Source organism: Microtus pennsylvanicus, chromosome 14 (genome assembly GCF_037038515.1).
Source record: "Microtus pennsylvanicus isolate mMicPen1 chromosome 14, mMicPen1.hap1, whole genome shotgun sequence".
In the NCBI taxonomy this organism is placed as follows: Eukaryota; Metazoa; Chordata; class Mammalia; order Rodentia; family Cricetidae; genus Microtus; species Microtus pennsylvanicus.
The window spans coordinates 7,175,036-7,462,271 of NC_134592.1; the positions used below are offsets into that span (position 1 = coordinate 7,175,036).

The 287,236-nt window shown below is 46.7% G+C and overlaps 3 protein-coding genes and 2 pseudogenes across 12 annotated transcripts; 3 read left to right on the top strand and 2 right to left on the bottom strand.

The window, feature by feature from the left end:
* Window positions 1-957: 957 nt before the first annotated feature.
* Cdc42bpb (CDC42 binding protein kinase beta) lies at window positions 958-97,088 on the top strand. Of its 2 annotated transcripts, XM_075948002.1 has the most exons (38): window positions 958-1,281; window positions 37,015-37,106; window positions 43,935-44,018; window positions 46,034-46,129; window positions 49,836-49,984; window positions 55,895-55,988; window positions 57,955-58,155; window positions 61,088-61,336; window positions 62,169-62,248; window positions 64,638-64,804; window positions 64,885-65,004; window positions 66,072-66,205; window positions 66,443-66,685; window positions 68,222-68,332; window positions 69,395-69,639; window positions 69,727-69,832; window positions 70,135-70,259; window positions 70,601-70,706; window positions 74,075-74,223; window positions 75,206-75,300; window positions 77,710-77,789; window positions 79,665-79,715; window positions 80,698-80,787; window positions 81,034-81,111; window positions 82,357-82,462; window positions 83,540-83,676; window positions 84,290-84,429; window positions 85,485-85,566; window positions 86,873-87,089; window positions 87,230-87,292; window positions 88,559-89,158; window positions 91,562-91,659; window positions 91,746-91,830; window positions 91,974-92,091; window positions 92,205-92,322; window positions 92,749-92,854; window positions 92,945-93,015; window positions 95,868-97,088. In XM_075948002.1, exons 1-38 carry the CDS (start codon window positions 1,107-1,109, stop codon window positions 95,997-95,999), a joined length of 5,193 nt encoding a protein of 1,730 aa, XP_075804117.1. In that variant the 5' UTR covers window positions 958-1,106; the 3' UTR covers window positions 96,000-97,088. The 2 variants fall into 2 exon arrangements, with proteins under 2 accessions (XP_075804117.1, XP_075804118.1); XM_075948003.1 differs by lacking the exon at window positions 79,665-79,715.
* Window positions 97,089-111,307: 14,219 nt separating this feature from the next.
* On the top strand, window positions 111,308-113,009 carry LOC142835058 (elongation factor 1-alpha 1 pseudogene; annotated as a pseudogene).
* An 11,918-nt stretch (window positions 113,010-124,927) lies between these two features.
* Window positions 124,928-131,086, bottom strand: Amn (amnion associated transmembrane protein). The gene is made up of 11 exons (XM_075947804.1): window positions 130,976-131,086; window positions 130,853-130,897; window positions 126,893-126,989; window positions 126,562-126,779; window positions 126,292-126,429; window positions 126,085-126,193; window positions 125,916-125,998; window positions 125,660-125,807; window positions 125,409-125,586; window positions 125,225-125,318; window positions 124,928-125,140 (listed from the first exon to the last, which is right to left on the bottom strand). The coding sequence occupies exons 2-11, from the start codon at window positions 130,895-130,897 to the stop codon at window positions 125,030-125,032; spliced, it is 1,221 nt and encodes a 406-aa protein (XP_075803919.1). The 5' UTR covers window positions 130,976-131,086; the 3' UTR covers window positions 124,928-125,029.
* Window positions 131,087-136,074: 4,988 nt separating this feature from the next.
* Traf3 (TNF receptor associated factor 3) lies at window positions 136,075-239,622 on the bottom strand. Of its 9 annotated transcripts, XM_075948384.1 has the most exons (16): window positions 239,411-239,622; window positions 199,111-199,252; window positions 181,618-181,726; window positions 170,323-170,452; window positions 169,432-169,642; window positions 168,751-168,850; window positions 166,490-166,748; window positions 165,245-165,296; window positions 161,647-161,751; window positions 160,231-160,398; window positions 155,883-155,963; window positions 153,440-153,514; window positions 151,925-152,017; window positions 147,939-148,079; window positions 142,581-142,755; window positions 136,075-141,842 (listed from the first exon to the last, which is right to left on the bottom strand). In XM_075948384.1, the coding sequence occupies exons 7-16, from the start codon at window positions 166,729-166,731 to the stop codon at window positions 141,271-141,273; spliced, it is 1,704 nt and encodes a 567-aa protein (XP_075804499.1). In that variant the 5' UTR covers window positions 166,732-166,748; window positions 168,751-168,850; window positions 169,432-169,642; window positions 170,323-170,452; window positions 181,618-181,726; window positions 199,111-199,252; window positions 239,411-239,622; the 3' UTR covers window positions 136,075-141,270. The 9 variants fall into 9 exon arrangements, with proteins under 9 accessions (XP_075804499.1, XP_075804494.1, XP_075804493.1 ...); XM_075948379.1 differs by lacking the exons at window positions 169,432-169,642; window positions 170,323-170,452 and adding an exon at window positions 238,899-239,007; XM_075948378.1 differs by lacking the exons at window positions 169,432-169,642; window positions 170,323-170,452.
* Window positions 201,956-202,555, top strand: LOC142834777 (small ribosomal subunit protein eS10 pseudogene; annotated as a pseudogene).
* Window positions 239,623-287,236: the final 47,614 nt, after the last annotated feature.

Here is a 287,236-nt window from a genome sequence, read left to right on the forward strand (position 1 = left end):
CACTCAGCTTCCGGCTTCGAAACCCCACCTGCCCCCGTTGAACCACAAGCCCTCACTCTGTTGAAGCAACCCTGGGGTCCACAAAGGGATCCTCTGCGGAGGCCCGGGGCTTGTCGTAAGGGATATCCGCAGATTCCACTTAAGGCGGCGTCTCGCCTGGAGACAAAATTCTCAGCGCACCAGGCCGACACCCTAATCAGTCAGGGGGTAGAATCTCAAGAGTCGAGGCAGGGCACTGCGCATCCCCAGGGGCGCGTGCCCGGGGGTCGAGGAGCGCGCGTCCAGCGGACCCCGGAGCCTTCCGGCAGGTGCCCCGCCCGCGTCTGGCGAGCGCACTCGGGCACAGGGTTCGGTCGGGCTACAGCTCGGACGAGCTCGGACGCGACAACCGAGACCTAGCAGAGCTGCTCCTGGGGTCGCGCCAGACAGATGCCCCGCTAGACAACGATGGTCGGTCCGGGAGTCCCGGGGACGGAGCCGAACTACGGGACCCCGGACACACAGCGCGCGGCTCGGCGCCCCGCCCGGGCTCCTCTGCGCGTGCGCCACCCGCAATCTCGGTTTTTCACTCGGCACCCCGCCCCACACCGTTCCTACGGCGAACCGCGAGGCCCAAAGAGCTGCGGGCTGAGGGCGGGGCGTCGCGCTGAGGTCAGCGCGGCGGCGGTCGGCCCCGCGGTGGTTGGTTGCGCGGCGCTGGCCGCGCCCTGGTTGGCTTGCAGGTCGCGGGCTGGGCGGCCGGCCGGGCTGAGGTCGGGGCTCGGGCGCCGGCCGGGTTTCTGCTGTGTTCGGCTCCGCCGCGGTCCAGGTCGGCGACGGCGCGCGCGAGGGCGCGGCCAGGCGACTGAGGGCGGGGACGGCGTGCGGGCGTGCGGGCGGCGCCTAGGGGAGGAGATCGGCCCATGGACCCGCGGGGCCCGGTGCCCCAGACTCGGTGCCGCCGGGACAGAGCCCAAGATGTCGGCCTAGGCCCGGCTGCGACGACAAGGACTTTGCGGCTACTGGACGCCGGGGCGCGCGGCCACTGGGCCGGGGAGTGCTGGCCCTGACGCCGGGGCGCACGGGCGGCGAGAGGCCGGCGCGTGGGGAGCGGGCCGCGCGGCACCATGTCGGCCAAGGTGCGGCTCAAGAAGCTGGAGCAGCTGCTCCTGGACGGGCCGTGGCGCAATGAGAGCGCCCTGAGCGTGGAGACGCTGCTGGACGTGCTGGTGTGCCTCTACACCGAGTGCAGCCACTCGGCGCTGCGCCGCGACAAGTATGTGGCGGAGTTCCTCGAGTGGGGTGAGTAAGGTGCCACTCGCCCCTCCGCGCCTCTCGCTCCTCGTACCCGCGCCGGGCCTCCCTAGTCCTGCGCTCCGGAGCCACATCCTCCGTTCGCACTCCCCCCACTCCCGGCCATCGCCCTGGCCGCTTCCTAGACCCACCCTCCGAGTCTGGATATCATTTCCTGCAGCGCTCCCTGGGACATCCGCCCTGCCTCCGCCCCGGACTAGCCTTCGGGGTCCATAGTCGGGCCTGGAGTTACCCCTCCAGCCCTTTGCTCTGCCGGGTGGGAGGGCAGCCCCTCTGCCTTTTGCATCTCCTCCACTCCCGCCCCCGCCCGGTGGGCCTTCCAAATGCTTCGCCCGGTAGCCCAGCTCCGAGGGCTCCACCCAGGTGACAGCCTGTCCACATCCCCTTGATGTCCAGGGCCTGGGCATCCCCCTTTCTTTAGCACCCCCAAGCGAATTTTAATGTTAAAAGCTTTATTTTAAATACACCATGCAAGAGCAAGTAGATATTCTCCCACTCCCGAATTATAATCGCGGCAGCCTCTTGTGATATTGGAGGGGGTGGGCAGCTGGAACTGTCACTTAACTTTTCTTCATCTGACCTTGGTATCCGGTGAATGCAGTAAACGTAGGTCCGATAACCTATTGTGCTTCATTGGGACAAATGCTTGTGCAAGTCATTTATGGAAGGGAATTTCCCAGACAGGTTAGAATGTAAGGTGAAACACTTGCTTCATACCTCCCTTACATTCATTTCCCCAGAGACCCCCAGTACCCTCACAAGGACTGACTGAGCAAGAGGAAATGAGGCGTAGGTTCAGGTCAAACTCTGCAAATTTTCCCCTCGGGTTGCTTTCGTCACTGGGCTAGGACTGTGCAGTTTGAACTAGTCATTTCTAATCTTTGGGACTGATAAAGCTGATATTTACACGAGGAAACGAATGCGTTCCACATGGAGGCCTCCTACTCTCACAGTGGTGACTGGATCTAGAGTTTAATTCAGAGCTGGAGTCACTGTAGTCTTTATTGGGACTTCTTTTCTGTCCGTCTGCCGTTCAGATGTTGCTGCATTGAGAGCAGCAGGAGGAGGGCCCCTGCCTCAGGACACTCTGGGGCTTTGTTGTGTGGGGCCTCTGCTCTTGGTTACATAGAGGGCTGAGCCCTTAGCTGGGAATACTGGCTTTCCGGGGACTTTTATCAGTGACATGATTTCCAGTTGGATAATGAACTGACTTGAGAGTTGCTCCGAAAGTGAGGTCTTTAGTACTTGCTGCAATCTGAGACTTCTCAACATTGGATTTGTCATTCTTTTCTGAGCACTGGGTCTTGAAATCCAGTCAAGTCTGCAGTCAGCTTCAGCTGGTGCATGGCCTGTGAGTGAGCAATGAGAGGAGACAGTGAAGGGAGGGCTCATTTCCCAGTGGGGTGTGGTCCAGGTGTCCTGTGGCCTGGGCCGTGCACGTGGTAGGGATGGGCCGGAAAGTGGGTGCTCACCACTCGGTACTCCAGACTTCCCGGGAGGAAGCTCTTCTCAGCATGTGAAGAGGGCAGATTTTGTAAGATCTGACCTTTCCAAATCTAAACAGAAGTTGTGTACTATAGTGTAAGCATAGTTTTGAAATTGTGTTTTGGCCCTTGGAAATTGTGATTACAAATAAATTATCCTCTTAGCTCAGTTCCTGCAGTGGTGTAAGCTTTTAATTAAGAGCAAACCGGGTGACACACCTGTAATCCCAGCATTTGGGAGGTAGAGACAGGAAGATGGGGACTTGAAGGTCAGCCTTAGCTACATTGTGAGTTTGAAGCCAATGTGGGCTATCTAAAAGAGACTGTCCCATAACAACAAACAAGTCATAGAACAGAATGGTTTGTTAGATACAAGGTAGAATTTTAGTGAAGTAGTAACACAGTTTAGAGTGCCTGTGCTCTTATGTATGCAGTTGTGTGCACTGTTGTAACGTTGAAGTGGTGTGTCACAGGAAAAACACCTGTGCAGGCATTGTCTAGGTAGGTGTGCTGGTGACAAAGCAAAGAATGGCCTTCCTAAAAAGACTGTTCTAGAATTCTGGTAGGTACCCTAATGTCACAGTGGAGGGGCTTCAGTTCAGGAAGCATCAAGCTTGTTGAGATTTAGGATTCTTCATTCTGCCCGTTTCAAAGTCTCTGACAGCATTGAAAAGGCAGAGAGCCAGTCTTTTCCCCACCACACCAGTCCTGCCGAGTACCCAGTGACGAGTAGATAGGATTCTTCAGATTGGGAAGGGAAATGGGTGACTCAGCCCTTAAGAAACTTAAGGGAAGCCTTTGAGGAAATTTGGGAAATAAAAGTAATAGAAAGTTTTTAAAATGTAAAGATTATTCCTGGCCGTCCGCCGCCACTGTGTTTGTATTGGGTGCGTAGCTGTAGCGTTCACTGTGGGAGTTCATCTTTACTTTCCCTCTGATTATGTCTATCGTTTGCTTGCCTTCCTCTATGAAATTCCAGACTGTAATTAAAAGTTGGAAATACTGTACTTCGCATGTGTGTTTCTTCAACATGTAAATAAGAAAGTGTTTGAAGCGCAGCCTATGAAACACTTTAAAGTCTCCACTGGTAAATAGTAATAAATACAAGCACCCAGTGTGCTGGCCAGCTCCCTCTGTGTTACATCAAAGGGTATTTTCCTGGGCTGAGTAGTTTTTCACAGTTCAGAGTGGAGTGTGAAAGAGCAGTTGTTTGGAATACCAGCGTGCCTCACTGCACAGGCCTCTGTGTGGCTTATAGACCAGGAGACAAGAGTTATGGCTCCCCAGTTCCCTGTCGGGCATCTTCTCTTGCTGTGTGCTACGACTTAATAAATAGAGCTAATCTTTTTATCCTTCTGGTTAGTTAGTCCCTTGTAGTTTTTTTTTTCTTCTTTTGGATTTTCAAGACAGGGTTTCTCTGCGTAGACCAGGCGAATTCAGAGATCCCCCTGCCTCTGCCTCTTGAGTGCTGGGTTAAAGGTGTTTGCCATCACACCCACTGAGTAGTTTTCTATGTCTTTAATTACCCACCCCCTTTGTTTTAATGTATGGGTGTTTGGCATGCATGAATGTATATGTGCTGTATGTATGCAGTGCCCTCAGAGGCCAGAAGAGGATGTCAGAACCCTGGGACTAGATTTACAGACAGTTGTGAGCTGTCTTGTGAGTACTGGGAGTTAAATCTTAATCCTCCAGAAGAGCAGCCAGTGCTCTTAACTTTTGAGTCATTTCTCAAGCCCCATTAAAATATTGTTTTTATCTTGTGTGCACACAGGGCTGTGTGCCATAGTGCATGTGTGGAGGTCAGAGGGCATCTGGCAGGCACACTCGCTCCACTGTGAGTCTGGGGGCGGAGCTCAGGTCGTCAAGCTTGATGACAGGCACTTTTGCATTAAGTCGCTTCACCCAACCCACTTAATGGTTTTCTCGTCAGCAGTGTGACCATATTTTCTCTTCTTCATTGAGCTGTGTGCCCAGCCCAGTATGACCAGGCAAGGGCCACCATGTTTAGTGAGTAAGACCTGATAGTGCTAAGCCTCAGGTATCTGATAACTTGCGATTTCTCTGAATAAGAAGTATGTGGGATATAGTGAGTCTCTGTCCTGTCAGCTCCCAAATGGCAGCTGGCTCTTATAACATGATTTAATCCATTGATACTAATTTACGTTTTGCCTCATGGCTTTTTACCTTTCATTCTGTATGTCCTACTCCTCCCTCCCTCTCTGCTCAGAAGTCCTGCCTAGATACTGCCACTCAGCTTGGTATAACAGCAGTCACAGTAAACACGTCCTCACACGGTGTACAAATACCCTACCACAGTGGAACAGGAATTGTTTTTCCTAAGACAGGGTGTTTCTGTGTAGTCCTGGTGGTCCTACTCCCTCTGTAGACCAGACTGGCCTCGAACTCAGAAATCCTCCTGCCCCTGTCTCAAGTGCTGGGATTAAAGGCTTATACCACCACTGCCTGGCTAAAATTGCAATGTTTCTGTCTTTTTTGTTTGTTTCTCCCAGCGAAAATACTTTTTAAAATAAGAGATTTCAGAAACATCTTTTAATAACTTCCAAATTGGAGGGAAATGTTGGAACTTCATGATAAAAAGATAGGCTCGCATAATTTCGATTTTTATAAATAGCTCTTTGAAGTGCATATCGACCCTGGGTTCAAGGCATGAGATGGGATAGTAGGAACACTTAAACATTAACAGGCCTGTCCTGCTTTGTCCCTCCTCACACCACGCCATGGGCAGTCAGACTGTAAAGTGAGCAGACGGCAGTGTCTCAGCCGGGATGCCATGGAACTGAGCCTGTAGGGCTGGCAGGCAGGTGCTCTCCTGGCTCCTGCTTCTTGTTGGGAAGTCAGGTGTCCAGGTTGTCTATCTGGGCATCAGAGATGTCTGATCAACTGACGAGTGGGCAAGAGCGGGCTAAGGAGATCTAGAGGCAGATGGCTCTCTGTGAGTTCAAGGCCAGCCTGGGCTACACAGAGAAATCCTGTCTTGAAAAAAGAGGAGAAAATATTTTTAAATTTAAAAAATTTTATCTATTTCGTGACTATGTATATATGCCACTAGGTGTGGAGGTCAGCGTGTTGACAGCCTGTGCGGGTGAGCTCTCCCCTTCCACTGCTGAGTTCTGGGCATCATCTTAGGTCGTCGGGGTTCCTAGGGAGAGCCCTACCTGCTGAGTCGTCTCACTGGCCCCACAAAGTTCTTTTTGAGACTGATAACTTTAATAGATTCTTGTTAGATGAGAGATGAGACCAAATAAATATAGGCTTTACCCCCTTTTTTTTAAGGGTTTAAAAACTGGAGAGGGATTTGGCTTAGTTGGTAGAGTGTTTGCCTAGCACGTGTGAAGCCCTGGCTTCAGTCTCTGTTCCTGTAAACTTGGCCTGGTGCTGGCTGCCTGTGAGCCTAGTGCTGAGGAGGTCAACCTTGACTGCGTAGCTCGGCTAGGAGACCCTGGGCCCTGAAACAGCATAGCCACATCGTCCTGTCTGAATCTGTGACGAGACACACCTGGGTCCTTTTCCACTTTGATGTTTTATTATTTATTTATTTTTAAAAATGTTACTTTGTGTGTGGATGGGTGTGTACATCTGTGCCACAGTGCATGTGTGGAAGTCAGAAAAAGGCCTGTGAGTCCTGTCTGAGCCCTGGGGATTAGATATAAGCTCAGGTTTGGTAGCAGAGTACCTTTACCTACCCTCTGAGCCATTTCACTGGCCCTTACTTATTTCTAACTTTTACTTATTTATTTTGAGATGGGGTGGTGGTGTGTAATTCAGCTGGCCTGGAGTTCTGTGTAGGCGAGGATGACCTTGGACTCTTAATCTCTTAATCTTGACCTTGCTGGGTCAAGGAGGGTCACAGACAAGGGTCACCATGCCCAGCTTTTACTGAGATTTTATTCTGGATTCCTGGGGTTCTGTAAGGACAAAATCTCAGGAGGTGTGCGTGAGATCTCATATGTGACCATGTTCCTCAGCAGAAAGTCCTAAGTGTTTTGACAGTGTATTGTATTTAGGACAGTTCTCTTTCCTTTCTGGGGGAGGGACTATAGCCCCTCACAGTAAATTTTTCACAATTTATTTAGTTTTAAAATCTACCAGAAAAAGCTGGGCAGTGGTGGCACACGCCTTTAATCCCAGCAGTCAGGAGGCGGAGGCGGGGGGGGGGGGGATCTTTGAGTTCAAGGCCAGCCTGTTCTACAAAGCTTAGATCCAGGACAGCCAACAAACTACCAGAAGAACCTCTTGTGTGCACAAACTGAATAGATACTACCTATGAGGTAGAGGTCGTTCCCTTGAGTTTGATTTTAAACAGTCTCTGTTGACAATTAGGTTTTGGTTTGTTTCATTGACTAGTGGGTAACTGACAATTGTTTTTAGACGAATGTTGTCCGAAAAAGATTATTGGGCACTTTGGATTGTTTTTTGTTGTTGGCTTTTTTGTTTGTTTGTTTGTTTTGCTGTTCTTAGGAATGTGTTAAAAATTCAAAAATTTTGAATTATTTCATTCAAATTCTGTCCTGCATTGGAGCCCTGTTGGAGAACTTGTGATACTTCTCCCTCTCTGATGATCCTAACTTCATTGAGTCCATGACTCCTGTGGTCTCCAGACGGGAATTTTGACACACTGGAACCTGTCCCGGTTCATGCTCCTCTCCCCTGAGTGAACAGGTTGTAAAAACATTCCCTCTAATTCTTTTCAGCCCTGCGTGACTCTCCCTCAGGACCACAGTTGTCCTTAGGCCTCCTGGTTTCTGGTTGCTGGTTAGTTTTTGGCTTTTTCTTTGGGTTCCCTTTAGCCCTGGCCCAGCTAAAGCTCTTGACCCTAGATGTAAGTGGGTGCTTTTCCAGTGTCAAGAGCCTCTGCAGGAGCTGGGCAGTGGTGGCGCACACCTTTAATACCAGCATTCGGGAGGCAGAGGAAGGCGGATCTCTGTGAGTTTGAGGCCAGCCTGGGCTACAGAGTGAGTACCAGGGCAGCCTGGGCCACACAGAGAAACCCTGTCTCTAAAAACCCCTGCTTTTCAGGTCGTTACTTTTCTCTAAAAACTCCCTGCAATGCTTCATGATGTTGCCTTGTTAAATTGTCTGAATCCCAGTGAGTTTAAAATGGACTTAAAGACCTGTGTAATCCTAGTTTTAAAAGTTAGGTTAACATTTCTGGTAAAACACACTGGAGTGATACTCTTTACATTTGAATTTACCTTCGTCAGTGTCCATTCATGTAAAGCCAAGTAGAGGTGTGGAATTGAAACATAAACCAGCAGTTCCTTTGCTGCCTCTGCCTCAGATTCCTTTTGTCTTCTGTTTCTGCTTATGAGATAGGATCACACTTGACTGCCAGCTGAGGAGATGAAAACTGAGAAACATGGAGCCAAGACTGCATTCACTGGCTTGTCAAACCGGGATGTCATGGTCCAGGACTAGTAGGACACCTTGTTCTTAGGAGTGACCAGGGCTGAAGAGGTCAATAAGATGGCTCAGTGGTTAAGAGCGCTGACTGCTTTCCCAGAGGACCTGGGTTCAGTTCCAGAGGATCTGATGTCCTCTTCTGGCCTCTGAGGGTTTCACCACGTGTGTGCAAATACACATGCCCACAAAACACCCATACACACTAAAAAGAAAAAAAGTGTCAGGATTTGGGCCTGTCAGGTGGTGGCCAGCCCTTCCAGATCTCAGGCAGTAGGGTGGGGGTTACTATGGAAAACCCTTGTGTGTCCATGGCTGTGTATTTAGCAGTCCCTGGCTCACTTCCTCCCACACAACATGCTTGTGAGGTGCTCCCAACCTCCCTTTGGGCATCGCTGCCTGCTCCAGTGTTTCATGACTCCTGCATCCCTCTCCTCCGCTGCCCTGGAGATAGGCTTTGCCTTCTGTCTCCCTTTCCAAACACTGCTGCATAACTTGGCTTACGTTGATGTTCTGTGTTGCTGTTCTTACCATAGGTGAGCACTGTCACAGCTAACCTATAGAGAGTAGGGTTAGTAGGGCACCTTTACTAAGACAGGCAAGATTTTTATGTGATTGGAGTGAATTATCTGCCCTTTTGCTTGAGTTTCAGTCAACAGACCTTAATTTCATACTAGGTTTTTATTTTATTTACTAGGTGTTCTTGTTCTTTTTAAACACCTTGTTTTTGCTTCATGAAGGTAATATCTTCTAAACATTTTTAAGTTTTTTGTTGACTTTGCACACATATTTGTTGCACATTTTCTTTTTTCATTCTTGTTTCTCTTTGTGTGATGTATGTGTGTGTGTGTGTGTTCTGTGTGTATGTGAGCATGTTCCTGTGTAGAGGCCACAGATCAACATTGGGTGTCTTTTTCTATTGTACTTTACTGTATTTTTTGAAACAGTCTGTAGTGCATTTTCTAGTTGGTCTTAATAATAAAAGCCCGGAGTTAGATATTAGTGGGCGAAAGCTGAAAGATCAGAGAAACAGAGCAGCCAGCCACTAGTTCTTACCTCTATGAAATCTTCAGACTGCAGTTAGCTCCTATCTCCTCCCAGTTTATATTCCTTTCTATGCAGCCATCTCCCTTCCTGTCTCCACCTCTCTAGTGCTGGGATTAAAGGTGTGTGACTCCCAAGTACTGGAATTAAAGGTGTGAGCCACCACTGCCAGGCTCTGTTTCTCTTTTAGACTGGATCAATTTCGCGTCTAGCCCAGGGTGGCCTTTAACTCACAGAGATCCCTCCACCTCTGCCTCCCAAATGCTGGGATTAAAGGCGTGCACCACCCCTGCCTGGCCTCTCTGGCTAACTAGTGGCTAGCTCTGCACTCTGATCTTCAGACAAGCTTTATTTGTTATAGCACAAACAAGATAATACCACAACAGTCTGTTTACTGAACCTGGAGCTCTCAAACTGCTTGACTAGTTGGCCAGTGAGCTCTAGGGATATACTGCCTCTGCTCCCCAGTGCTGGGGTTACAGTCTGTGTCATGCCAGTTTTTCCATGGGTGCTGGGATGTGAACACAGGTCCTCATGCTTGCTCAGCTGCACTTTACCCTCTGAGCCCTCTCCATCCCCATTCTTCCCTCCTCCCTCCCTCTCTCCCTTCCTAAGACAGGTCTCACAGTGTTGCCCAGACTGCCCATGAACTGGTTTCTTCCCCCACAGCTCTGAGGTCACATACTCTCTAGTTTCAGGAGTTGTCTCCAGGTTTCTGTTTTCCTGTCCTTGCTTTGGTCTTTGGAGAGGCGCTTTCCCCACATCTTCTGGTTTAGATGGTCTGTCTGTACTTAAATATGGTCTGATTAGAACTCCATATCACTGACAGACTTGAAGCCTTATGCCTCACCTTTCAGAGACAGGATGTGGAGGCTGGAGAGATGCTCAATGTAGAGAGCACATCCTATTCTAGAAGACTCCGGTTTGGTTCCCATCGTCTATGTAGGGTGACCCACAAGTGCCTGTAACTCCAGCTCCAAGGGATCTGACATTTTTTTTTTTTTTTTTTTTTGGTTTTTTGAGACAGGGTTTCTCTGTGGCTTTGGAGCCTGTCCTGGAACTAGCTCTGTAGACCAGGCTGGTCTCGAACTCACAGAGATCCGCCTGCCTCTGCCTCCCGAGTGCTGGGATTAAAGGCGTGCGCCACCATCGCCCGGCGGGATCTGACATTATTTTCTGTGTGAACATCAGTACACTTTGTGGCATATACTCATACAGACACATATAAGCACCCTCTCGAGAGGAGTTCCCATGTATAACAGTCTTGGCTGTCCTGGAACTCACTGTGCAGAACAGGCTGGCTTCAAACTCACAGAGATCTGCCTGCTTCTGCCTCCTGAGTACTGGGATTAAAGTCACGTGTCACCATACCCAGTCCAATAAAATCTAAACAAATAAATGAATAAAAAGGATGTGACCCTGTCAGTGTGATTGACAGTGCCAGAACTTGGTAATTTGCTAACATAAGTTTCTCTTTGTCTTGAAAGTTTGCTCAGAGAGAAGCTTCCATCTCTGTCTGGTAGCAAAGTGGGAAGTAGCTGTGGTAGCCTGGGAAGGTGAAATGGAGGAGGGTGGTGGGTAGGGCAGACTGAGGAACAGCTACTTCTACAGGCCGATGCCAGTCCTGCTTTCTGCCATTGCTGCTCAGCTCTGTGGTGGTACCTGGTGATCGCCCCACACTGCCTCTCAAGCAAGACACGGGTTTCAGGTTTGCAGCTCTTGTAGAGTCCACTTGTCAGTCAGCTTCCCCAGAGCTGCATGCGCACTGCCAGGGTGCTGTTACTTCTCATTTCTCATCCCATGGTTATTTTTTCAGGGTTGGGGCCTTATGCATATTAGACAGACACTGCACCAATGAACTATATCCCCATCTCCACAAAATATTATGAAGGACCCAGGATTGCCAGTACTACATTGGTGACAGAACAGAATTCCTGTTCTCCAGAGGCTCGGCTTGTCTCTGAGGCTCAGTCCCTATGAAACTTGCATATTCTGATGGGGTGGAGTCTTCTGACTTAGGTGAAGGGTGTACTGTGTGTACCCTGCACATGTATGTAGCTGTGGGTGGAGTCTTCTGACTGTAGGTGAAGGGTGTACTGTGTGTACCCTGCACATGTATGTAGCTGTGGGTGGAGTCTTCTGACTGTAGGTGAAGGGTGTACTGTGTGTACCCTGCACATGTATGTAGCTGTGGGTGGAGTCTTCTGACTGTAGGTGAAGGGTGTACTGTGTGTGGCCCTGCACACATGGCCTTGGAGTCTTGTGCTTACTCTGCCCTTTGATTTGGATACATTGCTGTTTCAGTTTTTATGGTAATTCATTTTCTTGAAAGGGACCCAGATTGAGTAAAAGGAGGAAATGGATGTAAGGAAGTCAGACTTGCACTGGAAGACTTGAGATTGAGGGGGGCAGCTAAGAGGGATGAAGGATGGAGGGACACCAGGCTGTGCTGAAAGTCTCAAAAGGGGGTCTGGCAGTTCCTGCTTCCTCTGGTGGTCAGGAAGACAAGGGGGCTCAAGGGTGCCCTTTCTCGCTCTCTTTTTTTACTTCTTTCCTTTCTTCCTTTCTCTCTTTTATTTTCTTTTCTTTGAAGCTAGATAGGGTGGTACACATCTCTACTATCAGAGCTGAGAGACAGAAATTGGAGGATTAGGAGGCTGGTGTTGGGGACACTTGATGGTTAGCAGAGGCAGGAGGATCTCTGTGAGTTTGGAGCCAGCCTGATCAACAGAGCTAGTTCCAGGACAGCCAGGGCTACACAAGAGAAACACTGTCTTGAAAAACCATAATAATGATAACAACAACAAATATATTTTTTAAAGTAATGGTAGCAGGGTGTGGCTGAGGCATGAATTGAGGCCACCTGGGCTACATGGGGAGCCTTCCCCTATAGACAGCAAAACAAAACTGAAGTAACTGTGAGTTAGGTGACCATGATCTGCAGTGGTGTTGCACAGAACAGCAATGGGTTCTCTCTGGCTGTTGGGTATTGTCCCTCTGTCTGTCTGTATCATATGACTGCCATTTACTCCTGATCTGGCTCTCCCAGTGAAGAGCGTAGTGAGTGTTAGTGGTGTGTCTGAATTCAGCCTGTTGTGTCAGGGTTGTTGTTGTTACTGTCTCTGAATTCAGCCTGTTGTGTCAGCAGGGTTGTTGTTGTTTCTTTCATTCCTCTTCAGGTCTTCCTCACTCTGCCCTAGCTTTAAAAGTTGGTAGAAGGTCCCCACCAGTGGTCCAGTTACCAGTTTGTGGTTTAGGACTGTGTCATCCCAAATATCAGTAGTATTGGAACGTAGGTTACAGAAGCTGCATTCGGCAACTACCCTTGTCAAAAGGGTTGTTTATTTATTTGTGTATTTATTTTTGTGGTGAGAAAGAGAATGTGGACTTGCTTTGTTGAAGACAGAAATGATCTTTCTGTCTCAGCCTTCCAAGACTGGGACTGTAGTTTCCTTTCGTTATGTCTACCTTTACTTACTTATTTTGCGTGTGTGTGGCTACTCACATGCATTGCTGTGCCTGTGAAGTCAGGACAGCTTGCCTGAGTTGGTTCTCCTTTCACCATACAGGTCGTGGGAACGCAGGTCTTCAAACTTAGTAACAGGCCCCTTTACCACTGAATCATCTCGCAGGCTCTGCTTTATTTCTTTTTTTTTTTTTTTTTTTTGGATTTTTCAAGACAGGGTTTCTCTGTAGCTTTTGGTTCCTGTCCTGGAACTAGCTCTTGTAGACCAAGCTGGCCTCGAACTCACAGAGATCCGCCTGCCTCTGCCTCCCGAGTGCTGGGATTAAAGGCGTGCGCCACCACCGCCCGGCTCTGCTTTATTTTTTAAATTATGAAAATACTGTGAACTCATGGCTACATAAGTTTAAATAGTACAAGATAATACCCCATAAAAAGTATGTTTTCCACTTGTACTACTGTAATGTTTTACCTTTTGGAATTTAAACATATTCTAGGTGGTTTCTCTTAGAGTTGAATATTATTTTGGAATGTTTTAAATATTAAAATATATTTATTGTTTTTTGAGTTGTGAGCCTAGTGTTTAGTGGCTGAGCCACCTCTCCAATCTGTTAAAATAGCTTTCTAGTCATAGTTAAGACTTTTATGGGAAGCTGGTGTTGGCATATGATGATTGCGTACATTTGGAGGATTTGGTTCTGCCTGTGACTTTTATTGTATGTCACCATGCACAGTGCTATCAACTTGTTCGTTCCCGGGGTCAAACACTAAGGTCCCATTTGATATTCTGATGATATAGTGAGCCTGTTATGTGTATGCTTTGTTTGAAGGGTAGGTGTTAAAATTTATTGTACTATTACTTAAAAACGTTTATTTTATTTTGTGTGTGAGTGTTTTGCCTGTATGTGCTTGGTACCTTCAGAAGCCAGAAAAGTGCATCAGATCCTCTAGAGCTGGTGTTACAAACAGTTGTGAACTCAAGGCCTCTGGAAGAACAAGTGCTCTTAATCACCAACCATCTCGGGCTGGAGAGATGGCTCAGAGGTTAAGAGCGTTGCCTGCTCTTCCAAAGGTCCTGAGTTCAATTCCTGCAACCACAAGGTGGCTCACAACCATCTGTAATGAGGTCTGGTGCCCTCTTCTGGCCTGCAGGCATACACACAGACAAAATATTGTATACATAATAAATAAATAAATAAATAAATATTTTTAGAAAAATCACCAACCATCTCTCCAGTCACTGTTTTATCTCGTGTGTGTGTGTGTGTTGCACACAAGCCGCAGTTCTTTCCTTCCTTCATGGTTCTGAGGGTCAAAGGACAAGTTTGTCTGGGGCGGAGCCATCTTTCCTGCCCTGATTTGTGTGTGTTGGGGGTTTTTCTCCTCTTCTTCTTCTCCTCCTTTTTTTTCTTCGTTTATCTGAGTCTGGATCTCACTATATAGTCCTGGCCATCCTAGAACTCGGTAGTAAACCAGACTTGTCTCTGCCTCTGGAACGGTGTCAAAAAGCTGATTTTGATTAATAATTTTCTCTTAGAAACATCATCTACTTTCTCAGTGACTTCAGGTTTATTAACATGAATTGTCTAAAAAATTATTAAATTTGATCTTTATACCTTTAAGTTTTTAGTTGAGTTAGAGGACTTACTCAGTTGATGACACTTATGTTGTATGACATCAGTGGTTCAGGGTGTTGGAGAAGTACTCTACAACAGACTGTATCCTTAGCTATGAAGTCTTTACGTTGGTTTAAAGAGTTGAAAACTGTTGGGTGTGGTGGCGCAGGCCTTTAATCCTAGCACTCAGGAGGCAGAGGCTGGTGGATCTCTGTGAGTTCAAGGCCAGCCTAGTCTATAAGGAGAGTTCCAGGACAGCTGGGGCTGTTGCTTTTGTGGCCGCTACAGTGACACAGTGTTAGTATACATTACAAAGCATGAGTCTGTGACTGTGTCCAGTGAAAGTGCAGGCAGGGGGCATCCGTGAGCAGGTGAGGGAGTTTGCTGTAGTTCAGATTTGATGTGGACAGCACCTCCCTCTGACTTTCTTCATGCGACTGTGCCCCGAAACTCAGCCACCGCTGCTCTCTTGTGCTCACTACTTTTTCTTGGATTCTGTTTTGATGTTTTTCTAGGGTCCTTATGGGTATGTGTGTCTATATACACGTTGTATGCATACATTGCACATATATGTGTACATATAACTAACACTTGGGTTTTTTCCCTTTGAGGATTGAGGATGTCTTCTGTCCTCAACTGACAGAGTGAACATGGAGGTAGGGTAGGGATGCGACAGAGGTCCTGCTTGGTGGTCATGTGGTTGCGGGGTGGGCGGTGGAATGCTGAGGACGCCTCTTCCTGATGATCAGAATTTCAGGTTTTTCTTCTAATGCTCAATTTCCTCTAGACATAGCTCTTTATTGACAGTGGAACTTGAAGGTTGATAGTCCTTGGCTGTCCATTTTGCTATAGATTATGTAGAAAACTTGTTTGTAGTATAGGTCGACAGTTGTCCCTCTTGGTGCTCTCCTTCAGTACTGTAACCACCCTTGGTTCATCTTTCTCCAGTAGCATTGTGATGGCAGTTAGTTGTAACAGAAGTTAGAGTACACATCGCTGTGAATTTCCACTCCTCTTCCCATTGTTTTTCTCTACTGTGGTTGTTCTTGTTGATGGCATGAAAATTTACTTCCAGTGTTGTGTTTGCAGTCTTAGAGAAGAATTCTCAATAAAGTACACACCAAATACTTTTTATAATAAAATTTGATGTGGAGAATTTAATGGTTGTTTCTCGTTTCCTGAAGTATTCTATAGCACTGTGTTTGAAAGGAAGTCTGCATGTTGAACAGTAGAACCTGCACAGACCTTGAAATCAAGTCCAGAGTGTGGCTGGGCTGGCATTGACCAAGTTTGGGAAGTACAGATAGTTTGTGCTGAACGCAGAAACCATCTATCATGTTAGCTCTGCAGGATTTGCACAGAAGTTTTACCAGCTCGTAAAACTTTTATGGTCCAGAAGGAACACCAGCAGTAAACAAAATGAATTCACAGCTCAGCTGGGCATGGGGCTGGTTGTCCTGACAGTGCTCCCATTGGAGATGCTATCCCATGTGCTACAGGGCTGGCAGTCATGGGGCTCTGTGTTCCTGCTTGGAGACTGTGTGTATGAGTGTTCATTCAACAGTTAATGCTGTATCCTCCAGGACCTGTTTTTGTCAGCTGCTGTCTTCCCTGTCTCCCTTTACACCCGGAGGTCTGATTTGACCTTCTCTGATACCTTGTCTGGTTTAGTTGGGGCCGTCCTTCCATGTGATGGGTAATTTGGGGTGAAAGAAAGCTGTCTAGGACGATGTGCTCCACCCTTCATCTAGCCTTCACCTCTCGTGCTGGCCAGATGTCTACCCAGGAGTATAGGGCAGCTTCCCTGGAACCTCCTGTCTCATGGGACCATATAGACAGAGGCTGGGAGGTGTGTGGATGCCTTGTTCCTGCCTGTCTCCAGCCAGAGCACTCTGGTTCCTCTTTCCACTGGGTAGGAGGCTGTAGACCAGTTGAGAGATTGTAGCTGCCTCTTAGGCAGGGGTGACTGCAGGACCTCAGACCTACAGAAATGTGTGGTATCCTCCTAGCACCCCTCTCTTCCAGCGTTAGAGGCCCCTTGCACAGTGTCAGTCTAACACATGGTCTCATGGCGTGCTGTGCACTACTGCTCAGGATTCACTGCTGCTGGAGAGCCTTCATTGCTGAAGGCAGTGAGAACCCTGTTTTGAAAAGGACCTCGTGCAGCCTAGGCTGGCATGGACTCCTCATCTTCCCACCTTGGCCACCATTGAGTAGGACTTGGCTTTTAAATGTGGTCCTGAGCTTTGTGGTTTAATTGAGTTTAGGAACCCAGGTTGGTTCTTGCCCATCTCTATGAGTCATGCTATGTCCAGCTACTTCAGGTATGTTTCTCTGTGTATGGCTCTTCCACTTGCTAGGTCCTCCAGATCTCAATGCAGATGAGTAGATGATAGGGCTGGGGTTTGAGCCTCTTCCCACCAAGAGCCAGGAGCAGTGTGTGCATGAAGGTGCAAGTACAGCACCCTGAGTTCCCGTGTGCTCCTTTTCATGGATGTGTTGACTACTTCTCTATTGCTTTGGAGAAGTTATAGTTTTGAACTGGGGTACAATATTTGTCTTCTAGTCAACTATGAAAGTCTTTTTCTATATTCTAGCTAGATACACATCATTTACCAGGTATAAGATTTGCAGATGTTTTTTTGACTGCGGTTGTCTTTTGCTTGCCCCGATCCCCACCCTTGATGCTGTCTTGGGTGTGTCTTGGGCTCACCAGAGCTCCTGCCTCAGCTTGGCAAGTGTCTGGCACTGCCAGTGCACCCCTGTGCCACGGCACTGCGCAAGAACTGCGCCACTCTTCCTCCTCCTGACTCTTCTTTCTCTTCCTCCTTTTGCTTTTTTGAGACAGAGTTCATGTAGCCCAGGGTGGCCTCAGCCTTTCAACATGCTGGTTTTGCAGACATGCGCCACTGTTTGCCTTAACAGTGCCTCCTGTTTTGGGGTCTGGAGTGGACATCAGTGGTAGAATGCTTTCCTAGTGTTCTGCGCTTGTTCTCCAGCACTAGAGAGGCCGGCTTGCTGTTCTAAACGTGTTTTTATGCTTATAGTTCAAACATGCAAGTGGTAGTTTTTTTGTTTGTTTGGGTTTTGTTTTTTGGCTTTTTGAGACAGGGTCTTACTAAGTAGTACTGGCCACTCTAGAACTTGATATGCAGACCAGGTTGGCCTTGAACTTACAGATCTGCCTGCTGTTCAGGGCATCTGCTACCATGCCTGACATGCTGTTTTGATGAAATCCAGTTTGTTTTTGCTTGTGTTTTGGTCTCATACCTAAAATTGTCATCTAACTCAAGATTGGGACCAGTGTTTGTTTTAACTCTTGGAGAGGGTTGCCCTCCCTTACTTGTTGAAGCTGCCATTCTTTGCTCTTGGACTCATGGTGGGGGGTGGTGTCTACTTTTGAACTTTACGTGGAGTCATGTGGTGGTTGTGAATGGTTTCATGGATGGATGATCGTGCATGGGCACTCCACTCTGTCTTTAGAGACGTGGACTGTTACTGGACCTGGTGTTCACTGACTGAGCCAGGTTGCCTGGCCACAAGTCTGAGGCATCCTCCTGTCTCCGTTTCCCCAGCTGTGGAGTTCCAGGTGTGTTGGTGTTGTTTGTGTTATCTTTAAACATGGGTTCTGGGGATCCAGACTTTGATGCTCTGGGTTGTGCAACAAGACTTTACTAGCTGGGCCATCCCCTGCTCTTGAGTGTGTGCTTTTTCTCTCACGTTACATTTATGGTTTATTTATGTGTATGTGTATGGGCGGGCACGTGGAGCTGGGCTGTCTACTATGTCAGTCTTCCAGCTCAGGCCTTCAGGGTTGGCGGCAAGTGCTTTACCCACTGGGCCATCTCACTAGTGAACATCCCCACCCCTCACTTTCTTTTATAGTTTTTTATTTTTGAGACAGGTTGTAGTCCAACCTGGCATTGAACCCATGATGAGTTTTGCCTCAGCCACTCCAACACTAGAAAATCCATGAACTACTGTGCCCAACTTTAGCTCCACACAGTGTCCCTGACATACTCAAGTCTGCCTAGCTCAGAGCAGATTGCCTTTTCACCTGCTAGGGAGCATTTGGGATTGCGAATAAGGTGCTGTGAGCATTGTTATGTGCCTTCTCTTGGAGTTACCTAGTCTAGAAGTCAGTTTAGAAGCTGCACCTGTGTTAGCCAAAGAGCTCTCTGCACAAGTTTGGGATGGTGGCAACCAGCTGTGCTCAGAGGAGAGTGAGATAATCTCCTGAAGTTAACCTTCCCCCTTAAACTAAGCATGGCCCCTCTGACGGATGGGGCTCAGCACAGGGCTCTTCATACCTGGGAAGCCACTGTCACTTATCTGTTCAGTAACACAGGATGTTTTGATAATGTGCCAGTTACTAAATGATTACACTAAAAAAAAAAAAATCAGGAGCTAATTTCCTCCCTGGCTTTTAAAATGGAAACTTATTAGTGTTGCAGGAAATGTAAGACATGGATGTGGGAGATAAATAAATGGTGACAGATATAAACACCAAGCGCTGCCATGCACTTGGACCTCACATTTCCTCAGTCTGCGTAGATAGTGTCCATCCTGCAGGTTTTCAGGACAGCAGTGTGATGTCCCTGACACTTAAATGTCCAGAGAACAACTGCTGGCAGCTGTGGGTGGATTTACTACTTAGCTAGTGATTGGGATTCAATGAACAGACAGTTTTTAGACTATTAGGTGTCTTTTAGATAGGAAGGGGTGTGAGTCTGAATGAGTCTTTGCAGGCTCATGGTTAGTGGAATCTGGAGAAGTGTTTATGTGTGTTTGGGGGATCTTGGTTGGATTAGCCCATTGGGCGCCAGAAGCTTGGCTACAAGAGGAGGGCCAGCAGACAGCCTTTTGGATGGACTTGCTGCCCCATGAGGAGGGCCAGCAGACAGCTTCTGGACGGCCTTGATGTCCCTTATTCTCAGAGTTTCCAGATTACTGAAGTTTAGCCGCCCATGTTTCACTTCTAATCTGTTGGTGCCTTGCAGACTCATCCCTCTGGTTGATCTCCTTATTTCCTTCCTGGTGCAGCTTCTGCTCCAGATGTCAGTTTAGCAAGTGCACTTGGTCCTAAACCTGCGACTGTGGTCCCTGGAAGCATGGTCATGTATCTTGTGCTCAAGGACTGGAGCTGGAAGACTTCAGTTGATTGTGTCAGAGATCCCTAGCAGCCAAAGTCGAATCTCCTTTTTGTCTTCCATTCAACAGAAAACTCCTGACCAGAGGCATTCTGGGAGGAAGAAGTGCAGACAGTTCCTGAGTGTCATGTTCTTCCTGTCGTAGCAGGACCCAGCCCATTCTCGTGTGGGGAATAAATATTCTCTGTGTATATTTAGAATAGCTCAACCCAGTGGTAGGAAGGAGGGAGGAATTCATTTTTGATTTCTCATCCTGCACCAGCACAGTAGTTGAGCTCAGTTCTCATGTTGCTGCCCTGGAGACAGGCGTCATCCTAGGTTCTGTCTGTGTGCTAGATTTGGGGAACCAATCTGTAATGATGCTTTCTGTCTCTAAAATAATTGCATAGAATTCAAGGGTAGGGGAATGGGTCAGTCCCCACAATTTCAGATGCTTAGTTTGCAAGTAAGATTGGATTAGAACACTGTCCGCAGTGCTCCTGCTCTTCTGCCTTGTTCAGCTATCAAGAGATTGCACCCCATGGTACAAGATACAAAGTAACTCCATGTAGCATTCTGTCCAATCTGCCCCTGCCAGATAATCCCAGCATCTGGCTTTAAAAAAAAAAAAAAAAGAAAACTGTGTGTGCTACACATCCCACCTCTGCACACCTGGGAGGGCGTTGTATACAAAGTCCCCAAAGGGCTTTCCTCAGTAAATGTGGGCAGAGTTAAATCTGAACTGGAAGCCTTCATTTCTCAGGTCAAATGTTAAGAGGGATGGTTAAATTGTCTTTGTGTCCTTATTAGAATACATTGTTTCAGTAAACGATGACTTGCCAGTTAGCCAGCACCTGCAGACGACAGCCCAGTAAGGGCTCTGGGTGGATGCCGCAGACTTCAGCTTCTCTCATCTTGTAGAGCTGGACCTTTTAATTTCACCCTCAGGGTGAATAATTCCAGATGTTGAGTGAAATTCTTTGGAATTGTTGCATTTGAAGAGTGGTAGAGGTGGAGAGAGGTGGGAGTCTAGAGTTTGGGGAAAGGCCTGGAAAATAAAGTAGTGGAGAGAGGACAGAAGCCACAGCTCCTTTGCTCTGGAGGGAGAGATGGTTTCGTGTCTGCCCTCCACCGTTAGCTCTTCATTCTCAGTACCCAAGTGAAATGCTGAATTCAAGACTCTCTTACTGAATTAAATTTTGGAATGAGGTTCCATCACAGGGTAACAGAAACAAGACTTCCCCCCTTATAGCTTGGCTGTTGAACCCCAAAGCAGGAAGGTTACTGTGGGGGAAATTCAGAGGCTAACTGGAAATGCCCTTGTGACAGGGATGTGACACCATCTAAGCCTTCATCTCTGCTTGTACTGTCCTAGCCTGTCCCCTGACACCAGCGCCCGGTGCCTGGAAAAAAGTGGCCCCCAGGGACGAACCTCTTGGCATGGGGTCAGGAAGCTCAGCTGTTTCCTGTCTGTGTGTTGTGGCCACAACCTTAGTTGCCTACCTGTCAGGTGGCTTGTTACCATACAGCCACACTGCCGCTGGTTGGGGCACTCTGATTTCACATCAAATGTTCAGATTGTGTGTCATTTTAATGGCAGGTTGCTTCACACGTGTGTGTTGCTGTTTCCTGTCCATGCTCAGTTTAAGTTTTGCCCCATGTCTGTCTTTGTAAAACAAGGTTAAACCAGTATTAAAGCTCTTACATTAAAGATTCTACTTGTGCTGGGTGTTGGTGTCACAACTTTAATCCCAGTACTTGGGAAGCAGAGGCAGGTGGAACTCTGTAAATTCGAGACCAGCCTGATCTACAGAGCAAGTTCCAGAATAGCCAAGGCTACACAGAGAAACTCTTGTCTCAAACAAACAAACAAACAAAAAAACCTATACTTGCTAAAGGAAAAAAATAATACTTATTTTTCGAAAGATTTTTGTTCTAGTTCCCCTCAAAGCAACAGGGCACTGGACCTTACTGTGTCCTCTGGTACCTCTCTCTTGTTGTTGGGGTTCTTGGGAGGGCTCCACTCCCCACCCAGTGAGTGTCCATCAGGGCCTCTTAAAACAAGATTGCAGGGCCGGGAGGATGGCTCTGTGCATAAAGCACTTTAAGTGCAGTGTGAGGACAGCGTGAGTGCCCGGCACCTGTGAAAAGAGGGGTACGGTGACACAGCACCCATAACTCCAGTGCTGTGAGACGCAGAGAGGTGCATCCCTGAGGTCCTCTGGCCGGCTAGTCTAGACAAGGTGCTGAGCTCCAGTCCAGTGAGATAGAGTGCAGTCAAAGATGGCATTTGATGTTGACTTTTGGCCTCCACTCATCTATCCACTAATGAGTGTGCGTACACGCGGTGCCACACACACACGTGTGTGTGCACAAATAGATTGAGGTACCTTAAACATTGTAAATCACAAGTTTGTGACTTCTGTCTTGCATTCCACTTCTGAAACCACGTGTTTTTGTTGTTGTTTAACATGTGTTTACTTATTTTGTGTGTCTGACTGGGGGCTGGTTGTGGTGCAGACCATGGGGTGAATATGGAGGTCAGAAGACAGAGTTGGTTCCAAGGACAAAACTCAGGTCATCAGCCAGCGTGGCAGCAAGCACTGTCACTCACCCAGCCAGCTTGGCAACACCAAAAAGCCATCAGTTGGTATTCAGGGCACCGTGCGCCTCTGGGTCCTTTTCAGATGACTTTGGTTAGCTGGCAGAACCCCCTGGGAAGAGAGCCTTCAGGGGAAAGCACCCTGACTTCTAAACTCAGGTGCTCCCAGTAGATAGTACATTACAAAATCTGTTTGCCTTCTCCCAGCAGATGCTGCTGGCCAGGTGAACTGGAGTCGTCTGGGAAGAAGGAACCTCAGTTTAGAACATGCCTCCATCAGATTGGCCTGTAGGCTAGGCCGTGAGGGCATTTTCTTGATTAATGGTTGATGTAGGAGGCCCACTGTAGACAGTGCCAGCTCTGAGCAGGTAGTCTTATGTTCTGTAAGAACGCAGGCTGAGTGAGCCACGGAGAGCAAGTCAGGAAACAGCATCCTCCACGGCCTCTGCTTCAGCTCCTGCCCTAAGTTCCTGCTCTCACTTCCCTGAGTGATGGCCTGTAAGCTGTAGATGAAACCCTTTCCTCCTCAGCTTTCTTCTGGTCATGATGTTTGCCACAGCCATAGAAATCTAACTGGGGGTGCCGAGGACCCCACTCTGACAACCTCTGTATTCAGAGAGCAGAAGTGTCCAGAGTGTTACTAATCCTGACTTGTTTCAGCCTTCTCTGAGGCCTTTTTTTTTAATCTTTTGATTAGAATTGAGGTTTGGTTTTTGTTTTGTTTCTTTTATTCTTGTGTGTCTGTGTCCATGTTTGACTGCATGCATGTCTATTCAAGAAGGGCATATGTGGAGGTTGGAGGACAGCTTGTGGGAGTTGTTTTTTCCTCCACTATGTGGTTTGCAGGAATTGAATTTAGGTCATCATGTTTGGACAAGTATCTTTACCTGCTTGCTTGCTTTTGGAGACAGGGTTCCGTTGTCTAGTGTGACCAGCTTGGAACTCACTGTGTAGCCCAGACTGACTTTGAACTTAAAGTCTCTTTCCTCAGCTCCTGGGTTTTGAGCACTTATTCTTTACTTCTGAATTTCCTTTCTTTTAAATTTGGGATGTACACAGACAGGATATTTCTAGGAGCTTGTAGAAGAAATGGCCTAGAAACTGGTTGTCTTGTGGATGCACCAGCAAGCAGAATGGGGACTTTGTCATGAAGCCCTTGCTGTGTTTCTATGACTTCAAATCACTCCATTTTACACTAGGTTATTTTTCATTTCAAGTCTTTTGGGGGGGAGAGGCAGTGCTGGGGGTGGAACCAGCTTTTTGCAGCTGGTCAAAGCTCTATACTGAGCTACATCCCAGCCCTAGAATTTTAAATTACATTTCTATTTAAGCAAGGGGAGCTGGCCTTACTGTAAAGTTGTTCATTCAGCAGAGGGTCTTGGCTCTGCTGAAGGACTCCTACAGGACAGTACTGCATGTGACTGGGATCACCGCCTCCTTCTTGGAGGGTTCAAGTGGGGCGCACTGTCCTTGAGCAGGAAGCCAAATCACCGTTGGGTGACGCGCAGCAGCGAGGTGATGGGACCTTGTTTCTGTAATGACAAAGCAACTTCAGCCAAGTGGATGTGAGTGGAGAAAAGGAACCTGACAGACACGGCGTGCAGGCTGGTGAGGGGCCTGAGTTGGTCTGGAAATCAGGTGTGAATGGCTTCATCAAGGGGGCATAGGCGGCTCCTCCCATGACTGTATCTTGCTGGAATGAAGGTTTCCCATCTGGTGTTGACTCAGCGCAGCCTCCCCACCCCAGTGGACTTTCACTGCCCAAGCCTGTAGCTGGCTTGGCTTCTGACTCACTGTTAAAACGCTTCCTCTTTACCCTTAAGTCTCATGTTGAATAGTTCATTAAGTTTGTTCGCTAAGAGTGTTGCAGATCTGCGGTCCATGTCAGCTTGGGCGGGAGGGTTCTCAGGTAGGGAACTAGAGTGGGGTACCACTGGGACTTCCTGAAAGAGTCAGTTGAGTTTTTTCCAGCTCATGGTTCATGGTGGAGGATTTGTAGTTGCCTGCCTGGGGTATAGGTTGCTGTCACTGTACAAATATCTAGTTATCTATATAAGTGAATGTGGTTTTTATAATTTAAGCACATTTTTAGAACTCTTATGGTGAGTATTAATCTTTTGTGCCCTCACTAGGAGCAGGTGCTTTCAGGGAGCTGGCCATGTGCCAGGTGGCCATCCTATGTCTCCTGAAGGGAGCTGTCTATGTGTTAGGTGGCCAGGTAGCCACACTATGTCTCCAGGAGGGCCCTTAGAAGGAGAGGCATTCTTAGAAGCTGAGAGCCTTCAGGTAGAGTTGACTTATATCTGTGTGTTCCACACACGTCAGCGGCCTTTAGGGGTCCCTATTTCCCTGTGATAACATGCTGTTTGTACTGGGTGATCATCAAGGGAGGTCAGTCACAAACATAATGATGCTGTCACAGCCACAGAGACAGAAGAGTGGAGAGACTAAGTCCAGGCATGTGGGTAGGTGGGGAAAGTGAAACTTAATGCCTGCCTTCTGTTGGCAGTTACTTTGACCACGGTTCCTTCCTCTGTCTCTTCCCTGCTAGACCCTCTGTTTAGTTGATCTAATCTTACGTCCTCTCTTGGTGAACAAGCCAAGGTAAGAGGCATCAGCTGCTCATTTCATAGTGATTTGCAGTCACATCCCCTTTGCCTCCCCTAGTTCCTCCTAGCAGAACTTCTTGTTTAAAGGAACACCGGGCTTCAATTTTTCTTGTAGTTTGGATCTCATATTTATCAGTAGCTTCTCTTTGTATTTGTATGTGGTGTATGACATGGTCTTGTGAGTGTGCCCATGTGTGAACTGCAAAGGCCGAAGGAGGATAGCAGGTGTTTTCCTCTATTGCTCTTTGCCTTTTGTCTCTTGTTGAACTGGAACTTTGCCTGTTTGGTTGTGTTGACTCTCTGACCATTAAGCTCCTGGGATCCACCTGTCCCTGACTTCTCTGCTTGGGCACACAGAACCATTCCTGCCCAGCAAGCAGTCTTACTGAGCCATCTTCTCTTTCATAGTAGTTATCTTGATGAATTCATTACCTTTTGGGCAACAAGATAAGTTCAGAGAGGCAATAGAGATCTACAGCTCACTGTAGAACACTTATAAGGGACTCTAGGTTTGACCTCTGGCTCTACAAAAAGAGGAAAAATTGATTGTGGTCTAGAGAAATAGGAAGTCTAGCTGTCCAAGTAGACATGGTGATGTAAGCCTTCCATATAGAGAAGGTAAATCTCTTTTTGATGGCTTGTCAGAGTGACCATCAGTCATCACAAGTTTGTGGCTGTACTGGAGAGAAAGCAGTGTTAACCCACGGGAGGTAGACCTAGGCTTCCAGTCCACTGTATGAGTGGGGGAACTCAGTGTATGGGAGTGTCTCAAGGCTCCCGGAGCCTAAGGCTGAGAGCACTGGTACTGGAGTGAGCCATCATGGGCTCTACTCTAGGTCCTATCCTGGTCCTTAAAGGTTCCCTGTGGGTATTTACTGACCATAGATAGGTATTGATAGATTATGCAAGAAAGTTCTGTTGTAGCTTGTTTTTGTCTCTCTTTGTGTAACTCATCCTTCTGCCTCCTGAGTCTTGAGATTACAGGTGTTGTTAGTTCCTGTGTCTGGCTACAATTCTTCCCTTCTTGAAACTTAGAATTGTTGCATGTGGTCTTCCTGCTCCATTTATAATATATGTCACTGTGAGAGTCAGTATCATTACCAGTTGTGGCTGACTGACCATAACGTTGCCTTTTTAAAGTGTGATGTGTGAGTGTTGTATGAGCCAGAAAGATGCTCTTCAGAGGAACAGGATTTCATTTCAGGTACCCACATGGCATCTCACAACACTCTGTAACTTCAGTTCTAAAGGATCTGACACTGTCTTCTGGACTCTTGGGGGACATATGTGCAACACAAACACATGCAAACAAAACATCCATATAAATAAATAGTTCTTTTGGGGACATAGTCTCTCTGTTTAGCTCTGGCTGTCCTGAAACTCACTCTGTAGACTAGGCTGGCCTTGAACTCACAGAGACTGGTAACTGGAGGTTTCTCTCCCACCTACACTTTGGCATATTAGCTCAGGCTTATTATTAACTAGCTCTTACAACTTAAATGAACCCATTTCTATTATTCTATATTTTACCACAAGGCTTGTGGCTTGTTACCTCACATCTTGCTTCCCCAGCCACTGCTGGGATCTCTCTGACTCCACCTTCTTTTCCCCCCTCTTCTCTACTTGGCTTTCTGGACTAGCTATATTCTGCCTGGCTACTGACCAAATCAGCTTCTTTATTAACCAATGATAATAAGACATTCATAGCATATAGAAGGACTTCCTCCACCATCTCTCCTTTTCTGTCTAATTAAAAAGGAAGGTTTTAACTTTAACGTAGTAAAATTACATATAACAAAACAGATAATCAAGTAAGAATTATAGTTACAATAGAGATCCTTCTGAATCTGCCTTCCAAGTACTAGAATTAAAGTTGTTTGCCATCATGCCAGAATTTGTTTTTGAGAGTGTTAATGTAAATACTATTTGAAATGAGTATTTCTAATTAGTAAAGTAATCTTTATCTTGTTTTATATTAATTAATTGATTGATTTGAGAAAGGTCTCGCTATGTATCCCAGGGTAAGGTCACACCTGGTCCAGATAGTTCTTTGACTGCTCTGGTTTTGTTTTACATAACATGTCTTAGGAGCGTGACAGTGACACCCCCCCCTCTTTCTTTCTCTCTCTCTCTCTCTTTTTCCCAGGACAGGGTTTCTCTGTGCAACAGCTCTGTTTGTCTTGGAACTAGCTCTGTAGACCAGGCTGTCTGTCCTTGGACTCATACAGATCTACCTGCTTCTGCCTGCAGGGATTAAAGGTGTGTGCCACCACCATCCAAGGAAAATATGTTTTAAGTAAGGATATGTTTATTTTATATGTATATGTGTGTATGTTTTGCCTGCCCTTAAGTATATGTACTGCTAGAATACCTGGTGCATACAGACTACAGAAGAGGGCATCGAACCCCCTGGAGTTGCTGATGGTTATGAGCTACCATGTAGGTCCTGGGAATTGAACTCAGGTCCTCTGCAAGAACAAGTGCTTTCAAATGCTGAGTCATCTTTCCAACCCCAATGTTGTATACAAGACAGCAGTATCTTAGTGGGGTTTCTATTGCTGTGAACAGACATCATGACCACAACAGCTTTTAAAAGGAAAACATTTAATTGGGGCTGACTTAGAGTTTCAGAGATTTAATGTCCACTATCATTACCACAAGAAACATGGCCGCATGCAGGCAGACATGGTGCTAGAGAAGGAGATGAAATTTCTACCTTGATCTGCAGGCACCAGAAGGAGATTGTATCACACGGGGCATAGTTTAAGCATATGAGACCTGAAAGTCCATCCCCACAGCAGCACACTCCCTCCAGCAAGGTCACACATTCAAACAAATGAGTCTGTGGGGCTATTCCCATTCAAACTTCCACAAATACCAAAAGAAAAAACAATCACTTTGACGTCTTTACACTTGAAAGTTCTGTAGCGTTAACTTTGGTTGTTTTATTTTGTGGTTCTGGGGCTCTGCCTCTCTCATCCCAGCCTGACATCACTGGACCAGCTTCAGTAAGTCATGCTCTCCTGCTCTTCCCGAGCAGGGTGCTCTGGTCCCTAACGTTGAGCCACATCCTGCTCCTCCGCTCCTCCAGGACTGGGATCCATCTAAGTTGTCCTGGTATTCTCTTGTAGCATTAGTGGCAATGGTCATCTGGCGAGTGTGGCTGTCCCTATTTTCTAGACTTATCTTCTTAGCAGCAAATGAGTATTGGAAAAAGTGTTTTTAAAAAAAGTGTGTCAAGTGTCTCTAAAACGGTGTCAAACCTAGAGGGTAAGTTCTCACATGATATTCCCTGACTCTTGAGTAGCGTGCATTTGATGTGTCACTGGCTGCTCATCTTCTGATGCAGGTGACGTCTCGGGTATCCCATTTTTCCCAGCTGAAGAACTTATTAGTGTCAGAACCAAGTCGCGGGTTTGCTTTGTGTGTTGCTGGGTTTGTGACCATTGTGGTCTGTGCGAGGAGACCTGGCTCCTCTGGTGGAGGATAGTGAGAAACTGAAACCTGGTATCAGGGGCTCGTTTTGATTGAACTTTCTGTTTCTGTGCCCCTCAGGAGATAGAACTTGATCTTCTGTCTCCGTGTACACCCACTTATATCTGTGTATAGTGGTATGTTACTGTGTTTTAATAAGTAAAGCTTGCCTGAAGGTCAGTCAGTGCAAAGCAGCCAGACTATAGCCAAACAGGCCAGGCAGTGGTTGTACACGCCTTTAATCCCAACATTAGAGAGGCGTATAAGATGGGAGGAGATAAGTCTCACACTCAGTCTCACTCTGAGGACTATTTTGGTTTGAGGTAAAGGTAAGAGCCAGTGGCTTGCTGCTTTGCTTTTCTGATCTTTAGGTTGAACCCTAATATCTGTCTCTAGGTTTTTATTATTTGTGCTACATTTGGCACCCAATGTTTGGGGTATGAACTCACAAAAGAGCCACCCGCACAGGCCGGAGCTACATGTGCGGCCCCAATCTCCTCTGGCTAGGCTTTCTTTTTTCCCCAAGCCTCTGAGCGAGTTTGGGATTTTCCTGTTGTAGTCTCTCTGAAACAGTCTGCAGCTGCCACCTAAACTCCAGAAGCACCTAGGTTCCCAATGCCACAGGACTCACCAGCTCCAGGCTGGTTCTGCCTCCAGGCGCCTCCTGCCACACATGCTTTTTCTGAACGGTCTCCTGAGCATTTTCAGACAGCCGTCTCTGTCTCTCTCTTCCCCCACTGTGCGATGTGGGCTCTCCCTGAACCCCCTTCTTGGGCTGCTGCCAAACTAGGTAGCTGTCTTGAAATCCAGTCAGGCTTTCTATGCAGCAGCAATCAGTCTCACATCTTCATCAACATCATTGGCAGATTTGGTAAGAAAATTGGAAATTCTTAAAGGAAGAAATTAGTTAAAAGAGAGAGTTTTTCCCCCCACATTAAAAAAAATGGGAAAAATCGTTACAATTGAGGGATTTGGGTCTCTGTAAGATAATATGCTAGACAGTCTGAAAATGGAATGATTAAATGAGAGATATCTAATTTAGATGAGATTTATATAATGTCAATTGTAAATATTCTCAGCATTATGATTTTTGTCTCATCACTAAAAATGTTGGTTAACCTGAGTGCTAAGATACGGGCCTTAGAAAAACCTAATAAAAAAGATCACAGAGATATTCAAGTCCAGACAGAGGAATTTAATGGAGAGCCAATTCCAGCATTGCATTATAAGAATAGAGAGGAACAGCCTAAGGTTTTCATAAACCAACCTTAATATACCCAGGAACCTTACAGGAGTTGCCAAATAGCAGAGGCTTTGTTACAGATAACTGGATTCCTGTGTCAATGTTAGATTTAAGGAGATTCTAGGAAGCAATGGTCTCATAAGGTATGCATTTACCTTTTGTGAAGCAAATGTTAAACTGGTGGTCAGTTTGTAATAGGATTATCCATAAAGACTGGATAGAGTTGGTTAAAGATGTTTTAGAGACTGGTCCACATTACCATGGAGTGTGTGGTTCAGAGAAGAGGCTGATGTTATTGAACAATGGAGTAAAGCTAGAGGCAGGGAAATCTTCCAAGATCAAATTCTTGGAGAAGGAGATTATGCTACTATAAAAAAGACAAGCTGTGTGTGTTGACCACACCCTAGATTTATGCAGCACAGCAGCTTTGAATGCTTGGGACAGAGTTGGAGAATCAGGAAAGAAAATCGAGTCATTTACTAAAATTATACAGGATGCAAAAGAAGCCTTTATGGATTTCTTACAAAGATTGACTTGAGCAATAAATAGAATGATACCAAATTCAGAAGCTAGACACATAATAGAATCTCTGGCTTTTGAAAATGCCAATTCTCTACGCAAAAGGATAATTGGGCTGTTAAAGGCAAGGTCAGCACCTTGGAGGAATGGATTCAAGACACAATTAGTATTGAATCTCATGACCATGATGGTGAATGGATAGGAGAGGTGATTTCCAGAGGTTTAAGGAAAAATCAAAATGTCAAATATTATAATTATCGCAAACAAGGTCAGCTTAAAAGGGACTGTAGACAGGGTGCTCCTAGAAACAATGGTTTTTTTCTAAGAATAACCCATTCAGAACACCCCTCTGCTGGATTATGAGGAAGGTGTGGCAAAGGCAGGCATTGGACTAATGAGTGTGGATCAATGAGGAGTATTCAAGATAATCTTTGCTATTGGAAAACTCCATGAGGGGCTTCTTACAGGCCTTTATGCCAAATCCGGTTCAGTCCTTTCCTGTTATTACAGAGGCAACTCCTTCCCAGACAATTAACCTAAAGCCTAATATAAGAAACCATACTGCTCTGGATAATAGAACAGCTATAGAAGAGAAAACAAAAAATTCAGGAGAAACTATAAAGTGAGTATTTTGGCAAATTTCTATAAATGAGCAAAAACCAAAATTAAAAATATGAATAAATGACATCATTGAAGGTCTGGTAAACACAGGTGTGGATGTAATAATAATTTCATCAGAATCTTGGCATCCAAATTGGCTTTTTCAGGATATAAATGTTTAGTTTTTAGGAATTGTAACTTTATCTCAGGTAAAACAGAGTGTGAGATGGGTCAAATGTATAGGGCTAGAAGTCCAGAGAGGAAGATTAAAACCATATGTGGCTAAAATAGCAATGAAATTGTAGGGACATTTTTTGTTACAGCAATGGAATACTCAGATTAACATTCCCCCAATCTTAGAAACAAAGTATAAATTAATGTATGTTTCTGGAAAATATTAGAAGGTTTTTTTTTAATTAATTAATTAATTTATTTATTTATTATGTATACAACATTCCTTCCATGGAACCATATGGTTGCTGGGAATTGAACTCAGGACCTTTGGAAGAGCAGTCAGTGCTCTTAACCTCTGAGCCATCTCTCCAGCCCCCTATTAGAAGGTTTTATAAAGAACAGTTAACAGTTGTCTTGCACGACCAACCATTCAGGTTGTACAAGAAAGGGCCGAGTATCTGCTGCTATTTCAAAGGCACCATCAGCCCTCCCTTTAAAATGGTTGACAGACAAACCTTTATGGGATAAGCAATGGGCTTTAGCAATAGAGAAACTACAGGTTTTAGAACAGTTGGCACAGGAGCAACTAGATGCTCAGCATATTGAAGAATCAACCAGTCCTTCCTTGGAATTCTCTTACATTTGTTGTTAAAAAGAAATCTAGAAAATGGAGAATCTAAGAGCTGTCAATAAGGTGATTCAGCCAAGGGGCTCTCTGCAGTCTGGCATTCCTCTGCCTTCTCGATTGCTAAAGGATGGCCTCTTATAGTTATTGCTTTAAGAAAAGATTGTTTCTTCACTAAACCTTTACAAGAAAAAGATAAAGAAAAATTTGCCTTCACAGTGCCTACTTATAATTCTCTCCTGCTAAAAGATACCAATTGGAAGGTTCTCTCACAGGGTATGTTAAATAGTTCTACCCTGTGCCAATATTTTGTAAGTCAGTCATTGGAAATGATACATAAACAATTTCCTGAATCTATAGTTTACCATTACAAGGACGGCATGTTGGTATCTGATTCAAATGTAGATACTTTAGAAAGAATGTTTGAAGAAGTAAAGAAAATTTTTCCTTGTTGGGGATTACAAATTGCTCCTGGAAAAATACAATGAGGAGATTCTATTAATTATTTAGGTTATAAAATAGGTTTACAAAATATTAGACTACAAAAGGTAAAAATTAGGAGAGATCGAGTGTATATTCTCAGTGACTTACAAAGAGTTGTTTTGCATATTGAAACAGTTGAATTTATACCAGATGATACAGAATTGACCTTATTATTTATTCAGGTACAAGATATAATTAGGAATAGCCATCATCCCATATACATAACCCACATCCTGTCCCATGTGGGTCTGCCAGATCCTTTAGCACATGCAGAAATCAATCAATTCTTCATTGGAAATGTGCTAAAGACCTCAGAATTTCATTAAAAAAATATGTCAATAGCATTTAGAAAATTCAGTTAATAAAGCATTATGCAATCTATTTCTGAGGCTATTTATTATCCCTTTCTGTTTATTTAACATATCCTTTAGAGTTCATTTTGATCTTTCTGTAACTGCCTGCCCTGTAGGATTGTGTGGTATCCCTGTAATATACTTCATATTATAATAAGCAAAAAACTTTCATTTTCTTAGAGACATATGCTGGAACATTGTCTGTCTTTATTTGTACAGGTATACCCATGATTGCCATAACTTCTAGCAAACATGTAATTACATAATCAGTCTTTTCCAAACTCAAAGCAGTTTTCCATTGAAAACTTGAATTATAGGTATCAATGATGTGGTGTACGTATTTTAGTTTTCCAAACTCTGCAAAATGGAACACATCCATTCCATCTGCCAGATTTTGTTTCTTTGAGGACTCTTTGGGTTACTTCCTGCAGGTAGTAGTGTTTGGCTGAATAAAGAACAAGCAGGACATTTTCCTATAACTTACTTGGCTTGTTGCCATGTGATGGAAAAGTCTTTTTTTTTAAAACCTGTGAGGAGAAACAGGGGACCTGACTTAATGCTGTCCAGGTAGCTAGCTGTTTCTGTCATTTCTCACAATTTTTGAAAGTCGCTTGCTCACACTTCCTGCTTACTCAGTTAATATTATTTCTTTCTTGGGTCTCTGAGGGAGTTGAAGACTAGATAGTTATAGATTTCCTTGTTTACCAGATGTGGAAAGCAAGTTATTATAGGAAACAAGTTAGCGCAAGCCTTTGGGCTCACCAAGACAGGATAGATAATGGAGTATTTTCTCTGAATTTGTCAGATGCAAATGGACTAAACATTGTTAATGTATTTATTGCCTGTATATATTGTATATAGTATTATACTTATTGTATATAGTTTTCTTATATTAGCTATAGCCTTCCTTTTTTATTTTAGACAAAAAAGGGAAATATAGTGGTATATTATTTGTGTTTTAATAAATAAAACTTGCCTGAAGATCAGTGCAAAGCAGCTACACTAGTCAACCATACAGGCCAGGCAGTGTTTACACACACCTTTAATCCCAGCGATTATAATAGTTAGCTAAATAGGCTAGGCAGTGGTGGTACACGCCTTTACTCCCAGCACTAGAGAGGAATATAAATCCAGGGGTGGGGGTAGATGGGTCTTATGCTCAGTCTCATCCTCAGTCTCATCCTGAGGATTCATGGAGGCAGGATTGCCATTTTGGTCTGAAGTTAGAGGTAAGAGCCAGTGGCTGACTGCTTTGCTTTCCTGATCTTCAGGTTGAACCCCAATATTTTATCATTTGTGCCAAATATATGCTCATTTCTATATGTCTGGGGAGTTTATACTGACCCTGTTGGATTCCCCAATATACTCCTGCTTCCTTTCCGTCCTTCCATCAGCTTTGTCTAGGACTGTGTCCTTCCTTACATGGTCACTGCTACGTCTGTGCCAGGTCACCCTCCACCCTCAGCCTGTTCCTAAACACAGAAGTCTTTCTTGCTCTATCGGCCACAGAATGTGAGCTCTGACTCCTTTATTCTTTGACCTAAAGAAAGTTCTAGATAAACCCTCAAGGATTTTTTTTTCATGCTTCCATTTTGTGTCTCACTTCATTTAGATTGATTTCCTTTACCTTGCCAAATTCTCCCTTAGGTTTGTTTCTATACTTGTCATTTATCAGACTGACCTGATAACTCCACTTCAGCCTTCTGAGGGACACCTGGACACGACTGTTCAAATGCACAAGCAACAAAAAACGTCAGCGAGCAGAAGGAAAGCTTGACAGAGATGATGAAGTAACCTTAGGGCAGCTGATGCAGGAGAACCTACAAAGAGGGACATGGAGGTGATAGCCTGTAGCACAAACTCTAATTGTTCTTAGTAAAAACCTGGAGTCAGATATTAGGGGGAGTAAGCCAAGAGATCAGAGAAGCAGAACAGCCTGGGCGTGGGCTCCAGTGGATATAACAGCTAAGTCCTGGAAAGAAGAAATTTATTCCCAGAGTGGCTAGTGAATTCTAAGATGATGCCCATGTTGGGTCGTCACTGCATGTCCTTATGACCCGCGTCTTTGGGGAAGGCTGGAGGTTTTCTCTGGGACCCCACAGTGGAGGTGTTTTCTTCTTGCCTGATAAGGAGAATTGAGCAGAAATAGGCAAATCATTTTCAGAATACTTAAAACACATGTGGATGGTTAAAACAAGCATTAAAATTTGCATTTCACACCGGCTAAGACATGAACATTAGGTGGCATAAAGGATTAAATGTTTTTGAAAAAAGCCATTTAACAGAAAATAGGATTAAATATGGTCTTCAAAGGGTTAATTGATTTTTCTAAACCTTAATAAAATGATAGAAGAAAAAGAACCAATTAAAATTTATTAAGATAGCTTTCTACCCTGTCTCAAAACCAAAAAAATAAATATAAAAGATAATTTTCCTTAAACTAATTTCTGTAAACTAAAAAATAGTATAATTCATAAAAAAAAAGGCCACAACGTAGAAGAATTTTATTTGTAGCTATAATGCCTCAGTAGAACAAGAGTAAAACAGTTTCTCCAGCAGGAAGAGCAGTGTGTGGTGTGCATGGAGCACAAGTGACCCAGAACACAGCTCCTAAGAGGCTGCAGCTCTCCAGGCGGCATCTGAGCGCTGTGGTGTTGAGAGTGTGGTCTGGGTTAGACTTGCTTGGGAAGGCATCATAGGAGCTGTAAAACATTTCTCTGTTCCTTGGGGAGTCCAGGAATTTCATCCTCAAAATTAATTGGAATAATAAAAAGTATTGTGCAAATCATCACTGTAAATTTATTCACTCTATGAAAATAATATTTATTAAAATTAGCATATCAGACTCAATTCATAAATCCATTAAAGTGATTGTTGACTGATATAAACATGAAAGTCACGAGTAAAATAAAACTGGAACAGAAGCTTGTAAGCAGTTGACTATGTCCAGGAACAAGAACTGAAATGGCAATGTGGGCAAGTTCAGTGCGCACGTGACACTTTGGTAGGTGGACTTTTCTTTACTTTTCAAGTGCTTCTGTGTGCTTGCACTGTTTGAGTGAAGGCGCTCAAGCTTGTGCACCTGCTTCTGTGGCTCCAGAAAGCCCCGCTGCTGTGTGCATTTGTGCTCTCGGAAGCCACGCTTCCCTTCTGGCTTATCCAGAAGTCAGGGCCCCTGTTTCTCCTCACAGGAGGTTCCCCTAAAAGATTCTGAGAGGTGGTGTCCAGTAGCTGTCTAAAAGACTTGTTTCCTTCGGGGGTTTTAAGAATGGCTATTTTGGTGATATTTGAAGGAAACAAGCATGGACTGTAGATGACCCTTAGGTTCTCACTTGAGGGTTTTCCTATTAGGCTTGTGCGCTGTTTTCTGAGCTCTGCACGGCTGGCATTTGTGGTGAAGGGCCAGAGTCCTCTGCCCAGCTCTGAAGAGAGCCAAGAGTCTTGTATGGCTTCCAGTATTACTGGGAACAACAAACAATAGTGTCCGAACCTTAATAGTACTGAGCAACAGTGTAAGGAGAAGTATAGAGAAGTAGGGTTAACAGTATGGATTCAATGTAAAGTCTTTAAAATATCACATCGTACATTTTGGCAGAGCTCGTTTTAGATATTAATGTAAATGCAGTGGTAAGAAGTAATACATTTGCTCAGTTTTCCAACTACGTAACATTCTAGAAACCTTAGAGTAGCCAGGCGGTGATGGCAAACACCTTTAATCCCAGCCTTTTGCAGGCAGAGGCAGGTTTGAGCTCTATGAGTTTGAGGACAGCCTGGTCTACAAATCGAGTTCTAAGACAGAGCTACACAGAGAAACCCTATCTCAAACAAACAAAGAAGAAGAAAGAAAATCTCTGGTAGTTAGGACAAATAGAAATGTGGGAAGCAGGCAGTATATTATAGCAGTCGGTGTCTTTGGCAGGTAGGCCAGGCTGTGGGCAGGAGGGAGAGGGGTCAAGGGCAGCCTTATTCCTGGCACTTGCTCTCTCCTGGGGGAAAATGAGTACACTCTGTGTGAATTTCTTGGATACATTGTCACACTGGTGGAGATGGGGGGCGGTGCTGAAAGTGTTAGAGCTTTGCTTGTCATAGTTGTAAAGGCTAAAAAGGCCAAAGTCAAGGTATGGTCTGTACGGCTCCTAGAGACTACCAGCGTTCCATGATATTAACTCGTTTGGGGCTGTCCCCCTCCATCCTCTCTGTATTTTCTTGTGGCTTTTTCTCCATCTTCCTCTGTCCAAATTTTCTTCCTATAAGAACACCAATCTTGTTGGCTTTAGGGCCCACCCTGTTACAGTTGTGACCTCGGGTTAACTTGTTTATGAAGACTCAGTTTCCAAATAAAGTCATACTTTGGGGAACACTTCATCACAGTACCACACCTTCCAAAAACCCAGCTATTTACTCGTCTACAAAACATAGCAGTAATAGAGTTACTCTCAAAGAGTTGGAGTGAAGAATAGTAACATGAAATGTCTGACTGTCAGATGTTACCAGAGAGCTGGGCTTACCAAGGACCTGATGCAGCTCCCTGAGATTGTTCAAGGCACCTTTGAGTCTTCTGTTCCCCTAACTGTCCCATAGTTCCTGCATCACAGGTGGGGACACAGAAGCGTCCCACCCAGCTGTCCCTTATAATGATTGTGGACATGCCAGTTCCTCTCTCAGCGGGCTGACCTTGGATCTGACCAGGAAATTTACTTTGTTTTGTTTTGACCAGGGAATTTTCACAGCCATAATATTTGCTATAGTAGAAACTAAATCGTACCTGTTGACAAGCATCTACATTGAGAGAAACCTATAATACGGCATGGTACCTCTATCATTTAGGTTGATAGAGTGTTAGTGTGCTGGACTAAATTGCTATTTTTCTTTCTGCCTTTAGCTAAACCATTCACACAGCTTGTGAAGGACATGCAGCTTCATCGGGAAGATTTTGAGATCATCAAAGTGATCGGAAGAGGGGCTTTTGGTGAGGTAAGAGACTCTCTTACCCTCTGCATGGCCCAGGCTCTGCTGGCTCCATACTTCTTGGGCACCTGTCTGCCGGCATCATCTGCAGAGCTTTGGGTGGTAAACTCTGATAAACAGAAGAAAACAAAATTTATTATTAGTGAATTACCCTCCATATTTTGGGGCTTCAAAAACTAGCTTCTTGGAGATACTATAAATAAATTTTCAATTTGTTGATTGAATTTTTGCGGGGGGGAGTTCTTCCTCTCTCCTTTTTTGTTTCCTTGCTTTTTGTGTGTGGTTGGGGAATGGGGGTATCAAGATCTCATATAGCCCAGACTGGCCTTGAACTCACTATGTAACTGAACTTTTGATCCTTCTGTTTTTGCCTCCCAATTGCTGGGATTCCTGGCTCTTGACATTTTTCAAAAACTGCAAGAGGAATTAAGTGAGGTTTACTCTGTGGCATCAGCACCAGTGCTGTCCTGCCCTGTCTGTCCAGGACAACTTTCTCTGCTCCTCCAGGCCATGCAGTCCACGCACTGTAGTGAGGTTTTGCTCTGGAAGTACGTTAATCACTGAGGAAGAGTCAAACAATAGAAAGGCTGCGCATCCCACCGTGTGGCTTTGTGCTCTGCCTGACAAAAGAACCCACGGGCATTACCCACTGGGTACTAGTGTAAAGTACTGCCAAGAAAGTCATGTAGTACAAGGGGTGCATTTTCTCCTTAAAAAAAGCCAAACCAAACAATGAAAGAAAGTAATTTAGAGAGTAGCTGCTTCTCTCTGGGGTCCCATCTGACTACAGAGTCTAAACCAGCTCGGGGTTTGGGGTATATCTCTTCTGCAGAAGTCACTTGTGACACCCCCACTTTATTGCAGGACTGTGATGGACTCTGTGAATATTGTTCTTGCACCCTATTCTCCTCCCTCTGCGTTCCCATATCTCCTTTCCAGGCCCATTTCTCTTGGCCCTTTCCCCATTGGGGAGAGAACCATCCAGTCCCCAGTGACTTTTCAACAACTCCAGGTAGATCTTAGTCCTGCCCTGGATTATTTCATACAAACCACACGGATCTAAGAACACGATTGTGTCTGACAGAAACAGAGGCCTGTTGCTCTGGAGCCAGCACCCAGTCGACAGAGTATCTCCATCCTGAAAGTCCCCTCCTGTCTCTAACAGTACCTCACCCACACCCAGACAGTGATTCTTCCATTTTCACAAGGAGGGAACTTTTTATTTGAAGGAGCCACAGGTAAAACCTGAGTTCCACATGAAGTCAGTAGCTTACCTGATGGTGTGAGTGTGGGTTTGTTGTAGAGTGAGAAGCAGAGAAAGTCTGGCAGAGTCAGCCAGTTTCCACCCAGCTCACTGTTTGCCTGTAGTGGTGAGGAACACATCAGGGCCAGCCACAGTGCAGCCATGGCATCCCTGCCCATGGGAGGAAACATCAGGTGGGAACAGGACTAATAGGTGAAATGAAAGAAGGAAAATTCCTTTGCCAAAATGGTTATAATGTGTGCCCTTGGAGGTGGGGGCGTGTTGGGAACTTTGTTGCAAAACTCAGGGTTTTAATGAGTTTCAGAGTTGGAACTTACCAGCACAGGCTCCTCCAGGTTAAGAGAACCAAGTCTCCTTCCAGGCTGTTCCCTGCCCTCCTGTGTCTTCTTCCCTTTCTCTCTTTCTCTTTATGATACTGGGCTCAACCCAGGGCCTCTTGAAGGCCTTGCACCTTTTTCTTCTTTTTTTATTTTTGGTGTTTGGGGCAGGGTGTCACTATGAAGCCCTTGCTGTCTTGGAACTCTATGTAGACCAGCCTGGCCTTGAACTCACATAGATCCACCTGCCTCTGTCTGCATGCTAGTGTTTGACATATACCACTATGACTGACTATCTTTTTTTGTTTCAAAATTTTATTACTTTGGTTTTGTGTGTATGAGTAAGGCTATACAAATTTATGTCCCCCTCCATCCTCTCTGTATTGACCCATGGGGCCAAAGAGTGTCAGATCTCCTCAAACTGGAGTTAGAATTTGGGCTACCTGGTATGGGTGCTGGGAACTGAACCTGGATCCTCTGCAAGAGCAGTTCTTAACTGCTAAGCCCTCTTTTCAGCCCCTTGGCCTTTCAGCTTTTACCACCCCCACTCCTCATAAGGTGTAGTAGCTCATGCCTATAGTGCAGCAGTTGGAAGACTAAGACAGGAGGATTCCCATGAGTTTGAGTCCAACCTATCTCAAAAAACAATAAATACAATTTTAAATCAAAAACACAAAAAACAAACAAAAAAAATCTTCTTTGTGTGCTCTTGGTTGTCCTTTGGTGGCCATGACTGTCCTCCCAGGTCCCTGTGGCCTGGACTTGGCACCCAGCTCTCCTTGCTTTGTAACTCAGTCAATCTGCTCATTTGCCTGTGGTCATATACACTCTTAGGTTTCCCCTGCCATAAACTAAACCTTTGGCCTCTGGCTGAGGTTCCTGCAGCCAGAAGTGTGCCAGTCTTTGTACCTGTCTCTGAAAGCACTGAGCAAGTCACAGAAGGTGTGGACAGTGGCCAGCCACTGTTGGGAGAAATGTTCCTCCCATCTGATCGGTTTGAGCTGTGTGTTTATGAACATGTAATGTGTGTCTTCAGTGGCACAGGGGGGGTGTCCTTACTGAGTCTTCGGTGTGTTCTCGTCAACTTGGAGTTCTTGGCCTGTCCCTGTCGCTTGTGATCACAGCCCTCGCCTCCTCTCTTCAGCTCCTCATAAAGTACATTCTGACTGAGGCTTTCCCCTGCCACCAGTCTGCTCTGCAGCACTGCCCGAGACCCTGTCCTCAGGCGAGATCAGGCACCCAGTGTCCTAGTCAGGGTCACTGTTGCTGTGATGAAACACTATGAGCAAAGCAAACTGGGGAGGAAAAGTTTGTTTGTCTTACACTTCTGCATCATAGTCCATCATTGACTGGTCCGGACAGGAACTCAAACAGGGCAGGAACCTGGAAACAGGAGCTGATGCAGAGACCGTGGAGGGATGATGCTTACTGGCTTGCTCCACTTGACTTGCTCAACTTGCCCTTACAGAACCCAGGACCACCACAATAGGCTGAGCCTTCCCATATCAATCACTAATTAAGAAACTGCCCCACAGGTTTGTCTACAGCCAGAGCATATGGAGGCATTTTTTTTTGTTTTTTTCTATTTTAAAGCAGTCTTTACTCATTTTCCATACCGATCCAAGTTCCTCCTCCTGTTCCCCCATCTTCCCCTCACTCCATCCCCCACCCACTCCTCAGAGAGGATAAGGCTTCCTTCCCTTGGGGAACCAACAAAGTCTGACACATCAGATGGCTTGTGTCAAGCTGATGTAAAACTGTCCAGTACATTGGACGATACTGGTGTTTGGGGTGCAGGTGGCTCTATGGGTAACTACGATAGTGGGGTCAGGGCATGCTTCCCTGCTGGCCCATTCGTCTCAGGAGCAGCCTTGAATAGGGGACCCCTGACAGGAACACAAGCCCCTACTCAGAAGCAGGCTTGGGAGGTGTGTCTGAGGGACTATGGAGCCAACGGCTGACTTGGCCCTGGGCAGCCCTTGGATCTCATAGAACCCTCCCACTGGTGTGGCGCCTGTTGTCCGGGAAAGATGAGAGTTGAAGTTCTGAGCTGGAGCTGAGGTGGGGCTTGACGTGACTCTCGAGTCCAGCCACTCTACCTTGCTGTTGTCACGTTAAAAATCAGATGAGCCTGAGGGGCATTGGTGGTGCATGCCTTTAATCCCAGCACTCGGGAGGCAGAGGCAGGCGGATCTCTGTGAGTTTGAGGCCAGCCTGGTCTACAAGAGCTAGTTCCAGGAGAGGCTCCAAAGCTACAGAGAAGTTCTGTCTCAACTCCACCCCCAATAAATAAATAAAATAAAAAATAAATCAGATGAAAGAAACTTTAGTAACCATTTCATCCTAACTAGACTGCAAGCGCAGCCCTGGGTGGGGGTCCTTTTGTTAAAGGTCACTTTGTGCGCGCTTCTGCTGCCCCATCCAGGTGTGTGTGTGTGAGTGTGAGTGTGTGTGTGGTGCTAAAGAGAGAATTCAGAGCCTCGAAGTATGAGTCGAGTGCCTAGGCCCAGTGACTGTTTTCTCAAAGGGATTGTGTTTTGCACTCACATACAGACAGTACATACAGTTAATTTAAAATGGGTTCCGCTTTGTTTTGTTGTCTCCTTTTTTCTTCTAGCATAGGACCAGCATGAAATATTAACTTTATTCTCGTGTTCCAAGGTCAATTTTTAATATTTCATGAAATTCCTTTGTCTAATTTCAGATATTGTTTTAGAATGATAACTGTATTTCTATGTGTGTGGGGGTGGTAGTCATTATACCAACTGGGAGTCCTGGTGTAGGCCAAAGGTTGACATCGCTTATCTTTGTGCCTTGTTTTGTCGGGAGTGCTGGGGTCACAGGTGTGCAGCGTAGTGTGGCACTGGGCTTTGCACTGGGCCCTGAGGATCGAGCCAGATCCTTAGCCCCAGGAGGGTTGTTTTTATTTGTTTGCTTGGTTGGTGTTTTTATTTATTTATTTATTTTGTTTTGTTTTTTGGGGTTTTGGTTTTTTTTTTCTTTCCCTGAGACAGGGTTTCCCTGTGTAGACCCAGCCATCTTGGAATTCACTTTATAGACAGACTGGCCTTGAACTCATAGAGATCCACTTGCCTCTTCCTCCTGATTGCTTGGATTAAAGTGTGTGCCAGCACCATCTGGCATGGGGATTGTTTTTCTTTGAAACAGTTGGATTGAAGTTTGAGCTGGAAAATTTCTGGTAGGCCAAGTGAGAATTTTATACCTTGTTTACTTTGTAAGTTGTTTTGTAGTAAACCTTAGCTGGCAGTCAAGGATCTGTCTCAAATACCTTTTACCTGAACATTTTACTTCTACATATTCCTAATAGGGGTTTTTCTGTGACTAACATGCTCTCCTATACATCTTATTGACTATTTTGTGTGTTCCCCAGCAGTAGTTTGCGTGGGACTTGCATCTTGCGAGGATTGGGGTCCGGCAAGAGTTCCAGTGCTGGGGGTCTGTTCTCAGAGTCCCCATTTCTTGTGCGTCATCTGCAGAGTGTCAGCGCTTTTCTAAGCCAGCTCTGCCGCCCTCTGCAGCAGGACAGTTTCCATAGCGAAGCCAGGGGCACTTTAACTAACAGTGCCTTATAGCCAGCCCGTTCTGGCTCTCCAGAGGGAAGAGCCTCTCTGGTGCATCCTGTGCCTGTACACCTGGAGCTGCTGATCCCACGGAAACTCACTGCACGCACTGTTTTCTGTTTGCTCAGGTTGCAGCAAGCTGGGCTGTTGGTTTCTAAGCCATAGAGAAAGAGCAGGGGAAAGGCCGGCGTGGAGAACCAGCAGTGCTCTGACACTGTAGGGAACACTACAGTGTAGGCACACGTCCTCGACTCAGACGGCCTGTCTGGGCTGGGAAGAGCCATTGTCACCCAGTGAAGACGTTGAGTTGGCTGTCATAGTAATGTAGGCTTTAAAAGCTTGTGCCTGAGAGTGAGATTCCACCACTTCTTGGGCTGTCATTTAGACCCTTCTGTAGGTGGAGACTGCTTGTTTGTTTCTTGACTGCTCAGACCCCAAATAATCACACATTACAATACTCTTCAGCCAATGACTCAGGCATTTTTTTCTAGCTAGCTCTTACATCTTGAATTAACCCATTTCTATTAATCTGTGTATTGCCCTGAGGCTGTGGTTTACCAGTGCCACTTGTTACTCCTCTGGCACTTACGTGGCGTCTCCTTGACTCAGCCTATTCTCTCCCTCTGTCTCTGTTCAGATTTCCCTCCTGGCTTTGCTCTGCTAAGCCATTGGCCGAAACAGCTTTATTCATTAACAGTGGTAATAAAACATATTCGCAGCATACAGAAGGGAATCCTGTATCACCCTCCCACCCTCAAAGTCCACAGCTGTGAACAGTGCTCTCCAGCATCCTCACCATTGAGGATTGTGAGAGCTGAGCAAGGGTCCACACTGCTCAGCATTGACCCCAGCTCATGCACATGCTTGGGATAGGTTAACTCTCACGGTTAATCTCTCTTGGGGATCGGGAGGTATGCGCTGTTTAGGAAATTGGGAAAGTAGGTGGTGCCATCTCTAAGATCCATTGTTCCTTAACTGTTATGTTCAGAGATACTTGGCCTTCTTGCCATAGCTCACAGCGTCTTGAAGGAAATGTAGATCAGTGGACACGTGGTGCCTGCTGTAGAATGTGCAAAGCAGGGGCACATCTTGGTGCTGCTAGTCATGATGGAGTTCATTCAGGATGTGACAGAGACTGGAAAAGGTGGTCTTACAGGCAGGCCTGAAGGAGCTCTTAGACTCTTGTAGTTGTGGATTATGTGATCTTCCACACAGCCACTACCTCTGTGAAGCAAAGATTCGGATGAGTAACTGTGGATGCTGGCAGGGATGTGGGCCTGGGCAGGAGGGAAAGGGATACAAAGTGTATAGGTTGCCCCCAAGCAAGCAGGAAGAAAGCTTGAGCGCTATATGCCAGCTTCAAAAGGGCTCTACTTGTTTCTACTGAAAATCTTCAAACATTGCCTCAGTAGAAGACAGTGAATTCCTGTTCCCATTGCTTGGTACTGAAGTGGGTTTTTATTTTTTTTAGCTAATCCAGGTGGTCCCATCTAAGCTACAAGGTAAAGCCAAGTTTTGTTGTTTAAAGGGCAAGTCTTTCTTTATATAGAAGATTTGTCTTTTTTTGACATCTCGTTTCTCAGAGTTCCCAGGCAGTTAGGATTGCCATTTAAATGTGCAAGGCTTTTGAACCATTAACTGAATTTTTGTTAAATTCAAATTTGCATTCTAGGTTGCTGTTGTCAAAATGAAGAGCACTGAACGAATTTATGCGATGAAAATTCTCAACAAATGGGAGATGCTAAAGAGGGCAGAGGTATGTGTGCGGTGTATCATAAGTAAAAATGGTGCGTGTGAGAAGGGGCTGGTGGCATTGGCATTTGCAGCCTGAAATGCTTGAGGCATCTTCCACATGCAGATGAAACCCTTTGTTGGGAGCCATGTAGTGCAGATATTTTGTCTTCCGTGTCGAGGGCGGTAAAGGGGCAGGGGTGAAAGGAACTACTGGCAATCTTGACACACTTTCCCTTGTTTCCTGAATCCCCACACCCGGACTCTGGTCTCAGCTCCGCTTTCAGCCCTCTCAGCCTTGCCCTTCTATCCCTCCTAAGTGAGACGTTATCTTCCTCTTGGCCATACTCCATCCAGCATGCTCACTCCTCTTTCTTTCTTACTCTGCCAGACTCTCTGGGCTCCTACGTCTCATCAAGCCTTGTTCTCCTTTGGTGCCCATTTCCTCTTTCTGATGTAGCTCCACACATAAGACCATACCCTCTCTGTTGCTCAGGAAGTGCATGTGGGTTGACTGAGTTGTCACCATTTCTTTTTGTCACCTGGTCGCCCCATGACTGCCTTAGCCACCTGCGTCCCCAGCCTTGGAGTGGTACACAGTGACTTCCTTCCATTCTCTCAGTGTGTTTTCTGTCTTCACGTACTTGTGTCACAGTTGCCTTCTTTTGCTGTGATAAAACACTGACCAAATCAGCTTAGGGAGGGAAGGCTTTGTTTGGCTATCGTTTCCCTGTCCGTCATTGGAGGAAGTCAGGGCAGGAACTGAAGGGAGACCATGGAGGATGGCTGTTCACTCGCTTGCTCTCCATTGTTTGCTCAGCCTGTTTTCTTACACAACTCAGGACAACCTGCCCAACATTGGCACTGCCCATAGTGAGCTGGAACCTCTCGCATCAATCATTAATCAAGAAAATTCCCCACAGGTTTGTCTGTGTGTCAGGCCAGTCTGATAGAGTGGAGGGTCCTTCCCAGACTCCAGCCGCTGTCAAGTTGACAAGAACACAAACCAGCTCACTTTGACAAACAAGGGAATCACTGAAGCAGTTGAGGGGGAGAAGCAGCTGGTGCTCCATAAGTGTGGGGGGTGGAAGGTGTGTGGTCTGGGCCCAGTGCCGTAGTGAAAGAGCCGATTTAAGAGTTGCTATAGCTGATTAAGTTTGATTGATCACACAGCTTCAGTTTAACTAGCCACTCAGAAAAGACTGTGTGTGTCGTGTGTGAGCATATGCGTGGCTCTTTTTTAACCATTCAGGCCAAAAGCCTTTTTCCCTGTGTGTCCATGGCCACCAGGAGTGTCACCTGGTCGTGACTGTTAGTCCACCGATTGAATATACAGTATTTCAGATCAGGAACTGGGCTTGTCCCCATCTTGCCAGCCATGCGCTCAGAAGGTGTGCATTTGGGCACCCTGTGTATTGCATGTCTGTGGCATGTGAAGAGGCTGTTGGTAGAGGCTGTGAGGATGCGGGGGGGGGGGGGGGGGGGCGGGGTGTGCTGTTGAGAAGTACTACTGAATCCACGCATCACATCAGGGTGACCTTAAGGTGTGGACCACAGAGATAGTCACTGGGGAAGGGGAAGGCATTTGTGTTTTCCATGATCCCTGCCCTTGCCCAGGGCTCAGGTGAGGAAGAGTGCAGATACAGTCACTGGGAACAGTGGTGCCTTTGGTTCTGGGTGAGGTAAAGAGATCAGGCTCCAGGCAGTCAGGAGGAATGGGGCTACTGTCTGCAGATCATGGTCACAACCAAGTCTAGTATTTGGGAATATGTTCTATGAGATATTTTTCTAAATCAGTGGTACTCAACCTTTAGGTCATGATCCCTTTGGGAAGTTAAATGATTCTTTTATAGGAGTCTCTAAGACCATCAGAAAACACAGATGTTTACATTACAATTCATAACAGTAGGAAAATTACAGCTATGAAGTAGCAATGAAAATACTTTTATGGTTGGGGTTACCATAACATGAGGAACTGTATTTAAGGGTTACAGCAGCCTCCGGAAGAGCGCAGACTGACTGTCCTCTCTCCCCTCACAGACTGCGTGTTTCCGAGAAGAACGCGACGTGCTGGTGAACGGCGACTGCCAGTGGATCACTGCGCTGCACTATGCCTTTCAGGATGAGAACTACCTGGTAGGCCTGGGTGCTGGGGCACACACCTGCCAGGACTCTTCCCAACAGTTATGGCTCCTCCTTGCTGCCACTCAGAGGAAGACAGTGTAGCGTGGACCTCGTCGAGTACATGCTAGCCTGCATAAAACTGAGGGCTTTATTTCAGTGTCATAGCCCTAGGGTAGAATCTTTAAAAACCAGGTTTTTCAAAGTTTGTACATCATTTTTTCTCAAGCCACTAGTTTGCTGCATGGCTTGGTTCTTAAAACATTTTAAGCATATGAAACACTATTTTTGTTTCTTCTTTTCTGTTTTGCATCATGTATAACTATAAGAAACTCGGCTGCATGGTAACACACCTGGGTCCCAGTAATGTGAGGGCTGACAGGCAGTGGTCAGGAGTCTGAGGGAAGCAGCAGCACATGAGACCGTGAGCCCCAGCTCTGCACTGCACGGCTCCTTCCTCCTTTCTCGGGTGCGTCTCCAGGGACGTGAGTGGCTTGGTGGGTCTCCTCAGGGTGTCTCTGCTCTTGAGTCAGCTTTGTGGTCCACACATGTGGGTTTGAGTGTGGGCAGCTGTGAAACACTCCAGGCCTCAGGCTGCCTTGTGTAGGGTGACTTTCCAGATGCCCTAAGCCAGCAGACTTGAGACTGTTTCCAAGTGGTCTCTGGGGACTGCAGAGAAGCAGGGCCATGCTTACCTCCCTCTGCTCAGTGCTTTTGCCTCAACAATGACTGAACCAGGGTGTAATCACTGTTGTCTCCCAGCCTCCAAGTGGGGATCTGAGGCCTTCTATGTTTGCTCTGTGAAGCTCCTTGGTCAAGTGTCTGTTTGCCAAAAATTTTTGTTCATTTTAGAACAATCTCTTTCAGACAACAAAAATCTCTGAGGTTTGAACAACCAGGATGTGGTAAATGGTGTATAGTGTATCATTTATTTAGAGAGGTTTATTTTGTCCCAGCAGATGGCAGCTGGTATCTGATGAAAACCTCAAGATACATTAGGCCACGGTCAGCCTTCTCAGTGACTATGATATAAGCCTTTGTGAATACCATCTTTTTATAACTGGGTGTCTGGGGTACAGTGTGTGGCTGTGAGCTCACAGTCTTTATACAGATGACAGCAGCCATGTCAGGGTCCCTGCTCTGGTTTTCTGGGACAGGTGGTTACTGTTCCTCAGTGTCTGATGAGTTTCTGCCCAAGCATTCAGGTAGGCATCCTCCAGAGATCTTCTTACTCTTCTGATTTGACTTTCTGGGGACTCCTAGGCAGCATGGGTCTGTTCAGTAGACGACAGGTTTTTTGTTTTTTTGGGTTTTTTTTTTTTTTCGAGACAGGGTTTCTCTGTAGCTTTGGAGCCTGTCCTGGAACTCCCTTTGTAGACCAGGCTGGCCTCGAACTCACAGCCTCCGAGTGCTGGGATTAAAGGCGTGCGCCACCACTGCCCGGCCGTTTTTTTGTTATTTTAATCCCTCAAATGAGTAGTGTGATGGTGTGTGAAGTGTGAGACAGGCATTGCCAGGGGTGTTCTACTCTCACACATATCACTTAGGAATCTCCCGTGGAGATGCCAGTTCTTGGGTTACCATCTAGGATGAGCCAGAGCACAGAGGACTTGTTGGAATAGGGACTGTGTTGTCGTAAGGGAGAGGAGGGGGCAGATATGGGAGATGCTGCTGCATGCCTTTGCTGGCCGCGTTGAGATGTGCCACATCTGGGAGCACACTGATGGCTCAGCCTGTGCTCTCCTAAGGGATGCTGTTCCCGGTCCTCCAAGAATGTCCTTCAGCAGCTGCGGACTCCTTTCCTCAGGTTTCTAAATTGTCCAATCCCCACCATCCCTCCACACATAACACCTTGCCTGTCTGAATGGCCTCACAGTCCCAGTGGTCCCCACCATAGCTGCTGAGCTCTTGCTGCAAGCTCTGGCTTCCTCTCTCACTGCACCTAGGCTCAGGTCTTGCTGTCTCTGTCCTGCCATTGCTCCAACTGCCACATCCATCTCTTCCCCTCCTGGCCTCTTTACACATTCCCGGCTGTTAGGTGCCCCACAGCCTTGCTCAGTAGCTTCTGGTCATGTGGCTGTGCCGGACAGGCTTGTTTTCTGGCCTTCCATTGCTCTCTGTGCTTGCTGTGGTCTTCCTTTAGTAACATGAACCCTGCTGAGCAAGGACATTTTCCATTTTCTGCACTCCAAGCCCTGCCTCCCAAGGGTACTAACAGGCTGACTGTTCAGGCGGGGCAGAGGTACTACGTGATAAAATGGATAATTTAGTGCATGTCCACCAGAAGGCTGTGTGCAGCGGAGCTGAGCAGGGTGCAGGAGACAGGAGACCTGCTGGTGCAGAAGTAGTTGGGAAGCAGGCTGAGGTGGCATTCACAGTGGGGACACAGGAGGAAGGAAGGCTCTGTAGAGGAGCGGACACTTGAGGGGAATTTTGGGAGTGGGGTGAAGGCTGTTGGTTACACTCTGAGACAGGGTGCTCTCTCAGATGGTGGCATAGTGATCACCTCCTTCCATACAGCATGCTTCCTTTACTGTTAAGATTGTGGGCCTGAGGCAGATCTCTGTGAGTAGCCGGGCGATGTTGGCGCACGCCTTTAATCCCAGCACTTGGGAGGCAGAGGCAGGTGGATCTCTGTGAGTTCAAGACCAACCTGGTCTACAGAGCTAGTTCCAGGACAGGCTCCAAAGCCACAGAGAAACCCTGTCTCAAAAAAAAAAAAAGAAAAAGAAAAGAAAACCAGATCTCTGTGAGTTCGAGGCCAGCCTGGTCTACAAAAGCTAGCTAGTTTCAGGGTAGGCTCCAAAGTCTAGCTCAGGTAGCTGAAGGCACAGAGTGCAGTTGTCACACAGAGTAACACTGTTCCTGTATTATATCTCTATATTTGTTAAAAGATGATTTCCCTGGCTCAGTTAACCAGACCATGGTAATTCCTTACTATGGTGGTGACTTAAAAGTTATGTTGACAGGGAGATGAGACTGCCTGTTTTTCTGTGTGTCCCCGAGGCTGAATAGTCCCTAGTAGTGGAGCTGTGGGGTGGCCTGCAGTGATCCACCTATCCCAAACCTCTCTGCTGCAATGAGATGCTTCCATTAGGGCCTCTGCAGCTCTGGGGTTTCCTGGCATGAGCCTCTGAGTGTTGCATGGGAGAAGCTGTTACCAAGCAGCGTGTTTGTGCAGGCATACTGTGTACCCGGCACACTGGCCTCAGGCCTGCACAAGCGAAGAGAAGCACTCAGTTCGTTAACAGAAGACATTTTCCCCATACAGCAGTAGCTGTCTGGCCTGCCTTTGGCTGAAAGTACCTCCTTTCCTGCTCTCTGATGGCGTTATCTTTCTCAACAAGAGCTGCTGGTCTGTGATTTTAGATAGCCCACTTCCCTCTCTGATCAGCGTCCTCTTGTGACTCAAGGACCTGGAGGACTCACCCCCACAGAGCTGGATAGTCTGTTTATGGGCAGAGCTCCTGCTTCAGATCCCTGGCTCTTGATGGGCTTTCTCCGTGAGCGACGCCTTCGGCTCTTCTTTACCGATGGAGCTGTGTTGTTCAGTGAACTCTCCTCTCTGCCATGTGCATTTGGATTGCAGCAGAACCACAGACAACAGGGTGTTTTCTGAGAGAGAGGATCAGGGCATGTGCCTGTAATCCTAGCGCCCTAGAGCCTGGGGCAGGAGACTAGCCTGAGGTTAAGAACTGTATTCTCTCTTTTTAATTTGTAGTACTTGGTTATGGATTACTATGTGGGCGGTGATTTGTTAACCCTGCTGAGTAAATTTGAAGACAAGCTTCCAGAAGACATGGCAAGGTTCTACATTGGCGAAATGGTGTTGGCCATTGATTCGATCCATCAGCTTCACTACGTGCACAGGTAACCACCTTTTCATGACATTTATGAATACTACATTAAACATTAAAATTCTCATTTTCACTAGGATCCTGTTCCTGGTCTTGGGCTTCAGGTTCCAGGCCCCCTGAGGAATCCAGGCCCCCTGTGGACAAGCACTCACTGAGCGACTGAGTGTCAGCATAGGGTGGTTTGTCCCTGTCACCCTTAGCCTGCAGCATCCAGTCCAGTTGTGGTGGCCTGATTCCCAACAGCTGAGGCACCTGGGCTCTTAGGGGTCCATTTACAGAGCCCATCCCTACTTGCCTGTCCTCACTGGCACTCACGTAGTTCCATCCCACTCCACTCCATGCCCTCCTCTGTCCATACTGGCCCATGAAGCCCTCTCAGGGAAGGAGAGGACTAAAGCATAGGTGTTTCTGTCACAGCCGTGGGAAAGGCCAGAAGAACAGTGCTTCGGCTGCAGGTGCATTCCCGTAGGACCCCTGCCCCAGTTAGAAAATGACATCTGGGAGAATCTGTGAAATGTCTCTGACTATTACAGCTAAGCCTTGTGATGGATGAAAGAGGACATTTTTTAAAAAGCGGATTTGTGTTTGTGTGTGCGCCACTTTTGTGAGTGCTGAAAAATGCAGAAGGGGTGTCAGATTGCTAGAGTTTCGAGTAGTCACGAGCTGCCTACGGTGGGTGCTGGGAACCAAACTTCTGTCCTCTGGGGAACGCCAAGTGCTTAACCACTGAGCTGTCTCTTCAGCCTCTAAAATCCCTTTGTTTTTATTTTATTGATTTTTTTTCTTATGTCTGTTTGTGTGAGCATAAACACTTATACACACACCTCACTGCCTTGAGACAGGGTCTCTCACTACACTGGAGCTTGCTGTTTCATGTGCTGGGCAGCCACTCTCTGTCCCCAGTGTTGGGGTTACAGATACAGGTAGCTACACCCAGCTCTCTACATTGGTGCTGGGGATTTGAACTCATGCCCTGAAACTTATGGAGCAGGTACTCTTAATCACTGAGCCATCTCCCTAGCCCAAAGTGTATATATCTTAAAATTTTGTTTTATTGTTAGATTTATTTGTTTGTTTTAGGGAGAGTGTTTACCTAAGGCAGACTCAGTCATCTGTCCTGTTACAGAGGCACAGACTTTATTAAAATTAATAAAAAGGGAGGCATTGTGGAGACCCAGAAATATGAGCCTATTTCTACCTTGTCTGATGGTCAAGGTTGTCAAGTGACAAAGGTTGACAGTCCTGACTCCAGATGTGTTTACTTGGTTCTTTAGACATTAAGATGGCCCATAAAGTAGACCCGTTCCTTCCTGACAGGATGTACTTCTATTCTTCCTTTTGTAATATGGGAAATGGCTGCCTTCGGGATACTTGGTCAAGGGTGACTTCACTGCCTAAACAGCAGATTGCCAATGACTTGATGTCTCAAAGTGTTAAAGCGATCAACTGTTTGAGTTGTCCTTTGTGTCCCGTTAAAGAAGCCTTTTGCTGCCTTCTTCCCCCTTTTGTGTTGGGTATAAAAGTGTGTGGAAGATTAGACACAGGCGGTTTCAGTATTCACTAAAACGCCCTCCCGGTACTGTTCTGTGGTTTCTGCTGTATTATTTTTTATGTATCTTTGTGTTTGTTACTTATATTTCTAAGTCCCCACATCCCTGCCCTGGTAAGTGGTGTTTTTGGCAAGGCTGGTCCCTGACAGGAGAGGTACTGTGCTGTGGGAATCAGAAGACAACTGTCTAGCAATGTTTTCTCCTTCCCTGTCTAAGGATTGAACTCAGCTCATCAAACCTTGCAGCAAGCAACTTTACCCACTCAGCCATCTTGTTGGCTCCAAACTATAATTTTCTCTGGAATGAATGTTTTCCTCCATACTTCTCTGAGGCTCTTTCATGGGTCCCATAGACCATGCTGTGCTTAGCTCTGTACAGTAGGGAGGTGTGTCTCCTCTACTTCGCTCGGTCATCTACAGTCTTTTCTCCCCTGGGCTCATTCTTTCCTGTGGTGGTTCCTTGAGAAGGGACTTGAGGTGGTAACTTTCACCCAGGGAGCACGTCAGGCTGCATGTCACTTCCTGAGATTTTTGACATTGCAGCTTCTGTGTTTTCCTACTCCCCAAAACTCTGCGGAGATGTCTCAGTGGTGTGGATATGTTCTCTGCTCATTATGTGTTTCTGGGGATCCAGGGCCTTGTGTGAACTGGGCACACACTGGCGCTGCTCTCCACCCAGCTGCCTCAGGCCTCTGCGAGGAGGCTCCCTAAGGGAGCACAGCACCCACTGTGGAATGAAGGACTTTTCCATTTCACAGAGTGCAGCTTCATTACCAGGGAATGCAGCAGGGCCCAGCTAGGTGGCATTCACCCCCTGGGGACCACAGAGTATACAGTGCTCCCTGTAGCTCAGAGAGCGTTTGTCAGTGCCCCGTCCCCCATTCTCTTTATTGGGTATGCCTGCTTCTCTAGCTTGTTGCAGTTCTTAGATTACTGTTCATATTTCCCTACTGAGGATCAAACCTAGAACTTCACATTCTACCACTGAGTGACTCCACACACGGCCCTTTTTTCATGAGACAGTTTCCACCAGTTGCCCAGGCAGGGTCTTGTACTTGTTGTCTTCCTGAGTAGCTGGGATCATAGGTATGCATGCTACCAGGTCTGGCTATTGCAGTTCAGTTTTTCTTTTTAAAATACATACATACGTATATGTATATGTATCTGTATCTGTGTGTATGTATGTACGTGTGTGTGTATGTATGTATGTACGTGAGCACAACTGTATATATGGAAGCCTGCAGAGGCCAGGTGCTATGAGCTGCCCAGCTTGGACTGGAACCAAACTTGGGCCCTCTAGAAGAGCAACAAGTGTTCTTAATCACTGAACCAGCTCTCAAATGCTCTGTGTGTGTGGGGGGGGGGGGGACAAGTGGCCATGTGTGTTCGATACATGTATGGAGATTGGAGAATTAATTCTCCCCTTCTACTCTTAATATGGGTTCCAGGATAGAACTCAGATCACCAGGCTTCACCCCCAAGCCATCACACTAGCCCTGTTTTGGTTCATAACATTTAGATTTTGTCTCTGTGACAAAACTTTGCCAGCTTCATAATACAGACAGAAATATCTTTGTCACGGGCCTCTTAGGATATTAGGTTATATTTTATTTATTTATTTAATGCGCACTGGTGTTTTGCCTGCCTGCATGTCTGTGTGAGGGTGCCAGATCCCCTGGAACTGAGTTGCCATTTGGCAACTGGGAGTTGAACCCAGGTGCTCTGAAAAACCAGCCAGTGTTCTTTAACTGCTGACCCATCTCTCCAGCCCGAATTAGGTTCTATTTTAAATAGCTTATTTTTTTCCCTTTTTTCTCCTATTTAGAAAACTCCTTTCTTTTATTTTTTAAATTTTGTTTTTTTTATCAGTGTGTGTACATGTATTTTCCTGCTTGTCTGTATGTGTGACATGTGTGTGTGCTCATGGAGGTCAGAAGAAGGCATCAGATCCCCAGGTGCTGGAGTTACAGGTGACGGAGCTGCTTGATGTGAAAGCTAGGAACCACACCTGGACATCTCTCCAGCCCTTCCTCAGTCATTTGACTGAGTAAGACTTTATAATTCAAAAACGTTTATTCTTCTCAAACAGACTCAATTCAGATTGTATGTAGATGGCCCACCTAAAACATAGCACAGCAGGAGTCAATGCTGTCCAGCCTCAGGTAGGTGTGCTTGCTACATTGGGCTGTGTCAGAAGTGAGTCTCTGAGGTGCACAAATGGCATTGTGCTGTTGGTGAACTCAACAGCAGAGCTCAAGCATAGGCCACAATTGGGCTCCTTTCTTCTTTGCTATGGCTGGGGGTCAAATGACCTTTTCTCAGGGTCATTTAATTATGATTCTTAACAATAGAACAATTACAGTTTTGATGTAGCAATGGCATTCATGTCCGCAGGTTCTGTATCTAACTAGTGATACTTGGTCCTAGCCAAGACATCCCTTAAGCCATTGCCATAATTACTTGGTTACATTTGTGTGTGCTGGTATGAATGTAGGCACATGCATGTAAGGAGGGTAGAGGACAAACTGCAGGAGTCCCAGGTATCAAACTTAGGTTCTCGGCTTGATGGCCATTACATTTACTCACGGAGCATCTCTCTGGGTCCTGGGTTTTTAATTAGTTAATTTGAGTGGCCTTTTGTGGCAAGAGACTACAATATTAAAGGAGCCTTGGAAATGAAAATTAGCTTTGCCTGTTTTTAATTATATATACTGAACCATACCATATATAAAAATTGTTTGTTTTTGTTTTTGAGGTGATATCTTGCCAACAAGATAGCCTGGAACTTGATCCTTTTGCTACAGCCTCTCTAACCCTGAGCTTACAAGGATGTGGAATGTTTTTGGGTTCTATTTCAGATGGAAATCGTGTTTTATTATCTGGTTTCCTTATGTCTGTTGGGTTCCTTTGCGGGCTCCCATCTCAGTCAGTCTCCAGCTTCTTAGTCTGACTCTGGTGTGTTGTCTAGGTTCCTTCCCTCAGTGCTTCCATTAGGTTTGATTTAAACTCACTTTCCCTTAAGCATCTTGTAAATTAGTCTTCATTTGAGGTTACAGTTTATCTTTTTCTCCTGTTTCTTCCTTTAATTAAATCCTCTTCCTGGTTTTGTTTTTTCCTAGTGTTTTTCCATTCTGGCATTTTGGTTTCCCTGCTGTTCCTTTCTTTATGTCATATCTCCCCCACCTTTCCTTCTTTTTCTAGTCTCCCATTGCAGCCCAGGCTGACCTCTAGCTTTGCCTTTCTGAGTGTGCCACACCTGACCTTTCTTTTCCCTTTCACGTCTGTGTGAGGGTGTTTATTTCAGGTTCAAGTGCTGTGCTAGTTTTCTCCTGTTTCTGACTTGTGGTTCTGTGGCAGAATCCCTGTTGCCCTGCGCGCCCCCCCCCCAGCCGTGTGGCTGCATTGCAGCCTGCACACGCGCTCCTGCACACGCGCTCCTGCACACGCGCTCCTGCACACGCGCTCCTACACGCACGCTCTTGCAGTTGATGCTGGACATATTTTGTCTGTTGTGTGTGGTGCTGCTGCAAACAGACTTGAGCGTGACTTTGGTGGACGTGTTCTCTTGCTTTCAGGGTAGTCTGTAATGACTTTATTCTCAGGGCTGTGAATATGCTTCAGCCCAGCATTTGGGCATAGGCAGTTGACAGTGTGGGCTTTGAGTGTCTTCCTTGGCTGTGTGACTGTGCCATTTGCTACAGGCTACTCAGCTTCAGAGTGCAGAGCAGCTTGTTAGCCTGCAAACAGTTGTGCCCACCTCTTCCCTGACTCCATTACTTCTTCTGATACGGATCCCTCCTGGTAGCTACTGCTCATCTCCCTCCATGCTGCTTGTCCCTTGGTCTTCATTTCTATTTCTCCATAAGGCAGCATTACACAGTCGCTATTTGGATGCCTTTTTAAGATACAGGAGAGAGAGAGAGAGAGAGAGAGAGAGAGAGAGAGAGAGAGAGAGAGAGAGAGAGAGAAAGAGAGAGAGAGAGAGAGAGCGCACATGAGAGCACGCAGAGGCTAGAAGAGGGTATCAGATCCCTCAGAGCTGGTTTTACTTGGGGAACCCCTGGCTATTATGTGGTTGCTGGGATCCAAAGATTGTGTAGCAAGCCCCATTAACTACTGAACCATCTCCCTAACTCTTAGATGTTATTTTCTGGCCCTGTGCTGATGAGCCCCTTCAGGAAGGCAGTGGATACTCGGGAACCTTAGTAGGTGGCGGGTGACAGGAGTTGCAGTGCTGCGGGAGGGGTTGGCATCTGTGACAACTCTGCTGGTGCTGCTCCAGTTGCTCTGCTTGGTTATGGCTGCTCTTGGGCGACCACGGTTCCCTGTGAGCCCGCTGGGACAGTTAACTTACTCTGCTTATTTCACCAACAGAGACATTAAGCCTGACAATGTCCTTTTGGATGTGAATGGTCATATCCGGCTGGCTGACTTTGGATCGTGTTTGAAGATGAATGATGATGGAACTGTAGGTATTTTTGTTGAAGATTGCCATTTGCTTTTGAGTTTGACTTGTAGTTAAAAGGGGACTAAGTGTTCAGTTTGACATAAAATTAAGAAAATCCAATTTTTGAATGTAAATTAAGAAAATGAATCTGCTTAGAAGACAGTTGAAATTTTCTATTTGAGGAATTTTTAAAGTTTGAAAATCATATGTGTGTGTACATGCTGTGTGCAGATTTGTGTGCATGAGTGTACAGGTGTGCATGCGCATGTGTGCATCTGGAGGCCAGAGGCCAGCCTGGGGTAAATTCCTCAGGCAGAGTCCCTCACTGACCTGGAACTCACAGGCTCTGTTGATTGGCCAGTGGTCCTGGGGCCCGCCTGTCCTCCCTCCCCAGCACTGGGTTTATAATGGTGTGCCATCGTGCTACCCCACCCCCCACTGCCAGCTTCCTTTAACAGTGTGGGTTATGACGATAGAACACAAGATTCTCATCTTGTAAGGGATCTTGAAGAAGTCCAGTTTATTGACTAGACTCTTCCAGCCCTTCTTTTCTGTTTTTGCGATGACATATGGTGCCATTGGGGATTTGTCAGGCTCCTCAGAGCCCTGGGTGACTGTAAGCATGCTACACTGCAGCAAGTGAGACCAGCCCTTCCCTCCTTTGAAAAGCCCTATCCGTCTTGGAGGGCCAGCTCCAGGTAGCTTTCTGCAAGCTGAGCTTTCTCTTGTAGTTACCGCAGGCCTAAAAACCGGGTTCCTTAGTGCAGAGTGCTGTGAGCCCCAGATGTGGGGCAGGAGAGTGCCTGGCTCACCTGGTACCTCAGATCAAATCAACACTGCAGCCAGGTGGCCTGTGAGTAGTTGGTGTGTCTTACTTCGCTGGCCAGCTCCCCGCCCTCTTTGTCATCGCATTCTTTCCTATGACTGCAGCAGCCCTTGCAGTCCCATACAGGAGGTTCTGACCCTTTAAATCCTGCACTAAAAAGGAGTCCCAGACAGTTCCTGCCAGTATATTTTGGGACATCTATGTGCAGACACCAGCTGACCATGCTGCACAGACCATGGGGCTCCAGCTCACCGTGCTGCACAGGCGTGGAACTGTTTGTACTCTCCTCCACTGCCCTGTGCTGCTTTTTTTTTTTTTTTTTTTTTTGTAAATTTTAACCTCCATGTTAACTTGTTGGTAGGTTGGTGCTGTGGTCAAATCTATTCTGGTAATGAGAGCACAGTGTCCATGGGTGCATTTACATTGCCATCTACCACAGTGGACATTTACTCACCGCTGCCGCCCTTACTACTTACGGCCACTGCAGGCTACTGTGCTGAAAAGTGCCAGGCAGACCAGTCTGTCCACTGAGTAGCACCTCTTACACTGCTTACCCCCCAGACCCTCTTTCCAAAGGGGACCTTAGAGATTCTAGTCTCTTCTTAGATGGGCCTGTGACCACTGCCCCATTCCTGCCCTGCTTTTATCCCATCTGTGTATCTCATCCTCTTCTGCTTTTCTGTGGTGGTTGGCTCTCCCTGATACAGCACTGCTCGAGTGCCTCTGCTGCAGGCATGTGCGTGCTGATGTAGACTGTAGGGAACTGATCTCTTTGTGGGTATAGCTACCACCCTCTCAGGCCCCTGAGCAGAGACTCTCTTGGGAACACAGTTGGTGCTGGGCCAACTTGCCTGTTTTCTCTCTGGGTACTCAGGGTGGGCTGTGCTAGGAAGTCATAGCCCCTCGGGGCTTGTTAGAAACCAACGTATGCTTTTCCTTAGGCTTTGTGTTGGACAGAAAAGTCAAGGGCTGGCCTGGACACGGAGCCCTTAGATTACCCTGGGAGCATGGGCAGCAGGTGTAGGGTTGCTGCCTCTGGGGACTTTTATGTCACAGTTGCTCTGTTTTCTGCAGCTGCAGGGTTCTAAGGGAAGCAGATAGAGATGTGTAGTTGTTAGCGATGCTGTCGGGCTTCCCTTCATCACCCCTTCTTCTCCCAAGGTTCAGTCTTCAGTGGCTGTGGGTACACCTGACTACATCTCACCAGAGATCCTGCAGGCCATGGAGGATGGCATGGGCAAATATGGACCTGAGTGTGACTGGTGGTCGCTGGGCGTCTGCATGTATGAGATGCTGTATGGAGAAACGCCATTTTATGCAGAGTCACTGGTGGAGACCTATGGCAAGATCATGAACCATGAGGTGAGATGCTGTAGGCTGTTGTAATGCCCGCATGGGCTGGCGGGGTGGGCAGCAGTGGAGGAACCATGAGGCTGTTCTAGTGCCTGCACAGGCTGGTGGGGAGGTGGAGGCTAATGGTGTTCAGGCCAGATGGGGTGGCGGGACAGGAGAGGTGGGCAGAGGTTTGTGATGTCATCAACATGAGATGGTGACACTGCACACGTGGGACGGAAAGGAGGAGATACTGTGTACTTAATGGAGCCTGTGTTGACTGACCAGACTCCTTGGAGGAGAAGCAGGCTTGTGTAGAACAATCCATGTGTTCATTTAGAGCCTAGAGTGGTATTGGGAAGTCCTTGTAGACACTTCGGCTTTAGATGCCACCTGGGACACAGTCATGAGTGAGCTCATCTCCACGTAGGGCATCCTCGTTCCTTCCCCATCCCAGTATGTTCCTTTTTTCCCTTTTCAGGGTTTTTATTTTTCATTTTGATGTTGTGTCCTTGTTCTCTCTATCTCCAACTCAGCCCCACAGCACACACTTGACTGACCTACCACAGAACTGCACACCCAGCCCTGGAGATCCATGGGCAGGATTCCTTTTTCTGTCTGCTGTAACACAAACACGACCTGGCATGTATGTGTGTATATGCCTACACATCCCAGAACACTGAGTTGTATGTAGTTGACCTGTATTTCAACCAGTCTCCCATTAATTGCTCATGTTGGGTCAAGATTAACATAAAAATTGCTTTATATTTCACTGCAAATCAAAGTAAAAACTATACTTAGAATATTTTTCAGCATGGGGGCAACTCCATCAGTAAAGTGTTTGCTGTGTAGTGTGCACACCTGATTTGAAGCCCCAGAACCAAGTAAAAGGTGTGGTAGTGCACAGTTGTATTCCCATGGAGAGTCAGGTGTGGAGGTGCACAGCTGTATCCCCATGGAGAGTCAGGTGTGGAGGTGCACAGCTGTATCCCCTTGGAGAGTCAGGTGTGGATGTGCACAGCTGTATCCCCTTGGAGAGTCAGGTGTGGAGGTGCACAGCTGTATCCCCATGGAGAGTCAGGTGTGGAGGTGCACAGCTGTATCCCCATGGAGAGTCAGGTGTGGAGGTGCACAGCTGTATCCCCTTGGAGAGTCAGGTGTGGAGGTGCACAGCTGTATCCCCTTGGAGAGTTAGGTGTGGAGGTGCACAGCTGTATCCCTTGGAGAGTCAGGTGTGGAGGCGCACAGCTGTATCCCTTGGAGAGTCAGGTGTGGAGGTGCACAGCTGTATCCCCATGGAGAGTCAGGTGTGGAGGTACACAGCTGTATCCCCATGGAGAGTCAGGTGTGGAGGTGCACAGCTGTATGCCTTGGAGAGTCAGGTGTGGAGGTGCACAGCTGTATCCCTTGGAGAGTCAGGTGTGGAGGTGCACAGCTGTATCCCTTGGAGAGTCAGGTGTGGAGGTGCACAGCTGTATCCCTATGGAGAGTCAGGTGTGGAGGTGCACAGCTATATCCCCTTGGAGAGTCAGGTGTGGAGGTGCACAGCTGTATCCCTTGGAGAGTCAGGTGTGGAGGTGCACAGCTGTATCCCTTGGAGAGTCAGGTGTGGAGGTGCACAGCTGTATCCCTATGGAGAGTCAGGTGTGGAGGTGCACAGCTATATCCCCTTGGAGAGTCAGGTGTGGAGGTGCACAGCTGTATCCCTATGGAGAGTCAGGTGTGGGGGTGCACAGCTGTATCCCTTGGAGAGTCAGGTGTGGAGGTGCATAGCTGTATCCCCATGGAGAGTCAGGTGTGGAGGTACATAGCTGTATCCCCATGGAGAGTCAGGTGTGGAGGTGCACAGCTGTATCCCTATGGAGAGTCAGGTGTGGAGGTGCACAGCTGTATCCCTTGGAGAGTCAGGTGTGGAGGTACACAGCTGTATCCCCATGGAGAGTCAGGTGTGGAGGTGCACAGCTGTCGCCCCATGGAGGGACAGGCAGATTCTGGAGCCAGCTAGTCCAGACAAATCAGTGAGGTCTAAGTTTTATATGAGAGACTGTCTCAGAAACTAAGTAGATAAATAAAGGTGGAAGGTAATTGAGGAAGCACACAAAGTAGAGGCAGATTCTTAACTCATAAATAAGTGCTTCCTAGAAAGACTTCGCACAGTGCATACTCGCCTCCAGTAGCTGGCAGCTCAGCTCTCAGCCTGCGACTTGCGGTACGTTGTGTGACTGGGCTTCTGTTCATGTGTTTCAGTATTTATTTCTGTACCACACAGGTACATGGTTCTCATTGTTGGTGTCTATTCTGTTCTTTTTAAACAAACCCCTTCCATAGGAATTCAGCTGAACACTTGTTCTCTTGGTCAGGGTGCAAATGTGAGGTGTTAGGAGTTTTAATCTGTTCTTTGTCCCCGACAATTAAGGAGTGTGTGGTTTGTAGTTTTCCTGCAGTGTAATGTGTGGATTCTTGAGGCTGTTTTCTTTCAAGATGCAGTGTTGGCCCAGCACTGAGAGGCCTGTGCCGCATGTCTCCACAGCACATTTGTCTGCGTTCTCTGCTGTTTGGAGAGGAAGAAATATAATCTGTCATTGTCATTTGTGGGTAGGAGTTAACAAGCCAGCTATGATAAGTCAGTTTATCTTAATTAATTTTCTTCTCATGCGTGTGGGTACATGTGCCACAGTGCACATTGAAGCCAGGGGACAACTTTGTGGAGTTCTCTCCTCCGTTAACATGGGTTCTAGGGATCAAACTCCATTTGCCAGGCTGCAAGGCAAGTGAGTGCCTTTTACCCATTGAGCCACCTCACAGGCCCCAAGGGAATGATTTACTTGTTTGCCTTTGTGGAATTAAAATTACCTAGCTTTGGATTACATTTGATAAATTGTAAAGTAAGGATTATTTCCTGTACTGTCTGCACATCTGAGGTTTCCCTAACTATGTCCTCTGGCCATCCCTGCCTCCCCAGGAGCGATTTCAGTTCCCATCCCATGTCACTGATGTCTCTGAAGAAGCAAAGGATCTTATTCAGAGACTGATATGCAGCAGAGAACGCCGGCTTGGGCAGAATGGAATAGAGGACTTTAAAAAACATGCATTCTTCGAAGGCCTGAATTGGGAAAATATACGAAACCTAGAAGCTCCGTACATCCCTGATGTGAGCAGTCCTTCTGACACGTCCAACTTCGACGTGGATGATGACATGCTGAGAAACACTGTGAGTGTCCCGGCCTCTCCTCTCTGGGCTGCCTCCCAGGGGGTCTAAGTGTCAGGCTACCGTTTGCTTAACAAGTCAGTCAGTGGCAGAACTGTTCTAATCTTGGAAACTATTTGACAGCTGAGCTGGAGAGGTGGCTCAGCAGTCAAGATTACCTGGTGCTCTTCCAGAGGGACCCAGATTCTGTGCCCATTACCCATATTAGGCAACTCACAGCTGCCCCCCACTCTACCTCTAGAGGCTCCAATATCTTTCTTTGGTCTTTGCAGGCACTGTATACAAGAGGCATAAACACAGACACACACACAAAGTAAAAATTAAAGTAGCTGAAGCACACACCTTCAATCCCAGCAAGTCTACATAGTGAATTCCAGGCCTGCCAGATGTACACAGTAAGATCTGTCTAAAAACAAAAATGTTTTTTAATTTGGCAATTATTTTTAAGTCTTCAGCTTGGTCCTTAGTGTTGCTTTTAAAAGACGAGGGATTACTCTCTTGACAAAAATTCGCTCTTGTTATGGCACACAACTGAAATCTTTTGCTTTTGTTTTTTTCATATTTTGTACCTTTTTATTTAGTGTTGATTCGTTATTATGTGACGGCTTCATTGTTGCCATGACTACTTCATGTATATAAAAGCTTCAGAAGTACAGGAAGCCTGGCCTGTAGGCCTCTCCCTGTGAGCCATCTTACCAGCCCGCATTAATGCTGCTTTTCATAGCTGGTGCTCAGTAATGACCACAGTAGTAAGGTTTTTGCACTCTTTTTGGCGGCATGTGTTGCTTAGGTGAAGGGAGATTGTTTAATCTGTGTTATGTGTGTTCTGATGCAGGAAATATTACCTCCCGGCTCTCACACCGGCTTCTCTGGGTTGCATTTGCCATTCATCGGCTTCACATTCACAACAGAAAGGTAAGGCTGGGTCGAGCTCCCATCACTCTTCACAGCCTGAGAGTGGGCTCTCGAGCTTTTGCTCATGCCATAGGGCTGGGAGGATGGCGCTCACGAGAGATGCAGAGGGTCTTTTGTCCTCTGCTGATTACTGTAGGTATGCACCAGCACCGGCCGGCATTTCTGAAAAGGAAAATTAGCAAATATGCTCATGTGCCACATCAGTGTGTGGTCAACACCAGACCACATACAGAATAGTGGGCTGAGATAATCCCATTGCCTGACGATGCCAGTGTCTGCCATTTGTGGTGGTGCATTATCATTGTACATGCGTATGTTCAGTGGAAATGCTTGACACTAACATATGACTCCGCGGGCGGCTGCAGAACACGCTGTTGTGTTGTGTAGTTTATGTGTTCTGTGGATAGCATCCCACCATGCCAGCAACCACTTGGGTCCCATGTGTGCGCTGCAGTTCTGATTGCGTCTCAGTTGTGCACATGATTTGCTCTCAGGCTGGGGAAGTACATCTAAGTGTTGGCACAAGATCACCTCACAGCACTTGCCAGAATGGGTCCCTATCGTTAAGCTATAGACAACTGTAATACGCATCTTCTGTTTTCTGTCACACATTTTTTTCTTCTACAACCCTTAAATATTTAAAAACTGAGGCTGAAGAGATAGCTCGACAGTTAAAAGCTTGGCTGCTCCTCCAAACGACTAGGGTTCCATTCCCAACACCCACAGGATAACTCACAACCATCTCTAACTCCTGTCCTAGGGGTTTTGACAACCTCTTCTGGTGCCCTTGGGTACTGCATGGAGGTGGTGCACAGGCAAACATGCAGGCAAACCATTCATACACATATAATAAAACACATATATAATAAAATGAAAATAAATGGGAAGACTACTGGGAATATAGCTCAGTAGCAGCGCTTGACTAGCATGCGTGAGGTTCCAGGCTCCATCCTGTGTGGGGGCTGGGGAGAGAGGGTGGGAAGTGACATGTAGAAGGCATTCTTTTTTTTTTTTTAATTGAGAAAAGGAAAAAAAAAGTTTCCGCCTCCTCCCAGCCTCCCATTTCCCTCCCCCTCCTCCCACCCTTCTCCCCCTCCTGTAGAAGGCATTCTTAAAGGCTCACGGAAGGCACAGGCACAGAACTTGACCCACAGGTGATGGTTGACTCCTGTGTATAGGCTGTCAGCTGGTAGATTTATCCTGGTGAAAGCCAGTGGTGGTCACAGCTGTTTCTTCTCACACTCAGTCAAGAAGCCTTTAGAGCACACTGCTTGACTTTGTCAATACTGCAACCCCAGCTCCTAGTTCCCGTAGTGGAACTGGAACTCATTCCTCCTTTGATATGAATTTGATAGTTCACTAGATTGGTGTTTGTGCCTGTCGTTTCTGTCCCCAGTGAACCTGTCTGTTGGCCAAGTTGTGTAGTACAGGGCGTCCTTCCTCAGTTTTAGAAACCAAAGAGAGGGAGGTGAGAGGAGAGTGATACACACTCCTCCTCCTGAGCAGAGCTGCAGAACTGGATACCTTCTGGGCTCACACTCCTGCGGTAGTGTGGCTGTGCTGGAAAGACACCTCTGCTCAGGCTGGTAGGGAGTCTTGAGATGTGGCGTGTGCATCTCCTGTCTGATCCCACAGTGATTACTGGCACCTCATCACAAAAGAGTTCCAGGTGCATTCCAGCCCACAGGGTGCTCGTCACACTTGTGACTAGCCTGTCAAGACACGGTTTATACAGATGAACTTAGAACTCTCTGTTTGTGGTAGACTGTCTTCTTATAGTCTATAACAGAAGGGGATGTGCCCAGTGCCTACTATCGGGTTCATAATAGGAATGAGACAAGCTAAGCAGACCTGAGAACCTCATGTAGCAGTCCAAAGATTAGGCTGTTGATACCAGAACTGTCCTTGGCTTCCATCTGAGCAGAGCAAAGAGCCCGCATCCATGAGTATGGTCTTGAGTCAGCCGATTCTTCACAGCTAAGCCACTTGGCGAGAGCAAGGCAATGTGCTGTTGAGTCTGCGAGGCAAAACGATAATCCCTAAATTGTTAGCATGGCACAGCTTGTAAAAAGCAGAGCCAGTGAGCCTTTCGACCAGTGGGTTATGCCTCCCTGTAAACCTAGCTCACTAGGCAAAACACCATAGTTTTGCTTTTCCACTTGTTTGTGAGCAGTGAGTTCCAGGTGAGCATCCGCTCCCTGTGGTGTCCTGTCCAGGCTCCCACTCCTACCTAGTCGTCTGTGGCAAGGAGGCTCTTGTCTGACTTTGGTTCCATACACAATAAAATCTTTTCACAGGTATTTTGTTTGCCACTTGAAAAAGACTCTAAATGCTAATGAAATCATTGTCGGTTCTCAGTAGATTAGAAAGCCTGTTGCTCTGTTTGCAGCTGTTTTTCTGACCGAGGCTCTCTGAAGAGCATGATGCAGTCCAACACATTAACCAAAGATGAAGATGTGCAACGTGATCTGGAGAATAGCCTGCAGGTGGAGGCTTATGAGCGAAGGATACGAAGACTGGAACAAGAGAAACTAGAGCTGAGCCGGAAGCTGCAGGGTGAGTGTCTGGAGTGGCCTGATGTGGCTAGGGTCCTCCTTGCACACATAGCTGGCCACTCAGTGCGGTGTCGCCCTTAGAATCCACCCAGACTGTGCAGTCCCTTCACGGTTCCACGCGGGCCCTGGGCAACTCCAACCGGGACAAAGAAATCAAGAGGCTAAATGAAGAAATTGAGCGTTTGAAAAATAAAATGGCAGGTAAGGGCTCTAGCTGGTTGCTGCTTGATCCTTATTCTTGAGTATGAGTTTCCTGTTTCCGGAATCCATTTTCCTAAGGGGCAAAAAGTAGGGAAAAGCTCAGGTTGTGCAAGCTTATGCACAGTTGAAGCATGTTGTCTGTGTCTGAAATTGTTTTCCTACCTCGCTTGTCCTGATAACGTAGTATTCTCCATAAACTCGGGTTTTTCTCTTGTACTTAATTTGCCTGCTGGCTGTTGCCTCAGAAGTATAAGAGTTTAACCGCCCACCTCTACTTTCTTTCTTCCGGTTTTGTTTGTTTGTTGCCTGCATGTATGCATGTGTACTTTGTGCGTGCATGCCTGGTCCCTGTGGAGGCCAGAAGAGGGTGTCAGATTCCTTGGAATTGTAGTTGCAGGTAGTTGTGAACTGCCATGTGGTGCTGGTCCTCTGCAAGAAAAGCAACTGCTCTTAGCTTCCGAGTTGTCTGTCCAGCATCATCCACATTCTGTTTTAGTCTTGGTCATCAGATCACTTGTGAACCATATCCCTAAGCCACACTTGGGCAGGCTCTTGGTCAGCCCCCATCTCTAGTTACATCTGGAGTGTGTGCTTTCCATCTCTATCAGACCCCACCATCACTAAGTAATCTTATTACCTTACACCCTGAGAAAGGGCCAGCACTCTGGGATGACAGAGGGATTGAGGCACGTCTTTGAAGAGAGAGTCTCCAGCATAAAACATAAGCAGACTAGAAATGTTTAGACTAAACACCAGGAAGCCTACAGTGTATGCATAACTGACACCGTGTGGGGATATAGGGCTTCTGACTGAAGACATTGTGAGGCTGGCAGGATGGTGCAGTGGGTGCTTGTTAGTGTTCAGTCCCTGCTGGCTTCTGACCCCCACACCCTCACTGTGGCATGCACATGGGCACACACTACACAGACATACATATAAAACAAATAAATTGAAACCAGTGGGAAAAAAAGCTTTATTTGTGAATTACCAGATAATTTCAAGTCAGTTAGTGAGCTAACATAAAGTCACTGTCCACAAAGGAACAAATTCACTTCTCTTCTGCCCAGATTCAAACAGGCTTGAGCGACAGCTTGAGGACACAGTGGCGCTGCGTCAGGAGCACGAGGACTCCACACACCGGCTGAAAGGCCTGGAGAAGCAGTACCGCCTGGTGCGGCAGGAGAAGGAAGAATTGCACAAGGTAGCACAGACTGTCTGTGTGAGGAGGCCTGAAGGAAATACACTGGCTCAGGTGCTTGCTGCCCACAACAGTTAGGTCCCCACTTCGTGGGGGGCAGCCTGTTCCTGAGAGCTGGTTCCAAACCCCGGCTATAAACTGACTGGCCCTGAATCACTTTTCACTTTGCTACAACACGACTCTTGGGTTTCCAGGTCTTTGTTAAGTAGATGTAAAACTTACAGAATTCTTTTAATTCAGCAATTGGTTGAAGCTTCAGAGCGATTGAAATCCCAGACCAAAGAACTCAAAGATGCCCATCAGCAGCGAAAGCGGGCCCTGCAGGAGTTTTCAGAGCTCAATGAGCGCATGGCCGAGCTCAGGTCCCAGAAGCAGAAGGTGTCCCGCCAACTCCGTGACAAAGAGGAGGAGATGGAGGTGGCCATGCAGAAGATTGACTCCATGCGGCAGGATATCCGCAAATCTGAGAAGTTCAGGAAGGAGGTACCTTTCTCTTCACTTACTGTCCAGTGTGAGCGTGGATGTGCTTGTGCCTTCATGTGCAGGTGGAGGCCAGAGGACTGCTTGGAGGAGTCGGTTTCCTCCTTCCACTGTGTGGATGCCAGGGATTGAAGGACAGCTGCCTTCCGGTTTTTAAGAATTTGAGTAAAATACATAAAAATCCCTAATGCTAGGTACTTGAAAAAGTAAGAACTTTGGTCTTCTGATGGTGTCTCGGGACTTGGGTGTCCTCCTCGGTCCCTACGTGGCATGCTGCTGCCCTGGGTAGCTGGTGCCCCACTATTTACAGTGGCCGTACTCTAAGCGATGCTTGGTTTTAAGTTCTGTTAAATGGATTTGATGGATCGTGAGCATAGACTGCCTGGCCCTGCATGATCTAATTTCTTCACTTTCGGACTGGCAGTCCCAAATACTTATTTGATTTTTTAGTTTATTTTATAACCCAGACATAATTGCAGTGGTAGCCAATTATAGCTCAAGGTAGAGAAACTCATAAGGATTAAGGATGAAATGACTAGCTGCCTGGCTATTGTCAAACAACCTGAGTCTAGAGACATACAGGCAAAACAAGTTTGCTCCTTAGCTAATTGTACCCTGTCAAAGCTGGCTCATGGGCATGTGGGTTTTCGCTCCTCTTGAGGATATTTGAATTTTTTATTTAAAAACTGAATTATAAGTTTAATTTTTTTTTTTTAAGACAGAGAAGAACACTTTATTAGGTGGTGTTGAAAATGTTTGGTCAAGGTTTACTTTCTGATCAAATGAAACTCTACATTCAGAGCTGGAGAGATGGCTCAGCAATTAAGAGCACTGGCTGCTCTTCCAGAGGCCCTGGGTTCAGTTCCCAGAAACTACACAGTGACTCACAACTGTCTGAAAACCTCACACAGAGAATATACAGGCAAAACACTGTTGCACATTAAATAAATATCTTAAGAAAAATTGGGCTTGGTTGTGGTGGTGCACGCTTTTAATCCCAGCACTTGGGAGGCAGAAGCAGGCAGATCTCTGTGAGTTTGAAGCCAGCCTGGTCTACAGAGTGAATACCAGGACAGGTGCCAAAGTTATATAGAAAAACCCTGTCTTGAAAACCCCCCCAAAAAAATGGGAAAAAAAAAACCCAAAAAACCTCTACATTTTTTCCTTTTTCTTCTCTTTTTGTTTTTTTCTCTCATATGTTACATCCTGAACAGTTTCTCCTCCCTCCACTCCTCCCAGTTCCTCTCCCCCCAGATCCACTCCTCCGCCATTTCCACCTCCCATTATGCCTTCACATGTCAGGATTGTTTCCATAAATAAGGAGTTTCTCTTGAATGTAAACCTCAGATTAATCTATTTAACTAGAGTGCAGGCTTGTGTCATTACTAATGGTCATAGCTGGCCATTCCAATTAAAGTGTCCCTCAGGCTTTGACTCTTGTGAGTCTGATGAGCCCCTCGCTGCACCTGGTCCTCGGGGACTGCTCCTTGGGCAGGTTCTCAATGCGGTTCATAAAAAGCAGTTCTGCCTTTTCCTTAGCTGGAAGCTCAACTTGAGGATGCAACTGCCGAAGCCTCCAAAGAACGGAAGCTGCGTGAGCACAGCGAGAGCTTCTGCAAGCAGATGGAGAGCGAGCTGGAGGCCCTCAAGGTAGCTCTTCTCTCTGGTGGGCCGAGGGGCATGTTGACTGGGTCAGTGCCACTCAGGGCAGCTTCAGGGAATGAACAGGTATGGGAGGAAGTGGAGGATGTGGCCACGGCTTGTGATAACCTTCATTATAAAAGCCAAGTTCATTTCTTTATCACATGAAAGTTTTAGGTGTTTGTAGTCAGTATTGCAGAGTTAGCAGACACCACCTCCTTCCTATCCTGACACCCTGCACGTGGGCATGTTCAGTTCTGGAAAGCTGTCTAAACCCGTGTTCTGGTGTTGATGTGGCAGAGGCACGCTGCTCCTTATGTAGGCCCTGTGGATGGGGTCAGAGGGCAGAAAAAGGCTAAGAGAAGAGACAGTCATGAGTGAGGGCCACTGTCTGCTCCTCAGTGTAGTGTGATCTTGGATAAGTGACTTCCGTCTTTAGAGCCTGGGCCTCTGTACCCTTCTTGTGGTTGTGATGGTGCTGTCCTTCAAGCCCGTGTGCCCAAGGTACTTATTCCTCTCTTGTCTTTGCTACCACCCGACCCAACTCTCAGCAAACTATTTTCTAGACCGCTTATGTGTGACTAACTCTTTCTGCCTGCTCCTTACCTCTCTGGAGGTGTCCTACCTCTAAACCATTGAGTTTAACAGACCCGTCAGGGACTCCTCTAGACTTGGTCTTCAGCCTGAGTCAGAGCCCCTCTCCACTAGCCTTGTCCACCCCCAGCAGACCTATGCCATTATCTGGCCCTGTGCTTAAGACCGTCTCCTGCCAAGGTGGCACCATACCCATCCTATGTCTTGCCATTATTCTTCTTTACTTAATGGTTCACTGTCACCATGAGAGCAGGGACCTCAGTGTCATACCAGTCACCAGAAGACTTGTGACAATCAGTCAGCACTCAAAAGAGTACTGGTGGGCGAATGGGCAAACAGCACAGCACTGGGACAAAGCCAGGTGCTGCCCCCACTCTACCTCCAGGTCCCTGCTAGTGGTAAAGAGTGAAAAGACTTCACCATCCTTGAGGGAGGGAGGACATAGATTTGATAGTTTATGTCAACCTTTATCTGAAGGTGAAGCAAGGAGGCCGGGGGCCAGGTGCCACATTAGAACACCAGCAGGAAATCTCCAAAATCAAGTCAGAGCTTGAAAAGAAAGTCCTGTTCTATGAAGAGGAGTTGGTCCGCCGAGAGGCCTCCCATGTGCTGGAAGTAAAGAATGTGAAAAAGGAGGTGCATGATTCAGAAAGCCACCAGCTGGCCCTGCAGAAGGAAATCCTGATGCTGAAGGATAAACTAGAGAAGGCGAAGCGAGAACGGTGAGTTATGCTCTCAAGGCGAGAGACGGAAGCTTCCTGTGCGCTCTAGGCTTGTGTTGTGAGGCAGTCTCTCCTTCACCTCTGCAGGCATAATGAGATGGAGGAGGCAGTAGGCACAGTAAAAGATAAGTACGAACGCGAAAGAGCCATGCTGTTGGATGAAAACAAGAAGCTGACAGCTGAAAATGAGAAGGTGACTGGGTCCTCACCGTCTGTAGGGGAAGTTCATTTTTTTTTCTTGGGTCTCTTGGAAGCTTGGTGCCTGTCTTAAATTTTTTGATATTTAGATGAAATAATACATTTGGTCTTTAAATGGGATGTTTTCACTGTTGAGAAGCTGTTCATCCTTGGCTCTAACATGTTACTCTGAGACTTGGATCAGGTACAGTGAAAGCCCCACAGGGCCGATGAGCGGCAGAGCTTCTGATGTCACCGTGCTGTGTAGTGAAGAGGCGCCAGACAGACGTGTGATGTGGTGACATTGTTTAATTTCAGCTTTGTTCCTTTGTGGATAAACTCACAGCCCAAAATAGACAGCTGGAAGACGAGCTGCAGGATCTGGCATCTAAGAAGGAGTCCGTTGCGCATTGGGAAGCCCAGATCGCAGAGATCATTCAGTGGTATGTGCCCAGCAGCGTGTGAAAAGCGGCTCCTTGGCTGCACTGGAGCGCATCTCTGTGTTTTCCTGAATCCCTGCCTCTAGGACGCAGTGGTCTTCAGAGTGGACTAAGGGTGGAGGGACCCCTTAGGACTTGGGGTGAGCTGTTTATGCTCCTCATTGTGGGTGACACATGGGTGGAGAGCTTCCGGGGCCAATGTACACACAACCAGGGAGACCCTAAGATGGGGCAGAACCAGTCTCTACTCAATAGAGTCAACTGGTGCTCGGGCTACAGTGACATTGTCCTGAGGAGGGCAGCACTGCTCATCTTCATAAGACAAACACCTGTTCCCTGTGTAGGGTCAGCGATGAGAAAGATGCTAGGGGCTACCTCCAAGCCCTCGCTTCTAAGATGACCGAAGAGCTTGAGGCTTTGAGAAGCTCTAGTTTGGGATCAAGAACTCTGGTAAGGTGCTCTCTAAAACTTGATTTCTTCTCCTGAAGAGCTCCCTGGTGATTTATTATAATAAGTGCACGGCAGCTTAGGTGCCATCAGGTGATTCCAGGGAGGAGATCTGTGTGTCTTACAGGATACGTGGCAGCTATCAGTCCAGACTTCTCTTGAGTTCATTTCTTTCGTTGTTAACTTGACCAGGGCCCTACGGTATGACCTCAAAGCATCAGGACAGGGTGCTGCTCAGTTGCTTTATTGATTTCACCCTCCATCCACTCACTCGGGGATCTGTTTTGGACTGGAGGGTGTAGCGGGCTCTGGGCTCTCTGGGGACCCTCCCCTCTGTTGCTGCTCTTGGTGCTTTGAGCCGTGCAGCAGATGCCTCTCACCTTGGCACCGGGGCCAGTTGCCACCTTTTTTGTTTTGTTTTTTTGAGACCGGATTTCTCTGTGTAACAGTCCTGTCCTGGCTGCCCTGGAACTCACTCTGTAGACCAGGCTGGCCTCAAACTCAGATCTGACTGCCTCTGCTTCCTGAGTGCCGGGGCTAAAGGTGTGTGCCATCCCTGCCGGCTGAGAGCACTGAGGATTCTTGATTCCGCAGAAGGGCAGGAAGCAGCCTCATGTTTTGTTCTGGAGAACACTTTTGGTTTTAGATTCTAGATTAAGAAACACCAATTAGGGGGTTGGAAAGATGGCTCAGTGGTTAAGAGCACTGGCTGCTCTTCCATAGGATCTGGGTTCAATTCCCAGCAACCACATGGCAGTTCACACCCTTCTGTAACTCCAGTTCTAGTAGACCTGATACCCACACATAGACATACATGCAGGCCAAACACCAATGCACATAACAAAGAAAGAGAGAGACTAAATAGAATATTCAGTAAGATTGGGGTTAGGGCGGTGACTTAGTTGGTAAATTGCAAGTATGAGAACATCAGTCTGATCCCTGTCACTCAAGTGAAAGCTCAAGTGCAGTGGCAGTGGCTGGATCCTCACGGGACAGAGGGGGGACCTGGATTTGCTGGCCAACACAGCTCAGACTAGCCAGTGAGAGACTCCTGATGAGCAACACCTGGAGTTAACATCTGGCCTCTGAACTTGTGCCGCAAGCACACATGACAAAGAACAAATAACATAAAGAAGCGTCAATAAGCTTATTCCTCTTCTCATCTTCTGTTTTATTCTAGTTGTGCTGATGTGTGCATGTTTGTGGACAAGTTTATTTGTACAGGTGAAGAACAATAAGTAAATTTTTGTGCAAGCCTCATAAAAGATGGATGTGTGCTGTTGTAGGTCCTTTCAGCAAAGTAGTTGAGATTCTTATCCAGAAGCAGTCTTCCTGTTGAAGGGCCAGCCGAATGAGAATGTTTCCTTTTAGCTCTAAGAGAAGTGCTTTGTTTGCCCATCAGCTCTTTAGAAAATCCTCCCGTGTGTAATGGACTGAAGATGAGGGGTCCCAGGTTTTCTCACACAGTCCACCGTCATCGTTAGCATCTGCCTAGGGTACCGCCCCTCCCCACACACTGGTCCCTTTGACTGAATCTTGAAAAGCGTCTTCCTTGGGTCAGTTTTCTTCTCTTGACTGTTATGGGTGGAAAATGAAAGGCTCAACTGTGTTTTAAGTAAAAGTCCACCAACATGGTGTTTTGAGACTTTTTAAGAATGAAGTCATCAAGTCAGTTTGCTTCATTCTAGTAGGTTTTTCCTTCATTCCTTTATTATAATAATTTTAGCCTTTTACTGTAAATAGGAATGAGTAATGACAGTTCCCTAAGGTGAAGTAGGAAGATGTTTCAGGATATAGGAAAAAGCTAACAGTCTGCATGTGATTTAGAATGTCCAGTGGACCCACAAAGAAATTGTGCCACAAAAATTAGATTTTTTTCTTTGTTTAAAAATTACCCCAGCTGTGGCACATGATCCCAGCATCCAAGAGACATAGGTCTCTATGAGTTCAAGGCCACCCTGATATACGAAGACAGTTCTAGGCTAGCCAAGGTTGCATAGTGAGACCCTGTCTCAAAAATCAAACACCTTAATCCCAGCACTCGGTAGGCAGAGGCAGGTGGATCTCTGTGAGTTCGAGACCAGCCTTGTCTACAGAGCTAGTTCCAGGACAGGCTCCAAAGTCACAGAGAAACCCTGTCTCGAAAAACCAAAAAAAAAAAAATCAAACACCTAAGTGGAGGCACTGGGCAATGGCTTGTACCAGATGGCAGGTAAAGGCAGTGGTCGCTAAGCCTGACAGTCTGAGACCAGGCCCCAGAACCCACCACATGGAAAGAGAGTGCCTGCTGCTACAGTTGCCCTCTAACATCTGCATGCGTGCCATGGCGCGTACACACGCACAATCAGGAAAGCTGTAAGGTTATTTTAGGTGAATGTTTTGTCTTCATGTATGTATGTGTGCTACATGTGTGTTTGACGCTTGCAGAGGTCAGTTCCCCTGGAACTGGAGTTAGAGATGGTTAGTAGCCACCCGATAAGTACTGGATACTCAGGAGCTATGGAAGGGCAACAAACAAGTGTTCTTCACTGCTGAGCCATCCCTATAGCTCAGAACAAAAAAGAGAAGGAAAAACAACAAATCCAGGCGCATTGGTGCACATCTGTAATCCCCAAACTGGAGGCTGGCACAAGGGGGCTAGGACTCAAGGCCAATTACTATATAGTTGAGACTCTCTCAAAATAGTTTTTTTGTTGTTTGTTGTTTTGTTGATTTTTTTTTTGAGACAGAATCTCTCTATGTAACAGTGACTGACCTGAAACTCACTCTGTAGAGCAGATTGGCCTGGAACTCATAGAGATTCACCTGCCTCTGCCTCTGCCTCTGCCTCCCAAACTGGATTAAGGGTGTACACCACTCATACTCCTCCAAACTCCCACCCCCAGCTTGGGTTTGTTTTTAAAGGACTCTTAGGAAGGGCTGAAGAGATGGTAGTTAACAGGCACATGAATCTCCCATGGGACCTGCACTTGGTTCCCAGCACCCATGCCTGGAAGCTCACAGCCCCCTGTAGCTCCGGCTCTAGGGGTCTGACGCCTCTGATCTCCATGGGCACTCGACTCTCAATGTCACATGAGCAGACACACACACAGTGCACATGAGTGAAAATGATGTGAATAATGTTTTAAAAGAAGGAATAAAAAGTTACAAAATATTGGCCTGGAGATTTATCTCAGTTCTAGGGCACTTACCTAGCATGTCCTTGCTCAGGGTTTACTCCCCAGCACTCCAAAAAGAAAACAAAATACTGATGTTAAAGTTAAAAGCAGCAGGACTGAGGGAAGTAATTTGTGATATACTTAAGGTGAATTACTTATTTGTAATCATTTTATTAAGTAAATTTAAATGTATTTTATTTTAACCAATCAAAGGATCCACTCTGGAAAGTTCGCCGAAGTCAGAAGCTGGACATGTCTGCACGGCTGGAACTGCAGTCTGCTCTTGAGGCAGAGATCCGCGCCAAGCAGCTGGTTCAAGAGGAGCTGAGGAAGGTCAAAGACACAAGCCTCTCCTTTGAAAGGTTGGTTTGTCCTGGAGCCAGCCCCCCAGAGAAACTGGGCCTTCGTGACCTGAGGCTGCCCCTGAGATTGTCAGGACATTTGCTGCTCCCAAGGAACACATGGGGTCCTTAAGTCAGGGCGACTGTAGAGATGTCTGGAGGAATACAAGGTTCACAGCACATAGCTCAGTCTGTATATCCAGGTGGGTAGATTGTGCTTTTTCTGGAGAGGGCTCCTTAGTGTTCTCAAGAAGTAATAGGAGCCTGTGCACTGTAACCCTGGCCCTCCTGCTGAGACATCCTGAGGTCAAGGCCAGCCTGTGCTACACAGCCAGAGTCTTTCAAAAAAAGACAGGTTCACCATTCAATAGTAGAGAACTTGCCTAGCATTTGCAATAGCCTGAATCAAGTATCCTCATTCTACAGGTGATGAGACCAAGGTGCAGGTGTGTGGAGGTGAATGCCATCCTGCTGACTAGTGGTCATGCCTGTGCTAGGTTCTGCCATCATGGCCAGGTTTCACCTGCTAGCTCTGTCCTGGAGCAAGGCCTACAAAGAGCCAGGCTCTCAGGGCTTCCACCCTCAGTGTTAGTGCTGGTGTTGGTCCTGGGGAAGCCTTTTCCAGGACAACAGCCAAGGGATCTGGACTCTGCACTTATCGTCAGATGGCAGGCAAAAGCTCACCCAGTTTCATGAGCTACACTTTTCTTGACCACTACCTTACTTAGATACTTTGTTTTGTTGATTTAATGTAGCCCAGACTGGCCTTGACTCTTGATTCTGTTGTCTCAGCTTCCTGGTTGCTGGGACTGCACACTTGTTCTCCTGTAACCCCTTAGCCATCACTTAAAGCCTGTGTTTGAATTCACACTTCTGAACTTTCTGTAATATGCTGAGTGGAAAGGCCTACATGTCTGTAGCCGTGCTCAGGAGGCCAAGAAAGCACACCGTGAACCAGGACGCCTCTGCTCCATGCACTTACAGCTGTTTACTTTTATTTCAGTAAACTAAAGGAATCTGAAGCCAAAAACAGGGAGTTATTAGAAGAAATGCAGATTCTGAAGAAAAAGATGGAAGAAAAATTTAGAGCGGATACAGGTAAATTAAAACCAAAAGATTTTAATTACTAAATATCAGCCTTTTATTATAATGAGTGGTTTTCTTCTTAATAGTGTTTTTTGTATAAAAATATTTCCAGTTAGGTGGTGGTGGTGCACGCCTTTAATCCCAGCACTCGGGAGGCAGAGGCAGGCGGATCTCTGTGAGTTCAAGGCCAGCCTGGTATACAAGAGCTAGTTCCAGGACAGGAACCAAAAAGCTACAGAAAAACCCTGTCTCAAAAAAAAAAAAAAAACAACAACAACAAAATACCAAAGAGACAAACAAGCAAACAAAAAATACTGCCAAGCTTAAAATTTTGAAACAATATTTTTAAAAATACCTTCCTCCAAATTAGACATAAGAAAATCAAAGCAAACACACACACATCTGTAGTTCACAGTCACATCCCTTGTAACACAAAAGGCAAACACAATACACTCATCTGTAGTTACACAGTCACATCCCTTGTAACACAAAAGGCAAACACACACATCTGTAGTTACACAGTCACGTCCCCTGTAACACAAAAGGCAAACACACACATCTGTAGTTACACAGTCACGTCCCCTGTAACACAAACAGCAAACACACACACACACATCTGTAGTTACACAGTCACGTCCCCTGTAACACAAAAGGCAGCCCTTTTCTGACGAGGCCACTAGACCACAGCCCATGGGAACCATCTAGAGCCCTTTCACAGCCGCACTGAGCCTTCTGGGCTGGGCTGCTTCCTGCCCTTCGCTCAACAAGTGCCGAGGTGTGGTGTTGAACAGATGTAATCCCAATACCCAGGAGGCTGAAGCAGCAGGATTCTTTCTGAGTTTGCGGGCTGATGGGAGTCTATAGGGCTCTTCCCCACGTGCTTCAGTGAGCAGAAGGAGAGAGAGCACGAGCAAGGAGCTCAGGACCGCGAGGGGTGCACCCAGACACTGAGAACATGGGGATGTTCTATCGGGAACCCACCAAGGCCAGCTGGCCTGGGTCTGAAAAAGTCTGGGATAAAACCGGACTTGCTGAACATAGCGGACAATGAGGACTACTGAGAATCAATGGCAATGGGTTTTTGATCCTACTGCACGTACTGGCTTTGTGGGAGCCTAGGCAGTTTGGATGCTCACCTTACTAGACCTGGATGGAGGTGGATGGTCCTTGGACTTCCCACAGGGCAGGGAACCCTGATCGCTCTTTGGGCTCTTTGGGCTGACGAGGGAAGAGGAATTGATTGGGGGAGGGGAAGGAAAATGGGAAGCGATGGTGGGGAAGAGACAGAAATCTTTAATAAATAAATAAATTAAAAAAAATCAAACAGAAAAAAAAAAGGCAGAATGTCACATCCCTTAGTCTTAGACCAACTCAGAGTGAACTTCATACTTGGGAGTCTCCATCCAGATAGGTGGCGTCTCAGTCCAGGAATTTATAATCTTTTGTCTGTTTCTTAAATCTGGGTTGTCTTATATTTCAGAAGCTTTTTTGTATATTGAGGAGGAAATCTTTTTGTAATTTAAGTCTCCTATATTTTCTTCTACTCTGACTTTTGCTAAGAAAGAGCCTTTCTAGGGCAAGGTTGCAGCCTAATGTTAGATTTTGCCTGACCGCACAAACGCCACAGGAAGCAGGCATGGTGCAAACATACCTGTGAGCTCTGCACTCAGGAGGTAGAGAGGCCCAGTCCACAGTGATCCTGGTCTCCGTGAGACCCTGTCCCAAAAAAGAAAAAGCTTTCCCTGGTTTTGTCTCAAGTTTATTAATCTTGCCTTTCCTTGCAAAGGAACATGTTCCCAGCTATAGGCTGTTCAAGAAGTACATTTTCCTGACTGTTATTTTATGTGTATTGCTGTTTCTGCTGGTATGTATGTCTGTGCATTACTTAATATCTGGTGCCTTCAGAAGCCGGAAGCAAGTGTCAGATCCTCTGGAACTGGGATTCTGTTACAGACAGTTGTGAGCAGCTGGGAATCCAATCTGGACCCTCTGGAAATATAGCCAGTGCCTCCCTCTACCCCTCATTTTTTAAAACAAGACAAAATCTCACTGTGTTGATCAGACTGGCCTCAAACCAAGATCTTCCACTACGGCCATATAAGTGCTGAGGTCATTGCTGTGTGCCTGGCATGATTTGGAACCCACTCTGGCCTGTGGTTCAAGGTGTCTTCCCAGCTAAATGCTCATCTTAATGTCCTTTCTCTCCTGGTTTCATGTGGTCTCTGGAAACTGCTATTTCTGGGGTCTCTGCTCTGTGTGGTTGTTTGTCACCGCAGAGCTTCCATGACCCTGCAGTCATGTACTGTGACTCCCCCGCCCCTCACTCCTCCTCTAGACCCCCCTGAAGTCCCATCACGTCGACAGCGAGGACTGCTGTCTTTAGAGTTTTTGTCTTAATTTTCCTTTCTTTCTTTCTTGCAGGGCTCAAACTTCCAGATTTCCAGGACTCTATCTTTGAGTATTTCAACACTGCTCCTCTCGCACACGACCTCACGTTCAGAGTGAGTATTGCTTTTGCAAATGATGAGAATGTGTAAGTGAGGAGCAGTAGACCTTGACTTGACGAGGAAACAGCGGTCTGACGTTTATGTGAGAGTTGTGCCAGTGACATCACGGGCAGGGAAGTCACGTGTGTGAAGTCACGTGTGTGAAGTCACGTGTGTGAAGGTGGAGAACACTGTAGGTGTTGGAACTGTTCCCCGAGACTAAGGGAACTGAGACGATACTTAGCCTCGATGCAGAAATCTATACTGGCCTCTGGCGGTGTGGTGAGGATTTGGTGTAAAATTTAAAATATAAATAATAATAGTCATTTCTGGGACTTCTGTGTGAATATATAGCTTAGACTCAGTGATTAGTGAGAAAAGTGGTTTATAAGAGATTGAGTACCAAACAATTTACCAAGACCCTGCCTGGTCTTGCCCATCTCTGAGCCAGTAAACCTCCAGGTAACCAGCGTTTGATTGCAGGTCTGCTTAGAATCCCCCTGCAGAGGGGGATGAGCCCCCTCCTCCTTTCCCAGGCTGCAGGGGCCCCAGAGCACTCCAGGGCCGCTTCCCTCTTCTGAAGTGGAGAGGTGGGCTTGCTCCACTAGTTCCTTACAGCAGGCATGCATGTGGGAATGACAAGGCTGGGGAGCAGCTGTGGTGATGCACCCAGTGCGGGTTCTGAACTGTTGGCCTGCCCACAAGCAGACATGAGCACTCGGCACCCGCACCCTCACCTGGCCTGTGCTTCACGTGTGCACTCTCTCTGCCGGTCTCCCTCGCTCACTTACAAGTCTCTCTGGTTTGTAGACAGCAGTGGCCACAGGAAACCTGGCACAGTTGCCTCCTAGGGCTCTGTGCAGACTTACCTGTGGTCCTGGCTGTGTTTCCTCCCGGTTCAGGACCCGCCAGAGGTCAGACAGTGCCATCTCTTCTACTTAGGACCTGGAAGAGTGCCTGCGCGCTGGGATTATATCATGTTCCCTCTTGGTGCCCATGGGAGTGGGTTTGGCATAGATTCTGCACAGGAGATGGGTTTGTTTTTTTTTTTCTGTACAGAGGCCACTTTGCAGCTGTGTCACCAGGCTGGAGGTGGCATCTGCTGGGATCCCTCCCACAGGTCATAGTACAGACTCCCAGAGTGAGTCATCTGGGCCTCAGCTGTTTGCCTTCACTCATCGGAGTAGTTGTGGGTTTTCCAAAGGGCAAGTTGTCTTTTCCCTTGTTTTTTTTGTTTGTTGGGCTTATTTTTTTTGTTTTGTTTTGAGGGGTTTTTTGTTGTTGCTTTTTTTGGTTTTTTGAGGGGAGGAGCTCAAGATAGCATTTCTCTGTGTAGCCTTGCCTGTCCTAAAACTTGCTCTATAGACCAAGCTGGCCTCAAACTCATAGAGATCCACCTGCCCCTGCCTCCTGAGTGCTGCAATTTAAGGCGTGTGCCACCACCACCTGGGAAGTCCTCATAATATATTAAGCAAATGTATTACAGCAGAAATCGCTCACCTTGCACACTGGGTTGCACAGAGAGTGCAGTGGCTCGTGGCTTTCACAGTACTGTCCACCAGTGTGGAAATCCCAGCGTGGACTGAGTTTACCGTGGAGGTGGAACAGTTATCAGCACTCCTCATTCGCTGCCCAGCATCCTGCCTTTCGGTTCTAGACCCTCTTCAATGCTTTGCCATTTGAGTATGAAGCGTGCTTCCTTTCAAAGAAAACCCTAAGCTGGACCAGGGTCCATGTTAAAAGTTTCCAGAACTGAGGACCACTTGGGAGATCTTGTACTTTGCCAGGCTGAACATGTTGCAGCATGCTAGACATGGGTCTGCACAGTAGCCTCGCCAGGCTTTCCTGGGGAAAATGACCATTTGTGTTCCTCCTGTCTGTTATACCAAGGACTCGCTCTCCTCCTCGTCTGCATCTTCTCTACTAGCCTTGTGGGAGGACGTAAGTGACTGCAGACCCCCTTCCGTGGGTGCTCTGCTAAGTCTGCACCCTTCGATTAACAACTAAGGAACCTGGGGTCTTACACGGCTAACATTGATGCCCGGCTTGCCCTTCACTCACCAGGTGGAGCTAACATGCTGACTGGCCTTGTGGGTGACCTCACATTTACTAGCTGTGCTCGTGAGCTAATTGGTAGCCCTGGAGTGTGCAGTTACACCTGTGCTTGTGTCGCCCCCAGTCCTCCCTCCCCTTGGAACGTGGAGTCTACTCAGGGGCTGGTCAATTGCAGTTTTTGGAAAGTTCTACCTGTGTGCTGTGGGGGTCGGAAGTGGAAGACAGTTCAGCTGTGGACTTGGAGAGTCTTCTCTGCAGTCTCCCGTGCTAGGGCCTTTGCACGTTCCTGTGCCCATGTGCCCAGGGCTCCGTCTGCAGGAAGGCTCACCTCAGATGGCTGTTCTTGAAGAGTGCCTGTGAGGGCTGGCACTGTTAGAGGGAGACACTGCTTTCGGGGGCTGCAAACTCTAGTTGCCAGGGCTGTGTGTGAATTGCCTCTTGATCTCTGATAGGAGTTTGATATCTATGCTGTCTGAGGACTGCCTGAGGCTGTGATTCCCAGCTCCTTTTCTGAGATTAATTTTCCCAGTTCCTTTATTTAAAAAAAAAAAAAAAGAGGTTTTTACTAGCTGACCTAGAACTCACTACTTAGACTAGTTTGGCCCCAGACTCACAGGAATCTGCATGCAGAGTCCTGGGATGAACGGTGTGCACCGACATGCCCAGCCCTGTTCTGCTTTTAAACGGCTAAAGGCTCACTCACGGAATGAGGTGGCCATAATAGTGACTTGCCGTTCCCTGGGAAAGTCAGGATAGTTGTGAGTAAAGAGGTTCATGGTGAGACCTGGGAGTAGCTAGGATACAGGGTACCTAGACCTGACAGAATGCACTGTCCAGGAACAAACACCACCTGTTTTTCTTGTTGCAGACTAGCTCAGCCAGTGATCAGGAAGCACAGGCTTCGAAGCCAGACTTGTCCCCTTCAGTGTCTGTGGCCACAAGCACAGAGCAGCAGGAGGTAAGGTACTCTGTGGGCCCTGGTCTGCTGTGCAGCTTGTAGCTTCGCCTTTGCAGGCTCTCTTTCTACATCTCCTCTGCAGAACTCTGTCAGAACATCAGGTAAATGAGGGAAACCGTGACAGGTGCCTGAACAATGTAATAAATTAGAAATTCAGAATGTTAATAATTTATAAATTCTAGAGAGAAGCCCCAGACAGGACCTGGCAGCTAAGCTGCCGCTCACCTGTCCACACCTTTCTCCTAGGATATGCCTCGGCCCCAGCAGAGGCCGTCTGCTGTTCCACTGCCCAGCACACAGGCCCTTGCCATGGCTGGACCCAAGGTAGGCCCTCTTACATCGCTGGGTGTCTTCTTGGTTTTAGTGATAAATTTTGTGTAAAGTAGCCGTGCTGATTTTGAATATGCACGGTGGGGACAGGTCACAAACCCAGGTCCAGGATCTGCACTGTCGTCAGCATCCTCGATCACCCAGCGTGTTTTCAGGGGAAGCAGTTCCAGCCTCTCCCTCCTTCCCGTCACTCGTCTTGTGCTGGGCTCTCGCACGGCCAGGTGCTTCCCTCTATCATGTCTGTTGTTGGGAATCATACGGTGTGTAGGAGACTGTTCCCAACATAAGCAGCTATCCACAATGTGCAGTTTGTTCCCTGACTTCTGCATGAGCAGTGCAAGAGCCTGGCCCCTCAGTGTGTGTGTCTTCACCTTGTTTTCCTTAGTAACCTTGAAGCTCCACTCGGTCCTTTCTCTCTGGAGATCCTGAGTTTCCCAACTGTGTCAGGACCTGAGGTTCTAGTGTGGCTGCATTTAGCCAGTATGCCTGGCATGGACTTGTGTCCTGGTTTTTTTGTTGTTTTTGTTTTAAATACAGACCTGGTCTATTGCTATTTCACCCTGGAGACCTGAGAGTAATTCATGTTTTGGCTTTGGTGCTTGGGCTCTTGTAGAATCAAGGACCAAGGTGCGGGGCTGCTTGTTTAGTGACTTCTGCTGCCCAGGGAAGGCACTGTAAAGGTGGAGTGTATTCTGTGACCGAGCCCTTGCCTCCTCTCTGGCCACCTCCTGTAGCCACTCCTGGGGCTGTGCTAACCATCCTCCACTCCTCGAGAAACACATGGTCTTTCCTGAGCAGTGTGTCACCTTTGTCACTAGTGTGGGCTTTCAAGGCCAGCTGTCACGGCCTGTCCTCATCTTTCCGGCTAGTCTCACTCTTTCCCTGTTTGTTGGATTCTAATTTTTCTGTCCTCCTGGCAGGAGACGGTGGGTCTTTCCAAGATTTTGCTGTTAACATATCTTGTAAATTAAGAGTACTGTCTTGTTCACACACCCAAAAAGAGCCAAACATAGACAGGGTTCCAGGCCAAATCCCAGATCCAGTTGGTGCTGGTCCCTGGAAGTGTTCCTAATCCGATTTGAGTTCTGGCTTGGGACCTTGGGGTATAGGCGCCACTGATGAAGAACCCATAGCTGGAAGAGAAAAGGCACGAAGCAGGCAGGTTGTGTATAAGCCAGTCAAGAGCACTGACCCACTTCTCCTTGGTCACCTGGTTTGTTTTGCTTTTTTTCCCTGCAGCCCAAAGCACACCAGTTCAGCATCAAGTCCTTTCCCAGCCCCACCCAGTGCAGCCACTGCACATCCTTGATGGTTGGTCTGATCCGACAGGGCTATGCCTGTGAAGGTGAGTGTTGGCCTGAATGCCAGACGCACACTTGAGCTGGATACCCTGATGCTCTGGGTGGAGTTTTTACAGCAGCCAAGCTGGGGGGGAGGGGGAGTGCATGGTTAGCAGTGTGGGCCAGGCCTGTTCTTCATACAGTCAAGGCCTGAGGCAGTATTGACCAGCATGTAGATCCAGTAACCAGGTAATCACCTGAAAGTTACTATATAGAAAGCACAGCACCTCCCCCATGGCTCTGTGGAGCACAGCACTCAAAGCCATTCTGTCATGTCAGGGAGCAGAGAGGAAGGGCCAGAACTTTCCACTCTCATCTGGAGTTTTTTTTTGGGGGGGGGTATTTTTGCTTTTGTTTTTAACTTCTTAAATGTACTTACTTGTCTGTGATGTGAGTGTGTGGCCACATGTGCCCTGACACACGTTGGGGTCGGAAGACAGCTTGAGTAGTTGCTTCTCCTCTTTTCACCTTTGATGCCAGAGGTTGAACTCAGGCCGTCAGACTTGGTGGTCATTGCCTTTTTCCACTGACCCTTCCCACGGGCTCCAGATTGTCTAGCCCTCATATGATTATACTGTCTTTTTATGGTAATCATTATTTTTAAATTACAGCAGCCCTCTATACTCCACTCTGTGATGGGATTTGGCCGTGTGCTGTTGAGCCTGTGCCCTGAGACTGTTGCCACCTCACTTCATGGACGGCACAGTGATCCCTGCTCAGAGCCTCCCCTGTGCAGGCACACACGCTCTTCTTTTTCTGTTGCTAGTTTGTTAGTTGTCCTAAGCCTTCTGATTGGCTGTGTATCACTGTGACTGCCCTACAGTGGCACCCAGGTGACCTCAGTGGGCAGATCTGGAGCAGGCTCGTGAGGTAACTATGAGGCAGACTTCAGTGTGTGCTTGTTCAGGTGACCCCTCTTCATGTGTGGGCGCCATATTTGTTGAACTTTTATTCTGAAGCCTTTTGGGATTGTGTTCTTGGAGTCTGCCTTCCTGGGCAGTGTGTGCAGAGAGCCTGTGCTCAGCAGCTCCACTGCCCTGGTTGCGTGTTGTGAGGTGGGTGGAACTGTTCCTCTTTTCCAGTGTGTGCGTTTTCCTGCCATGTGTCCTGCAAAGACAGCGCTCCCCAGGTGTGCCCCATTCCTCCCGAGCAGTCCAAGAGGCCTCTGGGCGTGGATGTGCAGAGGGGCATAGGCACAGCCTACAAGGGTTATGTCAAGGTAGGAGGAGCCAGCTTCTGTCCCATAGCCCGGTGCGGCTCATTTCTCATTAGGTCAGCTCTTAAATTGTTTTGTGTGGTAACCAGTGACCATAGCTCATCTATTCTTGAAGCAGTCTGTTTGCTGTGCGGAGCAGCCCTGGTACCTTGAAGGTTTCAGACACAACTGCTGCTTTACATGGCCAGGAGCCTGAGTACCATTGGGTGCAGATTCCACCTTAGGTTCCTACAGTTACTCTCCTTGGGTGTCTTGTCACGAGCTTAAAGTCGAGGTTCCAAATCCAAGCGGTGCTTGCCAACCACGGGTACCTGGGCTATCTATCTCCGTGTCTTACCAGCTGCAACCTCCAGGATACAGTGTGGTCCTGGGTTGTCAGCATCCCTTGTCCCATTCACAAGCTTCTAGTCAGGCCCTGAGCTTGACTAGACACAGTCAAGTCTAAACACAGGCTTACCTACCAGTCTGGAAAAATGTTTGATGGGGGAGCAGTCCCTGGGGACCAGGACAGTCACCTAGTGGGTGGACCCAGACTGTGGGAAATGCTAAGGGTCTGGCAGTCTCTGTGCTGCCCCTCTCTGTGGCCCAGGGAAACGTAGTCACTATTGGTTTGTAGGTCCCAAAGCCCACAGGAGTGAAGAAGGGATGGCAGCGGGCATATGCAGTGGTTTGTGACTGCAAGCTCTTTCTGTACGACCTGCCAGAAGGAAAGTCCACCCAGCCTGGTGTCATCGCTAGCCAAGTCTTAGACCTCAGGTATGTTTATGCAGCAAAATGCTACCCTGGTATCCGGTGCTCACTGCCCAGGGTGGCAGGCTGTGCTGTCCCCCGCATTTCTCTCCGGGTCCATTGGAGAATGGAGCTATCATGAGAACTGACCGAGGGCGCACTCAGACAGAACAGGGCTGGCAGGCTGTGCTGTCCCCCGCATTTCTCTCCGGGTCCATTGGAGAATGGAGCGGTCATGAGGGCGCACTCAGACAGAGCAGGGCTGGCAGGCTGTGCTGCCCCCCGCATTTCTCTCCGGGTCCATTGGAGAGTGGAGCTGTCATGAGGGCGCACTCAGACAGAGCAGGGCTGGCAGGCGTCACTGCTGCCATCCGCATGTCAGTCAGAAACACCAGCAGTGGCAACGTCCCCATTGCATGGTACCTTAGGACTTCTTGTTTCATACAACTGTCTTGGTCACCATTCTGTTGCTGTGAAGAGACACCATCACCAGGGCACTCTTATGAAGAAAAACATTTAATTGGCTTGCTTACAGCTTCAGATGTTTAGTCCATTATCACGGCAGGGAACACTTTTGGTGCTGGAGCGGTAGGTAGCCGAGAGCTACATCCTGATACAGAAGCAGAAAGAGATCTGGGCTTGCCATGGGCTTTTAAAACTCAACACCCAACCCCCAGTGATACACTTCCTCCAACAAGGCCACACCTCCTAATCCTTTTAATCCTTCCAAGTGGTTCCACTCCTGGTGACTAAGCATTCAGAAATGTGAGTCTCTGGAGTCCATTCTCATTCAGACTACCACAGCTATAGCCTGGCCAGGACAACTCAAGCAGGCATTCCCATCTGAACTCAGCACCTTCTGCTTCTTGTTGGCCAGTAGTTAATGAGGCTTTACCCATTCGTACCAAGGACAAGCCAGAAATAAGATGTGGAACTTGGAACTGGGGGACATTGTAGCAGTGGGAGTCAGGCAGGGGCTCCGTTCTCAGTGTCCCCCCGTTCAGATGCTGGGACAGGTTGTGAAAATGTGGCAGCCGATCTGCAGAGCTTTCCCAGAACTGTGTGCGTTTCTTTTTTGCCAGAGATGACGAGTTTTCCGTGAGCTCAGTCCTGGCCTCAGATGTCATCCATGCAACACGCCGAGACATTCCATGTATATTCAGGGTATGAGTTTCTCTGACTTCACTTCTGTTTGTGAGACATCCTTTTTAAAATAAATCACACTGTTAAAAGATAGCAGTTCTTAAAAACAGCAACAGAAACCATGGGCATAGTTTCTGCCCTTTAATCCCAGCACTGGAGGGCCAGAGACAACGTATCTCTGTGAGTTCCTGGATAATCAGAGCTACATGGTGAGGCCCTGCCTCCCTCTAAAAAGCACAAACAAAACAAAAAAGACATCAATTCTCAAGCATCTGGCTGTGCTGCAGCAAGCTCTAAGGAATATCTCTAGTGGCCCCTCCCCTGTTCCTCCTTTGCCATCTTCCTGTGCAGCTGACCCTCGCTGAGCACTGCGCCCCCCCCCCTGTCTTTCACGAGGAGCTTTCCATGGTGGTCCTTCTACCCTGTCCACAGTGGTTAGCACTGAAGGACTTCATGGATCTGTGAGAAGGTTCTCTTCCCCTCCCTGGCATACTGGCTCTCACTGAGTAAGACAGAAAACATTCTAGAATGACTACATCTGGTTTGTCTGTGTTTCTCTGACTAAGCTGAAGTCTGTGCTCCCAGCAAGTGCTGTATGCTAAAGCCCCAGGACACTCCTGGAAGAGTGTTGTTCAGAGAAATACGCACTCCGAGTAGGACTGTGTGTAGGTACATCTGGTTGACCACAGAGCTAGGTCTCAAGAGTTGTTTTTTTACTGAATCACACTTTTATTCAGAAACAACCTTTTCCATACGATGCAGAAAATCATCAGCCTTCTGTGCTCAGAGTGATAACCGTTCCGTAGCCGTGGAGCCTGCCAGTTCCTGGTGGTGCTCAGTGAGCCCTTGCTGGAGACCTTTCTTCCCTGACACGCCATCATGATAAAGTTATTCAGGGAAGCTTTTCTCTGTGAGACAAGGTCTCTATTTAGTCCTGGAACTGACTGTGTACTCCATGTGGATGTGGCCAGTGTATGGCAGACTGGCCTTGAATTCACAGAGATCCCCCTGCCTCTGCCACTCTCCCGAGTGCTGCAAGAGAGCACTTTGAGAATGTGTGTTTATGTGATGGTGTTGACAAGAGCGGAGAGAACTGAATCTGCCCAGGAAGGACTTGTGTGTCTGCAGCACTGCTGCTTTGTCAGCTGCCCTGCCGGTGCCCAGCTGGCAGCTGGGGAGATTGGTGGTCTGTGAGGCAAAGCAGGGACATGGACTTGAGCCTGTTAGCATCCCATTTGTGACCTTGTGGCTGGGTGGTTCCAGCACAGTCCCTGCTCTGATCTGGCTGGCAGCTCATGGCTTTGTCTGTTTTGTTTCTCTCATGAAGGTGACGGCCTCTCTCTTAGGTTCACCTTCTAAGGCCAGCTCACTGCTCATCCTGACGGAAAACGAGAATGAGAAGAGGAAGTGGGTTGGGATCCTTGAAGGACTGCAGGCCATCCTCCATAAGAACCGGCTGAGGAGCCAGGTGGTGCACGTCGCTCAGGAGGCCTATGACAGCAGTCTGCCGCTCATCAAGGCTGTTCTCGCTGCCGCTATCGTAGGTATGTCTGTAGCGCTCCTCTCGGGTCTGGGAACTCAGGTTCCAAGCATGGCTGTGTGGTCCCATCCATCTGAATGTGGACGGTTGTCCCGTGTGAACAAGGAGGTTTGGCCTCACAGGACCTTTGTGGTGTTTCCCCAGATGGAGACAGGATTGCAGTCGGCCTGGAAGAGGGGCTCTACGTCATTGAGCTCACCCGAGATGGTGAGTAGAAGGGCACCTGGAGTCCGCTTGACTGCTGCAGCCTTCAGCAGGGCTCAGGGTTTGCTCAGACTGTGTGGCCCAGTGCGAGAGTGTGAGGCTCTCGGGTCCCACTCCAGCGCTGTAAAACAAAAAAGACCTCCTGATATGTACGTCGAGTGGCAGTGTCAGAGGACTTAGCAGGACGTGTAAAGAAAGGATTTCCAGTTGGTACAGCAGGCGTTCCATGCATACAGGTGCCTGGAACGTATTTGCTGAGTCGCTTTATGTGTCTGTTTTTAAGACAGGGTTTCTCTGTGTAGCCCTGGCTGTCCTGGAACTCACTCTGTAGACCAGGCTGGCCTTGAACTCAGAGATCACCTGTCTCTGCCTTCCAAGTGCTGTAATTAAAGGTGTTCACCACCATCGCCTGGCCAGCTAATTTTTGATTGATTGGTTTCTGTGTGTGTGCACATACACAAGGACGGGTGAGGAGACAACCGGAGGCAGCTGGCTCTCCTGTCACCATGTGTGTCCCGTTACTCAGACTCGGGTTTTCAAGCTTGGCAGCAAGCACCCGCACCCACAGAGCCACCTTGCTGGCCCTCTATTGAATTATTTTTTGTTTGTTTGTTCGCTTATTTGTTTTTGAGACAGACATACCTCACCATCCTGGGATTCACTATGTAGGACAGGCTGACCTGGAAACTCACAGAGATCCACCTTCCTCTGCTTCCTGTGCTGGGGCTGAGGGTGTGCACCACCACATCCAGCCTCTGTTAAGTTCTTTAAAGGGAATGGGATAGGTGGTAGGTCACAGAGCCCCTCGGGAGAGCCAGTGATGCTGGGTCACTGAAACTTCCTAGAGTTCCTGGTCCCTCCTGCCAGCCAGGGAAGGTGGCTTTTCCTGCCTTTCCCCACTCCATAGTCACTTCCTGTTGAGAGAAGGAGCCAGAGCCTACAGTAGCCAGAGCAGGCGGGCAGCTGTGTCCTTCAGGCTCCAGACCAGGGAAAGTGGCTGAGGTCCTAAGCCAGCTAGTGTCCTAGCTTGAGTGGGCATGAGCTTGGGAATTCCAGATCCAGTCCACAGGAGCTTACTGTTTTGTATCAACTAGAACCGGCCACACTGAGTACAGGACAGGGTTGTCAGGAAGCTGAGACAAGCTATGTCTCTGTTAGGGGCATTTGCAACACTGGCTCTGGGGCTGGCTGTGGTGGGAGGATTGCTAGGGAACCCAAGGGCAGCTCTTGTGTTAGCCAGAGCAAGTCACCTGCACCCTCTGCCTGTAGTGATTGTCCGCGCTGCTGACTGCAAGAAAGTGTACCAGATCGAACTGGCGCCCAAGGAGAAGATCATCATCCTCCTCTGTGGCCGAAACCACCACGTGCACCTCTACCCCTGGTCCTCCTTTGATGGAGCAGAAGCAAGCAACTTTGATATCAAGCTTCCCGAAACGAAAGGCTGCCAACTCATAGCAACAGGGACACTGAGGAAGAGTTCGTCCACCTGCCTGTTTGTGGCCGTGAAGCGACTGATCCTTTGCTATGAGATTCAGAGAACTAAACCTTTCCACAGGAAGTTCAATGAGCTGGTGGCACCAGGACACGTGCAGTGGATGGCCGTGTTCAAGGACAGGCTCTGTGTTGGCTACCCTTCTGGATTCTCTCTGTTGAGCATCCAGGGGGACGGGCAGCCTCTAGACCTGGTAAATCCCACTGATCCCTCGCTTGCGTTCCTCTCACAGCAGTCTTTCGATGCCCTTTGTGCTGTGGAGCTCAAAAGTGAGGAATACCTGCTTTGCTTCAGCCACATGGGACTGTACGTGGACCCTCAAGGCCGGAGGTCACGCATGCAGGAGCTCATGTGGCCTGCGGCTCCTGTCGCCTGTAGTATGTATATGTTTTTCTGTTGCCATATCACTGTTGCTGCTTCTCATATGGGCAGTCGGCATGCATTCTGTTTGCTTTGGTTTGTCTCCCAGTCCCCCAGCTGAGAATAAGGAGCGGAGTGACGAGGCTGGTCCACAGGCAGGCAGTGTGCAGTCAGGGCTGGGCCTGTGCTGTTGGCCAGCAGACTTCCTCCAGGGTGTGACAGCAAGAGGCCTCCTGGGCAGAAAGGCACCGTGAATAGGAAATGAACCTGGAATCTTCTTTTAAAAGGCATTTCCCATAGTAGATGAATTCACAGGACCATATAAAGCTACAGGGGTTTCGGTCACCAGGAGACTTAACTCCGTGTCAGGTCATTTGCAGTAAGAAGTCCGTGTGTGTGCGGTGCTGTGCAGAGGCTGGGACACCGTGATTTGTTTGAGAAGTTGTAAGGCTGGGAGAGCTGAGCACTTTGTTGCTTTAAGGCTGCCCAACCATCATAGAATTGGAGTCAGCAGCAAGCAGTGAAGAATTTGCGACCAGCAAGGCACAGACTTGGTTTTGGCATGAAGCCTCTGAGGTTGCTGGGATAGGAGGGAATGGCATGTTTCCTTGATGGTGAGCAGCTAAAAAGTCAAGGCTGACTTCTCGCTGGTGTGGCCAAGCTAGACACCAGGGCTGTCATGGCGGATAACCAATCTGTGCACTGCAACACTGAGAACCCTTCTCACCCAGGAAGCTGGAGTGGGGTGGCAGGCCAGCCTTGTGATCCCTGTCCTGGTCTCTGCAGCAGCCAGTGCAGCCCTCTGTACCATACACTCCTTACTTCTAGAATTTCATTTCTCTTCCCAGTAACTCAGGTCCCCGAGTGCAGTGTCCCTGTGATCCTGGACATGAATGACTAGCATGAGTCCTCCTCCTCAGCCCCATGTGTAGCAGAGTCCGGGTCAACTTTAGAGCTGGAAGAAGTTAAGGAACTAGGGTGGAGAAGTACTTGTTGAGAGCCTGTCTACAGCAGTGCCCGTGGTGCCTCCTCGTCCTGTCTCAGAGACAGGTGCAAAGCTCTCAGCCTGCAAGTCTGTCCAGCTCAAAAGCACACGTCCTCCACTGAGTTCTCTTTAGTGTGTGTTTTCTTTAAACTTTTCAGTTTGAACATCATCCTTTGTTGACAGATCAGAAGTGAAGTCCCATATATTCAACAAGTAAGAGCACTTGCCCCACCATTCCCATGTGGGGCATTGTCATCTTAGAGGTGATTGAGGGCTAGCCTCTGCGCATGGTATCAAAACCAGCGTGTGGGGGGGTGTGTGTAAGAGAGAGAGAGAGAGAGAGAGAGAGAGAGAGAGAGAGAGAGAGAGAGCGAGCTGTGCACAGGTTTGGTGGCCGGCTCCAGGCTTCAGTACCTTGGCTTGCCTAGGCTGACTGCACCTGGCTGGAATGGGCAGAGCCTTAGCTGCATAGCTCCTAGAGCGTATTCCAGTGAGTGCTTAGGGTAGAGGCCTCCAGCAGTCAGCCTGGGATCTACGGCCCTCCTGCTCCACACTGAAGGTTTCTAGCGGTGGGTGGCCAGCAGCAGCAGCATAGCTCAGTAGTAGACATCCATTCCTGGTGTCTGGCAGGCCATTCAGGTGGGCTTTGCTGTGTCTCCCTCAGCTTCACAGCTCAGGGGCCATGGACATGTATCTACAGTGTAGTGTGCCAGTTGTTGTCATAACCCAGCAGACAGCTGGGAAAGGAGGGGGCATCGTCCCGTACCCATGCTGCTTTGAGTGTGTTCCGAGAGGGTCACTCGGGTCCTCCTCACTGCAGGGTCCCTCCTGTGAAGTGTGCACAGCCCAGTCATGGCCAGAGCAGAGCAGTCGGTCTAGGTCTCCAGAATACTCACCCAGAAACCTGCCTTCTTTCCATCATTTTAGAAGGCTTGGGTGGCTCAGTGGTTAAGAGCACTGACTGCTCTCCGAGGAACTGGGGTTCAGTTCCCAGCACCCACAAAGCAGCTCCCACCCATCTGTAAGTACAGTTTCGGTGATCTGGCACCCTCTTACAGTCTTTTCAGGCACTGCATGCACACGGAACATAAATACACATGCAAGTAAATGATTCATATGTGTACAAGAGGAAAAAAATGAAGCTTTTGCCTGGCCATGTGGGACCCGCGGTCCCTGCCTGAACTTAACAGGTGTTGAGCCTCCCCGAGCTCGTTTCTTGAGAGCCGAGTTGAGGAGGCGACTTTGTAAATCAACTTCAACATCTTGCTGAGGTGTGGAAGCAGTGGGACAGGTGACTTTGAAGTGAAGGTGGCTGGTGTAAGCCCACCACAGGCAGCACCGTGCGCCTGCACCTTGCTTGCCAGTGCCACTGTGGTCTGAGAGGCCAGGTGAGGGTGGAACTCGACGCTTACTTGTTCTGCTTCATCTGCACCAGGTTGCAGCCCCTCCCATGTCACGGTATACAGCGAGTACGGGGTAGACGTCTTTGACGTGCGCACCATGGAGTGGGTGCAGACCATCGGCCTGCGGAGGGTAAGAGAGCGTGATGGTCTCATCAAGGGCGGCTGTCTGCTCTGATTCCTGGTAACACACATGATGGGTCTCCTCCACTCTTACAGATACGACCTTTGAACTCTGATGGCACCCTCAACCTGCTGGGCTGTGAGCCCCCACGCCTCATCTACTTCAAGAACAAGTTCTCAGGTGAGCTTCCCCACAGGTGGGAAGTGGCCCTCAAACAGAGCACAGGCCTCATCTATCCCACTGCTCTGGTCAGTCTGAAGTGACCATTACCACATGTATGGCTGCCCCTCCATGCAGCAGCCTAGTGACCTGCTCCCCTACAGGAGCTGTCCTCAATGTGCCCGATACCTCGGACAACAGCAAGAAGCAGATGCTGCGGACTCGGAGCAAACGGCGTTTTGTCTTCAAAGTTCCGGAAGAAGAGCGGCTGCAGCAGCGGCGGTGAGGCGGGGCCCTCTTTCAGGTCCCTGGTCCCCATGAGTGTGCAGTAAAGGGCTGGCCAGAGCCAGAGGATGCTTCCAGATTCCTGATTCTCAAATGTTTCCTTTTCGCAGAGAGATGCTCAGAGACCCAGAATTGAGATCCAAAATGATATCCAACCCGACCAACTTCAACCACGTGGCTCATATGGGCCCCGGGGATGGGATGCAGGTGCTCATGGACCTGCCTCTGGTGCGTGCTCAGCCAGCTGTGGGCATGGGCTCCATCCCCTGCTGTGCAGATAGTGCCTGTCCTGCCTCTGTTCTGTGCTGACCTGTGAAACCCTTCCCAGTGATGGGTGTCGGTATGGGGGACCTCCCTGTGTGTACTTGTGTCCCTTAGGGAACTGCTGTCTAACTCCTTTGTGTGAGACAATAGCAACTTTTGTGTCCTCATTTTATACAGTGTTTTCTGTAGGCTTTTCTACAATTGCCTTTGCTGGTTCTTGGCTCAGACGCATTGATGGTACAGTAGTGAACATAGCTGCCTTCCACTCTTAGCTCTAACTGGTCAGAAGCCACATCCAGGGCCTGTTCATTACCATCCCGTTGTGGCAACCCCACCGTGGTCCCTGTCTGTGTTCATGTACCACTCTTCTGTGTTCCTCTCTTCCCCCAGAGTGCCGCACCCCCTGCCCAGGAGGAGAAGCAGGGCCCTGCCCCTCCGGGTCCCCCTCGGCAGCCCCCGTCCAGGAGCAAACCCTACATCTCATGGCCCTCATCAGGTATCACAGGGGGTAGGTGCTGGGGTAGGAACTCCATTCTCTGTCTTCCTCTTGACCTCTCCCTGAGGTCAAAGGTGTCGCTGTCCACAGGTGGGTCTGAGCCTGGAGTGAGCGTGCCTCTGAGGAGCATGTCCGATCCCGACCAGGACTTTGACAGAGAGGTACGTGTTATCCCAGCACAGACCGCCGTGGACCCCCAGGGCCCGCTGGTTGAGAACTGGGTCTAGGAGAACACCGTACAGCAGGGAGTGCAGTCTTGAGCCCCCCTGGAGTCCTGCACTCGGGATACAGTGGCCTGAGCACAGAGACCCTCACTAGCATTGGGCAGCCCAGGACGGGCAGCTGTCTGACTTGAGTCGCAGGTCCACGTGCAGCAGTGTGGCCAAGGTTGTGGGGTCACCAGGCACACACCCCACCTAGGGGTGAGGTTCTGCCAGAGACGCCCCTCTTTTGAACCTCTCTGCCCTCTGAGATGGACTGGCCTCAAGTTTACTACTGTGTAGTTGAGGACAGCCTTGACTTGTGCTTCTCCAGGAGTGAGCCCTGCTCTCAGTGGTCGGGGGTTCCACGCCCTGCTGCCTAGGTGGTCACACTTAACAGACTGTCCCGAGCAGGGTCTCCCGAGCTCTGGAATTCCAGGCAGGCACCACCTCACTTACTTCTGGACTTGTAGTATGTTTTGTGAGGGTTTTGTTGCTTTTATACAGGGTCTCACTAGATAGCCCAGTCTGGCCTGGAACTCAGTGCTGACCTAGCCTTGAGTTCAGTGCTGAGATCTGCCAGCCCCTGCCCCTGGAGTGCTCAGTAAAGAAAGGGTGTGAGCGTCATGGGCCCTGCTTATCTCTGCTTTTCCTGACAGGATCTGTCTTTGCCCAGAAAAGCTCTGCTCTGCCAGTCTTCCTGTTCCCCAGTTCTGAGCATGTGCCTGGCCACACCTGGCCTTTCTGTCATGTTTTTCTGTGTGGATACGGCATAACCTGGCTCTCATCCTGGAGAGTCTCCTCTGGTCACCTCGCTTCCTCCCCTTCTAGAGCACTTGTGAGGGTGTGAGCAGCAGCATTCCATGCACTGGAAAGTGACAGTGGCCCCTGCTTCAGTTTTCCCTCCGTGGAATGGGGATGAGAAACAGATGAGCTAGGACTTTACCTAACATCTAGCACTGAGGTTTGAGGAACTACGTGTCCTATGTGACTGAGGTCTTTCTGGAAAGAGAGGAGCTGGCCTGTCACTCATAGCCACCCAACATGGAAGTGGCGATTGACATGGCCACTCTCCTGCTCCCTTTACAACCTGAGACTCACCGCGCTAGCCATCTTCTCCAGTGCACACTGGAAAAGGGACCCCTCCCTCCTTCCTCACCCGTCACGAGCATGCTGGGTGACGTGCTGGCTCTCCGTTGAAGCCAGTCTTGTTTTGTGGTTTGTGGTTTTGGTTTTTATTTATTTTGTGTGTGAGTGTTTTGCTTGTGTGTATGGTGCCCAATGAGGCCAGAAGAGGGTGCCAGATCTCCTAGAAGTGGAGTTACGGATCGTTGTGGGTCGCCGTGTTGGTGCTGGGCACCAAGCCTAGGCGCTTTGCAAGAGCAGCAGTGCTCTTACCACTCGGCCATCTCTCCAGCCGTGTTTCACATTCTTGGTGGTGTTTTTTGACATACAAAAACTACTGATTTGGGCAAAATTCAAATTTTTTTTAACTGTTACACCCACTTTTGATATTCTATCTAAGCTAATACTGGTTACATTGTTTCCGTCCAATGTTTACGTTCTTAGCAGAGTGTGTGTGTGTGTGTGTGTGTGTGTGTGTGTGTGTGTGTGTGTGTGTTTGTGTGTGGAGTGTAGCCCCTGCATGTAAATGTCCTGTGCCAGCTGTTGTAGGGTGCGTTCTTACCCGCTGGATGGCCTTGACAGCCTTGTTTAAGTCGTTAGCTGTGGCTGCGTGGAAGTCTGTGTGTTTGCTGATTTCAGCTGTGGCTGCGTGGACGTCTGTGTGTTTGCTGATTTCAGCTGTGGCTGCGTGGAAGTCTGTGTGTTTGCTGATTTCAGTGTCGCTCTGCTGCTTTGTCCTAGACTTTGGAACATGGGTCCCTTGACTTTATTTTTTTAAACTGGGAATTTTTCTGCTGAGCCTCAACTCCAGCCTGGATTTTGCTTATGACACAAAGTGTGAGGTCCCCATGCAGCTTTCCTTCTTTGCACAGATCTTGATCACAGCTGGAAGTAGAGACCAGAGTCACCAGACCCAGGCTTTGTTCTTTAGAGTAACTTCCCTTTCTGAAAAAGGCCATTGGAATTTCAGGAGCTCACGTTATATCTGTAGACCACTTTGAGAATTGATACCATCTTGATAATACTTCAGTCTGTGAATGTAGCGTCTTTCCATTTTTCTGAGTCTCCTTTATTGTTCTCTGTGGTGTGGTTGCTAGCACAGGCCAGATCCACCAGAGCCGGAGTTAGAGACAGTGTGAACTGCTCAGTGTGGGTGCTGGGAACCAGCCCTGGTTCCTCTGCAAGAGCAGTTTACACTCTGAGCTGTTTCTCCAGCCATATTAAGTAGTGGTTTATGATTGTACATATCGCCTGTTATCTTCAATGTTCTTGTGAATTGACTTGTCTGGTTTCCATGTGGTCTGTTGCTGTGTGTCAATACCGAGCCCTGAGCCTGCTGAATTTACTTGTAGCTCAGGTTTGTCTTGATGTATGCAGGATTGCGTCACTTGTAAATGGTGTTATATCCACTACCTGTGCAGTGAAGCAGGAGGTCGTTCTTGTCCCTAACCCCAGGGAAGCTGTTTCTCTCATACTGTGGTAGCTATAGGCTTTGATGACAGCCTTTGACCCCGATGACGTTCCCATCTATTTATCCCTAGAGTTTCTCCCTTGGCTTCAGCATACAGGGTCAGTGGATGTGCCTGCCTGTGAATTTAGGGGCCCTGCTGAGGCTGTAGACAGCCTGCGTACTCACTCCAGGGACCAGAGCGTACCTGCCTCTCACGTATCTCTCTTTGCATTGGCAGCCTGACTCCGATTCCACCAAACACTCAACTCCATCCAATAGCTCCAACCCCAGCGGCCCTCCAAGCCCCAACTCGCCCCATCGGAACCAGCTCCCTATGGAAGGCCTGGAACAGCCAGCCTGTGATGCCTGAGGCGGCCAACATAGCAGTGCAGGGCCTGGGAGCCCAGATGGCCCCAATGTCAGTGCCAAGACTGAGCTGGCCCTCCAGTGTTGTCCAAGGAGATGTAGAATCAGTTTGTAGATAGATAAAATAATCTTTATTATAATGAGCAGTTTTGTGCCACGTTGTTGGTGGCAATCGACCAGATGTGTTCGTCTGCACAGCCGTAAGGCAACACTGTTCCGTTTGCACATGAAGGACCACCCTGACCCATGGGCTTCCTCGGCAGATGCTGGGGGTGTGGCCTCAAGCCCTTCCCTTTCTCCTGAAACTGTCTCAAGGACCTTAGAAGACTCAAGTCGTGCGTGCGTCACCCCAGTGTCAAGGAGGCAGAGGCTAGTTTGTGGCACTTTTGTTCACTTAGCCCTACAGTTGCCGCTGTCCTGCTGACTGCCTGTGTCCCTGTTAGTCCATGCCGGGCCACAGCCACAAGATGCCCTGCTGCATCTGCAGTCTGCCGCAGGCTAGCACTGGGGCTGGCAAGCCCATGGCCTGCTGAGCTCAGAGGCAGCTGGAGCCTGGGAAGCCATACCCCAGGCCCTGGGACATCCCCTCCCTCTCCCCTCACCCTGCATGGAGCCTCTGTGCTTAATAGCCCAGTCAGTCACATAGAATCACCCGACACTCCTGCACATCGGCCCATACCGCAGGCCCGCGAGCGCCACCTGTATTTAACCTCATCCTCCCTGTGACCTGTGTTGAGTGGTCAGGTCTGCGGCCCAGCCCACGAAGGCTGTGTTGACTGTGGCAGCAGGCATGTCTTGTCCTCTTGTTGGACAGGCTTCCCTTGCCTGTTGGCATGCTTGGTGACACTATTCAGGATGTGCACTTGGCCGAGTCGGCACTGAGGGTTGTGGCACTGCTGGCCCTGCCTGCGTGTCACACCCAGCACCTGCCTGCCCCATCCACCCTCCCCGGCTTTACACTGGGGCACGCACCTGCTGGGAGCTCTGGTTTTTACTTTTTAATGTAAGTCTGAGTCTTTGTAATTATTGAATTGTGAGAACATTTTTGAACAACTTACCTGTCAATAAAGCAGAATACGGCAGTTTTACAGTTCTCAGTGGTTTGTCTGAATGCGATGTCGCCCACTGTGCCCCACAGGTAACTCTCTCCAGGGACATACACACGGCACCTCTATCCATAGCATGAGACAGCAAATCACCTTGCCATGGCAGGCAAGTCAGATGTGGGTAGGGAAGGGGCGATCCACCCGGGCGCTTTGCCAGGCTTGTGCATCCCCTAAGGGGCCTCTGCGGATAGAGTTGGGCTTTCAGCCTGAGCAACAGCAGAAGGCAAGGGGGACAAGGTACGAGAAGGACAATGTCGTGAGCCCCAGGAAAGGAAGCTTGCCACAGGGTCTGGCCAGCAGGACTTGCCCCCGTGAGTCAGCATTCCTGAGGGCAGAGAGACCTCCAGTAACTTGGTGGATGAGGACACTAAGAGCCAGTAACGTGCAGGGTTAGGGCTGAAGTGAGTGTCTCAGAGCTCAGCGAGCTCATTCCCCGGTACAGATGAAACAGCAAGAACAGATGACCCCATCAGTTCAGAACAGGAGGGGCCAGTCGTGGGTTCTGGTAGAAAACAGTGGCTGTGGTGCCACATGCCTTTAACCCAGCAATTGGGAGGCAGGAAGATCTGAGTTCAAGGCCAGCCTGGTCTACACGAGAGGGGGAGGGAGAACAAGCTCAAGAAGCCAGATGGAGCAAGATAGTAAGCAGCACCTCTCCATGGCCCCTGCATCAGCTGTCTCCAGGTTCCCGCCCTGCATTCATTCCTGTCCAGCTGGCTTCTCTCAGTGATATGGAAGCATACCCCACATAAACCCTTTCCTCTCCAAGTTGCTTGGCACCATCAACCCTGGGCCCCCTCACTAGGACAGACCCTAGAAGCTGGGAAATGTGCTAACTGGATTCTGGCCTGGGTGTTGTATAGGTCTCCTGAGTCTTCGTTCTCCTGCTGGTCCTTGTTTAGATCTTACCCAGTGCCCTGTTCTCACAGTGCCTTCCAGGAACAAGCTGTCCTCTTGGGGATTGCACCTCACCTTCATGTCCTTGTCCTTGTCATCTGCCTGTGTCCCCTCCAACTCTCAGCATCAACTGCTGTGTATGTTATGTGGGCGGAGGGGAGTAACGGCCACACCTAGCTGCTTCGTGCTGAGAAGGGGCGGAGTCTAGGAAGTATCAGTTCAAGAAAGAAGGAACTCTTTGAGGCGGCCCCCTGGGGTCACTTCAGCGTACTGTGGCCCCATATCCTGAGCTGCAGCTTGAGGTGACCCATCCAGTCATTCAGAGCTCAGGCTGACCCTTTCCACCGTGTCATCCCTCGGCATGTAAGATGGCCTAGGTGGGCCTTTTCTTCCATTAGGTCCTGGGCCAAGGCCAGGTCAGATAAAAGTGGGCTGTCTCTAAATCGTGGGAGGACAGTCTAAGTGACCAGTTAGATAGCCTCATTTAGACCCTGGGGGAAGGGAAAGTTTGGCCTCCAAGGCTGGTCTTGTGAATGACCCCAGGATCTGCTTTCAGGATCTTCCTTAACTAGTGGAGTGACTAAAATCGCAATGTGAGGTCCCTCCTTGAGGACTTCTAGAAAGAAAAAAATCTAACCATCATTTGATTCCCACTCCCCTTAGTTTTAAACAGTAGGCCTGTCTGGACTGCAGGTGGGCACTGTGGTGTTGAACCAAACCAAACTCATGAGGTCCCATATCTGGGTGGCTTTTTTCTCATCAAAAATATAATTAGTGAGAAATAGATGTCTCAGAAACGTCTGATATAGGCTGGGAGATGGTGGCGCACGCCTTTAATCCCAGAACTTGGGAAGCAGAGGCAGGCAGAGCTCTGTGAGTTCGAGGCCAATCTGGTCTACAGAGCAAGTTCCAGGACAGGCTCCAAAGCCACAGAGAAACTCTGTCTTGAAAAAAAAAGAAAAAAAAGTCTGGTACGAATTTAAGCCTAATGTCTCAGAATGTGGTCCCTACTAAGAAGTATGCTCCTTTGACTACTAAAGAAACAGAATCACATAATTCTGCACTCAGGAAGCAGAGGTACTGTGAGTTCGAGTCCAACCTGATCTACATAGCAAGTTCCAGAACCTCCATGTATGCAGTATGAATTCAGAGACATGTATGCAGTATGAATTCAACTTTGTAACCCCACCTTAACAAAACATACCTTTAATCCCAGTGCTCTGGAGGCAGAAACAAGCTGATCTCTGAGTTCAAGGCCAGCCTGGTCTACAGAGTGAGTTCCAGGACAGCCTGGGCTGTTACATAAAGAAACCCTGTCCCAAAAGCAAAACAAAACAAAGTTGAATTCATACTGCATACATGTACATCAAGCTGTTAAACCATGGGGCTTGGTAAATTCCCAGGCAAGCATTACGGAAAAGACAAAGGTGTCTCCTACAGCATAGAGCAATTGGCTGTAACCTTGCCTTTGGTATTGAGTGTGAGGAACAGGTACGACCATGGTGCTGCAGTTAATGTAATGATCTGTCTCTTTAAGAGAAGCCACGCCCACTCCCTTCCCCCTCTTCTGAGGCATGCAGGTCTTTCTTCCTGTTTGCAACCTGAGTCTCCTTTTCTGACTCCCTTTCTGAGAGGCAACTTCTGTCTCTCCCCTCTCTCGCGCTCTCTCTCTCTCTCTCTCTCTCTCTGCTCTTCTCCCCTTCTCTCTTCCCCCTCCATAACCCAGTAAATAAATATCCAACCTCACTCTGCATGGCGTGCCTATCCATGTCTCTGTCTCTCGCCCTCCACTTCTACGTGGCTCACCACCTGGGACCAGCTGCCTTCAGAGACCTGCGGCGTGGTCTCGAGACCTGCGGCGTGGTCTTGTGCACTATTTCTGCCTGGGACCCACTGCCTGCCGCCACTCAGATCTGCAGTGTTTCTGCCGCTGCAGCCACTTGGGGATCTGCAGAATTTTATTTTTACTATTACATTGGTGCCGTGAATGTTTTTCTTTCTTTTTTATTTTTCTTTTCTCCCCCCCCCCACTGTTAAAGGTCACTCTGAGAGACCTCTGGCCTCTCTGGCTTCCAAGTCACCCTGACTGAATCCAGTCAGGCTATAGCACCTCACCTGGGTGCAGAGGACACTCTCCCATGGGTCCTGTGGTGTTCGCACCAATTTACACCCTGCCTATAGAGGGAGACATCCTGTTATAGGACTTCTGATGTCGCTGTTTTTATGGATTTTCACGATTTCAGCTATGGGTAGCAAGCCATCCATGTCTGTCCCCCTTTTAGAGGCCCCCAAAACCCCAGGTCTTATTGCCTTACTTCTTCAGCTCATACTGTAGAACACTAAAATAACTCTAAAGCCGTTTCTGACAACTCTGAGGCAGTAATGCTCCCCTCCCCCGGGAACCAAGGACCTAACAGCTACTCATGCACATAATGAGATGTTGGGAACTTTCCATCTCCCTGAATAGGGACAAGATAACCCTTAAGTGTTAACTCTGTTACTGATGTTTTGACTCGGTCCCTGGGAAAGGGGCAAAGTGACCCTCAGATGTTTCCCCCCATACCTCATCTGATCTGATCAACCACTCTCCAGCCGATTATTGGTAACAGCCCTTTTGAATAAGCCAATCATAATAGTTAAAGAACAACCCCCAGACACCCCCCTTGCTTCTGTGGTTTTTTTCCCTTTAAAAATAGCCTGTACCAGACATTCAGGGTCTTTCTGGCCTCTTAAATGCTGAAAGACCCTGTCATGAGAGAATTAATAAAATCCTCGTGCTTTTTCATCAACTGTGGTGTGAGAGATGGTCTCTTGGGTGACTCCTCCTCAGTGATCTAGGGTCCAACAGTACCCTCACTCCGCCAGTGTCCCGCCAGCTCCGCTTTTATGGGAGCTTTCTACTGTCAGTGCACAGGCAAGTGGAAAAGTTTCCTCAAACTGTCTCTGCCACCGCTACTGCTGTCAATAAGATTGATCAGATCCACGAGGCGGCTGTTTTCAATTCCAGCTTTTTGCTCCCCACTGTGGCTTGTGGCATTGTGGATCAGCGACAGGGCAGATCACACCTCTAGGCCTCTCTTATTATTGAGCTTAAAACCCCTGCAGCTCAAAAATGGTGGCTTTTCCATACAGCATGTGACTTCTGTCATTTTGACTGAGGTCATGTGACTTCACCACGATCGTGGCTGAAATGACCATGTTCCGCCATCTTTTAGTGAGGTATTCCCTGCCTAGTTCCCCAGTGTCAACTCTATTACATGGGTGATCTTACTGCCATCTTAACTGAGTTCAGGTGACTTTACCACCATCTTAACTGAGAGCCAGGTCGAGTGATCAAGTCCAGCCATCTTTACTGAAGTATACCCTGCCTGGTTCCCTGATTTACTTACATTTTTTGTCTCTAAATTCCTCTTGCTGACTCTGTTGCATGTGTGTTTTTGCACAGTGGCATGCCTTTGGTAGGGCCACCAAGAGCATCCACTTTGCCCAGTTCCTCTCCACTCTGTGTGTGTGTGTGCGCACATGTAACTTAAATGCACCTATGTTTACTGTTAAATGTTTTAATTGTTCATTGCATCTCATTTCAGACTATAAAAACAATAAGTCTCATGTTTTAAACTGGTATTTATTTTTAAGTCTCTTACAAAAATACTTTATATTTAATCCAACCCTCATTTAAAATATATTAAGATATTCTTTACTATTGTCAGTTCTGCCATTAGCCTTCTATTGCAAGCAGTATTTTCTTCTTTCTGTCTTTTTACGAGTGTAAATCTTACCTGTACAGTCAAGTACAGTCAAGCTCAGACCCAGCTCTCTAGGCAGATTCTATACTGTATACCTGATAAACAGCCCTCGACTGCTCAGAGACCTGGGGAATATGGCATTTAAATATTTAATTATTAAAAGACTTTTCATAACAAAAAGAGACTGTTTGGCTCCTAGCAGCACTCTACTTCCTCCAAAGAAGACAAATGGGCACAGAGCAAGGTCCATCCTCAATTCACTTCAACTGCAAGCGCTGACCACTGGGCAACACGGCCTTTCATCTAAACCGAAGATCTCCAGATGTGGAGAGAATCACTGGAATCGACAGCCTAGCTGCTCAGGTCAAGGTAGGCCTGTCTTCCTACAGATTTCTTAGCCCACGGGATCTTCTGGAGTCTAGCAGGCCCTGCACTAAATAGCAAAAGGCAAATACTACCTTCAGCAACCATGGAGGACCCTGAGGAGTAGCTCTAGGTGCCAACCAAGTAAGTTCTCTGTCGTTTTTTAATCAATAACTCAAGTAATGTTTCATCCTTCTCAAAGATCTCTGATGCAGTTTGACAGCTGAGAGGTTTTGTCAGTTTAAAAGGACAACCGCACCAAACAAATTTTAGTAAAATACAAATACAAGACCTGCAAGTTACAAAGGTGTGAGGACAAATACAAGTTATCAAATCTCTCTCTCATGCTGCCTTCCATAGTCTTAAAGATACTTTTCATTGTGCAAAAAGTCTGTCATAGTCATTCTGACAGATATGCTACTGTTTATACAATGTATATGTCTAAAGGTTCTGTTTTCACAAGCCCAGAAAATTCTTGTTAGTTCCAGGGAGCCGAATTGAAGGATCCACCTTCAATACACCCTTCTCAATTCCCTGATCCTAATTTTTTTTTCCTTAACTTTGTTCTCTGTTCTGCCAATACCTTAAACAGGTGTAAGAAACACCAGACATTTCCATACCACAAATGCCAGACAGGAACAAACAGACCAGCTACATCAGGATTTGACCAGCACCCAGGTTTCTCAGGTTCCCTGCCAAAGATGATGCCCATAAATAAGCAGGAAGCAGTCTTGAGAATCCGCCTCCCCAGTTCCCTTAACTTGTGGTGCCTAGCCTCCTGAGCCTTTTTTTATTATAAAAAAGAAAAGGGAATGTAATGATCTGTACTGTCTCTTTAAGAAACAAGCCACGCCCACTCCTTCCCCCATCCCCCATCTGCTGAGGCAGGCAGATCTTTCTTCCTGTTTGCAGCCTGAGTCTCCTCCTTTTCCATCTCCCTCTCAGAGATGCAGCTTCCATCTCTCTCTCTCTCTCTCTCTCTCTCTCTCTCTCTCTCTGCTCTTCTCCCCGCCTCCCTTCCCCCTCCATAACCCACTAAATAAATATCCACCCTCTGCTGCCACATGGCTCGCAGCCTGGGACCAGCTGCCTTCAGAGACCTGCGGCATGGTCTCATGTACTGTGCCTGCCTGGGACCTGCAGCATTTCTGCCACTGCAGCCACTTGGGGATCCGCAGAATTTTATTTTTACCATTATAGTTACTGTTCTGAGTTTTTCCACTGACTGCTTTTCTTTATGAGTTTAAATAACAGCACAAGAGTGGTGGAGTTTCTGTGCTTGCCCATGGCTCAGTTCCTGCCATGCGTGGTTCCCTCTTGAGTCTTGGCCTGTATCACTCTCTTGTCCATGCCCATGGGGACTAGGGCTCAGGTCCTTACAGCTACCCAGACTTAGATGTCACCACTCCTCAAAACAATTAGCTTCCATTTAAGCCACGTGAGCTCAGAGAGACCAGAGCCCCATTCACCAAGTACCCTCAGCACATGCTCAGTGACAGGCCGCTCTGCTCCAGCTTCACATGATCCCAAAGCCCAAAAGTAGGGCATTTCTGGTGACCAGGAACTCACCTGAGTCCACTGAGCTGGAGCAGGGGCTGGATGCAGGCACAATGCTGATAACTTCAGCCCACCAGTGGGCTGCACAAACGGCCGAGGTGGGGGTGGGAGTCAGAGTCATCATTCCTGGATCCAGCCACCCAACAGTTAAGGAATGCTCAAGTGTCAGTCATCTGCAGAAGTAGCGTAGAACCAGGAGCACCAGCCCATTGTCAGCCACAGCTGCCAGGCAGGGTTGGCCCTCCTGACACCTCTCCCTCAAGTGCCCATCACCTTCCTGTCTGGAGGCCTTTTGGGGAAACAAATTCTGGCTGTGCAAACTTGACACCTGTGGCTTGGCCCCAAGTCTAGCATCACCCAGCAGAATCAGAGCAGCAGCGCTCACAGGTCCTTTAGACACATACAGGCCTACATTTGTTCCATTTCTAGTCTGCTAGTTTTTCACCAGGACCTGGCTATTCCTGTCCTTCCTACTACACCTCACTACCCAGCCGTGAGGCCATGGCTCCAGGCTGCAACCAGTAGCACCTGTAACACGGAGGAGTTCAAAAAGGCAACTCCTCAATGCCGTCCCTAGTGGAGCAGAGGGAGGGATCAATTTGAGATTTAAAAGGATCATCAGAATAGAAGGGTCCACAGTGCACTCGTGGGCATCTGCAGGGATGCTGCTGGACGTCCAGAAAGCAGTAGCCTCTTCAGTGACCCCTGGCCACAGTGACCTGGTCAGTCCAGGCACAGGCCAAAGGCATGGTGAGGTGGAGCAGCAGCATCAGAAGCAGAGAAACTCGATGCTACACACACGCTCAGCCAGACTGAAGGAGTCACCCCGGTGCTCAGAACGTGTCTGATTTCAGACCCCAGAACTCAACCCCTTCTTGTTGCAGCTTGCCACCCCTGTTGCTCTAGGGACTGTGCTAAAGCTCCTTCCTTGTTGACACTTGGCAGAAATTCTGAAGTACAGGAATGGCCAGCAGCTTCATCCAGCAAGAACCAGTTCATTGAGCGCTCGGCTCACACGGTTGGCTGTGGAGACTTACTACCCTGTTGATTTTTACGTTCTCTGTACTTCCCATTAGAAGCCACTTTATCCTCCAGTTTAGAGATGGAGTCCACGTGCAGAAAAAATGTCAATTGTTCCCTTCTTAAGACCATTGATCGGGGATCCCAATGGATAAAGGCACAGCCTAGGGGAGCCTTTGCTAAGGACCATGCATTTTTAGACAAAAGGTGTACTGGAACATCTAGATCTTTGTCTCCAACTCCAGTGTCTTTGGGAGTTCATGTTTTTTAAGATTTATTCTGTATACAGTGTTCTGCCTGCATGTACACCTGAACGCCAGAAGGGGGCGCCAGATCTCATTATCAATAGTTGTGAGCTACCATGTGGTTGCTGGAAATTGAACTCAGGGCCTCTGGAAAAGTAACCTAACCAGTGCTCTTAACTTCTGAGCCATCTCTCTAGCACCTTGTTTTGTTTTTTGAGACAGAGTTTCTCTGTGTAGCTCTGGCTCTCCTGGTTCTGAGTCTATAGAATATCCTCGAGCTCAAAGGTCCGCCTGCCCCTGTCTCTGGAGTGCTGGGATTAAAAGTGTATGCCACCACTGCTGGCTACATCTTCTGGACATTTTAACAACATGGGCTTAGGGACCTGTGTCCTCTTGTTCATTTTCTACCATGAAAGGAGGGGGCATGGTCCTTGTTTAGGCCATGTTGGCGAGACTTCATGGTTACAGCTTCTGACACTTCTGACTCCCACACTTTCAGATCCTAGAGTCTTCTTGGGGTTTTTTGTTTGTTTGTTTGTTTTGGTTCTTCAAGACAAGGTTTTTCTGTGTAGCCTTGGTGGCCTGTCCTGGAACTTGCTCTGTAGACCAGGCTGGCCTCAAACCCACAGAGATCCATCTGCTTGTCTCTGCCTCCCGAGTGCTAGGATTAAAGGCGTGCGCCACCACCGCCCAGTGTGATCCCAGAGTCTTGATTTATCAGTTGGGACTCGGCCTCATAACTCTGCATTTTGATTGATTGTGGATTTCTGTAATGGTCTCCACCAATAGATATTCAGATGGGGTGGGGGGTGTTGGGGAGCTCATGAGGCTCAGATGGGGTGGGGGGTGTTGGGGAGCTCATGAGGCTCAATGCTACACGAAGGACCACAAGCAACTAAGGAATGCTGAGTGTAAGACAGTCTTCCACTGGGAAACACACCACTTGATTGGCCGATACCAGATGTGCAGCCCTGAGAACATCCATGTAAGTAGCCTGATACAGACTGAATGGGCAGGGCTGGAGAGATGGCTCAGAGATTAAGAGCACTGGCTGCTCTTTCAGAGATCCTGAGTTCAATTTCCCGGCACTCAGATGCTGGCTCACAACCATCTGTAATGGGATCTGAAGCCCTCTTCTGGCCTGCAGGTATACATGCAGAGCGTGCACACACACAAAATATGAATAAATAAAATTTTAAAAAAGACTGACTAGGCTGTAATTGTCCATTACATTGTGTGTGTGTGTGTGTGTGCGTGTGTGTGTGCGTGTGTGCGTGCGTGCATGTGTGTGACAAAATTAAAAAGAGGCCATGAATTTGAGAAAGAGCAAAGGGTGGGGAGCACATGGCAGAAGACAGGAAAGGGGGAAATGATACAATTATCTCAAAAAATTAAATAATTTTTAAGAGAAAGAAATGAGGGGGAGTCTGTACTATCTGCCCTATATGACTCTTCAGTACCCTGTGACCTTAATGGATTGACGACCACCATTCACGAAACCTCTGAGGTAAGCATTCCCTTTGACGCCCTCCCCGGTTCAAATTTATGACCTGTAAGCTTGATAGCACTCAGTAAATAATTTAGCGCATGGGCTGTGATCTAGAGCTTTCCCTTAGCCTGTGCGCGTCACAGCTGCTAGACACAGACAGAAGTGGGGCAGGGCAGAACTCCCAGCAGGCAGCAAGCAGGGGAGAATGTTCCATCTCCTTAGACAAACAGGCATGGACATGGAGGGTGGCAGAGAGAGCTGGCGGGCAGCCCGGTTGCAGCTGGACCCTGGGCCCAAGCCTCCTTTGCTTCCAGGTTGTCTGGCAGCAGCTTGTCTAGAACCAGCCCTGGCTGTCAGTCACAGCCATCTTCCAGGCCATCTTAGCGCAGCTTGGCCAGGAAAGCTCTCAGTTCCCTTTGTCCCCTTTGGAGACAGTAGCCATGTTTTCTCTGTGGATTGGTTTGCGGTGCTGGGAATGGAACCTGAGCCTCCTGCATGCTGAGACATGCCTACCTCCCGCCGAGTCCACCTGCGATCCCACAGCCAGCACTCCTGCCATTCTCTTCCCCGGAGTCCAGTGTCCCCTGCAAAACCCACAGAGTGCTACACACACACACACACACACACAGTGTCCCCTGCAAGACCCACAGAGTGCTACACACACACACAGTGTCCCCTGCAAGACCCACAGAGCGCTACACACACACACACATACACACGTGTCCCCTGCAAGACCCACAGAGTGCTACACACACACACACAGTGTCCCCTGCAAGACCCACAGAGCGCTACACACACACACACATACACACGTGTCCCCTGCAAGACCCACAGAGTGCTACACACACACACACACACACACAGTGTCCCCTGCAAGACCCACAGAGCGCTACACACACACACACACACACACACACACACACACACACAGTGTCCCCTGCAAGACCCACAGAGTGCTACACACACACACAGTGTCCCCTGCAAGACCCACAGAGCGCTACACACACACACACACACACACACACACACACACACAGTGTCCCCTGCAAGACCCACAGAGTGCTACACACACACACACACACAGTGTCCCCTGCAAGACCCACAGAGCGCTACACACACACACACACACACACACACACACACAGTGTCCCCTGCAAGACCCACAGAGTGCTACACACACACACACACACACACAGTGTCCCCTGCAAGACCCACAGAGCGCTACACACACACACACACATTACACACACACACACACACAGTGTCCCCTGCAAGACCCACAGAGCGCTACACACACACACACACATTACACACACACACACACACACACACACGTGTCCCCTGCAAGACCCATGGAGCACTACACACACACACACACACAGTGTCCCCTGCAAGACCCACAGAGCGCTACACACACACACACACACACACACACACACACACACACAGTGTCCCCTGCAAGACCCACAGAGTGCTACACACACACACACACACAGTGTCCCCTGCAAGACCCACAGAGTGCTACACACACACACACACACACAGTGTCCCCTGCAAGACCCACAGAGCGCTACACACACACACACACATTACACACACACACACACACACAGTGTCCCCTGCAAGACCCACAGAGCGCTACACACACACACACACATTACACACACACACACACACACACACACACACACACGTGTCCCCTGCAAGACCCATGGAGCACTACACACACCACCACCACCACCATCACTCTACCTCCCCCCCTCACCGCCAGGAACACAAAGCCTGGGCTGGAGAAGGCTGAGCCTGAGGGGCATTTGCAAGGTCACAACCATCACTCCCCCAGTCTAGCCTTCCTGCCACCCCAGCCCCACCTAAGAGTTCACATCAAACATTCTTAGCTTAGATTGCTCCCCAAATCCAGTATAAGTGCCCTGAAAAATCTAACAGGGGCACATGAAGGTATCTCAGAACTCATTCCCTGGCTGGGACAAAATAAAAAAAAAATTAAAAAGAAAACAGTAGTCTCATATGGCATGCATTCTCCTTTTGTGAAGCAAATGTTAAACTCATGATCAGTTTGTAATAAAATTACCCCAACAACTGGAAAGATTTTGTTAATTGAGTTTTAGAGACTGGTCCACATTACAATGGCGTATGTGGTTCAGAGAAGAGGCTAAGGTTATTGAACAATGGAGTAAACCTAGAGGTAGGGAAATCTCCCAAGATCAAATTCCTAGAGGAGACTATGCAACTATAGAAAGACAGGATGACCACACCCTGGATTTATGATGCACAGCACTTTGAATGCTTGGGACAGAATTGGAGAATCAGGAAAGAAAATTGAGTCATTTACTAAAGGTATGCAGGGTCCAAAGGAAGCCTTTACAGATTTTTTTTTTACAAAGATTCACTTCAGGAATAAATAGAATGATACCAAATTCAGAAGCTAGACAAATTGTAATTGAATCTCTGGCTTTTGAGAATGCCAGTTCTCCATACAAAAGGATAATTAGGCTGTTAAATGCAAGGTCAGCACCTTTGGAGGAATGGATTCGAGATACAATTAATATAAAATCTCATGAATATGAAGACACATGGATAGAAGAGATGATTTCCAGAAGTTGGAGGAAAGTCAAAATGTCAAATATTATAATTGTGGCAAACAAGGTCACTTTAAAAGGGATTGTAGACAGGACATTCCTAGAAACAATGTTTTTTCTAAGAATACTCCTTTCAGAATGCCCCTCCCTCCTGGAGTATGAGGATGGCGTGGCAAAGGCAGGCAGTGGACTAATGAATGTAGGTCAATGAGGAATAGTCAAGGTAATCATTAGCCATCGGGGAAACTCCATGAGGGGCCTCTTGCATCATAGAGGAAACTCCTTCCCAGACAAAGAACCTTTTGTAAGAAACCATACTGCTTTGGATAACAGAACAGCTATAGAAGAGAGAACAAAAAATGCAGGAGAAACCATAAAGGGAGTATTTGGCAAACTTCTTTAAATAAAAAAGACCACATTAAAAATATGAATAAATGACATCATTGAAGGTCTGGTAGACTCAGGTGCGGCTGTAACAATAATTTCATCAGAATCTTGGCATCCAAATTGACATCTTTGGGATGTAAATGTTCAGATTTTAGGGGACTGGAACTTCATCCCAGGTAAAGCAGAGTGTGAAATGGGTCAAATGTAAATGACCAGAAGGATAGATAGAAATAGTAAAACTATACATTCACTGGCATAACTGGATATCAACCTGTAGAAGAATGAAAATAGACCCATATCTATCACCATGCACAAAAACCAAGTCCAAATGGATTGAAAACCTCAACATAAAGCTAGCTACACTAAGCCTTATAGAAGAGAAAGTGGGGAGTACCCTTGAATGCATTGGCACAGGGAACCACCTCCTAAATAGAACCCCAGCAGCACAGACACTAGATGCTCAGCATATTGAAGAATCAACCAGACCTGGGAATTCTCCTGTATTTGTCGTTAAAATGAAATCTGGAAAATGGAGAATGGTGAAAGATCTAAGAGCTGTCAATAAGGTGAATCAGCTAATGGACTCTCTACAGTCTGGCAGTCCTTTGCCTCTGTTGCCGAAAGGATGGCCTCTTATAGTAAATGACTTAAAAGATTGTTTCTTCACTATACATTTACAAGAAAAAAGGATAAATTTGCCTTCACAATGCCTACTTATAATAATTCTCAACCTGCTAAAAGATACCAATGGAAGGTTCTCCCACCCCACTCTGTGCCAATAATTTGTGAGTCAGTCATTGAAAATTATATGTAAGGAGTTTTCTGGATTTATAGTTTACTATTACATGGACAACATTTTGCTATCTGATTCAAATGTTGACACTTTAGAAAGAATGTTTGAAGAAATAAAGAAATTTTTCTTTTGGTTGAGTATTACAAATTGCTCCTGAAAAAAATACAAAGAGAAAATTCTATTTATTATTTAGGTTATAAAATAGGATTACAGTAAATTAGAGCCCAGAAGGTACAAATTAGGAGAGATCAATTGCAGACTCTTAGTGACTTCCAAAGATTGCTAGGAGATATTTCCCAACTGTGGTCCACATAAAAATCTGATGAACTAGTTAATTTAAACAAAACTTTAGGTGACAAAGACTTAAATAGTCCCAGGGAATTATTAGCTGAAACTGAGAGAGAATTGCTTTGAAGAGAAATTACAGAAGGCACATGTGGATTGTGTAAATCTGAATCTTAACTGCATTCTGGTCATATTACCCTCCAAATATTCCCCTACAGAAATTTTAATGCAGAAGGAAAATATTATCTTAGAATGGATCTTTTTACCATAAGAACTGGTAAAAAAAAAAAACTAAAAACTTATATGGGAAAAGTCTCTGAGTTGATTATGAAAGGAAAATTGAGACTTTGTAAATTAGCAGGAATAGATCCAGCAGAATTTATAGTACCTTTTACTAATGATGACATTAACAAATTATGGGAAGAAAGTGAATCCTGGCAAAGAGCTTGTAGTAATTTTTTGGGAGAGATTAGCAACAACTATCCCAAAAGTGAGAGAATTCGACTTATAAAGAGAGCTAATTGGATTCTTCTCCCACATTATACAGGACACACCAATAATAAATAACAAAGTCAATTTTGTATCATCTGGTATAAATTCAGTGATTTAATATGTGAAACAATTCTTTCTGCATATTGCAAATTAGAAACTATGTTGAGAGGTTCTTTAATCCCTTAGTACCATGAGAATAGCATATAATTCTGAATTTTGGACAGAATCATAAGGGCTTTGTTCCACTTTACTTAAATTTTTTTTATTTGTAACCTGTGTTTCCTGATTTATTTGCATCAATATACACTGTAGGGGCTCCAGTTATTGTTGTGAAAACCACCGCTAATTCAAAGCCAAAATGGGAAAGGAAAAGACTCACATCAACATTGGCATCATTGGACATGTCGATTCCGGCAAGTCCACTACAACCGGCCACCTGATCTACAAGTGTGGTGGAATCGACAAACGAACCATCGAGAAGTTTGAGAAGGAGGCTGCCAAGATGGGAAAAGGCTCCTTCAAGTATGCCTGGGTCTTGGACAAACTGAAAGCTGAGCGTGAGCGTGGTATCACTATTGACATCTCCCTGTGGAAGTTTGAGACCAGCAAGTACTATGTGACTATCATTGATGCCCCAGGACACAGAGACTTCATCAAAAACATGATTACAGGCACATCACAGGCTGACTGTGCTATCCTGATTGTTGCTGCTGGTGTTGGTGAATTCGAAGCTGGTATTTCCAAGAATGGGCAGACCCGTGGGCATGCACTTCTGGCTTACACCCTGGGTGTGAAACAGATAATTGTAGGTGTCAACAAAATGGATTCCACCGAGCCACCCTACAGCCAGAAGAGATAGGAGGAAATTGTTAAGGAAGTCAGCACCTACATTAAGAAAATTGGCTACAACCCTGACACAGTAGCATTTGTGCCAATTTCTGGTTGGAATGGTGACAACATGCTGGAGCCAAGTGTTAATATGCCTTGGTTCAAGGGATGGAAAGTCACTCGCCAAGATGGTAGTGCCAGTGGACCACCCTGTTGGAAGCTTTGGATTGTATCCTGCCACCAACTCATCCAACTGACAAGCCTCTGCGACTGCCCCTCCAGGATGTCTATAAAATTGGTGGCATTGGGACTGTCCCTGTGGGCCGAGTGGAGACCGGTGTTTTAAAACCTTTGCTCCAGTCAATGTGACAACAGAAGTAAAGTCTGTTGAAATGCACCGTGAAGCTCTGAGTGAAGCTCTTCCTGGGGACAACGTGGGCTTCAACGTGAAGAACGTGTCTGTCAAGGATGTTAGACGTGGTAACGTTGCTGGTGACAGCAAAAATGACCCACCAATGGAAGCTGCTGGCTTCACTGCTCAGGTGATTATCCTGAACCACCCAGGCCCCATTAGTGCTGGCTGTGCTCCTGTACTAGACTGTCACACAGCTCACATAGCATGCAAGTTTGCTGAGCTTAAAGAAAAGATTGATTGCAGTCGTTCTGGCAAGAAGCTGGAAGATGGCCCTAAATTCTTGAAATCTGGTGATGCAGCCATTCTTGATATGGTTCCTGGCAAGCCCATGTGTGTTGAGAGCTTCTCTGACTATCCTCCACTGGGTCGTTTTGCTGTTCGTGACATGAGGCAGACAGTTGCTGTGGGTGTCATCAAAGCTGTGGATAAGAAGGCTGCTGGAGCTGGCAAGGTCACCAAGTCTGCTCAGAAAGCTCAGAAGGCTAAATGAATATTATCCCTAACACCTGCCACCCCAGTCTTAATCAGTGCTGGAAGAACGGTCTCAGAACTGTTTGTCTCAATTGGCCATTTAAGTTTAATAGTAAAAGACTGTTTGATGATAACAATGCATCGTAAAACCTTCAGAAGGAAAGGAGAATGCTTTGTGGGCCATTTTTTTTTTGTGTGTGTGGCAGTTTTAAGTTATTAGTTTTCAAAATCAGTACTTTTTAATGGAAACAACTTGACCAAAAATCTGTCACAGAAATTTGAGACCCATTAAAACAAGTTTAATAAGGAGAAAAAAAAAAGACCGCTAGACAAATGAGACTTCTGAATAAAAGGAACAAATCATCCAAAAAATGTCTCAAGAAAAAGAGTAAATTGGCCTATTGGTAAATCACATTTCCATCAAGGTAAAATATCATAAATTTTCCCAAATGTTTGTTTCTGCTGTTCTCTACAGACATATGATGCTAATGATCTTTTTGTAGTCCCAGTTGAATTAAAGATTAAAGTTGGCTTTGGAGTTGGAGTGTGGCTCTCCTCCTCTAAACCCAAGCATGTTTATTAAGGTGAAATTAAAAATCTCTGTCTCATGTCAGAAAACCATGATATGGAATAGAAGAAAAACAAAAATTTAAGGACTATTTTATTTTGACTAATCTCATAATCTTTTGGTTTTATATTGACCATTTGACAGCTTAAGGTTAAGGATTTATAAGATAAATATATATAAATATATTAAACTTTTTGTCTTGATATTGATGGTCATATAGAGAACTAACTAATTCTAGAAAAAAAGATTTGATCTACCTTCCTGTACATGATTTCAGGTTTGAATCTCTATCAGTTTTCTGCAGTGAACCATGAGCACACCTAACAGCGACATTTGAAGTCTCCATAAGGAGGATAGGGCCCCACAAAGATTACTTCTCCAGGACTATAATGATACCACTAAACTGAAAAACACCACCTAAAGATCAGTTTTGGACTACCAACTTCTCAGAATAAATTCAAAGTGGCTAGCTGAGATGATCCAGCCTAATACACTAGCCAGGACTTGAGACAAGTCCACACTTTCCTATTACACAGAGGCTGGACAACAAATTATAAAGCTACCTCTCCCAGGACTTGACAATTAGCCCAATTTTTTTTCAGGATCTCCTAAAGATACAGTCACCCCTAGGCAGCACGATGTAAATTTAAGAATATGATGCCCACGTTTCCAAGAGGTGGGGTGGGTGGTTTTTTGTTGTTCATTGGAGAATGGATATTTATTATTGTTTAGGGGGTTAGTTACAAATTATTATTGGAAATGGTCAGGAAAAAAAGCTAAACAAAGGAAATTAGATTCAAGGTTGTTGTTTTGAAAAGAAAAATTGTAATGATCTGTTCTGTCCCTTTAAGAGATGAGCCCTGCTCACTCCTTCCCCTGTCTGCTGAGGCAGGAAGATCTTCCTTCCTGCTTGCAGCCTGATTCTCTTCCTTTTCCATCTCCCTCTCGAAAAGGCAGCTTCTGTATCTCCACAGTTCTCCCCTTCTTCCTTTCTGTTTCTCTCTCTCTCTTCTCTCTCTCTCTTTCTCTCTCCTTTTCTCCCCTTTCCCCCTTTTCCATCCATAACCCACTAAATAAATGTCCATCCTCACTCTGCATGGTGTGCCTATCTGTCCATCTCTTGCCCATTGCATGACTCCCTGCCCAGGAAACCTGTGGCATAGTCTCATGGTGCACCTATTTGTCTGTCTCTCCTCATGGGACCCTGCGTGGCTCACTACAGTCACTTGGGAACTACGCCATCTCTGCCTGGAACTGGCTGCTCTCAGGACCCGCTGCCCACTGCTGCCACTTGGGGACCTGCAGCATTTCTGCCGCTGAGCCCTTCGGGGATTTCTAGCATTTTTACTTAATCCATTACAAAAATATCAGGGGCCTTGAGTGCCAGCCTCAGTACCCCTTCAGGGTCTAGGTAAGATTTGTTATGGCATGGCAAGCTAAAACCTGAACAATTGGTTCTCAGAGCAAACAGAAAATAAATCAACTCATGTTCCTCATCTCTACATGTTCTTTATTTCTTGGAGCAAAGAAGAAACGAGAAGAAAAAAGGGGTGATCTCCATCAGGTTTTTAGTTTTTATAGGCATGGTTTGGAAATTCCATAGGCATGATAACATGCATATCAAAATCACAAAAAGGGCAGGTATAGCCTGACAAAGCAGCACTCTAGAACAGGTGACACCACCCAGGAAAGAGCCAGTATCTGAGGGGAAATACCTGACATTCCAAACCATTAGATAAGGTTACTAAATGTCAGAACCTGGACTTTACCCCCACCCAGACCCGTCTGTCTGGTAATGGTGGTGTCTTCCTATCCATTTGAAATTCCTACCTGTTCAATTAGCAGGTAATTCTGTGGGATAGTCCCTATGTAAATTTGACTGTTAGAACAAAGAGTGAATGTCATTTCTCTAAGACGTCATAGTGTGGGGGAATGGAAAGGTCATTTTGTTGCCCCAGCAGAAGTTACACTGCTGAGGTATTTTTGGGAATGAATTCCATTTTGAAGTGCGAATCATGGTTTTAACAGATTTAATAGTGACTTTTCCAGAAGACAAGTGTTCCCACAGCTCTGCTGAGACACATTCTCCGTGTGGATGTGTACATATATACTTCCCATATATACTTCTGATAGATCTGTCAGCTGTACATTTACTGTATAGTCTTATGGGTTCACCACAGGAAAAAAGAGATGATATAGATATAAGAAAAAAGGTAGATTATTCAATCTCCTTTTTATGTTTTGTTTTTTGAGACAGGGTTTCTCTGTGTAGGTAGCCCTAGCTGTCCTGAAACTAGCTCTGTAGACCAGACTGGCCTTGAACTCACAGAGATCTACCTGCCTCTGCCTCCCAAGTGCTGGAATTAAAGGCCTGCACCACTGCCAGACTATTGACTGTACTTTTTTTTTTCTTTTGGTTTTTCGAGACAGGGTTTCTCTGTGGCTTTGGAGCCTGTCCTGGAACTAGCTCTTGTAGACCAGGCTGGCCTCGAAGTCCCAGAGATCCGCCTGTCTCTGCCTCCCGAGTGCTGGGATTAAAGGCATGCGCCACCACCGCCCGGCCTTGACTGTACTTTTAAAAAACAACTACTAGTTTTAAATATTTTGCATTGGATTGGACTTTTGTATATTGTATACAGATTTTGTATATCGAGATTAATTTTGTTAAGCTATACTGTACATACATTTCTACTCTTGTGCCAAGTATTGTACCTCTATACCTTATTGAACAAGGTAATGAAAATTTGTAGTCCTTGAAAATTAGTATTACCAACTGTAGTAATAAGGGCGGCGGCAGGGCTGCGTCCCCAACACCCCAGCCGCCTGCTCGGCTAGCTTTTGCCCCGAAATAACAACACACAAACTGTATTCATTTAATCACTGCTTGGCCCATTTCTATCTAGGCTAATTCTCACATATTAATTTATTATGAAACATACTTCAGAATCCTCAATGAAGGCTTTGGAACATAATTCTGGACAGGAGATTCAGACATTGCAGAAGGCAATGGTGAATAGAATTGAAAAGATTGAGGAATTTCTAAATTCTGATGAAGAAGAGCAAAGGGTAGAAAGGCAAATTTTAACTACATCTGTGGGTAAATCTCTCCAGGACAATTTCCACAAAGCTCTACCTACAGCTCTACCTGCCTTTCCAGTAATAACAACAGAGAAGATGATTGGTTCCAGAAACCCTAGGGTCATCAAGGAGGATACATGGGAGCCTGTCCGTATGAATGACCTCAAGGAAATTAAACAGGCTGTCATGACTTTTGGGATGCAAGCCTCTTTTGTTAAAGAGATGCTAAGATCTTGGGCCACGACAAACAGAGCAACCCCCTCGGACTGGCTCCAGCTGAGCTCTGCAGTACTTGAGAGTGGACCGCAATTGAAATGGCAATGCTTATTCAGGCAAGAGGTCAGACTTGACAGCTCTCCTCTCGGGAGCAGACGCCTCAGAGAGAGACGCCATGCTCCCAGCTCCCAGGCAGACGCACGCTATGAAGCTCCGACCCAGGATGGACAGAGGCTGGAATCTTCCCGGTAAGCGCACCTAGGGGCGCTACACAGATGATTAGAAATGGGCTAAATTAATATGTGAGAATTAGCCTAGATAGAAATGGGCCAAGCAGTGATTAAATGAATACAGTTTGTGTGTTGTTATTTCGGGGCAAAAGCTAGCCAAGCAGGCGGCTGGGGTGTTGGGGACGCAGCCCCCGCCGCCGCTCTTATTACTACAAACAACTGTTATGGTTTATATAAAATGGCACAGACCCCTGAGGGGCAGCTGTGGCCACGAGGGGCAGCCAGATCCCACCCACCTGAGGCCTCTGTAGGTCCCAAGTGGGTGGGAGGTGTCAGGTCAGAGACATGGGCAGGTCATTGGCCAGGAGGAGCCATGAATGATGGGTGTGAGACAGGAATGGATGTGGAGAGAGGGTTTGGGTATAGTTTATACAGTGTGTTATGGGAGGAAAGGGAAGGGAGAGGGAGGGAGGGAGAGGAGGAAGGAGAGGAGAGGAGCCACCTCTTCCAAAGAGGGACAGGGCAGAAAGAGCACAGACTGGAAGCAGAAGGAAGATCTGCTTGTCTCAGAAAAAGGGGGGAGTGGGCAGGGTTTGTCTCTTAAAGGGACAGGACAGATCATTATACCAACCATTTAGGATAATAAGGAAATGTAGGCTAGTAGTTAATCACCTCGTATAATCAAACTTGTAGTCACATTAGGTATGTTTTCAAGGTCAAACAAAGATACATTTTAGATAGACAAACACTTCGAAGATCTACAGAATATGGCATTTAAGATGTTTTAATAACCTAGGTTCTTCTTTTTTATGATAATGAGACTTGTCTGCTCCTGGCAGCACCAATCTACTTCAGAGAAGATACTGGGCATCGAAGAAACTTCACATGGAGTTTACTTTCTTTGTGACAAAAGCCACTGGACAAGAAAATGCCCTTGTCTCAACTGCTGACAGTATGCTATCCTAATTGGACAAGCAGGACCCAAAAGAGAGTGACTGCCAAATATTGTCAAGACAAGGAAGGACAGCCCTTCAGAATATCCTGCTTCACAGAAAAGTCTGTTGGATATGCTAGGCCTGTAGGCTAAGAAGGAACCTTGGGTGACTGTCCAGGCAGCCAGCTGTTTCTGTCATTTCTCACATTTTTTGGAAGTTGCTTGCTTGCACTTCCTGCCTACTCAGTTAATATTATTTCTTTTTTGGGTCTCTGAGGGAGTTGAAGACTAGATTGTTAGAGTTTTCTTTGTTTACCAGACGCAGAAAGCAAGTTATGATAGGAAATAAATTGGTACAAGACTTTGGACTCATCAAGATAGGATAGATATGGAGTGTTTTCTCTGAATTTGTCAAATGCAAATGGATTAGACATTGTTGATATATTTATTGCCTGTGTATATTGTACATAGCAATTGGACTTATTGCATATTGTTTTTCTTATATTATTTATAGCCTTCTTTTTATTTTAGACAAAAAAGGAGAACTATAGTGGTATATTATTTGTATTTTATTAAATAAATCTTGCCTGAAGACCAGAGGCAAAGCTAAAGCCACTAAAGGTCAGTTGGTCAGGCACTGGTGACACACACCTTTAATCCCAGGAAACAGAGACAAACGGATCTCTGCGAGTTCAAGGCCACCCTGAACTATACAAGATCAATGCAGAATGCAGAAATAAATCCAGGTGGTGGTGGTGGCTCACACCTTAAATCCCAGCACTAGAGGGAATATAAAATGGGAGGAGAGAGAGGGTTAGTTGGCTTAGTTTATGATCGTCCAACCTTGGTAGAGGTAAGACTTCTCTACATGTATGCCTGCAGGCCAGAAGAGGGCACCAGACCTCATTACAGATGGTTGTGAGCCACCATGTGGTTGCTGGGAATTGAACTCAGGACCTGTGGAAGAGCAGGCAATGCTCTTAACCGCTGAGCCATCTCTCCAGCCCAAGGTAAGACTTCTCTAGTGGCGTGGCTGCCTTGCTTTTCTGGTTTTCGGGTTAAACCCTAGTTTATGTCTCTGGGCTTTTATTATTCATGTTACACCCAGGGGCCTTGGGCAGCAGTCAAGAAGCAATGTGGTTTTAACCATCAGCCCTCACAGTTTTACCCACGAGGGTTCACATGATTCCCTCAGCTACAACCTCCTGGGGAGCCCAGAGCAGTCCTCCAGCGTGCCTAGGGGGCTTAGGTAGTGGGATGCTTAAGACTCAGAGGGTCCTTCAGAGCTGGTGGCTGAAGGAGCAGAGCTCAGGAACACAGGGAACAGCTGTGCTGGGTGGGGTGAGCCAGTCCTGACATCTGTGTAAGGTAGACCTGAGGGATGAGAAAGGAATGACCATAAGCTGGGTTCTCTGGTCTGAAAAGCACTGTGGGAGCCGCTTTTCAAAACACTAGTGATCTTAGGAGGATAGTGAGAGCATTGGAAATGAGCCACAGCCACAAGCGTGCCAGTGTGACACAGGCATCTCACGTCCATGAAATCCACATAGCTAACCTAATCCCCGTGTGACCAGGCTGTGATGGGGATGGTGGCAGATCAGAAGCCTCTGACGCTGTGAGGAAAACGGTGGCTGACTGCCCAAGCTACACGTCCAGTCAGGAGTCCTGACATCTGTGCCCACACATGCTATGGCCTGCCCTGTACCTGCTCCAGCTCTGGCTCCCCAGTGTCTGGGCTTTATCTTTTTTTTCTTTTTTTAATATTTATTTGTTTATTTATTTATTTATTATGTATACAATATTCTGTCTGTGTGTATGCCTGCAGGCCAGAAGAGGGCACCAAACCCCATTACAGATGGTTGTGAGCCACCATGTGGGTACTGGGGATTGAACTCAGGTCCTCTGGAAGAGCAGTCAGTGCTCTTAACCGCTGAGCCATCTCTCCAGCCCATTCCTGCTGTCTTTATGTGTGACTGGCAGCTGCCTGGCCCTGGGCATGTCCCTTTTTCTCCTCCATTCTCCTCTCTCTCTCTCTCTCTCTCTCTCTCTCTCTCCCCCCCCCCACCTATCCTCTTTGCTGCCTAGCTATTGGCCATTGCACTCTTTATTAGACCAATCAGGCGCCTTAGGCAGGCAAGGTGAACAGATGCAACACATCTTTAGCTAAGTAAACAAACGCAGCATAAACAAATGTAACACACCTTTACACAGTTCAAGTAATATTCTGCAGCATAAACAGATGTAACATATCTTTGCCTAGTGAATGTACTATTCCCCAAGTGCCCACCTCAAAACTGCCCTTGGGGAAGGGTGGGGTTGGCCTTACAGCTCTAGCCATATGACAATTGTAAAAAGCAAGGTGGAGTCTTGCTTGGGAACAAAAACCACAATAAAAATCAGAATAAGAGTTACAAAGGGGTAGGCCCCATGTGTGTGCTGTGCACTGGCCAGGAACATCATGGAACCTCAGAACAGAGCCTCCACCACCCACATCTTCAAGGACATTTGTCCAGTGATGACTTCAGCTCCAGCCTGGCCCCACCCTTGGGAAGCCTTCCAGCTTCGTTTTTAAAACCTTCCCTTTGCTTAAAGCTTTGGAACAAGCCAGCCGACTCCTGGGCACTGCAGGGCCTGGCTCTATCAGGATACTCTATACGTCTAGTGTAGGCAGAGAGAGCTGGACTCAGGTCACTTTCAGAGGGACTCAGTAATTCTTTTAGACTCTGATTTTACATTTGGGGCCAGGAGACACCCCACCCTGATATGTCGCCCGCCTTCAGCAGCTGACTGAGTAGCTGGCTGTGGGTGTTGCTCACCCAGGAAATGCCATCCAAAGGCTCCTTAAGTCTCATAGCTGTTACTGATGGACACTGCCAAACTGTCCCCATGTGATGCCCCAGGCCCACTGATTAAAAATGTCATCAAGACCAATTCTCTTGGTCGAAATTCCAAATTTCTAACCATGCTTGTCCTAAGTAGCTTGTCACCCACAGTTCTGAAATGCTGGCTGTAGGGTTCTGGGACCTTCATAAATACTCTCAGAACAGAGTTCTAATAACTTTCAAGATGAATGAATAGGAGTTGAACCAATAGCTCAGGGTCAAGACTGCTTGCTGACCTTGCGGAGTCCAGATTTCAGTTCCCAGGACCCGTATCAGATGTACCCGCAACTCTAGTTCAGAAAATCAAACCCCCTCTTCCGGCACCCACAGACACCAAGCACACACATGCCGCACATATGCCCATGTGGGCATTCACACACATGAGAGACAGAGGCAGGATGAGCTCTGTGTGTTTGAGATTAGCCAGGCTTACATAGCAAGTTACAGGCCAGTCAGGACTAAATAGTGAGACTTTGCCTCAGGAAAACAACAAAATTCAGAACTCTGATAGGATTTGCCCCCGAAGCATGAGAGGACCTGAGGTGGCGAGCTGGTCCGACGGGCAGGAACACTTGCTCTTTCTTGCAAAGGACCAGTGTTTGGGTCCCAGTACCCACATGACAGATCACAGCTGCCTGTAACTCCAGTCCCAAGGAATGCAACATGTGTGTGCTCTGACTTCTGTGGTCACCCATACACATATTCTACACACGCACACATTCACACGCACACAAACGCAGACGTAATAAAAACAAAACCTCAGAAAATAAAGTCACAGATGTGGTAGTGTGTGCCTAGCAGCAGTAGGCAAAGCCGGGAAGGTCAATGGGGCTGGCTGCAAGCCAGTCTAGCCCAATTGGCGAGCTCTAGATTCAGTGAGCGACCCTGTCTTAAAACAACAACAACAACAAAACAACAGATAGTGATAGAGGAACCCAAGGTCCACCTCTGGCTTCTGCTGTGGGAGAATCCTCGTGTATTGTAAAGATTTGTCACTCGAATTGGCTTAATAAAATGCTGATTGGCCAGTAGCCAGGCAGGAAGTATATAGGTGGAGCGACCAGACTAAGGATGGTGGGAAGGAGATGGTGGAGTCAGGAGTCACCAGCCTGGTACAGAGGGAGCACATGAATGCGCCATGCCAATGAAGGTACTGCCATATGACAGACGTTAATAAGAATATGGGTTAACTAATATATAAAAGCTAGTTGGTAATAGGCCTGAACTATCAGCCAAACACTTATAAGTAATATTAAGCCTCCAAGTCAGTTATCTGGGAAGCTGCCTCTGGGTATCAGGAAAAGGTAGGTGGGAGAGAAATGTTTAACTCCAGGCTCCACATGTCTCATGCAATTCAGAGTTCAGAGCGGCTGGGTCCACGCAGCCAAGGAAGCGCAAACACTAACAGTGGTAACTGCATGAGTCCAGACAGAACATCAATGAAAACTTCGTTCTGTTTATATAAAACACTGTTGTTTTGTTGTTGCTAAGATTTATTTTTATCTATGTGCACCACGTGTGTGCCCTTGGAGACCAGAAGAGGGCATCCGATCCCTTGGAACTGGAGTTTGGGATGGTGAGCCACCATGTGCTGGGAACCCAACCCTGGTCCTCTGCAAAAGCAGTGATTATCTTAACCTCTGAACCTGCCTCTAGTCCTGTAACCTTTTAAAGACATGTTCCTATGTTTGCCTGTAATTGGTAATCCTCCTGCCTTAGCCATCTGTATTCTAGGATTACAGTTCTGTACCTCCATGCCAGGCTTGTTGTTTATGAATTTTTTCTTCTAAATTAAGTTTTAATTTTTTTTTTTTTTTAGTGTTGGGACACCGGGCTTCAGAAGGCATTCTGCTGCACTGTGTGCCAACACAGGAAGCCCTTAGGCTCCCAGCGCCTGGCAGTCGGAGAGGAGCAGCTGCCGTGGACAAGGGCAGAGGCCTTCGTTCTCAGTCTTCTAGTTTAAGTTCACTACAGGTAAGTCTCCCTTTTTATGAAAATATTGCTCAATTATTTATGAAAATAATTGAGCAGAAATCTGCTTTGTTTGTGACAGGACAGTACATTTGAAATCGATACATTAGGCCTGTTCTTGGAGTCCTTGCTTCAGTGGGTAGATAATTCCATGTTCCCTAAATCCTGAGTCCCGTGTCCCAAGAGCTGGGCAGATTTGCCTCCCCTCCATGTGGAACTTGAATGGTTTTTGTGGTTAATCATATGCTCTGTGTGTGTGTGTGTGTGTGTGTGTATGTGTCTCTGTGTGTGTTTGTGTCTGTGTGTGTTTGCTCCATTTACATAAACAAATCAAATTTGATGAAACTAAATTCTTTTTTGTTTTTTGGGACAAGGCCTCTCTATGTTAGCCCTGGCTGTCCTGGTACTCACTATATAGAACAAACTGGCCTCAAACTCACAGACATCCACCTGCCTCTACCTCCTGAGTGCTGGGATTAAAAAGGTGTCATAAAAGAAAGAGAAAACCAATGTGTTTCTTTTTTGTCTTGTTTTGTTTTTTGAGACAGAGTTTCTCTTGTATAGCTATGGAGCCTGTCCTGGAACTCCCTCTGTAGACCAGGCTGGGCTCAAACTCGCAAAGATTTGCCTGCCTCTGCCTCCTGAGTGCTGCTGGGATTAAAGGTGTGCGTCATCACCACCCAGCTGAAAAAAAAATGTGTTTCTGAAAACTTTATGGGGCTAGAGAGATGGCTCAGTGGTTAAGAGCACTGCCTGCTCTTCCAGAGATCCTGAGTTCAATTCCCAGCAACCACATGGTGGCTCACAACCATCTGTAATGAGATCTGGTGCCCTCTTCTGTCCTGCAGGCATAAACACAGACAGAATACTGAGAATACTGTATACATAAAAAATAAATAAATGTTTTTTTAAAAACTATAAAATACTTCATATCTATGAGGCTTTACTTCTGTTTTTTTAATAATTTATTTTATTTGTATTGGTGTTTTGCCTACATGTATGTCTGTGTGAGGGTGTCAGATCTTGGAGTTACAGGCAGCTGTGAGCTGTTATGTGGGTGCTGAGAATTGAACCCAGGTCCCCTAAAAGAGTACTCAGTGTGCTCTTAACTACTGGGCCATCCCTCCAGCCCCTGGTCTTTTTTTTAAAGACTGATTTTGTTGCTGCATGTACTTATGTGTGCCACTTGTGTGCTGTGCTCAAGGAAGCCACACCCCCTGCACCTGGAGTTACAGATGGTTGTGAGCTGCCATGTGGGTGCTGAACCAAACCAGAGCCTCTGAAAGAGCAGCCGGTGCTCTTCAACTCTGAGCATCTCTCCAGCTGCTTTTAAGGGATTTTTTTCTACTTCTAGACTGGAATCCATCCTAAGTTCCTGCATGTGTTACCAATATAATTTTCTTTCTTCCTTCTTGTGAGAGGAGTGTGCATATGTGCATTCATGTCTAGGTGTGCACAGGTGCGTGTGTGCGCATGCAGGCATCGAGGAAGAGACCCTCTGGGTGTCTTCCCTCTGGAGCTCACGACTAGACTGGCAGCCACCTCCCCAGCGCTGAGATTACAGACTTGCACCCCATGCCTGTGGAATCTGGAACTCAATCTCAGCTTCCCCGCTTGCAAGGCAAGTCTTTAACCCACTGAGCGGTTTCTCTGGTCCCTCCACCCCGCCTCTTGGCATAGTTTCTTTGTTTTTGCTTTTAGAGACAGAGGTTCGCAGTGCTGCCCAGGCTGTCTTCAAACTCTCTATCCTCCTGCCTCCACTGTTAGCACTGGGATTCTCGGCACGCACGCCACGCCTAGCACACATACAGTGTTTCTCCACAGAATTACTAAGAACTGAAACTGCTGTTTCCTATGTAAGCCAGAGCTGGCCAACCTGGATGAACTGAAGCTTCCTGTCCCGTGTGTCCACAAACAGCAAACCCCTGCTCCTCGCCTCCATAACCAGAGACGACAACACACAGACCAAAAAATAGGGGTGGGGGTAGTGAGAACGAACCAGGCAGTGATACGTTTAAAGGTCACCGCCTGCTTTCCTCTGGCATGAGACCGATTCTGAGCAGGCCAGCGACTGGGACAGCATCAGTGGCCACACCTAAAGCCTCAGCTAATCCTAGAGGCTAAGGCAGGAAGATACTTGAGCCCTGAAGTTTAATGCCTTCCTAGGATACAGGGTGAGGCTCCCACACAAAACAAAACACTATGAGTGGGTAAGAGCACCTGTGGATCAAGTCTGAGGACCTGAGTTCACATCCCCATAACTCAAGTAAACTGAAGTAGGAAATGTGACCAACTACCCATGCTAGCAGGTTAAAACAAAACAAAACAAAACAAAACCCCAAAACCCAAACAACCCTTTATTAGACAAGGTAGGCCTGTCTTCGTCTTGATAGAGAGAAGTCGTGTCTTGGAGGGGATGAAGAGTCCACAGGTTGGAGGCCTAGACTCTCTCAAGAGAAGGTCAGGCCTCTGCCTCTGCCTCCCCGGCAAAGAGTGGGTTAACGAAGTAGCTGAAGTTGGTGTCGATGTCCACCTTCTGGGCTGATCCGAGATGTTCCACTGAGGGCTGTGGCTGCGGGGTTACAGGGTCAGGGGGCTCAAGGTGCCCAGTACCAGCCCCTGGGAAGGCCCCCATAGTTTCTTGCCGCCATCTCACCTGCTGCTTGAAGACCATCACGTCGAAAAGCGGATTGCGGAAACCCAGCGGCAGCCCTGCCGATGCGGGCTCAGCCTGTTCATGCCTTGTCCACCTGCGGGATACAGGCGCAGGTGAACCCCTGGGGCAGCCCGCGCAGCCTCTGGGAACCCCGGGGACCCACCCTCGGGAGGAGCCAGGGTACCTGAGCCTCCCGCTGCGGTGCAGCAGCAGCCCTACTGTCCCCAGCAGTGCCAGCAGCACCACGGCCGCCAAGCCACTCGCCAGCCAGGCCCCGGACCGGTCCTGATCCAACGTGGAGCCTCCGGTCGCCGGCCTGCCCGATTGCCGCAGAGTCGCCGACAGGATGCCGAGCTCGCCGCCTGCAACGAGAGCAATTCAGCGGCGGCGCCGGGACAGCTGGGCCAGTAGAGGGGCGGAAGGGCATGAGGTTACCTTGTGCCACCGCGTCCTGTAGGAGCACGTGGCCCAGCCGCCCCGCTGCGCCTGTCTGGGGTTCCGTCTCCACCAGCACCACCTGGATCTCGGTGTGGGCCTCGCGCAGCACCTTGGACACAGCCACCTGCAGGCCCTGGTACTGGGGCTGGGAAGGAAGAGGGTTGATGAGGGGGTCTGCCTTGGACCCTGGGTGAGGGCAGTTGAGTCGGGGCGCAGCTGCCAGTAGCCGGGACCCTCCGTGTGGCCTCGTTACCTGCTTCAGGAAGAGGTCCAGCAGCCGCGTTCGGTACAGCTCCAGGTTAAATGTGGGGTCGTGGGTCAACGACACGATAGCTCCTGCAACGGGAGTACAGGTCAACGCCGCGGACCCCAGTAGAAGGGAGCCCGCTGGGAGCGCATTAGAGGGCAGGCGGGGCGCTCACCGCAGAGGTGGCAGCACTGTCCTTGGGGCAGTACCGGGTCGCGGCAGGTGGCCTGGGGGCAGCGGCCGCCCAGGGGCTGCAGCAGAGACGCGCAGATCCACGGCAGGGTCTGGGAGGGGGCATGGCAGTGAGTGCAGGAAAGCGAGGGACAGCTACGCGCCCCACGGCCGAGCGACCTCGCGCTGTCCCCCGCCAAGGCTCACTCACCTCGTCATTGCCGCAAACGCAGCCCGACTCGTCGGTGCAGGCCTGGGAGCCCACTCTCAGCATGCCCGGCCCGTGGAAGCGCAGGCGCCCCTCACGGGACGCCAGGAAAGCCGTCAGGTCCTCGTTGCGAGTGAACGTCTGTGGGTGGCGGCATCACGGGTGGCCAGGAAGGCGAGGAGGGAGTCTCAGTGCGCGGGGCCACGCGCGCAGCTGTAGGACTCCTTGGGTCTGCGCACAGGGGATGAAACCCGAGCCCTCCCGCCTGCTCACCTGACCCACGGCCGAGACGCTGCGGACGTGCACAGGGTTGGGGTCCGGGCCGAGCGCCACGCGGAAAGATCCGTCGCGCGGGAAGAGGACATCGTCGTAGCTGCAGGGCACGCGCTCGGCATCCACGGAGAAGTGGCCGCTCGCCTGGGTCGCAGAGCTCCACAGATGTGGGTCAAGCCAGGAGAAGCGGTCGGGATTTTGGAAGATCAACGGGGCGCCTGTGGGTGTAGGCAGCAACCAAGGTAGGTGCTGAGCCCGCGCCCCGCCCTCTACAAGGCACGCCCACTCTAGCCACTCCCCGAGGTCCGCTCCCGAGACACGCCCCCTTCACCTTTCTCTCCGGAGTTACAGGCCGGGTCCGAGCCGACTCCTGTAGCGCTGAATGCGGCCCCCGAGGCCAGGACGAACTCCCCGTCCAGTGGCAGGAGCTGCGGGAGGCGCGGACTGAGGTGGCACATGGCCCGAGTACGCACTGCGCCCAAATAACACCTCCCTGGCACCAGGAAAACCCAAGCTGAGATGTTGGCGGGGATCTCGGTGAAGGAGTCAGGGCCCGGGAACCTTAACCTGGCTAAGGCTAACAGGAAGAGCTGGGTCTCACCAGGGACAGAAAAGAGAAGGGTGTTGTACACCGCGCACAACATGTGCCAGGCCTAAAGGACCCCCAGCTCTGATCTGAGCCGAGGCTAGAGGGTCACATAGGCCAGGGGGCGGAGTCCGATGCTAAGGGGCAGGACACAACTGAGACTCTGGGAATCCATGGGAGAGGAGGTGGCACTTGCCAGCATCCAGCACCCTGGAGAAAGGATAAGACAAGGTCTCCCAGGTCCTAGAAGCCAAACTTTAAAATGCCCATAGCTACTGGGGACGGGTTTCAACTGAGGGGAGAGGGATGCCAGTGAAGGCAGGGGACTTAAGAGTGCCTAGACCTCGTGGCATGGTTCCTCCTCGCCACTCAAATTCGGGTCTATGCTAGAAATACGCTGTGCGGAAGGGAATATATCATTTCCAGGTCCCCCGAGTCTCAGGACCCTCATCCATCCCTCCATCCTCCCAGAGTTTGAGGGGATGGCGGCCCGTGGGAGCTGCTCCACGCAGGGCCATCAGGTTCTATTAGTCATCACCCACCACCCAGGCTCTTGTCCCCATGAGAGGACAGGACGGGGTCTCTGGTCTTCCCAGAGCTTCAGACCTGCCCAAAAGCTCGTACCAGAGAGGGGAGATGAGGTCACAGAGCAGCTACACCCACGCCAAGGGTAAAACACACTGAAAGCAAGGGGCTCCACCCACAGCTGGGGACAGACGGATAGGAGGCAACACATACACACACGAGAATGGATGCATTTTCATAAAGAGCAGGACACCACAGAAAATGAACAGAACTGAAGAGGGAAGTACGAAGAGAATGTGGAAAATCACCCCAGATAGAGGGCGAGCACTAGATGAAATACACATCAGGCCGGGCGGTGGGGGCGCACACCTGTAATCCCAGCACTCGGGAGGCAGAGGCAAGCGGACCTCAGTGAGTTCAAGGCCAGCCTGGTCTACAAAGGGAGTCTCAGGACAGTCAGGAATGTAGCACAGAGAAATCCTGTCTCGAAAACCAAAACCAAGCAAACAAAAAAACATCAGGACTGATCCAGCTGAGGATGTTCACTGACAGGTATCCAAGACTAGGCTCCACAGAAGCCAGGTGTCCAAGACTAGGCTCCACAGAAGCCAGCAAAGAAGTCCAGGAGAACGGTGGATGACTAAGTACCAAATTCATATACGAGGGCTGGGGAGACTGAGGCAGAAACATGAAATAATGGGGAGAGCTTCAAGACCTGATTTTGGAGCTGGGCAGTGGTGGCGCACGCCTTAAATCCCAGCACTCGGGAGGCAGAGGCAGGTGGACCTCTGTGAGTTCGAGGCCAGCATGGTCTATAAAGTGAGTTACAGAACAGTCAGAGCTGTAACACAGAGAATCCCTGTCTTGAAAAACAAAACAAACAAAAAAGACCCTGAAAGGTTCAACACCCTATTTAACTTTTTAAAAAGCTGTTAACTTTAGTAATAGAATTTCTTTTTTTCTTTATTATTTATTATGTATACAGTATTCTGCCTGCATGTACACCTGCGGGCCAGAAGAGCACACCAGATCTCATTACAGATGTTGGGAGCCACCATGTGGTCAGCAATAGAATTTCTATAATGTGCTGCCATCCAACTTGGTGCCAACATGACATCCAGTGGAGAAATATTACATGCTTTTCATTAACAAGACAACATGACAAGAGCTCCTAATTCCATAGGAGCAGTGAGCATGTCCAATAAGAAAAAAAAAAGAAAAAGAAGTAGGCCTGAAAACAGGAGGAATGACTGCCATTTTTCCTATGAGAAGAACCAAGGGAACTGTAGAATATAATATTTTTGTTTTTGTTTGTTTTGGTTTTTTGAGACAGGGTTTCTCTGTGTAGTTGTAGGTGTCCTGGAACTTGCTCTGTAGTCCAGGCTGAACTTGAACTCTAGATCTGCCCGCCTCTGCCTCCTGAGTGCTGGGATTACATGTGCCATCATCATGTCTTAAATTCATAGAAGGAAGAAGCTGGCGGAGATATTAAGAGACACAGCCCATGCTCTAGAATGGAGAACTCAGCATCCCAGATGCTAGTGTTCTGTTGAGTGTGCATACAGGTTCTCTGTGACCATCAGAACCATGAGGAAGCCCCCTGTGTTGAGTAGTAAAGGGGGAGGGCCAGGATATCACTGGGAGCTGGAGGGGACCCCCAAGAAATAGGGGTGACATTCTGCCTCTTCAAAGTGACCCATGTCCTTGTCCATTAGTAGACACCCCCAGGCAGGTCACACCCTGAGCCGGGGATGCTGAAGAGGAGAGAGAGGAGAGAAAGGAACAATGGCTGTGAAGTCCTTTCAGAAACAGAGAGTTTTAAAACTTTCGTGTGGTAATAGAGGCGCCCCTCAGCAGCTGCTGCCTGCAAAGCTCTCACTTCTACATACATCATGTCCCCTGGGCCAGAGAGGGGGTGTTTTAAACTGGTAGGGGCAACCTCGCTGTAGCCCCGACAGGGATTGTTCTCGAGGTCTGCCACACCTGTGAGCCCCAGCGTGCATTCAACGCAGGACTTGGGTACTGAGCCGTGGTTGGTGGCTCACACCTGTAATCCCAGCCTCTTGGAGGCATGATGGGAAGATCAGAAGTCCCAGGTCAGTCTCATCAACAGAGTGAATTCAAGGCCTGCTTGGGTTACTTGAGACCCTGACCTACAGAACATTATGTTTTTGTCAGCCAGCATCTGGGAGGCAGAAGCAGTCAGTTGCTGAGTCCAAGGCCAGCCTGGTCTACAAAATAAGTTTCAGGATAACCAGGGCTATATAGAGAAATCCTGTCACTAAAAAACAAAACCCAGAAAACCCAAACCAAATAAAACAAAAAACCAAAAGCAATACAAAACAAAAACAAACAAACAAACAACAACAAAAAAACCCTTGGGCATTGAAGTGGGTATTCAAGTATTTCATGAAATGTTTTTCTTTTAGTTCCATTTGATTTGGTGTTGTTGATGGCTTAGAGGCTAAGGCTGTATTTCCGGAGGACCCAAGTTTGAACCCCAGGAGAGCTGGACAGATGGCTCAGCAGATAAGAGCACTGCCTGCTCTTCCTCCCAGCAAGGAAGAGACCTGGTGAGTTGACCTCATCAACTTAGAACATGAAACCCAACTCATTGTTCAACAGAACAGAATCCAGATTCAACAGAACCCCCATATACGTGCTGCTCATGCATGCTTCAGCATTGCCAGGGCATAAATTTCAATTTCACCCACATGGTGGTTCACAAACATCTGTAACTCCCGCTCCAAGTTGACCTCGCCCTCTTCTGGCCTGTGTGCACACTGCACACACGCTGTGCCCAGACAAAACACCCATATACAAGAAAAACAAAACAAACAAACAAAAAAAACCTCCTGAAAAACAACAAAAACCAACAAAGAGAAACAAAACCAACCACAGAGACTGAGCACGGGTCGCCGAGGCCGTCAACCTTTGGTGCACTGAAGCCTTAGCACGCGCAGGCTGATTAGCATCTTGCTTCTAACCCTCCAGGCTATCTGGTTGCTAACGTGGCCTTCAGACAGGGATTAGGGGAGAGCTGGGCTGTGAGACACCGCGTGTTCTCTGATGCCCCCTCCCAGAGAATATCTCCACCCAGCGGCTCCATGGCGACAGAGTCCTGGGAATGGGCCTTCGGCGACCCTGTGACAGCCATGCCCCCGTGACCCGGAGCCTTACCATGTCAGAGATGGCATAATTGTCTCGCACCAGGACCGACACCATCTGCAGCAAGAGGCGGCGTCAGTTGCGTAGCTGGTAGACCTCCCCATCCCAGTGTCCCCCAAGCCCCCATCAAGGAACCTTGTCCGCCGAGAACTGGACTGCATCTCCGGCGCACGGGGTCCGGTTCTGGTTCCAGTTGGACGCAGTATCGAAGTTGGTGTTGGGGATCCAAAGTTTGTAGGCGGCCCGAGTCAGTGCTAAAGAAAGGAAGGCTGAGTGTCAGCCTCCCTCTAGGAAGGCGGCCCTCCAGAGAAGCAAGAGCGGCAGCGATGCCCACACCCCTGGTGCAGATCGGGTACCCGAGGTGACCCTGATCCGGGTACTAGTCTTTCAGCACAACGAGCACCCCATTGCGCGGCGTTCTCCGGTGCACTCCTAGCCTATCAGCAGAGCCCTCTCAAACGTGCCCTCCTACGGAACGTCGCCCGTGTCCACCCGTCGTTGACTTCTTGGGATGGGGTCCGCACTGGGCGCAAAGAGGCGTCCGGGAACCGGGACCGGCGGCCCTTTTCCTACTGAGCACAGAGGAGCCGCGAGTAGCTCGAGGTGCACAGGGCAAGACTGCGGTTTCTCCACCTCCTGGGCACCAGCCCACGCCGGAGGACGGGGAAATCGAGGCAGGCTGAGAACGCTGCCTCCTTTTCCCACCCTCTCCTGAGATCGCGACCCTTCGGGAGGACGGGGAAATCGAGGCAGGCTGAGAACGCCACCTCCTTCTCCCACCCTCTCCTGAGATCGCGACCCTTCGGGCCTAGAGAAACAGCCTCAGGGCGGAGACCCCGGCCTACCGCAGAACTGCAGCCACAGCAGGACTTGGCCCAGAGCGCCCATCTTGCTGCCGCCGAGGCTCTCACGTCGCAGGTGCGGACTTTGCTCCGAAGGCCCATGTGACAGGGCGGGGCTGAGGGGCAGGGGGCGCCCAGATGTTACACATTTACCTCCGACCCGCCCAGCTGTCTCCTGAGGCTCCTTGGAGGAATCTTCTCGGTGATCTCAGCATCCGCACTTTAGGACTCAGGGCCCGGAGTGCCCAGTAAGAGGGCGTTGGTCGGAATTTCCCTGTGACATGGCATGGAGGTGGCCAATAACCCTGGGGGCTCAGGCATCTTTGCCCGTCTTCTCCAGGCCTGAGTCCATGGTCTGCAGCAGTTGTGTGTGTGCTGGAGACGGGAAGATGTGTCGTGGTTCTGAAGGTGAACCGGCAGGTAGGGCAGAGTGTGATGTTCCTGGACAGATGGACGGTTGAGGTGAGTGGGTAGAAGATGGGCTGGGCGGACTGCGCAGGGTGGAAAATGGATGGAAAAGGATCAATGAAATAACAAAAGGACGGCCAGTCACGAAATGGTGGTGGAACATGAGGGGGCTTTGTCGTGCAGGCTACGCCAGGGCTTCCGTGGGTACCGGATGGATGGGGCTCCCGGTGCTCTGTATTATGCCTGTGAGCAATGGGAGGTGGCGGTGGCTGGAGAGAGACTGACTAGGTCAGTGGCAGAGGGTGGCTGACTGATGGGTGGGTGGGTAGGGGACAGTGGATGGTGGCAGTGTGCCTAGACGCAGGCAGACATGAATAGGTTGTGTGGGGACGGTGGGTAGAGGAGGGTGGGCTGTGAAGGAGGGGTGGGCCAAAGAGCTGTTGCCCTGGGTGAAGATGTTGCTAGGTACATTCGGATGGGATAGAGGTGGTTGAGGTAACCGGGAGGGGGAGGAGAGATGTGGAGTTTTAATTTAATAGGGAATGGGTGGAAATGGACAGAAGATGAGGCAGGTCCCGTGGGGGATGCTGAAAGGATGGAGGGTTGGCAAATGGGAACAGTGAGAGCTACTGGGAAGCGTCTCCCTGTCCAGAGGTACACATGTAACTTGGGAGTTGTCCCTTGTGATCCAGCCCTGCCCAGCTGCATGTCCATGCGGGGCAAAATGGCTAAGTGCAGAGAGCACCGGCAAAGGAGTGTGCGTGAACAGGGTGCGATGGTTAGACTTCACTGTCAGGCTAACCGGTCTCCATGGAAACGCCTCTGGGTGTATCCGTGAAGGTGTTTCCAGAGAAGAAGCAAGCAAGACCCGCGTCAAATATGGATAACACAATCCCATGGACTGAGGTTCCAGACTAAAAACAAAGGCAGAAGGAAGCAAGCTGAGCGGCAGCAATAATCTCTGCTTCCTGAGAAGCATACCAGAGTACGACCAGTATGACTGGCTGCCGCATTCCACCCACCATGCCTTACCAGCCCTGTGCTCTATGAGCCCAAATACATGCTCTTTGCTGAGGTTGCCTTTGTTGGGTGTTTTGCCACAGCAGGAGTGTTGGAGGGATCAGCTTGGGTTTGAGGTCCTGGTAACAGGTGGACGGATGCTGGGGCAATGGCGCACCAGTGAATGGTGGATATCCGGATGTGTGGGTGAGAGGAGGCAGAGCGGGGAAGGTGGTGGGCAGAGGGAGGGCTGCTGATGGACGAGCCACTCAGACTTTGGGACTTGCCTGAGTCCTCCTCCCTGGAGTTATCCCCTCATCTCCAAAGTTCGGTCCCTACCCTCCACTTTTCCTTCTCCCATGCAGAAGGCATTTCATCCACTAGGGGGCACTCATTTCCGCACCCAGGTCGGGCCCAAACTAGCCAGGGAACCCTTTACCCTGGTCCAGTTGCCTTCAAAGGGGGCATCAGCTCACTTGGCTCAGTAACTGTTGGGGGGGGCTTGCTCTTGGCCTCCAGCCAAAACCATCCACAAAGAAAACTCGGGGGTCACATTCTTGGTGCCTGTAGCTCTATTTCTCACTGGAGAGGAAGCAGTGGCACACTGGGCTCTGCCTCACTGCTGAGCCAGACTTACCCATGGGACACAAGCTCTAGTGGCTATGTGGGTGCTCAGAGCCGCATGGTGACCACATGGGAAGGGTAGTGAGAGCACCTGGGCAAAGGGGTTTCCTGTAAGGAGCAGCACTAAACGGTAGCAACAGGAAGGCTGGGTCAGGGAGGAATGGCTGGGACTAGCATGCAGTGTATCTACAGAAAGCCTTGATTGCAAACATGCCACTAGGCACTCAGGCACATGGAGACACACATTTGTGAACTGATCAGGACCTTCACAGGAAGTGTGAGAATGCAGAGCCCAAAAGTAGGAGTATCCACAGCAGGGCTATTGCAGGGAAAGAAGCCAGGGGCTTGGCAGTTGCTCTTTGGGCTTGACTCCACCCTGTGTCAGACTATATGTTCACAGTCAACCTTCACATGCCAGGGAAGCCATCTCCCTCACTAGGGACAGTCAGTACACTAGGGAGTACAGTCACCATGAGGCTTCCCGTTGGTTCATTCAAACTGCAATGAATGTTCTATCTAGCTGGTTTTGTGCTTGGCCATTGTAACTCATGGCCTACCCAGGGTTGCAGGACTCCTGAATGAAGGGAAGGGGTAAGTAAGGGACAGATGGACAAAGATGTCTGCAGAAATAAATAGCCTACTAAGGCACCGAGGCAAGGGCACGGGAGGCTAGAAGGTGGACAAGGAGCTAGAAGGGGCAGGCTCTTTGCTGCTGCGACTGGGCTAGATACAGCTTTGGGGGGCGTGGAGATTCAAATGCTGGGAGCAGCTGCCAACACTCTCAGCCTCTGTTCATTCTTCCATCTTAAAAGTCGGTCCCAGAGCCAGTTTCCCCTCCCTGCTGGGGTGTGGGCAGGCTTTCTGGAGGCAGGGCACAGCTCATACTCCTTTATCTGTGGGCAGTAGGAAAGGACAGTGGGGAGGCAGGGGGCTCCAAGGAGTATTGTTCTGAGACACTGGCCTGTTTGTTTCAGGATGAGGAGCCGGCAGCCTTTGTCCTCCCCGCTTCCCCACCTCACTTAGCCAGTTGTTGCCTCCTGTTCTTTTGTATTGAGTCTGAAGTCTCTGGGCCAGGGGAAGTCACAGCTGGAGGCCAGGCTTGCTGACTCCAGGCCTGAACACCCTTTGTCCCTCCTTGGGTGGGGTCCCTGCAGGGACAAAGGCTGCTTGGCTGGGAGTAGTTTGGTTGGTGGCATCTGAGTGAGGAGCAGCCCCAGAGCAGGTCCTGTGACCTGGTCACCCAGTGTGGTCACAGGGCTGTCTTCGGCACCCTAGAGAGGTGGGGGCAGAGCCCCAAGTTCCAGAGCTAGGAGCATACAGGGCAAGCCTTATGAGCTCAGTGCCATGACCCTGGCTGGTATGCTCCACCCCAGGGGGCTGCAGCACCAGGCAAAGGGTAGAGGTGCAGGGTCCAGCAGTCCACATCCAGCAGAGGACTCACTCCACATGGGACCTTAGGGACAAATGCCATTATGCTCCCTGGCAGAAACCTTCATAGGTGTAGGCGTGTCTGCATGACCGAAATAGCCCTATGCCAGGGGTTAGCCCGCTGTCATCCCTGTCCTCAGCCTGGGCCCACAAGCCCCGCCAGCTCCCAGGAGTCCCTTGGGTGCTCTTCTTCATCTGTGCTCAGGGTTCTGCTGCAGGTGGTCCAGAAGCGCTTATGGAGAACTCACCATGGCAGGGTTTGGACAGGACAGGGAAGGTAGCTTTGAATTCTCCAGGGGTTTTAAAAATTAGACGTGTCGATTATTGTCCTACTGTCTAGGACAGAGTGCACGCCCCCAGGCAGCTGGGGCCTGCTTCCCTCTGTAAGCCTCATGTTCTCCACTTAGGACAGACCTTTCAGAACATGGGCTCCTTTCAGGCTGGGCATATCTAGTCCTGGTACCTGTGGATCTGGTTCTCACTGGTGCTCTGTCCTCCACCCTGGACCAAGCCACAGTCTTGTGAGTTGCAGGCAAGACCTGGGATGACATGAGCAAGAAGGCCTTGCTTAGAACCTTCTGGTATCTCAGGATGGTAGCAGCTTGGAATGAAGGGTGGCCCCCTCTAAGCCACAGGGTGTCCCCAGGCAGCTGTCACAGCCACTTATGAGAACAGCTGGAGGAGACCCAACCCAAAGCCCAGCAGGACTTGCCCGGTGGCGGTGCACACCTTTAATCCCAGCACTTGGGAGGCAGAGGCAGGCAGATCTCTGTCAGTTCTAGACCAGCCTGATCTACATGGCTAGTTCCAGGACGGCCAGGGCTACACAGAAAAACCCTGTCTGGAGGAAAGAGAGAGAGAGAGAGAGAGAGACAGAGAGAGAGACAGAGAGAGAGACAGAGAGAGAGAGACAGAGAGAGAGAGAACGCATAGGACTCTTAAATCAGCTTTATTTTCCTCTAATAGACACTTTAGCATTGCAAAATTTTGCATTCTACAGTCTTACAAACTTTATTATTAGCAGCAGAACAGAAACATTGCAAGACCTCAAAACACAAATAAATACCAAATGAAACCACATTTAACATACAGTAAACAGAATCTGAAACATCATAATGCTATCAGGAAATGAGACATGTTGCTAACTCCTAGGGACAGGATTATTGCTGAGCAATAATGCACACTGTCTCGGTTTCTTAGAAGAGCGGAAGAACACGGGACTAATCACTGGTCACAATCACTTGGACTGTCAAGATGGGGCCTCACAGCCAGCGGTTACTACAGACGGCAAGTGTCAACAGTCAGATTAAAAAATACAGTCAAATGAGAGATTGACCTTCTTTGGTCTTTGTTTCTGGGTAAAAGAACTGAACACAAGAGGCGTGCCATCAGAGAAAAGAACGCAACTCCACAACAGTCTGCACTGACCCCCACTTCCTCAGTCAGTGCCTACGGATTCTTGGGAAAATCTTTGGAAGGAAGGCCAGCTTTTGTGTTTTCCAATTAGGTCATTGATTTGCCTTTGAAGGTTATCTTACCTGACTAAAGGTGTACGCTAGTCACCACTGACTATGGGGTGGCACAAGTAACCCTGGGCTTGTTACCTCCTTTCCATAGTGACCTCACAAGAAAGACTCCAGACATGGTGTGGCAAGGGAAATGAATCAGTCTGCTTGGTTGCTTGGGCCTGCTTAGCTGTATGGCTGCCTTGGTGTAGGTCATGCCCATCTGCCATGCAACGGTGCAGGGAACCCTCCAAGTGGACAACAGGCTGGGATATGTTCAGGCCTTTGGGACGGGCTGCTGGCCTGGCTCCCTGATGCCAGGGTGCCCATGGCAACCAGCACCAGCTGGAGTAGGACAGTTAATGATGGCTGGGTCACTTGCCAACTATCACCTCACCTGACCCAGGCCCTGTGGATACATTCTAGTTTGGAGAAAACAGGTACTATGTATTTGCAAGCGGAAGACAAAACCGTGATCTTAAACTGAGATTTGGGGGCACACTCTCATTTGTTACACACACTCAGAAACCATGGCATGCCTGGAACTCACACTTGCTCTCCTGCAGTCTAGTCAGGAAAAGGCTGGATTGAAAGTAAAAAAGAAAAAGTACCCTAAGCTCCACCAAGTCATTCTCCATCCACTGATGGTCCCAGGCAGAGGGATGTACAGAAGGGTAGGGACTGACCCACCCTGTCACCTGTCAGCTGGGAAATGTCTTGGCCAGGTACAAAGTGCAGTAGTCCCAGCAATGCTTGGCAGTATGCAGGGGGAAAGAAGAGACAAGGGCCATTCTATTGGTACTGGCACTGCCCCTGGTCTCCTCTTGGGCTGGCAGGAGTAGTCCACCCAGGAACCCTGCTGCGTGGCATGCCCAGACCACCTCTCTTTTGCTGGACGCAGTCCGCCGGTTGTCAGGCCTGCCATGGGCGGCTGCTACCATGTACTGCTCCGTTAGAACATTAATGTCAGGTCCCAACTCCAGGTGGGACTCTGGGGCACTAACGAGGTATGGGAAGGTGGCCAGCTACCCACAAGGGACTGTATCTGACCTCTAGGTCCTTATGAAGTGACCACAGATAGTCAGATTAAGCCAATTCAAAGGGGATCTGGTGCTGGTGGGTTTGAAGACCCTGCTGGAGGCTGCCCAGGAAGCAAAGCCACAGTGCTTCATGCCTGGCTCCCTGGAGTAGCAGTCCTTGGAGGAAATGGAGAAAGAAAGAGAAAGAAAGGAGGCAGGATGGCAGTCACCTCCCTCAGCTGACTGCTGTGCTGTCTTAGGGACACGGTGCATCTGTGCATGGGCTACTCCAAGAAGGGGAGATGGATGTGGACTGAGGTGCAGGCCCTCTCAACAGCCCTTCGCTTCTTCAAACGCTGAGCATGTGTTCTACAGAGACAGAGCTGGGTGGGCTGGGGTGCGGGGGCTGCTCTCCTCCATGAGCCCATCACTCTGCAGTCTCACCCACAGCCTGGTATGTTACATGGCCTTGGTTGGGTCTGTCTGTCCCCAAGAAGTAAGAGAGGCCCAACCAGGGCCCTTCGGGCTACCTTTCTTCCCCTGACCAAGGAAGGCAGTCCTGGTCTGCTCCTGGGCTGTTACTAACAGAGGCTTCCAGCTACCCCCAAAAGTCGTGGTTTAGGCTTCAGGACACACTGACACTAAGCGGCCTGCATCTTCCCAGGGGCAGTTTGGAGCAGGTACGGACACAGCCCCAGGCAAGCAGGAGTTATGGGAGTTATGTCCAATTTCCTCATGGAGGCCATGGAACAAATGTTCCTTTAAAGGACGAGCAATTGACACTTTTGCACAGCTAGGTACACGCACTGCATGACCACCCTGCGTTTCTCGTGGCCAGGACCCTGTGAAATGGTGAGGGCTGGCTGCCAGAACTGGCAACAGGGCCTCAGTTATGCTGAGCCCACAGCCCCAAACTGGCCCAGGTGGTGAGCACCAAAGGGGCACCAAGGAATGCTGAGACGGAGCAGAGCAAGGCACACCCAGGCAGGGTGTGACCTGTTCCACACCTCCCAGGAGACGTGTCTCAGCACGTCCTTCACACATTAAGAGACAGGGCACAAGGGTATGAGCTTGCCACTATTCTACTGTTACCAAGAAATGCAAGAGATACACTACAGGAAGCTGTGACATGCTGGACCCTCATCCCAGGGACAACAGTTACTTAGTTGGTTTACTCATATCCTGCAGGTACCTAGAAGAGGCCAGGAGGGCCCACATCACATAGGAAGAGTCTTGTAAGTCTCACTAACAGGGAGGGAATACTTGAGGATACCTCAAGGTCACCCTCATACCAGGGTCTAAACCTAAAGATGTGATCTAATTAGCCCCATGATGTTACTGGCATCTACCTATTGGCACTGCACTGACTTCTTCAAAGGGGGTGCTGCAGGGGTATCCCTGTTGCTGATACCTGGCCATGGAAAAGCTACCTGAGGCCAGCTAAGGACTTCCAGGTAGTCCTCTCAACTCCAGCCAGGTCTTTGGGAAAGAACCCTGGGGGACAGGCCTGGAGGAAAAAGACGGCACCTCTGAGAGGGCCTTGGCTCTGCAGTCTTTCCACTGACTTACCCCAAAGCGATCTCAAGAGAGTGGAGAAAGGAGCAGCAGGTGAAGAACCAATGTTTCAGCATGGAAGGGCAGGGCAAGTGCTGGAGACCAGGAGTCGCTCGAGGAAGCACGGGGACAGGTGTGCAGGAGGAGGGCACTTCCAGCAGGCACTGGGACAAAGGCACACCCAGGACAGATGGCAGCACCAGAGACAAGGTAGGCCATCGGGCACCAACCCAGCTGTCCCCGCGCGACCATGGGGAGAGCCCAGAGGCAGGCAGTCTGAAGCGCGGGCCCAGCTGGCCAATTGTGGGCGCGCCTTTTGGGCAAGTGGCACAGATGTGGTGGTTCGCACACATTGGTTTTGCCTAAGAAGCACCCGTCGCGTGTAGCACCCATCAGTGTGAGAGCACCATGAAGTGTGGTGCATAGCAAAAGGGGCACCGGGGCAGGGCTCCAGGCTTCTATCACAGTTGGACCATCGAGAGACGTAAACAGTGAGAGCTAGAGTGCCATCTGGGCAGGGCAGGCTGGGCATCAGCTGGCCAGCCTGCTAACAGGGAGGCCAGGGCCGCTGTTGGCCAGCCTGCGCAGGCCCCTAGACCAGTGGTCCGGTCTTGGGAATGCTTAGGGTAGGGTGGTTTCTCCTTCATGCTGTGGGGGTTTTCAGGGCCCTTGTGCAGACCTGGAAGGGTGTGGCACACCTCCTTCCCTTGGGGTGGGACTGAGCTGCTCTTGGGGACCTAGAACTGGAATCTGTGAGTATTTAGCAGCAGAGCCTCCAGAAGCTGCCAATGGAGGCCTGCCTTCCCCAGGCAGGTTTAGAGTTGTCTGAGGGCCCTGGGAGACAAAGGTCTGGTGGTGGAAAGAGAAAGATCTGGTTAAACTATTACCTTCTAGAATCATGGTGAGCGCAAACCCAGGGACAAGAAGCAGCATGTCACATCTAAGGCACATGTACCGTATGCCACCATCTCTGAGCACAGACGTTGCTTTCGGAGATCATTAGCTGAATGCAGCAGTATGACAGGATGAAAAACACTTGCTGGGGCCTCCTGCAGCCAGGTTGCCTGCCTATCCTTGTACACTGGACACTGGAGGCCAAGGCTGGCGCTGTCAGCAACAGAGAGCTTGTCTAAACATGGGGCAGAATTTTAAAAATCTACAGGATTTTGTTTAGAACTCCAAAGTTCAACTAATGCCCTATTTTAGGGTGAAAACAATTTAAAGTCTGAAATGATGCACAGCATCCATGAGCATTGTCCCTCTCATAGTCATTGTGAAGTAGTGTCACTAACTACGACAGATATTGAAGGGTTACATTTCTAACGAGAAATAACGACAGGTTGAATATTCTCTTTCCTATCACAAGTGATAACCAGTGTTTGATATTTTACATTTTCTTCCAAGAAATATCAGTCTATCAACGTTTTAAAACAAAATGTTGCAGTAACAATTACTTATAGAACTTTAAATTAAAAATGACTTCTGAATTTAGAGACTTTATGTCTACTCAGGGCCTTCTGACAAACAAATTATTAAAACAGAGACCAGATGAGGCCTTAAAAATAGACAGTATACTATATTTGAAACAAGATTGCACTCTTGAATTTTAGGATGAATATATCAGAATTGTATTATTATTTCATAAGTTCTCCTTTTAAATTAACATGCTGACACGTCCTGCTACCTCCATGTGTGTTTTCTTTTTTGGTGTTCAAGTTAAGGAAGAAAAATCATGTTTCTTTTTATCATATATGTTTCCACCTTAATTAACTAGATCTTTAAAAATGAAAATGAAAACCTTCTCTGACAGCAATATTTATCTTGTTGAAGGATAAATAATTCTTCAGAGTGAGTGTGGCTAGTCTATTAGAAATCCGTTGGGGTCTGTTTTCACGTGTGGCTCCTCCTGCCAGCCACGCATCCTCCTCCTCCTCCGGCTGCTTACCCTGTTCCACACGGTCCTTCCTGAGGCCGAGGACCTTCGTGAAGACAGACCGCTTCAACCCCCCAGAGGAGTTACCTTCTGCTGAATCCACCTCCCCAGTGACTTGTCAGGGGTCAGGCAGATCCGAAGTATCCACTATGACTTTAATAAAAATCGTATCATCTTTAATATACGTCCCATTCTCTAGAACAGTTTGGGCGACAAAGACTGGGCAGCCAGAGGCGATATTCATCTCTCCAGTGGGTTTCTTGAAGCTACTGCTGTTGGGATCAGGCTTGAATGCATCTCCCAGATGACGTCGAGAGGACCCCTGATCCATCAGCATGAGTGTCACTTTCTGCTTGAATGGCCATGGCAACAAAGCATCATATTCTCCACGCATAATGACAAAAAACAGCGACAAGTGTGTCCCTTTCCCCATTCCGTCCCCGTTCAGGTAGACCCTGGCACACATCTTATAGCCAAAATAGCCTGTGTAGAAAGGCTGGCTGTAGAGGGACAGGGTCTTCCCCATGACAGCCTCCTGCTTCCGGCGCTTGTAGTCACGGATCTTCCAGATCAGCACACCATTGTAGCTAGCGGTCTCGAGGACTTGGAACCGCAGGTCCATGTCGGCCAAGCGGATGTCATGAACACTCAGCATCTGGTCATGCCGGCTCAGCTGGGACTCCAGCAGGCCTGCCACATGCAAGAAAACATTTGGCAAAGGAGACATGCAAACATCAGAGAAGTGCATATGTACCAGTGTCTGGAACAGGAGCCCCAGATGCCACTGTGACTGCAGACAGCAGACACGTACAAAGTGTTATCTCTTCCTTCCCCTCCCCTCTGGTAGCCACAGTGTACCAACTGTCAGGCCACAGCTGTCAGAGCCTGGCTGCCTACTTGCCCACACTCCCCTGCCTTATGGCCCTGGCATCCACAGGGACACTAGGCTCTAGGTCTAAGCAGTCTCCTATTCTATTCTACCCACACGCCTTCCGTCTGCTTAATTAGCCCACGCAGCACAATAACCGACCCCTACTCCCTAATCCTTTCATGAAAGTCATCTCTGCACCCATCCAGACTCACAGCTCCGAGCACACACATGCTCACAGAGATACTTGGGCAATAGGCTGCCCACCTCCCCTGCCTGGTCTGCTCCTGTCTCTGGGCCCTCAGAGTGTGTCTGTGGTACCCTGACCCTACAGGACTTGGCATGCTGTGGTCCAGCCTCTCTAAGGGAGGGCAGTGCACCCTGCCATGCTGGGACTACTGTGGAAGGACAAATCTAAGTGAAAACCTGTCTCTGCTGGAGGACTCTCAGCACGCAACACCGGTGCCTCAAGGCTGCATGTGCTGCGCCTGATACACCACTTCCTGAGGCAGCAGTGCCATGGCAAGTGGGAACAGCTACCTCAGACCAAGTGACCTCACCTGTGTTGCGAGCCGCCTGCCCTGCACTCTTGTCCACGCTTTCCAGCTCAGTCACGCGGTTCTGAAGGGACTCCACACTGCTCTTCATGCTGTCTGCTTCCTCCCAGTTCTGCCGGAAGGGGCGGATCTCCTTGTCGAGTTCTTTCAGTTTCTCTGCTTGGCTGTCTATTACTCGCTTCCAGACCAAAGGGGTTAAAGGTAAAAACCAGTTAGAACTCTGGGCATGCTGTGCTGTCACCCCCAAATGCCAAGTGGAGCTGTCAATCACTGTGCACCCACTGGCTGAGACCACTAGTCTCCTAGGGATAAGCACGTGTGCAGAACACAGTGGAGCTGGAAGCAGTCAGATGATGATCTGTCTCATGCAAGACCTGGCTAACATGCCATCACATCCAGTCTGCAGTGTTTTTATAGTCACCACAAGGGCAGGGCTGATCAGACGAAAGGGAACAATATCCAATACCGTAAGTGTGCTTGCAGTGTTTCCTTTTCCTGCCCATAGCTCCTACACAGGCCTCCCCATCTCAGGCTATTTCTTCTGGGATGACCAAACTGCCTGTGTCACATACCTGTATCCAGGCATCGCGTGACTGCCACCGGCTTTCCTTTCAGAACTCTGGCAGTGACCTTGACCTCACACTAATAGTGTTCCCTACTGTTCACCAGACTGCCGGAAGCCTCACTTGTATCCACTTGTACCTCTAGCACCACAGGCTGCCACAGGTACAGAGAAGAAGAGACTGAGGTCAAAGCTTGTCTAAGTAGTAGAAGATTCTCAAGGCCCAAGACCCCTGGCTCCTACCAATCAAAGGGAATCAGGTTCAGGATGATGGAGTCACCTGGCACTGTCTGCCTACCCTGCTGCCTGGTTCAGAACAGACATGCTGCTTCTGTTCTATGATTACAGAGGGGGACCCTAGAAGTGCCAAGGCCCATGGAAAGAAAGAACTCCTTCTATCCTACCTCTACCAGAGGCCCCGAGTGCTGGAGAGAGAAGGCTTGCTACGTACAGGGCCTAGGCCTAGGAAGAGCTAAGTGGGCTGGCCCATGAGAGTAGATTCTGCACTCAGGGGCACCAGAACATATGCAAGTAGAGACACTGTCTTGACACAGGGCCTGCCAATTTTGCACTGTCTTAAGTAACTCAGCAAAGCTTTGTATAGAAACATACCATTCCACTTGTGAGGGTAACAGAGCCCTGTGCTCCAGCCTGTCTGTCTCCTGTGATGGAGCCTAGGATCATAAGAGTTTCCATTCATGCAAATAACCTCCAAAGGCTCTGAAGCCGCTGGTCACACAGGGTGCTCAGGGGACAGCCCCAGGGACAGCCTACCATCTTCACTTCTTCTTTTGGAAGTCTATATTTGAAATTCTGGTTGTCGGCACCTTTGTTGGCTGTCACCAACCAGGAAGGAACAAACAAGGCAGGTCTGGATTCTCTCACTAGAGTGAAAGGCTGATGCAAATCTCCCTGGCTCTCTCCAGGAAACCTGATGCTAACATTTAGGAAGGATAAGGTAAGAACACTTGGTGTGCAAGTAAGAGGGCATAAATTCAAATCTCTAACATCCATATAAAAAGCTGGAGATAGGGATACACATGTACACACATGTGCACATATACCACCCCCACATACAGCACAGATGTCTTTAATCTTCTAAAAAAAAACCTGCTATGTGAATGTCTCTTTATTTTTGGCTGTGAGCTAATCCATTATTCCAAACCTCTGTCTATGTTAAACAAGAATGTATAATCAGAGGATATTCGGCTCCATAAGAACTGTTTTCTGAGGGCTGGAGAGATGGCTCAGCGGTTAAGAGCATTCATTGCCCGCTCTACCAAAGGTCCTGACTTCAATTCCTGGCAACCACATGGTGGCTCACAACCATCTGTAATGAGGTCTGGTGCCCTCTTCTGGCCTGCAGGCATACACGCAGACAGAATATTGTATACATAATAAATAAATAAATTTTTTTTTTTAAAAGAAAACAAAACAAAACCTGTACTGGATGGTTCTGTGTAACAATTTGACACAAGCTTAAAAAAAAAACCCCTGTTTTCTGGGAGTCAATTGTATTGACTTTAACGAACACCCACAGTCTTGGTGTCCTTTGAATGAACTGCCCTCATAAAGTAAGCTACTATGGGTACTGGTAAAAAGAAAAAGCCTGACCAAGGTGGGAAAGACGATGTTTGGTTACTTAGAGGACCACGAGGGATTGCAGCATGGCCTAGCACAAGCCATTTAGTCACTTTAAGCTCTATGGCCCTGAGGTGTTCCTCCCCAATAACTAGTGACCTGCACAGGAAGGGACAAGACCACTGCACTGGCCATGGAGGTCTCCCTAATACAGGGCATTGGCTCGGCACCTGGTAAACCTTGCAGAGACAGAGGCACATATTCTGTATATAGGTACATGTTTTATACAAATGGGCTCACCTAAACAACTTAGGAGTTGCATCCCAGCAAGGGATGTGTTATTTTTCAGACAGGCCTTTCTCTTGCAAAACCAACACAGATTCAAAGCAGAATACAGGTCTGTGTCAGGCCTTCTCTGTGAGCATGTGAGCAACATGTGACTTAATTCCTGAGGGGCCTTGGTGAACACTCTGCCACTGCAATGTTTCTATAAATTCACATTCTAAGTGCAGGTTGCAGGTGTGGAGTTTAATTCACAAGTTCAGGAGCTGGGAAGCAGCAATCTGCACACAGAATAAACAACCCCAATTTAGGGCCTGTTTCTTAGAGACACAGATGACTAGCTGTATGAACTTCAGGGCTATAGCGAATGTCCTTTGCTATACCTTGTCACCTTCAGGTCACTAGGCCCTGGCCATACAACCCTGCTCAGTGAGAGTGTGGTGGTGTTCCATGTGGACTGCAGACGCTCACCTGAGCCCTACTGCAAGGACTCAGCAACTTGCAGCAGCACATGCAGTTCATCCAGTTTGTGACCAGCTGGCCTGTTTTCCTTTGAGTCATAGATCACATGATGCTACTGTTCAGACTCAAGAAAGTCCCACCTGAGCCTCCCAGGTACCTGGACTACACACGTGAACTCAAGTTGTCAGACTTGGTGACAAGCACCTTTATCCAGTGAACTGCTTTACCAGCTCCCTCCCTCCTTCCCTCCCTCCTTAGGCATGCTAGGCAAGCACACTTAGCTATGCACTCAGTCCTTTTTAGTTTCATTTGGGACAGGAGATCACTAAATTGCCCAGGTTACCCTTTGGCTCTCCATCCAGGATACCTTTTTGTTTGTTTGTTTGTTGAGACAGGGTTTCTCTGTGTAGCCTTGACTGTCCCGAAACTCGCTTTGTAGACCTAGCTAGCCTCAAATTCAGAGATTCACCTGTCTCTGCCTCTCAAGTATTGGGATTAAAGGTGTATGCCACCACGCCCGGCTACCATATAAAAAAATGATTTATTTTTATTTTATGTGCATTAGTGTTTTGCCTGCATGTATGTTTGTATGAGGGTGTTGGATTCCCTGGAACTGAAGTTACAGAGATTGTGAGTGGTCATGTGGAGGCTGGGAATTGAACCCAGGTCCTCTGGAAGAGCAAACTGTGCTGTCAACTACTGAGCTATCTCTCCAGCCCCCAGGCTACTGTTTTGATAAAGAAAAGTTGGTTTGCTAGTGTGGCAGAGCTCTGTAAACTCAGCTGCTGAAGAGGCTGAAAAAAGGGGGTGACAGAGCAAGGTCTACCCAGGCAGCCTGGTGAGACCCCGTCTCAAAACATAGAGATCCACCTGTCTCTGCCTCCCAAGTGCTGGGATTAAAGGCGTGAGCCACCACCGCCCGGCTTCAGAAAGTTCTTTCAACTTAACCCAGAGCGCACTGCTGTGACTAGTCTAGCTAGCCAGATCTGTCTGCAGGCCTTTATAGCCCTGGTCCACCAGGTAGGTTGCCAGGCCCACCTAGTGGTCACCAAGGCTCTAGGGTACTGGACTAATTTGTGTGACAAGCACTTTACTCAAGACACATCTCCTTAGCCCCAATTTTCTCTCTCTCTCTCTTTTTTTTTTTAAAGATTTATTTATTTGCCGGGCGGTGGTGGCGCATGCCTTTAATCCCAGCACTCGGGATGCAGAGGCAGGCGGATCTCTGTGAGTTCGAGACCAGCCTGGTCTACAGAGCTAGTTCCAGGACAGGCTCCAAAGCCACAGAGAAACCCTGTCTCGAAAAACCACAAAAAAAAAAAGATTTATTTATTTATTATATATACAACATTCTGCCTCGATGTATGCCCGCAAGCCAGAGGAGGGCGCCAGATCTCAGTACAGATGGTTGTGAGCCACCATGTGGTTGCTGGGAATTGAACTCAGGACCTCTGGAAGAGCAGCCAGTGCTCTTAACCTCTGAGCCATCTCTCCAGCCCCCCTTAGCCCCAATTTTCATTCACAGAGATCTTCCTGCCTTTGTCACCCAAGTGTTGGGATCAAAAGCATGTACCAACACACCCTGCTGTCCTTTAAAATTCTGTTAAGAAACACTTCAAGACAGTTGGTGCTTTTTATCCCAGCATTCAGGAGGCAGAGGCAGGTGGATCTCTGTGAGTTCAAGGCCGGCCTGGCCTACAGAGTAAGTTCCAGGACAGCCAGGACTACACAGAGAAGCCCTGTATCAAAAAGCAATAAAACAAACAAAAACAAAACCAGCAACAACAACAACAACAAAAAGCTCTAAAAAAAACAAAGAACAACAACCTTTCCTGGGCCAGCAAAATGGAAATACACACACTTCCTATTTCCTTTAACACCCATGGCATCACATGCATGCAATGCCCAAAAAGGCCAGAAGAGGGCACCAGAGTCCCAGGCAATGGACTTATGGGGCTGGGAATCAAACCCTAGTCCTCTGAGAGAGTAACTCTTAGCCACAGAAACCTCTCTCAAGCCCTGCAAATTTACATCTTTGTTGTTTTGGGGGTATCTTTGGATTATTATGGTGACCTAAAGTTAGATATGTGTATAAAACAAAGCAGTTTGGCTTGATTTCACTTTAGGAAGTGAAACTTGGCACACAAGTCCTAATGAACAATGTATCTTAAATAGGAATAAAATCAGATTTTACACAGACTCTCTCTTTTTGAAGGGGTGGAAAATGGAACCGGGGGCCTTGTGCATGCTAGGGAAATGCTTTACCACTGAGCTACACCCTATCCAGAAACAGCTAATTTTTAAGACAAGGGCTTTAAGTTTTACTTTCTCCAATGAGTTGAAGACACGAAAGAGGGGTTTTGGGTCAGCTTCCTAGGTAGGTTCATGCTGACCCAAGTTGCCCTTGAGTTTTCAGACAAGCCAGAGAAGCCACGGGTCTGTCATGCCTGCCTGCCACCAGGCAGGGTGCTCACCTGCAAATGAAGGATTTTGGATTCATTGTTTCGAAGCATCTCCTTTTGTCTCTCAATTTCAATTTCAAAGCTACATATCTGATTGTGCAAACTTTGTATGCTTTTGTTTTTTTCAACGCTTTCATTCTGCAGCAAGGAAACCTGAGAAAGAAATTCTTCAATTAGTTTAACAAAAAGTGGTTTGATATTAATTAACAATAATGATAGTAATTACACTTTCACAACATAAGCTTTCTACTGGCTCTTTAAAAGGAGCCCAGGAGAAAAATTCCTCCATACAAAAAGGTAGAAATCTGGAGAGCTAGCAGGGAACCCTGCAAGCTGTTTGTCTCTCCCTACAGCTAAGGAATGCCTGGGAGGGGGGTCAACTGAATTTCAGAACAAGGGGCTGGTTTTTAAAGTGCTCACTGAAAACAAATCTTTTACCAGTGCAGCTTCTGGATTGGCCAGGGCACATAATAAGAAACAATTTTATATTTTATCCAGCTTGCACAGCACTGAGTATATAACTGAAAAATAGACCTTACAAAGTCATACCTGCTCTAAAACCACAATGTACTTGATATTTTCTGTTATAGTCTTTCTATCTGAAATAATAATAATAATAATAAGCTAGTCCCTGGAGAGCCATCACTAGTTGAAACAGGCCAGGAACAGAAAGACATACTGCCTGTTTTCACAACTAGAACCAAAAAGCTGTAGCAAAAGCAAAGGGAAGGGGCCCTGGGCCTGAGGAGATGAGGGAGACACTGGTCAAAGGGACAAGATTTCCCCTTAAGAACTGTTTCTAAGATCTGCACAAGATGGTGATAGCTGCTACCAATGAAATGAGCACATCAAACTGCTGAGGACAGATCTGAAATGTTCACCCCATATAAAAAGGGTTATCAACTAGCTTGTTTTAACCATTTCCTAGTAGATGCACACTGGAACATCACACTGTGCATACAATCACTATCTGTCACAGCACTTCATCTCCCTTGGCCAGTCCATCAACTCCTAAGAAACAGGTGGAGCTCAGACCCAAAGAGACCCAGACACAAAAACTCATTAAAGTTAACCAGGTGTGCTACACACACTGGTGTGGGAGGTCCTTCTGTCTATGTGTTACTTTTATTGGTTAATGAATAAAGAAATTGCCTTGGCTTGTTGATAATAGGGCAGAACTTAGGTGTGTGTGGGGGGAATGGGGGACACGAAGGATGGGATGGACACGACATGGAGCTGCCGGAGTCAGACATGCTGAAACTTTGCTGGTAAGCCACTGCAACGTGGCAATACACAGATTAATGCAGATGGGTTAAATTAAATGTAAGAGCTAGCCAATAAGAAGCTAGAGTTAATGGGTCAAGCAGTGATTTCATTAATACAGTTCCTATGAGATTATTTCAGGTCTAAGCTAGCTGGGTGGCCAGGCCTCCCTACAACAACACACCTTCAATCCCAGCACTTGGGAGGCAGAGGCAGGTGGATCTCTGTGAGTTCAAAGCCAGCCTGGTATACAGAGTTCCAGAAAAGCCAAGGTTACACAGAGAAATCCTATCTCGAAAAACCAAGAAAACAAAACATAAAGGAAACAAATGGTGCATACCAAGACTGCATGTCTCATAAGCAAATGAAGCTGCCAATTTCCCAGCCTTCTCCCACCACATAAGGCCATAAGCTCCTGCAGTACCAACTTGTGCCAATGAAGAAGGGCAACAGCAGTTTTACAGAACTCTTCTGAAGTTACTGTTCCATCATTCCCATCCGGCAAAGCCAGATAAAATTTCCAGGTTTTTCTCATTCTCACCCTAAGTGGAAACACCATTTCTTAACAAGAATCTCATGGCTATTTCTAAAAAAAAAAAAAACACCAATTTTCCTGCAGCAATCAAGTATTGGTTGAGCAGAAGCAACTAACAGTAACATGTACACATCGTAGTAAGTAGTCTTACTTTCTTCCCTTTGGAGTTTCCCTTACTTGAACTGTGAATCCACACTTACATCAGAGAGCAAAGCCCTGGAGTACCTGCACATTGCTGCCTTCATGTACCCCTTAAATGGCCACTACTGAGGTTAGCGGTTAGCAGGCAGTCATGTTCCAGAAGCACAACATACCCACTCTCCTGTCAGTTAAAAAAAAGAGACCTCCGTATCTTTTTTTTTTTTTTTTTTTTTTTGAGACAGGGTTTCCCTGTAGCTTTGGAGCCTGTCCTGGAAGTAGCTCTTGTAGACCAGGCTGGCCTCGAACTCACAAAGATTTGCCTGCCTCTGCCTCCCGAGTGCTGGGATTAAAGGCATGAGCCACCACTGCCTGGCTTGAGACCTCCACATCTTGAAGACATCCTTGGCCCACATTTCCTGGGCTGGCGTCATGGAGAGCCACATTCCTCAGAGCCACCAAACGCCTACAGCACAATGAGTAAAACAAACCAAAAAACTAATTTTTTTTTCCTTTTGAGACAGGGTCTCAAGGAGCCTAGACTGGCCTTGAATTTTATAGCTAAAGATGACCTTCAACTTCTGACCTTCCCACCCTCCACCTCCCAAGGACTGGGATTAAAGGTTTGTGCCACAACACCTGGGTTATAACTAAGTCATTAAGTACAAGAAAGAGCCTTTTAAATGAACTTGTGAGAAGCAGGACATCCTGGGGTTATATAGTAATTAATAGCAGAAACGAACACTTTCTTCAAGAAGATGGAAAAAAGATTGCTAAGTAGCTATTAATGGGCTCAGAGCAAAGATTGTGTTTCCAGATGGCCACCGACTGGGCTACCAGAAACTTTCTATGCACTGGCACAGCTCCTGCTGCTGGTGGGCGTGGTTCTTTCTCGTCCTCACCTCTCCTTTCCAGTTTTACCAACACATGGCACATGCCAGCTCTCTCGAGAACCTCCTACTTTGTCACTTTAGACCAGCAGTTCTCAGTCTGTGCATTGTGATCCCTTTGACAAACCTCTATCTCCAAAAATACTTACATTACGATCATAACAGTAGCAAAATTAGTAATGAAGTGGCAAGAAATTTAATTTTATGGTTGGGGGTCACCACAACATGAGAACTGTATTAAAGGGTCACAGTATTGGGAAGGTTGAGAACCACTGTGTTAGACTCTGAAGTACATTTATTTGTATCAAACACTTAACACAAGATTTCCAGGTCTTCTTAAAACTCCAATGTCAGCTGCACCAACCATTTAAATCATCTCAATGACCTCTTGATACAAGTTCTAATCAGTGTATTGAATGTAAATGACCGTGATGAGTGTGAGCCCATGACCATTTCTCCTATCAGTCCTTGCAAACACGGGGAGAAGGCAACTTGTTTTCCTCCCTGGGTCTTACAAAAGACCCAGCTGAAGATCATCAACATGAGTAACCAGACACGTGGGTTTGGCAAACCTGCTCTGTAAGGAGCCAACCAGTATTTGGGGTTAAGCAGTCTAGACCAGCAATCTCCACGCTGATCAGTGCCAAAGCCGTCAGAAGCAATGCACCTGCACAGGGTGGCTACTTCTCAGAAGGCTTGGAGCCAAGGACCAGAGTATGGATGTTAGCATAATCTTTGTCCTAGATCAGTGCTAAGATGATCCACAAAGTGATTAAATAGAGAAGGAAGGAAAACAGGCACTGCACGTTGTTTGGCAGTTAAACAGGAGCAAACACCTACACAGAGAAGCTGAAGATTCCCTGGGCAGTGGTGCTGCACGCATTTAATCCCAGCACTCAGAGGCAGAGGCAGGCGGATCTCTGTGAGTTCGAGGCCAGCCAGGTCTACAAGAGCTAGTTCCAGGACAGGCTCCAAGGCTACAGAGAAACACTGTCTTGCAAAACAAAACAAAACAAAAAAACCCAAAAAACAAACAAACAAAGCAGCTCAAGATTCAAAACAGAACTGACTCTACTGACAATCACTGATAAAAATAATTAGAAAACAGATCTCCTGTTTAAATAGTCTGAAGAATTATAAAGCCTGACAAAAGCCAAAAGCTCCATGCCTACCTTCTTCTCCAGGGAGTTGCTCCACTCCTTCAGCAGATTCACATGCTGTACTGCGGAGCTGGCCTCATGGGCCTTGATCTGCTGGTTTGTACCCTGCAAGAGCAAACGTGGGTGACACTAAACCAATCACTCCACTTACAGTTAAGAAAACTTAACATACAAGTCTAGAAGCAGGACTACACATGAAGGGAAGGGGGCTCTCACTCGGGGCCTCCTAGGCTACCGTGCAGGGAGTACGCCAAGAGCCTGCGATGCTGCAGAGCCAACCTCAAGTTCATGCTCCTCCCTCAAGTTCTCCCTAGGGCTTCTCATCAATGTTGCATACTTGCAAAACCAAGGAATTAAATTTGAAATTCATCCTGTTTCTTTATAAGTCATTTTCATGAAGATATACAGAGAACGTTCTGGAATGTATAGCTGCTACAGCAGTCCAGTGAACTAGGGTACAGTATTGTGTTCAAAAAGGCACCGCCTCACCAGGCTGAGTGTGCTGAGATATTTACATACAAAACATAAACAATCTACAGAGTACATAAGATGCAGACCATTTAAGCCAAGAGCAAGCACTTTAAATAGTACTTTGCATATTCAAGGAAACAACCAATTTGAGACTATAATTTGTTTTGATACCAGAAAATTAAGAAATCAGAAAAAGCATTTTTATGATCTCCAAAACATATACTCTGTACATAGACTATCTCTCTATATATGCTGATCTGAGCCCAGCTCTGCATCAGCATACATACGCACACACACAGAGGATGGATGGCACTACGCACGACAGAACAGGGAGCTGCAGGCGCCTCCTAGACTACAGCAAGGGAGACTTCATTCTTATTCTCAGTTTTTCATCTTCGCAGAAAAAAGTCCTGCAATGCTGCTCACTGCCTCCGTACCAGCTCCATAACAATGCACTATTAATACATGTAGCTAAATTTAGACACTTTCTTTGTAACATATTTTGCCTTTTGGTAGATAAACTCAGGTATGTTTTTTAAAAAAAAACGAACAGAAAACCATATGCAGGTTTCTGACAAAAACCCTGTTTCCCAGGAAGTTGGTTTTTCGACAGGCTGGCAGGGGTAAGAGTAAGCACACACGGGAAAAAGCATTACAGACACCCATGTGTGATTCTTACAGCTAAGGGCTGACAAGCAATGTCAAAGCGACATCCAGTTTAACACTCACTTATACTCAGGTAACAAATAGTTACAATCGCCACAGAAACTCCACCAAATGTCACTGCTTTCTCACTACCGGGAGCTGTCTGGGAGGCAGCAGTTCTTTGGGCACACTGACTTCCCATGCTGCTCCATCTGAGTCTCAAAATCCCTGGCCTGGCAAGTGAGCACCCACCCCTGCTGCATGTATGGCTTGTTTCACCCATGCAGCAGGGTGATCTGGTGTCATGACAAAGACTAAAGAGTGAGAACTCAAATGTTAAAATATTATTATGAGAACTTTCTTCAATGGCAGAATGTCAGTAACTGGGAAGGACAAATGTTGGATACTGACCTGAAAAACGCAGCCATAGCGCTTAAAACTACAGGTGCTGGGGGCATTGACACACTCTGACAAGTGTGCACTCAACTGCAACGGGAAAGAGACGTGAGTTGTGACACAAACGTTTGCATGAAAATGTTCAAACATATCAGGGCACAGAGAGCATCCAGGCTGTACTGCTAAGAAGGTCTTTATCAGTGCAGGTATGTACGCATCATCTGCTTGCTGGACTTCAGGCAGTAAAATACAGTTTCATCACAAGTATACACGTATACACACCAATATACAGAAATACATTCACTGTAACAGTTCTTAAAATTCCAATTTCTTTAGAATGAATTGTTCAAACTGTGACATGCCGTCTGAAGTGCCAGAATTAAAAAAGAAAAAAAAAACTGAAATGCACATTTAAAGACTATTAACAAAAACTGTATGAAACACAAAAAGTCAGAAAGCATTTGGGATGCAACTGGGTCACACACCTACTATACAGTACACAAAAATAAACCCATTTTCAAAGCAAGCTCACACACTGAACCATTACTAGTAATACTTGAGATGGATGGAGGTGAGTTCACTCCTTCATCTGAAAAGCCTTTTTCCCCTGGCATGTTCAAAGGCTCATAAGCTTTTCAAGGATCCTTACAGCCATTCTAACAACAGGAATCTTATGCTGTCTCCTCTAACTGACAGATGGAAAATTAGGAGTGCCTGGAAAATCTATCCTGAGAGAAGATAGCCTCTACTTTAGCTCCAGGATGCCCCAAGCAAGAGACAAGGGAACTGAAAAGATGTATACTAAGAACAGATGTGTGTCGGCTGGAACACAGTTCCTGTATGCCTGCTGCCTTCTCATAGCTCTATTCTGTCTCGCCTGTGCAGACATGGTAGGTGCAGGTTTGTGTAGTTTTGGAATTTTCCTTGGTCTATAAGGACCAAGGTGATTATTTTCTATGTTCAGTATTTAGGAATGAAGGACGAACAAGGATCCGTTCTTCCTCTGTTCATCGACCCTTTCACAACTGCTCTGAAGAAAGGCAACCTGGGAAAGAGCCTTGAGGCCCCCACCACAACCAACCATACCGAAAAGGGCCCCTTAGTTAGGCTGTCATAAAGAGCAGCAGCCTAGCATGCTTGCAGTTTCCCTGAGCTCAGCCGGGACTGGACTCTGGGCTGGACTCGGAGGAAGTACACAGAAGGCCCCACAGGCAGGTCAACGTGGGCCAGTTTAAAACTTTAAGGTGTGACATTCTTTCAGGGCCACTGTTACAATTACAATCATGACCAGCTAACACTTCTAATGCTACAACCAGGGTACACTGTTCTGACAAGCTATTTCTACTATAAACTCACTGTCCTACCCTTTCCTAACCTGTTTTTATTATAAGTACACTTGGAGCCCTCAAGAATTTACAGGAGCTGTGGAACAGAAGCGAGACTAATGCACAGCCCACGGCTCCTTTCTCTTGGTTTCAGTGAGGCTATTTTTCATCTTAATTCAGAGTTCTGAGCAGACAGAATTGAATTGAGGCTTATAAATTCTGGGGATCATTTTAGCAGATAGACTCTCCAGATGTTAACAGAAGGATCTTCCAGTGGTCCAGCATGGAGAATTTACTTGTGCTTCCCCGAGGTCCTCCCAGAGGCCTGACACCAACCTTACCCATCATTGTCCTGGGAGGATATACCTAGGTGAGCATGGCTCTCAGGGTCTTCCGAGATCTCCTAGTGCCCCTAGCACTAGGCCCACATGAACTAGGGTTTCTAGGCTGCCTTCCTCCAATTGCCAGGCTGCTGGAGAAGCCTCAAGACGCTCCAAAGATCAGAGCCTCAGATACTAAGCAACCATGGGGCTCCAGGTCAGGTCATATGTAAAAGTGTTAGGATCCCTAGAATTTTCCACGTGGATCTATCCATAGGACAGATCAAATAAAATTAATGATAAAAATCTACCCATCTTACAGAAGTACCTGGGCAGAGTGCAATGTACAGTTGCTGGGATTCCTCACATGTGCCCTTAGGGATGGTCTCAAATGTGGATGCCCCTCCACTCAGTATCTACACCCCTCCAGCACTGCCCCTGCCCATGAGGTGGCCAAATGGTTTTAGAAGGTCTACATTCACTTTTTTGAGGCAATCTTACAAAAATTCAGTACAGATTTAAAAACAGTGCTTTAAAAAACTTGAAGAACCATCTTTACTTACATTTGTAGATTCTTCACTTTTTTTTCAATTCTTAGTCTTTTTAATCCTGAATTTACCTTTTTGTAGCTTTCTGTTGTTTGCTTCTGACTCCCAAAAACTTCCTGTTGGTTTTGTCTTTCTTGTTACACACATTACCACGGTCGACCATCAATGAGGACTATATAGATGCCCTTGACTCAGGAAGAGTGGGGCCTACAGTACATGGGACCCAATGTCACAGGGCTTTGCCTGAGCCCTGGCTGTGCCTTACCTCACTTCTCAGAAGAGTCTGGACGCTGCACTTATGAGGGCAAGACACCACCACACAGGGACAATCATTGTCTTCGTGTTTCTACAAAGGAAAAGGAAGTGCTTCAAGTGTGGGTCAGCAAAGCTCATCTATCTCAGTGTCCACAGCTCTCCAACGGAGACGCAAAGGAAATTATGCCCACCATTACCACGTCACACTCATCATAGCGTGAGTGTCTAGGACCTTGTGACAGCAGGTCAGATGTGACCCAGAGAGAAGTTGTGGAGTACAATGATGGTGACATCCTAATGCCAGCTCCCTCCCCAACAGATCTCAGGTGGAGGGTCCTATGGACAATGTGGGGCTGGTCAAATGCCCATGCTCAGATTTTCCTCTGGCCTTTCAGTCTGGAGTCTGGACAAGACATCTCTCTAATAGCCTCCAGGATGCTGTCCTGAAATTTTGTCTACATTATCTTTAGTGCACAAGTATGGATAAATTTTGGTCTAGGCCCTACTGAAATGGTATGATTAGAACTGTTAATCTCAACGCGAGGGGCGCCTGTACATAAAAATGCAAGAGCGTGTTGAGGTTATCAAACCCAAGGGCCCAAGAAAAGCAAAGGCAGAGACAGAAGTGCCAGTACAGCAACTACTGCTGAGTAAGGTTGCTCAGCAGTTCGTCCAGGGTCCTGGGACACTTCCAGGTCTCAGTAGGTTTTCTAGTTCCTTGCCCTTCAGTGACATTTGTCTTTAGGTAGATTAACGGACCATGGCTCTTGTTCCAGCACTTTTCAGTCTAGCTAGGCAGATACAGGGCCAAAACAGTACCCCATAGAAGGGAAGCACATGCCATTTATTTATTTATTGTTTTTGTTTGTTTTTTTGAGATAGGGTTTTTCTGTGTACCAGCCCTGGCTGTCCTGGAACTAGCTGTACACCAGTCTGACCCTGAACTCACAGAGTTCAGCCTGTCTCTGCCTCCCAAGTGCTGGGATTAAAGGTGTGTGCCACCACCAACCGGCTGGAAGTAATTGTTTAACAGAGGACACTGACCTGAGGAGGGCACCAGGCTCAATCTCGTGGGAATTTAAAAGTCTGGGCCTTCTAGGTGTGAACCCTACAAGTTTAAGCTGCTCTGCTCCTGAGCTGGATCTCAGAGCCCTTCTGGATAGGTATGTGGTAAGCAGGTCTACTGTCTCAGAGCCCCTCTGAATATGGTATATGGTAAGCAGGTCTACTGTCTCAGAGCCCCTCTGAATGTGGTATATGGTAAGCAGGTCTACTGTCTCAGAGCCCCTGTGGATAGGTATGTGGTAAGCAGGTCTACTGTCTCAGAGCCCCTCTGAATATGGTATATGGTAAGCAGGTCTACTGTCTCAGAGCCCCTCTGGATAGGTATGTGGTAAGCAGGTCTACTGTCTCAGAGCCCCTCTGGATAGGTATGTGGTAAGCAGGTCTATTATCGTTCCATACTGACTAGAAGACCTGGACAGGGAGAATTTGGTCATAGCTCTCCCTCAAGGAACAGCTTGCTCAAGGACCCTGCATGTGGGGTTTGCATGGATCTGGAGTTTTTAAGAATCACAAAGTCAAGGCATTCTGCACATTTCAGAGGAAACCCAGTAACTAGCCTTGTGAATCAAGTGGGGCCACAGTACTCTCCCAAGAGCCAAGGTCACGAGTCTACAGAGCAAGGCGGGGACTCTGAGACGTGGTAAAGGAACCATAGTCTCTATGCTCTCTGAACTCACACACTCCCATCTTCATTCTTTGGGCTGGACACCTGCCTGTGCCTCATCAAATAAGCATCATGGAGAGAAAAAAAACAAGATAGCACTGGAGAAGGTAAGGGAAAGTAGGGCTGAGAGGAGGGGAGGAGGAGCCGGCAGGATGACTGGGAGGTCAATGAGGCAGAACACCCAGTATCTTTGTGTGTACTTTTGCACACTCATGAAAGAGTATCAGGAAACAGGATTTCTATGTGTAGCCCTGGTCGTCCTAGAACTCGCTCTGTATAGACCAGGTTGGCCTCAAATTCACAAAGATGCACCTGCCTCTGCCTCCTGAGCGTTGGGATTAAAGGCGTGCACCACCGCTGCCTGGCAGGAAGGTTTTAAAAGCATCAAAGGATGCACATGTTTAAGTTAGATTTTGATGAACTGTTGTCAAACTGCTCTCCAATAACCTGACCCCAATCTGAAATGTCATTATCACAAGAAAGCATATTCCTGCACTTTACCAATTCTATCACGCTTTTTAATCTATGAGTCTAATGGAAGGGGTACAATGTGGGGAGTCCTGCAGCTCAGGCATTGTGAATTGGTGTGTTTCCTCTTATTAATCATGGATAGTTTTTTTTGTTGAATTGCCGGTTCAGGACTTCAACCCGTAATACTGACTGAACAGTGCCCTCCCACAATACTGCCCACGTTCATTCAGAAGCTCTAAATGGGACCTTATTGGATCTGCAGATGTCATTAATTAATAAGGACAAGCCCTCACTCTCATGACTGCATCCTTAGAGAGGCAAGGACTCGGGAACAGCCACCTCAACAGAGACAGAGCAGGAGTTCAAGGTGATCCTCAGGTAGCCAGTAAATTTAAGATCAGCCTGTGCTTTTATAAAAGAACCTATTTCAAAACAAAAATGAAAGTGAAAGGCCAATGGGGTGCCACATGCTGGTGATTACTGAGAAGGCCAAGGTGGGAGGATGCCAAATTTAAGGCCAGCCTAAATGAGTGGTACTTTCAGGGAATGCCAGACCGTGTCTTAAAAAAGATTAAAAAAAAAAAAAGTGGTCTCTGAGGCCCTGAATTTTATCCTGAGTAACACAAAACAAAATGAAAGCAACAGCAGAGCACACTAGTAACACTGTTAAAGGAGCCTGCAGCCAGTTTCCACCATGAAGGCCTCCAGAGATTTACAATGAACAGTCATTTCTTTGCGAAATTCAGATCTCAAACTGCCTTCCATCTGTGGCTGCAGATTAAAAATTCAAATGAAATAAGCGCTGCTTCTTCACTGGCCTTTCCTGGCCCTCCCTTATTGGTGTTTTGTATACATCATGGTCACAGTACTTTCCATACGACTGGAATTTAACTGTATATATACCTGTATATCTCCTTTCTCAGACTGCAGACTAAGGAGAGAAATTTCAAGTCAGCCCCTTTGCCATCAACACATGGTTAACCATGTGCTCTCCTGACTCTTACAGTCTCGCCTGCTGTTCAGAGGTGGCTGCTATGTGGTATCTAACCAGCATGTTTTCAGTTCCTTCTCAAAGGAAAACTACTTGGCTATACTCTCAAGTAACTGATCTCTGCAAGGAGCAAAGTGTAACTTTGACAGCAGTGTATTAACATGTGTACAGCCTGGACAGTGTCTCACTCATTGGAAGTTTGTTACTAGATGAACTGCTCAATGATGACACATTCTAATGCTATTTTCCAAAGGAGAAGATATAATCCTTGAAAGCTTTTAGTAACTGGAAATGTCTATGGCATTCTACAAGAAAAAGATGTTCAGATAAAATGAGGCCCAGACTCAGGCCTGACTAGTGATGGGAGCGAATACCGAGACAGCAGAGCAGAACACATCTCATGTCATAGGAGATTCTCCTAACATGGTGGCCATGACATGTTACATGACAGACACTAGAAACTCAGCAATGGCCCTTGTACCATGGCTGTACCCCAACAGTCCCCCTTCTGATGACCCTGGCATCACCACCAAGAGTAGTCCCTTCCTGTTGGCCTCTCAGCAATACCTGGCCAGGGTCCCCAGTTCTCCTGATCAACCTGCAAGCAGTCCATGTCCTGGAATGGCATGGTATACAGTAGGCATACAACCAAAGATTGCTTGATGAATGACCGATTTTCAAGTTGGTCCTCTACCCTCAATGTCTCATCTTTCACACAGAAATGATGATTCCATTGCATACACAGAACAGACCATGCCAAAACAAAAAGGCAGGAAAACATCTGAACCCTTGTCTCTCCAGAGACACAGCTGCCTGTGATACTGTAGGACAAATGAGCCTGTTGTAAGTGATGTTTGTGTCATACAGCTGTGAGAAGATAAGCACTCCATCAAAATTTGAGGCTATTCTTTGGGACAAGTTACAAATTCTACCTTTTCTGAATCATCGTTCTTCATTTTTTTGACATCTCAAGTGAGTCAATCAAGGCAACGGAAAGTGTTAATTATATAAATCAAAATAGGCAAAACAAATACAGCTTTACTCTGAAATAAAGTTAGATGAAAATTGCTATTTAATCCTTTTTTTTTATCCTTGTTAGAATCATCATCTCTGCAGAGGAAGTGCACCTGAGCTGAGCAGAAGGGACATGAACAGGCAACATCGCACCTGCAGTGTGATCATGGGAACTTGACTCTTGCAGTGATTGCATGTGGCCTCTCGGTATTTACAGGCCTTTTCCACATGATCCCGCAAGTCTTTCCTCAATACTTTTTCTTTGCAGTCGGCACGAAGACAGGGAAGCTCCTCAAACTGGCATTCATTTTTTAGGTGCACCTGTAGAACAAACCAAAGTTCTTAACTGGCAAAAACTAAGTGTGAAACAGCAGACTGTAACTGCCATATAGTGAGGTCTTGCAGATGCTATGACCCTGCAACAGGGACAGTTCTATGCAGCAGAACGGCAAGCACAAGAGACACAGGCTCACTGTGTGTACCTTATATTTCCTCAACACATATGTGAGTAAGGGACCATGCACTCGTTCTCTCTGTTACCAGAACTGGAGAGTGGGGGTGTCTCTGTTAAGAACTATTTTAGCCAGATGTGATGATGTAGACCTGAGCTGTCATACTAGCAGAACTGGCTGAGACAGGGGAACAGGAGGATCCTGAGTTCAAAGTTAGCCTGAACTGTGTGTGTGTAACTGATATATATATATATATATATAATATATATATATATCTGTGTGTGATTGATATATATATATGTGTGTTGTCTGTGTGTTTATATGTATATATGTATACATACATATAAATGTATATGTATATCAAAACTAGTGTCAAAAACTACACAAACACACACACCCTGGACTATAGAGTAAAACTTGTGTCAACCTCTCCTCCCATAAAACCACCACCACCACCACCACACACACATACACACACACACAGAGAACATACTAACCCTTTAAATCCTTTATTCTTATTCAATTATTCACTCTGAATAAAATACACAAATTAAAAAAAGCAACCTTAAGTTACATGAAATTTCATGGTAGAAGTAAAGTTATAAAGTGTCTTTAAAAATTAAAACCTGGGGGTTGGAGAGATGGCTCAGTGGTTAAGAGCACTGACTGCTCTTCCAGAGGACCTGGGTTCAATTCCCAGCACCCACATGGCAGCTCACAGCTGTCTGAAGATCCAGTTGCAGGGGATCTGACACCTTTACACCAATGCACATAAAATAAAGTTAAATAAACTATAAAAAATATTAAAAAAAAAAGAATTGACAAAGGTCCTGGGGTTGAATATGATCAAGACAACCTTGTATATGTGTATCAAACTATTAAATAACAATAAGCTTTAAAAAAATTAAAACCCAACTCCAATTTCTTTATTCTAAGTAGGGCAGAGGATGACAATTCGCTATGTCATGAGAAATGACACTTTATGTCCTAGGGACTGGACACTCTCTTACAAGGTTTCATTTGAAAATAATGCAGTAACTAGAGCACCACTGTGCACACCGTGTTCCGCCGCCGTGGTCAGGCATGCCTCTGGTTCTGGGGTCACTTGGGTACTCACCAGCAGATGCCCCAGAGTCAGCTGCTCTGCACAACCTCTGCCTTCATTCCGACAGTAGATCTGAAGGGCCAGGATCTCTCTCTTACAGCAATTATCTTTAAACACCTGAATTGAAAGGTAGTTAGAGGATTAATACTTCTTAATCGTCATATGTTGCCATTGGACAGGTAAAAACCACTCTAAAAATGCTAAGAGCAACTCTTAAGTGGGCCTAAGGAAGCATGAAGGACCGTCTTAATTTCTGTAAGTACAATGAAAGAGCCGGCCCCACTAAGAGACACCATTTAACTCCTATAACTTTAGCCACTACCTTTTATTAAGTAAATCAGAAGGCATGTTGGGTAAAGGCATTTTGGAGCATTATGGTCCTTGAGTACTGACACAGCCTGCCAAAGGATGTGGCGACAGGCTGGTAATTCAACATGGTATACAAAAAGCTTGTCAGAATCAGACCAACAGTTGTAGAGATAATGTTTTGAGACAACTTGTGAAATAATATTGGTTCCTTCTTAGTGTATGCTGCTTGTAACTCAGTTTTTTCCAAATCATGCTTTTTTTTTCTCCAGAGAGGAAGGACTCCCAGGCCCTTGTGCATGCTAAGGAAACACTCCACCACAGAGCCACATCTTAGCCCCAAATTAGCTTTAAATATGTGCCACAAGGATGAGCTAGTACTGAACTATTTTCCTGGAAATGAACCACCTGCTTGCTTTTAATTTTATTTGCCTGTAGAAAACAAGCAATCTGTCTCTAACAAGAGTCTTCAGCATCTTGGTCCTCAGGCATTTCTGAAACAACTCCCCACTGTCAATATCTGTGATAGGAAGACAGGACACTTAATATGCCCTCTCCAAACTTCCAGGCAGAGAGAGAATCAGTAGTAGCTGGTGAAGTTTAAAAATGAGGTGGCTCAGCCATCCCTGTGCTTTTGTACAAGCATGAGTTGGGATGCTGACACCTACAAGGATTCAAGCATGTTGGTGTGTACCTATAAACCCAGTGCTGGGGAGGCAGAGACAGGATTTGGAGCTTAAGGGCCAGCTATTCTACCCAATCAGAATGCTCCAGGGGTCAGTAACAGATCCTGTTTCAAAAACTAAGATGGAAGCTCTGAGTGGTAGTGCACCCCTCTAATCACAACGCTTGGGAGACAGAGGCAAGAGGTTTGCTTGAGGTCAGCCTGGTCCACACACTGAGCTCCAAAACTGCAGGGACTATGTAGAGAACCTGTTTCGGGAAAAAAAGAGAAGAGAAGGGGAGCGAAGGGGAGGAGAGAAAGAAGGATCATAACTGTAAATGAAACAGATACTAAAAACAGTCACCTTAACTTGTGGCTTTAACTTCTTTCTCTCAGTCACAATTGTCAATACATGTGAACAAGGTAGGCCCGCTGCCATGTTAGGAAAAGGAATGGGGTAAAAGCCAGGCTCGGTGGCGTCTGCCTTTAACCCCAGCACTTGGGAGGAAGAGGCAGGCGGATCTGAGTTCAAGGCCAGCCTGGTCTACAAAGTGAGTTCTTGGACAGACTGGGATACACAGAGAAACCTTGTCTCACAAAAGAAAAAAAGGGAGGGAGGGAGGGAGGGAGGGGAGGAGAGGAGAGGAGAGGAGAGAGAAGAGTTGGGTAAGTGACTGACAAGTGGCTAGAGTCTTCAGCAGCAGAGATATGCTAATGTGCTAAGAAAAGCAGGGAGGGTTGGCTAACTCCCTTTCTAACTATCCAGAACAAGTTTCATTAGAGACCCTTCTCCCTAGAGCTCAGGGGCCCTGTGGCCAGCTGCCTCAGCTGGGCTGCCCTGACCAACAAGTCTGGCACTTGCAAATGCTTTTGACAGGAAATCCCAGAGCAAGGCTCTTACTGTTGGATTTAATAGCCTACATTAAAAACTGTTAGGCTCATTAATCAGAATATTGGAATCATACACATTTTTATTGACACTTAAGTCCTTAAGGGTTAGTTGGTTCAAGCTACAAATGTGCTTGGAAAGGCTTAGTATTATGTGGGTGGCCATGTGCAAGAGAAAAGGAGAGGAACTGGGTTCAGGAAGAAGACAGGGGAGAGCCTCAGTGGTACCCACTCTCTAACTGTTAGTGATCTCATTCACTGTCTCAGCACTTCAAGACACTAGTGAAGGGGAGCGAGGACAAATTCAAAGCCCACACTCCCCTCTGGCATATTTGAAGGTAAGAGCTAGCGTCCAAGTTAAGTGTGAACTGCATGAGAAGAAAGTTACCAGGGCAGCAATGATCTGACCACAGCCAGCCGCCACCGTAACAGGCACCTCAGCACTCCTCACACTCCTTCCCATGGAGTACACAGGTGGGACTGGCTCAGGGGAGAGTGCCTTGCAGGAATTGTAACAGAAGATGGACACATGTGCCTGAATGATGCCCTATTCCTAGTCTGCCCAGGCACTCACATAACACACGTCAGGCCTTGGAGTCTGCTGCAATACTGTCAAAACTAAGTGTTGACTATTATGGAGTCTGAGGCAGGAGGACTGCCATGAGTTTCAGGCCAGGATGGGTTACACTGGATGGCTACCAGTCCCCAAAAACAAAACAGAAGAAAGAAAAGAAAGAAGGATGGATGGATGGAAGAAGAAAGGAAAGAAGGGAGTGAGGGAGGGGAAAAAAAACCCAAGGGACTTGCCACATGTAAGCAGAAGCGGGTAGATATAGATCTCTACGAGCTCAAAGCCAGCCAGGGCTGCATAGTACAACCCTGTCTCAAAAACAAAACAAAACAAAACAAAAAACCCCAAACACAAAACCCAAGGGACCAGAGATCTAACTCAGTTGGTGCTGTGCTTGCAAAGTATACTTGAAGCCCTGGGATGTACCTCAGTACTGCATAAACTAGGTGTGGGAGCACACATCTGTAATCTCAGAACTTGGGAGATGGAGACAGGACCTCAGATACTAAGTGAATTCAAGGCTAGCTTAAGCCAGACTCCCATCCTCACCTCCCCACAAAAATATTAACTTTTTTTTTTGAGACAGTCTCTTTATTGTGTAGTTCTTGCTGTCTTGGAGCTTGCTATGTAGAGGAGGCTGACCTTGAACTCGCAGAGACCCACCTGCCTCTTAAGTACTGTGATCAAAGGTGTGCACCACTTAAAAGGGAGAAATAGCTGAGAAGTGGCAGTGCACGCAGATCTCCGTGAGTTTGAGACCCAACCAAAGGAACAAAGAAAAACAGTGAAATAAAACTGAATTTCAATGCATTGTACAAAAACTATGTAAAAAGGTGTCTCATTTAAAAAGGTCAATTATTTTCTGTGCAAACTTGGCAACCTGAATTTGATCCCTAGGATCCAATTAAAGATAGAAGGAAAGAATCCCATAAAGTTGTTTTCTGACCTCTACACAAACATTATAGCATACACGCACCGCCCCTCAATAATAAATAAATAAATTTAAGCTAAATTCCAGAGCACTAAATGCAAGCTATGTGAAATGTATCAACCACCCAAGAAGCCTAGCATGGTTGCACACCCCTGCACTCAGAAGCTGGGGCAAGATCATTAGGTTTGGGGGCCCTGGACTACACAGTAAGCCTCTGTCTGAAGGAAGGAAATAAAATAGACATGAGTACCTTGTCTTTGATGATGCTTTCTTGGCACGCTGTACATTTTGGACTAGAGGAGCTGAAGGAAACAAAGCAAGCATGTTAGAGCAGCAGTCCCTCCTTCCTTCAGGCTCAGTGGGCACACAGAACGCCTTCCTTTGCAGTCATACCTGCTCTAGCTTGCGGCAATAGGCAGAGCTCCAGGACACTATGGAAAACCCAACTTAAATAGGAATCCACAGTAGAAAAAGAACCAAACTTTTAAAAAAATGGTAATTTTTCAAAAGGAAACTATTACATTCAATAGCTTAGTCCCACTGGAAAAACTTAAAGAACATGAAGTGACATGTCCTACTGGTGTCGTACTGAGTCTCAGAGAAGACCCTCTGGAAAGAGCACTCACAGGTACTCAAGGCCTTCTGATATTCTGGTCTTGGGCTACAGACAAGTTCACTGTGTATAAAAATGCCAGTGGCACCTGCACAGGGGAACTGCCTCTATCCCTTAGGACACCCCAAGTTCAACTACTATGATCCTTCCACTCTCAGCAGGCAAAGGGATGCGATGAGGGCAAGGGGCACACAGGAAACTGGCTACTGGGCTTGGTCTTGATTTCAGACACCCAGGGGGGAGTGGCCAGTTGGGAAGAGGGTGGGCCTTTAAAGCTAATGTGTCCTGAGAGTACTGATGGTGTAGTAGAATGTCCTGTAGGGACCCGAGGGCCAAGCACAATGCCTGGCAAATACACAATAGCTACAGGATGAAGTTCTTCCCTGGCCAATTCAAGTTCTGTCCTTTAACTCCAATCTGCCCTTGTGATTTTACCACAGCAACCCACAAAGCTCATGAGCTTCTAGGGTCTTGGTACAAGCTCTATGTGTACCTCTTAGGCAAACTTACACCTGTTTGTGCTCCATGTGATCCTACCTTCCTCTACCGTGGCTTCTATTTTAAGGACTTATGATCATTTGGCATCACCACCATAAGCATGAACTTCTTGAGCACAATACAGCAACACAGATGGGGGCTCAAGGCTTTGTGGACAGAGTGCTGACACCATGTAGGAGACTTCAGGAAAGAGGCCTGGGGGTGGGATGTGAGGCAGGTAGGGCAAGGTACAGAGGCTTCAGAAGACTCAGACATGAGATCTCCCTGTGTTTCCCTAAAGGCCTCTGAAGTTGTACTTAAAAGCATTCACGGTTTCGAGAGAAACAGGTGAAGATAGGTATAGCTGCCCTGGCCAGGCAGCCTGAAGACATATGTAGCACCCACCTGAGCAGGGCAGCCATGCAGCTCTCACAAAACCGGTGCCCACACTCAGTCTGCTTCGGGTTGCACAGCACCAGGCGGCACTTCTCACACTTATACTTGTCTTCCACTGCCTTCACAAACTTCTCCTTGTAGCCGCCTTGCTCTGGCACGAGCACTGGCCCTGCACTGCGATCAGGCTGCAGTTTGAGAGGTGGGTTGGGCTGCAGGGCTCCAGCAGCATCCAGCTTTTTGCTTGACTCCATCTTAGGAAAAAGAAATTCTGCCAGGAGAGAAGTAATGATAAGTGTCCATCATCCCCTTCATTATTTGAGAAGGCCTAACAAACATGACTGAGAAAAGCAAAAGTGCCCGAGGTCATACTTCCAGTATTTAAAGAATACAGCAGATTCCTTCCCAGCTTTAGTCTGCCACGGAGCAAGACAGACCACATGGCTTCCTTCTTTACATTATCCAGATAGCACTGTTAACACTGCTATTCAAATACTTGTTGAGAAAAAAACTTCGTAAACTGTATTTCCAAGATTTCTTAAAATACACAAAATATTTTTCTGTGCCAAAACTTCATTCCAATGATTTGCCCGAAGTAGCAGCCATTGTTACTGCTAAGATTTATTTTGTTTCTAATGGTGTGTGCATCATCTACACACGGAGACACACATGTCAGTGCAGGTGCCCTTGGAAGCAAAAGGCATCAGATCCCATGGAGCTGGAGTTAGAAATAGTTGTAATCAAACTTGGGTCCTCTGCAAGAGCAGTAGGCACTCTTAACCACTGAGCCACCCACCCCTCCAGTCTTAGCAACAGCCATTCTTGGCCAATTATATTTTCTAGTTAAGTCCCTGACCATAACTCCCACCAGACTGTGATAAAGCCAAAGTGGGCCAGTGGCTAGTCCACCACCTCGTGTTCCAGCAGTGGTATTTACTGTAAGCGAGGTGTTTCTAGCCCATACGAGCCACGTGTGAGTGTGCCTGCAGGATGTAGGGCCCTTGTTTCTGCCCTCTGCCCTCAGTTTACCTGAGTAAGCCCCCACACCACAGAGCCATGATACTGTCACATGGAGCCTATGAGGAGCAGAGTAGGGTCTCTTTGGGAGGCTGAGATTCAGGCAGGCATAGAGGTGCTCAGGTCAGGCCTGGCAGAGGGACATGGGATTGGATATGTCTCTCGGACCCTGCACAGGTTCACTTCCCACAGGTTACCAGTTTCTCTGCCTTCCACCTGCAAGTCCCATGATGGACAATGAGAGCACTCCCCAATTCAGCCACACAGATCTCAGGATAGGCAGCTCTGTCAGTTGAGCCTTGAAGTCAAGTAAGCAAAACTAATCAAGAACACAAAGCAGTTGACTAGATTCCTGAGGAAACACTGTCTTTAATGGAAATTATAGCCAGCATCAATATCACACACCAACAGTGACAACACCTCCGGTAGTCCAGCACAGATGGAATGGGTCCAGATGGTGGTAAAAAGGCTGGCTTCTCTTTCCTCTGTAGATACCCCACAATCAGTGTGAAGTTTTATAACAAGAAACTTTGAATGATGGACAATCATATCTATTAGTAACACTGTAAAGTTCCTCAGAGACATTTTTTAGGAGTTTGCCACACCCAACCTCTCTCAGACCTTTCTGGGTAGCTCTAGCACACAGGCACTCATACGCTTAGCTCAGCTTGCATAGCCCATGAGTCCTGTCCCCTGTGCACCATAGCAAAGAAGGTCAGAAAAGACCTGCAGAAAGAAGCCTGTGGTGGCCTCTGAAACACAAAATTTATTTTTCTGTCTCCCACTCCCAGTCCTTTCCCACATCATGCCATATATCTGCTAAGTAAACAGGTGCTTCCAGAAGTTACCAGCTCCCTTAAAAATGCATCCTATTCTTGCACAATTTATTTTTGCTATTTAAAAAAAGTGTGAGTTTGAATGGGCAAGCATATAATTCAGTTGGTAGAGAATTGGCCTGGATTGGATCCCTAGTATCAAATGTGTTTTGGTGGCATGCTAGCACCTGTAATCCTAGCACTCAGGAGGCAAAGGCTGGAGGATCAGTGGATTAAGGTTATCCTCTGCTCCACAGTGAGTATGAAGCCAGTTTGGGATCCATGAGAACCATTTCAAAAACAAAAACCATAAAAACAAAACCCTCTAAACTCAGATCCTGTCAACTTACAATATCTGGAGCATCTACTCCCAGGACTCCCCTTACTTCTCATGTCAGTGAGACTCAGAGTTATGAGCTAGGACCGGGAACCCCCACATACCAGAGGCACAGAGCAGATACAAGTGTTCAGAAGTCTGGAGCAGAGCCGAGTCTTCCTCTTCCCCTAAGTCCTGCTCATGTACTGTTTTCTGCTGTTCGTTCTGAGAAGAACAAATTTTTCATGACTAGAGATGTATAAAAATGGCTGTCAGCAGCAGAAAAATTAATGAACTGATTGATTAGCCACACCTGGGTAAGCTTTAATAAAAGAGAATGTTGCTGTGGCCTTGTATGAAACCACAAATGTGTACCAGTAAGTTTTCAAGATGACTTCAAGGGGTCAGTGACTCTGCTTGCAGTCTGCCATTGAGAAGCCTGTTCACAAGAATGACAGCTTACTTTTCTGAGCTATGTGTGAAAGTGGCCTGGACTGAATGAAGATCTGCAGGGAGCTCACTGGCTGCCCACCACCAACCATTCTGTGTCCCTGGAGTGCTCAGTATCCCTGCACAGTCCAATCTCACAGTGTACCTCCCCTTCTTCTAAAGGAGCTCCAAGCAACCCTACGTGCTTGTCCCATGGCACTTCAGACTGGGGAAGCAGACTTGGACAAGGACTGGGATTGGTTATCTTCAGCTGACTGACTGATAACCCCAGGTACTGAGAACAGTGCCTTGACAGGTAGTGAGTGCTCAGTATGTACCTGCTGCACTACCAGAAAGATGAAGTCTGAGACACTCACCTCAAACGACTTCTATGTCGAGCTGACTTCAGGAACAGAGAATTTTAATTCTGTGCAATGTAAAAACCAAATTTCAGTGTGGTGCTCTGCTCTACAGTGCTTGGGAAGCTGTGTTCAGTAGGGTCTCATGATGAGAAATGAGAGTAACTAAATTCCTATTTCTAAGTTGGGGTTTCTATTGCTGTGATGAGACACCATGACCACAGCAACTCTGTAAGAGAAAAACATTTAATTGGGGCTGGCTTATAGTTCAAAGGTTTAGTCCAATATCATCCTGGCAGTACACAGGCAGACATGGTGCAGGAGAAAGGTAGCTAGAGTTTTACATTTGGATCCAAAGGCAGCAGCAGGAAGAGAACCACTGTGTCTGGCTTGGCACTTGAAACCCCAAAGACCACCCCCAGTGACTTGCTTTGTCCAACAAGGCCACACCTACTCTAACAAGGCCACACCCCCTAATGCTACTCCCTAAGCATCCAAATATTTGTGTCTATGGGGCCGCCCTTATTTAAACCACACCAAGAGACCCAGCTAATGATGAGTAATCTTTCTTTTGCTACAGAATGTTATGCTCTATATAAATAAGAAAAGACTACAACTGCAGGTCTTTGTTTTTGTAGAATGCCAAAGAAAAGGAAACAAATTTTTTTTTTTTTTAAAAAAAATGCTATACCTAGTTCATCAACTAGAGCCTTGCAGCAGTCTGTTGCAAAAGGCACTGAATAGCTGGAGGCAGGTCTGTGGGGACTCACCCCCTCAACACCTCCAGGACCACAGTAGGCCACTGACAACTGATCCATATCCCTGACACAGTCATTCTAAGGCTCAGTGGGTGTGAAGGAAGCAGCTTCAGGAAAGAGAAACCACAGGATGGGCACAGCACATACTTACTAGCCATGAGAGCTTGAGAAAACCACCTGGGCTTGAGTGTCCAGGACAGAGCCCAGACAAGTGGGGACCAGTGCTGTAGGAGTGAGGGAAGAAGAATGTGGCAGAGGCACTGCTAGAAGAATGGGGCTTCCTGGTGGGAAGGTAAGAATATCCTGAAATTAGAGAGTGCTGCTAACTGTAGACTAAAGTTAGTCACCCTAACCGTTTGTTCACTCATGTTGCTATCTTCTGAATTTCACAACACAGCTTAACACAGCTTAACTTTACTTTTTTACTTGTAAATAGCATGAACAAGTTTCTCCACAGGGCACTGACAATACAAAGATGACATGCCACAGGAGTTTTCATTTTCTTTTCCTTCCTTCCTTTTTTTTTTTTGAGACAGGCTTCCTCTGTATAACAACCTTGGGTATCCTGGAACTCACTTTGTAGACAAGGCCAGCCTCGAACTTACAAAGCTTCACCTGCCTCTGCTTCCTGAGTGCTGGGATTAAAGGTGTGCGTGGCTATCACCTGGCACATAGTTTGTTAAATTACACTGGTTTATAAGGGGAGCTGAGGGGCAGTGAGTGTATGCTATGGCATATATATGCATGCACGTGAGACGATAATTTACAAGAGTCGGTTCTCTCCGTCCATTATGTAAGTCTCAGGAATCAAACTTCAGTCAGCAAGTCTGGCAGCAATAGCCCTTACCCACTCCACTGAGCCATCTCAATGGCTTCCATGTACCGCTGTGTGTGTGCAGCACTGGGATTAAAGGTATGTGTTATCTATCATGCATGGCACATGGTTTTTAATTGCAAAGCTAACAAAATGTCTAGCTGTATTCTTAAAATAAATACATAAAATGGGTATAGTAACTGTGCTTCTTTCTACAGGCAATAAACTTAAGCCAAAGACTTAAAAAGACTAGCTGGGCGGTGGTGGTGTGCAAGCCTTTAATCCTAGCAACAGAGGAACTCAGTCTGTGAGTTCGAGGCCAGCCTGGTCTGAGTGAGCTCCAGGACAGGTTCCAAAGCTACACAGAGAAACCCTGTCTCGGAAGGAAAAACGGAAGGAAGAAAGAGAAAGAAAGACAGATAGATTAATTTAAAAAGACCATGCTCTCTAGCCCAATTAGGGGAGTCTAGTTTCTCACAGAACACTCAGTATCAGCGACTCAATACACTCTCAGAGGCTGAATAACACCCTAATAATCCTGCTCAGAATATTTATTCCAGCACCTTTCCCAGTTTCCAATTCGTAATATTTTGTTGAGTCTGCTTCAGAGAGCTTCTTTCAAGATGTCCGTTCACAGTGGCAATGTTCAAACGTGCTCTAAAGTTAACTGAACCACAGACTAGAGGAGCTCCTTCATAAGAGGGAAGGAGCTTGGGCAAAGCCCTGACTCATCCTCTGTGCTTGTTAGCACATAAGTTAATAGGATAGTCTTAAAACCCATGTGGAAATGTAAGAGATCTAGAGCAGACAAATTCTAAGAAAGAATAAAGACTCAAATCAGCTCAGCAATGAGGACTCTGGTATTAGTCTAAGAAGAGCAGCAGGGCTGAGTTGGAGGTTAGCAGCTGATCTTCATTGTTCCTCCCTAGTGGTCAACCCTGTTGAAGACACTGCTTGGGAGGATAACTGTAGGTTCTAAAACCTCTCTAGGTAGGATCTTTTCTTTGTTTAGAATTAATGGACCATGTGATACCAGACACATATTGTGATCATGTGCAAAATACACAGAGCCATGAAGTGACGAATTCAGTTAGAGTTGGTGTACTGCTCTTTCCTCGTATCCTCCCACCTCTTTTTTTTTTTCCATGACAGGTTTTCTCTGTGTAGTCCTAGCTGTCCTGAAACTTGCTCTGTAGAACAGGCTGGCCTCGAACTCACAAAGATCCACCTGTCTCTGGCCACCACCGCCAGGATCCTCCCACCTCTCTTAAAATGCCGAGTATCACCTGAACTTTCTGTTCCTAAGTCTCTTACTAGCATTTATACTTTAAAATGTTTGTTTTATGTGTATGGATATTTTGCCTACATATATATATCTCTGTATGTCTGGTACCCAGAGGCAAAGTGTTGGATCCCTGAAACTACAATTCTAGATAGACACTTGTGAACTACCATATGGATGCTGGGAATCAAACCAGGGTCTCTGCAAGAGCAGCCAACTCTCCAGACCCCTTGCTTGTTTTATTCAGACACAGACTCATAGAGTTCAGGCTGGCCTCAAGCTTAATATGCAGCTGAGGATGACCTTGAGTCCTTAATATTCCTGCCTCTACTTCTGAAATGCTGGGGTTATAGGCGTGAGCTACCATATCTAGTTCACATTTCTCTTCTCATCAATACTCTATCACCAGAATTATAAAAATTTTCCATTTTTACTGTGGGATGGTTACTTATCAATGTGTTCCAGTTCCTACATTCTGCACAGTCAATTCCAAACATCCTGACTCATTTCTTTTGAGGCACTTGACAAATTCCTCTAGGGCACATACCCCAGACCAGGGTTCCAGGATTGGCAAATACAGTCTTCAGGTCAAATATAGACAGCAGCCTAGTTTTTTTAAGGCATTAAAGTGAGAATCATGGTCTATAAAGTGAGTTCCAGGACAGCCAGAGCTACCCAAAGAAACCCTGAGCTGGGCTTGGTGGCTTGTACCTTTAATCCCAGTATTGGGGGCAGAGGCTAGTGGATCTCTGTGAATTCAAGGCCAGCCTGGTCAAAGAGCTAGTTCCAGGACAGGTTGCAAAGCTACAGAGAAACCCTCTCAAACAAACAAACAAAACAAAGGCCATGTGATAAAAAGCACATGTGATCTCTAAAACCTGGTTTTGCTCTTATGGAAACTGTGATACTCTTAGCCCTGAACTGTTAGAAGTGAAGAGAAAGCTGGTGGGCAGGAAGCAGAAATGGTCAGCTTCATAATTCCAAAGAGTTCTCCTGGAAGATGTGCACACTCCCACAGGCAGCACGAGACTGTCCATCTGCAGCTTCATTAACACCTGGAGTTACAGATCTCTGCATTTCTGCCAGGCTACCTGTGGGTAGGAGAAACTGTTTCCTTTGCTCTTGACCACAACTAAAACAAAAGCCTTCTGTGACCTCAAAACAGGGAAGACAGTTAGTTAAAAATGGAGCTCAGTGGCTACCTAGCATGTCTGAGGCTAGCTGAAGTTATACAAGACTCTGTTTTCAAAACTATGGAGTAGGGATGCTCAGTGGATAAAGACATTTGCCAAAAAGAAAAAAGAAAATCTGACAACTAAGTCTGATCCCTGAGACCTAGATAGTAGGAGAACTGACTCCCTCTAGCTGTCCTCTGACCTTCACACATGTGCCATGGCAAGTACACCCTCAACATCATATTCCACATTGTGTGTGCATGAGTGTATGCATAGGGACAGGGCAACTAAACCTTCAATTACAATATCATTTATCCATATTTTTTGCTTTGGTCTTTGGTCATTTATAGAAATTTGGCAAAATACTTTATGGTCTGTCCTGAAAATCTTACCTACTGAGGCTGTTCTGTCATCCAGAGCAGTATGGATTTTAACAACAGGCATTAGGTCTATTATTTGGTCTGTGAAGGAGTTTCCCCCATGCTGACAGGGAATGATTGAACCAAATTTAACGTGGGGCCTACAAGAGCTACCCCCACAAGTAATTTACTAATGGCAAACGGTTTCCTTGCTTGTCCCTTGTTGAACTGCATTCATTTGTTCAGTGTCAGCCACACTTTCTGCATACTCTAGAAAGCTAAAGCCTTCTGTTTGGATTATCTCTTAAAACAAAACAAACAAACAAAAAGTTTCTAGAAACACCTTGCCTACAATCCCTTTTTAGATGACCTTGTTTATCACAATTAAAACATCTGACATTTTGATTTTTCTTAAATTTTGTACAAATCATTTCTCCTATCCAAGTATCATCATGAATATGAGATTCAATATCAACCATATTTTGTATCCATTCATCTATGGGTGCTGATTTCACTTTTACCCTTTTGCATTGTGAATTAGCCTTTTTCTATTTACAGATGAAGTCAATCTTTGTAAAAAAAATAATCAGCCAGGCAATGGTTGTATATAAAATACACACACACAAACACACACACACACGTGATCTTTAAACACTTCAAAGACATACTGAATATGACATTTAAAATGTTTTAATAACATAAGGCTTTTCTTGACAAGACAAATCTGCTCCTAGCAGCACCAATCCACATTAAAAAAAAAAAAAGGATGTTGGGCATTGAAGAACCTCTGTATGGAGTTTACTTTCTTTGTGGTAAAAGCTAGACATCTGGGCAAGAAACTGTCCTTTCCTTCACTGCTGACAGTATGCTATCCAAACAAAAAGTGACTGCTGAACTTTGCCAAGAAATGGTAGGATAGTCCTTAAAATTTCCTGCTTCTCAGAAAAGTATGCCAGATATTCTAGGCCTGTAATCCAAAGTTGGATGCCTCCACATTGCAGTAACTGCTTAGGCAGCCAGCTGTTTGTCATTTCTTACAATTTTGGAAGTTGCTTGTTCTGTACTTTCTGTTTACTCAGGTAATGGTATATCTTTCTCAGGTCTTTGGTGGGGTCGAGGACTAGATAGCTACAGGTACAGTTCTCCTTAATCATGGTAGAAAGCAAATTAGTTATGAAACATTGAACTCATGGGGAGAGGACAGTTAATGGAGTATTTTCTCAAAATTTGCCAAATACAATTGTGACTGTATCTCTTACTTGATATTGTTCTTGCTGGATATAGTTTCATTTTGTTAAGGTTAATACCTTTCCTTTCTATTTAGTATTTAGACAATACCTGATAATATGTTTTCTTTTTCTTTTTTTCGTATGTTTGTTTTGTTTTGTTTTGTTTTTTTGAGAAAGGGTTTCTCCTTAGCTTTAGAGCCTGTCCTAATCCTCACTCTGTAGACCAGGCGGGCCTCGAACTCACAGAAAACTGCCTGTCCCTGTCTCCAGAATGCTGGGATTAAAAGTGCACACCACCACAACCTGGCAATCATTCTTATTGTATATAATTTTACGTTGTTAGAATCAGAACCTTTCTTTTTTAATTAGACAAAAACAGGGAAATGTTATAGGAATTTGGTGTGTCTTATGGTCTGATGTTCAACAGAATTAGGCACTGGTTAGAGATGTGGAGTTCATATTCAGATGGCCCGAATGGAGTTCCCTGGTGGCCTTGGGAGAAGGGAAAGAGAGGCCTTTGGAGGAAGATGCGTGTAGGCAGACGCTGTTGTTCGTTCCCAGTTGCCCAGACCTGAAATAATCACATAGTAACTATATTATATGCAATACTGTTTGGCCAGTAGCTCATCACGCTTCTTATTGGCTAGCTCTTGTATCTTAAATTAACACATTTCTAGTAATCTGTGTACCTCCATGTGGTTGTGGTCTACTGGTAAGTTTCTGTCTGGTGCCATATGGCATCTCCCTGATTCCACATACTCTCTCCTCCTATATCTGCCTGGAATTCCCACCTTCCCCTATTCTGCGCTGCAATAGGCCCAAAGCAGATTCTTACCAACCAATGATATTCATAGCATACAGAGAGAAATCCCACATCAGAAGCGGGCAGGGCAGGAGGATGGGGTGTGCAGGCCTTCAAGCTGGGAAGTGGACAGTGGTGGTATGTTGTGGCTGCTTGCATTCTCTCAGATGTATATTTTTAATATTTACCTCTGAGTTTTATTTTTTAATAAATAATAAAAAATTGCAACAAAATTCTGTCTCAGGGGGAAAAGAGGGCAGGGGCTCCTAAGTTAAGACAGCTGCATCCATCCTGGTGGGTCAGAAATCCCCCATGTCCCACCTGTAAGTTATGCACTATCATGAGAAAAAATAGCAATATCAGTCTTTAAAACCTCTCCAAACAGAGGACTGTAAAAACCTGAATAGATGTCACGATTGGATAAAAATACTTTAATTTCACTTATTTTTGCACGGTTATAGACACAGTATACCTCTGTCCTAAAATTTAGATTTAGCAATCATAAGCTAATGAAATTCTATATTTATAATCCTACTGAAGAAAGCTTATGAAATATAGTAGTATGTTATTTGTGTTTTAATAAATAACGCTTACCTGAAGAGCAGAGGGCAAAGCAGCCACACTAGTCTACCATACAGACCAGGCAGCAATGACACACGCCTTTAATCCCAGCTCTAGAGAAGAATATAGAATGGAAGGAGACAGGTTTCAGGCTCAGGCTCAGGCTCAGGCTCAGGCTCAGTCTGAGGATTTGTGGAGACAGGATCACCTATTTTGGTCTGAGGTAGTGGCTAGCCACTTTGCTTTTCTGATCTTCATTTTGAACTCTGATATCTGTCTCTGGGTTTTTATTATTCATGTTATAATGCTGTTTCAGTCAAAGGCATTAAGAATGGTGTTTGAAGCAACTTTTAGGGTTCTGTCAACTAACATTTAACAGACTGAACTGGGAAAGCAACATGGAGTTTCCAATGCCCAGAAACTGAACATATACAAATCTACATAATATGTTTTTTGGGTTTTTTTTTTTTGGTTTTTCGAGACAGGGTTTCTCTTTGGTTTTGGTTCCTGTCCTGGAACTAGCTCTTGTAGACCAGGCTGGTCTCGAACTCACAGAGATCCACCTGCCTCTGCCTCCCGAGTGCTGGGATTAAAGGCGTGCGCCACCACCGCCCGGCCAAATCTGCATAATATGGTAGATCACCCACATGATGGAAACCCAGGCTACCACTAACACTTCAGCTTCCATCCTCCTGGAAATCAAGTGGGAAAAGAATGTTTTCTTCCAACATATGAAGAGTTAGCTTTAACTAAACAGAAGACGGCACCCCTAGACAAGGAATTACAGTGAAGGCAATTGCGTGTCTAGAATATGGACTTATCACTCATATACAACAGGACCCTGAAGAGGAACCAAGGCCAGTAGTGAGCATAAGCAGCAGCCCTGAAGTCCGCATCCTTGCACTGCTATACTGTAAGACTCTATGCTTCTATGCTGTTCTTCAAGCAGACTTAGTGCTTTATTCTTCACTATCTGCTATAATTTCAGGGGGAAATCTACTGTACCTGATGGCCTTATATTACCCACCATAGGATATCTATGTCCTCTGTATGAGGACATAGCTTTACAGATTCCAGCCAGCTGATGTGGATGCTTGGCTTTCATGTCTCATACAGCAGAATAGACAATGACTTCACACTTGTAACTTCAGCATAAGGTCTCTACTCCTGTGATTTCGCTTCATTTTAATTTTGAAGCTTAGAAACTAGAAACAAAAGTACATTTGCTGACAAAAGAGTGTTCCAAAGAACTGGAAAGTCCGGGGAAAACCAAAAAAAGGAAGCATCAGATAAACAAAGAAAATGGCCCCTACTGCAGAGCACAGGAGTGAAGATCATGTGAACATGCGAGCAGAGCATAAACACCCATGTTTCACTACCTGTGGCTGTTCTGTTACTGTTATGACCAAAGCAACTGAAGGAAGGAAGGGTTGATTTTAGCTCAAGTTTGAGCGTGCAGTTCAAAATGGTGGGGGAGGCATGGCAGCAGGAGCAGGTGGCGCTGGTCACATGGCATCTGGAGTCAGGTAGCAGAGAGACGAGTGCTGGGGCTCAGCTCACTTTCTCCTTTTCTATATATTCTACTACCTCAGCCCATGAAGTAATGCAGTCTATACACATGGTGGTCTTCTAGTAAGCCTTTCTGGAAACATGCTCATAAACACATCCTGAGGTCTGTTTCCACACCTCTAACTCAGTCAGCTTAACAACATTATTAAAAGTCCTGGTTCAAAGAGAGAATGAGAGACACAGACCAACCCACGCAAACTGACAGGAGCAAAAAACTAAATTACAGATAATAGCTTACAACTATAAGAAAATAGCAGTTACCTGTAGCTCTGCATTACGCCTTTGGTTCATATAAGTAAGACTATTTTAAGATTTATTTATTTTTTTATCTTTTATGTATGAGTGTTTTATCTCACCTATATGTGCTCCACATACATGGTGCTCAGGGAGGCAAGATGGCACTGGAGCTCCTGGAGCTAGAGTTACAGGTGATTGTTCACTGAATACTGTTAGTGCTGGGAACCAAAACCAGGTCTTCTCTAAGAGTGATCAGTATTCTTAGCTGTTAAACCATCTCTCCAGGCTACAACTTAGGAGTTCTAAAGCACCTCTTAGATGCAGACCTGTCGATGTGTTGCTTTTATTGGTTAATGAATAAAAAAACTTCCTTGGCCTGTGATAGGGCAGAATAGAGCTAGGTGAGGAAAATTAAACTGAATGCTGGGAGAAAGAAGGCAGAGTCAGGAGAAGCCATGGAGTCCAGCCAGAGACAGAGGCTGGATAGAATCTTGGGGATAAGCCACAGCCATGTGGTGATACACAAATTAGTAGAAATGGGTTAAATTAAAATGTAAGAGCTAGCCAATAAGAAGCTAGACCTAATAGGTCAAGCAGTGATTTAATTAATACAGTTTCTATGTGGTTATTTTTGGGCTGAGCAGCTGGGAACAAACAAGCAGCCTCCCCACAACAGCTCCCGTGGCCCATAGCTGGAGTCCTGACATCTAGACAGAAAGGTAGGAGCAGGACCCAAAGCTCAAGCCACTGTGTAGGTGTCAGGCAGCAGACAAGATCTTTTCAGGGGAGGTTCTGCCTGGCTACAAGAGTGAGGTGAGAGGAGGCGCGGGGGGGGGGGGGGGGGGGGGGCGTGATTCCCTTACCTAGAGCGTTACCTTCACAGAAAAATGGATTCAAAGAGCAAAAAACATTACGGCTACATTAAGTAGAGCTTAAAATGTTTAAAACTTTAGGATAAAATGTGGTATTGGAGTTGGCAACTTTCATCCCTCCTTCCATTCTCCCTTAGACTCTCCCTTTTCTGCTGGGTTTAAACTCTGCTCCAGTTCTAATTCAAATCTTCTGCCCCTCTCTTCACTGAACACTTGACACTGCCACACCTAGGGAGGGCATGGGGCTAAGAAAGAAAACAGCTCTTCCTCTCCAACTCTGGAAAACGATGAGAAACTGTAGTTATCTATCTTTTGGTCATTGTGAAGAATTAGGAATAGAAGCTCGGATTTTTGAAAAGTATTTAATTTAAGTATTTAATTTTGACTTGGAATCATGAAAAGGTTTTGTAAAATCACAATACAAATAAAATGAAAAAGACCCTCTTCCCTTAAAAAACAGTGAAACACGTGCATTAACTATGTAACCAGTTGATGATGTGGCAAGGGAATATAGCTCATCTTAGCTAGGTCTTTTGTTGCTGCTGGCATTGTTATTTAAAACAACCACACACTTGAACAGGTTAAAACAACTGAGTGAATATGCTAAGTCTTTTAGGAACCAAGATTTTCAGCATGAGAGGAAAAAAGACCAAGCTCCCACATCATGAGTGCCCATAGCCCCAAGATCCCACTTCCCACAAAGGAAACCAGAGCTTCTGAGAAAAAGCAGGCAGCTGCAGGTGGCAATAAAGAAGCTTCAAGATGAGTAGAGAACACCTAAAGAGACCAGAAAGTAAGGAGGGCAGCTTTTGTCATGGACCAAACACTGTGCCTAGCAATCAGGAAGCTCTGCTGACCAGAAATGGCATCTGACTATCTCTAAACAGACCTGAAAATACGATTCAATTCACAAGAAACAACTGGTTACATACAAGTGATAGTAGAACCATATGGCTGAGAACTTACAGAAATAAAGACTCAGGCATATATTTTCCTATTTACTATTTGAACTGTCTCTTAGGTAAGCAAATACTCAATGAGGGAACTACTGATACAACAATGCAGAAACATTTCAGTTATTCGAGGAAGAATACATGACAAAGTTAGAACAGAAGCATCTTGCAGACTCTAGTGACTGAACAGAGGTGCAGACATTGTGCCTCTGACAAGAACACACCAGCCTACAAGGAGGGCTGATGAAGCCAGGAACCAGCCTCTGCATATACTCATCTGTCACAAGTTCAGTGCCCATGGCCAAAGCCAGGCAGGGAAAGCTCTCATGACAGTACAACCAGCCTGAAATTCACAGCACAAAAACCCCAGGGAACCTGGGTGGAGAAGATTACAATGACTGAGGAGACTTACTGGCTACTATCCTACTTCACAGACAGAAAGAACTGTTAACTATGGGGTGGGGGTGGCACTGTGATGCTGCTGGGTTTAGAAAGGAAACTTAAGTGACAGTTTTCTGGCTACTTTTTAACTGATCAAAAGTAGCCATGTATTAACTTTCACTTTGCAAATACCAAATACTTCAAACCCTTTTTGTATTCATCTTAATGTTGTAACATATTATGGGTTCTTAATTCCAAGTATAAAATGTCACTCAATCATCACCATACTAGAAATAGTCATGTCCTTTCCTTTTTTATTTTTTCAATCACAAATTAGAGATTAGAACAGTATTTTTTCCCCTTTCAAGTCCCTATTGTAAGATGGTTAAGAAGGCAAAGGCACAGTCCCATGTGGAGCAGTGGCCAGCAGACCGTCAGAAGGCATGCTTCTGCGGTGAGATGCAGGGGAAAGAACTTTCAGAGTGGGCCTGGCAAGGCAGCAAGGCCGCTAATCTTGTTTGCTGAAGTTATTAAATCATTCTTTAGCCCCAGAGGTTTTGTCCATTGTGATCACAGTTTAATGCTGGCTTTAAAAAACTGAAAGAGGGCTGAAGAGATGGCACAGCGGTTAAGAGCTTTAAAAAGGGTCCTGAGTTTGGATCCCAGCACCCATTTCAGGCAACTCACAAGTGCCTGTACTTCCAAGCTCCAAGTTATCTTTATATACTCTTCTGGACTTCACAGACGTCCTGCATTCTGATGCACAAACCTCAACACACACACACACACACACACACACACACACACACGACTTCACATGTCCTGCATTCTGCGCACAAACCCCAACACACACACACACACACACACACACACACACACACACACACACGACTTCACAGACGTCCTGCATTCTGATGCACAAACCTCAACACACACACACACACGACTTCACAGATGTCCTGCATTCTGTGCACAAACCTCAACACACACACACAAATACTCACACACATACACAAGAGTTTTTTTTAAAAAGAGAGAAAATAAAGCTAGATGCAGTCAAAAACAAACCAAACCCAGGTCTAAAAAGGAAACGGCTATGGCTAAAAGCCAGCAAGTTCAGCATGTTTTGGAACTATCTTATTTTTATGCAAAGCAAAAAGGTAACAGTTTAAAAAAGAAGTCTGCCCATATTAAAAATTTCTAACAGCATACCTGTGTCATATGCTGTAAGGAGGTTCGGGGAGGTTAGGAGTGAGGGAGAAGCTTCCACAAGACGTCGAGCAGTGCCAACCTTACCCTTCAAGTAATGGGGATCTTGTACCTGAGAATCAAGAAGAAGGCCTGGTCAGCTTTAAAGCAGCTGGAAAATGTTAAAAGCTCTAAAATACAGAATTCCAGAGCACACATTTTTATAAAATGAAAGTTCATGATAAATATTTTTAATCATTCTATATGGACATGTACTATGATTTTTCTATACTTTAAAGATCACACCGTGCATTATAAAGTTTGATTCTTTTTTCCTTTGTCTCTTTTATGCTAAATTATTACATAAACACAGAAAAGTTGAGGTAACATTCACACAGTGTTACCATCGTTATTACACAGTGAGCCTAGTACCACCCTGGTCAGGTAATGGAGTGCTGCCAGAACTCCAGAAATATTAAATACTTTGCTCTTAATGCAATGATTCTGTAACCTCCAAGAAACCACTACCTTGGCCGGGTAGTGGTGGTGTACACATTAAATCCCAGCACTCAAGAAGGCAGATCTCAGGGAATTTAAGGCCATCCTGGTATACAGAGTAAATTCCTGGAAAGCATGGGCTAAATGAAGAAATGCGGTCTTGAAAACTAAAAAATAAAGAAAGGAAAAGAAAAAAAAAGAAACTATTACCTTAACTTTTATGGTTGTAGGTCTTTGCTTTTCTTACTACAGTTAAAATGCAGGTAAACAACCCTAGAACATGCTACGGTTTTCTTTTCTTTCTTATTTTTACTTGCTTCTGAATTTTATATAAATAGACTCATATTCCCTCTCTGTACATCAGGCTGGCTTCAATCTCAAAAAGATCTGCCTGCCTCTGCCTCCAAAGAACTGAGATTAAAGGTGTGCTCCACCATGACTGGCTTTGTTGTTTATATTCTCGTTTTTGCATTTTGTTGTTCTACACTGTTGTTGCTGCAGCTACGGCTTGTTTCCATTATCATGTAATATTGGAATAAAATACATAACTTGGCTATCCAATCCTTGGTCCAAAATGCCTGATTAAGAGCAAATATGAACCTCAGAAGACCTTTCTGCTAATCTACCTCACACACACAGGTACCTAGGTGTACATATACATCTAGAAGAGTGACTGCTTTATCAGGCAAGTATGAAATTCAATATCTTCTACAGAAAGCCCAGTATTTCTCACAGCAGCTATAATAATTTGCACTCCTAGAAGAGTTTGAGAGGACCTCTGTTGCTCACTTTTTGAATGGAACTCATTGGGTGTATTAATCCTGCTGACTAAGTAGCCACATACTTTTTTTTGGATATCCTTCCAAACTTTTGTTTGTTTTTTGTTTTTCGAGACAGGGTTTCCCTGTAGTTTTGGGCCTGTCCTGGAACAAGCTCTTGTAGACCATGCTGGCCTTGAACTCAGAGATCCACTACCTCCCGAGTGCGTGCACGACCACTGCCTCGCTAATATTCTTACAAACCCTTAATACAAACTTTAGGTTAACTTGAATAAATTTTATAAAAATTTATATCTAATGATTATTGGGGGCTGCAGACCCCTGGCCCCTTGACTTTCTTTGCCTGCCACAGACCCTTTGCCCGTTGGAGCGAACTGAGCAAAACAACTTGTTTACCTGTGCCTGCAGCTGCTCTGAGCAGGAGACACTGATAGCAGGGGAGTGGGTTCTGGTGAGGCTATCAGTTAAGGATCTCCATATAAGCTTCCCTGGAGCACAATAAACTCAGCATTCTTATATCACAGATGACCATTGTCCCCGAGTCTCTGTCTGTGCGTGTGTTTTTAAGTCTCCAGCTCAGTTCCCAGCTCGTATACCGTCCCATAGCGCAGGTGCTACAGATAATCACTACACAGAAATTTAATTCTGCAACTAAGCATCTGTTCAGGGTCTTGCACCTGAATTTCTCACCAAGTTTAACTTCCCATGCTGAGCCCACCAGCTTCTGAGTTCTGGGCCTAAAAAAGCACTGACTTGGGCCTGTCTTACCAGAGACGGTCTACTCTCTGAACATGGCCTAAGTCAAACTTTACAGTATTTTTACTTAGAGATTCTGTTTCCCACTGAACTTGAACATAAAGAAGCCTGCATTTGACAATATCATCAGTCGACTCTGAGTAAAGCTTTGACTTGAAAAGAGAACAAACCTGGAGGATCATGCAAGAAAGATCTTCACCCAGTTGGGTGCCTACAAGTGGCCTACCCCACTGCTGATACCCTTTTAATCATTCTACCTAAAATACTTTCTAGCTTCCACTGATGTTCTTTAATCATGAGTTATGTGAAAGAATTATTTGTTTTTGAAATGAGTCTTACTATGTAGCCCTGGTTTGCCTACAATTTACTATGCAGATCAGGCCGGCCTCTAACTTGGCCACAATCCTCGTCCCTCTGCTTTCTGCGTACTGGTATTAGGATTTTATAATTACCTTTCATTCCTGATTTAAAACTTAATTCCATAGAGGTCGTAGATTACAATCTGTATTACAACAGTGTTCTGAAATATACTGACACTGAATTGAACTACTATGCAAGACTGGCCAGTTTGTTTGTTTGTTTTCCAAGACAGGGCTTCTCTGTGTAGCCCTGAGTGTCCTGGAACTCCCTCTGTAGACCAAGCTGGCCTCGAACTCAGAGATCCACCTACTTCTGCCTCCTGAATGCTAGAATTAAAGGTGTGGGTCACCACCTCCAGGTCAGATTGGCCAGTTTTTATAAACATCTTTGTGTACTTGAAAGATAACTATCAGGTTAATTTTTAAATATATATAAAACATCAAACCAGAGAGTTAGATGCTAGTTATATTTACCTTTTGCTTATTTGTTCCATCAATTGCAGCTATGTTCAGAATCTTCATTGTGATTATGGGTTCACTTTTCTTAGAACTGCTGTCAATGTCTATTTGACCATTCTCAAGTTATGCTGTTAGGGTTATCTAAGTTATGCTGTTAGGGTTAGTTTTCCTCTGAATTGAAACCTTTATAACTACAAACTGTGGAAAGCTTAATATGTCCCCAAATAAATTCCTCAGCCTGATGGTCACACAGGTACATGCCACTGACTAACACACAGTCCTGTCTGTTGGTTTATGAGCCAAGTTCTTTGATTTATATCTTTCATGGAAGTTTGTCTTCATTATGTTTTGTCTGGTTTTGTAATTAGGATAGTGCCAGCTTTACAGAACTGATTAAAAAATATATTCTACTTCATTTTTTAAAAAAGCTTTTGTCCAATTAATATTTTCTCTTATTTTTAGATTTACTTTTGTTATGAATGTTCTGCCTGCATGGGTGTACAGGCACTTTGTACATGTCTGGTGCCAATAGAGGTCTGAAGAGGACATTGGCTCCCCTAAAATTAGTTATATATAGATGGTCATGAACCATCATGAGGGTGTTGGGAACTGAACCCAGGTCCTCTGCAAGAGCGACAACTGCTCTTAACCACTGAACTGTCTTCTCCAGCCCCAACATTCTTTCTCGTAAATATTTAGTGTAATTTGTCAGTAAAATAATGTATTGTCTTCTTTTAGGCATTTTAAATAAACTAAGTTCTTTTTCAACATTTTTTTCTTTTTCAAAAATTGTAAAGTTTCTTTTAAAATTTTATTTATTTATTTGCTGAATGTATATGGATGCATGTGTGAAGTCAGAGGACAGCTTGCAAAGTTGGCTGTCGACTTGATCACGTGAATCCCAGAGACTGCACTCCAGTCCTTAGGCTTGAGGTCCTTGGCCTTCTCCTGCTCTGGAATCTTACTAGCCTTAATATAAGCTCCTTAATAAACATACAGATTATATCTCTCCTTGAGTAAAACTTGACAATTGTTTTCATTTGTTAAAAGCGCTGGCATAAAGATATTTATATTGGGGCTGGAGAGATGGCTCAGAGGTTAAGAGCACTGACTGCTATTCCAGAGATCCTGAGTTCAATTCCCAGCAACCACATGGTGGCTCACAGCCATCTATAATGAGATCTGGTGTCCTCTTCTGGTGTGCAGGCATACATGGAAGGAATGTTGTACAAATAATAAATAAATAAATAACCTTAGAATAAAAAAAGATATTTATATTATCATGCTTTGGCCTGTGTTATGTGATGTTATCCCATTGTATATTTCTGATGCTGACAAAATTTTTCCCTGAAAGAATATTTCCCTGATATAACATACATCTTTGATTTCTCACAGTATAGAATCTTACATAGTTCTTACATAGCTATGCATATCTACATAGCTAGGCATAGTGTGGCACATGCCTTTAATCCCAGCATTCAGGAAGCTGAGACTGGAGGATCACAGACTTCATACCAGTCTAAGTTACATACAAACTATTGCACAAAAAACAAAAACAAAACAAATAAAACCTTATGAACTCCATACTTGCATTTTCTTCCTTCCATCTTTTTCTGTTATTATTTATTTTATCATACAAGTATTATAACTTCCAAAATACATTTTATTTTTCACCTTTAATAGTTAATTTTTCAAAAGTTACTTGAATAAAATGAGCCCATGATGGAGCATTTTGAGTTCCTATTATTCTTTTACAAAAGCTTCCACACTGTCCTCTTCTATCTGAACGTCCTTTGGTATTATTTTCTCAAGTGTAATTCTGCTGGCAATAAGTTCTGTTAGTTTTTCTTTTTAGTTATTGGGGTTTTCTTATTTTTCTTTTTAAGATAGTGTCTCACTATGTAAACCAGGTTGGCCTTCCACCTGCAATCTTCCTGCCTCAGTTTCTGCTGTGCTCAAGTTATAGGCACCATGCCAGACAGATATTTTTGTTTTCTTCTTGGGTTGAGACTGGGATTGGAACCTAGGCTGTATGTGCTATGGAGTCCTAGGTCCTTGGGTTAGCTTTTCTTGGCTGAAAATCTCTCTTCATTTTACAAACAGCTTTGTGCTGCGTAAAAAACTAACAGTTGCCAGGCGGTGGTGGCGCACACCTCTAATCTCAGAACTCGGGAGGCAGAGGCAGGCAGATCTCTGTGAGTTCGAGGCCAGCCTGGTCTACAAGAGCTAGTTCCAGGACAGGAACCAAAAGCTACGGAGAAACCCTGTCTCGAAAATCCAAAAAAAAAAAAAAAAAAAAAACCCAAAAAAACCCTAACAGTTAAGGTTTGGAATTAAGGTTTTTTTTCTTTCAATATTTAACTCATAAGCCAACTACTTAAGATCAGTCCCTTTTTTTTCTAAAAAAAAATTTTAGTATTCATTTATATTATGTGTGTACATGATTTGCCTTATGTATATGTGTACCATGTGCATACCTAGCACACAGAAAAGAATGTTGGATCCCCTGGAACTGGACATACAGGTACTTGTGAGTTGTGACACAGATGCTGGGGACTGACTCCTCTAAAGAAACAAGCACTAAGTCATCTCCAGATTACTTTTACACACTACTAAATACTGGATTTTACTGTCCTATCCTCTCCCTTGGAGTCCTGGTGACTGAACACCTCATGCACACTGGGTAAGCAATGTACCACTGAGCTATGCTCCTTGCCCCCAATACCATGAAAATTTGCCAATTTTCTCTATAATTCTCTCTCTTTTGTTCTTGTTGAGTTTTTCCATAGTGGCTGGAATCAAACTCAAAGTCCCATCTACACTAAGCACTCTCTCTTCCATTGTGCCCCAGCCCCAGCCCTTACCGTACCTTTTCAAGTTTCTGGGCTTTGTTCTTGGAATACAGATACATTACCTAGACTTGGCTAGAGAAAATCAGAAGCAACTTACTTTAGGGCTACAGCCTCCTACAGGTTATAGACTGCTGAGCTAGCTACACATCAACCTGGGTGAAAAGCTGCTCTGCATTCCACTAACAATGAAAGGCAATCCTAGAACATATTCCCAGACTTATGTGACAGTCTGCTCTTTCCGGCTTTGAGGTATGTCTGCTGTGTATATAATAACCCAGGCAAGACTTTGGGGTCATTGTGCAGATCCCTGCAGTTCTAAGCAGCTTCCCTTTCCCCAAATTTGCTCTGCTTTGTCACTCTAGTGAGGTTGCTGGACTCTGGCCTTTTCCCCCTTACCTGATATGTGGAGACTCTGCCTCTAAACCAGGTAAAAAGATACTCGAAGGCCAAATCCAACCTGCTGCTGCTTTTATAATAAAGTTTTGCTGGAACAAATCTATACTTGTTTGATTACATTCGTGCTTTTATAGAGGAAGCACAAGTGAGAGCAGAATGGTCATGACAGAAACCAAGAAGTTCCACAAGCCCAGCACGAGTGCTTGTTGCCCTTTATACAGGAAATCACGCAGTGCCTGCTCTAGTTAATGAGCTGGGTACTGTGTGCTTGTCCACCTGGTTCCCTGTTTCAGGGGACACAGTCCTAATTTACCCTGCACAAATGTCAGAAAATTCTTTTTACATATTCTGCATGGTTTCTAAGTTGTTTAAATGGTTTCTAAGTTGTTCTGGTTTTGGGTGAAATAGAAGACTTGCCTTAGGCACAAATTTTAAGAGAATGGGGAAAATGTACAATGATAGAGAACATCAAAATTAATGGGAGGACACTAGGGAACAACATATAAAATTTTAAATACAGCACCAGTCACTGTGCTGTATGAGGAAAAACAATCAATACCAATATTACATTTACCTAAAATTTATTTTTCACCACATATTTCAATCAATTTGATTTTAAAAAAGGATTTATTTATTATATAGTGTTCTGTTTGCATGTCTGCCTGCAGGCCAGAAGAGGGCACCAGATCTCATTATAGACGGTTGTGAGCCACCATGTGGGTGCTGAGAACTGAACTCAGGACCTGTGGAAGAACAGCCACTGCTGTTAACCTCTGACCCATATCTCCAGCCCTTAATTTGATTTTTAAAAGTATTACATTAAAATATCATTAATCTCAATTACCAATTATTTTGGTGCCCCCTTAAATTCTATACTATTTGCCTCCCCTGGATCTGGCAGAGACCTAGTCCCATTATTTCATCACAGTGCAAACGTAAGTCTCCAGAAATAAGTCTCCCATTAAGTAAAATTAAGACCAATGCTAACAAGAATTATCAATACTTTCTTCTCAGTGATGTCTGGGAAACAGAAAATGTCCCCATCAATTGCCATCAATAGTTGTAGTGATATTTCATTTGTATTTTAATAACTAAAGCTTGCCTGAAGATCAGAGAGTAAAACAGCCCCACTGGTCAGCCTTACAGACCAGGCAGTGGTGACACACACCTTTAATTCCAGTAGTCACACTAGTTTGCCATAGAGACCAGGTAGTGTGTGCCTTTAACCCAGTGGTGAATGCCTTTAATCCCAGCCCTGAGAGAAATATAAGATGGGAGGAGACAGCTCACAGACATAGTCTCATATTGAGATTCCTGGAGGCAAGATCACCATTTCAAACTGAGGTAGAGGTAAGAGCCAGTGGTTGGCTGTTTTGCTTTTATGACCTTCAGATGAATCCCAATTTCTGACTCTGAGTTTCTATTACGTGCTACAAATTGTCACGTGTATGTGCGTGTTCCTACTGTATCTATCAAAGGCAATCATCAAATGGATAAAAATTAGTTTTGTAAAAAAACACTTTGTAGACAAGACAGCACTAAGAGAATTTAAAGTTTCCTATAACCATGAAATAGATGCACAAAAAGCATGGGTGCAAAAAAAGCCAAAATGCAGTCAGGCTGAATTTAGGTAATGTTTTAGTTACTGTTCCATTGCCATGAAGAGACACCATGACCACGGAAATCTTAAAAGCATTTAATTGGGTGCTTGCTTACAGTTTCAGAGGCTTAGCCCATTATCATCATTGTGGGCAGCATGGGAGCAGGCATGGCACTGGAGAAGTAATGGAGAGCTACATCCTGATCCGCAGGCAGGAAGAGAGAGGAAGAGAGAGCAGATAGACAGACAGACACCAGGCCCAGTGTGGGCTTTTGAAACCTCAAAGCCCACCCCCCCCCAGCCTCCTAATCTTTATAATCCTTTCAAACAGTGTCACTTCCTGGTTTCTAAGCATCAAATATTATGAGCCTGTGAGGGTCATTCTTATTCAAATCATCACAGGTAATAATTTATAAGCCAATATGAGGAACACCAAACAGCCATCTGAAGCACTGACACCAAGTCAATTTACTGACTAGTGAAAGTTCTTAGTGCCCAGTCTCCAAGCATATCAATTCAATTTTAAACAAATAGACGGATAAACTTACTGTCTTGGTTTTATAGAATAACTACACATATGAAATCAGCCATCTCATTTTCCAATATTCTCAACTCCTAATTCCACTGAATAAACAAGAAAATTTCATCCAAATCCCACATATTTTCTATATAATTTATTTTTTGTAAGGCATAGTACAAAAGAAGTTTTCAAATATTCTGTCAATATTCCTTATACAAATAAAATAGCTACATTAATAAATCTTGCTGAAAAATAAGGGGGGAACTTTGAAGACAGGTTAGACAGTTACTAAGCAAGTCTAGGAAAGACCCAGTGTACAGGGCATACCTGGAAGACAGCCAGCACAAAAAGCACTGTGGTCACAGTCAATCCCAACTTTCACATGTAGGCTGGCAAGCAAGCCAAACACTAGCAGGGAACTTAGCATCCACTACTTTTGAATGCCAACACTCTTTCCCTGGTCTAGCACTTAGACGAAAACAAACTTAAAAGATTTGTCTATACATCAGAATCCCAAAAGCACTGGGGCAGGTTTTACTAGTTTTCAAAACAAAAAACAAAAAAACAAACCACTATTTCATTCTTTCCATCTTTATATTTAAATGCAAACACAAGGGAAGATTAACAAGAAAGGGCCCACTTGGAACATAAAAGGTCATTTATTCTAAAAAGGGGAAGAAAAATTGAAGATATCAATAGTTCAGAAAACTAGTAAAGTTGGTCATGGGATAAAGATTTCTTGGCTGAACCTAAAAACCTCTGAGAAAATCTTATTAAGGAAAGGATTAACATAGACTTCAAGACACCCTAACTTGTCTGATGTCCATGCTGGGCACTATGAATAAGAGAATAAGGACAGAGGCCCTGCATTCACCAACTATCAGGCTGAGAAGGAGGACAGTCCAGGCTCGAGGTGTAAGACATGAAAACTACCAAAGGGAGATGTGGTTTGAATTAGGTATGACCCTCATAGACTCATGTGTTTAAATGCTTGGCCCACAGGGAATGGCACTATTGGAGTAGGTGCGGTTATACTGAAGGAAGTGTGTCACGTCAGGGTGGGCTTTAAGATTTCCTTTGCTCTCTTCTGGCCTTCAGGCATACACGCAGACAGAATAATAAATAAATAAATATTAAAAAAAAATTAAAAGCCGGGCGGTGGTGGCGCACGCCTTTAATCCCAGCACTCGGGAGGCAGAGGCAGGCGGATCTCTGTGAGTTCGAGGCCAGCCTGGTCTACAAAGGGGAGTTCCAGGACAGGCTCCAAAGCTACAGAGAAACCCTGTCTGGGGGGGGGGGGGATTTCCTTTGCTCAAGCTTCGCTCAATGTAACGTTCAGACCACTTCCTGTTGCCTGAAGATCAAGATATAGATCTTTCAGCTCCTTCTTCAGCACCATGTCTGTCTGAAGGTCAGTCGTTGTACCCTGCCATGATGATAATGGACTAAATCTCTAAACTGTAAGCCACACTAATTAAATGTTTTCCTTTATAAGATTTGCGGTGGTCATGTGTCTCTTCTTGGCAATAGAAACCCTAAAACAGCCATGTAGTGGTGGCGCCCGCACTTTAATCCCAGTACTAGGGAGGCAGAGGCAAGCTGATCTCCATGAGTTCAAGGCCAACCTGGTTTACAAGAGCTAGTTCCAGGACAAATAGGGCTGTTAAACAGAGAAACTTTGCCTTGAAAAACCAAAACCAAAAAAAAAAACAAAAAGAAAACCCAAAAAACAAAAAACTAGAAAGAAACCCTAAGACAAGAGATATAAAATATATAGAGCAATGATTTCTATGCATAGGGCTATAGGGAAGATCTCCCCAAGAGGACATTAATGCCATAATCAAAAGGATAGACAAAAATTAATCATTTTCTCTACTCCTCAGATCTGAAAATAATAGACACAGGTAAATGGAGTAAGAAAAAGTAAATGTGGCTCAGTATTAAACATCTCATTTTATGAAGCATGTGTTTTATATCAGTGTGTGCGTGCATGTGTGTGTGTGTGTATGTAAGTGCAGGACATGCACACAGTGCTTCATAAGTGATTAGGCAAATTGGAAAGGTTGAGCTTTAAAAATGTTCTTGTTAAAAGGCTACTTCTCGGGGCTGGGGAGAGCTTAATGGATAAAAGTATTTGCTTTGGCAGCATGAGAATCTGAGTTTGAAGCCCCAGTAGCCACATAAAAAATTGGGTATGGTCACACATGCCTATAACCCACCCCTACCAATGGCAAATTCCAGAGTTTGCTGACCAACCAGCTTGGGCAAAATACAGAGTTTCAGGTTCAGTGAGAAACCCTGTTTCTGGAGAGCAAAGCAGAGGGTGATGGAGGAAGACACATGACATCCTCCTCTGGCCCCCACATGGACATACCTGTGCACATGCATCTGTATACACCTCCCCATTCCCCCACACCTCTCTCCATAGAAGGGGGGAAAAGGATATCTCACATCTTTCCCAAACACAAAATGAAATCTCTATGCTAAATGACTTTCAGATACTAAATGGCATTTTAAAATTATCTTTACTGATGGGCAGTGATACTGCATGCCTTTAACCCCAATAATCCTAGCACTTGAGAGGCAGAGGCAGGTGGATCTTTGTGAGTTTGAGGCCAGCCCCCACCCCGGGTCTACAGAGCAAGTTCCAGTACATCCAGGGCTATAAAAAGAAACCCTGTCTTGAAAAACCAAAACAAACAAAATCTTTATTAAAGGTGAAATATAGTTGGTTTTCTTGATTTTGTTTTGATTTTCTTTAACTTTTTGGTATGCTGTTTTATTGTATGCTGTAGCCAGTGTATATAAAATAGTTAAGCTGTGTAAAACAGAACTCCATGAAAATTCAGAGGGGTAATGTTAAAGATTGAGATTGTATGTTGTGGCATGTGTGTTATAGGAAGCTTTTTGTACAGACTTCAAATTTAGTTCTCTTCATAGTCACTGGGTCATGATAGTGCTTTGAGAAACCTCTGAAGAATGTGACTACAAAAAGGAGCAGACTTTCTGGGGGCTGAGGGGACTTGTAGAAGAAGACACTCCAGTTAATACCAGTTAACAAGGGGTCATTTTCTTTAAAAGACTGATTTATTTATTATGTATAGAACATTTTGCATCCATGTATGCATGCATGCCAGAATTGGGCACCAGATCTCATTGTAGATGATTTTGAGCCAACATATGGATGCTGGGAATTGAATTTAGGTCCTCTGGAAGAAAAAAAAAACAGTGCTCTTAACCACTGAGCCATCTCTCTAGCCCCCAGAGGGTCTTTTTGTTGTTGCTGTTGTTTTGTGTTATTGTTGTTTTTACAAAACAGGGTTTCTCGGCCGGGCGGTGGTGGCGCACGCCTTTAATCCCAGCACTCGGGAGGCAGAGGCAGGCGGATCTCTGTGAGTTCGAGACCAGCCTGGTCTACAGAGCTAGTTCCAGGACAGGCTCCAAAGCCACAGAGAAACCCTTTCTCGAAAAACCAAAAAAAAAACAAAAACAAACAAAAAAAAAACAGGGTTTCTCTGTGTAACAGTCCTAGCTGTCCTGGAACTAGCTCTTATAGAAATGCTGGCCTCAAACTCAGAGATCCGCCTGCCTCTGCCTCCAAAGTGCTGGGATTAAAAGCACATGCCACCACCGCCCGACAGAGGGTAATTTTTAACATTCTGCAAACAGAACTGTTTTGAGTCTGCAGCTGCCTAAGGAAAATTTCACATGGCTGAACCTGGCCTCCAGCCAAAGTTACTGAACCTTGTTCATGGTGGCGATGCTGGAGGAACCCAAAACAGTGCTCAGAATAATGTGCCAACTCATCCGTCCTAGTGAGGGGCAGGAGGTAGCAAGTGTCTGTTTTTTGAGACAAGGTCCCACGTGGCTGTCCTGGAACTCTATGTAGACCACGCTAGCCTCAAACGCACATAGATCCTCCTGCCCCCTGGGATTAAAGGCATTTTAAAACAAATCATATATTAAAAACCCATTCTAAGTTAATACTACCAATAGAATTTTAGATGAGCAAATTTGAAAGTAGGAAACAATTTGTTCAGAGACAGCAACTCTAGTGGTCACACTGAACATGATGACAACGGTAGCAGTACTTTCTTCAGAAAGAGGGAAGCACTGTTGAAGAACCACACGTTAAGGTCCTAAGTCAAGCATATCTCTGGTATTCTGGACAGCAGAACATATAACTAGGTCTGAGAGAAAGGGCATCCTCATATGGGCAGCACAAAGCCTAGGGCCAGACAGCCTGGGTAGGAGGTGTCCATCAAGACTATCACCTAGGCTTGAGTGTCTTCAACAGTTTGGCGTATCAGAGGTAACTTTTCATGGTGTGGCAAACAAGATCTCACGGGTTTTTTTGGTTTTTCGAGACAGGGTTTCTCTGTGTTGCTTTGGAGCCTGTCCTGGAACTAGCTCTTGTAGACCAGGCTGGTCTCAAACTCACAGAGATCCGCCTGCTGCTGCCTCCCGAGTGCTGGAATTAAAGGTGTTCGCCACCATCACCCAGCCCAATTATTTTTTTAATAATTTAAATCAGCCCGCTAAGTATAGGGACTTTTTTTGTTATTTGTTTGTTTGTTTTGTTTTAATTGGGGTGGCTCACTTACAGTTTCAGAGGTTCAGTCCATTATCATCAGGATAGGGAGCAAGATGGCCTGCAGGCAGATGTGGTGCTGGAACTGAGAATGCTACACTTTGCAGGCAACAGGAAGTCAACTGATTGTCATATTGAGCTACGCTTGAGCAAAAGAAACCTCAAAGCCCACCCCACATGACACACTTCCTCCAAAAAGGTCACACCTCCTAATATTACCACTCCCTCTGGGGGCCACTTTCCTTCAAACCATCACACAAACTAAAGAAGGGCAGTCCAAAGTCTGGTTCTCTAGGCTGCTGAGTCCTCTAAACTGAAAGGTACAGACAAGGGCTACAAAAAAATGCCTCAAAATCTTCTCTGACCTCTTGTCCTTTGCCTTTACGCCCCTACAGTGATTCACAGAAACCACAATTCCTCGCCCCCAAGGCAGGCCACGTAAACTGTAAACACTACTTTAAAGCCCCATTCCCACTCAAAATCTCAGGCCTACTTCAACTGATAGCAGGTCCTCCTAAGACAGTACAAAGCACCCTGTCGGGGCAGGAAGAGACAATGCTCCACACAGAGGCCAAGCAGGACTTGAATATACAAGTCTCCTTTGGTCTCATTCAGTTTATTCTACCAGATCATGATATCTGATCATTTCTACACAAATGTCCACTATTTGTTAAGTCTATACATTACAAACAAAAGAAAGTGTGACACGCAGGATTAGAGGCAAGAAAATCATAAATCTGAGGCAAATCTGGACTCCACAGCCCTAGGGCCCTAGAGTCTTCATTTTTTCCTTTGAGATGTGGTCTCACTCTGTAGCACAGGCCATCTTAAATCTTACTATGTAGTGCAGACTGGTCCTGAACTGTAATAATCCTGCTTTAACTTTCCAAATGTGGGGATTAGAAATGAGATTAACTTCAAAAATTTTCTTTGTTTTTGTTTACGGCAGGATCTCACTCTATAGCCAGACTAGCCTGGAATTTATTCTGTAATCTTACAGTCTAGGCTAACCTTGAACTCACAGATTCTCTTGCCTCAGTCTCCCCAGTGCTGGGATTACAGGAATAAGACAGCATGATCAGTTTGAGGCTTCATCTATGAAGCCCCCCCCCCAAATTGCATAAAACTGTAAAAAAAATTAAATTTTGACATTTCTTGTCGAAGCACTTAAGAAGTTTATGTTCATGTGTGCACACCATGTACCACTGTACATATATGTACATCAGAGGACAACCTATGGGGAGTCAAGTCTTTCTTTCTACCATGTGGTAGAAATCAAACTCAGGTTGTCAGGTTTAAAATAAAGTGCCTTTAACTGTTGAGCCATCTTGTTGGCCCTGAATCAACTTCCTCTGCTTTTCTTTTATAAACCCATATTTTGTTACAGAAATGTCAGCTATGATTCTTATGACTTTTCTCCTCTAAAGAAAATAAACATCCTCCAGCTGAACAGAGGCCATCAGTTGAGGAATACACAAAAAGGAGGTGCTCCTCAACCAGAGGGTCTAGACACTTTCAAAAGGTTTAAACAATGAATCTGCTTATGAAACATCATTCTGTAACATATGTAGTTTTATCTGACCATGAAAAGTTAAATTGCCTGTTGAGTTTAATTTCATCCTCTCCTCTTTGATTTTGTTTGTTTTTTTCGAGACAAGCTCTCACAATGTAGCTCTGGTTGCCCTGGAACTATGTAGTCCAGGTTGATCTCAAACTCAGAGATCTATCTGCAACTGTCTCATGAATGCTAGGAGTAAAGGCATGCAGCATTACATTGGCTTAGCCTCTTATTTCTTGAGACAAGGTGTCACTATGTAGCCAGGAACTCATATATAGACCAAGCTCACCTCAAACTCATAGAGAGCTAACTGATTCTGCCTCCTGAATACTGGGATCAAAAGTGTGTGCCTCCACGCTTGGCTCACATCTCTATTTTTTTTTTACAAGTCAAGAAACTATCCTTCAGTTACTGCATTTTCCTCCTCAGAACAAAACAAAAAAATATAATTTTAGTAAGATTTTGCTACTGAATTTATTCTTAGTGTAAAATACACCTCTAGTACTAGGCCCAGTCTCACAGAGGCAGATACACAGCACTGACTCACAAATATTTAAGTGGCCTTTACAGACAAATGATGCTAACCCCACTGATCCTATCTAAGACCAGATCTTTCCTTTTTGGACCTTGCCTTTACTATTCCCTATGATGTGATCTTTAAACAGGCATGTGTGGGAATAAAGGGGCACAGGGAGGACAAGACAGGAACATGCACACATGGCAAAGGAAAATTATGTAGGTACACTATACACAAACTATTTTCATCTGACAGGATGATCTGCCACAGATGTCCTTCTGTATGTAGTGTGATCTCTGTCCTATCAAAATCGACGTCCCCCTCCTCAAAAATCTAGTTTACAGCTCACCTTTCACCAGAGCCTCAATATAAACTCTTATTCACCTAAGAAGTGCTTCTAAAGCGCAGCAGAAAAGCCACTGCAGCCATAGGTTACTATTTCACTCTTCAGTTTGACTTTGCGCCTATAGGTAAGGCATACGGGACCACAGTTAAACATGATGTGCCATGATGCTGGCTTTCATTCCTATTTGTCTGCTGAACAAATTAAGAGTCTATAACTTCAGGCTGATGAAAGTGTTCTAAAATTAAATAGGATTCTGAACAACTGTGAACACACCAACACTGGATACCACTGCATAACAAGAGTTTACACTATATGAATTCTGCTATTAAAAACACATTTTGGGCCAATAAGATGGCTCAGTGAATAAAGGTACAGCAGCAGAGAAGAAGAAAGGGGTGGGGAGACAACTCAGGGATGAAGAGCACTACTGCTCTTTCAGAGACTTGGGATTTGGTACCCAGTGGCAGCTCACAACCATTCACAACTCTGCTCATACAAAGAAAATGAAAATAAAAATAAAAGAATAATTTTTTTGTTTTGTAAGGAGAAGAAACCCAGTATGGTGGTGTACACCTTTAATTCCCGCAATGGAGAAGCAGAGACATCTCTGCGAGTTTAACACCAGCCTGGTCTACAGAGAATTCTAGGATGTATAGGGCTACATGAAGAGACCATGTTTTTTGTTTTTGTTTTTTTAAAAAAAAAAAAAGAAAGAAAGAAAAAGCAAAGAGAAAGAGACAGAAAAGAAAATAATACAATCTGACACTTTAAGTGACCTACAACAAAAATCTGAGTTTTGTCTTTTTAAAATTTATTTATTCTTTCTGTTTGTATGCCTGAAGGCCAGAAGAGGGCACCAGACCTCATTACAGATGGTTGTGAGCCACCAAGTGGTTGCTGGGAAGTGAACTCAGGACCTTTGGAAGAGCAGGCAATGCTCTTAACCTCTGAGCCATCTCTCCAGCCCCCTGAGTTTTCTTTGAACACTAAAAAATTAAAAAGTAGGGTTAACCATAATACGGCCGGAAAATCAATTTGCATTTCAGCTTCTGAGAAGGAAACCTCTTACTACTTGTAATAAATAGATTGAGCTTGGTGGTAGTGGCGCACAGCTTTAATCCCAGCACTCGAGAAGCAGAAGCAAGTGGATCTCTGTGAGTTCAAAGGCCAGCCTGGTCTACAGAACAAGTTTCAGGATAGCTAAGGATGTTACATAGAGAAACCCTGTCTTGAAAAACCAAAAATAAATAAATTGATTGATTGAACCTACTATCATTATGTCATTCTGCCTTACATGTGGTGTCATTGTTAGTACTCAGGCATCTGTACTGGCCTGCCCTTGGGGTTCTGACAGGGTATGTCCTCAGCTGCAGCCACTAAGAGCACCTGCTGTGCACATTCACTATGTTCCCATCTTTCTCTGTCTGTCTGTCTCTCCCTCTCTCTCTCTTCTCTTCTGCTGCTCCTGTCTGGAGGCCGGTCTCGGCCTCCCCTTCCCTTTTCCCTAATAAAAATCCCCTCCATGTGACCTCTATTGCCTAGCGTCTCTCTCTCTTGCACCACTTTTTAATACAGGTGTCAAGTCAGATCGTGAGAGTGTGTGCCTGTTGACATCAAGTGTCTTATCCTATCATTCTCTACCTCATTTTTTTTTTCCTTTCTGATTTTTCAAGACAGGGTCCCTCTGTATAGCCCTGGCTGTCCTGGAACTCACTCTGTGGACCAGGCTGGCCTCGAACTCAGAGATCTTCCTGCCTCTGCCAAGTGCTGGGATCAAAGGCGTGTGCCACCACCACCTGACATTCTCTACCCCAAATTTTAACACTAAGTCTCTTACTAAACCTGGAGCTTGCTGATTTGGTATACTCACTAACCAGCAAGCTCTGGGGACTCTCCTGGTCTCTACCTCTCCCTTCTCCCCACAAGCCCTGGCACTTAGGGCATGGGGATTCAAACTCAGGTCCTCATGCCTGCATGGTAAGCACTGTACCAACTGTACCAACTGAGCCATCTCCCCAGATCCTCAATTCAGGATTTAGCTGGAGTACATGGCTGCTCACAGCTCCCATCACAGCAGGTGGTATGCAGGGCAGCCGCCATGTCCTTCCCATGAGCGTATCATTATCTGCACACCAAAGAGAAGCTCATAAAAGATGCAAGAAAAAAAAGAAACGTGGAAATTTAATTTTTTAATTAAAAGCTCTAAGTTAGAGACCTGAAATTATGAAAGACCCATTTTCTGACAAAAGGAAAACAAAAGAAAAAGTATATTAACTTATAGCAAACCTTGTCTGTCAGAAATGAACCTCAGGGGATCAGACAGCCAGGAGTCAGGAGCCAGGAGCAGGTTTCTGATAGTGGACCTGGTTCTGATCTATTCTGGGATCCCAACCAAGTGGAGTACTTCTTTGGGCCTCAGTTTCTTCATCTGAAAATAAAGGGATAGAATTAGACAAAGTTCCTAAATGAGGCCCATAGGTAAGTCACAGCAATACATCCACTAATGGGTAACTCAAAGAATAACCTACCTTCAAATTAAAAGTTACACCATGTAATTCTGAGTTCTAGACCAGACAGGTATAGGTAATAAGTTCAAGCACACTGGGGCTTTAAAGCAAGACCCTGTCTCCAAAAAGCCTGCAATGTGCTTTAAATGTATATGGAAGACTGCCTTTTTGCTGTCTGAGAGTTCTTTGTAGCTATGGCTGGCTTGGAACTTACTGTACAGACCAGGCTGGCCTCGAATTCACAGAGAGCTGCCTGCCTCTGCCTCCTGAATGCTGTGATTAAAGGTGTGTACCACCACGCTCAGCTTGAGGAATGAACTAGCTATAAATGCTGCCAGCAATCCTTTGATAATGAAGCCATGGGTCTTCCTTTAAAATTTTCACAAGATTGATCACTGGGCCCCTTTCCCCAAACCAACCACCACAACTTCCAATCTAAGAGGAAGTCAGGCTCTGGAACCTGGAAACTTTTGGAAAGAAGTTCTTCACATAGACAGAAAGCTCTGCCAAGACACCACACCACATCAGGACATGAAGTTACAAGTACAGTTCAGGATGGGGATTACCAGGCATTTTCAGCCCCATTCTACATCCACTGGCTGGTTGTGGTGAGATGGCTCTCCAACCTGAGGCTAAAAACAGTCTTTCAACCATAATCTGTGACCAGAAACCAAGAGACAAGGTAGATGTCACCAGAGAAAGAGCTGAGCAGGGTAGCCAACTCTGGTAAGCACAGAGAAAGGATGTGCTTTCCATAGAGAGCTGAATTTATTTACACTGATCATGTATGCAGGCTCTCAGCTGGAAAATCTCAGTTAAAATGCCAGGAGGTTCAGAGCCCATTCACAAGCTTTTCAGAACACATGCGGTTGCCATGGTAACCCTGACATTATATTTCTTGGTGTTGGACATATAAAATTAACAACCATGAAGCATTCAATGCATTTTTGGGGTCACCAATTTATAGCAAAACCAATCTGAGTTTGGATTTAGCCTCCCTCTTAGATAAACAAAGAGGACCAGCTGATGGTAGTACCCAGCTCATCCTCTGCATAAGCACAGAGCTCCACACTTGAGAAAATGCTCATATAAGAAAAAATAAGAACTCAGGGAACCGGACTTCATCATCTATCATCATATGGCTGATGATATATCCTCTGCCAGAAAAATGAAGTATTTTATGCCAGATCAATGAAATTTTCATTGTTTAAAAAAAAACAAATATGTTATAATCCGTATGTCTAAGATTCAAGCTTGTTTATTAGAAAGTCAAAGGAAAAGCAAACCCTTTTCAAAGAACACCCCGAGTAATTCATTAGAGGATATTACTTTACAATAAATAAGACAATTCTTCAAATGTCAGAACTGTCATTAACAAGATACAAAGTTTTATTTCTTAGATTCAGTGGAGAGCTATTCAAATCGTAATTTACTTTGATTTTGGATATTCATAAATACTTAAAATATACAAATGCATGCTTTTTAAAGTCCCTTACCTTTGTATAACCCACCATCTGAACTCATAGATGAAAACCAAAATATCAGGCACAAACTGCAAAGGCATCTTCAGTTTCACATCTGAGGGAAGCCCACTGCACCAGAAACTAAGAGCTGCTGCAGGACAAGCCTGTACTAGCCAAGGCACTCACAAAATTGCCTGCATCTAATCACAGAATCGAGGGTCCTGAGGTATATTAGACCCACCATCTCCTCCTTCAGCTCAGAGGCAGCAGGCAGCAGTGTGAAGGGAAGCGGGTGGCTTCCATATTAACAGGGCTTTGCTAACCGCTGCATTGCAGTCTTTCTGAAAGCTACCAACCTCAGAAGCAAAGGCGCTGGAGACAGATTTCTCGGCAGAGGGAGCTACCTTTGGAGCCACAAAGATTTTTTTAAGGATCTTAAAAAAATGTTACAAACTTCTAGACGTATTTCTGGGTTTTCAACCTGTTTCCTAAAGGCTGCCTGGTTTGTGCTTTATTCTAGGGTATGGCTGGGACAGCTGATTGAGCCAGATAACGATGCTGAAATGAATGAAACGTGCATAGTGACACACAGTCTTTAATGTTCCTGCTGCCTGTGAGGACTCTGCACATCTGCCACCAAGACTGTCAGCTTCCATGCTCCTGCTGAGAAGCTCTGAGAACGAGCCACAGCTTTAAAAAACAAGCAGCTTCCACCTGGACACCCAGCTACCTTCCCAGATTGGTAAAAACCACCATGTGGTCAGAGGACCTGAAATACTAAACCACTGACCATGCAATCAAATTTAGAAAGAGACTTTAATGGTAGTAGTTTCTTAAATGGCTTTTACACTGCATTAATAAATCTGTTTATTCATGGATTCATTCGGTGAACACTATGTATTATATGGAAAGGGAATGTGAATGACAGTTTAACATTATGGTGGTTACAAACCATTCAGTGAGAATGTAACTGAGGAACAAGTCATTCCAAGTGTGAGGACAGTGGTATGGTCAGAGCCAGCACACTGCAGGGAGAACAGGAGCTATTCTGGGGATCAAAGAGGGATCAGGACAAGGTCCTATAAGGAAGGAACGTAGGATGGATGAAGGAGGAAAGATGAGAGAATGCATACTCCAGACAGCTGCGTAGGAAAACAGGTCCTCTCCTTTCCAGCCTCCGTCCCGGACCCTGCAGCCGCCGCTATGTTGATGTCCAAGAAGAACCGGATTGCCATCTATGAGCTCCTTTTTAAGGAAGGAGTGATGGTTGCCAAGAAGGATGTCCATATGCCCAAACACCCCGAGCTGGCAGACAAGAACGTGCCCAACCTTCATGTCATGAAGGCCATGCAGTCTCTGAAGTCTCGAGGCTACGTGAAGGAGCAGTTGGCCTGGAGACACTTCTATCGGTACCTTACGAATGAGGGCATCCAGTATCTCCGCGATTATCTCCACCTACCTCCGGAGATCGTGCCTACCACCCTGCGCCCCAGCCGTCCCGAAACTGGCAGGCCTCGGCCCAAGGGGCCAGAGGGTGAGCGCCCGGCAAGATTCACAAGAGGGGAGGCGGACAGAGACACCTACAGAAGGAGTGCTGTGCCCCCTGGTGCTGACAAGAAAGCTGAGGCCGGGGCTGGCTCAGCCACCAAGTTCCAGTTTAGAGGAGGCTTTGGTCGTGGACATGGTCAGCCACCACAGTGAGCTTGAAGACTGTTGTTTGGAATAAACTTTAAAGAAAAGTGAAAAAAAAAAAAAGGAAAACAGGTCCTCAGTAAGAGTTTGTGAGCTCCACTCTAACGTTAGGGCCTGACCCCTCTACACTCACAGCAGCATCCCTGAGCAGCTCTGTGCATCCACAGTTGACAAAGTATCAGAGTTTCTTGTATCTGAGGCATACACTTGCCCAAGACTCATGAGGATCAAGTGACAGGGCCAAAATGTGAACCTAGCAGGCAGCTCTGTGCCATGTAGTCCTACTCTAGTGCCCTCAGCCAGCTTAACAGCTGGCTTCTGTTGATTCTGGTAACAGACCAGAAGGGATTCATGTGCACAGTGGCTTCTTCTCAGATGTACTTTGTTCTATTGTGAATCTGTAGTCCAGTATGATGAACAGGCAGTAAGTCAAAAACTAGGTGAATGAATAAACAAACTGAAGCTCTGCTGATCACTCCCACACATTCCTGAAGGCATCATGAAAACACCCCCTCTTCACCTCTCATATCTACCTAACTGTGCTTTAACCACAGGCCCAACTTCAGAAACTCCTTTCCCAAGGCCCCTTTTCCTGTTATCCCCAGGGTTTCCACACTGTGCTTGTGGCATACAGTTCTATGTATACTATATGAAGTTGTGGTTGCCATTCACAGAAGACACACCATCAATCTCACGGTTGCAGTCTCACTGGATGGCCTATAACCACTATAATGATAAACTGTCACTCACAAAACTCAATTGTTCTCTGTGAGGTAGCTTCTAGTATCATTTTCACCTGATATATAGGGAAACTGAGGCACAAAAGCCCTAATTATAGTCTAAATGGGAGCCAGGATTGAAACCCAGACCCCGGGTCATTTGCTAATCAGCCATTTCCTGCTTTTATGGGCATGCATAGGGCTCACTGATACTAACTAGGAAAAGAGGATGCTGGCCTTTCGGAGAACTTTTAAGAACTTTTTATTTACTTGTTTTGTTTTTTGTTTTTTGAGACAGAATTTCTCTGTGTAGCCCTGGATCTCATTCTGTAGACCAAGTTGGCCTCGAACTCACACAGGAGATCTGCCTCCTGAGTGCTGGGATTAAAGGTGTGTGCCACCAATGTCTAGCAAGAACATTTTCCAACCTTCCTGCTCTGTCTCATTCCAAGCAAGACATGAATAAATGGACACAGCCCCATCTCATAGCGTATCTGATCAACAATGGGCTGCTATAGGACTGTAGTCCTGGGACCACAGCCACAGTCTGTGGTAGCTGTCCTGATGTAAGCACTCTATGATGCTCTCACTCTTCAATCACGGGCACATTCTGCACACATATCCTCCATCCTTTGGGATGCAGGACTGTTGATTTGACTCACTAGTGAATTCCTGACTGACCTGGAAAATCTCACAACACATAGGAAATGAGCAGAGAGACAGCAGGAGGAAATGTCTTTTTGTCATCACTGTGCTTTAGAGACTCACTGGAGTAGTTAAACCCTCACAGGAGCTTTCATCACATGCTGTTGGGCAAATTGAGGTGCCACTCTGGGCGCTCCCCACTGAAGTCCCAGTAGAGCTTTACCTTTCAAGTCAGGGATCAAGGCTTATGCTCTGTAGTTGTCCTAATCCCACCAGCTACAGACAACTGTAGCACAGCAGTTCAATTTTTCCACTGAGCTGGCCAGTTCAAAGCAGCCCAATGAAGCCAGGTCCTGGGCTCCAACTTGAATGGGATTTCCCAGCAAAGTACTACAGGGACAGGCCAGTGTCTTATATCAAACTCTTGATATAAGCCTCCTGGGGACACCTCCACAGGTGAGCCAACAACTAATCAGTATACAATACATGGGGATGGAAAGAGGCTGGCAGAGAACATAACCTGTCCGCAGTGCTAGTGCTGGTAAATAAGAGGCACCCATCTTGTGGTCCTTCATTCCACCTTAAGTTTCACCACTGGAAAGCTTAGAATAGGGAAGTTCAGTGTGGATATGCCTGGGTTGCACGGGTCTGTGGTGGTGGCTTCCTGCTACCTCTACTTTACAGAGGACTACAACTGAGGAATAACTTTCTGAGTGTGCCAACATTCAAGCAGTGCACCTTCACTTTAACTCTGATGCGGCATGACCCTTGTTCAGAGAACAGCACTCGCTCCTCTGGTCTACACTGTCGACAGACCAGAAAGGCCCCTCACCACTCTAGTGTGACTCTTCTCAAGCAACTGCTCCTGTGCTAAATCCCAGGTTCCTTGACCAGGAAAGAAATGAGACACACACTATCAACCCTATGGAGATGATGTAACTCTCAGTCAACAATGTATATGAAAGGCCCTTGAAAGGACAAACTGTCTCAAAATGTTGGGCACAATGGTTACAAAATACAACTGTAAAGCTCAGTCATCTTTGCAAGTCTAACTTAGTTTAAATATATGAGAGACCTTGGAATGATGACAGCATTCCCACCTAACCCTGTTTGCAAGTAACCATAAAGTCAAAGGAATACCTCCATATTCTGGCATCATTACTTAAAAGTCAGAATGTACAATAAAGGAAAACTCTGCAGTGCAAACTACTTTTTAAATTCTGTGTTCAATGACGAGATACTATCTAGGATACTCTAAAATATGGGCTACATTCACTAATTTTTTCTTTCAGAAACTTGAAATTTCCAAATTTTAGGATACTTATTTCTAAGACTAGAACTGCCAATGTGCATTACTATGAACATGGTCATGAAGGAATCTCAAGAATATTGTGTTAAGAGAGACACTCCAGAAGCATTCTATACATAGTTTTAAAAGTTGAAGCAAGGTGTAGGATGGTGATATTCATGGGCTGGGGAGAGATTATCAGTCATAGGCTAGTGACAGATCTAGCTATGCATATAAGGACTAGTTACAGACACACACACCCCATTCTTTGTCATGTTATTTTCAAAAGGAAGAGAACAGAGTTGCTGTGGCAGTCCAGTCACTGTACTCCTTCCCATTGAGGAAGGAGAAATTACTCATGTTAACTGTGCAGAAAGAAAAAGAAAAAAACAAGCTAAGCCAACAACTTTTAATCACAGCTGACAATTAACTATTATAAACTGTAGCTAAGAGCCCTGTACTTGGCTCACCCAAGCACCCTGCCAGAATTATGAGCAGCAGCATCTCTATTAAGAGTGAAAGCACAGAGCTGGGTGGTAGAGCATGCCTTTGATAACCATGATATGGAGGTAAGGATCTCTTGAGTTCAAGGTCAGTCTGGTCTAAAAAACGTGAGTTCCAGGACAGCCAGGGCCACACAGAAAAACCCTGTCTCCAAAACCAGAAACAAAACACAAAAGGAACAAAAACACAGGGGCAAAGAGCTCCTGACATTGTCCCTAGGGAACCTAGGCAGGACCCACTCCCTCCACATCATTACCTGGGAGGGGTATGGGAATCTCTAAAGGCCACTGCAGCATGCCATGCAGACCTTCCCCAGTGCAGAATAAAGTAGCGTGCCAAACAACTATTAAGATGCACAACTGCAGGGATATTTGGAGCAGCTGCAAAAGCTCTATTAGGGATAACAAAATGGGTAAGTGAATCTCAAACTCTTTAAGGTTAAACACTCACTAGGGTGAGGTTTAATAACACAACAACTTTTCCATCAAAGCACCCCCAAGGCACAGGAGACAAAACCCTGAGGACAAGCATTTTGAGGCAACTCAACTGATACTGATTCTTACGTTTTTCTTATTAAAAAGTCACATACAGTTTACAGTGAACTGAAATATACCCCTCAAATCCCTCCCGTTGACATTCTTACACTCTTGGAAACAGAGGCAATGGAAGATGCTCTTCTCTCCCACTGGCTGTACTTGCTCATGTATTCCAGAGGCAAAGCCACACACCACTCTGGTGCTGGGTCCTTGGTCGTCCTCCTCTCCCTCTTGCTCCACCCATTCCAGGGTACAGGCTGGTGGCAGTGAACCCCAATTCTCCCATATCCCATGACCATATCAGTATCTCCAACTAAGCACTAAAAGGCAACTCGCATTTAGCAGGTCAAACACTGAACCCAGGGTCCCCTTCCCTCCCATCTGCCTCCAGCCATCCCTGCTCTGATAAACAGTACCATACAATCACTCAGATCAAAAATGTACCCCTTTCTCACACACCTCCACCCTCAGAACCAAGAACCAGACACCAAACCAAGTATACTCTCTCTGCTCCTCTGCCTGAAACATTCTGCTTTCAGGTCTTTCTCAGGGCTCCCTTGCCCTCAACTCTTTCAGTCCAGACTCAAATACTATCCACTCAGAAAGACTTGGCAAATGTACTAAGAGAGCAAGCCTCTGCCTGCAGCCTAATCGAGATCCTTCTTTCTTTTCTTTGCTAATGCCGCTCTTTAGTATTAACTAATTTACTGTTCGGTGACCATTCCTTCATTCACTAAAAAAATCAACTTCAAGAAGACCAGAATTTGGACTTACCAAATTGTTCCCAACCAAGAACAGAACTTGATTCCTCATGGAGACTCAATATATGCTTAGAGATTCTATGCAGAGCCTTATTTTAACACCGGTCTTTTATTAAAATGAAAGCACAACTTCTCAACAGAAGGAGTCTACATAGCACAGACCTCACAAACATGTTTATGCGGTGTCTCAGCAGCAGTCACAGGAGTACAGAAGACCACAGCATTATATTAAGTACAGAAAACTGGAAACAACCTATATGTCCAACAATACAGAACTGAGTCAAGAAACCATGACACAACCATTACATAACCAACCACATATTAAGAAATACCTCTGGCCTCAACCCTAGACAAAGAACTACAGGCAAGAAAGAAATGCTGAGAGCAGAAGTGGTCTTTACGGAGAAAAGCACAGCAATTGATTATCCAATACCAAATGGTCAGGCCTGAACATATATACATATAAGTAACATTATACATACTGAGCAGTTTATACTTAACTTAGGAAAATATGCACACACATATACACATCTGTAATAAATAAAGAGAGAGGGGCCTTGAATTCGAAAGAAAAGAAAAGGGCTAGACAGGGGGTAAATTCCTTTAATCCCGCACTCAGGAGGCAGGCAATATTTATGAGTTTGGGGCTAGTCTGGTCTACCCACGGAGGTCCAGAACTACACAGTGAGACCCTGTTTTGGGGAGAAAAATGAAAAGAGAGAGGAAAGAAGGAAGGAAGGGAGAGAGAGAGGGAGGGAGGGAGGGAGGGAGGGAAAGAAAGACGGAGGGAGGAAGAGGTATGTGGGAGGACTTGGAGAGAGGAAGGAGGAATAAATTATACAATTGTACAATAACCTCAAAAATACTAAAAAGAAAATAATATCAATAATTCAAATAAACTACCTCTGAGGGGCTGCTATATAGCTCATTGGTACAGCACTTTCTAAGCATGGGAGGAGGAAACATTCTAGTTTTTTAAAAAAAGGAAAAATTTCTGTTCAACAGAAATGATAAGAACATATGTCTTAGTTAGGGTTTCAATTGCTGTGACACACCTTGACCATGTCAACTCTTATAAAAGAACAACATTCAATTGAGGTGGCTTACATTTTCAGAGATTTAGTCCAATATTATCACGGTGAGACATTGAGGCATGCAAACAGACATGGTGCTGGAGAAGGAGCTAAGAGTCCTATATCTTGACCTGTACACAAGTGGTTTGCCTCACTAGGTGTGGCTTGAGCATATATAAGTCCTCAAAGGCCACCTCCACAGCGACACACTTCCTCCAACAAGACCACACCTACTCCCTTTAGGGGCCATTTTATTCTAAGTCATCACAACATATTTTTACTTATTATTATTATTATTATTTGTGTATGTACATGTGTATGTACAAAAATGCATGACGGTCAAAGGACAACTTTGCGGAGTCAGTTTTTTCCTTCTATCTTTACATGGGTAAAGGAACCAAACTTAGGTCACAGGGCTTGCTCAGAAAGCACCTTTACTTGCTGAGCCATCTATCCCACTGGCCTAATGATCACATAATTTTACATCTTCAGCGGGGCAGTGGTGGTGCATGCCTTTAATCCCAGAACTCGGGAGGCAGATGTAGGCAGATCTCTGTTGAGTTGGAGGCCAACCTGGTCTACAAAGCAAGTTCCAGGAGTTCCAGTTAGGGCTATTACACAGAGAATCCCTGTCTCGAAAAATAAAATAAAAAAAAGAAAGAAAGAAATTATCTTCTATTGGGCATACTGAAATAACCCCCTAACTCGATAAAATTTTATAGTTAATATATTTTTTGATTTTTGAGAGCTTTATTTATTTTTAACTTCTGTGTTTTATGAAGTCTGTCCTGACAGTTGTCACAGGACTGCATAAAGACCCAGCTCAAGGTTACTCAAAGGCAGCTACAGAAAGTGGGGATACTTCTCCAGGGAGAAACTTGAAATAAGCAACTGCAAAGGCTCTGTCCTTAGGAACTGGGCTGTCACTAACAATCACACTATCTCCTCGAATCACAGAACCTTTTCCTCCTCTGAAAGAACACGTGCACACTCAGGTGTCTACCACTGTGAAAATTCTACACACAGAACATAAATGGCTGAAACTGATACTGGCTTTGGCAAGAATATTTCCATCTTTTTCTAGGATCTCTCAAGAACCTCAAGACGCTGCCGTAGACCTTACAGTGTAAACAAAGTCAACCTAAAACTGCAGCTGTAGACCCATCAAACATCCAGCCCCAGAGTCAGTGCCTGGTAAGCAGTGCAATCCCTTTGAACATGTTGCTGAACATGTCTCAGAACAAACTGAACTGTTCACTTTCAATTCAAAAGCTATTTGTGGTTTGTAGCTCCAGATCACACTTAACCCCTCCCTCAAACCACAAAGCACTGCCAAGGACACTGCCTGTGTTGGACAGCAGGCACACCTCTCCACCAAGGCATCTCCACCGCAGCATCCCACTGTGACAAAACTACTAACATGGCTGCCCTGAAGTTAAAAAAAACAAAACAAAACAAAACAAGGGACGGTGGTGATACATGCCTTTAATTCTAGAACTCAGGAGGCAGAGGGAGACAGTTTCTGTAAATTTGAGGCCAGCCTGGTCTACAAATTGAGTTCCAGGACAGTCAGAGCTATTACACAGAGAAACCCTGTCTTGGGAAAAAACAAAACATGAACATTATTAAACCTGGGGTTTGCCAACTCTTTTAGATACATTACTTTTACATCAGGCGCAAATGTCCATCCTGTGCCGTATCTGCCTTGTCATCATCAATTCCTAATGCTCTACCACACTTTCTGTTCTGCTTCTTTAACAGCTCACACTGCAATGCCCCACCCTCGCCTACAAGACTTCATGCTCTTTGGGACAGGAAAACTTTATTTCTATCCAACTAATACAATTGAAGTTCTTGGTCCATGAATCTTCAAAATGATCCTTTTAAAACAGAGTATGCTGGACGTTAAATTCTTATTAAGTATTTTTTATCCCAAGCAGCTAAAGAACTTGTTTTTGTTTAAATAAACAGATCTAAGGTGCTTCTTGAGCACACAAAAACAGCCTGGAGTCAGAGGCATGAACCTCTGAAGTTTGACTTCAGCCACACAAACCTGTGAACTAATCAAAGACTTTCCGTCAGAAATGTCTTCATGGTTTTTTGGGATTTTTTTTGTTTTGTCTTTTGAGATAGGGTTTCTCTTTGTAACAGCCCTAGCTGTCCTAGGCTGACCTCAAACTCACAAAGATCCACCTGTTTCTGCCTTCTAAATGCTGGGATTAAAGGCATGTGCCACAACACCCAGCTAAAATAATTGTTTAAGATTTATCTTATATATATGGTACTTTATCTGCACATACACCTGCATGACAGAAGAGGGCATCATATCCCACTATACATGGTTGTGAGCTACCACGTGGGTGCTGGGAATTGAACTCAGGACCTCTGAAAGAGTTGCCAATACTTTTAGCTGCTGAGCCATCTCTCCAGCCCCAAAATTCAGTCTTTAAGAGCAGTGAGAGGTATTTGTTGCTAAGCCTGACCATCTTAGATTCCAGAAACATAAATGTTGCATGAATTCTAACTAGTCTTAATAATAAAAATCCAGAGTCAGATATAGGGGTTAATACTGAAAGATCAGAGAAGGAGAGCAGTTCTTACCTCTACCAATGCTCAGACTGAAGAGGTGATCCTGTCTCTATGAATCTTCAGGCTGAATGCTGTCTTTACGAATCTCAGACTGTGCATGCTCAGATTGAATCTTCCAACTGCATCTCTAGACTGCATTTGAGCTCTTGTCTCCTCCCACCTTATATTCCTCTTTGTGCCCATCCATATCACTTCCCATCTCCACCTCTTTGGTGCTGAGATTCACGGTGTGAGTCACTACCACCTGGCTGTTTCTCTTTATACTGATTCAATCTTGTGTAGTCCATGGTGGCCTTGAATTTACAGAGACCCATCTGCCTCTGTCTTCCAAGTGCTGGTGCCATCACTGCCTGGCCTCTATGGTTAACTAGTGGCTCAGCTCTGCACTCTGATCTTCAGATAAGCTTTATTTGTTAGATTACAAACAAAATATTACTACACATACATGGTGGAAGGAAAAAATAAATACCAATGGTTATCCTCTGACCTCCACTTCCTTGTCCTGGAGACAGACAATCTCTCTAAACAAATAAATATTATTTTATAATAAAAAGGCAAAAATTCTGTGCTGTCAGAGATTTTATTATAAAAACTTAAAAACAATCTTCAGGGGCTGGAGATGGTTCAGCAGTTAAAACAACTGGCTGTTCTTCCAGAGGACCCAGGTTAGATTCCTAGCACCCACATGGTAGCTCACAACTGTGTGTAACTCCTCCTTTGGCCTCCACAGGCACAAAGCCTGTGAATGGTACACAAACAAATGTAGGCAAACCACCTGTGCACATAAAATAAAATTTAAAGGAAAAAAACTTTCACTTGGGAACCAAGATTTGATGCCTAATACCCACATGGTGGCTTACAGCTGGCAGTAACTCTAGTTCCAGGAAACTGGACACTCTCTTCTGGTCTCCATAGGTACCAGGCATGTACATGGTACACAAATGTAGTAGGAGGGCTGCTTGTTTGTTTCTGGCTGCTCGGCCCTGAAATAACCACACAGAAACTGTATTAACCAAATCACGGCTTGACCCATTAACTCTAGCTTCTTATTGACTCTTACATATTAATTTAACTTATTTCTATTAATCTGTGTATCGCCACAAGACTGTGGCTTACTAGGTAAAGTTCTAGCGTCTGTCTCCGGCAGGGCTACATGGCTTCTCTTTGACTCCACCTTCTTTCTCCCAGCATTCAGTTTAGTTTTCCCCACCTACCTCTATTCTGCTCTGCACAGGCCTAAGACAGTTTCTTTATTAACCAATGGTATTCACAGCATACAGAGGGGAATCCCACATACACAAACATACATGTAGGCAAACACACACACACAATCACACAAACATACATGTAGGTAAACACACACACACATAAAATAATAAATTAAAAAAATCTAAATCATAGGCCTGGAGAGATGGCTCAGCAGTTAAGAGCACTGACTGCTCTTCCAGAGGTACTGAGTTCAATTCCCAGCAACCACATGGTGGCTCACAACCATCCATAAAAAGATCTGGTGCCCTCTTCTGGCCTGTAGGCAGACATACAGGCAGAATACTGTATACAAAATAAAAATAAATATCAAATGAGTCTTTTTTAAAAAATTGAACCATAAAATCATCCTTACTTGGTATATACACTGAGTTTCTAGATGATACATAAGTATTTAGAAAATAAAGGATGGCTGGACAGTAGTGGCGCACGCCTTTAATCCCAGCACTTGGGAGGCAGAGGCAGGCGAATCTCTGTGAGTTTGAGACCAGCCTGGTCTACAAAGTGAGCTCTAGGACAGCCATGACTATTACACAGAGAAACCCGTTCTCAAAAGAACCAAAAAAAGAAAAAAGGGGGGAGGGGAATAAAGGCTGTAGTCATAGATCAGTGGTAGAGTGCTTGCTTAGCATTCATGAGGCCTGAAATTCAGAAACTAGGACCACCAAAAAAATAAAATAAACAAATTAAAAAGTCTATTGTATCAAAAGCTAAAAGAAACCTAGGACCAAAATTGGGTATGGTAGAGCATCCTGTAATCTTAACACTTGCAAGATGGAGGCATGGGGATTAGGCATTCAAAAGTAACTTCATCTATATGGGCAGAGGAACCTAGGATACAAGAGACCTTGTTGAAAGAAAAAAAAAAGATTTAGACAAGGACTAGAATATCTCTAGAAAAAGCAACCAGCCATTACACACAGAGTATGTATTTCCCCAGTAGGAAATCAGTATCTCCTGCAATTTTTAATAAAATGTGTGTCCACCCAAGACCTGCCTAGATCAATTTGGAAATGTCTGCCACCCACCAATCATCTTAAATGTCTTAGTTTCTTCTCTCTGAAGCCCCTCAGGATTCTTGTATCACCTGACTATCTTGTGCTTCTCCTTTCGAAATTTTAGAATGCTACAACACAGCCTGTCAAAAACAAAGGACAAAGCTGAATCCAGAGTGCCTTTCTCCACATCCTGCCCATCCAAACCGCCAAGCCAAACACACACACTACTTCAAGCACAGACACCAGGACTGCACTTTCCATCTCTAACACAATGAGACCGAGCATTTTAGATACAACTTAAGGATCAGCAGAGCACGTAAGTGCACTACTTCAACTCTGTTGCCATAGCAATTTGCATGCTGGAGTAATTATGGCAATAGAGTGTCTTGAGTTTTCCACTTCCTTGTTGATAATGAGAAAGACAACTTCAAAGGCTTCTAATATCATACAACTCCCCTTCTGAAAACAGGGAGAACTACAGGCCAGCTGTAGGGATCAGAGAACTCCCAGGAGGTGCAATCACTGACCCCATGCCTCATCACTTAAGCCTCAGTTCTTTTCACACTCCCAAAGGGTGAGGAAAAAATAGATGACACAAAAATCCCCTATGCAAAAGTCCCAGCTCTGCGGGAAGGAGGGTGGGTCCCTGTGAATCATCCCTCCTCTAGTGAAAGGAGGCACAGGTAAGTGGTTCTGCGTCTGAAAATGCCAACAGCCGGGGATACAGAACTGGGGGTGGGGGAAGAGTCCGAGGGGAAGACAGGCCTGAGTGCAGGAGCAGATCCACCACAGGAAGGGGGAAGCCAAGGGTGGGGCAGGTAGGCATCCAAGAATATAGAAACGGTGTTCTGGGCAGAAGGGATACACTACATGCAGATAAAGCAGTGGGACTGGAGCTGAGAAAAGTTGAGAGCACCAGCATGACAAAAGGGCTCATTTGGACTGAGGGACTACATTGGTGAGAACAGCAGGATTTAGAACAGCACTAGGGAAGAATAGGGGTCAGTAAGGAGCCCCAGTCTTCTGGCTTAGCTGGTAGTGGACAGGAAGGAGGCAGGAATCCTAGGGATCCTGTTCTCAGTTGGCCTGATCACTTCATCTGGAGCTTGTGAGTAAAACAATTCCTTCTTGGAGCTAAATAGATGGCTCGGTGGTTAACAGCACTGGCTGCTCTTCCAGAGGTCCAGATTCAATACCCAGTACACATTGCTGTTGACAACTGACTGTAACTTCAGCCCCAAGGAATCTGATATCCTCTTCTTGCTTCTGAAAGCACTGCATGTATGTGGTGCACAGACACACAAGCAAGCAAAAGACCCATATGCAAAAAATAAAATAAAAACAACAGCAAAAATCATTTCTTTCCCCTACAGATCCTAGTTAGCTGACTCCTCTCAGATCAACTGTGTAGAATGTTCCATTCAATTTGTCACAACCCTTCCAACCCTCCCTCTACTCTTCTAGAGTGAGCTGGTGGGCTTTCTGTCCTTCATAACAACATGCTTCTGTCCTTCATAACACATGGCTTTCTGAACATGCTGCTCTAGGGTGGTGCACAGTACATACCCAGGACTCCAGTAATAGTCCAATAAACACACAGTTCAGTGAGAAAACTCAAGAGGGGTACAAACTAAACACATACATTTGGGGAACTTGGAACCACAGCTGGAAATTTATTGTATTTCTAATAGTACCTACTCAAAAATTCCCATTCTACTAACCTAAGTTTTGTTGTATATTACAGAACCTTATGAAGAGAATATCCAGGTGAATTTAATAAAAAAGACTGGGCTTCTATCCCAGGCACTCTAACCTCTCAGTTCCCTCTGCCAATTTAATTTTTTTAAGATTTATTTTAGAGCCAGGTGGTGGTGACTCACGTCTTTAATTCCAGCACGCGAGAGGCAGTAGTAGGTGAATCTCTGTGAGTTCGAGGCCTGCCTCGTCTACAGCATGAATTCCAGGATAGTTGGGCTACACAGAGAAACCTGTCTTGAGAAACAACACAAAAATTTAGTTTTATTAAATATAGGTGTATCTGCCTATAGGTATGTACACAGGTGCCTGTGGGGGCCAGGAGTTGGATCCCCTGGAGCTGAGTTAAGAGGCAGTTGTGAGCACTCAACATGGATGCTGAGAACTGAACTTGGTTCTCCTACAGGAGTAGTATGAAGCCGGGCAGTGGTGGCGCACGCCTTTAATCCCAGCACTCGGGAGGCAGAGGCAGGCAGATCTCTGGGAGTTTGAGACCAGCCTGGTCTACAAGAGCTAGTTCCGGGACGGGCACCGAAGCTACAGAGAAACCCTGTCTCGAAAAACCAAAAAAAAAAAAAAAAAAAAAAAAGTAGTATGAGTTCTTAACCATCTCTCCTCCTTGTCCCCACCAGTTTTAACACACATTCTCACTTCAGTCCTGCTATATTAAAAATATTTTTAATGCTTTAATCACTTAATGACTGAACATCGAATTTCTTACAAAAACATTAAACCTGGGCCAAGCATGGTGGCCTATACCTTTAATGCCAGCACTCGAGAGGCAGAGGCAGGCCTATCTTTATGAGTTCCAAGCCAGACTGGTTTATATAGGGAGTTCTTGACCAGCCGGGGCTACACAGTGAGCCCCTGTCTCAAATCAAACAACCACACACATTAGTCCTGAGTCACACATTTAACAGAAGCAAGAAAGAATGTCTTTGAACCATTTCTAGAACAAGATTTCTCACACTGGCACAAACAATACTTCAGACCATACAAATCCAGTGGTAGGGCCAAACATGGATTAAGGGTAAGTATCCTTAGCCTCTTACTAGCTGTTAGGAACATATCCTAATACAGGAAGTTGTCAAATACTATCAACCATCTTCTGGAGCTTGAGATTAATCCCCCACCTCTGAATGAGAATGATTGCTGTAGACCATCTTTTTCTTTTAATTTGAGACAGGGTCTCACACAGTCCTGACCAGCCTCAAACTTGCTAAGTAGCTAAGGATGACTTTAAACTTCTTATCCTCCTGCTTCCATCTCCTGAGTGCCGGAATTATGGGTCTGTGACACTACATTCAATATATTCAATATATGCAGTGCTGGGAATAAAACCCAGGGTTTTGTCATACTAGGCAAACATACCAACTGAGGTACATTCCCCAACCCCCAAGTGATCTTTTATATAATTTAAATTATGAGAACTGGGATCAATTCACTTAAAATTTAAGTGTCCCTTAAAAACAAATGATTGGGCTGGAGAGATGGCTCAGTGGTTAAGAGCATTGCCTGCTCTTCCAAAGGTCCTGAGTTCAATTCCCAGCAACCACATGGTGGCTCACAACCATCTGTAATGAGGTCTGGTGCCCTCTTCTGGCCTGCAGGCATACACACAGACAGAATATTATATACATAATAAATAAATAAATATTTAAAAAACAATTAAATGAGCAGGGCTGTGGTGGTACACACCTTTGATCCCTGCACCCAGGGGACAGGTGGATTTCTGTGAGTTCAAGGCCAACCTGGTCTACAGAGAGGTCTAGAACAGACAGGGCTACACAGAGAAACCCTGTCTTGATAAACAACAACTGGGCTGGAGAGGTGGCTCAGTGGTTAAGAGCACTGCCTGCTCTTCCAAAGGTCCTGAGTTCAATTTCCAGCAACCACATGGTGGCTCACAACCATCTGTAATAAGATCTGGTGCCCTCTTCTGGCCTGCAGGCATATGTGCAGACAGAATACTGAGAATACTGTATACATAATAAATAAATCTTTTTAAAGAAAAAAGAAAAACAACAACTAGATGAGTACTTGGAAGGTAGAGACAGATGGATCATGAGTTCAAAGCTAGCCTCCATTACTTAAGAGAATTCTTGAGCAGCCCACAATATGTTAATAAAACAACTAAATAATCCAACTGAAGTATAGTCACTGATAAAGGTGAAAGTACACAGACAGAGACCCATCCTAGTGAGACAGTGGGCCATAACATCATACTAATGCTTCTGAAGCCAGAGCAAGTCTGAGGTAAGAGCTGTGAGAAGAAACACATTACCTGGTATTTTCTCTGCTACAGGAGGAAGATCCTCAAATAAACCCAATGGCCAGGCTGAGCACAGCCTTTTGAGACTGACAACACACTGGAAAACAAGGCTCTGAAGACCATTCTCTCCACAGGTAGCACTGGGTGGAACCACAGAGTTGACAGGTCTCTCTGGTACTACTGTGCCAGGCTGGCTAACCAGGTAGAAGAATCAGTACAAGTCTCAAGTGGCTACACCCTGAGCCTCAGCAACACCCTCAAGGGGAACTTGTCTGAAGTTAGTGTGGATTCTCCTTGAAGAGCTTGGGTGCCCCAGAACCCACAGACCAAGAACATGAGCCTCATACAGTACTTTCTTCTCCCTGCTATCATTTCCATGAACAACACTTAGTGCAGAGAAGCCAGTGTCTTCTGCACACCTGAAATTGCTTTAAAAAATTAGTAATATCTCAGATGCTCACATCAGTTTACCATTTTTTTAAGGTTTTAACTTTCCCCAACACTATCTAAGAGCCATCACACTAATGTCAGTGAGGCTCTTGACTCTCCACGTTCCCCTTAATGGGGCTAGGGATAGTGGTTATAAGACTGAAATTTTATTGATTTATTTTTGTTTTTTTGAGACAAGGTTTCTCTGTGTATCCCTGGCTGTCCTGGAACTCCCTCAGTAGACCAGGCTGCTGCTTTCCAAGTGTTGGGATTAAAGGAATGCACCATCCCCACCCAGCATGACTGAAATTTTTGATGAGACCAATTATCAAATTATTTAAACGAAAGGCACTACATAGGCAAGTAGAGTAAATATGCCCCTAAGGGCCAAGGAAAAGTGAAGCCAAGTAAAAGATTAGAGAAGTGTCAATTTCTGTGCTCAAGGAAGTCCCAAATCCTTCCTGGTGCTTGATTTAAAAGTGAAGACTGTATGGTGGGCACAGAGCTATGTCATACATTCTCCTGTCCTAAAAGGTCATTTTCAGTGCACAGGAAGATTTCAGATATTTGTAACAGTAAAAAAAAAAAAAACAAAAAAAAAACACATTTACACAAGAAAGTAAAACTCACATGAGTTTAAATAATAGAGTCCATAGAACCCAGGATTAAGAACAAGCTACTTCAGAATGCTGTATTCTTGGTCCTCTAAAAGGGCATAGGTCACATGTTTGTTTACTCTCCTCTGTCACTGGGAGGCTCCCACAGTGGCCAATTTGGAAGACACGTATAATCATTTTCAATGCAATAGAAATGTCCCAATTATTTCCCTAGCCTAGGTCAACTGCAGAGTAGAGAATCTGAAGGATTCTCCAGAGAACTGAAGAGTCCAGGGCTCTATAAGGAAAATAAATAGGGAGGAAAGAAGGGGAGGAGTGGAGAAAAATATATAGCTCAATAAAAACAACTAAAAAAATTAAATCAGTGAAGGTTGAACCTGTATGAAGACAGGTACAAATAAATACTATTATTTCTGAATTTTCAATCAGCTATTCAGTGAACCTCATGTGGTCACCTGCTCAAAGGCAAGAGTTATATTGATACATATTTTTATATTATATGTAGCCATCATCAAATGTTCACAAAGAAAATGACAGGGCTGAGCCGGGCGGTGGTGGCGCATGCCTTTAATCCCAGCACTCAGGAGGCAGAGGCAGGCGGATCTCTGTGAGTTTGAGGCCAGCCTGGTCTACAAAGGGAGTTCCAGGACAGGCTCCAAAGCTACAGAGAAACCCTGTCTCGAAAAACCAAAAAAAAAAAAAAAAAGAAAAAGTCAGGGCTATAGACGTAGTCCAATTGGAGGAATATTTACTTAGCAATCTCCAGCACTGCAAAAACCAGACATAGTAGCATGTATGTCTATCCCCAGTGCCCAAAAGGGAGAGGCAGAAGGACTATAAATTCAAGGTCATCCTCAGCTACACAAGTGCAAGGCCAACTTGGGATACAAGAGACTCTGCTGCTAGTAATTAATTAACTGAAAAATATGAAAATACAAAGAGAGAGAAATGGGAGACAACTCAAAGGCATTCTATAAGCAAGTCAGGACCCACTGGCTCCAACTCTCAGTATCAATCCCAGCAAGAATATTCCATTTCTAGTCTCAAGTTAGTCATTAGTTTCTAATTAAATACTTGTGCTAAATGCTATTTATTTTACTTTTTTGTTTAGAGACAGGATCTCACTGTATAGCCAAGGTTGGTTTGGGATTTGATACACTGCTCAGTCTGGCTATTTTAGTGTCTTGTTTTCCCAAGTACTGGGATTACAAGTATATGTCATCACACATGGCTTAGACATTAGATAAACACATACATACCAGAGGTGAAGTAATTTAAGACCCATCTGATGGAGGTGGGTCTTGTATCTTATCTGTTGCTTTCATTGGTTAACTAATAAAGAAAACTGCTTGGCATGATAGGACAGAAAATTAGGTAGGTAGAGTAGACAGAACAGAATGCTGGGAGAAAGAAGCCGAGTCAGTTGCCATCATTCTCCCACTCCAGAAAGACGCAGGTTAAGATCTTTCCTGGTAAGCCAGCTCGTGGTGCTACACAGAATATTAGAAATGGGTTAGATCAATATGTAAGAGCTAGCCAATAAGAGGCTGGAACTAATGGGCCAGGCAGTGTTTAAAAGAATACAGTTTCCGTGTAATTATTTCAGGTGTAAAGCTAGCTGGGTGGCGGGACGCACCTAACTCATAATTCTGTTTTCAACAGTCCAAATTAGTCATAATCTCAGCTCATTCCTCCGTCCTCTATGTGTACTCTGTCCCAGTTTCCACTCTTACACTAGTCCTCCTATGAAGCCTTTTTGTTAAAATTTCCCATGTAGTCTGAACAGGTTTCCTAGCCTGATCTAAGCATTAGCTTGATAGCTTAGCTTATGATCTGGGCGTTCTGTTTCCATTCTACTAACTTTTACACAAAGCACAATATTCCAAACTCAGCAGCTTAACACACGCAGAACTATAAATGTTTGATGGGCATATCCTACCTTCTCTCTCTGAACTGAAAAATACAATTTTAACCTTAAATAGCTTTGTTTGTTTTCGAGACAGGGTTTCTCTGGGCAACAAAGTTTAAAAACTTTGTCAGACCAAAGGCCTGTGACAAAAAGCAAAGGAAGGAAGAATTTATTCTTGCGTACATCTGAGGATGCAGTCCACCTGTCAGGGAAGGCATGGACAGGAGAATGAGAAGTCAAGTGCACTGTTGCAGTCAGCCAGAAAACTGAAAGAGAAATGTTGGTACTCAACTTGCTCTCTCCTCATGTGTGTGTATGTGTGTGTGCGCGCATATACGTGTACATGTTTAAAAACTTAATCCAAAACTCTACCATGGGAAGGTGTCACCCACACAGAGTGGGTGTTCCCTCCTCAGCTAACCTCCAGAACCTCCTTCACAGACACACCCAGGTCTGTTCCCTAGGTGACTTAAATCCTGTCAGGCTGAGCATCACAATTCCATGTCTCTTTAACTCGACCCCCAAATTATATATCACATTAGATCAAACATTCCTCCTTTAGCTCCTAAAGTTTGTTTTTAATCTCATAATGAAAATATATTTGGTCCATCTCTTCTCTAAAAGTTCCCATAGTTTTTTAACAATCCACAATTGCTCAAGTCTATTCTGAGACTCCAGACAATCTCTTACCTATGACTCCATAAAAAAAAAAAAGTTTTAAAAAAAGTAGATAATTCCAATATACAATGGCACAAAATAAACATTTCCCATATCAAAATGGAGGACTGGGGGAAAAGCAGTGAGGCATCAGGTCAAAACACGATCAATATCCCACAAGGAAAACATCAAATCCTGAGGCTCCCAGTCTAGAATGGGACTCTTAGTGGCATCATCTGGGCCCCCATGGGTTTGAACAGCACTGAAGTTTCAGTTGTGCCACCTGTCGCACACGCAGCCTCTCTAGAGGACCTGCTTCAGCTGCAGTTTAGGCTTTACCATCACAGCTTCCTACCCTGGCCTCTTTGGGCCTCACTGTAGGGAATCCAACCCTACCAGACACTGCTTGGCTTCAGCAGCTTTCTGGAACTTTGGTATAAGCTGCCTTCATTACTTCATAATTCTTGCATTTTTCATACCTGAAAACCACATGAACAAAAATGCCAAGTCCTGCTGCCAGCTGAAGATATAATTTAGCCCCCTTTTTCACAGCTATACTGGTTTCTTTATGCCTTGAGGGCTGAACCTGGGAGAACAATTCCCTAAGGGTCTGTTTTCAAGCAGAAAATCCCTTCCTTGGCTTTAGCAATTGGTGTCTCTTACAAACGAATTTGCATTTCCACTGATAAGAGTCCTCTGATAATGGGGGTCTACTCTCAGGGTATGGCTCCTCTACTGTCTCTGCATATCCTGAGGATTATTCGATGGTGTTTTATCTTTTCAATAAGTATAGCTGCTTCTTCCACACCAACCTCTGCTGAAATTTTAAACTTATTTCTTTTTCACCAAACCACACACATTATTTCTGTTCTTCTTCACTGTATATCTGAGAAAGAGTAGTAAACAGTAATCATGCCAGCCTTGATGTTATGCTCTTTTAAACCTTCCTACACAAACTGAGTGTGGTGGCAAATGACTTGAATACCACCAGCACTAGGGAGGTAGAGATAGGAGGATCTCTTTGGCCAGCCTGATCTACATAGTGAGCTCCATCCAGGACAGCTCAATAAACACAAAACAAACAAGCAAAATCCCTACCCCAAACAGCTTATTGTATTTAAGTTTTTAGAGCATGGACAAATAGTAGCCAGAATTTTTTTTTGGGGGGGGGAGGGTGTAGGCACGAATATAACAAGAATGGTCACTAGCCCAGGTCTCAGTAGGGTCCTTAGCTCCCCTACAACCTACTAAGCAGTCTTTACCATCTGCCCTTCTAGTAGCATTTGGTCTTCCACAGTTTTACCAGCATGGCCCATTAAGCCCTGGTTATAGTACCCCAGGGTTTTTCTAGCACACAACTCCAAACTCTTACACATTCTTCCCCCCAAACTAGTCACAAAGGCCTGTGAACCACATGGCCAGATCTATCCATGGCAACAGCCCACCTCCCATTATTGTTCTGTACTGACTACTTTCTCATCCCCATGGCCAAAGTCCTGACAAAAAGTAACTTAAGCCGGGCGGTGATGGCGCACGCCTTTAATCCCAGCACTCGGGAGGCAGAGGCAGGCGGATCTCTGTGAGTTCGAGACCAGCCTGGTCTACAGAGCTAGTTCCAGGACAGGCTCCAAAACCACAGAGAAACCCTGTCTCCAAAAACCAAAAAAAAAAAAAAGGAACTTAAGAAAAAGTATGTTTTACATAATGGTACAGTGTGTCCTGGCAGCAAAGGCACAGGTGTCAGCAGAAGGAGGTAACTGGTCACAGAACATCTGCAGTAGAAAGGCAGAGAGAGAGATGAATGCTGGTGCTCAGGTGGTTCCTTCCTCTTTTCCTGTGTTTTAAGCCCTGCCCCAGATCCACGTGTTGCAGTTACCCACATTCAAAGTTACTGTTAAAAGACATCACAGATAGATCTAGGGGCATGTTTCCTAGGTGATTCCAAATCCAGACAAAGTCAACATGAAGAGTAACCATCACAGCCCTCTACCCTAACAGTCCAGACTCCACTCACTCACACAATGCACATGTCCAACACTCAGAAACAGGTCCACTACATAAGCCGCGCTTGGTGGTGCATGCCTTTGATCCTAGCACTCAGACGCAGAAGCTGACACAGGGACATCTCTATGAATTTGAAGCCAGTCTCGTCTACATAGCAAGTTCCAGGCCAGCCAGGGCTACATAGTGAGAATGTTTTTATTTATTTTTTTTTATTTTTTGGTTTTTTTTGTTTTTGTTTTTCAAGACAGGGTTTCTCTGTGGTTTTGGAGCCTGTCCTGGAACTAGCTCTTGTAGACCAGGCTGATCTCGAACTCACAGAGATCCGCCTGCCTCTGCCTCCCAAGTGCTGGGATTAAAGGCGTGCGCCACCACCGCCCGGCGAATGTTTTTATTTAAAAAAAAAAGAAAGAAGGGAAGGAAGGAAGCAAGCAAGCTAGCTAACTACTGAGCATGATGGCACGCACGTGTAATCTAGAAGTTGGAAAATAGATTTAGGAGGAATTCAAGGTGATTCTTGGCTACACAAAGTCCAAGGCCAACCTAGACTAAATGTGACCACATCTCAAAAAGTTTTTTTAAAAAAAAGTCATGCCTAGAAAAACAAAAGGTCAAGGCTTTAAAAATGGAGGTGTGGTCTCAAGGAAGACTTCTCAGATAGCTTTTCACAGGTTAAGCCATACCTGATAGGTTTTACTTCAAGCATAAATGATTAAAACCTGATGCAGTTCCTAACAGCCCTAGGGAACAAGGAAAGGTTAACCACATTAGTTCATCTTAGTCAAGACCAACCATGCCCTAAGCACCAGAATTTGAGAAATAAGGCAAGCTGAGGGCATACACCAACTGTATGAAATGCTGTTGTCCTTGTACCTCCTTTACCATCCTCCCCACAGACTAATTACCCAACTTTGGCTCCCACATTGGTCAGGCCCGGGCCACAGTCACTAACCACACTGTGGTACAGAAAATCCTGAAGGCAATAGTGGACGAGGCAGGTACATGATATCAAGTAGCATGGCCAGAGGATTACAGAGAGCAAATATTTTGTCCAATATGATACTCCAAAAACTGGCAAATTTAAGATATTTAAAAAGAGAGAGAGAGAATGAAAAGCAGGCACCCTATTCAAAACATACATTTACAACTTTATTGTGGCAATAGACCTCTGACCATGTAGACCTCAGAAGTCACAGGAGGGAAGTAAAAGAACCTAGGGTTCCCTGAAATTCCTCATCAGTCATTCTGGTGTATCACACACTCACAGAACATGCTTTTCATTCATGCTTTTTGCACTGAAGGCAAGGTGGCTAGAAGTGACTTGCTTGGGAAACACAGTATTAGTGGCTTCCCGGGCAGAATGTTGGATCTCTTTGGAAAGATGAAAGCAAGCATGACTCCTTCCTCATAGATTCCAACACACAATGGCATGAGAGACATACTTCTAGTTTCATTACTTAACTCTGTTCCCTCACTCCCCTGTGACATCATCATGGAAGCTCTTGCTCAGTGTTGCACCCATCGGCAAAAATAGGCTGAGAAGGCAAGAGCCACAAGAAATGAAACATCCATATTAGAGCTGATGCACACCTCTGTGCACACTAACTGATCTCATCCTTTTATGTAGAAACAGTCACAGGCTGATTCTAACAAGTCTCTAAGAAACTTGCTAAAATGATCTCCATGAAAAGGAATTTTATGATATGCAGATTTACCATTATTTTCTCAATTAAGTTGTTTTATGAACAGACAGAAATACTGGCCATGTGTGGTGGCACATATTTTTAATCCCAGCACTTGGGAAGCAAAGACAGGCAGATCTCTGAGTCTGTAGGCCAGTCTGGTCTATAAAATGAGTTCTAGGACAGCCAAGGCTACACAGAGAAATCTAACTTGAAAAACCAAAAAGAACAGAGAGAAATGTTAATTTAAATTTCCCAACATGAGTGTCAACTGATCATGTTAAATCATAGGAAAGAAAGGATCAAGGATCATAGACCCAAAGCTGCACCCAAACCACTGATCCAATCCTTAGACTATGATCACAAGTGAAAGACCAAAGGCCAATGCTAAGCCCACAATAGGGGTGCACTCTAAGATCCCTCCACTTGGAGTGAAAAGCAGTGTTACGGGAGGTCCTCCCACTCCTCCAGCCTATTGCCACTGAGATACCAGCCCATTGGGGCGTGGTCTCTCTCCCTTTAAAAAAGCGGCCACTTCCCTCTCCTCTCTCTCTTCACTTCCTGCTCCGCTGGCGACTAGACTCCCTTCCTGGTTGCGCAGAGGGCTGACGGTGATCTGTAAGTTTTTTCCCCTTTAAATAAATACCACCCTATTAATCATAATTCCAAACTGGTGTGGCATTGTTTATGACTTATGCCTTCAAAGCAGGAGAACTGAAGTCAGCCTGGGTTATACAGCAAGGCCAGGGCTAGAAAAGAGAAAAGCAGTTCCTGATATGTCAATGACACATAGATCTTATACAGCAATTGCCTGCGTAAGAATGGGGACACTCCAGAGCTTGTTAATGCTTCATTCAAAGGTGTGTGTGACAGCACTGCTGAGAGTACCATGCTACCAAGCATCATACAGACAGTGGATGGTCACACATCTGTCACACTCTTCTCATTAACAAGATCCATCTACATCCCACCCTTTAATTTTGGAAGGGCTCTGAGGCAGGAATAACACTACACTGATTTCCAAACTCAGGCTTAAGAAAGCAGCTCTTAAGAAAGGTCATTTTCTAGGAGTTCTGAGCAGCCACACTCAGCAATGAGTCCATTGACAATAACAGCAACAGACCTGAGACCACAAAGAGAAAGGAGAACACTGATCTACACTTTCCAACCACACAGGTGTGTTAGTGCAACCACTGGATCCTTAAAACCAGATCAGCAACCAGACAGACCCCAGTGAGTGACTTCAATCAGAGCTACCTGGAACAAAAGAACCAAACAATTGGGGGCTGGAGAGATGGCTCAGAGGTTAAGAGCACTGGCTGCTCTTCAAGGGGTCCTGAGTTCAACTCCCAGCAACCACATGGTGACTCACAACCATCTGTACTGAGATCTATCGCCCTCCTCTGGCGTGCGTGCATACATCGAGGCAGAATGTTGTATACATAATTAATAAATAAATAAAAAAGAACCAAACAATTGAAATACACCTTTCCCCTACTAAGGCATCAAGGACGGATTTCCCTTCCTGATTTTCTATTGATAGATACAGAACAATGGAGGTAATGTCCGCCATGATTTTCCCAGCTGTTAGCCATTAAAGGAAACAACTGACCTTACAGCCAATACTATAGTCATGTGTTGGGAAGTATGGGCAATAAGAAGCTATGTAGTATCATCACCATGCCTGCTTTGAATCCTTTCTAGAATTTTCTTTCTTTCTTTTTGTTTGTTTGTTTTTTGTTTTTTTGAGACAGGGTTTCTCTGCATCTTTGGAGACTGTCCTGGAACTCCCTCTGTGGACCAGGCTGACCTCGAACTCACAGAGATACATCTGTCTCTGCCTCCTGAGTGCTGGGATTAAAGGTGTGCACCACCACTACTGCTCCTAGAATTTTCTATGTGACTGGAAATTGGGGAGACCTGGTAACAAAATTCTATATAAACATGATATACCTGTTGGTGCCTTGATAACAAAAGCAAAAGATATCAGAAGAAAACAAAATTACAAAGCACTATTCCTTATGAACATACGCACAAATGTCCTCAGTAGAACTGTGGCACATCATCCAATAACTATTAAAAGGATTACATACATGACAAACCAGAACTTACCCCAGGAATGCAAGGATGATTCAATGTACACAATCACTGGGCTAAAGGAAAACAACTCCATCCGTAAAAGTGCAAGCATCCTACCACACATAAGACAGGTGACTTGCTGACCAACCAGCCTAGTCTGACTGGCAAAATTCAAGTTCCAGTGAGAGATCTTGGCTCAAAAAAGAAAGCAGACTGCTCCTAAGAAATAACACCTAAGGGTGATTTTGAGCTCCGGACGCACGTGTACTTACACAAACATGCACACAGATTTGTAAATATACACACACATACACACACATATCAACATGCACACAGGCTCATACAAACAGACAATCATGCATAGGCTTGTACATACACACACACACAAAGTCTCTATAACACAGTATACTAACAGGACAAAGAAAAAAATACGTGCTCATTCTCAAACTACAAAAGGACTTGAAAAAATTCAATAATCCCAGGGATTGGTGGTAAACCGATCGCTGGGATTGAAGGTGGGAGGATCTCTCTGAGTTCAAGGTCAGCTTGGTCTACAAAGCAAGCTCCAGGGCAACCAGGCAAAGTAGAGAGACTGTCTCAAAAACAAACAAACAAATAACAACAACAACAAAAACCCAAAGGGCTGGATAGATGCCTCAGTGGTTAAGAACACTGGCTGTTCTTCCTGAAGACCTGGGTTCAATTCCCGATGTCTTACATGGCAGCTCACAACTGTCTGTAACTTGAGTTCCAGAGGAGTCAACACCTTTATACAGACATACATGCAGGCAAAAACACCAATGTGCAAAAAATCATTTTTAGCTGGGCAGTAGTGGCGCACGCCTTTAATCCCAGCACTCAGGAGGCAGAGACAGGTGGATCTCTGTGAATTCGAGGCCAGCCTGGTCTACAAAAGCTAGTTCCAGGACATGCTCCAAAGCTACAGAGAAACCCTGTCTCAGAAAACAAAACAACAACAACAAAAAAAAAACCCACAAAAACAACCCAAAAACTTCCTTACTTTAACAAAGAGCCTTTAAGGATTTGTGCTAACCCCTACCCCAAGCTAGGAATCCATTCCAGGGCCTTACATAGGCTAAAGACTGAAAGCTCCTCTGAGATCAGGAGCAATACAAGGATGTACATCTCCACTATGATCCTCATCACTATCCTGGATACTGAAGATGGAGAAAAACAGATAAAAGCATTAGGCTGGAAAGTGGATGTAAAGTATCTCTATTTGCACACAAAGTGACTGAAGAACATCCCCTAGGACCTAGAGAGATGGCTCAGAGCGCTGGTAGCTCTTCAGAAGACCTGGGTTCAATGTCCAGAACCCACATCCATCTGTAACTCCAGTCCCAGGGAATCTGATGCCCTCTTCAGGCCTCTGTAAGCACTAGGTATGTAAACAGTGTACAAATAAACACACAAGCAAAATTCATATACACATTAAAAAAAAAATACCCCGGGGCTGGAGACATGGCTCAGTGGTTAAGAGTACTGGCTGTTCTTCCAATGGGCCCCACTTCAATTCCCAGTGCCCACATGGCAGCTCACAACTGTCTGTAACTCCAAGATCTGACACCCTCACACAGATATACATGCAGGCAAAATACAATGCACATAAAACAAAATAAACAAAAGTAAAAAAAATGACCCACAAAATATCTGCTACAGGCAACATAAATTCACATCAAAACAGAAAGAAAAAGTTGTGCTTCTATACCTAACAGCAATCCAAAATGAAAATAAAGAATATAATTATATTTACAGCAGACTCCACAAAGAACAAAATATTAAGGAATTAAAATCATCCAAGGAGCTGAATATTTATACATTGAAACTACAAGATGCTGATGAAAAATAAATGAAAGAAGGCTGGTAGTATGGCTCAGCAGTAGAGTATTTATTTGTCTAACACTCAATGAGGACCTCAGTTCAATCCCCAGCAGCATGAAAGACAGAAAGGGAAGGGGAAGGAGGGAAAGAAGGAAGGAGGGAACTGAGGAAGCAAATGAGGAAACAACCACATTCATGGAGCAGAAGGCAGTATTAAGACGGCAACTCCGAAACAACCTGATTCAGTGCAATCCCTATTAAAATTCAAGTAAACATTTTTACAGGAACAGAAAAGCAACCCTTACAGTTCACATGAAACATCAAGAGGCTCAAAACTGTCAATACAATATTGGAAATGAAAAAGTTGGAATACTCTCATTTTCAAAGCTTACTACTTCAATATTTACTAAAAAGCTACAACAATGAGATCGTGTGGCACTGACATTAGGATAGCATACAGACCAAGAGAACAGAACTAAGAATCCAGAAAGAAATGCAAATATCTATAACCAATATATCTGAAACTTTTTGATGGAGAAAGAAGTCTCCTACAGAAAAAAAAAATGAAGTGGGAACTCTGACCTTGATCCATATACAAAAACAAACTCAAAGTGAACCAAAGACCTAAACATATTAACTAACCCTATAAAACTCTTAGAAGGCATAGTAGTAAATATTAATGGTTTAGCAATGAATTCTTAGACTTGACACCAAAATCACAAGTAACAATAAATAAATACCAATTAAAGCTTTGTGTAAAGGATATTATCAACAAAATTTATGAAGCATTATACTAGATGGGAGAAAACAGTCACAAATTGTGTATCTAAAGGGTTTCATGTCTACAATATATAGAGCTCTTATAACTTAAGAAAAAAAGCAGCCCAATTAAAGCAAAGACCAAGGGCTTAGACATTTAAAAACTATATACTAAAGGACACCAAGCACATAGAGAGCCCACTAGTCACCAAGAAATAAATCAAAATGACAACAACACAGTAATTCACACACTCGAACAACAGGAATTAGTTTAGTGACGATGTGAAGAAACTGACACTGCTGGTGGGAATAAACTAAACTCAGGTGTGCAGTATGCCCAATGCTCTGGAAGACACATCCAGAAGAGGACACACACATACACTTAAACATATGCTTACGGCAACATTATTCCTAACAGTAAAGAGAACACTAATTGTTCGCAGACAGATGAACAGATAAAGTGCAAACACAGATGCTCGAGCACACACCTTAGAATAGTTAATTATATACTACGTGAATTTTGTCTCAATGGAAGAAAATGTTGAACTACAATTTATGGATTTATTTAAATAATAGTTGACTACCAACCATATGCCAGAAACTCTCTTCATGAAGGTTATAAACATTTTTTTTGCTGCAATAGAAAAGAAGCAAGTTAAGAGATTATGAGAAACATGGGCTATTTTAAGAGAGTTTATAGGAGACCTTTCAAGTATTTGAAGAGACCTGAATAAATCACAAAACACTATTCCTATAGAAATAAAAAAGAAATAGTAATAGAAAAGAAAAAAATCAAAATAAAACTTATCAAAATTCAATCATATGCAAAAAATGCTTTCTTAAAAAAAAACAGGGATATCTAAATATAGATGTTCCTTTTATGCAAATTAATGTGACTTTGGTTTCCAGACATTTTACCTTCTGTTCAAAAAATTTCCTTAGCTGGACGTGGTAGTTTAGCCTTTAAGCCCACCACTCACCCTCAGGAGGATGAGGTAGAACTGCAATTCTCAAGGTCAGTCTTGACTACAGAGACCTCATCTCAAAAAACTAAAAAAAAAAAGAAAGAAAGAAGAAAGGGAGGGAGAGAGGGAGGGAGGGAAAATAAAATAAAATGGGGGATGGATAGTTTCTTCATAGTTCAATAATGCTCCACCATACCATATATAATGACACTCTTCTGACACAGCCCAGAGATCCTGCCTTTCACCTTGTTGAAAACATGCATAAAAGGAAGAGCGAGCACTTATCACTTCATTTATATTATTTTCTTGAAACAGATCTTTATTTTATTATTTATGTATGTATATATGTATGTATGTATGTATGGTTTTTCAAGACAGAGTTTCTCTGTAGCTTTGGAGCCTGTCCTGGAACTAGCTCTTGTAAAGCAGGCTGGCCTCGAACTCACCGAGATCCACCTGCCTCTGCCTCCCGAGTGCTGGGATTAAAGGCGTGCGCCACCTCTCCCCACATGAGTGAAGATGCCCTTGGAAGACAGACACATCTGATCCTCCTGTAACTGGAGTTACAAGCAGTTGTGAGTCACTGGCACGGGTGCTTGGAATTGAGCTCCGGTCCTCCATTAAAAGCAGTGCTTCCATTACTTCTCATTTTATACCTCACAATTAATTTTCTACTGTAAAACACACATAAGACTTACCATCTCAGCCATTTTATTAAACATATAGTTTAGTGATGTGAAATCAATCATAATGTACAGCTGTCACCAGGACCCATCTCCAGGACTCTGCATGCCATAGATGAGAAAATGGAGTTTAGAAATGACAAGTAACTTGGCATGACAGTCAGCTAGAGGAATAACCAGAATTCCATAGGTGTGTAAGTATGTGCAGTGCATATATGCCTGGCGCCAGATCTCCTGAACTAGAGTTAAGAATGGCTATGAGACATCAGGTGGGTGCTGGGAATTGACTCCAGGTCCTCTGGAAGAACAAGCTAGTGCTCTTAAGCACTGAGCCATCTCTCCAGCCACAAATGTGTCTTAATTTCACTTACACTTCAGGCTAAACCGTGAGAGAGAGACAGAGAGAGAGACAGAGAGAGAGAGAGAGAGAGAGAGAGAGAGAGAGAGAGAGAGAGAGAGAGAGAGAACACAATCCCCTCTTCACAGCTGGGTGGTGGTGGTGGTGCAAACCTTTAATCCCAGCACTCAGGAGGCAGAGACAAGAGGATCTCTGTGAGTTGGAGAACAGCCTGGTTTATATAATGAATTCCACGACAGCCAAAGATACACAGAGAAACCCTGTCTCAGAAGTTTGTCATCTCAATCTCAGAGATTGGTCAGAGACACACCAGAACTTCCCTGAACCTCGAAAAGGGTAGGGCAAATTTTGGACTCATTGAGATCCTTGCTCACTCACAAACTACTGCCTGATACCTACTTTTGTCTAAAACAAAAACTAAGCGTCTATCAACCCACAGACTTGGATTGTGCCATGGTGTCCAGCTGTATTTCTATGACTCCTAGCCCTCCCTGGAGTAGGAACATGGCGATGGAACAAAGCCTGCACTTCTGACCCAGCAGTCTCTGGTCCTTCCTAGTTCCAATCAAACACTTCACAGGGTACTAGCTGAACAGTCAGATCCTCTGAAGCAGCCAACATCACTTCCCTGCTAATTGGGGAAAAGCTTCTTTCTTTTAACTTCTATTCCCATGAGCCATCTGTAGCCAAATACATTTGAGATAAATGGGTGCTGAGCTATAACCATGATGCTCTTTACAGAGTGACCAGGCCTCAGGGACTTGTTCACCACTAACAAGCTAATGTTTGTAAACTCTGTAAAAGGCATGAGGACTAAATACTATCATTAGTACTAGACTACTGGTTTAAATGTGAACTAAGAGAGATAAAGAGGAAAGAAAACACATTAGTAAATTAGGTTAGGGACTGCTAAGATAAATGTAATATCTGAACCACAAGAGTAAACCGTATCCTAATTGATTTTTTTTTCACTGTTGGGATGAAACCCGGGGTTTTGCATGTAGTAGGCTCTACCACTGAGCTACAACCCCAGTCCCTAGATAGGCTTGTTAAAGAATACAAGCACACTGGTGCTGCTCTAAGAAACTGGACTAAAATGCAGAAAAGGAATGAAAACTGACTAGGGAGGAGGGAAGCTAATACAGCCAAGCAAATGTCAGCAGAGAAAGACTGCATGAAACACTGCTCAAACAATCCACAATGTGCCTGAAAAAAAACACTAAATAGGAACAAAAGAAAACCTACACTCACAAAGCAAAACCAAAAAAAACCTACAACTGAACGAAATCTACAACTGCACTGTAGCCATGTGCAGTAACACATGCCTGTAAACCCCAGCACTTGGGGGCAGAGACAGGAAGATTGGAAATTCCAAGATAACCTGGGCTACACGGTAAATGTGAGGCCAAAGTGAACTGCACAGGGAGACTCCGCATCAGAAGACAAGCACAACAAACTACCCGGCCGAAAAGGCCCACAGGTGAAAACAGGACCTCTAAGAAGACCGGCTCTTCCTTTCTTTTCCTTTCCTGTGAGGGGCACAGTTACAGCCTCAACAGCTGGGCCCCTCTTCATGTTCCCTTTCCCAGGAAGGGCAGCCATGGAATCAATTCAGACTCACTGGGCTTCAACTCCACGGTACTTCCTCTTCATTTGTGCTGTCGTATTTTGAATTCAGCACCAAGAGAATCCTGCACAGCATGTGGTCCAGACCCCACAGCACTTCTGTTCACTATCACAGCACCCACCACACCGTGCTATCACCAAAGGGTTATTCTAGCTTGGCCATGGCCTGCAGACTCGTGAGGGCTGAGACCACTCGGTATCTTACCTGACCTTTTAGCTTTAGCCACCAGCATAGTACATGCTCGAAAAAAAGGTAAGAAAAACAAAGTTTGATTAAATACAGTTTGAAAAATCATTTTCTTTTTTTTTTTTTTTTTTTTTTTTTTGGTTTTTTGAGACAGGGTTTCTCTGTGGTTTTGGAGCCTGTCCTGGAACTAGCTCTTGTAGACCAGGCTGGTCTCGAACTCACAGAGATCCGCCTGCCTCTGCCTCCCAAGTGCTGGGATTAAAGGCGTGCGCCACCGCCGCCCGGCGAAAAATCATTTTCAAAACACCTAGGAACAAAAAGTATTTCAAATGTGTGATGAGATCATAGGGGCTCCAAAGACAGCCACGAATAAACACAATGCATCTTTTGGAGAATCAATTCTACTAAAGATCAGAAGCACAGTATGTTTATATTAAAACAGATTACTGAGTACAATGTATAATTTACATAAAGATAAAATTTCATGTGCTTGCCCCATTCCTACTAGAGATAAAGTCCTAGAGAAAAGTCTTCTGAACCTTAATTTACCCTACAGCAGACTGCACTAATCCAACAAGCAGAGAATTTAATTTCCATGTAAATTTAGGACTTCTAAGCATTAGTGGGGAAAGCACTCCTTTCCCTGTTCTTCCAAAAAAATTAGACATTTGTATCCAGGCGGTGGTGGCGCACGCCTTTAATCCCAGCACTCGGGAGGCAGAGGCAGGCAGATCTCTGTGAGTTCGAGGCCAGCCTGGTCTAGAAGAGCTAGTTCCAGGACAGGAGCCAAAAACTACAGAGAAACCCTGTCTCAAAAGAAAAAAAAAAATTTAGACGTTTGTATCAAAGAAGTTTCACCACCAAGATTAATGGTGCACACCTTTAATCTCTGTAATCTGGAGACAGACACAGAGACAAAAATACTTGTGAGTTCGAGGCCAGCCTGGTCTAGATGGCAAGTTCCAGGACAGCCAGAACTACATAAAGAGCGTGTTTCAAAACAACAACAAAACAGTAGTAGTTTCCCACTGCAAATCTCCCTCTAATGTATCAGAGCAGCAGAACAAGACAGTGGGCCAGGAAAACGATCACGGGAGGCATTGGGTTTGTCCAACTATGAAACACTGTGGTCCTCTGTTATGTCCTTCTTCTCTTCCTACCTTGCAGAATCTAAACAGAAACATTCACCATGTACCTGTTGGAAGAACAGGTGTCACAAGCACCTAATTATAATTACCTTGTGTGCAAGCAGGTCTCCAAATGGGCATTAGCCTTCCAGAATAAAAGTTAACCTTAGAAAACCACATCAAAACTATTATAACTCGTTGGTGGTGGTAGTGCACGTCTTTAATCCCAGCATTCTGGAAGCAGAGACAAATGGATCTCTGTGAGTTCAAGACCATTCTGTTCTACACAGTGAGTTCCAGGACAGAATCCAAAGCTACAGAGAAACCCTGTCTTAAAAAATGGAAAAAAAATGTATTAAAACTCATCAGGCCAGGCAGTGGTGGCGCACGCCTTTAATCCCAGCACTCGGGAGGCAGAGGCAGGTGGATCTCTGGGAGTTCGAGGCCAGCCTGGTCTACAAGAGCTAGTTCCGGGAGAGGCACCAAAGCTACAGAGAAACCCTGTCTCGAAAAACCAAAAAAAAAAAAAACTCATAAAACTCATCAGGCATGGTCGCTCACTCAGCACTAGGGAGGATGAGGCAGAAGAATCCCAAGTTCAAAGGCAGCCTGGGCTATACAGGGAGAACCTGTCTCAATAATAAACAAAAATGATCATGACTCCTAGAGATGTATTTCACTGGAATGCTGCCTACAACTGTCCGAAAGGCCACATTATTTTCCATCTGCTTATTCAATTTAGCCTTTCTCAACACTTAAAAGATGTCAAGCTTCGGGGCTAGAGATGGCTCAGTGGTTAAGAGCATTGCCTGCTCTTCCAAAGGTCCTGAGTTCAATTCCCAGCAACCACATGGTGGCTCATAACCATCTGTAGTGAGGTCTGGTGCCCTCTTCTGGCCTTCAGGCATACACACAGACAGAACATTGTATACTAAATAAATAAATAAATAAATAAATATTTTTTTAAAAAAAGATGTCAAGCTTCTCATTAATATGGTATTATGGTCTGGATGTATAATCAGCGTTTGAAGTGGAGAGGAAATTGGGAAATCAGAACAGCAGTCCGTATCTCTTTAGTAAAATGGCCTCATGAGAAGTCACCAAATAGCCTCCACTTCATCCCTTCCCCTTTACATTTTTCATGGTGGAAGAGGCACATACGTGGAGGTCAGACCTTCCACCAACTCTCTGCTTTGACCATGAGTTCCAAGGATCAAACTCAGGTCATCAGGCTTGCTGGCAAGCAACCTTACCTGCGGAGCCATTTTATCAGTCCTCTAGCTAATTTTCAAATGTTTAAAATCAACATGAAACAAATCTTTTAAAAATGAGATCATGAAATGAAATATCGGGACTATGAGACAGCTCAGTGAGTAAAGAACAAAGCTTGCCATCCAAGTATAACCACCTGAACTCAATCAGCAGAACCCATGTGACTAGAAGTACAGAACAGACCCCACAAAGTTGTCCTCTGACTACTACATGCCCTAAGTGTCACTCATCTCCTTGCTATACACACATCGTACATATACAATAATAATAAATAAAATTATTTTTAAAAATGAAACACAGGATCCAGTATTTCATTTCATGAGAATTAAAACATGTCAAGTCTCTCGATAAGGACTAGAGTGGTGAGTTTGGGGGAAGTTGTTGTGTCTTTCCCATCACCACAGATTTTTGAAATTTTCTATCTATAATGACCCTCAACGTGTGGGTCACAACCCCTTATGGGTGGCATATCAGATATTTACATGACGATTCATAAGAGTAGCAAAATTACAGTTATGAAGTAGCAACAAAATAACTTTATGGTTGGGTCACCACAACATGAGGAACTGTATTAAAGGGTCACAGTATCAGGAAGGTTGGAAGCACTGACCTACAAAGAGAAACAGCAGGCATAGCAATGTGCTGTGACCCAAACTGGTTCTATTGCTCTACTACCTTCCACAAACCATGCTCTTCAGTCAGAGACAGCCAGATTACTTCAGCTTCAAAACACACAAAAGCCTGAAAGAGTTGGAGGATAGCAAAAGAAATAAAACATCTGGAAAGCTGGCTAGCAGCACTACTAACATCATTTATACCAGCAGGGAGCAACAGGACAGCAAGCTAACAGGTCTCACCTCACATAGAAGGGAAGGGAAGATCCTCTTACTGTCATTCTCAGGGCCCTACAAGTGGGACCAGACTTCCTAATACTGTGGTCAACTGGGTGCCTTTCCCGGATACTTCCCTGACTAATACAGGCAGCCAGGAGCTTTTCTCTTACAGTAACACAAGCCCCACCCCATACTTGCAGACTTCTATATAACACACTAATTCATTTCCTCCTACATATGTGGATGACTTTCCTTTTTTTCCTAGTAAGTCTTTACTTGTGTAACAAGTCAACCTTCTTTTTTCTTCCAAGACAGGGTTTCTCTATATAACAGTTCTAGCTGTCCTGGACTAGCTCTTATAGACCAGACTGACCTTGAACTTACAGAAATCCACCTGCCTCTGCCTCCCAAGTGCTGGGATTAAAGGCCTAGCAGGGGTCAACTCTTTGGGAGTGAGATGATGACTTACATTTTTCTTCACTATTCTTTTGGAAAGTTCCTGTCCTGGTGTCATAGTCAGATCTTAGGTGGGTCTGACACTGCCCTTCACTGTGCACAGGGACCCAGATGCCTCAGATTTCTACAGATCATGCCCCTAAAAACAGGTGCTGTGTCTCACTCATCCTAGCATAGTATGGGAACCTGGGGCACATTAACTGAATGTTAATTAAACGAGCAAAAGACTCCCAAGTCCAGGTTAATAATATGCTTGTCTGACTGCAGCATGAATGCCAACCTGACTCCTGGAGGGGCCAGAAGTCAACAGTCACCTGCACTAGTGACATCTCACTCCCTAGCAGTTGACCCCAAGTCTGAAACACCAAGTACCACCAAAAAAAGGCTCTGTGTTTGACAGGAACCTCACCTTCTTCTTTCTAGACTGGCCTCTCATCCCAATTCTTCCCTGGGATATACAAAATAAGGTTTTCCAAAATGAAAAGGCATTTTATATTTTTATTAATTAGGAATCATAGAAACTACACAAATAAATTTAATGTTTTCTTTTATAGTTTTCTTTTTAAAATTATATTTTCTTCTCTCTGTTAGCTCCTCTGAGACTACACCAATCCCAGCTACTCATCTCTACTGCATTCCTGCCTGCAGGCCTCTGGGCCTCCCTCAATCTGGCTCCAAGCCAAAGCACCATGCTATACCCAGGCCTCGGCTGCCCCTCTCTGGTCACCTTCCAAATCCTCTGATCTCACCTCCTTCCTCACTTTAGCTCTCTTCTCAGCTTCCCTCCATATCTGGATTGTAATGAGCATATACAAGCACAAATATCAACAAAAACAATTATTTTTCTTCTGTAAATACTTGCAAAGATGCATACAGGGGTTCTGATTCCACAAATCACGCTAAGGCCTTGGGTCATGAGACTTCTGTTAAAAATTCTGAAATTGACCATTGAGAAGAAATTGAATATTGCATAATACTTGATAAGTTAGCTCATTTGTTGTTTGGAGAGTCTTACTATACAAGATGAGAAAACAAAGGCAAATTAATGCACTTTCCTTTGTGTGTTTGAGCTAGCTAAGACTTGCAACACCACAGTGACAGCTTCATCTCTCCCGAGGTATAGTTTCAGCATTACAAAAAAAAGGATTTTAGGGAATGATAAATCATGCTCATCTACTTGGCTCATTAGCATATCTATCCTGACAATACCCCGGAAAGTCCATCTTGATTTACACACAGAAAATTTCTAAGGGATTCTAGCAGAAGTGTTTAGAAAAAATCCCAAACACAGGGACAAGAAGCATCCAGTTAAATGAAGGACTTTCTTCAGAGCACCGACAACTGACTACTGCCTGTTTCCAATGGAATGTCTCTGCAGCCTTCTCACTGAGGCCATCTGATTAATTCCAAAAAGAATAGATAGCATCCAAGGAAAATAATTGGTCTTCTTTTCCCTCACACAATTCACATGAATGCCTTGTTTTAAAAATGCTGGAATTCTCCCTGGCTAGCTCCCCGCTTCCCTGGCTTCTGCACTGTGACAGCTGGAACAGAGGTGTCTGGGTAAGACACCTTACATCTTAAACCTTGTCCATTATGAGGTCTGATCTGAGCCAGTGAGGATGGAACCCAAGATCCATCTTACTTTCCATCCCCAGCACATACTCAGGGATTTCTGACTCCTGTCATAAATTCCCCACTTTTCATACTTTAAATGTTCCATTTACGTTGGCCAAAGAATTTTCACCTTCAGACTAATTCTTAATATTTAAGATGTCACAATATGGCGAAAAGGGAGATATTTCCTCCCCTTTGAATAAAGGATGGCTGTACACTATTTTGCCAGACACCCTACAATGATGCAGTATTTTCAACAGGCCATTTTCCAAGACCTCAACAGCACCAGAAGATTTTAAAGCCCAACTGAGGGTCCACCTGGACATTTCTACACATCAGCATTTCACAGACAACACAAAACACCATTTCCAAAAATTTCACCTGTGCATCTAGTCACAGAAAATGCTACCAAAAAAAAATTATGGCTCCTCTTCAGTTGTATGCTGTGAATGTAAATTAAGAAGCCAATACAACACTCGATATAGCCTTTAAGACTCCACAGAAAAAGAGCACACATACAAATACACACACACACACACACACACACACACACACACACACACTCCCTTCTATTTCATTCTCAAAACTGAGTCAAAGCTCAGTACAAAAGCCACGAAAATAAAATCAGTTCCTTCAACCGATCCGAATGCTTTTTAGATTTCAGAGCACGTCCACAGCACTTCACCCATTTGCATTTTGTGGCCGTTTCAAATTAAAGGTAAAGAATTTTCCACGCAGAATTCTCTCTAAAGATCTAATCCTGAAACCCGCGTCCCCAACCCGGGGCTGATGACAGTGTGGAAACGTGGCGAAACGTACAAGAGCCGTAGCCTGGCGCCTCCAGACCTTGCAAAGCCCCGCGGCAGGGATCGTTTTAATGACTCGCCCGTGGGGAGCCCACTCTGACCTTTGGTGTTAATCGAAGGTGGAAGGTGTGCATTCGACCCCAGCTGGATCCCAGAACCGCCTGCCTTCCAGCCTCTCTGCAGCTCTCCGACTATGAATCAGTCATTCATCTGCAGAGCAATGACTCAGTATAAACTTTTAAATAATGGCTCAAAAACCCACCTCCACCAGCCAGGACCAGCACGCTCATCTATGCGGACACCCTGACTCCGTCGTTCCGTACCGCGCCAAAGCCCCGGGCCTCTGAGATGCTGACGGCTCAGCACCCCTCGGGGCGGGCACCTAGGGCGCGAGGCCTGGCTGCCCCGTCCGCCTGAAAGCGCCGGCGCCTCGGGCCCGGGGCCGGCCCCACACACAAAGTTTCCAAAGTTGGGGCGGCGGGCGGGCCGCACCGCAGACGGTGAGGCGGCCGGGCCGGGCCTGGCCGCGTAAGACCCGCCGGGCCCGGGGCCGCCGCAGGGATAGAGCCGCCCGCCGCCCCGCCGCCCCGCCGTCCCGGCCCGCCGACCTTACCCCGCGGCCCGCCCGCTCGGCCGGCTCAAGGGCGCCGCGCGCATCCTCCGCCGTCGTCTGCAGCGTCCAGCTCCCCGGGCAGCCCCATGTCGGGGGGCGGGGAAGGGCCGGCGGCCGCCGCCGCCGCCGGCTGGAAAGTCCCTGCTGGGCTGCAACCCGGCTCGCGCACGCGGCGGCCGCCGGCCGCGCCGCCTCACGCACCCTCGCGCTGGCACTTCCTCTCGCGCGCTGGAAATCCCCGCGGGCCGCCGGCGCGCGCCCTGGCGCGCCCGCCCCCGCCGCCCGCGCGCGCCTCCCCCCATCCCCCTCGGCTGGCGCGCGCCCGCGCCCGTTGCTAGGGACCCTCGGCCCCGCGCTCGCCGCCGGCCTTAGCAACGACGGCGCGCGCCCAGGGCCCTCAGGCCCGGGCCCCTCCGCGCGCGCGCGCGTGCGCCCTCGCGCCCCGCCCGCGTCCCGGTCTTTCCGGGTCAAAAAGCCAGTCAGGCAGAGTTAGGCGAAGAAGGTTCCTCGCGTCGCCACCTCGACGGGCTGTCCCTACCCTGTCGCCTACTCGAGCACTCACACCTGTAGGAGACACTCGGTCGCGGGCACCCGCTGACACACGTGCAGAGTTCGTTCCGAGTGTCTCCTGCTCGGACACGGACAGTCCCGTCGTCCCCCACCCCCCGACAGAGCTCACAGGCGCGCAGAGCCCACAGACAGCCCTCACGTTTGTACACAGACACGCCACCTTCACGCGTGCCCCTCGCATGCCTCTCACAGGCGGGTCTGGCGCCATCTGACCGAGCTCTCAGAGGCTTAGCAGAGTTCCTCCTTGGCTCCCTCCACCCACCCACCCAGGAAACTGGGTCTGGCCCAGTGTGGACAGGGTGGCCAATTTGCCCTGGGCACTTCTCTAGGCCAGGGACGCCCGTTTCTCCAGCGGCTTCATCCTGCTGTCTCATGGTCACCGAGGGCTCACAGGGCTCCTTCCCCAGATGGTCCCTAATGCCATAGCAAGATGGGGGAGCATATGGGGGTCTATCGTTAGGAAGTTCAGATCACTGAGGAAAGAGTACGAGATCATCTCCAAAGCCGTTAAAAAGATATTTCTCAAGAAAACTGGTAGGGTCCAAGGCCAAAGCTGAGACCAGTGTGACCAGCCTGTCAGTGCCCCTGCACGTGCACAGTGAACAGAGAGGCAGGAAGTCCAGCATCATCTGTCCAGCTTACCTCATGGAATGTTCTAGAAGCCTAGATAGTGTGACAGGACGTCCCTGGATGCATTAGCCAACAGGTGCCTATACCAGAGCCCAGACAGCATCCTGGTTGGCCAGACTCAGCTAGGCCAGTGGCGCCCCCACCTGGGCCACAAGGCCACAGTTCTGAGTTCAGACGCGAGAGTAGATGGAGGGTTACCCCAAGCCACAGCGCTAGAGTGACAGCCCCTTATGCGGCCTCTGGAGCTCACTGGAGACCCTGGTCAGACGGGCCTCCCCTTTCCCCTCATGGGTGTCTTTACTGACCCAGCAGACTCAGGGTGTCCCTGGCTCCCACCCTGTACTCTGGGGCCTCATCCCATGTCCCCAGCCCTGTCCAGGGTGAAGTCCTGTCCCACTGAGGACTCGGTGCCAGTGCTGCTCTCATGCCTCACACGGCCTGCACAAGGGAACTGCCCAAATCCAGAAAGGCTCTCGTCTCTAGGCTGCACTATTTGGATTCTTTTCAAATAAGCCACAAGGCAGAAGGTACAAAGACCTGAGCGCGGGGTTTCCTACGGCTGCGTGCCTCCTTTTATTCTCTGCCAAAGCGCTAGTAAGGCTCTTTCAGAATGAGTAGGTTGAGTCCACCAGCGTGGAGCCCTCTGCGGGGGAGCCCGGCCCCTGGTCGGCCCTCTCTCTCTCTCATCACCCCAAGGCCTTCTCCCATTCAGCAGCTCCAGACCCCTGGAGTCGGGGAGGCAGAACCGACTGCATAAAGAAGTTTGCCCCAAACAGGGCCACAGCTTTGGGGGCGGGTATTCTGAACGCCGCAGTGCCAGTTGCTGGGCAGAAGTGATGAGCAGTACAGAGAACCAATCAGAGCGCTCCCTTCTGGGCATTTCAAAAGCAAAGCTGTTCCCTATGGCAACGCTGAACAACACGCTCACACTGTTCCTGGACAAAGAAATCGCTCTCAGGAATGTATGTGGCCCGACATGTTTAGTTTGCTGCATTTTGGGGAGACGTGCATGAGGATCTCGGGATGACTCACCGAAGTGCAACCGCTCAGATAGCCGCTCCCATCTGTTGTCCTAAGAGGAAAAGCATTCATTGCTGGTGTTAGGGGCTTCAGGCCTGTGAACAGGTGTCATCAGGCCCCTCCCAGTGCCTCAAATGACAGCTCCTAGAGCGGAAGCCACCTGCCCCTGTGGGTCTGATGTGGGCTGAAGTGAGCTGACAATTCGCCCACTAAAACACATTAAATACTGCCAAAGGAAGAACACACAGCAAAATTACAGTTGTGGTAAGGGTTCCCAGCAAGCAGCTTCCAAACCGTTGCATACATGATACACACATACCCACATACACATCAGTACTTAATTCCAAGCAGGTAATGTGCTCTGATATTTCTGTTCTACTTGGGTGTTTTTTTTAATGATTTTAATCACTTATGTATTCAGAGAGAGAGAGAGAGAGAGTCACGGTGTGGCACATGCATGCACATGCCATGACACAGGGTGTAACCGTCAGAGGACAACCTGCAGGAGTCAGTTCTCTCCTTCCTCCGCGTGGGTTCCTGGCTCGAACTCAAGTTTGTCCAGCTTGACAGCAAGCCCCCTTACCTACTGAGTCAACTTGCCTGCCCTATCTATTTATTAATTTTAATAAAGGGTTCTGCTATGTAATCCAAGATAGCATCAAACTTGCAATTCTCCTCCCTCAGCTTCCCAGGTGCTAGAATTGTAGGCGAATGCCACTCTGCTACAGAGCAAGCTTGGGTCTCACTGAAGCTTGTCCCCTTCCCCCCACCCCTTGAATAGGGTCTCCAGTAACCTAGACTGGCCCCAGGCTCACTGTGTAGCTGGGGATGACCTTGAACTCCTAACCCTTCTGCCTCGGTCTCTCGAGTGCTGAAACTGCAGTGTGCCCCACCATATCCGGCTTTATAACTTACTTTTATTACGCTTATTTATTTGTTTGATTTGAAGCGGGCACATGTGTCGAGGCATGTTTGTGGAGGTTATATAGGGGGATTGGCAAGAGTCAGTTCTTTCCTTCCACCCTGTTGGTCCCATGTAGTTGATGGAACTCAGGTCCAAAGCCTTGGGCCCATAAGCCTTGACTCACTGAGCCATCTCAGCGGCCCCTATTTAGTTTGTTAATGCCGATCACGACCCTTTAAACTTACTGGAGATTCGTGACCCAAAGTCCAAACACCACTTTAGACTAAAAGATGCTGGTGGTGGTGGAAGGGGTCCCATCTTTGAGGGGACACAGCAGTACCCCATCCCTGCCCAGTCCTGTCCTCAGTGAACCCCCGCACACACAGAAGCCTTGCACCAACAAAGCTGGCTGCAGGTGGCACTTCTTTGCTTAGGAAGGTTAGTAAAGGAGACAAGAACAGGCCTACGGGTAAGAAAGCATATTCCCAGGTCTGTATAATGCTGAGGGGATGGGGGAGAAAAATCGGAGGTTGGAAAATGGGCCACATAAAAAGTTCAATTTTTTCCTAATTTCTGTGGGCCAATCAGGAAACAAAGATGTTCCCATTTTAAGGGCCCCATGCCAGGATTCATATGTGCACGTGTGCACACATACACACACCATCTATACCATCCCAAACACTTGCCTGAACCTGCACAAGGGAATGACAGTTCTGATGTGGCCTGTCTCCACCTGGTAGTTTTGACTCCGTCCCTGTACTCAGTACCTGCCTTCGCCTTCAACACTTTCTGAAGATAGATGCCCGCCACCACTCTCCCAAGAAAAAGGAATCTTCCTTCAATGGATGTCATGGGAGGTAGGGCGGGCTGTGCAAGCCCCACACAACAAACCCCAGGAGACACCGGCAGCACCCGCTCAATGCCTTCCTAAGATCTCAGAGGCTCATCTCTCTGTCCCTGCTGGTCCTCTCCCCAGTCCACAGCTCATGCTGGCTCCTTCGACTTTCCCCAAGCCCTTTGCAAACAAAAGCCAATGGCTGCTGAAACAGTCCTGGGAAAGGCTCAGCTCCTCCCACACAGCGGCAGCCTAGGAAGGGAGGAGGGAGGAGCTACTGCATCCGCATCAAGCCCAGGGAAAAAAACAAAAAGAACCATCTAGAAACTGCAAGGATCGTTCTAATCCTAGGCATCACAATACTCCATCTCCCTGCAAACACAGGAAAAGGACATGATTCCTCATCTTTCCAGCTTGAAACACCACGTGACTGCAGATGGAAGCGTCCTTCCCACTTCCCCTACTTCCTAAGGTAGTCGGCTGATGCCTGGTCCTGCAGCTCAGAGCCGAAAATGTGCCCGTTCCTTTGAGCTTGCCTTCTGGTGGGGAGAGGAGGCCTGAGAAAGGGTCAGGGGAGGGGCAGATGGGGGCAGATGGATCTGGAAGAAAAGGACAAGATGCCATGGGGATGGTAGCATGGAAAGCAAAGGCCTTGAGGTCAGGGAGACCAGGATGACTGCAGCCAGCATTGGGGGAAGTTCCTGGAAGAGAGGAGGAGGGGTCTGCCTTGCAGGGCCTTGCAGGCCTTTGGTTTTCCTCTGAGACGGGATGAGGGTGTCCACTGTCAAGTTTAAGTAACAGCCTGTAGTCTACTCAAGTCAACCTTATACTTTTTCCCCATCCAATAAATACACACAGAGAACTAACTGGACAACAATGGCATCTTCTTGTGTCATGAGAAGTTAGCTCTGGCAAGCAGGAAGGGGCACAGGGCGGTGGCAGGTGGACACAGGTGTGGCCCAGCATCTAGCACTCATCTCACTGGAAACCCTCAGGCTTTCATTAAGCCACAGGAAGAGAAATGAAGCTGCCCTTTGCCCGAGAGCTGACCCGCTGGGCTTCTAAAACTCATGGTGGACGCTCAGTGGCAGGCCCTATCTGCCTATCTCGTGAGGTGTTTTCCGTTTTGTTGTTTTGTTTTTGGAGGTGCTGAGGTTGAAGCCAAGGCCTCATGCATGTTAGGTATGCCTCTTTTGTTTTCAGTTTCAACTCCAAGTGCCACAGAGACCTCCGTGCCAGGGTAAAGGAGTCTACCTCAGGGCTGAAGGAGAAAGAAACCATGGTTAGGGATCTAGGGTCCTGAGTACAGGCCCAGGAGCCAAAGAATTCTGCTGTGGCCCAACTTCTGTGCAGCCTTTACCAAGCCGCCTTCAGGAGCTGACCCAGGGGAAAGTAAGAGAGTCACAGTGGCCAGCATAGATCCTGTAATGCCCCCTCCTGCCCATCTGGGAGGCCCCGGGCTGACTGGCATGGCCTTTCCCCAGCCTACACCTCCGATTCATGGCTCCAGGCCTCCAGCACGGGGAACATGTGGAGGTCCGAGGACCATTGTCGAGCCAGCTCCTGCTTCCCATCTTGTTGAGGCAGGAGTTTTGTTTTGTTTTATTTTTTTCTTTTCAAGACAGGGTTTCTCTGTGTGACAGCCCTGGTAGTCCTGGAACTCACTATAGACCAGGCTGGCCTTGAACTCACAGAGATCTACCTGCGTCTGCCTCCTGGGGTGCTGGGATTAAAGGCATATACCATCATTGTGGGGCTATGATCTTTTGTTTCTGCTTTTACTTAGCACACCCTGGGATAGCTGGCATGCCCGCTTCCAGTCAGTTCTCCTTTCGCCGCCTCCATCTTGCCAAACAGTGCTGAGATTACAGCATTTGGCTTGATGAATCCCTGGAATCAAACTCAGGTCATCAGGTTTGGTGACAAGTACCTTCAATCATGTATCTTTACCCGATGAGCTATGTGACTTTTTGTTTGTTTGTTTGTTTTTTGGACAGGGTCTTACAAAGTTGAACCTGACCTTGCACTTCTGATCCTCCTACCTCCACCTCCAGAGTGCTAAGATTACAGGCTTTTGCAAGCATCCCCAAACAAGGCCACGTTTCTCTTGCTAAAGACTCCCAGAACATCACAGTGAAGAGTTGCCTTAAAACGGTAGATGTGCTAATCAGACAGACCTGGGCAAAGGGAATCTCAGTTGAGGAGTTGCCTCCATCAGATTGGCAGTGACAGACCTGGGCAAAGGGAATCTCAGCTGAGGAGTTGCCTCTACCAGACTGGCCAGTGGGCATGTCTGTGAGCTATTTTCTTGATTGCTGATTGGCATGGGAGAGCACAGCCCACTGTGGGCAGACCCATCCCTGGGCAAGTGAGCCTTATATAAAAAGTGAGCTATTTAAAAAAGGTGGCTAAGCAAGTCAGTAAGCAACACTCTTCCACAGCTGGCTTGGGCTGATGCCTCCAGGTTCCTGCCTCGAGCTCCTCCCTTGACTTCCCTCAGCGATGAGCTATGACGGGAAAGTGGGAGCCAAGTGAACCCTTTCCTCCCCAAAGCGGTTTCGGTGGGTGTTTTAACACAGTGACAAAGAAGCAAATTAGGAGTGGGGCAGAAGACTTCTAGAGTAGGATGAGAAAGCAGAAGTCAACTCGTGAACAACAGTGAGATCTTACGAAGGCACTTGATCTCCCTGGGCCCGGGTTTCCCCTCTTGCACAGCGGAAATATGCCACTGAGCCCCACCCTGCCCCCTGGGACCTGTGAGGGGAGGCCCTCGCTGGTAAGGACCCTGCAGCTACCATTCAGAGCTCTGCCATGCCTGCCCTGGTGGCATCTAGAAGCCGTCCTGTTACCTCAGCAGGGACTAGCCTGTACCACCATCCTAGGTGGTAACTTTAGGTTACACAGCTGCCTTGAAAGGGACAGAGACATCCCTAGGGTGTGACTGGGAGCTGTCTTACCCTTTGCCCTGCCACAAAACAAACTGATGCTGTCATCTGTTCATGCAAAAACACCTCTGAGAAACTTCGGGTCCTTGGCCTTCCAGCCCAGTTATGGGCAGGTGCCCCAGGTGCCCCAGCCCCACCAGCCACGCACTGCTTTCCAAACTGCAGGCTTCCCTCTGCTCACAGGCCGGCAGCCAGTTGAGTGGGTGTGGCCAGCATCTTTAAAAAAATGAAATGAAGTAAAATACTATACACTCCAGGAAGGACCGCAAAGCTTTGCGAGCCCTCAGCTTTGGTTCTGCATGGATGTGCACGAGTATGTTTGTGCGTTTAGAGGTGAGATGTGGCTCTCACTGGGAGTCCTGATGAAGAAGTCTACAGGCCACTGGGCTGCAAAGTGTCATGGGTACAAGGTCTATGAAGGCATGTAGTTTAAAAGCCCACATTCTCTCCCATGAGCACTGCAGAGTGGAAGGCCATCAACCCTGAGTCGACTGACACAAGGCAGGAATTAGGGAGGTTTGTCATATTCGAAATTTAGTGACATCGCCAATGATATGGCTCAGGGGTTAAAGGTTCATGTCGCTAAGCCTAAAAACCTGCCTTAAATTCTGAAGCTCGACATAGTTCCCCTGAATTCAATCTCCTCTGTATATGTGATATGTACACACACAAACACACACACATACACAAGACAAAACACACGTGTATAAATGTAATAAAAATGAATGATACAGGCTAGGGAAAGGCTCCGGCAGTCAAATGCTTTCAAACAAGCTTGAGGACATGAGTTTGGATGTCCAGCACCCACACAGGCAGGAGTGGACCAGAGCTGGGAAAACAGAGACAAGGAGGCTCCCAGGGGGCCCTGGGGGCTCTCTAGTCTGCCAGTCTAGCCAAAAGAGCAAGCTCTGAGGAGAGAGAGAGAGAGAGAGAGAGAGAGAGAGAGAGAGAGAGAGAGAGAGAGAGAGAGATAGATTATCTCAAAGAATAAGCGGGAATCAGCTGAGGAAGGCAGGGGCTGATCCCTGGCCCCCAACACACATGCACAAAAATGGAACTACACAACAAAATAAATAAGTAAATAGTGGGAGACTTTGCTTCTGTGCTCCAGGGCAGAGGGTCCAGAGCCCATTTCACTATTATCCTATCTCCAGAAAGCCAAGGTCTGGAGAACCTAGAGCAAGGAGGCCATTGTCACCAACCAGTCACCCACCCACACCAAAGCTCTCTGGACCAGGTTCCACAGTGAAGCGCCACCTTCAGGAGGATCTGCCTGGGCTGGACTCTGACTAAGGACTTCAGTCACTTGTGTGGGTGTGGCCCGCATCTGTGACCCTGGAGTTTCCTTGAGAACAGTGGCTGAGTCCATTTTCTATTGCAAAGAGCACACCATAGGTTACAGAATTATTTTCATTTGTTTTAGTTTTTTGAGACAGGGTTTCTTTGTTTAACCTTGGAGCCTGTCCTGGAACTCATTCTGTAGACCAGGCTGGCCTCAAACTCACAGAGATTCACCCACCTCTGCCTCCCGAGTGCTGGGATTAAAGGTGTGCAACACCACCGCCTGGCAGGTTACAGAACCTTTAACTTAAAGAGGTTGATTCTGGCTCCCCACTCTGGAGATGTGAGGTAGAAAAGGGCCACATCTAGCGTTGACCTTTGGAACTCACAGAGTACCAAAATGTCAAAAGGTGCTGTGTGGCTAAAGCCAGGAAGTTTGCATGTCCCTCTAGCCTCTCCTTCTTATAAAGCCACCATCCAAATGACTCCACCTAACCCTTGTCCTTTTCAAAGGCCCTACACTACGTACCATGGCTGGTTCATTTCCACTCTCTTAAATTTTAAAACTTGGGCGGACCTGGGGTCTCCCTTGTTCTCTCTGGCAGCCCCTGGCAGCCTTTCCTTCTAGCTCATTTCCAGGACTTTGTGGCACCTCCAACCCACAAAACTCTCTCTAGCAGGAACCCACAGCTAGCAGCACACCATGCACACGGCTCAAGCCTCATCAGAGAACCGTCTTCTCCAGGTAGACGGTAATTACCAGGAGCTCCACAAGTGGGCAGTGTGCAGGGTGAGACACTAGATCACTCACTTAACGGAGTATCTTATCCCACCTATCTCCTCAAGGCACAGGGATCTGTGTGGAAGAGGAGGACCAGAGATGTTGGAAGACTCTAGGGAAACAATGCCTCCCAGAGGCAACAGCACCAATAGGCAAAAAGTGCCACCCGTAACCAAGAAGCTATGGTCCTCTTAACCACTGAGCCAGCTCTCTAGTCTCAGGAAAAAACTCCCCAGCTGGCAATGGTGACGCACGCCTTTAATCCCAGCACTCAGGAGGCAAAGGCAGTAGGATCTCTGTGAGTCTGAGGCCAACCTGGTCTACAGAGTGAATTCTAGGACAGCCAGAGCTACACAGAGAAATCCTGTCTCAAAAAACAGAAAAAACAACAAAAATATTCTTTAATAGAACAATCAGGCCTATGCATAAAGACCCTGTCTGACGCAATTTAAATAAAATTTTATCAATTTTATATGAATGGGTGTGACAAAAGGGGTCTGTGTTTATATCTGTGTACCACGTGCATGCCTGGTGAGCAGGAAAACCAGAAAAGGGCACTGGATCCCCTGCGGCTGGCTTTACAGAGTACTATGAGCTGCCACATAGGTTCTGGGAATCAAACTCAGGTCTTCTGGAAGGGCAGCCAGTGTACTGAGCATTCTCTCCAGCGCCCATCCCTGTTCCTCTCCCCACCACAGGAGGACACAGGCTGTGCCCAAACCACAGCTGGATACCCACGGCAGATTGAATGTCTCTAGAATGTCTACAGACGTTGTCCTGCATTCTCATAGCCACTGACCCTGACCTCTTTATTTAATAGGTGATTTGGGGAGCTATGGAAGATTGGCCAAGTGGAGTAGATGGAAAAGGAACTCAAAGACAGGCCTGGTGGCCCATACCTGTAATCCCACTACCTGAGAGGCGGAGGTCAAAAGATCATTACCAGACTAGCAAAGAAAGAAGGCAGAGAAGATGGCTTAGTGGGCAAAGTGCAAGCCAGACGAGCTCCATCTGATGTGGCGGTGTCCACTCGTCATCCTAAGGTTCTTACAGAGAGTCAGGAGGCGAAGCTGCTGGAGCTTGCCCTGAGTGCACTGGGCAAGGGCAGGAACAAACAGACCCTGCTTCTACAAGGTGGAAGGCGAGAACAGACTCCTGAAAGTTACCCTCTGACCTCTACACACATGCCACAACGCTCATGCACCTGTCTTCATACAAACACATGCACAATAACAAATAAATAAGAAGGGAATAGGGAGAGGGACAGGGAAAGGGAAGGATAAGGGAGGGAAAAAAAGAACAACAATTCCGGGCCCGGCTTGCTTGCTCCTGTGTTGTCACCACCTAAATGACACTCTCAGCCGCCAGGCTGTCCTGCGTCTGAGCCCCTGCAACACGTAAGCTATAATCGATAAATTTGGTTCAGCTAGAATCTCCAGAAACTGAGATCTTGATGGTCCAGGGTCATCAGAAGTTGTGCATGTGGAACCCAGGCCATCTGATCATGACCCTTCCAGAGGTGTGTGCTGTCCAGTGTGGGTGCCTAGTGGGATCTAAACTGGATCCTCCTCCTCTCTTTCTTGGTTGCCAGGGCAAACCCAGGCTCTCATTGCCCTATGGCTGATCAACCATTTGAAGACATTTAGGAGCCCAAAGGCAAGACTCCCAAAGGGGCACCTCAAGAGGTCACTGGCAGAAGTGAGGCCCTCCAGTTACTCCCTGGGGCCCTCAGGTGGCTGAGCTAGTGAGTTAATCCCAGGAAATGGCTTTTTCTCTCTTGCTGTTTCTTTTTGAGTATGTGGCAAACTAAAAAATTCCCTCACGGATGGTTAAAGAACCGAAATTGGGGGCTCTAACTCAGCGTGGGGTTTTTTTGCTGTTGGGACAAGCACTTTGTTCTGTCTCTAAATATAGAAACTGAACACCAGGCCTCAGATCCAAGATCACCCTGGAAGGATGTCACGGGGCTCTAGGCCTCCTCTGTGATATCCTCTCTCAAGTACCCAGGGTACCTAAGCCAAGGGACCTGAATGTTCCTGTGGGTGGACGGGAATACTCTGGATCCCAAAGACAAAAAAAAAAAGTTAGAGTAAGATTTAAGAAAATGAGAATGTTTCATCTAGAATGTGGCTTTCATTTTCCCTCCATTCTCTGTTTGCTTTAAGATCTGTTGAAAACGGGGCTAGAAAGATGGCTCAGCATGTAAGAGCACTGGCTGGTCTTCTAGAGGACCAGGGTTTGATTCCCAGCACACATGGCAACTCACAACCATCATAAGAGTTATAAAACTCCAGTTCCAAAGAATACAATGCCTCCTCCTCCTCCTCCTTCTTCTTCTTCTTTTTTTTTTTTTTTGGTGTTTTGAGACAGGGTTTCTCTGTACCTTTGGGTTTTTTTTTTTTTTTTTTTTTTTTTGAGACAGGGTTTCTCTGTGGTTTTGGAGCCTGTCCTGGAACTAGCTCTTGTAGACCAGGCTGGTCTCGAACTCACAGAGCTCCGCCTGCCTCTGCCTCCCAAGTGCTGGGATTAAAAGCATACGCTACTACCGCCCAGCCCAATGCCTTCTTTTGGCCTACATGGGCATGGCACACATGTAGCCGTTATACCCACATGTATACATGTAGCCAAAATACCTATATACATAAAAGCAATACAATGAAAAAATGTAAAACACCAATATGACTGTGATCTTCAAGGTACATTTGCTCCCGGTGTCCACATGCTGGCACCTGTGACTCAGGCAGAGGCTTAGAAAGGGCTAGTGTGCTAGGGCCACTCTCTGACTACACGGGAACTCTACAGGGGGCCGTGAGTCCTCAGTGACATCCTAGAGGAGAATCCGGGCATCCTAGTGAGCAGTGTACACCTGGTAGACGCCTGAACTCCATCCTGTAATACCCAGCCCTGTCAGAGTCACTGAGCCAGCCCAAACTGCCAACACACGTAAGTAGGAGCCAGTCTTGGCTGCTACATAGGCACTTTCTGAATACTGTTCAGCAAACACACTAACTAGTGCCCTGCTCAGAAACCTGGTGGCCCAGAGGTCTGTGTGTGCATTGTAAACGCGTGTGCGCACTTGCACGCACACACACACACACTTTTTGGAAAGATTTATTTACATCTTGGCACCACTTACATCTGTGGACCATATGCAATGCCCACGGAGGCCAGTAGAGTGTGTTGTATATCCTAGAACAGCCACCGTGTGGGCGCTCGGAATCCAATCCAGGTACTCTGGAAGAGAAGGCCAGCCAGTGCTCTTAACCGCTGACTCTCCAGCCCAAGTCGCTTTCCTTGATAACTGCATACTAAGACCTGGTCCTTGGTCTCCTGACTGCCAGCCCCTTGCCCCTCATTCTGACCTATGGAGATGTCACCACCACTGAAAGCAAGGCTGCGGCCAGCCCAAGATGGGCTTCAGGGATTCTTGAGGTTTGGTGGGGTTAATCAGGGTTGTCAACTTGAAGGTCCTGAAGTCAACTAAGAGACACCCTGGGCAGGTCTGCAAAGGCGCTCCAGGGAGAATCAACTGAGCCAAGAAGACCCTTCTTCAGAGTGCGTGGCACCTTCAATGGTCAGCCCGGGGTCTGAGGATAAAGCTGCGTGGCTTGCCTTCACTGGCTGGTGAACATGTCTGTCCCCATGTCTACTCATGGAACTTCTTGGACTGAGCAGCTCCTGGGTCCTCAGCCTCTCCAGGGAGCAGAGGGCCACTGTGGACTGCCCAACTCTATTGTATAAGTCGACCTAGCGAGTCCCATTCAATACTATGTGTACATTCCACTGGTGTTCTTCTACTCTGCCTAATACAAAAGAGAGAGGCACAGCCCCTGAAAGGTTTCCAGAGTAGCCCCAATCCTTGCTTTTGACCTTGAGATGAACTTCGAGTTTCGAGAAAGGACAGGGTCACCCAGGGTCACCCAATCCCTGGTTAAAACAGCTTTAAACTAGAGCTGGAGAACCTTGCTGAATGCCAAACTACTGGTTGCAGAACATTTTTGGGTCCCTTGGATAAGTATTTTAATATTTAAGAATTTTCCCAAGATTACATTTTCACTGGGTGCGCGCGCACACACACACACACACACACACACACACACGTGCGCACACGAGTGGGCGACTATATTTCAATGTAACATTCGAAGGGATTTAGTAATTTTTCCATACATTTTGAAATGTCAGGTGTATATATCTCTCTCTGAGGATACAACCCATGGCAAATTTAAGATTTAAGGGAAGGAAAAAAATTGATTTAAGAGACCAAGAAGGGGAGCTGAAATCTACAATTCAAAAATTATGAAACCACTAAGTTTTCAGTTAATTTACAAGCCATCTCAGTGGAAAACGCTTTCCTCGGGTGAGCCAAGGGAACCGCTTTAGAGCTGCAGCTGAGGAGAGGCCTGCATGAGTGCCTGCTTGCTGGATGAAATGATCAAACCCGATCAAAGGCGCTGGCAAGCAATCAGCCCTCATTACAGAACGCACTGCGCAGAGCTGCACACCTCAGCGGCAAGCCTGTCCTTCCCAGCCCGGCTCCAGTCTCGCAGCCCAGCAAGCATGCAATGGTACCATTTTCAATTTTATGGTGCAATGGGGTTTGTAGTAAATATTTATTAGCTGTTTAATAAAGATAATTAAATTCTGGGCAATCCATACGTGGCTCTTATTGGAATTAGCTAAGATTTGCTTTCAAGTCTAAAAGGATACAATAGAATAAATTGGTATAGACATGAAAACTCGAAGGAAATATTAGTGCTTGGTACAGCAGAGCAGGTGAGGGCTTCCTGTCCTGAGCAGCAAAGGAGTCAGAGCAAACGCCCACATCCTAGCTGTCTCTGTCCTTGGTAGAAGGCCACATCATCTCTACCCAGGACCAGTGTCAAAGAACTGTTCTCTCCACTGGGCTTACAGGTTCCTGCTCAGGGCTGGGCACATCCACTTTAGGACCCTTGAATAACAAGGTCCCCCCAATGGAGACCAATATAGAGCAGACCTTGGGCCAATCTCTGTGGTGAGGGGACAGTCCAGTTCATACCACAGCCCCTCTGGATCCTCTGATGCCACCCATTAACCTCTGAAATATGGATGTCCTACCATATGAATTGGCCAGCAATTCGCCTTCCTGGGTATTTGTTCTAGACAGAAGGGAAACTTGTGTTCACACGACTGTGTGCACATTGGTGCTCAGACTGACACTCTTGGCAATCCCGAGAGGTGTTGGTAGTGTTCGTGTTGGTAGGTAGATAGTGTTTCTACCTCTAAATGATCATCAGACTGGTGACCAGAAAGGCACAAACAAGGTGGGCTGCCTGGACAGTAGGACGTGAGGTGGCTCTTGGGACGTGTGACTGAAACGGGGGTGACGTGTGTGAAGAAAGACCAGGGAGGCAGTGTAAGCTCTAGGTGGGCTTTCCAGCCCCCTGTGCCAGCTGTGGGACCCTGTGGGGCGTACCTCAGTTTCCCTGGAGTCCTATGCCCAGCTCTGGAGTATTGCCAACCGCAGCAGGTGAGGATTAAGAGAGCTCCCATTGCCATGCGGGGACACACCTCCCAGAGAGTCAGGCAAGATCAGATGAGCACCTCAAGGGGAAGTGAACACACGCACAGTTAGACTAGGGCAGGAGAGGACAGTTCCCGGAAGTCCAGACACAGGATGGCGACTGGTGGTCTCAGCGGCACTCAGCAGTGGTCAGCAGGGAATACTTTAGTAGCCTTTTCCTCTTATTGAGATATTGGGACCTCAGGCCGACTCAGACCCTGGCAGGACCAACAGGATCTTGCTGTGATAGATTAGAAATGGAGCTTTTATCAAGGCCTTTGACAGAGCGAGATTCTGGGGACAGATTTGTTTCAATTTTGTTTGGTTTGTTTTTCAAGACAGGGTTTCTCTTTGTAGCCCTGACTGTTCTGGAACTAGCTCTGTAGACCAGGCTGGCCTTGAATTCAAGGATCTGCCTGCCTCTGCCTCCCAAGTGCTGGAATTAAAGGTTTGCGCCACCATCAGCAGGCCTGAGGACAGATTGACGTCCCTCACTCGGGATCTGCCCTTTCTTCCTTCAGACACAGTTTTGCCCTGGGTCCAGACTCTGTATGCCTTGAGGTTAGGCTCTGAGTAAATCAATGATTTTACTATCCAGTTATTGGCTTAACTTGGGTCATGTGACTCAGTCCTAGCCAATAAGAAATGAGGGGACGGCTCCTGAGGAATAACAGGATATAAAACCACAGATAAACAGGCGCAAAGATGGCCTCTCTCCTGCTGCTGAGAGTCCGTAGAGGACAGTGAGAGCCTTGTTTTCCAAATGAGCCAGAGCAAAAAGGTGAAAGAATGGCCTTTCAACAGCATAGCAAAGTGGCTGGAGAGATGGCTCAGAGGTCAAGAGCACTGGCTGCTCTTGCAAATAAACCTGGGTTCAACTCCCAGCACCTACATGGCAGCTTACAACTGTCTGTAACTCCAGTTCCAGGGAATCTGACGCCCTCACACAGACATACATGCAGGAAAAATTCTAATGTACGTTAAATAAATCTTTTTAAAAATTAAAAAAAAATAAAAGAGGACACTGAAGTGTTAGGTATGGTGGTAGACACACTTAGTTACAATACTTGGGAGACTGAGGCAGGAGGATGGAAAAGTCAAGGCCAGACTGGGCTACATAGTGAAACTCTGACTTATCAATCTAAGACCAGGGTGACAGCGCATTTGTTTAGTATGCACAAGGCCAGGCAACAAATGAGCAGCTCAAGGGGACGCCCTTCAGAAGCTGCTGTCCCGGATGCATCCTGGCATAGCTGAGTCACCTGATGATGAGGGGGTCGGGGTTCACCAGTCCGGAAGGACTGAGCAGTTTGCTGATAGAGATGTCTGAGCTCTCACCCACCATAGCAAACACTGGAGAGACTCGGTTCCTAATGAGAAACCATTTGTTTTGGTTCACGATTGGAATTTCAGTCCACTATTGATTGGTCCTGCTGCTTGGGGCCTGTAGAGGTCCATCACAGCAGGAAGGGCTTATTTTAGCTTACAGTTCTAGGTACAAGGCCCTGATGGAGGGGACACGGCCCAGCTGCCCTGGCTGCAGCGGTGGGAGTGTGTGGCCACTGACCACATTGACCAGTCAGGAGACAGGTGACTGCCAGTGCTCCCTTCTTCTTTTCATTCCTCCTAGGACCCCTAGCCCATGCAACGTCACCATCCATGACCTTCCCCCTCACAGACATGCCCAGAGTTTGGTATCCTAGGTGATTCTGAGTTCTATCAAGATTACGGTCAAGATTAACCAACCCAACCAGGGAGCAAAAAGAGAAAAAGAGACCAGGACCAATTCAATCAATTCAAGTGTGAATTGGATTAAGTAAAATGCTGTGGATCCCTGCGTGGCTGCAGCAGCAGAAATGCTGCAGGTCCCAAAGTGGCAGCAGTGGGCAGCGGGTCCCAAGAGCAGCCAATCCCAGGCAGGGATGGCGCAGTTCCCAAGTGGCTGCAGTAGGCCACGAGGGGCAGAGAGTCCCATGCAGAGAGACAGACAGATGGGGGTGCCACAAGACCATGCCTCAGGTCCAGAAGGCGGCTGGTCCCAGGCAGGAAGACAAGCTGCAGGTGAGAGACAAAGACATGGATAGGCACACCATGCAGAGTGAGGTTGGATATTTATTTAGTGGGTTATGGAAGGGAAAGGGGAAGGAGGTGAAGGGAGAAGGGAGAAGAGCAGAGAGGCAGAGAGAGAAGGGGGAAGGAGGGGGGAGAGGAGAGGAGCCACTGCAGCAGCTACCTCTTTGGGAGAGAAACTGAAAGGAAAAGAGCAGGCTGGAAGCTGAAGATCAGCTTGCCTCAGCCATGGGGGTGGGGGTGGAAGGAGTGGGAGTGGCTTGTCTCTTAAAGGGACAGGGTACACCATTACAAAGGGCATACCCCCATGCCTGTCGCCTTCACACTAGGCCCTGCATCTTGGTTCCATCACATCCCGACAGTACCACCCTGGGAACTAAGCCTCCATCATCCGGGCCTTTGGAGACGCTGAAGTTACCAACTGTAGCCAAGAGTATTAGGCACAAAAGTCAGGATGGTTTCCACAGGGTTTCTAACTCAGCTCCTGGTTAGTTACCTTTGGATATGTGTTCCCACTCCTAGCACAGGCCTGCTGAACCAGACTGCACTAAGATGTATGCTGTGGCCTAGGATTGGCTGTCAGAAAAGAAAAATGGCTGCCAGCCATTGACCTTTCTCTGTGGGAGCACCAGCTTCACACCAAACAGTAGAGATAAATGCCATTAGTTCCACGGCCTCCAACCTTCCAGAAGGCCTCTCAGGGTCTAAAGCCTGAGCCAGCACACATCCTTCTCTCTGTGGAGGGGACCCCAAAGTACTGCCAAGGGATGGGGACATTATAATGGGGATCTCAGGGATGGGGCACTTCAGGGAATGACAGGAACCATGCAAAAACAGAAACCACTGCCAAGGTCCCCAAGGCTCGTGACCCTGTGAGTCTGAACACCACCAAAGAGGTGGGGATGAGCCCAGTGGTGCAGTTTCCAGGCATTAGTTAACTGGAGGTAGGAAACGGAATCTAATCTCTCTAATTCTTCAAACTACAGCAAGACGAAATACCTCCAAACTGACCTCCCCACCCGAGACCAGAGTTCACTGCTCCTGGAGGGAATTAAGGTTTAGCTCCATTGAAATCAGTCAGGATGGGGTAGGGCAGTTTTCAGGTCTCACAAGACAGGTTCTCGAGTTCCAACGTCTGCATTCACCTCTGCCTCAGTTTCCCCTGCTGCAGCCATCATTGTTGGAATTGTTCCTTGTGGTTATTTCGCCCACGCAGTGACACTCACACGCGCTTCCTTCAGTCCTCAGACCTCCACAGTGGCTGCTCTGCTTTTCTAGTAGAGACGTTTAAAGATGTAACAGCTGAGGTCTGCAAGCCCAGATTATTACGATCTCATTTCTCTTTGAAAATATCTCATGCCATACTCTCCTCCATAATTAAAGCTAAGTTTCACCTATCTAAATAAATGGGGAAAGGCTTGGCCCTGGTGTCCTTGACTGACTCCTGGGGCCACTGCTCTTTGCTGCACCCTCTGTCACCAGATTGATTTACACATCCTGGGCTTTCTAAACTCATTTTCTTCTTCTCTCAGGCCAGAGCTGTTCCTGGCATCACTGGCCAAGTCACTGACCTTCCCAATATATCAGCCATCTGCTGATGCACAGACAGGTCGACCAGATGATGATAGCCGCCGGCCAATCCCAAAATATAAGTTTATATATATTCTAGACATGCAGCAACAGCTGTACTGAGGATGTGGATTTTGGTCTCGCTGGACCACAGGGAGCTCATCACCTCTGGGAACCCCGTAGTATCAGTCTGTGGACATTGCTGGGAATCTTTCACCGCCAGGATGTCAAGGTCCTCTGAGTAACCCATTGGTGGAGGTGTGGCGAGGGCAAGCAGAGAGAGGGGAGAAATGTTGCTCACGCTGAGTCATTTCACTTGATCTTTACACAGTCTCTGCAGGGACACGCAGGACATCCCCACACACCCTGGTGGTTTGGGTCTGAGCGTCCCTCGAAAGAGAGCGTCTCATACCATACTCTGAGTGTGGCTGTCCTGTAGTTATTGGTGTCCTACTGAGTGTCAACTGGATACTTGGTGGTGCCGTGTAGGGCTCTTTGCAAATCTCCCTGGCAAATATGCACTGGCATGATGGTAACCATGGGGACAAATGAAAAGCTGCAGGAGATGCTTCCAAGGAAGGATGGGATGAAAGCCAAAAAGCGCCTGGCTGTGGCTGCTCCATGCAGTTAGATTGGTGGCTGACATCAAAGGGGTTGCTGTTCTCAGTGTAGAACCCTTAGAACAGTAGCTCTCAACCCTGTGGGTTGCGACCCTTGGGGGGTCAACTGACCCTTTCACGGGGGTCGCATATCCTGTCCATCAGATGTTTACATCATGATTCATAACAGTAGCAAAGTTAGTTATGAAGTAGTGACAAAAATAATCTTATGGTTGGGGGGGGGTCACCACGACTTGAGGACCTGTATTAAAGGGCCATAGCATTGGGAAGATCAAGAACCACTACCTCAGACCCACGTGCAGCAAAGGGCTGCACGCAAACTCATTGGTACATTATGATCCTTTCCCATTCCCTTCCTAATTCACACCTAGAAGCCTCAAGGGGCAACAGAATCAGACTTGCATTTGTCAACCAGGAAGTTGCGGGTGACCTGGAGTATAGATCTGAGACCCCTCCGGGCAGCCAGTGGGGTGCTTCTGGGGCCAGAGTCAGGGTTAAACGAGCTGGGCCTGGGGCACAATGCCCTGAAATGGAGCAAAGAAACAGACTGGTAAAGTGGGGTGGGGTGGGCGCAGAAGGACCCAGAGCAGAGTTGGTTCCAGGAGGGGACAGAGTTCCTGAGGGCAGGCCCAGTGCAGGGGCACCACGAAGGTGATGAGACTGGAGGAGGCTGTGGTGCCCAGCACTGGCCGATCTGATTTGGCTTTGAGACAGAGTTTCATGTAGGCTTGGTTAGCTTCACATTTACTGCATAGCTGAGGATGACCTTGAACCTCAATCCTTCTGCCTCCACTACCCGAGAACACTAGACAATCAGTTTTGTATGGTACAGGGAATTAAACCTCATGCACGCTGGGCAAACACTGTACCAACAGTTACATCTACAGTCCCATTGGCTGGCAATGACCCAGGGAGAATATGATGCTGCCAGGGACCAGGACAAGAGTGACTGAGTGAGTGTGTGTGTGTGTGTGTGTGTGTGTGTGTGTGTGTGTGTGTGTGTGTAATTGGGGTATTTCTCTCCTGGGGTCACCTCCTTCTCACTTGTATTCAAAACCTTGGACTCAGCCATATTGTGGGCCCTGTCCCAGAAGCCCAGTGAGGATCCAGGCTCAGTTATGCTCCAGAAGAGCCAGTGGCTCAGTGCCTGGTCCAAGCTTGCATGTATGTCTGTGTGAGGGTGTCAAATCACTTGGAGCTGGATCACAGACAGTTGTAAACTGCCGTGTAGATGCTGGGAATTGAACTCAGGTCCTTGGGAAGAGCAGCCCGTGCTCTTAACTGCTGAGCCATCTTTCTAGCCCCTCTGGGGAACAGTCTTAAGGGATTATTGTTGGAACTTATGACTGCGGGTCCCAATACAGTTATTTTTACTTTAAGCTGAGGAAAGGTGAAAATCATGAATGTTCATTTTCCTGTGTGGACTCAGGATTAAAAGGGGCTCTTCCTTGTATCCTGAAGTGAATGCTTGGGGTCTCACTTCTGTCCCCCGATTCCAGCTGACTCCTAGTGGCACCCAGCTGCCTACAGCCTGTACTCGTGGAGGGAAGGGGTGGGCAGCTTGGCACCTCCTGGACTCATAGGTGTTTGCTCAGCTGGGTCCTGAGATGCTCAGAGGAGAAAGTCACGTAGTGCATCTGGGAAGGGAGGGCCCCTGGTCAATGGATGCTGATGACAGTTAAGATGGCAGCCTCCTGCAGCAGGAGGCCTTCTGGGATGAGCCCATCCCCCTGCTCCCTTCATCCCCACTCCGATGGAATGGGTTCTGTTATCTCTGTTTAGAGATAAGGAATCTGAAGTCTAGGGAAAGACTTTCAGAAAACTGAAAGTCTGCTTGTCATGGGTCACACAGCTGCTAAGCAGTGAGCTGGTGTGTGTGTGTGTGTGTGTGTGTGTGTGTGTGTGTGTGTGTGAGAGAGAGAGAGAGAGAGAGAGAGAGAGAGAGAGAGAGAGAGAGATATGGTGTGTGTGAGAGAAAGAGATGGTGTGTGTGTGAGAGAGAGACAGATGGTGTGTGTGTTTGTGTGTGAGAGAGATGGTGTGTGTGTGAGAGAGAAAGAGAGAGACAGATGGTGTGTGTGCTTGTGTGTGTATGTGTGTGAGAGAGAGATGGTGTGTGTGTGTGTGTGTGTGTGTGAGAGAGAGAGAGAGAGAGAGAGAGAGAGAGAGAGAGAGAGAGAGAACTCTCCCCTTCCTCTCTCTAGCCCTGACAGATCTGGGGCTGGTCCCCAGGCCTGCATATTTGCTGCTGGGAGCAGCTGTGCTCACTGACCACCTCCTCATCCTGATAAGCAGCCCGGTCTCCACCAGGCTTGGCTCAGACCAGGGCAGGAGGTCCCAATAGGCCATGCAGCAGGGTCCTGGATTTCAGTGGTTTTATTGAGCTTTAGCCTCTTAGGGAGGTTTCATGTCTACAGACTTTTCCATTGGGGTCACCACATCCAGACACTATCACCTTCTTTCTCAGAAGCTGTGCTGGTGAGGACCCTGCCTGAGCAGGGCCTGAGTCTGGGGATTCTGATCTGGGTTCTCAATGTCCCTGTCCTGTGCCCCAATTTCTGCAAGGATATGGTGGATATGACCACAGGACCAGGCCAGGAGTATCCTAGACTCTCAGGGCCAGGTTTCTTCCCTTTCCTTGCTTACTTGCTCCCCCTTTCTTCTCTCTCCCTTCTTTCCTTCCTTCCTCCTTCCTTTCCTTCCCTCCATCCTCCTTCCTTCCTTTCTTATTCTTTCCAAAAATATATTTGGAACCCACTGAACTATCCCTCCAGCCCTCTTCTTTCTTTTAGATGATACAGGATCTTACTAAGTGGTCCAGGCTGGCCTTGATCCTCTTGCCTAGTCTCCCAAGTAGCTGGGATTATAGGCCTGTACCACCAGGCTAGATGGGCCTAAATTTTTCCCTTCGAGAGTGGCAGGGTAACCTGACCCCAGGACACCTCAGCCCCTGCACCAGCAGTCATAGGTAGGCAGCTCGCCCTTCTCATGGGCTGAGATGGGGGTGCTGCGGGAACTGCAGAACTGCCCCTTGGGCCCCATGAGGATCTGGCCTTGGTAGGATGCTGCAGTGGACATGGGTCTGTCTGCCGCACTGTTCCTGGGAGTAGCGTCAAAGTTGGGGCCCTAGAGGCCCTAACAGGCTAGGCTCTGCCATTCTTCCTCAATCCACCAACTGAAAGGCAAGTTATGGGAAAAAGCAGAGAAAGGAGACTCGTTCACTGCGGCCACGTGGGAAAGAGGGCCAGCGACTCCAGGCCCATCTTTGGGGATCGAGCATGAGGTTTAGCTCAAACAGAGGACAAGAGCTATGTCTAACCGTAAGCAGTCCCAGTTAAGGTGTGGTCTCATCCTTCTTTGTTCTATCTGGTTTGGGCTCCTGGCTTTCCGTCTATCCAGCAAGTTGTCAGACTGTGACCAAGACAAGCTCCTTCCCTTCCCCAGTGTGAGATTTCCATGGACATTCCACTTCCTCGGGGTTTGTTGTCTCAATAGCCTGCTCCCCAAGGAGAGGCACCAGTGTCTCTTCACTCCCCCCAGGACAGCGACACTGGGTACTCACAGAGGAGACCACCCCTGCCTCCAAGCTTCCGTGGCCCTCCCAAAGCCTTCCCTATTCCCCACATGAACTGCGGCACCAGGCCTGGTTTCTTAGGGTGCTTGTCAGCTCTCTGACCTCTGACCTCTCCGAACTTCCCCTTCCTCACCTGGAAAGGGGTCTAAGAAGGGCCTGTAAGACCAGCCCTGTAAGAGACTCCTTAGAGTGGTCGTGGCTCGGACACATCCAAACCAGGTGAGGGAGAGAAGGTGAGCCACGCCCCAGGCCCCGGGGTCCAGGGAGCATTTGCTGATTTGTGGGGTAACCGTTGACTTGCTGATGCCTATTTGCTGCCTTTGGGTTTGCACAGATCTCTCCAACTACGCTCCCCACTGCTTCCTGCCTAATTCAGGCAAAACCAGAAGGTTCTGCCTCACATGCACTCAGCCGCTGTTGCTGCAGCACAAGCTGGAAAATGGATGACAGGCCCTGCCCCCACCTGCTCTGGGAAAACAAACAGCATGATTAGCCAGAAAGCTGGCGGCCAGGCGGGAGGGAAGCCATACAGAGATGTCAGCTCCTGGAACACTCAGGAAGCCAGAGCTTCAGTGATTGGGCCCACCTGCCACGGGGACAAGCACTAACGGGCAGTGGCATGCGATGCTGTCCCCCTCCCCAGTTCCGGTCTGAAGACGGGCTCTTTAAAACGGGGCTGGACTCTCTTCACACAGGGGCATTAGAGACCCTGTGCGGGGTGAGATCAGAGGCTGTACTGACCCACGTTAGAGTCAGCTGGCTCAGGTTCCTGGCTGCTGCCATACAGAGTCCCCAAGGGAGCCGAGTGCTCCCCTGAAGTGCCTACTGCACAGGGTCCTGATATTGGGCATATTGATTCTTGAGGACATGACCTGTCGATACTGCAGCTCCTTAGAGAGTTCCCAAGTGCCTGTCCTGGACCGCAGGCCTCAGACCAGAGATGGAAGTGCAGGGTTACCTTCTACTGCCGGAGTGGGAAGAGAGGCTGGGTGCTCCCTTACCCTCCTCAGGGCCTTGCAGGAAAATGTGACAGCCACAGGGATGGCCCTGGGGAAGAGAGGCCTTCGGGGCCTCAGAGGCTGTGGCATACTGAGGGGACATGTTTACAACATCCTTGGGGTTAAAAATGGAGCCTTGTAAGAGCTCTGCCCGGCCATGCCACAGGTGGTAGCACTGGAATGAGCAAGCAGACCCTAAAAAGGGGTAGCCATGTGTGGCTCCTTTTGAGCTTCCCAGTGGGGACCAAGTAGAGAATGACCCAGGCAGAGGAAGGATGGGGCCGCAGTACAACTAAGTGGCAGGCCACACGGGCTGAAGAGTTGGTGAAGGGCTAGCTCAGAGAACCCAAGGGCTAGCTCAGAGAACAAAGGACCCCATCCCATCTTGCTGGGCCTCCAGAGCTGGAACTAGGGTCGTGGTCCCTAGACTGGTATGTCCAAGCTGAGTCCTCACTCACACCCTGGGCACCCATAGGACTGACCTCATGGGTGGGAAGCAGGTGAGGGCTGCAGAGAGCAGGGGGTTGGCGCTGGCCCAAGGCTTGAGGGTCAGCAGAGGACTAGGCTCCTTGGAGCTGATGTTTCCAGAACTGAGTGGGAACGGTAACAGGCAATATCCCTGTGAAGGGGTAAAGTTGCAGGCCTTGGGAACCAAGGGCACAGAGCCGAGATCTCGCAAAGAACACCCCAACAGCTGATGAGAACTGCCTGCTGCCTGTTAGACTTTCGCTCTCAAACTTCTTAAGTGACGTGCTCTGCTGGCTAAAAAGGTTCCGTCACCAAAACACAGCCACCAGGGCGCCAGGCGTCCGGGTAGAGGCCCAGGCCACACTCTCAGACGTCGAGCTCATGTTTTCAAAATATCACCCCTTGTGACTATTTCCGGCTTGGCCAGAGGAGCGGGGCTTTTTGTCAGTGAGAGCAGCCAGCTCCAGGGCCTGGAGCTGGACCCCACAGCACCAGGCACCTGGAGACCCAGGACAGGCGTGTGCCCCCTGCGCTGTACCTTACGGCACTGGGAGGCACAGGTCTGCCTCCTGCACAAGCTGACTAGAGGCCCGAAGGCTAACGTGGGGTTTGTGATGTAACCCAGACCCACCTGTCCCCATCACAGCCTTTCTCCTTCCACTGGAAACGCTGGCAGATGAGCTGCTTTTGCACTGACAAAGCTGTCCACAGGCGGAAGCCCAAGCTCTACCTGGCCCTGTGACTGGAGGAGACCCGACATAGTGGCAGGCACATCCGGAAGCCAAGGGTTCCCAGCAGGGGGTACTAGGCCAGTTCTCACGCCGCCAGTCTGTAGGCTCCCAGAGTGCTCCAGCGTCAATGCTTTATTTATTAGCTGTTCTGTCAGTGCTGGGAGCGGGCTGTTAAAATCTCCAGCAATTACACATTTGTTCTTGCCTCCCTTTTGTTCCAAGGCCCTTGCTTCCTCTGCTCCCGAGCTCCTTACAGAGATATGCATATTCATAGCCACCGAGTCCTTCTGATGAGCTGACCTTTCTATTGTGGAGAGGGCTCCCTTTCTGCCTCGCACAACTGTGTTTGCCTGGAAGCCTATTTCCTGCAGCACTTACCAGCCTGCCAGCTGCCAGGCTCCATGTGTGTGGAAGTCCTTCCACGTGCTTTTCCTTCCAACCTTTCTGTGCCATCTCTGGGCTGGGGCCGTAGCTCGGCTGGCAGAGTGGAAGCCTGGGTTCTGCTCCTAGTGCTGTGTAAACTAAGTGTGCTAGCAGACGCCTGCAGTGGAGGGGGAGGCAGGAAAACCAGAAGTTCAAGGCCATCTTTGGCTACATAGTGAGTTGAAGACAGCCTGGACCACATGAGACTCTGTCTCAAAGAAAAACGAAAGAGAATCATATACAGTGCATCTCTTAAGGATAACGTGCCAGAGCCTAACTTTTTACTGTTTGGTTCTCTTCCAGTACTGGGGACTGAACTCATGGCCTCACGCATGATTGGAAAGCCCTCTACCACTAAGCCACATCCCTAGTGTCTTGGCCAGAGTTCTCTAGAGGAACAGCACAGATGCAGTGAATATAGGCAGATATGTATGAAAGGGGGTTTATTAGAGCGGCTTACAAATTGCGGTTCGGCTAGCCCAACAATGGCTGTCTACCAATAGAAGGTCCAAGAATTCAGAAGTTGTTCAGCCCACAAGGCTGGGGGTCTTAGCTGGTCTTTAGTGTGCACTAGATTCCAAAGAAGTAGGCCGGGTAATGCCAGGAAGGGAATGGACTTGCCAGTGAGCTGAGAGCAAGCGGGCAAAGAGAGAAAAGCTTCCTTTTCCATGTCCTTTTGTATAGGCCACAGTCAGACAGTGCGGCTGAGCTTAAGAGTGGGTTTTCCCACCTCAAAAGATCCAGATTCAAAGTGGCTTTTCCCACTTCAGATGATTTAATTAAGAAAAAAAAAAATCCCTCACGGATCCCCCCAGCCTCTCAGATATCAGTTAATTCCAGATGCAGTCAAGTTGACAACCAAAAACAGCCATCACACCCAGTAACATGCTAGCTTAAAAAAAAAAAAATCTGGGCCTGGAGAGGAGTTCAGTAGTTAAGAGCTCTTGCAGAGGACCCAGGTTGGGTTCCCAGCACCCACATGGCAGCTAAAACAACCACTGCTAACTCCAGTTCCAGGGATCTGGCACCTTCTCGAGGCCTCCAAAAGCACCAGGCATGTGGTGTACACACATGGATACAGCAAAGCACTCATAAGACAAAGTAGAAGTAAACACCTTTTAACAATCCAGTGTGATAGTCTTTACCTATTTACATAGGTGAGCACTCATGTATGCATGGTGTATGTGATGATGGGAACAGGACACAGGACAAATGCTAGACAAGTGTTCTGCCACTGAGTTACATGCCCAGTCCTTTTTTTGTGTTGTGACAAGGTCATACTCTGTAGCAACATCTCAAAGCCGTCATCCTCCGGCCTCGGCCTCCCAAGAGTAGGAACCACAGGCATGTGAGATCTCTGCCCTTGCGCTGAAGTGCCTCTCCATCCGCTGGACTCACCTGGATTCTGGTGACTCAGCTGTCCCGCCTCTCAACGCCTTCTCTCTGCAGCTGTTCCTTCCTCTTGTGCTGATGCGATATTTTTCAGTATTCTGTAATTTTCCTATTATGAGTGGTTACAGATATTTTTAATGATGGCTCCAGAGATTAAACTCGAGTTTATCCCAGCATACTCAGAATTAGAATCAAATTTCTTCAAGTAAAATATAGCAACAGTGAGTGTTCATTGGCTCTGCCCTCAGTGCTGTTTCCATCTGTCACGTTTACATTAGAAAGTCAGCATAGCACGACTGTTTGTCCTTTGTGTGTGTTGAGACAGGGCCTCAGTCTGCGGCTCATGCTTGCCCGAGCTCACTAGGTAGTCCAGGTTGGCTTTGAACTTGTGACATTCCTCCTGCCTCTGCTTCTCAAATGCTAGGATTGCATCACACCTAGTTAGTGTTCTCTCTTTTAAAGAAATCGAGGGTAAGGTCCAAATCAGGAGCAGAAGGAGAGGGAGCACGAGCAAGGAACTCAGGACCGCGAGGGGTGCACCCACACACTGAGACAATGGGGATGTTCTATCGGGAACTCACCAAGGCCAGCTGGCCTGGGTCTGAAAAAGCATGGGATAAAACCGGACTTGCTGAACATAGCGGACAATGAGGACTACTGAGAACTCAAGAACAATGGCAATGAGTTTTTGATCCTATTGCAAGTACTGGCTTTGGAGGAGCCTAGGCAGTTTGGATGCTCACCTTACTAAAAATGGATGGAGGTGGGTGGTCCTTGAACTTCCCACAGGTCAGGGAACCCTGATTGCTCTTCGAGCTGATGAGGGAGAGGGACTTGATCGGGGGAGGGGGAGGGAAATGGGAGGCGGTGGCAGGGAGGAGGCAGAAATCCTTAATAAATAAATAAATTTAAAAAAATAAAATAAAAATAAAAAATAAATAAATAAAAGAAATCGAGGGTACTAGAGAGACAGCTCGGGGGCTAGAAGCATATACTGCTCTTGTAGAAGACTCAAGCTCAGTCCCCAGCACTTCATAGTGGCCTGTAACTTCAGCTTCACTGAACTCCTATGCCTCTGGCTTCTGAGGGCACATGCACCATCATGAACATACCCACACACAGACTGTTGTAGCTACTCCTTCACTGCTGTGATAAGACACCATGAGCTAGGAAAGGTATGAGTGAAGGTGTCTAATTTGGGACTTACAGTTCCAGAGGGTTAAAGTTCATGACCATCATAGAAGGAGGTGTGGCAGCAGGCAGACAGGTAGGGACGGTGCTGGAGCAGTAGCCGAGAGCTCACATCTTAAGACACAACAATGAAACAGAGAAAGGGAGACTGGGAATGGTTGGACTCTTGAAATCTCAGAGAGTGCCCCCAGTGACACACCTCCTCCAACAAAGCCATGCCTCCTAATCCTTCCCAAATAGTTCTACCAGCTCAAGACCAAGTATTGAAGCATATGAGCCCATGGGAGCCATTCTTATTCAAACTGCCACACACATACTTTAAAATAATGAAAATCAACCTAAAAAAAAGGAGGAAGGAAGGCTTGGCAGTGCATGCCTTTAATCCCAGCACTTGGGAGGCAGAGACAGGCAGATCTCTGTGAGTTCAAGGCCAGCCTGGTCTACAGAGTAAGTTCCAGGACAGGCTCCAAAGCTACAGAGAAACAGAACAAAACAAAACAAACAAAAAAAGAAAAAGAAAGAAAGTAGAAAGGAAAGCCAGAAATAGGGGCTGTTGAAGATGTAGCTCAGTTGGTCAAATGTTTGCCTAGCGTGCATGAGGCGCTAGGTTTGAGTCTCAACACTACACAAAGCCAGGATGGAGCCGGTGAAGTGTCCCATTAGGTAAGGGTGTTGCCAAGCCTGATCTCCAGGATATGCTCCTTAGTGGAAGGGAAGAACTGACTCCTACAAGCCGTTCTCTGCCCTAGTTTGGTGTCTGTGGCTCAGATAAAGACCATGACCAAAGGTGACTTGGATAGGAAAGGGTTTATTTTGCTTACATGTCACAGGTCACACTCCATCACTGAGGGGATTCAGGGCAGGATCTCAAGCAGGTAGGAACCTGGAGGCAGGAACTGAAGCAGAGGCCTTGGAGGGGTACTGCTTACTGGTTTGATTCTCCTCCCTTGCTCAGCTTGCTTTTTAATACAGCCCAGGACCACCACCGCAAGGGTGACTGCCCACATCAATCATTAACCAAGAAAATACTCCTGGGGCTGGAGAGATGGCTCAGCAGTTAAGAGCACTTGGTAATTCTGCAGAGGACCTGGGTTCAATTCCCGGCACCCACATTGCACTTCACAGCTATCCATAACTCCAGTTCCACAGGATCTGATGCCCTCTTCTGATGTGGGATTCCCCTCTGTATACCGTGAATACCATTGGTGAATAAAGAAGCTGTTTTAGACCTGTGATAGGGTAGAGCAGAGCTAGGCGGGGAAAACTAAACTGAATGCTGGGAGAAAGGAGGAGGGGTCAGAGAGAAGCCATGGAGCTGCCGCCAGAGACAGACACGCCAAAATTTTGCCGGTAAGGCACTGCCACATAGCAATATATAGATTAATGGAGATGGGTCAAATTAATATGTATGAGTTAGCCAACAAGAAGCTAGAGCTAATGGGCCAAGCAGTGATTTAATTAATAGTTTTCGTGTAGTTATTTCAGGAGTCTGGGCAGCCGGGAAACAAACTAACGGCCTCCCTACAACACTCTTCTGACCTCCATGGCCACCAAGCACATGTGTGGTGTACATACATGCATGAAGGCAAGATACCTATAAAATAAAATGAATAAATCTAATGAAAAAGTTTTAAACAGAAAAGAAAATGTTCCCTCAGATTCTAGCTTGGGTCAAGTTGAAAAAAGTAATCAGCTCATTCTCTGACCTCCACAACACAAATCAATAAATAGACACACATTAAAAACAAAACAACAAGCCCGGCGGTGGTGGTGCACTCGAGAGGCAGAGACGGGGAGATCTCTGTGAGTTCAAGACCAGCCTGGTCTACAGAGTGAGTTCCAGGACAGGCTCCAAAGCTGTAACCTATAGAGAAACCCTGTCTCAAAAAACCAAACCAAATCAAAACAAACAAAGAAGCAAACAAAAACAACAAAACTAGACATGGTGGCAGCAATTCCCAAACTTGGGAGATGGAGGCAGGAGGATCAGATGTTCAAGGTCACCCTCAGAGAGCTATAGAGAAAATTCAGGGACATGAGACCCTGGTTCAGACCCCATGTGATGGTGCATGACTTTAATCCAAATACTTGGGAGACAGAAGCAAAAGGATCATGTGAGTTTGAGGCCAGCCTTGTCCACACAGCCATGAAACGTTCCAGGCTAGGCAGGCATACATGGTGAGGCCCTGTCTCAACCAATAAACAGCAGCAGCAGCAGCAGCAGCAGCAGCAGCAGCAGCAGCAGCAGCAGCAGCAGCAGCAGCAGCAGCAAAACAACAACAGCAAACTGCCTCAAAAAAGGAAAGAAACCAACACTAGCATCAAATATGTAATGATGCCTGTTGTCTTCAGTACTACCCTTTGCCAATGCTTTATCAATGAACTCAGGGCTCCTCGGCCCACTGGAGCAATGCTGGGTGTTGCCAATAGAGGGCGCTGCAGGGACACTGCTATCTTCAGTGAGAGCCTCGGTGAAGCAGTGGGTCTCTCATTTCCAATACCAGACTTAGCCAGCAAGGTCTGTGAAGCTGCTTCTCCAGTCCAGGTGGCTTCAGGTGGCTCCAAGCCCCAGAATCTTGAAAGCCTGCATCTGGCCAGGGGCAGGGTAACCTGCGACAAGCCCTGCATCCTTCCCAACATTGCACCAATGGTTCCTGCCTTTCTTTAGGACCTCTTTGACCATTTTATGAGCTAACTATTTTTTTTAAAGATTGATTTATTCATTATGTCTGCCTGCAGGTCAGAAGAGAGCACCAGACCTCATTACAGATGGTTGTGAGCCACCATGTGGTTGCTGGGAATTGAACTCAAGACCTTTGGAAGAACAGTCAGTGGTGCTCTTAACCTCTGAGCCATCTCTCCAGCCCAGAGCTATCTTCTTTATGAGCTTGTAATTCTTTGTTAAGATCTCTCAGTTGTAACAAAGAATGAGAACAAAGTATAATCTTCCAATCTTTCTCTTACACACACACACACACACACAGAGAGAGAGAGAGAGAGAGAGAGAGAGAGAGAGAGAGAGACAGACAGACAAAGGCACCAGGATGAAACTCGTTACTTTGTATGCTATCATAAAAATTCATTAAAAAAAATTTAAAAACCTTCCTATCTAAATTACAAGCATAGTTGACTATAAATCTGTGTAACCCCTGGGATCATCCCTACTCCCTCTCTTTCCCCCTTCTCTCTTTCCCTTCATCTCTTCCTCCCTTGTTTCTTGGTTTAAAAAAAATTAACACGCATCAGTGTTTTGTCTGCATGGATGCCTGTGCACCACCAGGTATGCCCCGGATCCCCGGGAACTAGAATTACAGATTATTTCAAGATGCCATGTGGGTGCTGGGAATTCAACCTAACCGGTGCTCTCCACTGCTAATCCACCTCTCCAGTCCCGATCCTTGTCTGTTTGAGACAATGTCTCCCTTCCAGCTCAGGGTCCTCCTGTCTCCACCTCCAGAATGCTAGAACGTGGCCCAGGCCAGGGCCATAGCAGCCGGCACACCTCAGCATCTCCTACAATGAGAGGCTGCTGGGGGCAATTGCCCCATTTCTGTTTTAGGAACACCCCTCTTTTATGGAGGCAGGGCTCTGGTTGTGCAGATTCTGTTCTGTACCGACACTCTCTCTCCTCAGGGTCTGTTGAGAAGCCAGCTTCCCCCAGCCCAGTTGCCCCCAGCACCACTCCCCCCCCAGGTGAAGATTCCTGGATTTAAAATGTAATGTTTCTCATCAAATCTGTGATAGTTTAACTAATTAATTAATTAGATTTTTATGAGACAGGGTTTCTTAGTGTACCTCTGGCTGTCCTGGAACTTGTTCTGTAGACCAGGCTGACCTCAAATTCACAAAAATCTGCCTGCCTCTGCTTCCCAAATTTTGGGATTAAAGGCGTGCACCACCACATCTGGTTTCTCCATCTCTTCTTATGGGAGATGCTAAATACGCTGGTTCATTCCTTCTATAGCTCATCAGGATTTCCTTCCACTGTCTGCCTAGCCCACATCAGTTTCTCCATTCAGCTGTGCGTTTCTGCCTATCAACTGCTGTGAGCACAAGAGGAAAAACGTCTTCTCCAGCCAGCCCTTGCTTTCAATTCAATTGCTTTCAATTTTTTGGGTATGTGCCCAGAAAAGGAATTGCTGGACCATATGGTAATTCCATTTTCAATTTTTTGGGAGGAACTCAATACCCTTTCAGTAAGACCCTCTCTGCTCAAATGGACCAGAATTATGCAAGTGGCAGAATGTGTGTGCCCAGCTCCAGTGTGCAGTGGGCTCTGCTCCCCAGAGCAGCAAGCGGAGGCCTGCAGCCTAGCCTCCTAGGAAAGCAGAGCCAGGGTGAAAGCTTGCAGCTGATTCTCATAGTCCGAGGAAGCAGGAGAGAGAGGCCCCGGAGCAGGCAGACAGAGGAAGGCAAGGGCAGAACGGTCGGTGCTCCTAGGACACACTGACAGGCTCCGTAGCAGATACTGTCCATCTGAATGGTTCTGAGTGGGAAAAAAGGAGAATTAGCCAACTCAGCATCTACTGGCTGCTGACTCCTGTGGCAGTTCCTGGCCACACATGCGTCAGTAGCACTGGGAGAGTGGAGGGATGGTCCCAGGCCTGGAGGGGAGGCACAAAGGCCAGGAATGAAGTGAGGTACTATCAGTGGACAGCCCAACCTGGGTCAGGAGCCAGGGACTGTGAGCCAGGAAGGAATCACAAAGCTGCAAGGTGGAGAGCAAAAGGAATAGTGCGGATGAGGGTGGGATCGGACGCTCAGGAATGCAGTGTGTATGAGGTGTGATCGGATGCAGTGTGGACGAGGGTGTGATCAGATTCTCAGGAATGCAGTGCAGATGAAGGTGTGATCGGATGCTCAGGCATGCAGTGTGTATGAGGTGTGATCGGATGCAGTGTGGACGAGGGTGTGATCGGATGCTCAGGGATGCAGTGTGTATGAGGTGTGATTGAATGCAGTTGTGGATGAGTGTGTGATCGGATGCTCAGGGATGCAGTGTGTATGGGGTGTGATCGGATGCAGTTGTGGATGAGAGCCAGCCAGTGCCCCTGAAGTGACAGAGTTCTAGAACCTGCAGGAAAAGCAAATCCCAGCAGCACTTGGGGTCATCCCAGGGAGACAGGCTCTGGAGTCTGGGCACGCAGAGCTGACTGCTGGGACTGTAGCATTATCCCACAGAGCCCCACAGGGGCAGGAGCCTATGGAACTGCTCCATAGGTGTCTATACCCATGGCTCTGGTGTGCCCAAGAACTAAGTTCCACGGGGACACAAGGGAGAATTTAGGGAAACACCATGGAAGATAGTGTGATCCTTTTGGGGCATCACAGTGCAAGGTCTCAGACAGCCCCAGCTCCTGGCCTATGAGGAGGGGGAGGAGCTGGGATTCCAGGCCTGCCAGTGCACAAGCATCAGCTCCCAACATCTACAAGTCCCTGGAATAGGAATGGGTGTGACTAACGCTCTGCATTCTGGCTCAAAGCCTCTGTTTGCTGGCAGAGCAAACCAACAGCCTCTCAGGAGGATACAAGAGAGGAGGTGCAGCCTCCCACCCTCCCCCTCGCCATGAAGAAACTGCAGCGTGTGGCTCTCTTCCCAATAGCCCCAGACAACAGCTCGTGTTCCAGGCTGGTGCCAGGCTGGCTCTGGCTCCCTGGCTGTGCCCCTACTGCCATTGTCCGAGACTCCTCCTCTCTGACTGTGCTTAATGTATAAAGTCCACCTTTCTCTGTTCCACCTAGACACTGCTTCCCACAGTAGGCTGAGCCTTGCCAAGACTGACAGGGGTGTCTGCACCTGGGTGGGCCAGTTGGCAGTACCTCACAAGTCATGGCAACCAGAGAATTCCTGCTCTCTCCTTCTGCCAGATGGGCCCATCATCAGCCTGGGCCCTACCCATGAGCACGCCCTCCTTGCCTCACAAACAACATGAAGAGGACTGAGTAGCCTTTGAGGATGACTCCAGTGTGTGACAGGGAGGGGGTACTTAATGTTTCTTGACTACTCATCCCTCTTCCCCGTTCTTGCCATCTGAGTCCGGTTGAATTTTCAGGTTTATCCACCTAATACGGACTCTGAGAAGGGCAGTGACTTTATCTGAGTCTGTTGCCATGGAGCCTGGTACTGTTGGGGATAAAGGGTGTTGAGGCCTGGTCCTGTCCTGAATGTGATTCATGATCCATCTACTTACTCAGCACTTCCTGGGTACCTGCTGTGAGCCAGGAATCCCGGTGCTATCGGTGAAGCAGCAGCTAAAACACAGGTCTTTGCATCAAAACCTTCTATTTTTTAGTGTTTGATTAAGAAGAATCCCCCATAAGTTCATATATTTGAATGCTTACTTACCAGAAAGTAAGGTGCTATTTGAAAGGATTAGAAGGATTAGGAGGTGTGGCCTTGTTGAAGGATGTGTCACTGGGGGTGGGCTTTGAGGTTTAAAAGCCCATGCCAATCCCATGGTATGTCTGTCCACTTGTACTTCTCAGTTTCTGCTCCAGCACATGTGAGGCCAGGCTCCCTACTGCGATGATAATGAACTAAACCTTTGAAATTATAAGCAAGTCCCCAATTAAATACTTTCTTTTGCCAGGTGGTAGTAGTGCACGCCTTTAATCCCAGCATTTGGGAGGCAGATGCAGGCAGATCTCTGAGTTTGAGGCCAGCCTGGTCTACAGAGCAAGTTCCAGGACAGCCAGAGCCACATAGTAAGAGTCTGTCTCAAAAAAGTGCTTTCTTATATAAGATTTGCCTTGATCATGGTGTTTCTTCATAGCAATAGAACAGTGACCAACAACATTCCAAAGGAGGGAGACAAAGATACACAAATAAAACATGTGCAGGGCACACCAGGGACTGTGTCAGCTGAGGGAGGCAGGTTCCATCTCATTCTGGTGTGTGACCAGCAAAGGTTCTGAGGTTCACGGGGGACAAGGGCACAGACAACAATAGCACAGTCCAAGAAGGGGTCTGTGTAGTCAGTGTTCTCTAGAGGAAGAGAATGCATAGAATGAATCTCTCTCTCTCTCTCTCTCTCTCTCTCTCTCTCTCTCTCTCTCTCTCTCGCTGTATATATGGGATTTATTAGAATGACTTAAAGACTGTGGTCCAGCTAATTCAACAATGGCTACCTGTGAACAGAGGGTCCAAGAATCTAGTAGTTGTCCAGTCCACGAGGCTGGATGTCTCAGCTGGTCTTCAGTGTTTGATTGAAAGTGAGACCCCAGCCCTCTAATACCCCTATATCCAAGGAGTCTGGGATGAATGATTGGAAGTGTTACCTTGGCCCCTGGCCTGGGAGTTGCATTGGTCCAGACTCCAACTCCCAGCCTGCCAAGCGCTGACCCCTCCCCAGGAAGGGTCAGGACCACTCCCACAGAGTATTAAGGCTCGAACTAGAAAAAGGAATACGTGATCTCCAGGGTTTGCGTGGGCTCCTCTCCCTGCCATGCTGTCTCCACCCGAGAGCGCTGCATTTATTAAATATGGGCATTTTAATTTGGTCTAATCTGGTCTAATTAGAGTTTATTTGTGTTAGTGGAGCGGCTTTTTCTTAAGATTAAACCAAACATTTAGTACACCCTGGGATCTCAAAGAAGTAGGCTCTAATGCCAGTGAAGAACTGGACTTGCTGGCAAGGGTGAGAGCGAGCAGGCAAAGCAAGGAGGCAAAGCGAGCAAACGTCCTTCTTCCATGTCCTTATATAGGGGGCAACAGAAAGCGTGGCCCAGATGAAAGGTGGATCTTCCCATCTCAAAGACCTGAATTAGAAGTGGATCCTCCCCCTCCAAATGATCTGACTAAGGAAAAAAAAATCCTCATAGGTGTGCCCAGCCATTTTTGGAATTTAATTAATTCTAGATATAGTCAAGTTGACAAGCAAGAACAGCCACTGCCGGCTTCTTTATAGTGAAGGTGATCTAGCCACTGACCATATGTCAGTGTGGTCATGCTTTGTCAGTGACTGGTGTAGGATTTGAAGCACTTTGTAGAACAGAAAGGGTACCTGAAAATCTCCTTGAAATTTTCTTGGAGGCCCTTGGTCAACTTTTAATCTGCACATGAGCAGAGGGAGACTCTGGGAGGCTTCCATGAACTCAGCGGAGATGAGCTGAGGAAAAACCCAGCCTTTAGTTAAGAGTCCAGATGTGTCTACACCTGGGGAATGAGGAATGCACCATTAAGAAAAAGGCTAAACTGAGCCAGGTAGTGGTGGCACACGCCTTTAATCCCAGCACTCGAGAGGCAGAGGCAAGCGGATCTCTATGAGTTTGAGGCCAGCCTGATCTACAAGAGCTAGTTCCAGGACAGGCTCCAAAGCAACACAGAGAAACCCTTTCTCAAAAAACAAAAACAAAAGAAGAAAATATTTCAATAGATTCCCAGTCTGCTAACATGTGGATTCAGGAACTGAATCACCAGGCTTGGCAGCAGGTGCCTTTGCCCTCCAAACTATTTTGCCTGTGTGTTATAAACTTAGTGCTTGGGTTTGAGAGAAGGCCTAGCCTGTAAAGGCACTCGCTGCCTGACTGCATTCTTCATTTTCTCTCCTCACCACACCACACCTGGGATGTTACCCTATGAAACGTCCTCTGCCAAACAGCCTAGTTCATTGTTTTGAAGCAAGTTCTCAGGACACAAGCAGAAAGCAGTCTCATTGGTTGGTTCTGCCAGAAGTAACATGGATGACCTTACCCGGTTCCTACCACAGCCCTTGCTTCTCTGACTCTTCTTGAGCTCGGCTTCCACTGTCAACATTTCTCTTGGCATTCTGAGCTTCCACCAGAATGCCCCACTAAGTTCTGCTTACAGTGTTTTAGGGCTTCGGTAGCTCACAGCCCTACCCTCTTCCACATTCCTCTTGGGAGCTACTACAAAGTTAATCAGAGCAGCAAACCCACTCTTGGTACTGTTTCCTTTGTATTACATTCCACGTTTCTATGACAAAATACAGTGTAAGGGCCTACAGTTAATCTAAAAAACAGACTGTAGAGGCTGGGCCCATGTCAAGATCAGTGTCCTGGGGCCTCTTCAGCCTCAGGCCTTCTGCACCTTTATTTTCTCTGAGACAGTTTCTCCATGTAACAGTCCTAGCTGTCCTGGAACTCACTCTGTAGGCCAGGTTGGCCTCGAACTCACAGAGATCCGCTTGCTCGGATTAAAGGCGTGCGCCACCATTGCCTAGCACTGCACCTTTGTTTTAGAAATAAGTCAAATTTAGTAAAGCTTGGCTAAGCATCATGATGTCTTAGTTACTTTTCTACTGCTACGATAAAACACCATGACGAAGAACACTTGCAGTGATGTCTATTTGGTGCTCACGGTTTTAGAGGACTAGAGTCTACCACCACTGTGGAGGGGAGCATGGCAGTAGCTTCTTCTCCTCCTTTTCTTCCATTTCCTCCTCCTCCTTCTTCTCCTCCTTCCCCTTCCTCCTCTTCCTTCTTCTTCTCCTTCTTCCTCTTCCTTCTTTTTTTATTTTATTCATTTAATGTGTATTGGTGTTTTGCCATGGGTGTCAGGTCCCCTGGACCTAGAGTTACAGACAGGTGTGAGCAGCCATGTGAATACTGGGAATTGAACCTGGGTCCTCTGGAAGAGTAACCAGTGCTCTTAACCACGGAGCCACTTCTCCAGCCCCCAGAGCTTACTTTTTAAGGCATAACCAGAGAGAAAGAAATGAGAACACTGGAAATGGCCTAGACTTTTGAAACCTCAAAGTGTACCACCAGTGACATACCTCTTCTAACAAGGCCACAACTTGCACTAATCCTTCCCAAACACTTCCTCAGACTAACCAGCAACCATTCAAATAAACGGGTCTATAGCAGCCATTCTCATCCAAATCATCACAGGCAGCAAAAGAAAGTACTGGAGACTCCAAGTGCTTAGGGAGGAGGTAAGGTTCAGAAAGCTCTCAAGGGAACAGAATGGGGGGGGGTTGATCACATAGCATGGGGTGGGGGTTCAAGAAACAGCAAGACCATGTGCTAGACCAGGTGGACCCCAAAGATGGCATCTGAAGTTATCCGGCTACACCAGAACCCCTGCGGCACCATCAAGACTCAGGTCCCACTGCCTGCCACTCCCGAGTCTGTTCTAACCTCTAGTTGCGTCCTCCGTGTCTGTGTGTCTGTGCGTGCATAGGCACATGACATGGGCTTTTCTTTTCTTTCAGCCAAAACAACCTCAGTGATCCAGGAAGTGGGTACTGCAAGCTGTAAATATTTTAATGATGATAATTCAAATATACACAAAAGAAAATGGCATAATAAGCCAGCTTCAAATAGGCAGCAATTTCCCACAGAAATGGAAAACAGATTCGTAATTGCTAAGGATGAGAAGGGAGGATGGCAGTCAGTTCTCAGTGGTGAAGAATGAGATGGCGGTGGTGGCTGTGCCCACAATGACATGCTAAATGCCATCAAATCGTGCCCATTAAATGAGTGCTTTTCCGGGATGCCAGGTGAGTCACCATTTTAAAGAAAGCAGTATTTTTAAAATATATTTTTTAAGTGTATGGATGTTTTACCTACATGAATGCTTGTAAATTATATGCGTGACCCTCATAGGTCAGAAGAGAGAATCAGATTACTTAGAACCAGTTGTGAGCTACCATGTGTGTGCTGGGAATTGAACCCAGGTCCTCTGGAGGAGCAGCTGGTGGTCTTAACTGTTTTTCTGGCTCCTAGAAAACATGGCTGCTGTGTCTACAGTGACATCATCTGTGAGACAATGCTGGCCGCTGTGTGTACAGTGACGTCAGCCGTGGGCAATGCTGGCTGCTGTGTGTACAGTGACATCAGCCATGGGCAATGCTGGCTGCTGTGTCTACAGTGACATCATCCGTGAGACAATGCTGGCCGCTGTGTCTACAGTGACATCATCTGTGAGACAATGCTGGCCGCTGTGTCTACAGTGACATCATCTGTGAGACAATGCTGGCCGCTGTGTCTACAGTGACATCAGCCGTGAGGCAATGCTGGCTGCTGTGTGTACAGTGACATCATCTGTGGGACAAGGCTGGCTGCTGTGTCTACAGTGACATCATCCGTGAGACAAGGCTGGCTGCTGTGTCTACAGTGACATCATCCGTGAGACAATGCTGGCTGCTGTGTCTACAGTGACGTCAGCCGTGGGACAAGGCCGGCTGCTGTGTCTACAGTGACATCATCCGTGAGACAATGCTGGCTGCTGTGTCTACAGTGACTGCAGCCGTGGCCAATGCTGGCTGCTCTGCTGGAGTACTGCAGGGCAAACCCTAGGTTCCACAGTCTTCTTCCACAGATACTCGTGGTTTGTTTACACTGCTAACTGATCTGCAATTCATTTTTTCAAGTCCCAGGGTTGGAATGCAGGGCCTCCAGCCTGTGCGGCAAGGGCTCCAGAACTGAGCGGCAACCCCAGCTCTTTAGAAGGAACTGGCATTTACCATCTTGTCAGTTTCACAGAAAGATGACCAATCTTTTCTTAAAGCGGTTAACTTCCCAGGTCATATTCAGATTGCATTATTATGGCCCCAAATCCATCTTTATGGGTGGTCCCATCAGCAAGGAAATGAAATCTGCTCACTGCTTTGGTTAAAGGCGGGGCTGCTACGCCTTCACTGTTTTTAATTCACTTTAGGGAGGAGGGGCTAATGTTAGAACACGTGTGTGCTGAGCTCAGGGGACAACTTGTGGTTCTCTCCTTCTACCATGCGGGTCCCGGGGTCAAACTCAGGTCATTGGGCTTGGCGCACCTTTGCCTGCTGAGACAGCTCGCTGGCTTCCTTCATGCCTTTTTTATGATATTAACTTGGAAAAGAGAAATTTCTGTCCTGCAGAATTGCACATATTCTAAGCTGGAAGCCTATGGAAGCCAGAAGAGTGTTCAGGTCCCCTTGGAACTGAAGTTATGGGCAATTGTGAGGTGCCATGTGTGTTCTGGACACTGGACCGGGGTCCTCTGCAAGAGCAGTCAGTACTCTTAATGGTGAGCCATTCCTCTAACCCCTCTTATTCTTCCTTCCTCCTTTCCTTCCCTCTCTTTCGTCTCTCCATCCTTTTCTATTTCCTTCCTTCTCTTCACCCCCCTCCTCTTACCCCCATCAAGACATCGTACTCTTAAGACCAGGCTGGCCTTAAATTAACAATGGTGGTCTTCTGTCTTGGTCTTCCAAGTGCCACCTGGATTTAATAGAGGTGTGTTATGTTAGCTTTTGCTGGCATTGCATAGACAGGTGTACACACACACTTCTGTATAAGCAAAGCCGCTGCTGCAATGGTCTATACATAGGACGGGGCAATCAGCGCTATCAGAATAGGATGCTTACCCTGCCCCATGAAGGGTTACTTGAAAGTGGGCATGCATGCATTAGCTGTAAATGCATATTGCAAATTACAGGAAATACTAATTAATGTGAAAGGAGGAAACTGAGTCACACACTCAAAAACCCAGAAGAAACAGGAACAAAGCAGAAGGTAAAACCAGGAGGGAGAAACAACAGATAAGAGACAAGCAGGCAGAGCGCACTGCGGCCCAACAGGGTCAGGACGTACTTTGGTTCTCAGCTGTGCTTGTTTTAGGGCAGGCATTTCATTTCATTTTTTAAGTTTGTATGTTTGCTTTGTTCTTTAAAAAGATTATTTATTATGTATACAGTGTTCTGCCTGCATGTATGCCTGTCAGCCAGAAAAGGGCGCCAGATCTCATTACAGGTGGTGGTGAGTCACCATGTGGTTGTTGGGACTTGAACTCAGGACCTCTGGAAGAGCAGCCAGCGCTGAGGCATCTCTCTAACCCCATGTTTGCTTTTCAAACTGGGTCCCTTGTGGACCACAAGTCACTGTGTAGCTAAAATGACCCTGAACGCCTAATCTCCCAGCTTCCAACTCCAAAGTCTGGGGTTCCAGGTATGTGCTGCCATGCTCAACAGACTTGCTTGAACATCAACATTATAAATGTGCCAATTAAAAGAGATTATCAGGGCTGGAGAGACGTCAACAGTTGAAAGCACCACGTTCTATTCCCAGCACCCATAGGCTCAAAACCATCCGTAACTCCAACGCCTCTTCCAATATTTATGGGCTCCTACATGCACACAGTGCGCATACACAATAATTTTTTTTAAAGAACAAGATTATTGCCAGACATGGTGGCACACACCTTTAATCCCAGCACTTGGAAGGCAGAGGCTGGTGGATCTCTGAGTTCAGGGCCAGCCTGGTCTACAAAGCAAGTTCTGGGAGTCTCCAATTGAAAAAAAAAAAGCCAACAAAACAAAACAAAATGCGAAAATTATCAAGATTGGATTAAAATAGAAGACGAAATTCTACATGATCCACAAGGTACATATATTAAGTATGAAGAAAAGAGACTGGATGCAGAAATAAACACCTAGATAATACAATCAAGAGTCACAGGGAAGTCAGGTATAGCCCAGGCTTGCAATCTTGAGACCCAGGAAGTAGAGGCCAGAGGGTCAATTCAAAAGGCCATTTTGAAGTTAGCCTGTGTTATATGATACCTGTCTCAAAAACAATGGGGCTGAGGAGAAGGCTCAGAAGATAAAGGCACTTGCTGTCAAGCCTGACAACTTGAGTTCAATCCCCAGGACCCACACGGTGCAGTAGAACTGATTCCTGCAAGCTGTCTTCTCACCTACTGTGTGCCACAAGAACAAAAACATAATTAAATTGAAAGTCAACACAGTCAACATAGCTATAGTAATGCTGGTCAGAGACTCCAGGGCAAGTAAGGTGACAAGGGATGAGGGTCCCTGACTTCCCAGGGATACCCAGCCAGAAAACAAGTGCTAAGAGAAGGCTCTCAAACACGGGAGGAGCTGATCCGCCACCACTACAGAGTTCAATATCCCAGCTGCTGGCTCAGCCCAGTCCATGCGGCTCCAGCCTGGGGCCTTATATTTAAGTCTTCAATCCACTTTGACTGAATATGGGGTGATAACTATGGTTTTTTCAGTGCCAATACTGGTGAGACTACCCCTCCCCCAGCGTGTGCTCCTGACCCGCCCGATGAGGCGTAACTGACCACAGATGCACGGACTTCGTCTGAGGTCTCCATTCTGTAAGTCTGTGTGTGCCTAAGGAGAGTCATCTTATCTGCGGCACGAATATGCTGGTCCATCAGGTCCAAAGTGGCCATCCTGTGGATTTCCCATCGTGGTGATCTGACTTATTATTTAAAATGGTCCTGAAGGCTGGAGAGATGGCTCAGAGGTTAAGAGCATTGCCTGCTCTTCCAAAGGTCCTGAGTTCAATTCCCAGCAACCACATGGTGGCTCACAACCATCTGTAATGAGGTCTGGTGCCCTCTTCTGGCCTGCAGGCATACACACAGACAGAATATTGTATACATAATAAATAAGTAAATAAAATGGTCCTGAAGTCTCTTGCGAGGTCATGTTTGATTTTACTATTTGTGTAATGTATCTGGGTGCCCAAGTGAGCACATGCACCCACAATGATTCTATCTCTCAAAGAACTGTTACTGTACCGGTTATTTAATTCTTACTACGTTCAAATGCTTGACAAGACGTAACTTGAGGGCTGCAGAGACAGCCTGATAGGTAAGAGCACTTGCTGTTCTGGAAGCTCACGGCCATCTGTAACCCCAGTTCCCTTTCTGACAGCCATGTGCAGACAAAACATTCACAAGCATAAAGTAAAAATACATTTTTAGAAAACTGGAAAGAAGATGAGAGGGCAAGGGCTTGTTTTCAGCTGGCTGTTTTGGGGTACAGTACACCCTGCTGATGGGGAGGTAGGAAGGCGGGGAGGCACACGGCAGCAGGTACAGAGAAGGCTGGTGCGCAGCTCTCTAGCTCACTTCTCCATGTGCGTGCGAGCTCTCGCACACATGCTATAGGCACATATGTGAAGGTGCACTTATCCGTGCAGGTGTCATGGCTTCTCACTGAATCTGAGTGAGTTATTTTGGCTAGACTGGCAATGAGTTCCCGTGGGATCCACGTATCTGCCTCCCCATCTGGAATGAGACACATGCTGTCCCTCTAGTTTCTGCTGGTGCTGGGAATTAAGATTATGGCCCCTGTGCTTGCTCAGCAAGCACTCTGCCCACTGAGCTGCTCCCCTGCACGCTTGTCTCCTCCCTTCTATTCAGAACCTTACCCCATTGATGGTGCCACCCACATTCACGGTGGCTTTTCCCTCTCGTTATAAACCTTTCTGAAAAGGTCTTCTTAAACATGCCTAGATGTGTTTCCATGGTAACTCTAAAGTCCATCAAGCTGACAAAGAAAAAAAAAAAACCATTGCAGCTATCCTTATGCAGTCATCTGTCCACTGCAAAAACAACCGTTTATGGCTCAAAAATCCACTGTATCTGAATCGGACATGACAGCAGAAGCCTATGGCACCCATACACAGGCAGCGGGTACAGGATTATGAGGTTCGAGGCCAGCCTGGGCAAATTCAAGGCCAGCCTGAGCTATATAGTGAGACCCTACCAAAAAAAGTGTAAATCGTCTGGAGCTAGGTGTGGCTCACACCTGTGACTCCAGGGCGCAGGAGACTAAGCCAGAAGGGTCATAGTGAACCTGACATCAGGGAGTCTGGGCCACACCGCGGGTTAGTAAGCTAACATGCACACATCTCTCTGTCCAGTCACCGTCAACAGCACTCTTTGCTTTCACATCTTTGTCATTATGAATCATGTTGAAGCTAGTGTTCTTTAAAGTTTTTAATTTTTGTTCCCTATGAGTTTTTGCCTGCATACCTGTCTATGCATCACACACATGCCTGGTCCTACAGAAGCCAAAAAAATGGAGTTACAGATGGTTATGACCTACACCAAAATTATAGCTTGAGGAATCATTTCTCTAGTTTCTGAGGGCAGGGATCCAAACCTTGGTCTACAAGGGCAGCAAATAAAGAGCAAGTGCTCTTAACTGCTGAGCCATCTTCAGAGTCCCCAAAACTCCTAGACAGGATCTCTCTCTACATAGCCCTGGCTGTCCTGAGATTCACTATGTAGACCATGCTGGCCTTGAACGCACAGAAGTCTATTTGTCTCAGCTTCTGAATTCTAGAATTAAAGGCTATTGCCACCATAGCACGAACATCCCCTTTTAAAGAATTGTTTTTATTTATGTATCTGTATATGGGTTTGTGCACGAGTGCAGGTCTTTTCAGAGGCCAGAGGGTGTCGGATCGCCCAATTTATGCTGCTTTGTCTTCATGTGGATGTTTTGCTCTCAGCTGGCCTCCACAAGGGAAGAAAAACTGTGTTTGTTTAGACAGGCTTGCTTTGAAGCCCAGGTGAGCCTCAAAGTCATAGTAATTAATAATCCTCCTGCCTTAGCTCCCAAGCACTGGGGTTACAGGTGTGTCACTATTTTCAGCTGAAGGGGAATTAAAATGCTCTTGGAGCTGCTGTAGGCCAAGGGCGGAGGGAGAGGGAGAGACTCCGACTGACAGATTCCTGAGTCCTGAAGGGCAGGTCCCCATGTCACAGGTATGAGGGGCTCAGGCCCAGCTAGCTCTGTTGGGGCCTCCTCCATCAAGCCTCCTGATAGTTCTGTCAGTCACTGATCTGATGAGACTATCCATGCTTTACAGACAAACCGAGGGTTTCCTAAATCCCCAGCATGTGGTACGTTAGAGTTCTAAAGAATAACTTTTTTACCCAATGATTTAATTGTTTTGAAACATGTTGGATAAAAGTTCAATCCATGTTTGATGTACCTTTTATCTCCAAAAGTGCTTAACAAGGGTTTATAAAAATACCATCAGGCTGGTGAGACGGGTCAGTGGGTAAAGGTGCTTGCCATGGTAGCTGCCAACCTGAGTGCTCTCATCAGATGCCACATGAAGGTCCAAAAGAACTGCCTTCTACTTCCACATCCATGTTTCAGGCATGTGTGCCTTCCTCCCCAAGATCAACTTCAAAATACCATTATGATCCTTTGGATTCTTACACAGTTTTCATGGCTTTTTAAGTGGCAGCTATCCCATTTGACCAGCAGGAGGCCTTAAACTGACACCTGAGCTGTTTGGATAAGACCCCATCATTCTGGGTACTCCTTGAGTCTTTAGCAAGAGTCCCAGACCCCCCACACCTGAACCCAGCCACTTCAGCGGGAAACAGCACCCAGAGACCATGACCTGGCCTTTGGACAAGTTGTATGCCCCAGGCTGGGGTCTGCTAGTCCTGCCTCTCATGCTTGGTTGGTGCATGGATAAATCGTGAGCCCTAGGCTCAGACTCTTGAAGTGAACTCGAGAGCTGCTAACAAAGCCAGGAAGGGTCTGGGTAGTCAGGGAAGATGCCGCTGTCTTCTGGCCCATTCCAGACCCGCATCACTCCAGGTACCAGCCAATTAGGTCACAGCAAATGCAATTCTCTCCCCCTGCTCGAAGGATCCCACTTCCTTGTCTCCCTGACTGGAATCTGGGTGCTTGCTGCTTCTTCTACTGCAGGTGCTATCATGCGGGCTCCAGAAATACCTCATGACTAAACTCAAGGAAGTTGACTTTCCCTGAGACTTAACATCTTAAATGACCCACCAGAGCTCAAGTAGGATCTTGCTTCTAAGGCAGCCCTGTTGCCTAGGGATAGATAGGGCCCAGGAGTAAACGTAGAAGGCACCCCATCCTCCCTGCTGCCTAGGGACTGGGACCAGGGGCACCTGCAGGCCGGGCACCCCATCCTCCCTGCTGCCTAGGGACTGGGACCAGGGGCACCTGCAGGCCGGGCACCCCATCCTCCCTGCTGCCTAGGGACTGGGACCAGGAGTACCTGCAGGCCGGGCACCCCATCATCCCTGCTGCCTAGGGACTGGGACCAGGAGTACCTGCAGGCCGGGCACCCCATCCTCCCTGCTGCCTAGGGACTGGGACCAGGAGTACCTGCAGGCCGGGCACCCCATCCTCCCTGCTGCCTAGGGACTGGAACCAGGGGTACCTGCAGGTGCTGTCAGAGGCATGCTGACTCCCACACCTTGTGAAATTGGCCCAGAGTCCATTCTCATTCTGACTGGAAACGGGCTGAACCCATGCTCTTTTGTGCTCCCATCCCAGCAGATACATCTGGCAGGAAAATTCTGTTGCCCAGGGCAGGGAAGCACTTACACTTTGAATCTCCCTAATGTAAAGATTCAACCACCAGGATAGATGCAGATGCAACCTGAGAGGGCTGACCAGAGTGTATTTCCACTCCTGAACTTGGATGTCAAAGGTGTGATCCCAAGAAGTGGCTAGTATTTCTATGCAGTGGGTGTCTCATGCCTTAGGGAGCCAGAGTGGCGGCCCAGTCTCAGAAGCAGGGCCTACACTTTCCACGTACTAAGCTAAATCTGCTTCTGAGGACGACCTGGGACCACGTCTCTGAGGGCTTCGCATACAGCACCCCCGGCTCTAAAACTCAAGTGCTTAGCACTTTCCTGCAACCTGAATTTTGTCCCATCCTCTCCAACTGTCATCTGTGACTATGACCAGCTCCACCAAAGGACGACAACCTTGTGCTGGTCTTGCCAGGTCACGTATGTGGCCCCTCAGCACTTTCAGGGTGCCATACCTCTGGTGGCCTTGTCAGTCAAACTTCTTTACAGGATGGAGAGTTCGCGGCAGCAGGAGGAAAGTCCAGTCTCTTTGCCATGCCTGTGAAGGTTCGGTCCACTGACCAAGACAACTCTGACCCAGTTAGTTAAACAGTTCGTGTATGGGAAACTGGAGGCCAGTGTAATGGCATGAGAGCCTAATTGAGATCTTCAGGCCGGGAGGCTTTGCTCTTGAAGTCAGGCAGCACCTGTGGATGGTGAGCTGTTTGTCATGAGAAGGCACCTCGGCTTTCAGCGTCTCCATGACATCTCACTCTCTCAAACATTCTTGCCACTGTCAACCATCTTGATGGGTTGTAGCTCACAGGCCCTCATCTAAACCTTTGTTGTGGTATGTGCAGTTTCAGCCTTTAAATTCTAAGGGAAAGGCTGGGCAGTGGTGACGCACGCCTTTAATCCCAGCACTCAGAGGCAGAGGCAGGTGGATCTGGGAGTTTGAGGCCAGTTTGGTCTACAGTGCAAGTTCCAGGACAGGACAGGCTCCAAAGCTAGAGAAACCTTGTTTCAAAAACCCAAAATTAAAAAAAAAAATTCTAAGGGAAATAAGCCTACTTTTCTTCCTAAGTAGTCTGCACCAGATATTTTACAGCAAACAACAAAACATACTAACAGTCAGGGAAAAACAAGGCACACATAACGGGAGGGGATTTCATGGGGAGCCATAACCATGGTGTTTTTACTTAGAAAGGTTGAGAAAGAAATGTCACCAGAGAACCCTGCAGACAGGGCAGTCATAGTCCAAATTCCATACTGATCCTGCTAACGCTGTCTGGTGGCACACAGGATTCATACAGACTCTGGCCTCACTGAAGATGATTGACGATCACTAGGCAACCTCGGACCACAGGAGTCAGGGCTCACACTTTGGAACCAAGGGCTGGGAGGATGACCTCTAGGGCTTCAGAGTATCTCAAGGACCTGCCTGAAAAGGCCAGCGTGGGAACTGCAGCTGTAGCCCTGAGCTATGGGAGGGGAGACATGGTGGAGGAGAGAATAATTTTGCTGGGTTTTACCAATCTGAACAAACAGCAAATCATCAAAACACACACACTATAAAGTCAGAGAATGGCTGGTGAGTGTCAATAAAGCCCTTGAGGGCCTCTCTTATTCAGGGTGTAATGGCAGTGGAGTAGTGAACATCAAAGTGAGGGATTCATCTAAACATCAGTGAAGGATGGATACTTCAGCTCACCCTACAGGGGCCCTGCAAAAACAAAAACAAAAACAAAAACAAAAACAAAAAAACAAAACTAGTTTTTAAACTCAGCTTCTGTTCCACTCCACACAGGACAATGGGGCTGGCCCTGGACAAGCTCACTGTTCTACAAAGTAGTCCCTATTCCTGTTTACAGGTAAAGAGAAGAGCTTGAAATGGTTACGGGAGTGAGCAAGGTCACAAGACTTCACGACCCAGGGCTCAGGTAGTGCAGTGCGGTCTGAAGGAGCTTAGCTGTGGACTAGGACAGCCCTTATCCCAAGTTACTGCAAAATGCAGCAGCACATGCTTTTCCAAGTCTGTTTCTTCTTCCACAAAGGAGGGACAGTAAGCATGTCTGTTGCACAGTAACTGAGGGGCTGTGAGGGGGACTGGTCACAGGCAACACTGTACAGAGAACTGGGCAGCTAAGGTGCCGTGAGGAACTTCTGAACCTAAGTAACTTGTGTATGTGTGTTTATACACACGTGTGTGTGCCACTGCTAGGGATGG

What these genes read in the sequence shown, in the direction of transcription:
- Cdc42bpb (XM_075948002.1), top strand. Translation starts at nt 1,107, where the DNA reads ATGTCGGCCAAGGTGCGGCTCAAGAAGCTGGAGCAGCTGCTCCTGGAC. An exon ending in ATCGCAGAGATCATTCAGTG is followed by an intron (nt 70,260 to 70,600) that starts GTATGTGCCCAG and finishes TTCCCTGTGTAG; the next exon opens with GGTCAGCGATGAGAAAGATG. An exon ending in TCTCGCTGCCGCTATCGTAG is followed by an intron (nt 87,090 to 87,229) that starts GTATGTCTGTAG and finishes GTGTTTCCCCAG; the next exon opens with ATGGAGACAGGATTGCAGTC.
- Amn (XM_075947804.1), bottom strand. Translation starts at nt 130,897, where the DNA reads ATGGTGTCGGTCCTGGTGCGAGACAATTATGCCATCTCTGACATG. An exon ending in ATTATGCCATCTCTGACATG is followed by an intron (nt 126,990 to 130,852) that starts GTAAGGCTCCGG and finishes CGCCTCCCGCAG; the next exon opens with CTCCTGCCACTGGACGGGGA. An exon ending in TGATGGTCTTCAAGCAGCAG is followed by an intron (nt 125,141 to 125,224) that starts GTGAGATGGCGG and finishes GTAACCCCGCAG; the next exon opens with CCACAGCCCTCAGTGGAACA.
- Traf3 (XM_075948378.1), bottom strand. An exon ending in CCAAAATCCTTCATTTGCAG is followed by an intron (nt 142,756 to 147,938) that starts GTGAGCACCCTG and finishes TTGGTCTGGAAG; the next exon opens with CGAGTAATAGACAGCCAAGC. An exon ending in GCAGGCGGCTCGCAACACAG is followed by an intron (nt 141,843 to 142,580) that starts GTGAGGTCACTT and finishes TGCATGTGGCAG; the next exon opens with GCCTGCTGGAGTCCCAGCTG.